The 288358-nt window shown below is 47.4% G+C and overlaps 2 protein-coding genes across 7 annotated transcripts in view; one reads left to right on the forward strand and one right to left on the reverse strand.

The window, feature by feature from the left end:
* Nucleotides 1-414: 414 nt before the first annotated feature.
* Nucleotides 415-113746, reverse strand: LOC147709846 (uncharacterized). 4 transcript variants are annotated; one of them, XM_086928299.1, is made up of 10 exons: nt 113532-113606; nt 77267-77387; nt 61881-62007; nt 47022-47135; nt 45748-45948; nt 41902-42015; nt 37315-37431; nt 34953-35066; nt 5606-5719; nt 415-1487 (listed from the first exon to the last, which is right to left on the reverse strand). In XM_086928299.1, exons 5-10 carry the CDS (start codon nt 45806-45808, stop codon nt 538-540), a joined length of 1470 nt encoding a protein of 489 aa, XP_086784425.1. In that variant the 5' UTR covers nt 45809-45948; nt 47022-47135; nt 61881-62007; nt 77267-77387; nt 113532-113606; the 3' UTR covers nt 415-537. The 4 variants fall into 4 exon arrangements, with proteins under 4 accessions (XP_086784425.1, XP_086784423.1, XP_086784421.1 ...); XM_086928297.1 differs by lacking the exon at nt 45748-45948 and having other exon boundaries at nt 113532-113746; XM_086928295.1 differs by lacking the exon at nt 45748-45948 and having other exon boundaries at nt 37315-37437; nt 113532-113737.
* Nucleotides 113747-191033: 77287 nt separating this feature from the next.
* LOC147709847 (NACHT, LRR and PYD domains-containing protein 12-like) overlaps nt 191034-288358 on the forward strand; it is a 275583-nt gene continuing 178258 nt past the window's right edge. Inside the window, exons 1-4 of one of the 3 annotated variants that reach the window (XM_086928309.1) lie at nt 191034-191138; nt 239149-239462; nt 259052-259087; nt 280906-282601. In XM_086928309.1, coding sequence (XP_086784435.1) covers nt 239183-239462; nt 259052-259087; nt 280906-282601 — 2012 coding nt within the window. In that variant the 5' untranslated portion in view covers nt 191034-191138; nt 239149-239182. Of the gene's footprint in view, nt 191139-238057; nt 238150-239148; nt 239463-259051; nt 259088-280905; nt 282602-288358 lie in introns of those variants that run through there. The other 2 variants (XM_086928307.1, XM_086928308.1) reach the window with 2 other exon arrangements.

Consider the following 288358-nt stretch of genomic DNA (forward strand, 5'->3'; position numbering starts at 1 on the left):
CCTGGATGCTTGGTGTCCTTACTGGAGCAGGGCCAGGGGGATCGGCATACGCCTGGGTCTTATCTGAGGTGGCATGGTGGACAAACAAACAATCGTGTTGGAATGCTACTGTTGCAATTGCCAGTGGTTAGGCTATTTACAAGCATACCTCCCATTCCTTTTTGTGCACTTACGTTATAAAACAGGGCTGTTTCTGAGATTCTTGGTGGGTCTGCACCTCACAAATGACTAGATGGGCTTGGTTATGAGCTTCTGACACCACATCAAGGGGTACCATACTAGGGTGGACTTCAGATGAAACAGCTTTTTAGACATAGAGCACTCCTCTCCAGACTTAATTATCTCACTGGGTGGATGGGTGACTCCCCACATTCTAGGCACATCTACGGCTAGTCCCAGGGTTTGTGCCTCCCAGCTCAGTTTCATTTTCCCCAGTATGAAACTTCTGATGCCGCATCAGGGTGGGCTCTGGATGAAATGGTTCCCAGGCCCTGAGCACTTGTAGTGTTTCTGCCCAGCGTGAACAATCTCTGTGCACTAGGATGGATAGCTCACTGAAGCACTCACCACATTCCAGGCACGCCTATGGCTAGTCCCAGGACTAGTGCCTCCAAGCTGGGTTTCATTGTCCCCAGTATGAATCTTCGTATGCTGCACCAGTGTGGAGATTCGGTGAAATTGCTTTCCACACTCTGAGCACTTGTAGCGTTTCTGCCCGGTGTGAATGCTCTGATGCTGCATTAGGATGGACGCCTGACGGAAGTGCCCGCCACACTCCAGGCAGGTGTACGGCTTTTCCCCTGTGTGGATCCTCAGATGCTTGCTTAAGTCTGAGTTCTGTGTGAACCTCTTCCCACAGTCGGTGCACTTGTAGGGCCTCTCACCTGTGTGGGTTCTCTCGTGTCTTACTACATTGGGCCTAGAATTGAAACGTTTCCCACAGTGGGCACAGGCAAAGGGCAGTTTTCCAGTGTGGATCCTGAGATGCGTGCTGAGGTATGAGCTCTGGTTAAAGCTTTTACCACACACTGTACATTTGTAGGGCTTCTCTCCAGTGTGGATTCTCTCGTGCTTACACAGATCAGAGTTTGTTTGGAAGCTTCTCTGACACCTGCTACATTTGAAGGGCCGTTCCTTTGTGTGGGTTCTCTGGTGTCTAAGGAGTTGGATCTTGGTGTTAAACAAATTCCCACAGTCACTGCAGGAGAACAGATTTTCCTTCATGTGCAACTGAAGATGTGCCGTAAGTTGGGATTGCTGAATAAAGCTCAACCCACAATGCATGCACTTGTGTGCTCCTGCTTCACTGTTGCAGCTTTGGTCGTGGTGCAGCTGGGATGGATCCCTAAAACTCTTCCAAAACGTCGTCCACATCAAGGTACTTTCTTCTTTCTTCTGTGTTTTTTTGTAATTCTCTTTTCCCTCGGGGGCCTCCCATCTGGTGAAGTTGGAGTCTAGGCTCATCGTCTTGGTAAGCTCCTCATTTTCTGTGGAAGAAACAAGACCCAGTCAGAATTTTGGGGGATCAATGTGAATATATGGCCTGAACAGTAGATAATAGATCTTGTCACAGTTAAAGGGTAAGAAAGATGTAAATATATTAGTATTTTAATGTCCGTATAAGAACAAATAAAGGTTATTTTTTAGCATAAAAAAATGATAAATAACTCAAAAGTTAACAATTTCTATCCCATGCTGGTTTAGGAATATTGCATTTGAAGTTCAGTCAAAAACATTCCCACCATTATTTAGCGATTGGCTGATACAGAATATCTGCCCAGGATTGGCTAAAAGGTTAACAACTCGCTGCACCAAGAGCTTTAAAACTCCATGCCTGGTTTCTTGCAATGTTTCAGCCAGTTGTGGATTCTCAGTAATTCTTACATTTGAATTGGGGTACAGTTCTTACAGGCTGATTTCCTTTCATGTTGAAGCTGATACATTGTTCCTATTTGTTGTGATTTACATTGTTTGAAGGGTTTTGTCTATTAAGGGTTTACTTACTTTTATCATTTGATTTGAAGATTGGAGATTATTGTGTTGCAATATTACATATTCGATTACCTAAGCTCAATGTGGTGTCTGCCATTTGCCTTTCCACCTCATGAATCGAAAAGGCAACATGAAGGTCTGGACGAAGGCAAGCGCAAAGCTTCCTGGGTTCTCTTGGGGGCAGGCACAGTGCGCCCACCCCAGAGATACTCCGTATAGAGTTTCATGTGCTTCTCCAATGGTTACTAAGAGAACTAACCCGTTGCATGTATGACCTTCATGTGCCTCTCAGGGGCCGTTCAACAAAGGCAGCCTTCAGCATGCATGAGGCTTCATGTGCCTCTCATGTGCCTCTCATGTCCTTTGGCTAGAGAGAGCCTTCAGCATGCATGAAGCCTCATGTGCCTCTCATGTCCTTTGGCTAGAGAGAGCCTTTAGCATCCATGAAGCTTCATGTGCCTCTCAAGGGCGTTTGGACAGAAGAACAAGTTATTTACCTTCGGTAACGCCCTATCAGGTAGGGATCTATCTAGTAGTGTCAACCCAGCACGCTGACATCAGTTTCTTTATGAGACTCTTTCTGTGCCAGAAGCACAGATGCCTTGCCAGAAGGGTGATTTACCACTGTGCAGAAATTAAGGGTTTACAGAGAACTTTTTAGGTACAAAGACCAGTTTGCATAAAAGCAGAGGCTGGGAGGGTTGGTAAGGAATCTGCAGCAAGATAGAGTCTCTCCCACATAAGGCGTTACCGAAGGTAAGCAACCTGTTCATCTTATAGAGACTTCTAGCCGCAGATTTCTTACCTTAGCATAGATACCAAAGCAATGCCATCCCAGACGCGGGTCTGCGAACTGGCTTAGACCAAAATGTCCTGGAGGACAGAACAGGCAAAGCACCGTCAAGAGGGATAAGTCTGTCAAGGCAGTAGTGTATGGTAAGCGTGTGCAGGGATGCCTATGTCGCAGCCTAACAGATGTCCAGGACAGGAACCCAGGGAGCCAACACTGTGGTTGTAGCTTTAGCTCTGGTTGAATAAGTTTGGAAGCCCACAGGGGATTGCTTATTGGCCAGTGTGTAGCAGATCTTAATGCAGGGTACAATCCATCGAGATCGTCCGATTCCGCACTGCTTTGCTCTCCTTCACCCCAGTGAACCCAACAAAGAGCTTCCCATTCACTCGGTGTTCTTTGGTGCGATTGATGTACAACAACAACGCTCTTAGCGGGTCCAGGCCATGGAGTCTCTCCAACTTGGAGGGATGAGGCAGAGAAAAAGAAGGTCGGCAGTGCGATGCTCTTCCGATGTGGAAAGTTGTCACCACCTTTGGCAAAAGGGAAGCATGGGTGTGGAGAACCAGTTTGGAAAGACCTGGTGTATGGAGGGTGAACAGAAATCGCCAGCAGATCACTGCCTCTCTTGACAGATGTGATGGCCACCAAGAAGACTGCCTTGATGATCAGAAGTCGTTTGAGGACAAATATGCATAGCTTGAAAGGGGGAAACATCAAATAGATTAAACCTTAATTAATATCCCATTGGGACATATAAAAGGTTTGGGTGGAAACGGGTCAGATGACTTGACAAGGGAGGGTTGGTCTGGAAACCGCATGAAAGCTAAAATGACTGAACTATACCCCTTAACTGTGCCGAAAGCCTTGCCGGACGAAAGACAAAAAAACCAGCAACATGTTTTTCAGTGCCCCAATCACAAACTTGTCTCAACAGCACACACATATGTTCTTTGTGGATGGATGCCTGCTGGCCAAGATGACCTCACTCACTTTGGGAGAGAGATCTAAGATTCAACTGCTGCTGTTCAATCTCCACGCATGAAGGCAGAGCGTGAGCAGATTTGTGTGCAGAACCCTGCCCTGTTGCTTCGACAGATTCTCCCAAAGGGGCAGGCTGATCAGAGGACCGATGCTCATGCTCAGGAGCTCGAGATACCAGACTCTCCATGCCCACAAGCCACAAGGATGACTTCAGCCCAGTCTGTCCTAATCTTCTTCAGAACTTTAGCAGGAGTATTGGCATGAAGGCGTACAGGAGCGAGGCTGGTGGGAGAGAAAATCCTCTTACCAAAGGTGTTCAGCCACTTGGATTCCCTATACAGTGGCATATTAAGGAGTACACCAGGATTAACCTTGTACATTTTGGCCTGCTTAACCACCCTCTTGGGCTGGGGTGCTGGGCGAGGAAATCTGGATTCCCAGGAGCAGGGCAGAGGCAGCGGGTGATCATCAGGTGCACAGGAGCACCTATGCAGGGCTTGGTGAGGTGTCCAAACCACTGGAATCAGCTAGGTCCTAATGCAAGTTATTCTTGGCCAAGTGTTCCAAAAGGTAGTCAGGATACCATAAGGATGCTCAGATCCACTTCAATCATATTCCTCACCGGTCCTGTCGGATAATGGAGGCACTGCCTCCGACCAGGTAGCTGCCAAAGTGTATGTTGGACGATGAAGATCCGGCTCCATATCGGAGTCAGCAATAACAATGGAGGTTGGCTGTGCCAGGAACGGTTTCACTGGATTCGGACTTTGGTGAAGGTCATGGATTCACGACCAGAGCTGGTCTGGATACAGGAACGGATTCAAAGGGCTTGACGGACACCAAGGGCCAACCCGCCAGAGGAAATCCTGTCTGGGCACCTTCTGAACCAATGGGGCCTGAAGGTGCCTAGCCTAATAGAATTCCATTAATTAGGGCAAGGGTCTCTCTAGCTCCAGTACATTCTGGTAGGTGTGGAGCGGAACCTGTTTCAAGCAGTGTAAGACAAGTGTGGGAACAGGGCCTAGACTTGTTGCGTCGTTCCTGTATCTCCTCCGATGACTTAAGACTGGCATGGAGAAGCTGAAAGAATGCTTCAACTTATTGGTCGTCTTCTGTTGGACTTACCCGATGAACATTTTTACCTTGAAGACGAACAACAGGGACAACTCTGAGGTAGGGGCTAGGACCTTCAAAGCAACCTGGAGCAGTGCATAGTCATCCGGTGCTAAGCGACCAGGAGCTTCAATGCACGCTCCTGAACTGCTTTGGCACAGGAGTCAGGGCAGATCTTGGAGTTGTGGCCCAACTCCAGGCACCATAAGCAAACCAGGTGGGGGTTTGTCACGGACATCTGCCTGTGGCAGGCTACACAGGGTCTAAAAACCCACAGGGTTTTAAGAGACATCCTTCAGGCATAATGGAAGTGAATAAAAGTCAAAAAAAACAGTCAGAAAGTGACAGAGGTAGCTCTTCTGGATCTGCGCTGATGTCACGGAAAGAAAAGTACTCATGTCAGCGCACTGGGGTGGTGTCAAAATAGGCACCAAGCACATATAATATAATAATAGAGCAGGCCTATGATGCAGATGCGGAGCTGATTAGCGCCAACTACCGCCACGCAGCGGTACTGCTCCAGATCTGTTGGATCCAAGTCTGACGTCTGGGTAATATTCTGAAGTAAGGAATCTGCGGCTAGAAGCCTCTATCAGATAGCGCCTTTATAAGGTAGGAAGGTTCATGTGTCTCTCAGAGGCCGTTGGACAGAGCAAGGCCTCAGCATACATGGAGCTTCATGTGTCTCTCAGGGGCATTGAACAGATGCAGGCTCTCGCGCCTCACCTTCGAAGAGCACTGCAGTGGGCTCTTCCTTCTCTCTATCTTGGGGTTGCGTGACTGGGGAGGTCAATCTCCGGTTACCTCTCGCCATCACGTCAGAGCTGGCTGCTTCACAACCTGGAAGAGGAAAGTCAAAAAGAAGAGGTAAGGTTACCAGATTAGAGGCACTGCCACCATCTGAAGACTAATGCAGAATACACCAAGATTGTCTCATGTACAATCATTACCTGCAGAAATATTTCTATTCCCACAGTGCTTCCAGCACCGGCCATTAGCATGTACATACCACTGCCTGATCAGTAGTATGTACGGAGTCGCATGCACATACCACTGCCTGATCAGTCGTATGTACGGAGTCGCAAGCACATACCACTGCCTGATCAGTAGGATGTACGGAGTCGCATGCACATACCACTGCCTGATCAGTAGTATGTACGGAGTCGCATGCACACACCACTGCCTGATCAGTCGTATGTACGGAGTCGCAAGCACATACCACTGCCTGATCAGTAGGATGTACGGAGTCGCATGCAAGTACCACTGCCTGATCAGTAGTATGTACGGAGTCGCAAGCACATACCACTGCCTGATCAGTAGTATGTACGGAGTCGCCATGCAATAGATTGCCAGTGCACAGGCCTCAATGCGGACCTGCAACGTGTTTTTTTTTTCTTCGATTAGAACTACAAACAAAATTCTATCAATGCACAGCCAACAGCACCAGCACCGTGCCTCAGCGACTTTGTAGGGGGTCTACCTACTGTGTTTTACATTGCCCTCACCACCATCCGTCTTAAGTTTGTAGACTTGCTCTCAAACTTCCTCTGTTTCCACAAATCTTCCTTTCCTGCCCTCTGTCCCCCCTCTCTCTCCAAAGTGCTCTTCATTTTCATACCCTGTGCTTAATCACAGTTTAATATGACTGGACTGTGGCGCAGATGGATAGCACCCAGAATAAAACATTCTGGTGGACGGGAACGTCAAAGGTCGCCCTCTCTAAACTTTCCAGTTGCAATAAAGGTTTTCAGTTTTACTGGGGAGCACTCATGTGACCCACACATGCACAAGGAGGGATCCAACAACTGGAATCAAGGGTTAGGGTCCAACTACAAGTTCAAAGATTTCTTGAACCACAAGCGCCAGTGAGTTCATTGAAATGTTGCTGAAATCAGAGTTTCTTGCTAAAGTCAGGCCAGGACACTATGCTACATCCTAGGGTATCCAGGAAGCATCTGTGTGCATCTCTGGGGCTAGAAAGAGGCCTGTACACAATGCTCACAAGATCAAAGATGGAACGTGCAGTTTCACCACACTTACAAACTCCAAATGTATCTCTGTAGCCGTCATTCCTCTGGTTATGAGAGTGCATCGTTGTTTCATTTTGTCAGCTCACCTGCTAAGGCCTTCGGCTCATGCCTGTGCTCATCTTGAGGTGACCTTGCCACACATTTCAGTGAGGTAAGGTTTGCCCTCCCGTCCCCTGGTAAGGGGCCTATTTCTCTCCCTTGTCGTGTAATGAGCTCAGCACTTCTTCCATCGCAGGTCACAGCAGCATGGCTCCTGCGCAGTCCTAGGCTGTTTACGAAAACACCAACCAACTGGGTTTTGTTTCTGTTTGGGCCGGTGTGCAGAGCCGGTTTCAGAAATCCAGACAAAGTGCAACTACTCCCTGGCCACAGCGAGTGTTTATACTGCTTTCGGTGCACTGGCAAACAGCAGGGCCCACAAATGTACACACTGGTTCAAATTGTGAGCATTACTCTGCATCCTATGCTTTCTGGAAAGATAGCGCAGGGGCTGCTGGGAAATGAAGTGGAGCAGCACGCTGTAAACACCATTACACTCGAATGAGGTCAGGGGCCAACATGGGCAGAAGGCTTTAGCAGATGTTGTACAGTACGTTATCCTCTTTTCCTTCACTTATGCTATGCTTTTATAAAACGGCACAAAAGGGGGTAGTGATGGACGGAGCATCTGAATCAATCCAACACTCACACCCAGTCAAAAGATCTGGGTTTAATCCATCACCGTTCTTTAGCCCACTCTGCCACCCCAGGTCAGACATGGCTATATGCAAATCAGTATGACCCTGTGCCTCATGGGAACAGTTCGTCATTAGTGACATCATTAGCAGTCCATTGCGGGCGCGCCAGTTATAGGGAGTACAACTAACTATAACGTGGGAATTTCAATGGTTTTCTATGAGTAAATTGTCCGGCTAACTATAACTGATATGAAACCTATTTATAAATGAATTTGCAAAGTTTTTTAAATGCTAATTCCTAACTATAACGTGTGTGAAACCTATGGTTTTTTCAGTGAATATATATTACCTACTGGCGGTCGCCAGTAGGTATATATAGTTAGGACCTAGTTACCATAGGGAATTCCGAATATTCTATTGGGAATAACTTTGGCGCCGTTTGAGGGATCTGCCTGTAATTTTCCTTAAATTTGCCTCGCTGCGCTCCGCTCCTTCCCTGAAAGTTTCGGGGGGATTCGTCCAGCGGGGGCCGAGAAAAAAAGGGGGTCCCAAAACGAGTTTTCCCCATGTTAATTTTCATAGGGACATTCTGACAAGGCTACAGCTCGAACGGCTGAACGGAATTACACTAGATTTGGCAAAATGGTAGGGACTGGTATGCAGCAGTGCTTTTTGTATGTTTGGTGTAAATCCCTTCAGTAGTTCTTGAGAAAATTGAATTTTAAGTTTTTCAAATGGCCTTTTCTATGGGACCTTTAGACACGGCTGCAGCCCGAACAGCTGAACGAAATTACACCAAACTTGGCAAAATGGTAGGGACAGGTATGTAGTAGTGCCATTTCTATATTTGGTGAAAATCCCTCTAGTAGTTGTTGAGAAAATTGATTTGAGCAAATTATATATCTATATGCGCTCAACATTCTATTGGGAATAACTTTGGCGCTGATTAAGGAATCTGTGTGTAATTTTTCAGAATTTTGGCCAGCTCCGCTCCGCTCCTTCCCTGAAAGTTTCGGGGGGATTCGTCAAACGGGGGCCGAAAGGGGGGGTCCCAAAACGTGTTTTTCCCATGTTAATTTCCATAGGGACCTTTAGACACGGCTACAGCCGGAACGGCTGAATGGAATTACACCAAACTTGGCAAAATGGTAGGGCCTGGTATGCAGATGTGCCTTTGCTATGTTTGGTGAAAATCCCTCCAGTAGTTCTTGAGAGAATTGAATTTGAAAATGTTCAAATGGCATTTTCTATGGGACCTTTAGACACGGCTACAGCCCGAACGGCTGAACGGAATTACACCAAACTTGGCAAAATGGTAGGGACAGGTATGCAGTAGTGGCTTTTCTATATTTGGTGAAAATCTCTCTAGTAGTTGTTGAGAAAATTGAATTTGAGCAAATTATATATCTGTATGCGCTCACCGTACGTGCACTGTACGCGTACCTTACACGTACCCTTACGTGCGCGAGCGAGTTTCTGATTGGCTGGCAGTCGACTGTCAACATTCCAAACTGTCCAAACCAGGACGTGTTGGCCATCATCTTGTTTTTCAGGAGAACTGAGGCACAAGAGAGCCCAAAACAAGAGTGGAAAACACGAAAAGGGGGCAGGGTAGAGACCCCCCAACCCTCTAGCCCTTCTTAGGGGGTCCCAAAAGGACCCCCAAGGGCAAAAAACCCAAAACCGGGGTACACGTACCGTGCGCGTACCCCGCGATTTAAAAAAAAAATACTTTTTTTTTTAACTTGGTGGTCCTTCTGGGACCCCCTGAGAAGGGCTAGGGGATCAGGGGGTCTCAACCCTGCCCCCTTTTTGCGTTTTTCACTCTTGTTTTGTGCTCTCTTGTGCCTCACTTCTCCTGAGAAACAAGATGCCTGCTCAGGTGGTCCCAGAAGGATAATAACATATATAAACGTTCTCCGCTAATAGAATTAGCATTTACAAAACCTTTGAAATTTATTGAAAAAAAATATAGGTTTCACGCCTGATATAGCTAGGAATTAGCATTTAAAAAACCTTGCAAATTCACTGAAAAAACCATAGGTTTCAAGCCTTATATAGTTAGGAATTAGCATTTAAAAAACCTTGCAAATTCACTTAAAAAACCATAGGTTTCAGGCCTTATATAGTTAGGAATTAGCATTTAAAAAAACCATTGAAATTGCTCCTATATAGTTAGTTGTACTAACTATATTTTGTGCACCCGCAATCCACTGCTGATGATGTCACATATTACATCATTCATGAGATGGTCAGTGACATCACTGATGACATCACTGATGACATCTCAAATGAAATCACTGATGACATCACTGATGACATCTCATTTAACACCCCTGATCACATCACTGATGATATCATTCATGTGATAATACGATGCACCTCCTCACACTCTAATATAACCTTTGATACACCCAGTGTTAAATACAGACTACCATTCTTGAAACCATTGACACACCAATACCAGTTACTACATACGCACTCACTGATTCCTAGGTCTACACACACATTCACTCATTCACCCATAGAATCACTCATACATACAGTCACTCATCAATACAACACTATCATATGCACTCATACACCTATGCAGACACTCACACACTGCCACTCATCCATGGAGTTACTCACACACCTAGTCAGTCATGCAAAGAATCAATCACACTTCCATTTCCTCAACTATACAGTTATACACACAACACCTTACTTAATCAAACATATACTAACACATACTTACTCTCTTATACAATCACTGATACAAGTACACAATGATCCATACAGCCACTCGCACATTCACTGGCTCTCATGTATAGTCATTTATATATGCCAACTCTCACATGCACTGTGTTTTACATATGTACTTACTTGGACATGTAGCACCGAATATCCATTCACTCACCAACACACCATGTTCTCAGAAAACCCATTAAATACTGCAACACTATAAAGGGGAAAAGAAAAAATCTAAGAAAAAATTAAGGTAGTGTCTCTACCACAAATCCTGGAGTCTAACATAGTCCCAATACGGTCCAAGGCTGCGACAAAAAAGGTTAAAATCACCCCCTCCCTTCGTACATATTTTAAGGTAAAACATACCCTCCCCAAAGATTTAAAAGAGCTGAGCCCAGAGGAGGAGAGCATGATTACTCACCCAGAGGGAAGCCCATCACGACTTATAATGGCTGAGAAGAATCTAACTGCAGGTATCCCGCATAGCCCTAATAGCTTCAATGAGCTGGCAACACTAGAACAGGATAAGGAAGGAGAGAATGATGAATGTACAGCCCAGAGACTCTAGATGTAAATGATATGAGCATAAAACGAACATAGGGGGTTAAAACTGCAGATCAGTTAATGGAAATCCTGATAACGGAGATGAGATTGAGCTTTGCCACATCTGAAAAAAAACAACTTAGAATTCAAGGGGTCTGTGAGACACTGGAGACTAAGATGGATTCAACAATGGAAAGGGTCACTACTTTGGAGACCAACATGGAAGAGCTGGATAAAAGGCATAACTTTAATGGAAAAACCACAGGGGCCCTGCAATCTAGCGAAAAGGAATTAAGAGGAAAAATTGAGTCTTTAGAAAATCAGGCTAGACGGAATAATCTGAGACTACTGAACATTCCAGAAGGTCAAGAGACAGGTGACAAAGAATTTTGTGATACACCTTTTGAAAGGACATACAAACGGTTCATAGAGATCCTTATGCGAAACACAAAAATAGGGCAAACCCCAGGAAGATTTTAGTTGATTTCAAGACTTACGCATTGAAAGAAAGAATTCTAAAAGAGGCGATAAGTTGCGGATCACGTAAAAAGGATGAATGGTCATTCCGAATAAGATCAGACCAAGACGACACAAGACCGCCAATGGCAGTTAGGCCAATACATGCAGGAACCAAAGTCCTTGGGTGGAAATGTTCAAATGAAATTCCCAGCAATGCTGAGGATCATGTGGGACAACCATATGTATAATTTGAAGGAACCACAGGAGGTAGAGGAACTGTTAGGCACAATAAAGGCACATAAAGTTTGAAATTAAAATGTCCATAGAGTAGGGTTCTCGAATAGGCAGGATAGACCTGCCAATGAATAAAGGGAGGGTTATCTTTGGGAGGGGTGAGTCTGGGGATGGGGGGAGGTGGCACGGGTTTTGTGTAAAATATTGCACATATGGTGTGGGAGCATTAGGGGGGGGGGGAACCCAAAAAACCTGGTCCGAACCATGCAAGTTAAAGGAAAAAGTGAACACATTATTTTAAACTATGGGAATAAAAATTCTCTCATGGAATGTGAATAGCTTGAGAGTCAGAGCAAAAAGGCAAAGGATTCTAGATTACCTTAAACATAAAGACTGGGACATAATAATCCTTCAAGAAACCCATCTCATGAAATCCGAATGGGAGGATGTAATGAAAACCCAACACTGGGTAGACCTTTATATTTGTACCGAACAAACGTGCTGTGTAAAGGGGGTAATCATTCTATTTAAAAAATCAGTGAAAGCAACTATAGATTCTTACAAAACTGATATGAAAGGGAGATGTGCTGTTGGAAACATCCGCTTAGGTGGTAGATCATTAGTGATTGCAGGGTATTATGGACCTAATGTTGACGACTCTTCAGCTCTACAGGCACTCTATGCACACCTTCGAGACACGTCAGGGGCCATCATACTTGGTGGTGATTTTAACATATTGCTTGACCCCGCACTAGATAGGAGTCCTCCGAAAAAGATACCCACTCTGCCTAAAATGAGGAGATGGTCAACAAGTACAAGGGAAACCCTACTCACAGAGAACCAGGGCATGTATTAAGTATCAAGAAACAGTGGTTCATGTGGAAACATTGGTTGGGTACATGGATTATTTCAAGCAAGGCACAATGGCAATATGTTTGGGTCAGGGGGATGTCAGACAAAGAGGCACCCAAGGACACCGTTATTATTTTTCAATATTTATATCAATTATTTGGAATAAACAATTCTTTATATACAAAATGATAGGTGCGAAGTGTCCTCAGTGTAGAGTTGGAAACAAAAAAGGAAAATGTAGTGACATTTGTGACAATTACAGCGTGGTTTCCATTATTTTTGACAAACGATCATTAAAGCTTTCAACAATTTCTTTCAGCACTATAAACAATAATTTAGTGCTAGTGTAATGATTCGTTCTCTTCAGTGTCGATGGCGTTTCGACCCTTCAAAACAATATAGGGTCTCTTCAGGACCTATTGATATAGGGACATCTGTAAAATCAAAAAGGGAGAGTGGTGTAAGCTCTAGTATGATGGGAGCGTTGGGCTAGGGTCAATAACGAGAAAGGCCGTCAAGGTATCTGTACCTGGAGTAAAAACAATAAGTGCGCACAGCTTTGTGAATTCTGTGAGAACACCGGTCAAGTGAAAGAGAAGAAAAAGATGCTCACACTGGACCCAGCCAGGTACTACAGAAGTGAGAGGAAAAAGGGGTTAGTGAAATCCTGATATTACAGATGGTTAATGATGGCGCGTGCAATAATCCTTGAGAATGCTTACCTCAGTGTGAGGGAAGCAAGAGGGCGGGGTAGGTGCTGGCGCCACGAATGATAAGCAGCAGGCGTGATGGCCGATGACGCTACAGGAAGTGATTCGCTGTAGACAACAGTAACCTATTAGTATGGCTGTGTTGGAGCAATGTGTGATCTGCCATGGTAAGTAGGTGGAAGGCCTTACCTGAAGGAAATCTCTGCAGTGAATGACGAAGGAGCTGATACGTGGTATATGTGTGCAGGAACTGGATACATCCTGGCTGGTTGTGTCCTAGAAAAGTATGGTGGTATTCAGAAAAATAAACGCTTCATTCCCGCTTCCTGTCACAAGCTGTACTATTCATTATTAGCACACCTCAATTCGCAGTGTATTAACCTGCGTGAAGGACTCTTTATTGCTATTCTATTATAGGCAGTAAAAGATGTTTAATCCCTTGATGGAGGGCTTTTATTGCATTATTTTCCGCTTTCTAGTCGGAGAGACAGAGCGGAAATGGAGCTCCTATATACTCGTACTTTCGAGTGAAACATGCCAATATATAATTTAATTCGTCGATGTATGGCAAAACCACGGGCCATCTGTGATGAACTACATCGAACCCAGGGGCCCCTTTACATAAGTATTCAGCGCGTGATGTCCCTGGGAAGCGGCGTGATGAGACAAAATGTTAGTACAGTGCAACACGGATTGTTGCTACACGATCGAGTCTCCTTCGTTCACCGCGTTAACATTAAGTGCCATAACTGTCGAGAGAGTCGGGGAAAGGTAACGTTTACTGGGCCATAGTCGGGCGCTCACCTTTGGATTGAAGTAAAACGCGTGCAGCAGCTACGCGTCTTCCTGCAGTTGCTGCCGGGTGCAGTGACAGCGAATGATGGACGGAGGTGTAATTAAATAGTTTGAGCTGGCGCGAACAGGATTTCGTGATGCAGAATGGCGTTCGTCATAATGACAAGGCAGACAGAGGAAAGGGTAGAAAGATCGGGTTCATCAGATGTGCTCAGAGTTAAGCATGTTGTGTGTTATCCAAAATGTATACATTAGGAGATGATTTTTTTAAAATATATACATACAGTAAACAAATGAAGTTTGGAAAAATAATATACCCACTTCTAATGGCAGCAATTGGAAAATGGTGATTTACACGTATTTCTTTGTACACAGACCATTTACGAACATGGGCTTGGCTTACAAAGAAGCAAGGTCTGAATAATCAACTGCATGGTGTTGGACTTGGCCCTTCTGGCAGGTTCACCCCTAAACTTTTTGCTTTTACTTGTGACATGGTGTTAGTGATTTTTGGCTTCTGCGCACTTTACCACTGTGTCCCAGGGTAAAGTGCGTGCGTGTAGTGAGGTTGGGCTGCCCTCCCATAGGAATGCATGGGGAATGTATGTGTCCCTGGTAGTTCCTGATGCGTGGGGTGTACAAGCTCGAGTTTGGTATGGGCGAACTCGTGAGAGTGAATGCTGTGCGATGATGTGTGCGGCATTATTGTGTCTAGTGTGGAAGTGCCACTTCTAGAAGTTGGCCTGTCTGTGTATAAAAGGTAAATTGGCTGTCTGGCTTGTGATTGACTGAGACTGGCTGGTGTGCCTGGCCCCATGAGTCAGGATGGGTCTGCCCCGGTGGAGAATGGGGGATCTGCATGCTAATGTGAGGGAGGGGTTCACCTGGGACCTAAATAGGGCTGGGCTTTCCCCACACAATGCTTGCTCCGCCCCCTGTGGTGCGACTGATGACCCTAGCCTAGCCAGTGAATGGGAAGAGGGGCTGAGCACATCAGAGTGCTCCAAAACCAACTGTGACTGGTTTTCCCCCCACCCTGCAGCCTCGACAAAGGAGTTCTAGGTATAAGAAGAGGCTGTGACCCCATACCAGTGTTCTCTACCTGATCCTATCTTGGAGGGGGTATGCTGCTGCTGGGCGCCAGGAGGACCGCCACTGGGACTGCCTCCCTGCCTGGAGGGCCCTGTGAGCTGCCCCTTGGGCCCAGCCTTTGCCCCCCCCCACCTCCTGAAGCACTTTAACTGGACTTTGGGGGACACTAGCGCTGGAGAGCGCTTGGCTCTACTTCTTTGTCCCCCTAGCGTTTGGGAGCGCTTTCTTTCCACTTGTCAGGAGCGCTGCTTTAATGGCCACTTGCCCCTTGTTATTTTAGGTGAAAGCAGGTGCCCACCCTGCATTTTGTCCGCCTTGGGAGCCTCTTAGCGGCTGCCCACGCCGCATATTTTGCCGATTTTTAGTGACTTCTAGCGGTTGCCACCCCGCTTTAAGGTTAATCCGAGGGAGCCTACCCCTCTTGTGCCTGATCTTTAGTTTTATTTATCTAAAGAGGGTGCCTACCCCTCGTTTGCCCCGAAGACTTCACCGCCGCAGGCCCGGGACACCCCCGTGACGTCATTCCCCGGGCCGCGCTGTGATTGGCTGCTGGCCCGAGGAGATCCGGAAGCCCCGCAGCCGCGGGACGAGGAGAAAGCCCCGGAGAAGAAGCAGGAAGCAGCAGGAGCCTACCCCGTGCTCCTGCGTATGCCCAGGAAACCGCCAGCAGTGTTGCCGTCAGGAGGGGGCTCCCCGTGGAGAGAGGAGAGCCCCAGCAACCCGACCGGTGAGTGGGGGCCCGTGGTGTTCTTGTTGTGAGGAGGGGGGCGCCTGGGCATATTGCCGGTGCCCGCCCCCGCAGTGGTGCTGCTGCAGCTTGGAGCCCATTGTTTACACGGACAAAGTTGTACTTCGAGTCCCCCGAGTGGGACTCCACCGTCGGGGGTCTTATTGTATTCAGAGACCGAGAGGCTCCCACACCCGCATTATTTGGGGCATTTTGGAACTCTTGGTTGAACTCTGGAACCTCCTCGACACCACAGCCCCTGACGTTGCCTTCCTCACGGAAACCTGGATGAACGACTCCTCAGCACCCGACATCGCCATCGCCATCCCAGAGGGATACAAGATCACCCGCAGAGACCGCGTCAAACAGACGGGAGGAGGCATCGCCATCATCCACAGGGACACCATCCACATCTCGACCAACACCGATGACACCCTGACAACCGCCGAACACCTGCACTTCCAGATCCACACCGACCCGAACACCACCCTAAGAGGCACCCTGATCTACCGACCCCCGGGACCACGCACACAATTCAGCGAGGACATCGCCGACTTCGTCAGCCCGCATGCCCTCCCCTCCGCTGACTACATCCTCCTGGGGGACCTCAACTTCCACCTGGAGAACAACAATGACCGCAACACCTTCACCCTGCTCGACATCCTCGCCAACCTCGGACTCAAGCGGCTGGTGTCCACCCCCACCCACCTCGCAGGACACACACTCGACGCCGTCTTCTCGTCCAGCAAACACATCGCCTTCGGCCATGCCACTGGACTCCACTGGACGGACCACAGCTGCGTCCACTTCACCTTCAGAAAAACGACGATCCACCACCACCAGCAACAGGTTGCTCGAAGAAGCTGGAACAAGATCACAGCCGACCAGCTCGCCGCTTCCCTGAGCCAGCACCCTCCCGCCAGCTCAGCGAACCCCAGCCAGGCCGCCGACAACCTCACGAAGTGGATCAGCAGCTGCGCGGACGAACTCGCCCCACTAAGGACCCCGCCCAGCAGACCCGGCAGCAAGAAGGCCCCTTGGTTCACCGACGAACTCAAGAGCTCCAAGAAGAACTGCCGAGCCCTCGAGAAAGCCTGGAGAAGGGAACCGACACCGGACAACATGACCACCCTCAAGCTTGCCACCCGGAAGCACCACCAACTGATCCGCGCCACCAAGAAAACTGCATTCAAGGACCGGCTGGACAACAACGCACACAACTGCAAGGAACTCTTCAACATCGTGAAAGAGGTCTCCAACCCCAATGCCGGAAACAACGACATCACCCCTTCGCAAGACCTCTGCAACTCCCTCGCCTCCTACTTCCACAACAAGATCGCGGACATACACAACTGCTTCAGCACGCAACCGACGCTAGCCACGACCGAACCACCGCCCCCCACCACCACCATCCGCGCCTGGACTCCGATCAGCACCGAAGACACCATCCGCATGATGAACTCCATCCACTCCGGATCTCCAACCGACCCCTGCCCTCACCACGTCTTCAACAAGGCCGACGCTATCATCGCACCCCACCTGCGGGACATCATCAACACCTCCTTCGACACCGCTACCTTCCCGGAGAGCTGGAAGCACGCAGAACTCAGCGCCCTGCTAAAGAAACCTACAGCGGACCCCACCGAACTCAAGAATTACCGCCCCATCTCGCTCCTCCCGTTCCCAGCCAAAGTCATCGAGAAGACTGTCAACAAACAGCTGGCCGCCTTCCTCGAGACTAATGGATCCCTCGACCCCTCACAGTCTGGCTTCCGAGCCAACCACAGCACCGAGACCGCCCTCATCGCTGCCACCGATGACATTCGAGCCCTGATGGACAACGGAGAAACAGCGACCCTCATCCTCCTAGACCTCTCCGCGGCATTCGACACTGTCTGCCACCGCACCCTAGTACAGCGCCTCAGCAACGTCGGAATCCAGGAGAAGGCTCTGGAATGGATCATCTCCTTCCTCGCTGGAAGAACACAGAGAGTCCGCCTACCACCGTACAAGTCAGAGGCCACCGAAGTCATCTGCGGCGTCCCTCAAGGATCGTCGCTGAGCCCCACCCTCTTCAACGTCTACATGAGCCCCCTCGCGGCCATCGCACGCCAACACAACCTCAACATCATCTCCTACGCTGACGACACCCAGCTGATCCTCTCCCTGACCAACGACCCCGCCGCCGCCAGAGCCAACCTTCACGAAGGGATGAAAGACGTAGCCGAGTGGATGACGACCAGCCGCCTGAAACTGAACTCAGACAAGACGGAAGTCCTCATCCTGGGTTCCTCGCCCTCCGCCTGGGACGACTCCTGGTGGCCCCCCGCCCTGGGCACCGCACCCAAACCGACAGACCACGCACGCAACCTAGGCTTCATCCTGGACTCCTCCCTCTCCATGACCAGACAAGCCAACGCCGTCTCCTCGTCATGCTTCAACATCCTGCGCATGCTACGGAAGATCTTCCGGTGGATCCCCACCGAGACCAGGAAGACGGTCACCCAGGCCCTCGTCACCAGCCGACTGGACTACGGCAACGCCCTCTACGCCGGAACCACCGCGAAGCTCCAGAAGAGACTCCAGCGGATCCAGAACGCCTCAGCCAGACTCATCCTCGACATCCCAAGACACAGCCACATCTCCGGACATCTGAGAGACCTGCATTGGCTCCCCGTCAACAAAAGAATGACCTTCCGTCTCCTCACCCACGCACACAAACCCCTACACGATCAAGGCCCGAGCTACCTCAACAGTCGCGTCAACTTCTACACTCCCAAACGCCAGCTCCGATCAGCCAGTCACGCCCTCGCCGCCGTCCCCCGCATCCGAAGAACGACAACAGGAGGAAGGTCCTTCTCCTACCTGGCCGCCAAGACCTGGAACTCCCTCCCTCCCGACCTGCGCCTGACCCAAGACCACCTCTCCTTCAGGAAGAAGCTCAAGACCTGGCTCTTCGAGCAGTAGCAGCACAACCCCCCCCCCCCCCCCCCAAGCGCCTTGAGACCCTCCGGGTAAGTAGTGCGCTTTATAAATATCTCTGATTGATTGGAGGGTAGAGCGGCCCCGGTTGGCAGCGGCCCGCTCCCCCCTGTGAGGTGGCATTTGTTCTTAGAGCCACAAGGCTCCTCAGGCCCCAGTATTCCTTCAGAGCGCAGAGGAGATCCCCATCTGCCCAGCACTTAGTGGGCAGCTGCTACGTTTAGGCCCCTTGCGCATCTTCTTTGGCTGCCTGCTCAGCCTGCCCTGACATTGTGGACACAGGGCGTTTCAGCCACTGAGAGGCCAGGTGGCCTAGGGGACAGTTCTGGTGCTGTGCCCTAGCGTAGGGTACATGTTTATGCCCTATGTGATCCTGGCGCAATTTGTGATTACCTGCCTAATGTGTAATGTCTTCTTACCTACACCTCTGAATGTGTTTTCATGCATCATGTGCCAAGCTTCTTGCCTATACCCCTAAATGTATTTTGATGCTTAGGTGGTTGTTTTTCCTAGTATAGTTATACTAGTGAGTTCATGGTTCCCTGCGAGATATTTTCGTACGGTGTTTAGGATTGCGTAGGTGGTACTTACCTTTTGCCAGTGGTTACTGGTTGTGTGCTACATTTGTTATTTGGTGCTACAGTTATTATGTGTGTTATGTTCTAAAAGTGCTAATTCTACCAAGTGCTAGTTCTAAAAGTGCTTATTTCTGACAGTGGTCCATGTGGCCATGTCCTGTACATATATCCCCTGAAAATTCTGCCCGTGCCTCTGGCACATCGTAAAGTGTGTGTTCATTATCTAATGTGTTTGGTATAATACAAAGGCTATTTTTATATGTAACCTTGTGTGGAGTTTCCTTTGTGGTGGGCCTTGGGGGTTGTTGCTGGGTGCGCGCGCAAACGCTTTACACCTTGCCTCCGGGCTAAGCCTGACTGTTCGTGCCAAGCTACCAAGGGGGTGAGCAGGGGTTATCTTGGCGGGTGACTTCTTTGCCCTGACGAAGAATGGTGGCTTCTGCCTGACTTTGGCGCAAGTCTTAGCCAACCAGAAATCCCATTTCTAACACATGGTATTTACAAATAGGATGTCTTATACATTTTTGTACACAGCAGATTATTTACAAGCGGAGATTTGGTCTAGAGAGTTGCACCGTCTTACAATTCATCCTATATGGTAGCATACAGTGTATTCCAGTACACAGTATAATTCACATTTTAGAGGAACAGACCTGGTATGAAATATGACTGCCTGGTGTATTCTTTAGCCTATTGGGAGACACACTTTTAATCTCATTGGGTATTATGGATTTGTACCCAGATAAATGTTTTGTTCAGAGCAATGGCCTGTGGGGCATATATCCTTACATGGCCACACTGCAATATAGACATCGGTATACTAGTGAACTTATGGATTGTGTAATGGGGCGGTGGTACATGATGGATATTCAAATGTTATCACGGTGCCAGTAAGGTGACAAATCCTCTCCACTCCTCTGCTGAATTGAGGCCCTTGATTATCGAGTTAGTTTTCTCGATTCAACAGCACTCTAGCCGTTGTAGGATCGGTGTCATGTCATCTCGCCTCATCGGTATGGTGGCCTTGTCGATGTCTTGCCATCTTATGTCATCTGCTGTGTGATTCTTCTCTGTAAAATGGTCTACCAACGGAGCGTTGGTAGACCGGAGCACCAGCGTTGGTGCTCCGAAAGATCTTCCGATGGATCCCCACCGAAACCCGGAAGACGGTCACCCAGGCACTCGTCACCAGCCGACTGGACTATGGAAACACCCTCTACACCGGAACCACAGCCAAACTACAGAAAAGACCCCAACGCATCCAGAACGCCTCCGCATGACTCATCCTGGACATCCCCCGTCACAGCCACATCTCCGGACACCTAAGAGACCTGCACTGGCTCTCCGGCAACAAGAGAATCACGTTCCGACTCCTCACCGACGCACACAAGGCTCTCCACGACTTGGGCCCCAGGTACCTCAACACCGCCTGACCTTCTACACTCCCGGCCGCCAGCTACGATCGACCAGCCACGCCCTCGATCCGAAGAGCCACCATGGGAGGAAGATCCCTCTCCTACCTGGCAGCCAAGACGTGGAACTCCCTCCCCATCCACCTCCGTCAGACCCAAGACCACCTCTCCTTCAGGAAGCAACTCAAGACCTGGCTGTTCGAGCAGTAGCAGACCCCCCTCCCCCAAGCGCCTTGAGACCCTCCGGGTGAGTAGCGCGCTATACAAATTCTTGATTGATTGATTGATTAATTGGTTACTGAACGCCGAATTCGGCTCTTGTGCTGCCCAATTCTGGCTTTGATTTTTTGCTGGGTCTAGCCTATGTATGGTACCCACAGGGGCACCAAATGCAGTAGACCACATTTCGTGTGTTACAATTTGAAAAAAACTGAAGGGTCTGTTTGATATCCAAGTGTTCAAACACTTTCGTGTTAGAGGTAGAGGCACACGCTACACAGTTCCCACATCTGTGATGTCCCTTAACCTATGGTAGATTCCAAACGGAGGGTTTGGTGGCATTGCTGGATTTGGCCATTTCCGAAGACGGGTGCACTAAGTGATCTTTGATATTTTTGCCTCTCTTGAATGCGAACATAGGAGTTTCTAAGTTCTTGTCTATGCTTTTTATTAAATGCCAATGTTTAAGGATCATGGCCCGTATTTTGTTGGCGTGTACACCAAATGTGGACACACAGATCAATTTGTCTCGTGTCTTTTTTCTTTTGGTTTCAAAAGCTCCTCCCTGGGGCAGAACGGGGCTCTTTTCAATGCGCATCTGAAAATTTTGTTAGGATATCCTCTTGCAAGTAGTTTTTCTTTTAGTATTTCTGCTTCTGCCATGTAGTCTTGTTTGTGTGTACAATTTCTACGGAGACAGAGAAATTGTCCGTATGGGAGCCTGTCTCTGAGTGCTCTGGGATGAGAGCTTTTGTAGGCAAGGAGGGTGTTCCTCTCTTTGGGCTTGCGGTGTAGTGATGTAAACAGTGAACCCTCTTCATGTTCTATGTTCAGGTCTAGGAAAGGGATTGATGATTTTTTGATAGTGGAGGTGAAGGTGAGATGTGTCTGTACATTGTTAAGATATGCGACAGTACATTGTTAAGATATGTGACAAACTCGTTAAAATCCAGTTCTGTTCCTGACCAAATAAGGAAGATGTTGTCAATATATCGTTTCCAGCAAGAGATGCTGGATCGATATCTGTTGGTATTGTTCAGGACATATTTATGTTCCAGGTTATCCATAAAGATATTAGCCATATCTGGGGCAAACATTGCCCCCATGCTGGTCCCCGAACATTGTTAATAGTAAGCACCGTTAGACATGAAAAAGTTTGATTTCAAAGTAATGCGTAATAGATTGACAATGAAGGAGGTCGGTACCTGCACTGGTCTTTCTCTATTATCTAATAAGGCTTCTATGATGTTAATACTTTCCTCTTGTGGGATATTAGTATACAGTGAGGTAATGTCTAGTGTAGCCAGCCAATCTGTCTTTACGTTATATGGCCTCCCCTCTACCAGATTAATCATATGCATGGAGTCTCTAATGTAGGTCTCCTGGACCGGTACATAGTCCTTGATAAAGTAATCTACATATTTCCCGATGGGTTCCAAAACAGACTCACACCCGGATAAGATGGGGCTTCCAGGGGGATTGGTTGTGCTCTTGTGGATTTTCGTGAGCGGGTACAGAACTGGTATTCTAGGACTCTTTCCATTTAAGAACTCATATTCTTTCTTGCTGACGTATCCGTCTTCTCTAGCTTGGGTAGTTAAGAGTCAGAATCTGGGCACTGATGTCTGGAAGGGGATAACTATTTAGTTTTTTATAGTGTCTGACCTCACTTATTTGCTTGACTATATCATTGTCCTGTCCTGAATCACTATCCCGCCCCCCTTGTCAGCGGGTTTGAGAACAATTGAGCTGTCATTTTTCAGAGATATAAGAGCTTCTCTTTCCAGTTTGGTGATGTTACAAGGTATAAATTGTTTGGTCTTTTGGAGGACATCAAGTCCAAATAATAACATTTTTTCGAACGTGAGAAGCTCAAGAGGCATCATGCCATTCGTAGGATAGAACGTGGAGGGTGGTCTTAAACCAGTCACTGAGTCAGATTTACGTGGTTCATTGTTTTTGAAAAATAATCTTCGTCTTATTTTCAGATACAGATACAGTTCAGTTTTAAGATCAAAAAAAGTTTGTACGTTCTGTTATGACAAATGACAGTCCTTTACTTAGTAGAGATATCTCTTGAGATGACAGAGTGTGTTCGGACAAGTTAAAGATGGGAATGGTGTGTGATGCAGTGGGATTATTCCCTAATAGGGTTGGGGGCCCCATTGGTAATGTTTGCGTCTGGTCTGTCGTTCTCCTGCATGCTCATGCCATGGTCTCCATCTCGCTTTCCCACCTCTCTCTAAAAAAGGTTGTGCTTGGCAATTGTCTTGACGACTTGTGCTTGGTTGTGGATCTGAGTCTTCTGAGCCACCTGATGATTCTGAAAAGTAACCGGTTGGTTACGTTTAAATCTTCCCCAGGTGTTTTGTCTGTTCTGGGGAGCCACCATGGTATAGTAGTCTTCCCTAAGACGTTTCTGGCTTGCAGTCCTTAATTCCTGCTTTTAAATATTCTGTTAACATGCCTGCATGTAGTTCTGTGCGCACTTGTTTTTTCTTGGCCTTCTCTAATTTATCCAATAGTTGTTGTCTAGGATTAGTTACAATATTAGGCTGGATAGAAAACAATGATGGGCCACTCGTGATTTTCGCTATATACTCGTCGGTGTATAGGGGTGCCTCATCGCCTGACATCCTAACCCAAGGAAAGAAAATGCAAACACTATAGTCACATAGGGTGTGGGGAAAATTCCGTAAGGAAAATAGCTCCCTTGTGGTGCAGCCACCGCTCTATTGCACTGAACAAAACATTTATCTGGGTACAAATGCATAATATCCAATGAGATGAAAAGCGTGTCTCCCAATAGGCTAAAGAAGTCATATTTCATACCAGGTCTGTTCCTCTAAAATGTGAATTATACTGTGTACTGAGATACACTGTATGCTACCATATAGGATGAATTGTAAGACGGTGCAACTCTCTAGACCAAACCTACGCTTGTAAATAATCTGCGGTGTACAACAATGTATAAGACATCCTATTTGTAAATACCATGCAATTGATTATTCAGACCTTGCTTCTTTGTAAGCCAAGCCCATGTTCGTCAATGGTCTGTGTACAAAGAAATACGTGTAAATCACCATTTACCAATTGCTGCCATTAGAAGTGGGTATATTATTTTTCCAAACACCATTTGTTTACTGTATGTATATATTTTTAAATACATCTCCTAATGTATACATTTTGGATAACACACAACATGCTTAACTCTGAGCAGCACTTCTGATGAACCCGGTCTTTCTACCCTTTCCTCTGTCTGCCTTGTCATTATGAGGAACGCCATTCTGCATCACGAAATCCTGTTCGCGCCAGCTCAAACTATTTATTTACACCTCCGTCCATCATTCGCTGTCACCGCACCTGGCAGCAACTGCAGGAAGACGTGTAGCGGCTGCACGAGTTTAGCTTCAATCCAAAGGTGAGCGCCCCGACTATGGCCCAGTAAACGTTACCTTTCCCCGACTCTCTCGACAGTTATGGCACTTACTGTTAACGCGATGAACGAAGGAGACTCGATCGTGTAGCAACAATCCGTGTTGCACTGTACTAACATTTTGTCTCATCACGCGCTGAATACTTATGTAAAGGGGCCCCTGTGTTTGATGTAGTTCATCACAGATGGCCCGTGGTTTTGCCATACATCGACTAATTCAATTATATATTGGCATGTTTCACTCGAAAGTACGAGTATATAGGAGCGCCATTTCCGCTCTGTCTCTCCGACTAGAAAGCGGAAATTAATGCAATAAAAGCCCTTCATCAAGGGATTAAACTTCTTTTACTGCCTATAATAGAATAGCAATAAAGAGTCCTTCACGCAGGTTAATACACTGCGAATTGAGGTGTGCTAATAATGAATAGTACAGCTTGTGACAGGAAGCGGGAATGAAGCGTTTATTTTTCTGGATAACACCATACTTTTCTAGGACACAACCAGCCAGGACGTATCCAGTTCCTGCACACATATACCACGTATCAGCTCCTTCGTCATTCACTGCAGAGATTTCCTTTAGGTAAGGCCTTCCACCTACTTACCATGGCAGATCACACATTGCTCCAACACAGCCATACTAATAGGTTCCTCTTGTCTACAGCGAATCACTTCCTGTAGCGTCATCGGCCATCACGCCTGCTGCTTATCATTCGTGGCGCCAGCACCTACCCCGCCCTCTTGCTTCCCTCCCACTGAGGTAAGCATTCTCAAGGATTATTGCACTCGCCATCATTAACCATCTGTAATATCAGGATTTCACTAACCCCTTTTTCCTCTCACTTCTGTAGTACCCGGCTGGGCGCAGTGTGAGTATCTTTTTCTTCTCTTTCACTTGACCGGTGTTCTCACAGAATTCGCATAGCTCTGCGCACGTATTGTTTTTACTCCAGGTACAGATACCTTGACGGCCTTTCTCGTTATTGACCCTAGCCCAATGCTTCCATCATACTAGAGCTTACACCACTCTCCCTTTTTGATTTTACAGATGTCCCTATATCACTAGCTCCTGAAGAGACCCTATATTGTTTTGAAGGGTAGAAACGCCATTGACACTGAGGAGAACGAATCATTACACTAGCACTAAATTATTGTTCATAGTGCTGAAAGAAATTGTTGAAAGCTTTAATGATCGTTTGAAAAAATAATGGAAACCACGCTGTAATTGTCACAAATGTCACTACATTTTCCTTTTTTGTTTCCAACTCTACACTGAGGACACTTCGCACCTATCATTTTGTATATAAAGAATTGTTTATTCCAAATAATTGATATAAATATTGAAAAATAATAACGGTGTCCTTGGCTGCCTCTTTGTCTGACATCCACCTGACCCAAACATATTGCCATTGTGCCTTGCTTGAAATAATCCATGTACCCAACCAATGTTTCCACATGAACCACTGTTTCTTGATACTTAAGATGAGGAGAAGGCTTAAGACTTACCCAGACGACCTAGGTTTAATAGATGTATGGAGAGGTAAAGGTGAAAAAAAACATTTGTTTATGTTCAAAAATGAAAAATGTGGACATTCCTCTAGAATCGACTCTTTTGTAATTGACAATTCAATATTAGGGGAAGTAAAAAAGGTCAGACATCTACCCGAACACCTATCAGATCACTCTGCAGTATTATTGGAGATTGAGTTTCATAACCACCATATTCAGTCAAGGTGGACCCTAGATAAGGCATTACTTCTAGACGATAAAATAATAGAAGCTCTTAGGGAGGAAACTACATTGTATTTCCACTTAAATTTAGAACAGACCTCCTGTCAGGTTAGATGGGCGGCCTATAAGGCGGTACTTAGGGGAAGCTGATCAGCTTAACGGCCTATAGAAACAAACTAAACAAGGAGGAATTAGAGTTTAGAGGGTGAAATCCACATGTTGGAGAAGAAGGTTAGTGAGGAAACATCAGCTGAAAAGGTGGAAAAATTTAGGAGGGAACTAATTATGGCAACAAATGAGATACCCGAATCAAGAAGAAATGGGAGGCCAGCAAACTGGCTCATTATCAATATAGGGAGGGGTGCGGCAAGCTTTTAGCTTGGAAAACAAAGATTGACCTAAATAGGAACAAGATTTCAAGCATCCAAGAGGTGAATAGTAGTCAACCTCTTACAGAAGAAGCAGATATTAAAAAAACATTTTTTGATTTCTTCTCAGAGCTATATAAAGATGACACGAATAACAGCGAGGGCTTAACCCAAGAATATCCCAGCCAATGGGTTAAGCAAACTTAGAAGAGCAAAAAAAAGAAATAAATGCAGAATTTTCTGAATTTGTAGTCAACAAGGTAGTTAAATGTCTAAAAAACGCTAAGGCTGCTGGGCCCGATGCCTTGCTTAATGAAATGTATAGGGTACTGAGAGGGGAGCTGGTAACAGGACTCACTAAATTGTTTAATGATATATTTATAAGAGGACAAGCACCTCCTAAATCATGGAATGAAGCCACTATCTGTGTCATATTAAAACCAGGGAAAGATCCTAAACACTGCCAATCCTACAGGCCTATCTCTATGTTAAATTGCGACTACAAGATCTTTACACAGTTGTTAGCAAAGAGATTGGGAAAGTGGGCAGGACAACTAATTCACACAAACCAGAAAGGATTTATAGAAGATAGACAGATTCAGGAACTCACACATGAATTGATAGGAGCTATATATTTAGCAAATGAGGAAAATCTTCCCCTATCGGTTGTTACTTTTGACACCGCCAAGCCTTTTGATAGGGTTAATTGGAGTTTTTTTACATAGTACATTGGAGGCTAATAATGTAGGCAACAATTTCACAAGAGCAGTAAGAGCTATATATAGCTCCCCAACCTCATGTGTGTTGATTAATGGTCCCCTGACAGAGAGAGTACACATAGAAAGAGGTACCAGACAGGGATGCCTGTTATCTCATATATTGTTTAACATTTACATAGAGCCCCTGGCCTGTGCTTTAAGATCAAATCCATCTATACTTCCTTTTAGTTGTAGGAATTGGGAAAAAAAGTTGTGCTCTATGCGGACAATTTAATGATATATAAGAATAACTTGATAGGTTCCCTCCCTGAAATAACAGCAACACTGCAGCAGTTTAGAAGTCTATCAGGTTATCAAATCAATCAACAAAAGACTGAGATAATGTGCTGGAAGACAGAGTGTAATGACCCCTTGGAGAAACAGCACATACGATACTTAGGGATCCTAATTGTGCGTGAGATTAAGAAGATTACTCAAATAACTTTAATAAAATTCAATCAGAGGCCAAAAAACTGCTTAATGCATGGAGATGTCTCCCTCTATCATTTATAGGTCGCTCTAACCTAGTCAAGATGATAATCTTGCCCAAATTCATGTACTTGTTTAACTCGATACCATTAGAGTTTTAAAAAGATGGGATTGCAAAAAATGCAAGGTGAAATCTACAGCTTTATTTGGGCCTCCAAGGGAGCTAGAATCTCATGGACGAAGCTAAGAAGGAAACAGGAACATGGAGGGATACAGTACTGTAGGAAGGTGGACACCTGACTATGGTTACCCCAGATTTTTTTGCCTTGTGTTTAAGCTGGTTTTCGACTTAGTTGGCCTTGTCCCCTGCTCATCAGGGCCCCAGGCTATCTGCTCTCTCCTTAAAATGGATTCCATGCACCCTAGGTGCATAACCAAATTGGTACTGGACACCTTGTCAGCCCCTATATAGTGCACTATAGTTGCCAAGGGCATAGGTGCATCCAAGGCCTACCAGGGGCTGCAGCATAGCTTTTGCCACCCCTGGCTGGTTCTTAAATTGACACAACTGGCTGATCACTCAGCTGGGGCAAGTTGGTGTAGTCACCTCTTGCTTAGATATAGTATACCTATATCTAAACCTATAACTGGGCACATATAAACCTATAAGTCACTCCTATGGCAGGCCTGATCAATCCTGGAGGCTGAGTGCTTGGTTTAACGTGAGATGGTGCTCGAGCATGAGCTGAGCCTGTCTGCAGCGGTCGGGAACAACACCCTAAGCTGTTCCGGGATAATGCCATACCATATACTCTTAAGTGCATTATAATCCATCGCGGTTATGTGCTAACTTTGGTTTGGCTTTATCAAAACATGTCGTGTAAGGTGTCATACGATTTGGAATACTATCCCCTCGACAATCCTGTCGACGGGGATAGAATTCCACCCTTCTAAAGGGAGAAGACATGTTACTTTACTGAAACGCGGTTGATTTTTAAAAGAGCCTCAGCATCACAAAATGGACGCTTCTGCCACAGACACGAGTCTGACCTCCTGCTGCTGACCGAAACTCAGCCGTGGAGGCCTGGACAAAGGGTTTCCTGTCACAGGGAGGTGTCACACCACCCCAGACAGGAGATAGTGGATTGTAGCAGGGAGGTTTGAAAGAAACCAGACAGTGCCTGGGGAGCACAAGGCTTCCCCTTGCATAATCCGGTCAAACCGGTTCTGGGGCACACCAGCCCCAGTCCCAGCGCGACCCTGGACAAAGGGAAAGGGGTGTAACCACCCCCTTCCTGGGTCCCACCCATAGGAGGGACCTAGCAGGTAATCCAGCCCACCAGATTGGTATAAGAGTGGGAGCAATGCCCAAGCATTCAGATTATCCTGACTGAAACTTATGCAACGAAACTCTGGACCCTTCGACATCCTACTCGACGTAAAAGACTGAAGAATCTCCCTTGTGGTCAAGGAGTGACCACCCTGTGCAAACAGGCACCATCCAGCACCTCGACGTTTGCTTTGTTGCAGTTACCGCCGGAACTCGAGCGACAGAGTTTGACAAGACCCAGCGTGCCTGCCTTCTAACAGCCCGATCCACAGTCCCTGCAGAGCTGAGACCCGTGGAGGCGACCTGAAGCGTGGGGCCCGCCATCTTGCAAAAGACCACGAGGCGCTGACCGTGCAGCTCCCGAGGCACCCTCGAAGTTGTGCATTGGGGTTTGAGAAGCCCCAGCCCTGAGCTTCTCTTGCACCGAAGCTCACCCCTCTACACTCACTGAGTGCTGCGTGGGGCCCTTCTGCATCTTTTGGCTCAACGCGTTGGCCCGGTCACTTGCCCGTTGACTTGTGGCCCCTGTGCCGACGAACTTTGAAATCTGACTTGTGAGTCTGGTTGCTCCAGACTTGCACTCGCTCCCCTGAAAAGGAGCACCCGATCTGACCCTCCTGGCCTGAGTGTTAAGCCATCTTTGAATCCTGCGTGGGTTGCGTTTGCCAAGGGTTGTTTGCTCCAATCCGGAAGCCGACGCCGCCGACAGCGAGAGCCTTGGTGGGACAGCTCGTGACCCACTCCTGGACATCCTCAGTGCCCCAGAGTCCACTTGGCAGCGGAGAGAAGCTTCACAACAGCGACCTGAAAGCGCCCGACATTGCCTGGTTCCTTCCTGGTTCAACCCTGGTCACTGCTGAGTGACCCAGACTCTGTCCCCTCTGCTTTCAGATCATCTTTATCTTCGATCCACCCTTGGATCACACCGGACACTTCTCTTCTCGACGCCTGCAGCATCTTCAGCTCCAAGCACCATCAACCTGCGAGACAAAACCCGACACTACTTCGCACCTGTGCACCCGCTTCCTGTGGGTGAGGTAACTCAGTAACACCGGTGTTCCTACACTGATACACACCTCTAGTGTATGTGTCTAAAGTTTCGTCCTTCTAGGTTAAGCGGAAGTCTCCTTTAACAGTAACTTTATAACTTTTACGCACCATTGACATTGCATTGGTGCATGTGAGTGCTTTAAGCGCTGCACCCGAATCCCGCAGGCTTTTCCCGACTTCAGTATTGCTAGTCCCGCCTGCTCCCAGCGATTCCCTAGGCCCTAGGCCTAACCACTGTTCGATTGGTATCTCTTATACCACTTTTTTAATATATGGTTTGCGTGGCCCCTGGGCCTCATCCAAATTGTGCAACTTTTATATGTTTAACTGTGCTTTTGTTTAAACGCGTGTGCCTCTGCACCCCTAAAGACTACAGAGGATTATTCTAGTAATAAAAACATATATTTTTATAATATATAACTTGTTTGGTGTCCTTTCATTTGATATTACAGGATTGTGATTGGTAAAACAGCTCGCTTAACACGACCTCTTAAGTTAAGCCTTTAAGGCTGGTTAGTCTATGCTACCATTAAGATAGCTTGTCTAATAAGGTTGACTTACAACCAGACACCATAAGGGTTGTTTGGACTGATACAAGGTGCCCCCAGAATTGGAGACATCATATATCAGGCCAACTTCTCACAAGTACTACAGGGCGTTCCATTTTAAGAACATTAGCATACTCTTTAAAAAAATTCAACTTTTTTCCAATCTTTATGCAAGCAATGACAGGTCCGGAAGGTGACCACTTTTTATATAAATTTGGCCACATGAAATTCTTCAAGAAGATTAAATTAAAAATTTTGGGAGCAGCCATTAGATTGTGGGTTCAGATAAGACGTCTGTGGAAGATTCCCTACTATTGTCACAACGCCCCCATCTGGGATTCGCCTGGTAAGCCTGAATGTTTAAAGGTGCACTATCAGTCCCGCTGAGAGAAAACGGAATAGTGAAATGGGGACAAATATAAATTGGACCTAATAACACTGACTGGGATCGACTAGTAGACCTAACAAACAAGGGTTTGTCTAAATTCAAGTACTATCAGTTAATAAGCTGTGCTAGATCCCTAGGAAAAGACGGGATGGGAAATACAGTACTAGAGGCGAAGCTCCTAGGGACTTTGAGAAGAAAGAAGTAGCCTATTGGTACTGGGCGCTTATCGATGAAGGACGAGAGGAATTCCCATTACCTAATGCGATATGGGGAAGGTGCTGCCGTCGCAGGATGCATCAACGTCATGGCAAGTATCTGCGGCTGCATGTGGGGATGTTATCAAATCCACACCAGTGAAAAAGAACTTCCTATTTACTCTGCACATACTGGACACCCGAGAGGGTGTCGTAAATGAACAAAGGGAGAGTAAGGAGCTGCTCTAAATGCGGAGAAGAGAGAGTTGATGACATCCATGTGTTTTGGCAGTGCCTGCACCTCCAGACCCACTGGGAGAATGTAGGTAAGATCCTCTCTGATGTCCTCCATCAAAAAATACAGGTAAGCACCCAATTGATAGTACTTGGGGTGAAATTAGACGATAGTGGGGGACCAAGTCTTAACACAAGACAAAGGAATCTGTTATTTCTGCTGGCTTTAGCTGCCAGACGTGAGATCTGTATAAAGTGGGTTAATTCCCTCCCCCCTACAGTAGAAGAATGGTTGAATTCAATTATTAGTATCAATCTAACGGATAGAGCTGGGACACATAGCAAAAGATTGGAGTTTTGGAATAACTGGGAACAGTACTGGGCAGAGAGATTGTAACAAAACATGACTCGGCAACCCTTTGAGTCCAATGATTAAGCGCAATATTAGTTTTGGGTATCGGTTACAGAGTTTCCACCTATGAAATGAGTGGGCAAGCTCCGAAAGAGATGCTTAATAAGCCGTGAGGATACCCCCACGTAGGTTATACAATGATCCAAGGGCAGGGGAAGGGCCATGGAAAGTACAGACCAACAAGAAAAGCTCTCTTTAAGTGGCTACTTTTGCTACAACACTATTTCTCGAACCTTTGCGTGATGAGGACTAAAAACAAAAAAAGTACAAAAAGAAACAGATGTCAGTGCGTCAGGGGAGGGCTTATATGGACTCTGACGACATCACATTCAGAGGACGTCGCTACAGAGTTGCTCAATGCCCTCCACTGAAGCGCAGAGGTACCGCGGTACAAAACTTTCCGGTTCCAGTCTGGCGCCTGGGGATAATTCAACATCCAGAAATCTTCGGCTAGATCAGGTCTCTACCAGATAAGGTGTTACCAAAGGTAAGTAAGTTACACAGCTTTCTGTTATGCCTGAGGATCCACTGTTGTCCAGTGGGTCTGGATGGATTTCTTGCAGGACAGCAGTGTCTCCTAAGGCTATTCACTACTTCCATTTCATGTGCTTCTTTGCACTCGTACCTGGCCCCTCAATAAACCTGGCTCCAGTATCCTCTCGGCATCATTGCCTTCTTGGATTTCTACCCGGCTTACAATGCACCTGTTGGTGACTGGTGAGGCATGTGTTAGCCTGGATGGCTAGCTCGGACTTTAGGAAGGATGGCAGATGAATGACAGCTCACCAATGCCAATTTCCAACCAATTAAAGTAAACTCAAAGCACACAATTTGTTATGCTCAAATCCAGCCACAATTCCAGTTAGGTTATTCCTGATTAACAAAACATTTTTGAGAGAGATAAAGTTAAACATTTTGTCACAGATGATATAACCCCTCTAAGGATGAGTGGCACCTGAATTGTTCTGAAAAGCTCTTTCCAGTTATTTATTGAAAAAATAATTCTCCCCAATATGAAGCTTTGGAGGTTAGTATTTCCACTGAATATGACTTTAATTCCTCTTGTTGGGGGTGGCTCTTTTAGGTGTACAGTTTTCAGCTCCAGTTCATACATGGAACCGCACGAGAGGTCGCCTTGGACTTGGTCGCTCCAGCGCTTTTCATCCCAACACTTGAAAAAAGTCTAAAACGGCGCTGAGCGGGGAGCTTGAGGAGTAACACTGCAGCACAGTATGTGGAAGATGGAAGAAAGTATGTCACCTTTCTTAATGCTATTACTTGTAAAATATATAGAAGCCTGTGGTTTATTCTTTAGATATAGAAGATTGAAATGTTACTCCTACGAAATGGGACTCACACTGGGGTAGAGAAGTAGGGTTTTCATTCTGCAGCTTTCTATGGAATGCCTGATCCTGAGTTTCAATTGTAAGGGAGCTGCTATCTGAATCAAACTCAGGACAGGTTTGAGGTGGTTCAGCAGTTTTTCTTCACATGTTTTTATTGAGTTTTCTTGATACATCCATATAACAAATTACGACAGTCGCCCATGTCAATACAGGTGGTGCCTCGAGTGAAGTACATGGAAACATGAACATACAGGCGGAAGAGCAGGACACAAATCAATGGATCTGAAGAGAATCGCCATCTTATGAGAAGCAAAAGGCAGGGGGGGCGGTGCATGCTCGACGGGATGCTTCAAGCTGTCGAGAATTGAAACAGGCGCGACATGCAGGTACATTGTCAAAAACATAATTAAATAATTAACAGTCACAAAACTATGTATTCCCATGTGTAGCACTGTCAGCCACATGTGGCAGGTAATCGCACACGTGCTGTAGTGTAGTGCGTTGCATGAGCCATGGATCTACAGGAGGGGAGAGGGCTGGTCCCAAGAGTGCTCTGTGCCAAGGGTGTGCCAGGGCTGGTCCCAAGAGTACACTGTGCCAAGGGTGTGTCAGGGCCTGTACCAACAGTACCCTGTGCCAAGGGTGTGTCAGGGCCTGTGGGTCAGCAGTGTGAGGCAGACAGGGCCTCCAACTCTGGTACAGAGGGAATCAGGACATGATGGAGAAATGTAAATCCTACCCTAAGGAAATCAAAACAATTAAGATATGTTAACTATGCTCGCCTTTAAAATGTACTGATTTATGAAGGATTTTGTGACTTTCAGCTAGCTACCAGAAAGGCAGGACCTAAAACAGCTACAAACAGTGAAGATGTGGCATAATAAAGTGAGAAAGAAATGACAGAAAATAATAATTGTTCGTCAAGTCCCAATGCCCTAATGACCGATCAGCAAAAGTAATCTCAATCAACCAGACAAGAGTTTTGGTGAATTGTAGAAAAAGTAGAGCCGACAGCACTTAAGAACAGCTCCATATGTAGATATGCATACTCTATTAAGTGCTGCAATGTCAAGAATGGGGAGTTTAACCTGATGATTTGGCCCAAAGTCGTGTCTGTTGGGAGGTTTCTACACTTTATGTAACCGCTATCCAGTTTAATTCAACTGGAAGGTCAGACATGTGACTTCCCAAACCAATGTGGCCTTAGAATGTAGTAGCCCTTCCCGTCTAACAGAAGTCTCAGAGGTGCGTGAAGTGCTCGCCTCCTGGGAGCGGCTTTGACCACTGTCTCAGCTACAGCTGGGAGAGGCTCAGACAGACCTGCAGCTCACAGATGAAGCACAGTCTGTATCTGAGAACTCCTCTTATTCCCAATTTATTTATTTATTTATTTTTGACATTTAATAGAGCGCGAACAAATGCCCGCAGGCGTCTCGGCGCTGTACTATTGAGGACTCTCCTATGCTTGGCTTCTTGCTCTTAGAGGTTAAACAACCAGGTTTTCAGCTGTTTTCTAAATGACAGGAGATTTGGGCTGGATCTAATGGATTGGGGGAGCGTGTTCCATAATTTTGGGGCAGCAACCAGAAAACGTCCAATGATACCCCTCGCGTCATCCTAGCAGTAACACATGAGGGTTTCAGGTGACTCCACGAAAAGCCATCACTAGCAGTGTCGCCTAGTCTTACATAGGGCGCCCCTACCAACCAGCCAACCTACCCGTCACCATTAAAGAGATTAAACAGTTGTCCTCACCTTACCAACCACCCAACCTACCCGTCACCATTAAAGAGGTTAAATCGGTGTCCTCACCTTGGAAGGTGTGGTCTGTGGTTTGGTCATCTTCAGCCTCCGAGGGGTCGATCTGGCAAGCCTGCTTTTCTTGCTTGACAACTATATGCAGTCCAAGACTGTCAAATGAACCCTCTGTGAAGATAAAGTGAGATCACGCCGTTGGTCATCAAACTCTTGTAACTATGGCCGCTCCGACAAATATTTTAACAGATTTCTAAAATAACGTTTTGTTACTAACTGTACCCAACTTGTAAGCACTTTTCAATAAAACATTTGTTGTAAATGAACCGTATAAAATGTCAATGTCAATGAAAATATTCTAAATATGCAACAGAAATGTATATATTCTGCACACGATCTACAGGCAAATCAAAGAGGCCTTAGATTTCTGCACATTCTCAGCTGAGTTTTGTATGTTGCTGCATGTCTGCCTGAGACAAAATATGGGTCAGAAGTGGGAATATTTCTGGAAAGTGCTTGATCCCATGATTCCTTAAAGAGTGAACACGCGCCTGCCTCCAAGAAACCAAACGCAACAACTACAATTCATTTAGTTGATGGGTCCAGAAAATACCTCTCAATATCAGGCTCAACCAAGGAAAGTCAAGCCCTGGTGAAGTCAGATTGCTTTCTAGATATTACAGAAAAGTAACTTTTAGAAACTTTTACGGAACAGTAACTTTGAAAAAGTTACCTTTGACCTCCCTGAAGTCCCTGGAAGCTAAATCTGCATTTTTCTCTCCAGCTTCTGCCAGTCAGAAAAAACGTGCAAATAGGGAGTGAACTTGCTCCCAGGACAGGTACAAAAGGTCTTGGGACTGGGGAAGTGTTGTATCCCTCAAACACAAAAAAGAGCCAGGGTAGATTTAAAGGCCAGCAAGTATTTGCTCCCAAACCACAAATACAAAGCACAGCAAAATGCCCAGATCTGAATAAGCTAAAGGATTTATATGAAACCTAAGATGTAAAGGGACTATTATCCCTTATTATTATTCGGACGAAACCCTCCCACTAACGGTGGCATGCTTCATCATAGGGTTTCTCCTCACACTGCAGCAAAAAGTCATGGTGTGGTCTACAACCCTCAAACTCATTAGGAGGAGCTCTTTGGATGCTTTCATGTTGGGGTTAAGATTAAAACTACGCAAAAGCGAGTGCTCAGGGAGTTTATCCGACCGGACAATGCTTTTTTATTTGGTCAACATGTTTCTGCCTTTAAAATACCCTTATCTAAGATGTGGGGGCATTCATCAGGACCTATATTCAATCACTTCTACTAATCACTGTGGTAATGACAATCAGTACTGAAGAGTAAAAAATAAATTGTAAAGTGGTCACAAAAAACTCTATTCCCAGTGAGCCGTGGGCTACTACAGGCCACAATACGGTGTGCACCCTGAGCCCCTCGTCAGGAACACTTCAAGCAGAGACGTGAAAACACTTACTGCAGGTCCCGGAGAAGTGGATATCCCTAAGAGTTTTGTTGATCGCTTTACAATATTGTTTTTCCTTTTCAGTTCAGAGAAATAACACTGTGTATTAACCACACCACCGAAAGCGTTTCAGCTATAGTGAATGGGAGTTATTATAAATTCTATAAATGCAGCATTATTTAGGTTGCGTCACAATCAATTTATAACAGATGCAAAGTGTAGCACAAACAAGGTTGTAACCTTTTAACAATCAAGCTTGCAAAAGCAACAGAAATCACTAAAAATCCAACCAATTCCCCAACAGTTCAATCCACTACCTGACCAGCCATCCTGTTAACCTATCAGTCTTCTCAGTCACAACAATATTCATAAACCATAAGACCCACTCCAATAGTTTGCCACTAACCTATCAACTATCCCACTCACCAATAGTCTAACACTGCCATCAACAATCCAACCCACTCACGAAGTCACCACTCTAACTAGCCACACAACCAACCGATTACCCAACTGCCTCACCAATAACCCAATCCACTTACAAAGAAGAAACTGACCAACAATTCAACTCCCATCATCAACAGTCCAACACCCTCAGCAACAATCCAACCCTTTCACCAACAGTCCAACTCTTAAACTAACTTCCCATCCCATCAACGGATCAGCATTCAACTCGAGGTCAACCCAATCTCCTCATCAATCATCCACCATTCACAAATAGTCCATCCCACTCACTATCAGTCTCATCTACTAACTACCCTGCCATCCCATCGATCGATCAGCTGTCCCAATCAATAATCCTTTCACCCACACTACAATCCACTTACTAATAGCCAACCCCCTCAGTAATAAAGCAATCAACTAAGTAACCAGCCAATCCATACCTTACCTGGTCAAATCACTATGCGACAAGCTACAATAATATGCTGATGTTTCTAAGATGTACTCACCAGAGTTCTGATCACTCCTCCTATCCTCGGTTTCCTTAGAATCCCAGTGGTTCACGAGGGGTGAATCCTTTTCTTTCTTCTGACGATATGCGGAGTCACGGCGGGCGATAGGATAAGCTGTAACTATAAGGACAACACTTTGCTGGAATGCAAACCAAGGTTATCATCAACCTCAATTACAAAAGAAACAAATCTCAATAAAATGTTGTAAAACCTCTACTTTACTCTAATGAACAAATGGATGGTCACCAAAATATAATAAAAAAGTAACCATTGTTACAGCCAAAGAAAGCTGAATGAACATGACTCTTTTACAATTGACAGAAATTTCTTGATCAAATCTTTTATTTCATGATACTCAGAAAGCACATGTGCAACCTGGGAAATCAGGTGGAGATCTTTTTTGTTTAACCAAAGAATAATCAGAAACAAGTTGGGATAGTGTAACCACCTCTGGAATAAATAAGGGATTACCAGCAGCGTCTCCTTCTAGGCGTTACTTTGATGTCTGATATGGCTTGGAAATCTCAAGTGGACACAATTTCCTTGAAATTTAGGCAGATTAGTGGGGTCATTTTGAAGGAACACAGATGTTCACACACCAAACCAACAGGCCCAGCCCAACAAATGTATGATGCGAAGACTTCGGGCACTGCCCTGTATGGTTCAGAATTATGGGGATTGCATTAACTACTGCTGAGAATACGTTTCTCAGAAATCTAACTCGCCTCCCTGTTAGTGCAGAGCCGAAACCTTTAATGCTAGATTTGAGCGGAAAAATGATGATCATGTCTTGTCTTGTAAAGCGAATGAATCACCCCACATGGGGTATCTCCGTCCTGTAGACCGCTGGGGAACCCGTCCTGGCTTTCCCTGTGAGATGGACCCTACTGGGTATCTCCAGGGTGAAACCAGGCATCCCCGGCGTATGTGGGGGGCCGTTGTGGAGAAGAGGCAAGCTAATGCCCAGAGTTGCCGAGTGTGAACCCTGTTTAGAGTAGGCACCGAGGCGAGAATTTTTGAGTCCGCTGACCCTGGTCCACAACCTTGCCGCGTCCGGGAATTGAACCCTGGTCACGGGCCGTCCTCTGCTTCCGGGTCTGCCACCTCTAACCAGTGATCATTAACAACGACAGAGGCTTTCCAAAACCCCTGAACCAGGGACAGATAATAGTAAAACCTAACAAAAGGTTCAGGTACACAGTTTCAATAGCAAACTACAAATTCATACAAAAATTTCGTTCAAGTGAAAGAAAAGAAGGAAGAAAGAAGCCTATGTTTCAAAACCCATTACAAAAAATACTCATAGTTTATTAAACAGATAATTTCGAATAAAACACATTACAAATCAAATGAACGCTCATAAAAAAGTGTTGTCAAAACTAAGACAACCTAATTCATATTACCAAACATGTGGCTAACATACAAACATTACATATATAAGAGAGACAACAAAAACAAATATAATGTGTCTTTCACAGTTTGTGGCCACAGAATGCGTCGACGGCGTTTCAACCGCTGGGTGACTATGCTGTCATCATCAGGACAAACAGTGGTTTGAACGTTTTCAGTAACAATATTAAAAGCAGACCATTCAAGTTTTGAACGGCAGGTGCAGTATGTTAAAATTTGTTAAATAAGTCACAAGTCCACATGACGCAATTCGAGGACTGATAAATAAGCTTCCATGCGAGTGTATCTTCAGTACGACAAGAAGTCCATAGGGAGCATTTAATTATGGCCCAGCGTTTGCCCAATCAATCAGCATAAGTCTGCGGGTCAGACAGGATAATTCTCAGCACTGTTACACACAGCAAGTTTTTGACCCTGGTCCACAACCTTGCCGCGTCCGGGAATTGAACCCTGGTCCCGGGCCGTCCTCTGCTTCCGGGTCTGCCGCCTCTAACCAGTGAGCTACACCACGCAAGGAAGTTGCTCTTCAAGAAAGATTGTGCCCACTTTTACATTGGAGAAGGCTGTGGTCCACTGTGTAAGGGCTTTGAAAAATGGCTTAGTGGTAGACCAGTTTCACAAGATAACATGGTTACAACAGATGAAAGCACTGCTTATCGACATAGACCTGAGGGGGCTCAGGGACAATCCATCCTTTAAACCCATGTCATTCCCTGATGTAATTAAGTCAAACTATTGTCATGGATCTTTCGAAGTGAGGCACATGCGGTCCAGAGTATGTCTTTGACAGACAGGTTCTAAGATTCTAAATGCTGCAGACTCCTGGAACCATAGTGGGATACCATCATGGTACCACCAGACAGGTGTATTTCCAATTCAGAGTTGGAACATTGCCCCTCAGAGCTTTTACAAGTTCTTGGGCTGCTGTCTGGGGCTGCTGATAGGGGCGCAATGTGTCCTGGTTGCAAATCTTACTGAGAAACAGTTGCCCATGTCCTTTTTGTTCGCCCCAGCTACGTGTCTCCCCCGCAGAAAAAGCTTAAACCCCTCTTTAAAAATGTGGGGACTAGAAGTAGCGCTAATGCACTCAGAAATTTGAGAACTGATCCCTGTTTAATAATTGCTGTTGCAATTGCTAAGTTCTTCGGCTGGATGTGGATATCGAGGTCAAAGGCCCACCCCAAAAATTGGAATCCATGCCCATTGAACATCGCAAAGAGCTTATCACTTGCGCATAACAAATATAGGTGTTTACATCCCAATTACAATGCGGTCGTTACAACAATCGCATTGTTCCATCGCAGTATCATTACAACACAAGTCATTACAACGACTTGCTGTACGAGGTGTGCTGAATTTAGGAATAGGATAGTTTCCTATTCCATCTCCAGTGTATGTAACAGTAGGGAAGGTGTTGGAATAATAAATTACACTATTCCTTAGTTTAGAGCACCCCCTACAGCAAGTCGTTGTACCGACTTGCTTTATAATGGTACTACAATGTAACATCGCAGTCGTTGCAACGACTGCGTTGTAAACACATGCATTGTAACGCATGCAATGTGATGGCTGTTTCCCACGCATACTGATATGCACACTCAAGGTTTTGAATTTTAGCAAGTTATTGCTCCTACTAATACGGAATAAACAGCAGAAACTCACACATCTCAGCCAACAATAGACGTGTGCTTTGATGCTCCTAATCTTGTATATTGGTTACTGTGCGCTTCGAGTGTAGGTTAACTGTTCATTATCCAATTGTGGTCTAGTCCTACTTTTATGTTTTATCAACATAAAATCATGATAAGCATACTTTATCTGACATAAAAATAAACATGTAAGTTGGCATGGAACTGTGAAATGTTTTAAAGTGTTTTATAGCTTTTATCGCTTTAACTAATGACCTGCTTTTTATATGTACTAGGATTGTACAAGCTGATATTTATGAGCAGTGCAAAATGACCATTAAATAGCTAGGTTATGTTTCATACTCTTTGTTTCGGCATATTACCATAAAAGGGACACCCAAAAAAAATAACAAGGTTAATAACAAAGCTAACAGCATGCATAAAAACATTTCTAAAAGAATGAAAATATCTAGGTGGGTATAGTTGGTTTGATCATGCATCTACTGTTAATACTGACTTTGTTTTGTGATATGTGCTGGAATGCTTTAATGGTTTTAAATGAAATGAAAAAGAAAAAAATAACCTTCCATCTACCCCATTCACTAACCTGCAAAGCTCCTCACTCACTACCGGTGCAACCACCTTACTCACTAACCTTCCAATCACCTTACTCACTAACCTTCCAACCAGCTCACACACTAACCTTCCAACTGGCTCACTCACTAATCTTCCAATCACCTCACTCACTAACCTTCCAACCACCTCACTCACTAACCTTCCAATCACCTCACTCACTAACCTTCCAACCAACTCACTAACCTTCCAACCAGCTCACTCACTAACCTTCCAACCAACTCACTAACATTACAACATCTCACTCACTAACCTTCCAACCAGCTCACTCACTAACCTTCCAGCCAGCTCACTCACTAACCTTCCAACCAGCTCACTCACTAACCTTCCAACCACCTCACTCACTAACCTTCCAACCAACTCACTAACCTTCCGACCAGCTCACTCACTAACCATCCAACCACCTCACTCACTAATCTTCCAATCACCTCACTCACTAACCTTCCAATCACCTCACTCACTTACCTTCCAACCAACTCACTAACATTCCAACCAGCTCACTCACTAACCTTCCAACCAGCTCACTCACTAACCTTCCAACCACCTCACTCACTAACCTTCCAATCACCTCACTCACTTACCTTCCAACCAACTCACTAACATTCCAACCAGCTCACTCACTAACCTTCCAACCAGCTCACTCACTAACCTTCCAACCACCTCACTCACTAATCTTCCAATCACCTCACTCACTAACCTTCCAATCACCTCACTCACTAACCTTCAAACCAACTCACTAACATTCCAACCAGCTCACTCACTAACCTTCCAACCAGCTCACTCACTAACCTTCCAACCAGCTCACGCACCAACCTTTCAACCACTTCACTCACTCATCAAACAGCCCACCACATTGCCAATCACACACCAATCGCTTACTGAAGGTTGATGTTTCTAGGAAAGTTAGTCTTACCGGCATCCACACTGTCCCCGTCCTCTCTTCCCGTGCGGTCCAAGGGGCTCCTGATGGGGGATTGGGATTCTTTCTTCAACCAAAATAAAAGGTCTGGGTTGGACGCGGAATTTGCTGCAATTGCAATCACTTCACATTAGTTTAAATGGGAAAGAACTCTCTAGCATTTGAAAATGGGCCCAGAGATGTACTTGAAAGTCTCTGGCATGGATCTTAAAATCAATTTACAAGCTAATAATACCAACAGAGATAATAACAATAATGGCAGTTATGATAACAATAAAGATAACAATAACGATAATAACTATAATAATACTGTACTTTTCCACTTAATGCTGAACGGATTGAGCTCAGTTCCAGCTGATAAAGTTTCTCTGAGGAATGACTTTTGCTTTCAAGCTCTTCCTGAACACCAGTTAAACATACACAGAAAAAGGAAAATCAGATGCTCATGAAGTCTTCAGTAAGACATCAGGTGAACTGTCCTTTGCAGGTGTGTGCAGGAGATTTTTGGCATCTGTGGGCTATGAGATGGGAGCCTTAACTCAAGTAATCTCTCATGAGAGAGTAGAGGAAAGACAGACCTAGGTAAGGTGAGTGACCGTAGGAATTATTTGTACAAGGTGGAATGTGCCTTTCGACCAGCCCGGTGGACGGGATGGACTCACGAGCCAGAATAGCAGACATGGGAGTCTGTGGCACTAACACTGGCCCTTCGCACCATTTGTGCCATCCGAACCAGCTTCCTGCTCCTCGGATCGTCTTAGCTGCTCTAGTTCCTCACTGAGGAATTGAGTCCAGGTGCATGCTTGGTACCCACCTAGGGATATGTAACAAATCAGCTAATTAATATTTGAACTTTGTGCCAGAAGCTTCTTCCCTGCACCAGACAGACAAGAAACCTAATCCAGGACTACCAACCCACTGTATCCACCCACTCCTGCTGCACAACCCTCCATCTTCAGAGGAGAGCAGCTCTGCTCTTGACTAGGCTGACTTACCCTCCACCAGCCAGGACATCCGTCCCCTGCTCTACCCATGGACACAACTGCACTGCCCCACAGGGTCCAGATCACCTGTTAACTCTCTTCCTCCCAGTGCTTCGTTTGTGAAAGAACAAGTGCTGGAGCCCAAAGCGCTGTTCAGAAGCCTGTGGCCGGTGTTTGTAAATATATCCACACGCTGAATCCGTCGCCTTGAGTCCACCTCATGCCTCTTTCATTCCTACCACACTCTCTGCCCCTTTACCTCTGTCATGCAGCTTCCTGCTTCCCCCTTTGGGACAGTTTTTCTACCTTCTATTCCTCCTTCTTTCCCCTGTGTTTGTTTTTCCCTATCTTGCTCTGAGTCAGTATCTGATGAGGAACAAATAAGGGCAGGTCCCCAAAACTGAGTGCTGGTGGCCCCACCGGCAACCACCAGCTCAAATTAAACACTGCTGCCTCCCCGACATTTACACTGAAAAAATGGTCCCTACAAATCTTGGCATGGAAGCTCACAACAACATCTACCGCACATCCCCACTCAAGCCGCACCCCTAAAGGAGGCACCCCACATAGGTATCCTGGCCTTCCCAGATCACATCAGACAGCACGAGGAGTTGGACCAGTTCTCGGTGCAGCACAGTATGCACATCGCTTCATTCAGGCAGTACAATCAGCTAGACATCCTCTTCCACATATTTAGTCACATAGCAGAGTCCTTACAGAAGCCTGGCTTTCATAGGGCACTTGTGTTACAATACACATATGAATATGCATGGGAAGCTCTGAATTACAGTACAGTATGGAATGGTGTCATTATTGCACACTGAGGTTCTACATTCATAAAGAGAAGCAGTATGTGTGGCCCTAACCGCACAAACTGAGCCCCTCTGAATCTGTTGTAAACTCTTACCAGACCTCAGAGGTGTGGGTCCTTCCTCTGGAGGGGGGGCAATCTACGTGCTGGACAATAAACGTTGCAGAAAGGTTCACTGAAATACGTGGCTCCTTCATCCTAGTTTCCTTTACAGGTCGCCAAAAGGATCTTATTTTATGTATTCTTTCATTTTATTTTGAGAGACTTATATAGCGCGAACATGACCGCTGGGTATCTGAAGACTTTACATAACCCACAATTAGTACTACCACGGAATGTACGTTGCATAGACCGTGAGGATATATATAGTAGTCAGTACATGTTAGAAGGTTACGTACAGGTAGAGGACATGCTAGAAGGTTACGTACAGATAAAGGACATGTTAGAAGGTTACGTACAGATAAAGGAAATGTTAGAAGGTTACGTACAGGTAGAGGACATGTTAGAAGGTTACGTAGAGGTAAATGACATGTTAGAAGGTTACGTACAGGTACAGTACATGTTAGAAGGTTACGTACAGGTAAATGACATGTTAGAAGGTTACGTACAGGTACAGTACATGTCAGAAGGTTAGGTACAGGTAAATGACATGTTGGAAGGTTATGTACAGGTAAAGGACATGTTATAAAGTTGCGTACAGGTAAAGGACATGTTAGAAGGTCACATACAGGTAAAGGACATGTTAGAAGGTCACGTACAGGTGCAGTAGATGTTAGAAGGTTACATACAGGTAAAGGACATGTTAGAAGGTTACGTACAGATAAAGGATATGTTAGAAGGTTACGTTCAGGTAGAGGACATGTTAGAAGGTTACGTACAGGTAAATTACATGTTAGAAGGTTACATACAGGTACAGTACATGTTAGAAAGTTACGTACAGGTAAAGGACATGTTAGAAAGTTGCGTACAGGTAAAGGACATGTTAGAAGGTCACGTACAGGTGAAGGACATGTTAGAAGGTCACGTACAGGTGCAGTACATGTTAGAAGGTTACATGCAGGTAAAGGACATGTCAGAAAGTTACGTACAGGTAAAGGACATGTTAGAAGGTTACGTACAGGTAAAGGACATGTTAGAAGGTTACGCACAGGTTCAGTACATGTTAGAAGGTTACGTACAGGTAAAGGACATGTTAGAAGGTTATGTACAGGTATAGGACATGTTAGAAGGTTACGCACAGGTGCAGTACATGTTAGAAGGTTATGCACAGGTGCAGAACATGTTAGAAGGTTAGGCACAGGTACAGTACATGTTAGAAGGTTACGCACAGGTACAGTACATGTTAGAAGGTTACGTACAGGTAAAGGACAGGCTAGAAGGTTATTCACAGGTACAGTACATGTAAGAAGGTAACGCACAGGTACAGTACATGTTAGTAGGTTACGTACAGGTACAGTACATGTTAGAAGACTACGTACAAGTACATAGCTCGAGAGGGTACATACTGTGATCAGTACAAGTTTCTTGTAACTGATCAGACTGCTAGGATCGTTCTTTGTTGCGTAACGGTTCTATGGATCCTAGCATAGATGCTCTCAAAAGCTGTTAAGTTAGGGTTTACCGCTTGTTCTTAAATGTTATTCTTTCTCCCACAGGGATAGGTTGGTGTTGGGCTATATCATGATAGGATTATGTTCTAAGTTTCAGCCCATACATTATAAAACTGTTCAAGTGTGGCTGTAACCAAGTGTTTATTTATTTATGCAGTTGTAAAGCGCGCAGCTACCAAACAAGGTCTCCCGGCGCTGAAGCATGTGGAAGCAGGACCAAATTAAACAGCAGGCAAAAAGGGAACACAGATCAAGCCGTGTCACCAAACAGAAGCGTCTTTAAGCTTTTACGGAAAGATAGCAGGAAATGACAGTCTCCAAGGGCAATTGGAAGAGAATTCCAAAGCCTGGGGCTAAGTCAGGCAAAGGAACGACCCCTCATACGGACAAGTTGAAATCTGGGAACTGAAAACAGTGAGAGGCTGGAGGATCTCACCTGTCGAGCTGGAACATAAGGTGTAACCAAATTTTGAATGCAAGAAGGGGCAAGGCCACATTTGGCACGAAACATCTGGCGCAAGATCTTGAACTCAATACGCTTGTTAACACCAAGCCTGTGGATTTTGTGGAGCAGCGGGGATGCAGAAGCATATCTGGGCAGATGTCGAGGAAGACGAGCAGCAGCATTTTGAATGACCTTTAAGCGAAGTATTGAGGCTTCATCAGTGCCCAGGTACAGCCCATTGCTGTAGCCTAGCCTGGATATCACCAAAGCCTGCCGAACCGTTCTCTGAGCTGGGGGTGGGATAAGCCAGAGGATTTTTTTGATCCATTTAAGGGCAGCAAAGAAAGATGCCGCTACCCTGGTGACCTGAGGCTTAAGGGGACGCTTTTTGTCAGTAATAAATCCCAGGTTTTTTTACTTTAAGGACAGAGGCAGGCACAGGGCCCAGAATATCAGGCCAATGTTTAATTCCCCAAAGCTCCAGGTTAATACCCAGAATAAGCACCTTGGTTTCTGTGCTATTTAGCTCCAGAGCGTTACTGGTCAGCCACAAAGAAACATTCCTCAAACCAAGCTGCAGCAGAGAAGGTTCTTGGTGCTGGGCAGCAACAAAGGGGGAGAAAACAACCTGAGTATCGTCGGCATAGGAAGAAATAGTCAAACCTGACTTCTCAGCAATGTCGGCCAAAGGGCGAACATATATATTAAAAAGTAGCTGGCTCAAAATAGAGCCCCGAGGAACTCCAGAGGTTAAAGCTAAAATGTTTGATCTCACTTTGTTCAAAAAGACCTGAAAGGTATGGTCCTTTAAAAAGGAGATCAGCCACCTCAGAGCCAGACCTATGATACGAGAGGCTTCGAAACGGTCTGACGGAATGAAATGAGACATCATATTGAAAGCTACGCTCAAATCCAACCATTAAATGCCACTCGCTTGTCAGCCGCAAGCGGAGCTGAAGAGAAGATTGGCACTATGATGACGAGCAGAATTATCTTAACACGATAGACCTGGAACTTTGGAAAAATCAAGATCTATCCTTCAATCACCAAATTTCCAGAGTACTAGATATTTTACTGCAATTGCCACTGTGGGGAGCACGAGGATGGTGCCCCTAAGGCAGCATGCCCATCAAGAAGAAGATTAAATTTTGGTGCCACCCCTAGTAAAGTTATTTTGGTCTTTGATCTATTCAGGACAAGCAGATTTTGTTGATTTTTCTTGTATGTGAAGAAAGCACTCAAACTCGGACATGTCCCCTACTTACTTGTCTTCGGCCTCAAATTGCCGTCCTCTTTTCCTTGAAATCGGTGATCAGTGATGTAGAGATCCCCCCCTTTCTCAGTCCTGATGAGGATTTCAGAATTAACAATTCCATAACCTTGGGGGAGAGGACAGCAAAACATTATATTCTAAAATCACACTAAATAAGACATTCCAGTTTTATGGTTATTGTGAAGAGCTATACATTGCACATTCCAGAGACAGTCAATCAAAAACATTCACAAAGTCTGGCTACTTCCTCGACTGACGTGGAGTCAGCCATCTACTCATTATGACAAGACCTGTTGACGAGGCGCTTCTAGACCGTTTTCTGCAATACTTGGTACTATTTCCAGTCGTACTCATTTTATGGACCCTGGTCAGGAACAAGGCTTGGTGGCTCCACCAGGATTCAACGCTGGGACCATGGGGTCAAACACAGACTCCTGTGTTGGATGCACCACTCCACTGAGCATTGGATAGCGTGTAGGGTGAAGAATGAGCAGCTGGGCTGTCATGTCACTTGGCAATGTGGGCACATAGCTGGCAAAGGACGATGGCCAAGGGGTGGGGGAGGTGGCAGGGTACACAGCGAGATGCTGTGATGAGCGAGAGGGTACTGGCTGCATGAGGGGGAGCACTAGATCCAAGGAACGAATGGGTCCAAGGGTGATACTCTTCTGACTGTCCGCTGATCAGGATGTCCACTCTGACCAGGTCTTGGTTTAGGGAAAAGTTCAGAAGGACGAGAGGAATGATGCTTGGTGGATTTCGATAAAAGAAACAATTGATGGACGGAGTGCTGGACAATGCAAACATTCAGCCACAGTCACAAAGATCTGGGTTTAATCCATCATTCTTTTGCTCACACCACCCCAGTGACTGGGGGTGAATGTTTGCATGGTTCAGCTTTCCATCCATTAGTTGTTCCTTTCTGGTCCAGGGAGAACCTGGCTTGGCAGTTCTAGCTGGACTTTTCCCATGAGGAACAGGGTCAAGGCTGATTTGCCTATGGCTGGGTCCAAACTTGGGTGATGTGGTGAGCAAAAGAACGATGGATTAAACACAGATCTTTGTGACAGGGGGTGAATGTTTGCATTGTTCAGGATTCCGTCCATCATTTGTTCTTTTCGTTGGATTTCAGTGGCAATGGTGTTCCACAACCTCACCCCCCTCCATTATGATTCCATCTCCCCATCATGTCACCTCAAACAACTATGCTTCAGCACATACATGCTTCCTTATTGCTTTGTGTCATCTGAGGATTTCTGTTGTTTAGAGGCAAGTCTGATGTCGGTACAGTCAGCTTTGTCAAACTGATCCATCACTGCCTTCCTTTCCTGGTCGATGTCTGCTAAGTCCAGTAGTTTGCCCCTTTATGCATCCAGGAGCGCCTCCATGCATCTGTTAAGAGTTCTGGGAGTCAGTCCTCTGGGCGGGTCGTTGTTTGCCTCTTTGTGGATCTAGGCTCGCCTCCATGTATCTGTTGTTAAACATAAATGGGGTAACCCTGTGTCGCTCAGAACCTGGGTGAGCGTGGTTAAGAACAAAGTGGTTCTGTTGGGTAACAAACAATTGCTTTAAAATTGGCTGTGTTAGCTCAGTACATGCTGAATTTAATAAACCTCTCTGAAAACAACTGAAGTTCAAGTTTTTTTATCTCAGTGAAAAGTAAAAAAATCACCATACACAAGAATTCCTTCATTCCATGGTGACACAAGTTTCAATACGTGAGGGACCGTTACAGAAACATGTGATAAACGTGACTGTTGGTGAACACAGTGATCAGTGCATTGAATTCAGTGACACATATATACAATTTATACAGGGGAATTGTTAAAAAAGCCAGAGTGTTGAGTTGATACTCCAAGGAGACAAGAGGTGGCTTTGCAGGTGCCTTGAGTGATCTTGGCCAACATTGAGCGTCGACGTTTCGACCCTAAGGAGCCCCAGTTGGTGGTCGCGGCGGGTCTTTATCAAGACAGGGGAGGGATTGGCTCCCTCACCTAGCTTCACTCCCAAGTACTACACATCTGTGCTAGAGGTCCTCGAGGAGAGCTCCCAGCTGGCTCCTTCACCTAGCTTCACTCCCAAGTACTACACATCTGCGCTCAAGGGCCTTGAGGAGAGCTCCCAGCTGGCTCCTTCACCTAGCTTCACTCCCAAGTACTACACATCTGTGCTCAAGGGCCTTGAGGAGAGCTCCCAGCTGGCTCCTTCACCCAGCTGCCATATTGCCCTGAAAATGTGTTGGTTGATCAAATAGAAAATTTGCTAAGGGAGGCCTCGCTCCCTAAGCTTTGGCCTGACTTGAATACTGACTTGAATCAGGAGGTTACTCAGAAAGAGGTGATGGTGGTAATGAGTGAATTAAAAATGGGGAAGGCATCAGGCCCTGATGGCCTCTCAAATGAGCTGGATATTGTCTTGGGGGATAAGATATTGTCAGCCCTCGTTAGACTGACGATTGACATCTTTTCGGGAGGGTCCACTCTGCCGTGCTCATGAGACGAAGCCATAATTAATGTGATTTTAAAACCTAATAAGGACCCAAACCGCAGTGAATCCTTGAGACGGATCACCTTGCTAAACTGGGACTACAGGAGCGATTCATGTATCTTGGCAAGGAGATGGGATGATGCGATTGATGGTTTGGTGCATGTGGACCAGCAGGGCTTTATTAGAGGTCGACAGTTACATGAGCCGGCACATGGGTTGGCGGGAGCAGTGGATAGGGCAACTGAATGGAAAATACCATTGCCGAGTTTAACATTTGACGCCGCTAAGGCCTTTGAGTGATCGGGTCTTACTTGAGCTCAATCCTTAAGAACAACGACCTGAGAGCCAACGGCAAGGATTGCTTTGAATGGGAGATTGACCACACTGGTTAAAATAAGGACAGGCACCCGACAGGGATGCCCTTATCGCCCCTGCTGTTTAACCTCTATATAGAGCCATTAGCAAAAAGGATGCGGGAGAACCTTTCAAAGGAATGGATGGGAGAGGAAGGTTGCGTTATACGCAGATGACCTGATGGTACACACTTCCAATCTGGCAGACTCCTATCCTATTATACAGCAGTTAATGGAGGAATTCTGAGAGGTCTCGGGGTATTTGGTGAACACACTAAAGACTGAATTGATGGCTTGGAATACCCAGGGCAATAACCGCCTGTCGACGAAGGAAATAAGGTACCTTGGTGTACAACTAGTGCAAGATGTGGGCAAAAAGGAACAAGTTGACTTTAACAGAATCATGACGGACACTAAAAGACTGTTGCAGTGGTGGATGAGTCTTCCAGTCACTATTATAGGGAGATCTAACAATATAAAGAAGTCGGCACTACCCAAGTTTACTTTCCTTTTTAATGCGGTTCCTTTATATTTGAAAACAGAGGTTTAGGAAATTGCATGGAGAAGTGAGTAGTTTTATTGGGGCCTCGAGGGAGGGTTATGATTGCTTGGTAAACACTTCACAGGAGAACGATTAAGGTAAGCATTGTTGCGTGGACTTGCAAATTTACTGATAGGCCTGTCAGCTGAAGAATCTTAGAAGTCTGTTAATGACACTGATAACTCACAGATAGTTCTCATGCTTAAAGCAAAGTTCGAAAATTTGCAACAGAGAGATAATGTATTTTTCATATCAGTTTGGAAATCCCACATTTTTAAAAAAGGTTAGACTGAGGTCTTCGAGCGCAGCGATCAGGCTTTGGGTGCAAATCAGACGAGCATTAGGGATTCCATATTTATTTATTCCATTTGTAAAGCGCTTGGTTACACCAACGGTGTGTCCCCGTGCTGAGACATCGGATCGTGTTATGAGAAGTTATGTCGTCGCTTGCTAACCTAGCACGAATAATTGTTCTACCTGGGAATTGCTGTTAGTCTGTTTAGGCGAATAGCCAGGTTTTCAATTGCTTGCGGAATCTGCTTTCACGTGGCTCTATTCTTAGGGCCATCAGTAGGATATTCCATGTCTTTCCTGCCAGGTATCTGAAGGAGCGGGCCCCCATTCTTGCTCTGTGCATCCTTGGTATCGTCACTAGGGCTTTCCCCAGGGATCTTAGATTTCATCCTGGGATATATTGGGTTAGCAGTGGTTGAAGGTACCTTGGGCCGTTCTGTGTAAGAACGCGATGGCAGTTGCACATTGCCTTAGACATAACTCTTTTTTCTATTGGCAGCCAGTGTAGTCCTACCAATGCTTTATTTGTGTTTGTTCTTTTTGGTAGATTAAGTACGAACCGAGCTGCCGCGTTTTGTACTCTTTGTAGTTTGGCCAATCCTTTCTGTGTAGCTACAAGGTATAACACATGAAATTCCCACAGTCCAATTGGAAGGTTATTACTGCGTGTACTATTGTATTCCTTGCTGTAGCAGGGAGAAGATAAAGGATCTTTCTAAGTATTTTCATGGGCCCATAGCATTTACCGGCCACGTTCCGGGTCTGGATGTCGAAAGTCAGCTTGTCATCAAACAATATTCCAAGGTTTTTTACTTCTGCTTTTGGGGTGGGTAATTGGCCTAAAGATTCCGGCCGCCATGCCGATGACCAGATGGTTTGTGTCTTGCCCACAATCATTACCTCCGTTTTACTCTCAATTAGTTTGAGGCAGTGGTGAGACATCCATCCTGCCACCTCTACTAAACATCACAGTGATTTTGTCCCTATTTGGAATTCGCCTGGAACCAATATAGTGTCTACAGGATTGTTTAGCAAGGCCTTTGAGAGACACTGGGATAAAAGGATGGGGGCAGCTCATCCTGGGAGGGTGCTTGTGATCTGCGGAAGATATGTCACTGCTGAAGGGATTGGCCTGTCCAGGTTCACATAGTAACAGTTAGCTAGCTGGGCACAAAAAACAATTCAGGATAGTAGGGGTGAGGCTAATCTGGATTCTGTAACACTCCTTAGCACACGTATATCATAGTACTGTTATATATAAGTGTTGCCACCCTTTGAAACAATCACAATACGTAGTTGATATTAGTACATCAATATGTATTTATTCTTGGTCACTGGAAGTTTTCCACACAGCCTTCCACACAGCCGACACGTGTTTCGTCGTAACTGGGAGTGTAACCCACGACTTTTTCAAGGCTGCAGAATTTCAAACAAAGAAAACAAAAATATGTTGCCATCTGTATGTATACTTTTGGTCATAGTTTCTAATAATAAACATACGTCACATGATCATAGATGATTGTAGATGTGGCCCTCATCGGGATAAGTTATAGTAGTGTGTCCACTCAGTGGGTTTCGAGAAACATATTATACAACATTTCTTCTCATTTAGAAGATGCAACCCACACCTTGATAAGCTGTCATAGTACATAGGTGATGTTACGCATTTTTCCCAGTATAAAATCACAATGTGTTCAGATACACTTCTATTGTTGTATAACACAGAATGCACCTCTGTTACTTACAGAGGTCTATGAACCTGTATGGAATGGAGAGATCCAGTACTCGGATAGTCTTATTAAGGCGTGATTTGATACCGTGTCTCATTGTGATCATCGTGCATATTTGTTCTTGAAACACCCTGAACCAGCACCATGTGTCAAGATTTTATGAAAATATAGTGATCTTATAGTGCTCATATTTATTTTCAAGTGCAGGCGATTTATACATCGCTGGTATGACATTATGTGAATGGTGCATATTCATAAATACCTATTTCCAGATCTGTTCTCTTTTAGCTGTAGGAGTAATAAGTACAGCTTTTTTATAGTTTAAGTATTATTTTATATTTATCATTTATCACAAAAACGTGTTTTGGTACTGATTAACAGTTGCTGACTTACTCAGTATGCAGTGATAATTCCAACCCGCATGGGGGTTCTACGGGGGTCTTCTGTTGTTTGATATTCAGCTTATGATGTCCAAAATGGCTCCAAATCACAGTTTGTATTGGAAGGCTGGAAGGAACATTGCCGTTAGAGCTCTTATTAATTCGTAAATAATCCTTAGTAGTGCATAGATTGACTGGTATTTTATATATTTTAAGGTTGTAGTGTCACTAAGGGTGATTTTAAAATATCCCCAGTAGAATCCTCATACTATCTATTTTGTTACCAATCTTTGCTCATGTTAATTATAGATACCATCGTATTTGATACAGCAAGTTTGTCTATTTTATCTGAATGTCTATATTGTTATTAATAAAGGATTTCATTACAGCAAGTAGCTCATCTTAACTTCCTTCTCATCATTGGTTTTCTTACACTGTACGGTCCGGCATGCCTATACTTTTAAGTACATCTTTAAAGCTTGTAAAGAGTCCCACTCATTATACCTTGTTGATCCCCGGGTTTATACTATTGATTTGAAAATTATCGTTAACATTAAAATTCAGACGAAACACGTGTCGGCTGTGTGGAAGGCTGTGTGGAAAACTTCCAGTGATCAAGAATAAATACATATTGATGTACTAATAACAACTACGTATTGTGATTGTTTCAAAGGGTGGCAACACCTATATATAACAGTACTATGATATACGTGTGCTAAGGAGTGTTACAGTTTGTTTGGGGCGTATGCTCACGTTTGGAAGGATTAAGTGGTTCCTTCTACCTTATAGCACCGTCAGATATAACGTTTGGACTTGATCAAATGTGAGACTCTCTAAGTGGCGCCAAATAACCTATATCAAACCACTGCTTGTACTTGACTCTGTATCTATAGGTGGCAGCCCTAGAATCACGATGGATACCTTTAGTAATGACAAAAATCAGAGAGATAAAGAAGCTGAGGATCTTTTCAATAATATAGACAATCGTGGCCCTAGCACATCAGCGCAGGGAGGACAATCATCAAGAAATGAAGGCTTAAAACAGAAATTTATCAGACTGGAAAGACTTAGAATGAATGAGCTATCAAGGTGGTGGGATGCTGCCACCTTAAAACAATATTTCAAAGTTAAGCGCATCCCCAGGGGCCTGAGATCACAAATCATACCCACTTATGAGGATTTAGAGCCTGACCTACTTCTAGATTGGGAGAAGGAGCTCACAGATAATTCTAACAAATTAATGAACATATTAATAATAAACTGTGAGAGAAAAGTCACCCTTCTCCAGAAAGAAATAGAGAATCTAGAGTCAGAGATTAAAGACTTAAACCTACCCGAGGCAACCGAGAAAAACTATGCAATTTTAAAAGATATCTTACAACGTCATGTTGCTGACCTTAAGGAACGTAAGAGTAGGAAATTAAAAAGGGATGAGAAAGATTACACCAGCGGTCGAATATTCACCTTCGCAAAGAAGTACGACCATCTAATCAATAAAACTGTCCCTCAGAATTTAGGAGCGAATAGATCTGCTAGCTCCAGTACGACATCACTGAATACAACACACACCAGTGGAAGTGAACAGGAGGACTTAGGTGGTGCTAGTAACACCAATAATGACACCAATAATTTTTTATTGGAAATAAAAAGAATAAACACTGGGAACAGAGAGAATCGCAGACAGGCTACGCCAGGAAAACAAGGAGAGGCAGGAGAGGGGGGAGGAAATACAGGTCGACCAGGAATGAGAACCAGGTCATGGAATGCGATTCAGAGAAAGTAGATAATGTTGCTGTAATGAATTTAAGTGATGCTGTTTTGACTAAAGATATGATTTCTGTGTTACAGAAAGGTATGAGTTTTTGTCCCAATAATGTTGGAGATTTGTGTACCACGAAAATAGATCTTTTCAAATTTATTCGACGTCTTAAACTAAAAAAACATTTTGATTTGAACAAGACTATAAATAAAGATCTGCAACCAAATCTTGGTGTATTGATATGTAATGAACAGTCGATTGAGGATATTCAGAACACTAGATTATTGATGTCCATTACTGATTGTGAAGATGAGGCTGTCACAATAGACATGATAATGCGAGATCTAGATATACACACAGATTACAATATATCTAGCAACCTTAAGGATAAATCAAAGTGGACACCAACACTGACTGCGGGCAATAGCATTGACGTATTCCACAAACTCGTATCTGCTGACCTAGACAAGCATGATTTCAGAGAAACAGCATCTCATTTGCAGAAAGACAATCTGACACACAGGGAAAGAACAGCACTTAAAGAATTGAGTGACAATAAGGAACTAACAATCAGGGAAGCTGACAAGGGGGGCAACATGGTAATTATGAGGACTAGTGATTATGAAACAGAAATACTGTCACAACTAGCTAACCCCGAATGCTATGAACAATTACACTGCAACCCTATATGGAAGCTCACGGACTACATTAACTTACACCTTAAGAAATCCAAGATATCCATGCATATATACTCTTCCAAAAGTACACAAGACTGACAAATTCCCCCCAGGTAGACCAATTATATCGGGCATTGGTGGACCTACGGAGAGGATATCTGAATATGTGGATATTTTTCTAAAACCACTGGTTGTAAATCTCCCATCCCACATCAGGGATACAAAACATATTTTGGGCATTATGGCTGACTTGGCCTGGGATGATACCATGTTTCTAGTTACCTTAGATGTGGTATCATTATACGCATGCATCAAAAGGGAAATAGGTTTAACTGCAATCAAAAAAATGCTTAGTAAAAGGACCGCCAGCTCATGGTTACACACCAAAATGATTGTGGAAATGGTAGAACTTATACTTGACAACAATGTGTTCTTATATAAGGACCATTGGTATAGAAAAAAACAGGATGTGGCCATGGGCTCCAGATTCTCACCCTCGTACGCAAATCTAGTGATGGGTTGGTTCGAGGAGTTGAGGATCTGGGGCCCATCGGGCACAGAATGGAATGACTCAATCCTTTTCTGGGGCAGGTACATAGACGACTGTATCATGATTTGCGCAGGTACTTCTGAAAAACTACTAAATTTCTACACATATTTGAACAATAATGAGTTTAACATCAAGTTCACTATGGAATTTAGCAAAACAAAAATACAATTTTTAGTTGTAGAATTATTTGCTGATAATGACAAAACCCACAGCAACCTATATATAAAACCAACAGCATGCAACTCACTTTTGCACGCATCCAGCGCTCACCCTGCACACCAAATAAGAGCCAATCCCATATGGTGAACTCATACGGACACGACGCAACTGCAGCAGAGATGAGGAGTTTGAACAGAATAAAAAGGGAGTTCTGAATAGGTTTAAAACGTGGATATAGTAAAAGTATCCTAAAGAAAGCAGAACTTAGAATAGACAAGGTCAAACGGGCAGATACTTTGAGAGAACAATCAAAAAATAAGGAAAAAGATGACAAAATAAGATTAGTCACTAGCTACAACAATTGGTCTGGGATACTAATGAAAAGTCTAACTAAACATTAGCATCTCCTAAAGACAGATAGCTTATTGAAGAGACACATATCTGAGAAACCTACACTTACATACAGAAAGGGAAAAACAATCAGAAACCTACTGAGCCGAAGTTATCTGAGTGAGAAGACCCAAGAAACTTGGTTAGACAAGCATACAAAGGGCTTCTATAGCTGTAACAACTGCAGTGCATGTAAATGGGCCTACAAAAAAGTGACGGAATTTGAAGGTCCATTTGGGAGAAAATACCGCATCTACACCAACATCAATTGTATAACAAATTTGTAACCTATGCCCTAGTCTGCTAATGTGGTAAAAAATACATTGGCAGTACAATACGGACACTTAGGGAAAGAATCAATGAACACATTAGGGCAGTCAAACAGGGTGATATGCGATACCCAGTTGCTGCCCACATGTCAATCTGTCCCGCGCAAACAACACAACGAATGTTTGAATTCTTTGGAATAGAACACACACCTAGACATCCTAGGGGAGGTTATAGAGAGCTAACCTTAACCCCTTCGCTGCTCATGACGAGCTCAGCTCGTCATGCAGTACACTGGTCGTGTGCTCATGACGAGCTGAGCTCGTCATGAACAATGGGAATGCTGAAGTAACAGCACTGCAGGGGAATTCCCTTAGCACTGATGTGGTTAAGACAGAGAGAAGCCCTGTGGATTATGAAGATGCGAAGCGTAGAACAGGGCTTAAATATTGACCATGAGCTACATTACTTCCTAGGGAGGTAGTTGACTAAATACATATTCTATACACAACACGCTCACATGTGGACACACCGAACTGTAATATAAGTCTGAAATGAGGTTCGCATATGAATGTATGAATAATGTATCCCATGATGGAGCTCATAAAATGTTCTATGATAATATACTTGTTTATTAATGTAAGTACCATGACTATGTACTGACCCTACATGATGGAGAGACCATTAGATCACCAACAACCTGAGAAATATATTCTTTGACGAACACATGCACTTTTATATACACAACCTACTAGTCTATCATTAACAACTGATATAGAACACCAATAGTGAATGACCACTCACTGAATTCACTATAAAGGGACACACAAAGTCACTCTAAGTCCTGTTGCATTATTTGGTACTCACGGTTCATACGTAACAGATACAAAAAGAAAATTTATTAAACGTATTGTTGGCAATTGATTTGAAAATTCATTACCCAATCACTTATTATATCACAATACAATACATAAGATCACTATATGTCACATCAGAATAGTGGTAATCGCGGCTCAGACGATAGAGAAAGCTTAAAAGACGCACCAACTTCTACATGACACGTGAAGGTTAATGATAAAATGAGAGATATATCTGAATTTCAATATATGTAGTAAAATCAGCATAATATTGATACATGTCTATCAAATCTGGGGTCAGAAACAAGGATCCCCATAATTACTGATATACCGATTGACTGAGCTACTGTTAGAATAAGTTCAACCCTGAAATATTCTCTCTAAGAAAATTAGTCCACATTGGCCATTGCATAAATTATAAAAACTACAACTCATTGTAATCGTACACTAAAAAGGGTGACATAGAACTAACTACGAATAATAGCAACGGCACTTCCTTATGAACAATATCAAAAGAAACAATGATGCAAGACAGATATCATTATGTTTAAATAGATCGTGTATATAATTGGATTAATAATAAAAACACTACATATAAATATTTTATAAGGTGGTATCAAACGATAACCCGAATAATTAAACTATTAGCCATGATAATTTAACATTTCTGAGTAAATGGACCATAAATATACAAAAATAGACTAAAATCAATTTTAGAGTGAATGCTATAAGATGGCGACTGCGTTTCTGTATTAACAACACCCAGAACACCTAAACCGGGCAGGCTCACGTGCCCTTTCTACCCCAATCGGCATAGCACCAATGATGCGTAGGTCACGAGGTTCTCGATGACCTACCACGAATGCGCCTAGAACACGGAAGTGTTTGTAATAAATATGCGGCGGGTTGGAAAGAAGATAATCGAGCGGACACGCTGATTGTTAACGGGGAGCCTTTGCGAACTAGAGGACACGGGCGAAAGGTAAGAGGAACACGAACCCGATAATTCAGGATACATTACTTAGCACTTGAATTTTAATGTTAACGATAATTTTCAAATCAATAGTATAAACCCAGGGATCAACAAGGTATAATGAGTGGGACTCTTTACAAGCTTTAAAGATGTACTTAAAAGTATAGGCATGCCGGACCGTACAGTGTAAGAAAACCAATGATGAGAAGGAAGTTAAGATGAGCTACTTGCTGTAATGAAATCCTTTATTAATAACAATATAGACATTCAGATAAAATAGACAAACTTGCTGTATCAAATACGATGGTATCTATAATTAACATGAGCAAAGATTGGTAACAAAATAGATAGTATGAGGATTCATCTGGGGATATTTTAAAATCACAAAATGACACTACAACCTTAAAATATATAAAATACCAGTCAATCTATGCACTACTAAGGATTATTTACGAATTAATAAGAGCTCTAACGGCAATGTTCCTTCCAGCCTTCCAATACAAACTGTGATTTGGAGCCATTTTGGACATCATAAGCTGAATATCAAACAACAGAAGACCCCCGTAGAACCCCCATGCGGGTTGGAATTATCACTGCATACTGAGTAAGTCAGCAACTGTAAATCAGTACCAAAACACGTTTTTGTGATAAATGATAAATATAAAATAATACTTAAACTATAAAAAAGCTGTACTTATTACTCCTACAGCTAAAAGAGAACAGATCTGGAAATAGATATTTATGAATATGCACCATTCACATAATGTCATACCAGCGATGTATAAATCGCCTGCACTTGAAAATAAATATGAGCACTATAAGATCACTATATTTTCATAAAATCTTGACACATGGTGCTGGTTCAGGGTGTTTCAAGAACAAATATGCACGATGATCACAATGAGACACGGTATCAAATCACGCCTTAATAAGACTATCCGAGTACTGGATCTCTCCATTCCATACAGGTTCATAGACCTCTGTAAGTAACAGAGGTGCATTCTGTGTTATACAACAATAGAAGTGTATCTGAACACTTTGTGATTTTATACTGGGAAAAATGCGTAATATCACCTATGTACTATGACAGCTTATCAAGGTGTGGGTTGCATCTTCTAAATGAGAAGAAATGTTGTATAATATGTTTCTCGAAACCCACTGAGTGGACACACTACTATAACTTATCCCGATGAGGGCCACATCTACAATCATCTATGATCATGTGACGTATGTTTATTATTAGAAACTATGACCAAAAGTATACATACAAATGGCAACATATTTTTGTTTTCTTTGTTTGAAATTCTGCAGCCTTGAAAAAGTCGTGGGTTACACTCCCAGTTACGACTAAACACGTGTCGGCTGTGTGGAAGGCTGTGTGGAAAACTTCCAGTGATCAAGAATAAATACATATTGATGTACTAATAACAACTACGTATTGTGATTGTTTCAAAGGGTGGCAACACCTATATATAACAGTACTATGATATACGTGTGCTAAGGAGTGTTACAGTTTGTTTGGGGCGTATGCTCACGTTTGGAAGGATTAAGTGGTTCCTTCTACCTTATAGCACCGTCAGATATAATGTTTGGACTTGATCAAATGTGAGACTCTCTAAGTGGCGCCAAATAACCTATATCAAACCACTGCTTGTACTTGACTCTAATCTGGATTCTGACTACAACATAGCTCCCCTATAACGAAGGAGGTGGTAAAATGGCACTGGATGATAGTGGAAGGAATGAAGCTGATCTCTTCTCGCCAGAGGAGATCTGTAGGAGAGGCCCGCCAATGCTGGAGATATCAAACGTCTGACAAGACTCAATGTTTATTGTACGAATCAGTGAAATCGCATCTATAAAAAAGAACCATTTGTTTATATGACATAGAGCTTATGGGACCCTTCAAAGGCTATTGAGGCTGGGTCATCGACCTGAGAAGAGCTGTTGCAAACGCAGCCTTGAGAGGGCAGGTGACTTGCACGTTTATGCAGTGCCCATGAATTCAGCTGTTCGGGCAAGACGTGGGTAAGGCTCTATCCTAGATACTGGGTAAAGAAATTAAGGCGGCCGTGCTTTGATCATTTTTGGTATCCCTGAGGTTAAAGGGTTTATTTTTAAACTTCTCAAGAGGCAAATATAACTTTTATTTCCACTACACCGATTGGCAGGAATGAAAGTACGCATGGAATGGTTTCTCCTGTTTCCTCAGGGGTTATACAGGGGGTTCAATCAGCACTACAGGTTGGCACTGCAGTGTGTAAGTAAAGTAATCTCAAAAGTAACTTACTTGTAATTGTACTCAAAAGTCAATACAAAGTATATGAACTGTATTCCACAGTGTTGCATTACCAGTCATTTAAACTGTAACCATTCCAAAGTACATTTACAACTGCATATTTACTGCAAAGTACTTATCACTTATCTGTGCCAGGCTTGCTTGATTCTAGGAAATAAAATAACTAAAAGGATATTTTTATACAAAAACCAATTGGTCTGAAGTTCAGACTTTAAGTGTGTGATCTCATTTGGTGACTGAGTGTGTACAACAAATGCTTAACACTACCCTCTGATGAAGCATTACTGCTCAACACACATTACCACAAATAGAGAGTGAGGTGCTATCTATTTTTACCTCAGCTTACCTTATGGGTTTCACTGGACTCTGTGCACACTTTACCTCGCTTTGGTATCGTATAGCCAGCTTACTACAACAGTTAAGAAGTTGCTGTTAAAAATTCTATAAAAATACATTTTTTTTCTGAATTGGCCTGGAGTTTCTTCTCGAGCGTATCTCTCATTTATTGACTCTGTGGGTACAACAAATGCTTAATATTGTTCTCTGATACGCCTAACTGCCCACCCACACTACCACAAAAGAGAGCATTTGGGATTATTAATTTAAACCCTGTAAGCCAATAAGGGTCGTCTGGATTTTATACACAGTGTACCTCATGTTGGTGCACTACATAAAGAGCCAACTTCCTACAGTGATAATGAATTAATTATGATTAAGGCCAGGGTAAATTTAAGGTATAAGGAGGGTTAGATTTAGGGTTAGGGCAGAGAGGAGGGCAAAATGACATTCATGGATTTTGCTTTGGAAGTGAAGAGGTCGGACTGAGGTAACAGGATTAGGAACAGGATTTGTGAATGAATTGGGTCATAGCTGGGATATGAATATAATCCAGGCTAAGCAGAGTTAGTGTTGGGAATAATGTTAGGGATGGGGACAGAATTAAGCTTCACCTGAGGGAAGACGAGTGAAAGGAAAGCTCTCTGTAACAGAATTCACCATTAAAGATTCATTACAGCGGTACATTACTGTTCATTTTAAGTTTTAAGTAGTTTTTCTACCAGCCTCATTCTTCATTCAGCACAGATCCAGTGTCGCTATATAGAGCACTATGAAGAACTGGGATAGATGGTTTTACCCAGGGACAGAAGGGCGGTGTGGATCTCCTCCATCACGTTTCTGCAGACCTCCATCTGCTGATCGCTCATCCGCCTCCAGTCCTCCTCCAAGAAGCACATGGCAACATCTTGGAAGGTTACAGGTTCCTGCAAAAGCAAGAGGCAGAGTTCAGCATTGCCCTCATTCTAGGGGTAGACTGGGATACATTTTGGAATTGAGCTCAAAGTAGGTAGTATGTCAAAGGGATACTTCCAGGACAAGTGGAAATGTAAGTGATAAAGTCAATAAAAACAGGATAAGAAGTAGGGATAGGCGGAATTTGCGTAGTCGCGCTACGGGAAAAAATATCCACGAACATGCGGAATTGCTTGTTCCGCCCATTCGCGATACTTTTTTCCTGTTCGCGAACGCTGCTTGTGTGCTCAGGGCGAAATATCTTGCGAACATGCAGTTTGAAGTGCGAACAAGCACAAAATTCAGCGGAGGCGCGGTCGGGGAATTTTGGGCAATTTTGCGTAGTCAGCGGAACGCGAAATTACCTACATTCTGCAAGTGGAACGGAATTTATCGCCCAGGCCTAATTAGAAGGCATCTTCTTTCAGAACCCATACTTTACATGCAGCTCAGCATAAATAACTACCACGAGAACTGTAGAATGTACCTTTTTATAGAGATAAACAACCCGGAAACTGAATAGCAAACCGCCTACTCAACTAGTTGTCATACTCCGATAAACATAATTTACTAAAGTGAGCTGTGAAGCCAGCTTAAAGTGCAAAGACTGAGCACTATTAGGGGTGCCAAGTTGAGCATCATCTTCTGTCTATTTCAAACCTGCGACGTCTTGCTTCAGGTTTCAATGGCAGTTCTATGAGAAAACAAACTAAAAGGCAAAGGCACAAAAAAATTGACGGTCAACATATTGATCATACATGTCTCCCAACAAAACTTATAACCTGTATTATATCCCTAAATCTAGCAAACCTCACTTCGGCCATTTGTAGGACTCGTTTAATTTACGTTGCTGTTCTAGTCCCATCCTTTTAAGGGAAAAGCACTTGATAGAGACTGTTGGAGAGTTTGTATGGCAGACTGAGTGAGACAAGCAGCTCTATCAGTCCACTGTACAATATTCAAAACACTTTTACTTTGACAGGTATACCTGGGACAGATGGCCTTCCTCACGACCCTCCAGAGGCTATGATGGAGCACCACCGTGATACGCAAGAGGAACTACGTGGTGAGAAACTCTGTAGCTGGTAGAGTCGGACTGTACACGTTGTTCATAGGGCCATCAGACCAACCCCACTGATTAATACTGCTACGAGGGGTTGGTCAAGAGTAGAGGTCGGAGTATATTTTACTTCTGCACGTTTTTTCCAGGAGGGGTGCTGAAGATCTTGGTCATGCAGAATGCCTTGCACTTATTTGTCATATAGGGCAGAAACATGTTGACCATACTACAAAGTACACATCCATAACCCTGTCTCACAATGCTTTTATCCCCTATTCCGTAGGGCATAATAATAAACTTGTTGTCCCTACTGAGATAGTTTTAAACACACACACTTTTTTGTTGCACTCTGCCCCTCACTTTCACCCTTGAGGTATTGAAATCTGACGTGCTCTATATAAAACACTCCTGCTCCTTCCCCGAGGGGAAATTTTAGCCCACACTTGGCACCTTGCGGTCCCAGTGTGTTGAGGAACCCAATGATTAAGCATGTTAACCTCGGGTGAGTGAGGGTTCTCGTCCAAATACCGGTTGTGCCCCTCCTGCCAAAGCCTTACCTTAGTTGCACCCTGCTACCCTATATCTCGTGTGACTAAAATTTGCCTGGAACTAGTATAGGATAGATCACTGTATTTCGTAGCATATACTTCCTTTTGACCCCTTGTGTGAGAGATATTTTACATTTTTAGTTGATATTAGAAATGGGGGTCTCTAGTTGGCAGAGGTAGGTACCTTTGACCCTTGATTCTAGTCAGGGAAAGGGGGATACACTCCTGAATAACCCCTGCTCACCCCCTTCGTAGCTTGGCACGAGCAGACAGGCATATCTCAGATGCAGTGTGTAAGGTGGAGGAGTGTGGCTCACTGATTAGAGCGGCAGACCCTGATGCAGAGGTCTGGCCCGGGACCAGGGTTCAATTCCCGACGCGGCAGGGTCCTGAGCCCAAATGTCCACGGACTCGATAATTCTCGCCTCTGTGCCTATTCTAATCACGGGGTCCCACGCTGCAACTCTGGGCAATAGCTTGCTTAATCTCCACTACGGCGGCCCACCCGCTGTGGGATGCCTGGCTTTCACCTTGGGGATGCCCAGTAGGGGTTATCTCACAGGGAAAAAGCCAGGACGGGTTCCCAAGGCAAGCGCCTTGATGCCTTCGGGTGATACGTGCGCTATATAAGTTGCAATACATTTACATTTACAGTGTGTAAAGCATTTGTGAACACATACAGTAATACAGTGAAAACACTGCAAATGGACTACACCACACCAGTTTAGAAAAATAAGTAATCTGTACTAGACTTCACACAAGACCAAACAACAAGACTCCACAATACAGTAATCAAAATAAGTCTTTAAAATGTTAGACATAGCTTAGTTTAATGTAGATGCTAAAAGCGACACTTTACTCTCAAAGTACCTTGGATGCGTAGCGCAAAACAAACAAAAGTGTCGGAGCAAAGGTGATGCGTCAGATCCTTGCTTCGGGGGTGGTGATGAGTTGGTTCCTTACTGCAGCGAAGGGGAGGTAAAGCGTTGGTCCCTTATTGGAAAGGAGGTGATGCGTCGGTTTCTTACTGCGTTCTGGTTATGACACCTCGATGGGATGCGACGATCTGGTGCGATGTGACAAAAAGGCGTCTTTGAGGCGATGCGACAACGTGGATGCGATGCGTGCACGCCCAACGGCGACTCGGTAGACCCTTGAGCCGCGACAGGCCCTGCAACACACTTCTCCGGTGATGCGTCGGCAACCTCTGCTGTGGTGAAACACTTTGTCGGTGATGCGACGGCAACTGCTGCGGTGACGACGGTTTCTCCCTCGTTGCGGCGTGCTTTCAGCTCCCAGCGACAGGCAGTCTTGAGAACAGCAGGCACCTCACTGCAGGTACAAATCCCAGCAAGGAAATTCAGGGGGAGCTGGTGGTGAAGTCTTGAGTTCCTGAGACTTCAGAACAGGAGGCAAGCTCAACTTCAAGCCCTTGGAGATCTTCCTCAAGATAGTCAAAGTTCACACAAAGTTTCTTTTCTCCTTTCCTTGGCAATAAAGTAACCACTGCAGCCAACCCCAAACAGCAACAACACAGGGGCAGTAATCTCCCTTCAGCTTCTCCGGTTCTTCTCCTTGGCAAAGGGTTCGTCTTGATTCCCAGAAGTGATCTAAAGTTATGGGGTCTGGGCCCCAATATTTATACTGCAAAATCCTTTGTTCTAAAAAGGCAGAGAGCGTCGGTGCCTAGTCAAAACCAGTTCTGTATTCATGGCTGCAACTTCCTGGCAGGAGCAAGAGACAGCATTGTTTGAGAGCAGACCTGGCCCAGGTAGCTGAAAGGAAATCTCCTCCCCCTACTCTCTATTCTATGAGGGCTCAGGTAAGTGAAAGGAAATTTCAGGCTTCTACTCTATTCAATGCAGGTCTCATTCAGCCCAGCCCTGCCCCATCTGACTGCTGGAGCCAAGTCCCTCTCCAGCCTCCTGTCACTCACAAACCAGACATGGAATACACAAACCCAGCAGAGACACGCTGGATGGTTAGGCAAGAAAATACCTACTTTCTAAAAGTGGTATTTTCAAACACAGAATGTAAAAATCACCCACACTAAAAGATGTATTTTAACATTCTGAGTTCAGGCATACTAAGCTCGAATTTCTACCTTATTCCCTGAGCCAGTTTAGGTTTATAAGATGTTATAATCAAACTGCCCATTCTGGCCAATGGGAACAAGTAGCCTTGCAATAGTGAAAAACTAAATTGGCTGTAATTCACTATCAGGACATGTCACACACACCAGGGCATGTCCTACCCTTTACATAAAATGCACCCTGTCCATGGGGGTACCTTGGGCCAACCTTAGGGGTGACTAACATGTAGAAAGGTGAAGGTTTAGGGACTGGCAAGTGTGTGCACTTGCCAAGTTGACATGGCAGTACTAGCCTGCACACAGGCTCTGCAATGACAGGCCTGAGACACACTTTACAAGCTGCTTCTGTGGGTGGCACAACCAGTGCTGCAAGCCCACTAGCAGCATTTAATCTACAGGCCCTGGGTACACATTGTGCACTGTACTAGGGGCTGACAAGTAAATCAAATAAGCCAATCATGGAGTCACTAATCCATTACAACAATTTACAATAGGGAGCACTTGCACTTTGGCACTGAATAGCAGTGGCAAAGTGCCCAAAGCATCTAGACCAGCAAGGACATAGCAAAAACACGGGCGGCAACGGCAAACAAAATGGAAGGGAGACCCACGCCAATGGTGCCAGGTCTAACAGTTTTGTATCAAAGAACAGGAGAGTAAACCCATCAACATTGTTGGGATTGGGGTAAAATGTGATAGCAACAAGGAGTATCCCAACGGGTATTATTTGTAGGCAGTTAATAAGGATATGCATACACCATAATCCACAAGGAGACAAGGAGACTCTATTCGATTGTAGCATGTGCTCATGGCATCATTTATATAAATCTTTTAGCGATAAAGAAAGAAATGCAAAATGAGTAACTTACAGTTGTGAAGGGGTGAGTGCATTACCTCAAGTGTAAATGCATCCCTGCATGTGGGCACTCTGGGGTGGTTCGTTGTAATGAAACAATCAACTCCAATAAGTATAGTCAATGAATGCTCTTATGATTTCAAAAAGATTCACAGTTTACTTGAAAGTTTTGAACTGATACATTCTCAGTTTTCAATATCCAAAATGATTTTCAAAATTCATCATCTGTGATGACACCAAGGTTAACCATACGAGCTCCGACGCATTTCGAGCCGGTTGGCTCTTTGTCAAGGAGCGCTACAAAAAATGCAGAATAACGTACTCATCAACGTATAGAAAAATCATACATCAATCACATAATATAACGTGAAGACCTTTTTCCTGCATGCTTATCCCATGTTCTTAACCCCCTTAAATCCACTCAGCACGTCGCATTAACGTCCATCACACCACCCCTGTGAACGTTTCTAATTTTAAAACGCACTAGCCCTTCCAGGCACCAATTGTTTGATTAAGGTTTTCACGTTTGATACTCAACTCACCACCCACGCGCCTTCGCGTTCACCTCAACTTTCGGCTACAACCACCATCACGCCCCGATCCTACCCCCCGCACATTCCGCCCACTACCGACTCGTTCACCCCGGACCCTTAAGCACGTCACACTGCACTATGGGATAAGCATGCAGGTGACAATGTGAACAGCGTGGGCGGCGCGAAGAAATTAGTGCAACAATATATACAGTGAATAATTGGTACAGTATGGTTCTGGATGACTTCAGGAGTTTAGTTTCTAATTGAATGCATTTTTGTTCATGAACCGTTCTGTATGAGGCGCCTATGGCTGCGCGTGTGTCGACGACGTTTCGATCCACATGATTCGGGATCATCATCAGGACTGGATTGGGTTTGAAGGCAGTGCGGTAACAACGCAGAGTCAGCTGGGAACCAGCCGAGGAGTCGTCAATTGCGGGTTTGTCGTGGAGTCCGGAGCCGGGCGATCATTCACGAGTAAGGGGCGATCTCCAAGGATCCTGGACACCGATCTATAAATGATCGTGCTTGAGGGACTGAATCTCTCTCAGGCGTGGAGTCGGCACCAAGCTCGAACAAGGCTGTCGTAGTCATGGAGGTCTGACAGTTGACATACTAAGAGTATCAGGGAAAAGATTAAAGTACTAGTGTGAGATTAGAAGGCTTTTCAGTAAACTCTATGCATCGCCTTGATGAACTGGGGAGGCTTCCGTTTCCACGCATGATGGTATTACTCATGCTTTGATTCTCTTTGCAGTTTTAAGCTGGCGTAGATTCTTCTGTTCTCATTATAAGGGCCCTCTTACCGATGGTGTTTACTAGGCCATGCCAAGGCCGAATGGCTAAGTGCCTTTTAGTGTTTGTGGTCAGAAGCTTTAGGATGGCTTTAATGCTGTCCCAAGGACTCCCACAGATGGTGTGCTGCTTTTTAACTCCTCAAACAGTTCCAAATTTACTGACATTTGACACTTTTGCTAATATTTCAGGGGTTTGCCAGTCTACAACATGAGTTCCTATTGAGGAAATTGCCTATGAAATTGAGATGTTTTTCTTTTTTGCAAGATGAAGTTGCACAACTACCTGGAGTTTGACTTTTCTTCTTTTCATGGTTTAACGTTGATAGGTCTTCACAGAAGTGTGCCTCTGAATGAGCATCAGAATGGCAGTCTTCGAATTTCTTCTCCGCCGCAGCTCATCACCACTAGTGTTGCTGGATACCATTAGATGACAGGCAGGAGGCCCGCATAAGATGCTATGAAACGCATGTTCATGTACGCCCCACACCACCATCAAACTACCCTACTGTGGCATCACATATGGGTAAGCACTACATGTTTTCCTCCAAGGTTTTTGCACACTCCACCCCGCTTTCCTTATTAAACTCCTCCCGAAGACAAAGGACATGCCACTGCTTGACACTCAAAACGTTGCACCTGAGTCCACTGGACCTAGAAGAGTCGTCGTGGTGCACTCTGGTCGCACAAGGACACTAGCCTCCACCAAAGTGATCTACTAGGTTTACTGTAGCCGGAGAGCAGTGGCGACTGGACTTTTGCTGAGCCCACCAGGACTTTGACGGACATCAACCCATGTGGCCAAAGTTGCCCCACTAATGCCATGGACTGAGGAGTAGCCTCAGCCAGCCCCTAGTAAACCACGCAGCATCCTCAGCATCTATCCCTTGCATCAGGACCACTTCCATGATTCCCCCGACACCAGCTCAGCATCTGCAGCATCCTTTCAGCATCCTGCATCCCTTGCATCAGGACCACATCCACGATTCCCCCCGACACCAGCTCAGTATCCACAGCATCATTGAGCATCTTCAGCATCCTGCATCCCTTGCATCAGGACCACTTCCATGACTCCCCCGACACCAGCTCAGCATCTACAGCATCCTTTCAGCACCCTGCATCCCTTGCATCAGGACCACTTCCATGATTCCCCCAACACCAGCTCAGCATCTACAGCATCCTTTCAGCATCCTGCATCCCTTGCATCAGGACCACATCCACGATTCCCCCCGACACCAGCTCAGTATCCACAGCATCATTGAGCATCTTCAGCATCCTTCTTTCCTTGCATCAGGACCACTTCCACGATTCCCCCAACACCAGCTCAGCATCTACAGCATCCTTTCAGCATCCTGCATCCCTTGCATCAGGACCAAATCCACGATTCCCCCCGACACCAGCTCAGTATCCACAGCATCATTGAGCATCTTCAGCATCCTTCTTTCCTTGCATCAGGACCACTTCCACGATTCCCCCAACACCAGCTCAGCATCTACAGCATCCTTTCAGCATCCTGCATCCCTTGCATCAGGACCACTTTCATGATTCCCCCGACACCTGCTCAGTATCCACAGTATCATTGAGCATCTTCAGCATCATGTATCCCTCACATGAGGACCACTCCATTGAAGTGTTTGGAGGTTTGCCTGTACAGCATGGAACTGGACTGGAGACTCTTTTGGTGATAAAGTAACTGTCCTACAATTTCTTACTGCCCCCTCGACCTGCTCCCTTGACCTGCTCCCTTGACCTGCCCCCTCGACCTGCTCCCTGCCGAGATTGGGTGCCCAAAGCGGGTTGCAGTACCCGAACACAACTCTTCAAAAGTTTTACAGAGGTTCTAAAGGTTCTGCTAACCGCAGTAGTTCACCAATGTATTTTGTATTATGAGTAAAAAGCTGCGATTCACATTTTACTTAAAAATCCCTGCAGTCAATTTTGTTAGTTTTGGTGTCTAGCAATTCATAAAAATAAGATCTATTTTTATGAATTGGTGTCGGATTCTTTCAAGTTGTGTGATTTTCTTATTTCCCTGTTTTGGTACTTCTATTATTTTTATTTTTTTTTTTATTAAGAATTTTTTCCCCATTTTCTTTATAACATGAGCAGGGCACAATAATTACAATACAATATAACACAGAGTCATATATACATATTCAAATATTCATCTAGACAGGTTCTTGGTCTTTTAACAGTCAGTACCTAACTTCCATCGAATAAACGGACCCCAAATTTGCATACCCAATTTCTTACCCTTTTTTCCCTTCCTAGCATATATGGCTGATTCCAGTTTTTGTATTGACAGTACTTTACCTAACCATTGATGGTATGATGGAGGGTTAGGATCCAGCCAAGCAGAAGCCACTAACAATCTCAGGATTGCCATTGCTACAAATATAAAATTTCTACAACTCGACTGCCCATCAACACTTATCCCCAATAACATAATAGCTGGTGTTAACTCTATTGTTGTTGACAATGCATTCCGGAAAAATTTCACAATATCCTGTTTCGTCTTCTCCAAATGGGGACAAACTGAAAAAATGTGTATCAAATCAGCATCTGTACTGCCGCATCTAAAACAAGTAATACCAGATGTACCACCCCACTGGGCAATCTTCGCGGGTGTATAATATAAATGGTATAATATCTTATAGTGTTGGGCCTGAAGAGACGATGAGCACAGCATTTTTCTCCCCATTTCTAATGACTCAGTAAAGATATCCCTGCCTATATCTAAATCAATGGACCATTTATCTATCCATTTCTCTAAATCATCTTTCTTTAATTTCGTCATTTCTGAATAAAACCTCTTAATAGTACAGTCAAAGCCACCTTCTATAAGGTCCATCACCATATTTCTTTCAAACCCCAATGTGCCCCCTTGTTTATTTGATATGCAGCTTCTTATCTGAAGGTATTTAAAGAAGTGTTTTGTGTCCAAAGCATAGCTGTTTTGCAATTCCGTAAATTGTAATATACCATGGCTGCCCAGGATATCTCCAAACTTTCTTATCCCCCGCCTCTCCCATTCTTGAAAGACCGCTCCTGAAAAAACCTCACTAGGCAGGGAAGGGTTATCTTTTAATCTAGTATATGCATTATACTTCCCAATTCCCACCTTTTTAACAAACCCTTTCCATATATTATATGCAGCCATTACTGTCTTGAATCGTGTTCTTTTGAAGTAGCTTTCCTCCGTGAATCTCATAAATACATTTTCAGCATTTGTACCCAGAACCAAACCATAAATAGCGAGCGAGCCAAACTTGTCCCAACCATCCACTTCTGCACCTCCAATCAAACCCACCATACATTGCAATGCTGCTGCCCAATAATAAAGCTTTAAATCCAGTAGTGACCAGCCTCCTCTTTCCCGCGGGAGCGATATGAATCTCAGTGCCCTCCGCGTCTTGCCTTTTGCCCAAATATAACGGTTAACCATTTGTTCACAAATTTGAAACCACTTATTGTCATCTAAGAGTGGAATTGCTCTAAAAACATACAAAAATTTTGGCAACACCAGCATTTTGATAATGTTGACTCGTCCTACTAGTGACAAGTGTAGATTCTCATATGGATCCAGATCTTTCTTTACTTTATCTATTATTGGGACGATGTTTTTTTCCACCAAAGTGTCAAGGTCAGCTGAGATATTAATCCCTAAATACATCCCTGCCTGGACCACTCGGTTATCATCACAGAGAGTCATAGAGTTTTTGATGATCTGAGTCTTTGAGGTATTCAGGGCATAACCCGACACTTGCCCAAATCTGCGAGCCTCTGCCTCTACCAACTCAATCGCCTCCGTGGGGTTTGGTGTTATCACTGCCACGTCATCGGCGTAAGCAAGTATCTTACAGGGGCCCAATAATGTATTTAACGTCGTGATATCTGCACATAACTCTATCCTGCGGATTAGTGGATCCATGTACATGGCAAATAGCAGTGGGGAGCACGGGCACCCCTGCCGTGTGCCTCTCTTAATCTGAAATTGCCTTGTAGTGCCCCCGTTTACTCTTAAAGCCGCAACCGGTTCCCTATACAGAGTCTGTAGAGCTTTCACGAAACCCCCCTTAATCCCAGCTCTTATTAGGGTGTGCCACAGATAGTCCCAGGAGACCCGATCAAACGCCTTCTCAGCATCTAACAGCATTACGGCCATCGGATCTCCTGCGACCTCGGTGGCATCAAACATGGTTATAACTATCCGGGTGTGGTGTGTCGTCCCTCTTCCGGGAATAAAACCATGCTGGTTGCTACTGACTAGGGCACCTATTATTCCTGCGAATCTCGTTGCGAGGGCTTTCGAATATATTTTTGTGTCATTATTCATCAACGTGATTTGTCTGTAGGACCCTGGCTCGGTCGCCGGCTTCCCTTTTTTAAATATTAGAACAATATCTGCACCCCCCCAGGATTTTGGGATAGACTCCCCCGTCTGAGCGGCTTGAATCGTTCTACTTAAATCCTGCCCTAGACTCCCCCAAAAAGTTTTAAAAAACTCTAAGGGCAGCTAGTCCGGGCCAGTGGCCTTTCCCGAAGGGAGATTGCCCATGGCTTCTTTGATTTCAGTTTAATCCAGCAGCTTCTCCAGTCCTTCTGCGTCTTCAATAGAAACCCTCTCAGCTGGAATATTCTGAAGATATTCACTTATCTCTTCAGCGTTACTGGGGTATTGATCATCATATAGTGTCTGATAAAATTTCCTAAAGACTTCCCTAATTTCCTCAGAGTCTGAGTGTAACCTTCCATTTTCATCCCTAATCTCCCTGATAGTCCCGGCTGCCGCTATCTGCCTAGTACGCATGGCAAGAACATGTCCAACTTTTTCGCTAAACTCGTAGCATCTCTCCCTTCTAATAGTGTAGTACTGAGCTGCCTTGTTTGCCAAGTCATCCTCGGCTTCACTTTTTGCTTTCATCAAATCTATAATTGATTGTTCTATCGGATCACCCATTATTACGCACTTATGGAGCTGTTCCTCCGCCTCTGAGACGGCCCTCTCTATGCCACTATCCCTAAGTCGTTCTAATTTCCGTTTATATGCGCTAAAGCTGCATGTCTCTCCACGAGCACCGGCCTTAAAGGCGTCCCATATAACTCCCACCGGAGCACTCCCTCTATTATTGTCAAAAAACTCACTAATCCATTTAGACATGTGCTGTATATAGTTATTGTCCAGAAGGAGCCCTCTTTCAAAGGTCCAAACCCTACTTAATCTAGTTCTCCCTTCTCGCTTGATTGTTAATATTAGAGGGTTGTGATCACTGAAAATTCGTGGGAGCCTGTCAATTTCTACTCTAGTCATCAGGTCGTTAGATATCAAGAAATAATCTAATCTGACACATATACGATGTGGTGCGGAGTAATATGTAAAGCCTGTTTGATCCGATCTAATTCTACCCCAGACGTCTTGCAGAATATTATTCTCTAAAAGATCAACCAATGCTTTATGTACTCTTTTCTTCCTGCCTTTATAACTTCTAGTCAATCCTACCCCGAGCCCATCCGCCCCATTGATATTTAAATCACCTCCTATAATAACCTGAGGAGGCCAGCCCGCTAACTCAGCATCTAAAAACTGCAAAATTTCTGGATCATCCTGGGTCGAGCCATAGACTGCCACCAAGGTTGTCCATACTCCCTCTATTAGGATCTCAGCCATAGCCCATCCACCCCATTGGTCTTCTAATTGTTTTCCAATTACCACATTTTTACTTCTTGAAAGAATAGCTACCCCTCTGTTTTTCGTCCCTTGCTTAGACCTTGCTATTAAATGGAACCCCAACTGCTTAAGGCAGAACTCCTGGATACTCATATGTGTTTCTTGCAGAAATACGTAGCCTACATTCATCTGCCGCAATCGAACTGCTATCTTTTGTCTTTTTTGGACATCGTTTAACCCACAAAGTTCCACGTTATGAATCTAAGAGACATATCTAGTTTTTAAGGGGCTACCGACTGACTGCTCACTACTAATTACCAATCTTCCAGGCTTGTTCTTCAGTACTTCTATTTCGAAGACTCCCATTTTGGTACTCTCAATCCATTCAACTCGATACCCATACTCATGTTTCCATTCTAGATCAACTTCTTCATGTTCATGACAAATTCCAATGCCCATGTGCCCTGCCCCTGCTCCTCCCCCTCCCCCACCCCGGAAAACCCTCCCACAGATACCCACCCCCCCTACAGGCAAATAGGTCCAAAGGACCTATGTCTGACCGACGATGCCTACAGGATGTCTCGCCCTCCCTCCACTGATTCTCAAAAACCATAAATTTCACTCATGGTGCTCCCCCAAGGATAATATTGAACCCCATCTACCCCCGATATTACCTAAAACTATTAACACCCACCAGTTGCCCAAAGCGGGTTGCAGTACCCGAACACAACTCTTCAAATTTTTACAGAGGTTCTAAAGGTTCTGCTAACCGCAGTAGTTCACCAATGTATTTTGTATTATGAGTAAAAAGCTGCGATTCACATTTTACTTAAAAATCCCTGCAGTCAATTTTGTTAGTTTTGGTGTCTAGCAATTCATAAAAATAAGATCTATTTTTATGAATTGGTGTCGGATTCTTTCAGGTCGTGTGATTTTCTTGTTTCCCTGTTTTGGTACTTCTAAATGCTTCACACCTGGACCTTTGTTTAAACCCGACTCCTCAGAGACAGAGCCACCCAGGGTTGAGCCAAAATGTAACACATGAGCCTGCCTGGCCCAAGGTGGGATTGTGAGTGTATTACATGGTGAGGTCACACAACCACACCATATAATGCACCCCGTCCCCTCACACTGACCAACGGGGGACTTGGCTTGTAATGCAAAGGAGGTGCTCCAGCCAAATACCATGGAGTCTCTATGGCAGAACACTGGGCTGAAAGCGACTACGCCTCGTTCGTCCCACGGCCAGTTACAAACCTGAATGACTGGGCGCATGGCTTGTAACGTTCTGCCCCTGTGCACAAATTCTGATCACTAGAGTTAGGGGTTCAGAGTTTGAGAAAACCTAAAGGTATAGCGCCTGATGGTGTGTTGTGCAGGAGCTCGTTAGCTAATCGGGTGGGTGATCAGCAAAGGTTGCACCTTCATTGGCCACGCTTGGATTGACTGTAATTTAACCCCTTAGTTTGCCTTCCCTACATATGAAAAAGAAATCTGCAGCAGAGTTCTCACAAACACAAACTGGTGTGGTCTTGCTCTTAAGACATTTACTCTATGGGTACATGCCTTGCAACCAGGGCAATGTGTGTGTGGTCTTGTCTTTTATCTTATGGTCTTTACTCTATGGGCACATGAGTTTCAACCAGGGCAATGTGTGTGTGGTCTTGTCTTTCACTGTATGGTGTTTACTCCATAGGATTGTGCATTTCAACCAGGACAATGTGTGTGTGGTCTTGTCTTTGTCTTATGGTCTGTACTCTACTGGTACATGAGTTTCAACCAGGACATTGTGTGCGTGTGGCCTTGTCTTTCATTGTATGGCGTTTACTCCATAGGATTGTGCATTTCAACCAGGACAATGTGTGTGTGGTCTTGTCTTTGTCTTATTGTCTGTATTCTACGGGTACATGAGTTTCAACCAGGACATTGTGTGTGTGGCCTGGTCTTTCATTGTATGGTGTTTACTCCATAGGATTGTGCATTTCAACCAGGACAATGTGTGTGCGGTCTTGTCTTTGTCTTATGGTCTGTACTCTACTGGTACATGAGTTTCAACCAGGACATTGTGTGCGTGTGGCCTTGTCTTTCATTGTATGGCGTTTACTCCATAGGATTAAGCATTTCAACCAGGACAATGTGCGTGTGGTCTTGTCTTTGTCTTATGGTCTGTACTCTACTGGTACATGAGTTTCAACCAGGACATTGTGTGCGTGTGGCCTTATGCATTTCAACCAGGACAATGTGCGTGCGGTCTTGTCTTTGTCTTATGGTCTGTACTCTACTGGTACATGAGTTTCAACCAGGACATTGTGTGCGTGTGGCCTTGTCTTTCATTGTATGGCGTTTACTCCATAGGATTGTGCATTTCAACCAGGACAATGTGTGTGTGGTCTTGTCTTTGTCTTATGGTCTGTATTCTACGGGTACATGAGTTTCAACCAGGACATTGTGTGTGTGGCCTGGTCTTTCATTGTATGGTGTTTACTCCATAGGATTATGCATTTCAACCAGGACAATGTGCGTGTGGTCTTGTCTTTGTCTTATGGTCTGTACTCTACTGGTACATGAGTTTCAACCAGGACATTGTGTGCGTGTGGCCTTGTCTTTCATTGTATGGCGTTTACTCCATAGGATTATGCATTTCAACCAGGACAATGTGCGTGTGGTCTTGTCTTTGTCTTATGGTCTGTACTCTACTGGTACATGAGTTTCAACCAGGACATTGTGTGCGTGTGGCCTTGTCTTTCACTGTATGGTGTTTACTCCATAGGATTGTGCATTTCAACCAGGACAATGTGTGTGTGGTCTTGTCTTTGTCTTATGGTCTGTATTCTACGGGTACATGAGTTTCAACCAGGACATTGTGTGTGTGGCCTGGTCTTTCATTGTATGGTGTTTACTCCATAGGATTGTGCATTTCAACCAGGACAATGTGTGTGTGGTCTTGTCTTTGTCTTATGGTCTGTACTCTACTGGTACATGAGTTTCAACCAGGACATTGTGTGCGTGTGGCCTTGTCTTTCATTGTATGGCGTTTACTCCATAGGATTGTGCATTTCAACCAGGACAATGTGTGTGTGGTCTTGTCTTTGTCTTATGGTCTGTATTCTACGGGTACATGAGTTTCAACCAGGACATTGTGTGTGTGGCCTGGTCTTTCATTGTATGGTGTTTACTCCATAGGATTGTGCATTTCAACCAGGACAATGTGTGTGTGGTCTTGTCTTTGTCTTATGGTCTGTACTCTACTGGTACATGAGTTTCAACCAGGACATTGTGTGCGTGTGGCCTTGTCTTTCATTGTATGGCGTTTACTCCATAGGATTATGCATTTCAACCAGGACAATGTGCGTGTGGTCTTATCTTTGTCTTATGGTCTTTACTCTATGGGTACATGAAGTTCAACCAGGGCAATGTGTGTGTGGGGGGATATGGAATATCAGCGTTAAGTGGGTGCTAGAAAGCAGGCTCCAAATGGGAGGGGCCACTCGTACTGCACCTCAACCTGCCATAGGCCGAGGCAGAGGACACGCCACTGCTAATGCTTGAGATTTCATAACAGATTAGCCAGAGTGAGGCATCACAAGTGCAATCCTTAAATAGTTTGGTTTTATATTGACCTTATAACACAAAGGAAGCCCTGGAACCAGTACAGGGCACAGGACAGACATGTATCCTACCCATGCAACGGAAGCTGGTTTCGACATCTTCTCTTGGGGTCTTCCTCTCATGTAGTCGGTCAGTGGGGCCTGGCTCGTTTCCAGTTCGAAGTGAATGCGGGATCCCTCCTAGGTGCAGGTGCTGGTGAAGAAGCAAATACTTTAGACAACAGCCACTGAGGCAGTGCATCATCTTTCATCTCTTTCTGCAGACAGCATGTTCATGCACAGTTCAAAGAGCTGGGACCCAACATGCTCAGTGCACAACAGATGCCGGTCGGTATCCAACCCCACCATGAGATCTCACCTTGAACCGTGCTTGTAAGAGAAACCTGCACTAGCTCACCTAAGCAATGGAGGCATGGAGGATATGCTGCATGACTAAAAACACCAACAAGAATAATCAAAGCACTAATTGGAGCAATAAACCAGGCCCAAAGACTAAACTTTTCCCGTCCTCTTCAAAAGCTCCACACTCCAAAGACCTGTAACATTTCAAAAGCAGCAGGAACAAAATGGCAGCAATAACAAAACCGTGTTCAGGGAAGATGAAAAAGATAATGTAAAAAAAAGCAAAAAGGATGAGAAATATTAGCAATAAGTAAAAGAGATTTGAGACGGAAAAAAAAGAGCGGAGCAGCCACATTAAGGAGTTGTATGAAACCGAAAGCTGCAACAAGAAACCTAGAATAGCAATAACAAAGAGAGATTGGAAATATGAGGCAATGGCAGCAATTGGAAACACAGGGCAATGAGACCAAAGAGACTCCAATATGAGGAGATACCAACAACCGGAAACACTGGGCAGCGAGAACAAAGACTGCAATATAAAGGTGACAGCAGTAAACGGAAACACTGGGCAGCGAGAACAAAGACTGCAATATAAAGGTGACCGCAGGAATCGGAAACACAGGGCAGCGAGAACAAAAAGACTGCAATATGAGGACATAGCAACAATCGGAAACACTGGGCAGCGAGAACAAAGAGACTGCAATATAAAGGTGATCATAGCAATCGGAAACACTGGGCTGCAACAACAAAGAGACTGCAATATAAAGGTGACCGCACCAATTTGAAACGCTGGGAAGGGGGAACAAAGAGTCTGCTATATAAAGGTGAACAGAGCAATCATAAACACCGGGCAGCGAGAACAAAAAGACTGCAATATAAAGGCAATAGCAGAAATCAGAAACACTGGGCTGCGAGAGCAAAGAGACTGCAATATAAAGGTGACCGCAGCACTTGGAAACACTGAGAAGGGATAACAAAGAGACTGCTATATAAAAGATGACAGCAGCAATCGGAAACACAGGACAGCAAGACCAAAGAGACTGCTATAAAAAGGTGATATCAGCAATCAGAAAATACAGGGCAGGGAGAAATAAGAGACTGCAATATAAAGGTGACAGCAGCAATCGGACACACTCGGCAGCGAGAACAAAGACTGCAATTTAAAGGTGATCGCAGCAATCAGAAACACCGGGCAGTGAGAACAAAGACACTGCAATATGAGGAGATAGCAACAATCAGAAGCAATGGGCAGCGAGAACAAAGACTGCAATATATAGGTGATAGCAGCAATCAGAAACACTGGGCACCGAGAACAAAGAGATTGCAACATAAAGGTGACAGCAGCAATCGGAAACACTGGGCAGAGAGAGAAAGATACAGCAATATATAGGGGACTGCAATAATTGGGAACACTGGACAGAGAGCCCAAAGGGACTGCAATATAAAGGCGATAGCAGTAATCGGAAACACTGGGCAGAGAGAAGAAAGAGACAGCAATATATAGGTGACCGCAATATTTGGGAACACTGGACAGAGAGCCCAAAGGGACTGCAATATAAAGGTGATAGCAACAATCGGAAACGCTGGGCAGCGAGAACAGTGACTGCAATATAACGACGATAGCAGCAATCGTAATCACTGGGCAGCGAGAAGAAAGAGACAGCAATATAAAGGTGATAGCAGCAATCAGAAACACAGGGCAGTGACAACCAAGACTACAATATAAAGGTGACAGCAGCAATCAGACACACAGGGACGTAAGAACAATTAGCCTGCAATATAAAGGTGATAGCAGCAATCGGAAACACAGGGCCGCAAAAACAAAGACTGCAATAAAAAAGTGACAGCAGCAATCGGAAGCACAGGGCAGTATGAAATAAGAGCCAGCAATATAAAGGTGATAGCAGCAATCGGAAACACAGGGCCGCAAGAACAAAGAGACTGCAATACAAAGGTGACAGCATCAATCGAAAACACTGGGCAGTGAGAACAAAAAGAGTGGCAACAAGAAAAGAGAGAATTGTTAAGAGACAAAAAAAAAGCAATACGAAAGCAGGAGCAGCAATAAGAAACAAAACAAATGACAGCAATAAGAAATATAGGCCAACAATAACAAACAGGAGATGGCAACAGGAAAAAGAGATAAGCAGCATTAAGAATGAGAAAGCAGCAAAAAGAACTAGAATGATGTTAGACCTGACAGCTGTAGTGTGGTTTCGCCACAACTTTTTGCCGGCCTCGCTTCATTTTTCTGCACTTGTTTTTGCTGGTTTTAGAACTCTGTGGTCTTTACCACTGCTTATCAGTGCCAACATGCTTGTGCTCTCTCCTCTAAACCATGGCAACATTGGCTCATAACCAAATTGGCATATTTAATGTACTTAAAAGTCCGTACGAAAGTGCACTGTAAATTTAATGCTACTAGAGGGCCTGCAGAACAGACTTTTGCCACCCACATGAGTAGCCCTTTAACCATGTCTCAAGCCTGCCGTTTCAGGTCCTGTGCGTGCAGTTTACTGCCACCTTGACTTACCATTAAAACTACTAGCCAAGCCTTAAACTCCCCTTCAATACATACAGGTCACCGCAAAGGAAGGCCCAAGGGAATCCTAAGGGCAGGGTGCTGTGTAAATAAACAGTGGGACATGCACTTGCTTGTTTTGCATGTCCTGGTAGTGACAAATGGCCTATTTTGTTGTTCACTGCTGCAAGGCCTGCTGCTCTCATAGACCAGCATTGGGAATCACCCAATATGCTGTGAGGTGGTAATTCCTGATCCCAGAGGAGTAGCTTTTTCATGTTTGGTATGGTTGGAATAGTAGTCATGAATCCGTCTTGCTGATCTGGGTAGATTTAACACTACTATGGTAGAAATGCCCCTTTTATAGAGTGGACATTTCTTTGCTCTTAACTTTGCTCTGTGGGCCAGCAGCCTGCCTCCAATACACATCTGGGCTGGGTGATACTTCCCTTTTGTGCATTCGCCCAACCAGCCACAAGCACAGGATGGCCAGGTGAAGCTGAGCACTCATTTGTATCCATCTGCATTCTGATGGCCCGGCCTGAGCAGACGAGAGAACGGGGCTTACACTGGCACATCAAAGAGTAATGGCCTGACCCAACACAAAAGGCTGATGACCCCCACAGACAGCCTGGCTGATACGACTGGTATGAAAGGTGTATTGGTGCACTTCAAAACCACTCTTTGAAATGTCCCCCACATCAAAGGCACATCTGCGAGAACATAACTGTTGTCTTGTGTACCAGTGCTGAGTACTCAGGATTGCACGGACATAACTGTTCTTCTGTGCCTCAGTGCCAAGTACACAGGATTGCACCGACATAGGTGTTCTGTGCCTTGGTGCCGAGTACACAGGATTGCCGGACATAACTGTTCTACTGTGCCCTAATGTAGAGTACAAAGGATTGCACGGATAGAACTTTTCTTGTGTGCCCCTGTGCAGAGTATACAAGACTGCAATGACACAGCTGTTCTTCTGTGCCAAGGCACAGAGTTCACAGGACTGCATGGATAGTATTGATTTGATTTGTGCATTTATATAGTGTACAAATGCCATGGGGTGTCTAGGCGCTGATGCCAGAGAGTCCAGTAAGGTCACCAATAAGGCTGTAGTTGAGCATGTTAATTGGCAAAGAGCCAGGTTTTTAGCAATTTCCTAAAAGATAGCAGCATAGGGCTGTTCTTTATGCAGGCCGTGAGCGAGTTCCATGTTTTGACCGTCCCTAACAAAGCTTCTTCCGCCCCATCTGGCTTTTTTGAACCTGGGAGTTTGTAGGAGTTTACGATGTGCTGATCTTGGATTTCTGGAAGGCATGTACCAGTTCAGATGTTTCTTCAGGAATTGAGGACCAGCATCGTGCAATGCCTTAAAAGCTAGGCATTGGGATTTAAATTTGATCCTGTTGTCCACTGGGAGCCAGTGGAGGGTTCTTACACAGTGAGAGATTGGCTGGGACCTACGGATATCCAGCAGTTGTCTAGATGCCACATTTTGGAGATGCTGTAGCCTCTGTAGATACGGTGATTGGATACCTATGTACAAAGCATTACCATAGTCCATACTGGACCGAGCTAATGCTGTTACAAGAGTTTTTAGGGAGTCTGGCGGTGTTAGACGGGACCTGGAGGGTCGGCCGAGGACACGGGGAGAGGTCTCCGGGGAGAGCCGACTCCCGCGATCGTACAGACAAGTAACTCCCCCCCCACAGATGGATACCACACAAAGATAAGGTTTAACGTTCTTTATAAGCAATCTTGAAGTACGGTAGAATGGTACAAGGAGGTCAGGGCTCAGGGGTCCCCTCGATTCTAGTCTCTTGGAAGGGGAAAAGGGGTGGCGGGACAGTCTTGTTACCAATCTGGTAGTTGCGATGAAATGATGGATAGCTCACAATCCTCGAGCTCGGCGTTCTAGGAGGACGGGCCGCGGCAGCGCCAGCAGGTCCCGAGGAGAACGAAGGTGACAACGGTCCGCGGCAGTGCCAGCAGGTCCCGACGAAGATGGTAGTTACAACGGGCCGCGGCAGCGCCAGCAGGTCCCGACGAGGATGAAGGTTGCAGAGGGCCGCGGCAGCGCCAGCGGGCAGGACGACAGTTCACAAGGCAGGGCTGCGGCAGCGCCAGCAGTCCGTCAAGGATGAGTTCTTCACGGTGTCTCTCGACTCCAGGATACAACTGCCTTCCTGCTCTGGAGCTGCCCCAGTTATAGGTCTGGCACCCTTTGATGTCCGGACCCTCGCACTTGGAGGTCGGGAGGTCCGGGATGAGGGAGTCCAGACACCCAGCAGGGGGGTGGAGCCAGCGCCCGGGGAGGCCGGGGGCGATCGGCACCTGGAGGGGGAGAGCCATCGAAACTTCTCTCTCCCATTGACCTGCCAAGTGGTCCGTTCACCTCCTGGGTGGATGGTGGTGCCGGGATGTCGGGGCCTGGCCAGGCCCAGGGTTAGGGTCGAGCTGAGGCCACGCGGCCTCGTGGTGCAGTGTCCAAGATGGCGGCTGGGCTCGGGCAATGGTGCTGGTGGATGCCCAGGCCGGTGATATGGAGATGTTCGGGGGCAGGCGTCCCGTGTGGGACGGGTTATGGGCGGCTTCTGTGGGTGGCTTCTGGAGAGTCGGTGTCCTGGCTCTGTCATGCAGGGAGGGAGCGAGCCCCCTTCTGGGGCCTGTCCAACATGCGTCCCCCCCAGCTGAAGGCGGGGAGAGTCACCCATCCTCTTGGGGACTCTCTTCGTCGAGGCGGAAAAAGCGTGACAGGCCATCCGCATTGGCGTGATCTTGACCAGGGCGATGCTCCACAGTGAAGTCCATCCCTTGCAGGGAGATGGACCATCGCAGCAGTTTGGGATTCTCCCCCCGCATCTGCATTAACCATTGCAGGGGGCGATGGTCTGTTTGTACCCGGAAGTGGGTACCGAAGAGGTAGGGCCGGAGTTTCTTGAGGGCCCACACCACTGCGAAGGCCTCCCGCTCGATGGTACTCCAGCGCTGTTCTCGGTCCAGTAGGCGTCGGCTGATGAAGGCCACTCGAGTTGAGTTGCGAGAGGACGGCCCCAATGCCATGGTCCGAGGCATCGGTCTGGACGATGAACTCACTGCTGTAGTCGGGGGCCTGGAGCACTGGGGCGGTGCACATGGCGGCCTTCAGTTTCTCGAAGGCCGCTTGACAGTCTGGGGTCCAGTTGACCGTTTTGGGATGCTTTTTGGATGTGAGTTCCGTGAGGGGCCCCACAATGCTGCCATAGTCCTTTACAAACCTCCGGTAGTATCCGGTGAGCCCCAAGAAGGCTTGTACCTCAGTTTGGGTGACGGGGGGCTGCCAGGACTGGATGGCAGCGATCTTGAGTTGGAGAGGGGCCACCAGACCGCTCCCCACTTGGTGTCCAAGGTAGGTCACGGACCCTTGGCCAATTTGACATTTGCTGGCCTTGATGGTGAGGCCGGCTCGCTGAAGGGCCTGCAGGACCTCTCGGAGGTGGCAGAGGTGGTCTGACCAGTGGCGGTTGTATACTGCGATATCGTCTAGGTAGGCGGCGCTGAAGTCTTCGAGGCCTGCCAATACCTGGTTCACAAGTCTTTGAAAAGTGGCTGGAGCGTTTTTCATGCCGAAGGGCATCACAGTGAACTGGTAGTGCCCATCCGGGGTGGAGAAGGCGGATCGTTCTTGGGCCCTGGGGGTGAGGCCGATCTGCCAGTAGCCCGCTGTCAGGTCGAAGATGCTTAGGTAGCGGGCAGCCCCCATGCGGTCGACCAGTTCATCTGCTCGTGGGATAGGATGAGCGTCGGTTCGGGTGACAGCATTCAGACCCCGATAGTCAACGCAAAACCGGAGCTCAGGGGTGGTGCCTGGGGCGGCCGCTTTGGGTACCAGTACGACCGGGCTGGCCCAGGGGCTGTCTGAGGGCTCGATGACCCCGAGTGCGAGCATTTTGGTGACTTCTTCCTGGATGCAGGCACGCACCCGGTCCGGGACTCGGTAGGCCCGGTGTCGGATAGGGGGGCTGTCCCCAGTATCCACATCCTGAAGGCACCAGGGGTGACCCCGGGGGTGAGGGAAAACAGGTCCGCAAATTGCAACAGGAGGGTTCGACAGCCTTGGCGCTGCTTCGGGGTCAGGGCATCGGAGAGTCGGACCCCATCCACGGAACCATCTCTCTCACGGGTCCTCAGCAGGTCAGGGAGGGGCTCGGAGTCTTCTTCCACCCCACTGTCTGTAACCATCAGGAGGCTGAGCTCCGAGCGCACAAAGTGTGGTTTGAGTCTGTTGGCGTGGAGGACCCGGAGGGGGTTTCGGGGGGACTCCATGTCGATGAGATAGGTGACAGGGCCCTTGCGTTCGACCACCTTGAAGGGTCCTGTCCATTTATCTTGCAAGGCACAAGGTTCGGTGGGGGACATCACCCACACCTGCTGACCAGGTTCGAACTCAATGGAGGAGGCATGCTGATCGTACCATTTCTTCATGTCCTCCTGACTGGCCTCTAGGTTAGCTTTAGCGATTTCCCTGAATCGCCTGGTCTGGTTGCGGAGGGTCAGGAGGTACTTGTAGACATCCGGAGGGGTTTTCAGGGGGGCCATCTCCCATTCTTCTTTCACTAGGCTGAGGGGCCCCCGGACAGGGTGCCCGTACAGGAGCTCGAAAGGGCTGAAACCGAGGGACTTCTGGGGGACTTCTCGGTAGGCGAAGAGGAGGCACGGTAGTAGCACGTCCCACTGGCGGCGTAGGGGCTCCTCCAGCCCCATAATCATTCCCTTGAGGGTGCGGTTGAACTGCTCGACTAGTCCGTTTCCTTGCGGGTGATAGGGGGTTGTGAAACGGTAGGTGACCCCGCACTGCTGCCAGAGGGATTTCATATACTTCGAAATAAAGTTTGTGCCCCGGTCACTGACAACCTCCCGGGGGAAGCCCACTCGCGAGAAGATCCCCATCAAGGCTCGGCCTACCACTGGTGCTGTCACTGTTCGAAGTGGGATGGCCTCGGGATAACGGGTGGCGTGGTCCACCAGGACCAGGATGAATCGGTGTCCTTGTGCTGTTCGGGGGTCCAGGGGCTCCACAATGTCTATCCCCACTCGTTCGAACGGGGTGGTGACCACGGGGAATGGTTGCAGGGGGGCCTTGAGTTTTCGGCCACTCTTGCCGCTGGCCTGGCAGGTGGGGCAGGCCCGGCAGTGGTTCGAAACGTCATTTCGCATCTTGGGCCAGTAAAAGTGTGTCACCAGGCGGTGGTAGGTTTTATCTTGCCCCAAGTGCCCAGCCAGGGGGACATCGTGGGCCAAGTTTAAAAGGAAGTCTCTGAAACAGAGGGGTACCACCAGTACCATACTGGCCCCCAATTCTGCAATTCTTTGCTCGCTGTACAATAGGTCGTTGTCCCAGTAGATCCAGTGCGCCCCCGCGGTATCTCCCGCGCCCTGGGCGAGGGCTTGCTGTCGGAGTCCCTCGAGGGAGGGACTGGTCCTTTGCTCCTGCCAAAATTGTTCTTGGGTGGGCCCCCCCTCTTGACGCCACTGAGCCAGGTCTGGAAGTCTTGAGGCTGAGCAGGCTCTTCCGGGGTTTGTTCTGGGGGGTCAGGGCGGCCATCGTCTTCCTCTGAAGTGATCGGGGGAGGAGGTGCTGGCCATTCGGGCTCTTCGGGTCTGGGGATGGCACGGGCGGCCATGGACCGGGTTGTTACGCACGCCCAGTCTGGGAGGCCCAGCATCCCCGGGTGCTCTCTTCTCTCAACGGCCGCCCACGGGGAACTCTCGAGATCGTTTCCCAGGAGGCAGTCCACGGGGGCATCATCGCGGACAGTCACTTTCAGCATGCCGGACACTCCTCCCCATTCAAAGGGAACACAGGCCATCCGACATAGGCTCTCAGAATTGTCAGCTGATCGGACAGGGCAAAGGACGTGTGGCAGGATTTGTTCCGGGGTCACCAGGTGACAGCGGACGGCCGTCACACTGGCCCCTGTGTCGCGCAGGGCTTCGGCCTTGCATCCATTTATGTTCACCCACTGGCTGTATTTTCTGGTGTTGGCGGGTAGGGGGACCCGCGGGACCATGTCTCTTCCCCCTAGGCAAGCCAGGACCATGGCGGCAGGTTCCCACTCGGGCTGCTCCTGGTCGTATTCTTCATACTCTTCAGAAGGTTGTTCTTCTCCCAGGGCGGCGGCCGCGACCTGGCGGGGTCCGGGAGTCTGGTTCTTGGGGCAGTTCGGGTCGTTGGCATAGTGTCCGACCCGCTGGCACCGATGGCACGTGACATTGGCTCGGAACCCTGGGCGCATCGGGGGGTTCCCCCGCCCAGCCGAGGGCGGTGTGTTGTTGACGGGAGCTGCTGGGGCGGCATCTTTGCCCCGGCCCTGGCCTCCTCCTCCTCCTCCTCGGGGTCGATGATGACCTTGGTTGTTTCGGTTCTGCTCGTTTGGCCCACTCCGGGCCACGCGGGTGCTCTCCCAACGGTCAGCCTCGGCGGCGAGCTGCCGAGGGTCAGTCAGTTTACTGTCGAGGAGGTGCTGCCTGAGCTCGACGAAGCAGTTGTTGGAGAGGTGCTCCCATACAATGAGATTGAAGAGTTGCTCGTAGGTGGTGACTCGGCTACCCTTGATCCACCCTTCGAAGGCTCGGCTAAAATAGTTCACATATTCCACCCAAGTTGTACCCGGGATCCGGGTGCAGTCGTGGAACCTCTGTCGGTACATCTCGGGCGTGAGTCCATATCGAGTGAGGAGGGCGGCCTTCATGTGATCATAGGACGTCATCTGATGGTCCGGGAGCTGTAGCAGGGCATCGCGGCCTTCATTGACGAACCTCCCCCACAGACCGGCTCCCCAGTCACTTCGATCGATCCGGTGGGAGGTCATGGCGATCTCATAGGCTTTGAACCACTGTTGTATGTCGTCGTTCCGATAATATTCTCGGACGACGTCCTTGGGGATGTGGATTTTTTGTTCCGTAGTGCCCGGGGTGCGCGGTTGCTCGGGCACCCCTAGTTCTTTGTTTTGTTTTCGTAGTTCGATTTCAGCTAGCTTGCGCTCGTGTTCGTATGCCAGTCTCTTTTCTTCGAGTTCTCTTTGTCTTTGTTTTTCTTCCCGCTCTTCTCGGAGCGGCAAGTGTTCTAAGTTCAGTTTTTGTTCCGCTAGTTTTAGCTCTCCGTCCAACTTGAGCCGAGCCAACTCTAATTCGTGGAGTCTGGTTTTTTCTCTTTCTTGGATCTCTTCTTGTGAGAGACCCGCTCTCCGTTCTTCGGGAGAAGTGGTGTTGGTCTCTGATGCTTCGACGTTTTGGTCCCGGGGTCTGACGGCCCCGGTTTCCGCCCAAGATTCTATGGCGTGCTTGAAGTCGTCTTTCGTGCTCAGACCGGTGGTAGCAATGCCTAGTTCTATGCAAAACTGTTTTAACTCTCGATGGCTGTACTCTTCCAATTTATCCATCTGGAATTTCTCTGCGGGTCCGCTCTCTTTGGTTGTCATTGTGGTTTAGTCGTGGGGTGAGTTACTCTCTGTACGGTACGCGTTGATTCGGATCGCGCCGCTGGCCACCAATGTTAGACGGGACCTGGAGGGTCGGCCGAGGACACGGGGAGAGGTCTCCGGGGAGAGCCGACTCCCGCGATCGTACAGACAAGTAACTTCCCCCCCACAGATGGATACCACACAAAGATAAGGTTTAACGTTCTTTATAAGCAATCTTGAAGTACGGTAGAATGGTACAAGGAGGTCAGGACTCAGGGGTCCCCTCGATTCTAGTCTCTTGGAAGGGGAAAAGGGGTAGCGGGACAGTCTTGTTACCAATCTGGTAGTTGCGATGAAATGATGGATAGCTCACAATCCTCGAGCTCGGCGTTCTAGGAGGACGGGCCGCGGCAGCGCCAGCAGGTCCCGAGGAGAACAAAGGTGACAACGGTCCGCGGCAGTGCCAGCAGGTCCCGACGAAGATGGTAGTTACAACGGGCCGCGGCAGCGCCAGCAGGTCCCGACGAGGATGAAGGTTGCAGAGGGCCGCGGCAGCGCCAGCGGGCAGGACGACAGTTCACAAGGCAGGGCTGCGGCAGCGCCAGCAGTCCGTCAAGGATGAGTTCTTCACGGTGTCTCTCGACTCCAGGATACAACTGCCTTCCTGCTCTGGAGCTGCCCCAGTTATAGGTCTGGCGCCCTTTGATGTCCGGACCCTCGCACTTGGAGGTTGGGAGGTCCGGGATGAGGGAGTCCAGACACCCAGCAGGGGGGTGAAGCCAGCGCCCAGTGAGGCCGGGGGCGATCGGCACCTGGAGGGGGAGAGCCATCGAAACTTCTCTCTCCCATTGACCTGCCAAGTGGTCCGTTCACCTCCTGGGTGGATGGTGGTGCCGGGATGTCGGGGCCTGGCCAGGCCCAGGGTTAGGGTCGAGCTGAGGCCACGCGGCCTCGTGGTGCAGTGTCCAAGATGGCGGCTGGGCCCGGGCAATGGTGCTGGTGGATGCCCAGGCCGGTGATATGGAGATGTTCGGGGGCAGACGTCCCGTGTGGGACGGGTTACGGGCGGCTTCTGTGGGTGGCTTCTGGAGAGTCGGTGTCCTGGCTCTGTCATGCAGGGAGGGAGCGAGCCCCCTTCTGGGGCCTGTCCAACAGGCGGGATGAAAGGGCGAACTTTCCTGGTTGGTTTTAAGATTAAAAAGAGAATCGAAGTGAGGGTACTGATCTGATTTTTTAATGCCAGTTTGCCATAAAAAATGAAACCTAAGTTTTTCACCTTCTGCACTCGAACTGGAAAGTCTGCAAAACTGGGGGTGACACCATCTGGGTGACCAGAGGAGGTGTCAGTACCTAACAGAAGAACATCCCTCTTTCCACCGTTCAATTTTAGGCAATTAGAGCTCATCCACAGGTTTACCTGCGCCATGCAGCTATTAGATCGATCTGCTTTCTCTTCAACATTGCTTGAAACTGACACCACTAACTGGTTGTCATCAGCGTATGAGACCACAGGGACGCCAAACTGTCTGATGATTGTAGCCAGCAGAGTAACATATAGATTGAAGAGCATGGGGCTCAGGGACGAGCCCTGTGGGACCCCACAGGGTAATATAAATTGCTCGGACGAGAACGCTCCGGACTCTACTGATTGGACTCTATCGGAGAGGAATAATGACAACAGCTTAAGGGTGGTACCTTTGATTCCCAACTCAAATAACCTGCTGGCTAATAGTTCATGGTTCACGGTGTCAAAGGCTGCAGAGTACACAGGATTGCCACAGAATACCTGCATTAGTGTCGCGGCCCTTTGCTGCTTCGTGTGTGGAAGCTGTAAATATGACGGACGTGGCTCTTATTATTACAATACCAGGTGTACAAAAATGTTTTCAATGAAACTCTCATTTCTTTTTACTCTGCAGAATGCTGTTAAAGAAGGATGATGTCCGGTCTCTGGTTGGTGGCGCCTTTTATTGTAGCACAGACACAAGTGTTTTAAATGAAGGAGCCCAGAGAGTGCTTCCAGGAGAACACTCCCTTAATTGTATATCGGGAAGGAAACGTTCACTTAAGTATTGCCCCGGTTACTTACCGGTAATCTTCATTACTCCGAGTATAGTCTTCCTCGCCACATGACTTACATAGTGAGCTTCAGCTCCACACCAGAACCCTCCAAAGCAAAAAGTTAGCCTCCCATGCCTCCCATCCCTTCCCAAGATGGCTGACCCATTACCACCTGACCTCTATAAGAGTTGGGCTGGCCCAACCCATCAGCCTGAAACCACCAAGCACAAACATGAAGCCGATAGCCAGACAGGGAGGGAGGGATGGGAACTCATGTGGCGAGGAAGACTATACTCGGAGTAATGAAGATTACCGGTAAGTAACCGGGGCATTACCTCCTCGTTAGTCTTCCTCGCCACATGACTTACATAGTGAGCACATACCAAAGCCAAGCGGCTTCATGGAAACTCACAAGAAACCAACAGACCAGGAGATGACCACGAAGGAGGCCAAACCCAAAAGACCAGTACGAGTGGAAGGACCACCCAGGAGAGAGGCAACCACGAGTAGGAGAACCAACCCGGGACCAAAGACACTGGAAAGGCCGAAAAACAAACCGGACCCCAGAGACACCAAGAGTCGCCAGGAAAACCGCCCCAACCGAAGGAAGGCAGAGAAAGGCACGGGACCGTACCGCACGGAGCCAAAAAGGCAACAGTAACCAGGGCCAGAACAGAAATGAGCAGGCCCGAACAACACACCAGGGCAGCCCAACAGGCAGCACAAAGCGAGAGGGGAGCAAAAATCCAAAGAGAGGAACCGAACGAACAGAGGACATCCCCACCACAGCGACCTAACAACAAAAAGTAAAAAAATCACCAGTGGAAAGAGACAACCAGTCCGCCCAACACAGCAACACCGCAAGGACGACTACAACCCGCAAGGGAGCCAAACCAGAAAAACTGGGAAGCGGCACCAGAGCCATCCAACAGACAGGCAAGAGCCGGAAGAATGGAAAAGGGAGCCGAAAAGAAACAGAAGGGGGACAAACCCCCGTCAAACAAAGGACCCCGGAAGGGACCGCGACTCCAAGGAGAGAACCCAGGCAGGCACCAGGGAAAATGAACCCAGGAAAGGAGCCGGAAACTACACCGAAGGGACCCGGAGGAGAACCAACCGGGCAAAGGTGAAAAACTGAAAACCCACAGGCCCGCCCACGGCCAGAAGGGAGAAGAAGAGGCAGAAAGAAGCCAAACGGCCAGGCACAGGAAAACCCGAACAAGGACCAAGCAACCGGCCCAGGAAGAAACACAAGAAGGGAGCGAGCCTCCGAAGAGAGCACCCAGGCGGGCAAACAGACAGCCAGCCCACAACCAGGCCCAGCCCAGCGAGACAAAGAAGAACCGACAGGCATAGGAGTGCGGCAGCAACACACCAAAGGCGTGAAGAACAGAAGGGCAGGGTGAAGACGAGCCCGAGCCATGACAAAATATCCAGGGAGCCACCAGGACCCGGGACCCCAAAACCAGGGGAAAGAAACGAGGACACACCCACACCGGAAGCGCAGGGCCCCGCCAGGAAATCCCATAGCACCGCCGGAAACAAAAACAGCCAGCAGGCAAAGGGACCCCAGGAAGCGCAAAGCCGGGAGCCCAAACGAGAAGGCCGAAAAGCCAAAAAAAAACGGAGAACCAAAATAAGCAGACAGGGCCAGACGGACCCAGGAGACTCCCGAACCAGGCACAAAAGAGGCCCGACCCACAAACCACCGAAGGAGAGGCGATGAGAACATGAGCACCCAGGGCCAGAAAGGCCGCCGCAGCCAAAAATGACCCAGGCAAGGACAGCACCAATGCGCCAAAGACAAAAAAAGGGGCGAACCCCGCACACACCCTGGAGCACGAGGCAGGGGACAAACTCACCACAGGGACCAACAAGCCCCAGCAAGGCAGGGGAAATCCCCAGAGAAGCCAAGGAACGGCAAAACAGAAGCCAGACGGGAAAAACGACCACAGGGAATCCACCGACCCAGCACAGACCGGGAACCCAAGCATGGCCAGAGGAAGGCACCACCAACATACGGGCAGGAGGAACCCAGCTCACCCAGGAGACAGAGCGGGAAGAGTCGGGGGAAAAAGAACCAAGGAAAGGGCCAGAGGCACCGAGACCAACAGGAAGGGGAGGATCCGCAAAGGACAGACAGGGGCGAGAAAACACCGCCAGTCCCAAACCACGACCAGAGGAAGGCCCCACCAAGGTAGACAACCCCAACCGGAAAACCCACGAACAGGACCCGGAGAGAAAGGATCAGCGAAACCGTCAAAAGCGACCCCGCACAAAAAAAAGAAGAACGCACACCCAGGCAGGCACCACCCAGAGGAAGCAGAGCCACCAAAGGGCCATAGCCCCAAGGGCAACGTAGGCCCGGAAGAGAAGGATCGCAACAAAGACCTGACCCCCTGGGGGCAAGGAGAAGCACGGTGACAGCAGAAAGCCGACAGGAAAAAAAAAGGGGGAGCAAGAGCCGCCCGCCGAGTCCCGACAAGACCAGGAGAGCCCTCCAGGAGCAGAAACAGCCAGCAAGAAAATACTGATGCAGCCCAGAGACGGACGGACAGACCCCAACAGCAGGAAGACCACCCCAGACAAGCCGTAGCCCACAGCCCCCAGAAACCCCGGATTACGGCCAACAAGGAACCAACCGGGACCGACCCCACACAAAAACAGCGGGGATAGGAGTCCAAAGGACAAAAGGACCACAGGCCCAAAGCCCGGAAGGTAACACAGCGAATCACGAAGCAGAGGCCCCACAACCCAACGCCACAGGCGCAGTATAACAAGCAACCCAAAATGCACCACACACGGATACAATTACAACGGCCGGAAAAGAACCCCGGCCTGACACTGGCGGGCACCACCAAAGGGACAAGACTTACCTCTGAGCCACAGCACCACGGACTCAAGCCAAAGCAAGGAACCCTGCGAAAAAAGCAGAGAGAGCAACCCATTGGGAGACGCAGAGGTGACAAAGGAACGCCTCATGAATAAGCGTGACAACCACCGGCAAACCGACAACCCCAGAGCCCGCAGGAGGCAACCGAAGCGAACACGCCCCATGAGCACCCGCAGAGCATGTGCAAGGGAACACTGGAGCAGGAGGAGGAGAAACCACCGCCAAGGTCCACGGAGGAAAAGTCTGAACCAAAAGCCAACCCGGAGACCACAGAATCAGTCCGAGAAGAAGAACAGGAGCAACAGCCCCCGGAAACCCCAAAGGCCACACCAAGCAGGACCAGGAACAACTGCGGAGGGCACAGAAAAGACCCCAAAAAAAAAACACAGCCCCACAAGAGGAACTGAGAACCACCATGTCGACAGCACCAGGCAAACTCAGGAGGAGACCCACCCAGGCACTAGCCCCGACCTTGCCCAACGACTGAAAACAGACGAGAAGAGGAGCACAAAGACCCCAAACGGCCGGAACTGACCCCGACACCCGAGGGCATGACAGAGCACAGAGACATGGAACGTGGAAAACTAGCCACCCAGTGACAACCAATATGCGTAAAACAAGAAGAAATACAACGTACGACAAGGAACCACCCGAGGATACGGCCCAAGCAAGGCAAGACTCCAACCCTGGGCCGCAAGAGCAGGCGTCAACAAAAGTAAACCACCTGCAGAGCCAAAGCCTCAACCAAGAGCGAGGCACCGCCACAGAAAATGAGCGCATGAACCGGGAATGGAAAACAGCCACACAGCGAATGAAAAATGAAATACACGAACTCCGAAAAGCAAGCACCGGGGGGCACGGCCCAACAAGCCACAGCCTCCGTACTTTAAAAAAACAATTACTGAATGAAAATATCCCACCCAGGGAAACTTCCCCAGCATCGGCAGGATTTGAACCCTGGTCCGTGAGGGCTGTCCCCACCAAAGGCACAAGACACACCATCGAGCAACAGCCCCTTGGTTGAGACCCGAGAGCGACATCCCAAACATGCATCAGCAGGGCCCATGGTACACAGGCAAAGCCACCGAACCGGTGGTCAGAAGAGCCGAATAAAAAAAAAAAATGTGAATACTAATTCCATCGCAATCTAAAATTATTTGTATGACAAACCAGGGATCGAGGGTAGAAAAACCAACTTTCAGAGGAGGGTCAAAAGGGAATATATTTAAAGACCATTCAAGTTTAAACCCCTACTGAGACTATAGGAAACACTAAACAACTTGAAGGTCTGGAATAAAGCTGAGTCCTCTAGGTCCTCACAAGAAACAATATAAACTGAACATGCCTTTGTCCAGCCCACGGGTGATCTAAGGACACTGAAAAATGAGCTTAAATTAAAGTCCTATCAGCCCACCCTCGTGGCGGAGCATCGTCATTTAGGACGTCAAGAACCAAACCGGTGTCTCCGTGCCCAGATGTATTGGCTGGATACCACACGATTTAAGGTTCAAAGAATGAGAGTGTCCTCGCCACTAGCGGTGCTGGTACAATGCAGTGCAGTGTGGATAGAGTGAGTGATGTTAAAAATGACTGTCAAGGCAAAAAAGTTTATTTTATTCGTATTCACCTGGACGTCACATTAAAAAGGGTGAAAGAACAGTGTGAAAAAATCACTGTAGTCTTTGCTTAAAGGTCAATGGGGCCAACATGTTTCTGCCACAAGGTGAAAGTCCACCGGCATTCTTCAGGGCCAATGATGTATAAATACTACTGCAAAGATACACTCTAGATTGAGTTGCATAACAAGTGAACTGTGAAGCTACAATAAGTCTGCCGATTGTGGTCACTTAGACCATCCTACCGTATCCTTACAAGTTCTGTGGTAAGTAGAGGATACCGTCCCTGCAGAAAGAAAAACAGAGAAACACACCAAACTTGTTGTTAAACATGTGCAAACTAAATTCCAGGAAACGAACGGTCCTGGACACAACAATATTGTTGACAAATGAGTATTTGAGAGACTCAGCTAAACCAGTCATCCTTGTGACGGCCATTATCATAGAAACCGGTTGCCCAAGGGGTCAGCCGTAACAATTCTGTTACCGAATTTAAAAGACAAGTGGACTTACCCAACTATTTGTGGGAATCTAGCCTCACCTCACCCGGCAACGGCTCGGAGGATGAGGCCCCGCTCTGTGCACAAAAAATACATGTAGAAGACATAGTCAGAGCCCTGATAGATGTCCTGAACCTGTTGGTGTGTTATTATCATGTGCATAAAACTTGATTGTAAATTGCCCACCATGATCACTGCTACATGGAGAAAAGGTAGGTATAACGTGCAATGTTTATATTTAAGAACCATGTTAAGTACTGGTAAAACAGGGTGGATGATCGTCAATCCAATCCTGCTCAATTCTTCACAGTACTGTTAAGATGACATAAAGCTGGCTATCTTAATTATTCATCCTCATGACGTCATTGATATCATAAGCGCCTGAGAGAAGTAAGTGTCTAAACACTACAAAAATTAGCGCTCCAGAACTTATTTACTAGTAACTACAGTGAACTTGGAAGTAGTTCTTAGTCATAATGTAAATAGTGGAGATTAAGTTGGACAAATTATTAATAAGGAAGCCATCCCTCAGCGTGAGAGTGTAGAGAAAACCCCCTAAACCCAACCATAGAGACCAGCGAACAACAACTAACCCAACTTTCAATTCTCGCCGTCATTAATCTCTCCGTCGGTACCTCTCGGCGTGATCCTGAGCCGGAAGGGAGGCAACGACGGGAGGCGAGAGGCGTGTTTAAATAGCCCCGTTGATTGGTGGAAAACGAATTGAATTGGCTCACCTGAGAATGTCAAACCGAACTCTATTGGCTGTCGTTCTCAAAGCGCATGCGCGCCGGTACAACACTAGACTGAAGTCATGCCTAGAACCGGAGCATGCGGAGTCGGGCCGCCTCGATTGTGGACGGGCCTCGTAGAGTGTATGTGTGTAATCACAGGCCGAGTGAGAGTGCACGCATGCGCGTGCACTGTTGTTTGTATACTATTCACGGAGCATGCGCTGTGTAAGCAACTCCGTTCGTCGAAAATTTATTTATAAGTCGAAAAAATGTCAGATTATTATGCCCTCAACTGATGATTCCTAGCCGGTGAAAGTAATTTGGCATATAGGAATTCAATACCGACATGAGGTCTCATACCATGACACACGTGAGAATTTATGGCAAACCCCAGTTATAGTCAAAGGCCGAATGGGAGTGCGAGCACACGCATTAAGTCTTGTTTGTCTATTGTTTACGGAGCGAGCGCTGTGAAGACACCTCCGTCCGTGAAAATTGCAATGTGTGGAATAATGCCTATAATCATACCATCAACTGATAATCCCCAGCCAATGATAGCAGTTTGGCATATAGAAATTTAGTAAAGACACATAGTCTCATCATATGACACACGTGTGGAGTAATGGCAAACCACAGTTGTGACTGTCGATTGGAAATATACCCATCTATGGTGTATTAATTCCCATTGTGGAACACTACTGCCCCATAGATAGTGATGTGGATGGTAATGTAGTTGTATTCCCCACTCGCTGACCAGAGTATACAGAAGGGGATAGTCTGGACAGTTAATCATACAGAAGTGGAGTGACTAGAACTAGTGTAAGTAGTACCAGATGGCAAGTGTGCTGGTCATATAGAAACCCAGGGAATATTATCATTTAACCCTGTCACATCAGTTTTTAATTTAAAAATCCAACGTTGTTCTTTGACAAAAAGAAAACGTGAAACATCCGTGATGTGTGCAGGGATAAATGGCTGGTCAAGGACCACCCACCTTAGGTCATCCGCTTTGTGTTTTTTGGCCAGAAAGTGGTTGGTTAGACAGGTAGACTGTTTGTTACAGCGTATCGTGCTCTTATGTTCGCTGATACGTGTTTTAATTTTTCTGGTGGTGTGCCCTATGTATGCCAGATTGCACGGGCATGTGATCATATAAATCAATTTCTCGGAATTACAGTTGGTGTGGTTGTTCAGTTTCCAAGGTCTGGATGTTCCGATGTCAATTGACAGAGTCTTTTGAGTCTGGGGACATACGGTACAGCCGCCGCAAGGATAGTGACCTCGAACAGGAGTAGTATTCCAGATGGTGTTCAAAGTAACAGAGGTTGCTCTTCTCTCAGTCCTGGGTCTGGTGTGCACCAGATTGTCTCTAATACTGGGTCCTCTTTTGTAGGCAAAAAGAGGCCTAGGTATTTCTCCAGATGCTGTATAGAGAATCTTCCAGTGTTTCAACACTGTTTTTTTAACCACATTTGACAGAGTACTGAACGTGTGTACCATCGTTATCTGGTCGGTGGATGGATTACTACCTTGATGTCCTATGTGTGCCTCTCGATTGTTGTTAAAAGCTCTCTTGTGCGCTCGACGTACCAAGTGACCTGGATAGTGGCGTTCTTTCAGGTGCATTTTTAGCTCATTTGCATGTTGCTCATGAAGAGTATTCGAGGAACAGTTTCTTCGTACCCTCAAGAATTGCCCTACAGGTAAGTTGTCACGAAGTGCCTGTGGATGGAAACTTCGGTATGATAAAAGTGAGTTGCGTGCCATAGGCTTCTTATAGAGTCGACTCAGTAAACCTCCTTCTCCCGGAAAGATAAGAAGATCTAAAAATGGCAACTGCTCTTTGCTGTATTCCATCGTGAAGTTAAGGTATTGATTCCTGGAGTTCAACCAGGTGTGGAACTCAGTAACTTCGCTGTCAGAACCTCTCCAAATGACAATGATGTCATCTATATATCTGCGCCACAGGTGACCCTCCTCTTTGCTCCAGTGCGCCCTCAGGTGACCCTCCACTCTGCTCCCGTGTGTCCTCAGGTGACCCTCTACTCTGCTCCCACGAGCCCTCAGTTGACCCTCCACTCAGTTCCCATGTGCCCTCAGGTGACCCTCCTCTCTCTGCTCCTGTGTGCTCTCAGGTGACCCTCCACTCTGCTCCCGTGTGCTCTCAGGTGTCCCTCCTCCCTGCTCCTGTGTGCTCAGGTGACCCTCCACTCTGCTCCCGTGTGCCCTCAGGTGACCCTCCTCTCTGTTTCCCAGTGCCCTCAGGTGACCCTCCTCTCTGTTTCCCTGTGCCCTCAGGTGACCCTCCTCTCTGTTCCTCTGTGCTCTACGGTGACCCTCCTCTCTGCTCCCGTGTGCTCTCCAGTGACCCTCCTCTCTGCTTCCGTGTGCTCTCAGGTGACCATCCTCTCTCTGCTCCCATGTGCCCTCAGGTGACCATCCACTCAGCTCATGAGTGCTCTCAGGTGACCCTCCTCCCTGCTCCCGTGTGCTCTCAGGTGACCCTCCACTCTGCTCCTGTGTGCCCTCGGGTGATCCTCCACTCTGCTCTCTCGAGCCCTCAGGTGACCCTCCACTCTGCCCCAGTTTGCTCTCAGGTGACCCTCCACTCTGCTCCCGTGTGTCCTCAGGTGACCCTCCACTCTGCTCCCACGAGCCCTCAGTTGACCCTCCACTCAGCTCCCATGTGCCCTCAGGTGACCCTCCTCTATGCTCCCGCATGCCCTCAGGTGACCCTCCACTCTGCTCCAGTGTGCCCTCAGGTGACCCTCCACTCTGCCCCCATGTGCTCTCGGGTGACCCTCCTCTCTGCTCCCGTGTACTCTCAGGTGACCCTCCTCTCTGCTCCCGTGTGCCCTCAGGTGACCCTCCTCTCTGCTCCTGTGTGCTTTCAGGTGACCCTCCTCTCTGCTCCCGTGTGCTCTCAGGTGACACTTCTCTCTGCTCCCGTGTGCCCTCAGGTGACCCTGCTCCCATGTGCTCTCGGGTGACTCTCCTCTCTGCTCCTATGTGCCCTCAGGTGACCCTCCTCAATGTTCGCGTGTTCCCTCAGGTGACTCCACTCTGCTCCCGTGTGCTCTCAGTTGACCCTCCTGTCTGCTCCCGTGTGCTCTCAGGTGACACTCCTCTCTGCTCCTGTGCGCTCTCAGGTGACCCTCCACTCTGCTCCCATGTCCTCTCAGGTGACCCTCCACTCTCCTCCCATGTGTCCTCAGGTGACCCTCCTCTCTGCTCCAGTGTGTCCTCAGGTGACCCTTCACTCTGCTCCTGTGTGCCCTCAGGTGACCCTCCTCTCTGCTCCTGTGTGCTCGCAGGTGACCCTCCGCTCTGCTCCCCTGTGCTCTCGGGTGACCCTCCTCTCTGCTCCCGTGTGTCCTCAGGTGACCCTCCTCTCTGCTCCAGTGTGCCCTTAGGTGACCCTCGACTCTGCTCCCGTGTGTCCTCAGGTGAACCTCCACTCTGCTACCATGAGCTCTCAGGTGACCCTCCACTCAGCTCCCATGTGCACTCAGGTGACCCTCCTCTATGCTCCCGTGTGCCCTCAGGTGACCCTCCACTCTGCTCCCGTGTGCCCTCAGGTGACCCTCCACTCTGCCCCCATGTGCTCTCGGGTGACTCTCCTCTCTGCTCCTGTGTGCTCCCAGATGACCCTCCTCTCTGCTCCCGTGTACTCTCAGGTGACCCTCCTCTCTGCTCCCATGTGCCCTCAGGTGACCCTCCTCTCTGCTCCCGTGTACTCTCAGGTGACCCTCCTCTCTGCTCCCATGTGCTCTCGGGTGACCCTCCTCTCTGCTCCCGTGTGTCCTCAGGTGACCCTCTGCTCCTGTGTGCCCTGAGGTGACCTTCCACTCTGCTCCCGTGTGCCCTCAGGTGACCTTCCACTCTGCCCCCATGTGCTCTCAGGTGACCCTCCTCTCTGCTCCCGTGTGCTCTCGGGTGACCCTCCACTCTGCTCCCATGTCCTCTCAGGTGACCCTCCACTCTGCTCCCATGTGTCCTCAGGTGACCCTCCTCTCTGCTCCCGTGTGTCCTCAGGTGACCCTGCTCACATGTGCCCCTCCACTCTGCTCCTGTGGGCCCTCATGTGACCCTCCTCTCTGCTCCCGTGTGCTCGCAGGTGACCCTCCACTCTGCTCCCCTGTGCTCTCGGGTGACCCTCCTCTCAGCTCCTGTGTGCCCTCAGGTTACCCTCCTCTCTGCTCCAGTGTGCCCTTAGGTGACCCTCGACTCTGCTCCCGTGTGTCGTCAGGTGACCCTCCAGTCTGCTCCCACGAGCTCTCAGGTGACCCTCTACTCAGCTCCCATGTGCCCTCAGGTGACCTTCCACTCTGCCCCCATGTGCTCTCGGGTGACTCTCCTCTCTGCTCCCATGTGCTCTCAGGTGACCCTCCTCTCTGCTCCCATGTGCTCTCAGGTGACCCTCCACTCTGCTCCGTGTGCCCTCAGGTGACCCTCCTCTCTGCTACCGTGTGCTCTCCGGTGACCCTCCTCTCTGCTCCGTGTGCCCTCAGGTGACCCTCCTCTCTGCTCCCGTGTGTCCTCAGGTGACTCTCCTCTCTGCCCCTGTGTGCTCTCAGGTGACCCTCCACTCTGCTCCCATGTGTAGTCAGGTGACCCTCCTCTCTGCTCCCGTGTGTCCTTAGGTGACCCTGCTCCCAAGTGCCCTCAGGTGACCCTCCTATCAGCTCCCGTGTGGCCTCAGGTGACCCTCCACTCTCTGCTCCTGTGTGCCCTCAGATGACCCTCCTTTCTGCTCACATGTGCCCTCAGGTGACCCTCCACTCTGCTCCGTGTGCCCTCAGGTGACCCTCCACTCTCTGCTCCCGTGTGCCCTCTGGTGACCCTTCTCTCTGCTCCCGTGTGCCCTCAGGTGACCCTCCACTCTGCTCCGTGTGCTCTCAGGTGACCCTCCTCTCTGCTCCCATGTGTCCTCAGGTGACCCTCCTCTCTGCTCCTGTGTGCCCTCAGGTGACCCTCCTCTCTGCACCGTGTGCTCTCAGGTGACCCTCCTCTGTGCTCTCAGGTGACCCTCCTCTCTGCTCCTGTGTGCCCTCAGGTGACCCTCCTCTCTGCACCGTGTGCTCTCAGGTGACCCTCCTGTGTGCTCTCAGGTGACCCTCCTCTCTGCTCTCAGGTGACCCTCCTCTCTGCTCCCGTGTGCTCTCAGGTGTCCCTCCTCCCTGCTCCTGTGTCCTCAGGTGACCCTCCACTCTCCTCTTGTGTGCCCTCATGTGACCCTCCTTTCTGCTACCATGTGCCCTCAGGTGACCCTTCGCTCTTGTGTCCTCAGGTGACCCTCCTCTCTGCTCCCGTGTGCCCTCAGGTGACCCTCCTCTCTTGTGTCCTCAGGTGACCCTCCACTCTGTGTCCTCAGGTGATCCTGCTCTCTGCTCCCATGAGCCCTCAGATGACCCTCCTCTCTGCTACCATGTGCCCTCAGGTGACCCTCCTCTCTGTGTCCTCAGGTGACCCTCCTCTCTGCTCCCATGAGCCCTCAGATGACCCTCCTCTCTGCTACCATGTGCCCTCAGGTGACCCTCCTCTCTGTGTCCTCAGGTGACCCTCCTCTCTGCTACCATGTGCCCTCAGGTGACCCTCCACTCTGCTCCGGGTGCTCTCAGGTGACCCTCCACTCTCTGCTCCCGTGTGCTCTCAGGTGACCCTCCTCTCTGCTCCAGTATGCTCTCAGGTGACCCTCCACTCTCTGCTCCCGTGTGCCGTCAGGTGACCCTCCACTCTGCTCTCGTGTGCCCTCAGGTGACCCTCCACTCTGCTCCTGTGTGCTCTCAGGTGACCCTCCTCTCTGTGCTCCCATGTGCCCTCAGATGACCCTCCACTCTGTTCCTGTGTGCTCTCAGGTGACCCTTCTCTCTGTGCTCCCATGTGCCCTCAGATGACCCTCCACTCTGCTCCGTGTGCCCTCAGATGACCCTCTCTCTGCTCCGTGTGCTCTCAGGTGACCCTTCTCTCTGCTCCCGTGTCCCCTCAGGTGACCCTCCTTTCTGCTCCTGTGTGCCCTCAGGTGACCCTCCACTCTGTTCCCGTGTGCCCTCAGGCGACCCTCCTTTCTGCTCCTGTGTGCCCTCAGGTGACTCTCCACTTTGCTCCCGTGTGCCCTCAGGTGACCCTCCTTTCTGCTCCTGTGTGCTCTCAGGTGACCCTCCTCTATGCCCCTGTGTACTCTCAGGCGACCCTCCTTTATGCTCCCATGCTCCTTTGTGCCCTCAGGTGACCCTCCTCTCTGCTCCCCTGTGCCCTCAGGTGACCCTCCTCTCTGCCCCTGTGTGCTCTCAGGTGACCCTCCTCTCTGCTCATGTGTGCCCTCAGGTGACCCTCCTTTCTGCTCCTGTGTGCTCTCAGGTGAACCTCCACTCTGCTCTCGTGTGCTCAGGTGACCCTCCTCTCTGCTCCTGTGTGCCCTCAGGTGACCCTCCTCTCTCCTCCCATGTGCTCTCAGGTGACCCTCCACTCTGCTCCGTGTGCCCTCAGGTGACCCTCCACTCTCTGCTCCGGGTGCTCTCAGGTGACCATCCTCTATGCTCTCGTGTGCCCTCAGGTGACCCTCCACTCTGCTCTTGTGTCCTCAGGTGACCCTCCTCTCTGCCCCTGTGTGCTCTCAGGTGACCCTCCTCTCTGCTCCCATGTGCCCTCAGGTGACCCTCCACTCTGCTCCTGTGTGCTCTCAGGTGACCCTCCTCTCTGCTCCGTGTGCCCTCAGGTGACCCTCCACTCTGCTCCCATGTGCCCTCAGGTGACCCTCCACTCTGCTCCGTGTGCTCTCAGGTGACCCTCCTCTCTGCTCCCATGTGCCCTCAGGTGACCCTCCACTCTGCTCCTGTGTGCTCTCAGGTGAACCTCCACTCTGCTCCCGCGAGCCCTCAGGTGACCCTCCTCTCTGCTCCCGTGTGCTCTCCAGTGACCCTCCTCTCTGCTCCCATGTGACCTCAGGTGACCCTCCACTCTGCTCCGGGTGCTCTCAGGTGACCCTCCACTCTGCTCTGGTGTGCCCTCAGGTGACCCTCCTCGCTCCTCCCATGTGCTCTCACGTGACCCTCCTCTCTGCTCCTGTGTGCCCTCAGGTGACCCTCCTCTCTCCTCCCATGTGCTCTCAGGTGACCCTCCACTCTGCTCAGTGTGCCCTCAGGTGACTCTCCACTCTCTGCTCCCGTGTGCTCTCAGGTGACCCTCCTCTCTGCTCCGGGTGCTCTCAGGTGACCCTCCTCTCTGCTCTCGTGTGCCCTCAGGTGACCCTCCACTATGCTCTCGTGTACTCAGGTGACCCTTCTCTCTGCTCCTGTGTGTCCTCAGGTGACCCTCCTCTCTGCCCCTGTGTGCTCTCAGGTGACCCTCCTCTCTGCTCCCATGTGCCCTCAGGTGACCCTCCACTCTGCTCCCATGTGCCCTCAGGTGACCCTCCACTCTGCTCCTGTGTGCTCTCAGGTGACCCTCCACTCTGCTCCGTGTGCTCTCAGGTGACCCTCCTCTCTGCTCCCATGTGCCCTCAGGTGACCCTCCACTCTGCTCCTGTGTGCTCTCAGGTGACCCTCCACTCTGCTCCCGCGAGCCCTCAGGTGACCCTCCTCTCTGCTCCCGTGTGCTCTCCAGTGACCCTCCTCTCTGCTCCCATGTGCCCTCAGGTGACCCTCCACTCTGCTCCGGGTGCTCTCAGGTGACCCTCCACTCTTCTCCTGTGTGCTCTCCAGTGACCCTTCTCTCTGCTCCCATGTGCCCTCAGGTGACCCTCCTCTCTGCTCTGTGGGCTCTCAGGTGACCCTTCTCTCTGCTCCCGTGTGCTCTCAGGTGACCCTCCTCTCTGCTCCCGTGTGTCCTCAGGTGACCCTTCTCTCTGCTCCGTGTGCACTCAGGTGACCCTTCTCTCTGCTCCGTGTGCCCTCAGGTGACCCTCCACTCTGCTCCGTGTGCCCTCAAGTGACCCTCCTCTCTGCTCCTGTGTGCTTTCAGGTGACCCTCCTCTCTGCTCCCGTGTGTCCTCAGGTGACCCTTCTCTCTGCTCCGTGTGCCCTCAGGTGACCCTCCTCTCTGCTCTGTGTGCTCTCAGGTGACACTTCTCTCTGCTCCCGTGTGCCCTCAGGTGACCCTCCTCTCTGCTCTGTGTGCTCTCAGGTGACCCTTCTCTCTGCTCCCGTGTGTCCTCAGGTGACCCTCCTCTTTGCTCCTGTGTGCTCTCAGGTGACCCTTCTCTCTGCTCCCGTGTGCCCTCAGGTGACCCTCCTCTCTGCTCTGTGTGCTCTCAGGTGACCCTTCTCTCTGCTCCCGTATGCTCTCAGGTGACCCTCCTCTCTGCTCCTGTGTGTCCTCAGGTGACCCTTCTCTCTGCTCCGTGTGCCCTCAGGTGACCCTCTGTTGGACAGGCCTCGTGGAAGGCCTGCTCCCTCCCCGCATGGGGGGCCCGGACCCCTGCTCTCCCTGTATCCCCGACAAGAACCATCCCGGCAACCCACCGGGGCAACCCCGACCCGTCCACAACGGAACTCCAGCCCCCGAACACCCCAGTATCGGCTGGCCCGGGCCCCCGTCAGCACCACTGCCCCGGCCCAGCCGCCATCTTTGGACACTACATAACTAGGCCGCGTGGCCTCAGCTCGACCCCAACCCTGGGCCTGGCCAGGCCCCGACATCGAGGCACCACCATCCACCCAGGAGGTGAAGAGACCACTTGGCAGGTCAATGGGAGAAGGAGTGTCAATGGCTCTCCTCCGCCAGGTGTCGATCGCCCCCGGCCTCCCCGGGCGCTGGCTCCACCCCCCTGCTGGGTGTCTGGACTCCCTCATCCCAGACCTCCCAACCTCCAAGTGCGAGGGTCCGGACATCAAAGGAGACCAGACCTATAACTGGGGCAGCTCCAGAGCAGGAAGGCAGTTGTATCCTGGAGTCGAGAGACACTGAGACGAACTCATCCTTGGAGGCCTGCTGGAGCTGCCGCGGCCCTTTCTTGTGAACCATCTCCGAAGCCTGCTGGCGCTGCCGCGGCCCTCTGCAACGTGAACTATCGTCTTGGCCTGCTGGCGCATCCGCGGCCCTCTGCAACGTGAACCATCGTCTTGGCCTGCTGGCGCTGCCGCGGCCCTCGTCATCGTGAACCATCGTCCAGGCCTGCTGGCGCTGCCGCGGCCTTCCTCGTCGTGCACCATCTTCGCAGCCTCCTGGCGCTGCCGCGGCCCCTTTCTCGTGAACCATCTCCGAAGCCTGCTGGCACTGCCGCGGCCCTCTGCAAAGTGAACCATCGTCTTGGTCTGCCAGCGCTGCCGCGGCCCATATCTACGGACCCCCAAGCTCGAGGATTGTGAGCTTCCCTCTTGCTGCTCCCGTACCGGACCGGTACTGAGACTGTCCCGCTACCCCTTCCCCCTACAGAGACTAGAATTGGGAGGATCCTCGTGTCCTGCCCCCGCTGTACCGTTTATCACTTTGCCTCAAGATTCTTATATAAAGTGTGGTGAACTTATCCGTGTGTGGTGTCCATCTGTGGGGGGGGAAGTTACTTGTCTGTACGATCGCCGGAGAAGGTCCTCACTGGAGGCCTCTCCCCCTGTACTCGGCCGACCCTCCGGGTCCCCGTCTAACATTGGTGGCCAGCGGCGCGATCCGAGCCAACGCATAATCGTACAGAAAGTAACTCACCCCACGACACACCAACACCATGACGACAAAAGAAAGTGGAGCAACGGAAAAATTCCAGATGGACAAACTAGAAGAATACAGCCACAGAGAATTAAAACAATTCTGCATAGAACTAGGCATTGCTACCACAGGACTGAGCACGAAAGAGGACTTCAAACACGCCCTGGAATCTTGGGCGGAGACGGGTACGGCTGTACCCCAAAACCAAAGCCTCGAGACAACGGAAACAAACACTGCTCCGACAGAAGAAAGAAGACCGGGTCTCTCGCCGGAGGAGGCCCGGGAACGGGAGAAGAGCAGGCTCCACGAATTGGAACTGGCTCGACTCCGCTTAGATGGAGAACTTAAGTTGGTGGAACAAAAAATAACTTTAGAACACTTACGGCTCCGAGAGGAGCGAGAAGAGAAACAAAGGCAGAGAGAACTGGAAGAGAAAAAACTAGCCTACGAGCATGAGCGCAACCTGAAGGAACTAGAGATCCGAAGGCAGAACAAAGATCTCGGGGTCCCTGGGCACCCGAGCCCCCCTGTCACTACGGACCCCAAGGTCCACATCCCCAAGGATGTCGTCAGAGAATATTACCGGAACGATGATATCCAGCAATGGTTCAAAGCCTACGAAGTGGCCATGACCTCCCACCGGATTCCCCGGAGCGACTGGGGAGCCGGGTTATGGTGGAGGTTTGTTAACGAAGGGCGAGACGCCCTGCTGCAACTCCCGGACCATCAGATGACATCCTACGACCACATGAAAGCCGCCCTCCTCACTCGATATGGACTCTTGCCCGAGATGTACCGCCAGAGGTTCCGCGACTGTAAACGGATCCCGGGTACGACTTGGGTGGAGTACGTGAACTTCTTTAGCCGAGCCTTCGAGGGGTGGATCAAGGGCAGCAAGGTGACCACTTACGAGCAGCTCTTTGATCTTATAGTATGGGAGCACCTCTCCAACAACTGCTTCGTCGAGCTCAGGCAGCACCTCCTCGACAGTAAACTGACTGAACCTCGGCAACTCGCCATCGAGGCTGACCGATGGGAGAGCACCCGAGTGCCCCGAAACTGGCCCAGCGAACAGAACCGAGCCTCCCAAGGGCCCCATCGCCCCCGAGGGGGAGGAGGAGTCCAGGGTCGGGGCCGAGACACCGTCCCGGTGGCTCCCGCCAGCAACACACCACCCCCGGCCGGAAGAGGGACCCCCCCGATGCGACCAGGTTTTCGCGCCAACGTTACTTGCCATCGATGCCAGCGACCGGGCCACTACGCCAATGATCCCAACTGCCCGAAAAACCAGAGCCCTATGCCCCGCCAGGTCGCTGCCGCCGCTCTGGGAGAGGAACAAACCCAGGAAGAGACTGAAGAGTACGAGCCAGACGAGCCCGAGTGGGAACCAGCCGCCATGTCCTTGGTCTGCCTAGGGGAAAGAGACCTGATCCCACGGGCACCCCTTCCCGCCAACACGCAGAAGTACAGCCAGTGGGTCAACATTAATGGGCACGGGCCGAAGCCCTCCGCGACACCGGGGCCAGTGTGACAGCAGTCCGCTGTCATCTGGTGACCCCGGACCAGATCTTACCAAACGTCCTTTGCCCAGTACGGTCGGCCGACAACTCCGAAAGCCTGTGTCAGATGGCCTGCGTCCCCTTCGAGTGGGGAGGAGTATCCGGAATGCTGATAGTGACTGTCCGCGACGATGCCCCCGTGGACTGCCTCCTGGGGAATGACCTCGAAAGTTCTCCCTGGTCAGCTGTCGAGAGAAGAGAGCACCTGGGGATGCTGGGCCTCCCTGAATGGGTCTGCGTAACGACCCGGTCCATGGCCGCCCGCGCCATCCCCAGTCCCGAAGAACCCGAATGGCCAGAGCCCCCTCCCCCGATCGTCCAAGAGGGAGCCACCCTGGAAGCCAGTTCTCCGGAGCACAGAGAAGAAGGACTCGATCGGCTCCGGGACCTTCCCGAACTGGCCCAGTGGCGTCAAGAGGGTGGCCCCACTCAGGAACAATTCCGACAGGAGCAAAGAACATGTCCCTCCCTCGAGGGACTCCGGCAGCAAGCCCTCGCCCAGAGTACAGGAGACACCTCGGGGGCCCACTGGATTTATTGGGACAATGACCTGCTCTACAGTGAGCAAAAGATTGCTGAGCTGGGGGCCAGTCGGGTGCTGGTAGTCCCCCTCCGCTTTAGAGACTTTCTCTTGAACCTAGCACACGATGTGCCTCTTGCCGGACACCTGGGACAAGACAAAACGTACAGCCGCCTGGTGACCCACTTCTACTGGCCCAAGATGCGGAATGATGTGACAAACCACTGCCGGGCCTGCCCAACCTGCCAGGCCAGCGGGAAGAGCGGCCGAAAGATCAAAGCACCCTTGCAGCCTTTCCCCATCGTCACCACCCCGTTTGAACGGGTGGGAATAGATATCGTGGGGCCCCTAGAGCCCAGAACAGCACAAGGACACCGGTTCATCCTGGTCCTGGTGGACCACGCCACCCGCTATCCCGAGGCCATTCCTCTTCGGACCGTGACGGCGCCCGTGGTAGGCCGAGCCCTGATGGGGATCTTCTCACGGGTGGGCTTCCCCCGGGAAGTCGTCAGCGACCGGTGCACGAACTTTATCTCTAAATACATGAAGTCCCTCTGGCAACAGTGCGGGGTCACCTACAAATTCACGACCCCCTATCACCCGCAAGGAAATGGACTGGTTGAGCGGTTTAACCGCACCCTCAAGGGGATGATCATGGGCCTGGAAGAGCCCCTACGCCGCCAATGGGATGTGCTGCTCCCGTGCCTCTTGTTCGCCTACCGAGAAGTCCCCCAGAAATCCCTGGGCTTCAGCCCATTCGAACTCCTGTATGGACACCCCGTCCGGGGTCCCCTCAGCCTGATCAAAGAAGGGTGGGAGGTGCCCCCCCAGAAGGCTCCGCCGGACGTATACAAGTATCTCCTGACCCTCCGTAACCAGACCCGGCGATTCAGGGAACTCGCCAAAGCCAACCTTGAAGCCAGTCAGGAGGACATGAAGAAATGGTATTATCAGCATGCCTCCTCCATCGAGTTCGAGCCAGGACAACAGGTCTGGGTGATGTCCCCGATTGAACCCTGCGCCCTTCAGGACAAATGGACGGGGCCCTTCAAGGTGGTAGAGCGCAAGGGTCCCGTCACCTACCTGATCGACATGGAGTCCCCCCGGAACCCCCTCAGGGTCCTCCACGCCAACAGACTCAAACCCCACTTCATACGCTCAGAGCTCAGCCTCCTGATGGCTACCGATAGTGGGACTGAAGAAGACTCCGAACCCCTTCCTGACCTGCTGAAGACGCTCGAGAAGGACGGCTCCGTGGAAGGGGTCAGACTCTCCGATGCCTTATCCCCAGAGCAGCGCCAAGACTGTCGAGACCTTCTGCTCCAATTCGCCGACCTGTTTTTCCTCATCCCCGGGGTCACCCCCTGATGCCTTCACGATGTGGACACCGGGGATAGTCCTCCTATTCGACACAGGGCGTACCGAGTGCCGGATCGAGTGTGCACTTGCATCCAGAACGAAGTCTCCAAAATGCTGGCTCTGGAAGTGATCGAGCCATCTGACAGCCCCTGGGCCAGCCCCGTCGTACTGGTCCCCAAGGCTGCCGCCCCGGGCGTTGCCCCCGAGCTCCGGTTCTGTGTGGACTATCGGGGCCTGAACGCCGTTACCAGAACCGACGCTCACCCTATCCCCCGGGCGGATGAGCTGGTTGACCGCATGGGGGCCGCCCGCTACCTGAGCATCTCCGATCTAACAGCGGGCTACTGGCAGATCGGCCTCATCCCGGGGGCCCAAGAGCGATCCGCCTTCTCTACCCCGGATGGCCACTACCACTTCAAGGTGATGCCATTCGGCATGAAAAACGCTCCAGCCACTTTCCAGAGACTCGTGAACCAGGTACTGGCGGGCCTCGAAAAATTCAGCGCCGCCTATCTGGACGATATTGCTGTGTACAGTCGCCACTGGGCGGACCACCTCCACCACCTCCGGGAGGTCCTGCACGCCCTCCGGCAGGCCGGGCTCACCATCAAAGCCAGCAAATGCCAGATTGGCCAAGGGTCCGTGACCTACCTGGGACACCAAGTGGGGAGTGGTCTGGTGGCCCTCCTCCAGCTCAAAATCGCTGCCATCCAGGCCTGGCAACCCCCTACCACCCAAACCGAGGTCCGAGCCTTCCTGGGGCTCACCGGGTACTACCGGCGGTTTGTAAAGGACTACGGCAGCATTGTGGGGCCCCTCACAGAACTCACATCCAAGAAAAACCCCAAAACAGTCAACTGGACTCCGGACTGTCAAGCGGCCTTTGAGAAATTGAAGGCCGCCAATGTGCACCGCCCCCGTGCTCCAGGCTCCCGACTACAGCCGGGAATTCATAGTGCAGACAGACGCCTCAGATCATGGCATTGGGGCTGTCCTCTCTCAACTCAACACAAAGGGAGTCGATCAGCCAGTGGCCTTCATCAGCCGACGCCTGCTGGCCCGAGAACAGCGCTGGAGCACCATCGAACGGGAGGCCTTCGCCGTGGTATGGGCCCTCAAGAAACTCCGGCCCTATCTCTTCGGTACCCATTTCCGGGTACAAACAGATCACCGACCCCTGCAATGGCTGATGCAGATGCGGGGAGAGAACCCAAAACTGTTGCGATGGTCCATCTCCCTGCAGGGGATGGACTTCACTGCGGAGCATCGTCCAGGCCAGGACCACGCCAACGCAGACGGCCTGTCACGCTTCTTCCGCCTCGGCAAGGAGAGTACCCAAGAGGATGGGTGACTCTCCCTGCCTTCAGCTGGGAGGGACGCATGTTGGACAGGCCTCGTGGAAGGCCCGCTCCCTCCCCGCATGGCGGGCCCGGACCCCTGCTCTCCCTGTATCCCCGAAAAGAACCATCCCGGCAACCCACCGGGGCAACCCCCGACCCGTCCACAACGGAACTCCAGCCCCCGAACATCCCAGTATCAGCTGGCCCGGGCCCCCGTCAGCACCACTGCCCCGGCCCAGCCGCCATCTTTGGACACTAAGTAACTAGGCCGCGTGGCCTCGGCTCGACCCCAACCCTGGGCCTGGCCAGGCCCCGACATCGAGGCACCACCATCCACCCAGGAGGTGAAGAGACCACTTGGCAGGTCAATGGGAGAAGGAGTGTCAATGGCTCTCCTCCGCCAGGTGTCGATCGCCCCCGGCCTCCCCGGGCGCTGGCTCCACCCCCCTGCTGAGTGTCTGGACTCCCTCATCCCGGACCTCCCGACCTCCAAGTGCGAGGGTCCGGACATCAAAGGAGACCAGACCTATAACTGGGGCAGCTCCAGAGCAGGAAGGCAGTTGTATCCTGGAGTCGAGAGGCACCGAGACGAACTCATCCTTGGAGGCCTGCTGGCGCTGCCGCGGCCCTTTCTTGTGAACCATCTCCGAAGCCTGCTGGCGCTGCCGCGGCCCTCTGCAACGTGAACTATCGTCTTGGCCTGCTGGCGCTGCCGCGGCCCTCTGCAACGTGAACCATCGTCTTGGCCTGCTGGCGCTGCCGCGGCCCTCGTCATCGTGAACCATCGTCCAGGCCTGCTGGCGCTGCCGCGGCCTTCCTCGTCGTGCACCATCTTCGTAGCCTGCTGGCGCTCCCGCGGCCCCTTTCTCGTGAACCATCTCCGAAGCATGCTGGCGCTGCCGCGGCCCTCTGCAAAGTGAACCATCGTCTTGGCCTGCCGGCGCTGCCGTGGCCCATCTCTATGGACCCCCAAGCTCGAGGATTGTGAGCTTCCCTCTTGCTGCTCCCGTACCGGACCGGTACTGAGACTGTCCCGCTACCCCTTCCCCCTACAGAGACTAGAATTGGGAGGATCCTCGTGTCCTGCCCCCGCTGTACCGTTTATCACTTTGCCTCAAGATTCTTATATAAAGTGTGGTGAACTTATCCGTGTGTGGTGTCCATCTGTGGGGGGGGAAGTTACTTGTCTGTACGATCGCCGGAGACGGCCCTCACTGGAGGCCTCTCCCCCTGTACTCGGCCGACCCTCCGGGTCCCCGTCTAACGCCCTCCACTCTGCTCCGTGTGCCCTGAAGTGACCCTCCTCTCTGCTCCCGTGTGCTTTCAGGTGACCCTCCTCTCTGCTCCCATGTGCCCTCAGGTGATCCTCCTCACTGCTCCCATGTGCCCTCAGGTGACCCTCCTCTCTGCTTCGTGTGTGCTCTCATGTAACCCTCCTCTCTGCTCTTGTGTGCTCTCAGGTGACCCTCCACTCTGCTCCGGGTGCTCTCAGGTGACCCTCCACTCTGCTCCGGGTGCTCTCAGGTGACCCTCCACTCTGCTCCGGGTGCTCTCAGGTGACCCTCCTCTCTGCTCTCGTGTGCCCTCAGGTGACCCTCCACTCTGCTCCGGGTGCCCTCAGGTGACCCTCCACTCTGCTCTCGTGTGCCCTCAGGTGACCCTCCCCTCTCCCCCCATGTGCTCTCAGGTGACCCTCCACTCTGCTCTGTGTGCCCTCAAGTGACCCTCCTCTCTGCTCCCATGTGCCCTCAGGTGACCCTCCTCTCTCCTCCCATGTGCCCTCAGGTGACCCTCCTCTCTCCTCCCATGTGCTCTCAGGTGACCCTCCACTCTGCTCCTGTGTGCTCTCAGGTAACCCTCCTCTCTGCTCCAGTATGCTCTCAGGTGACCCTCCTCTCTGCTCTTGTGTGCCCTCAGGTGACCCTCCTCTCTGCTCCAGTATGCTCTCAGGTGACCCTCCACTCTCTGCTCTTGTGTGCCCTCAGGTGACCCTCCTCTCTGCTCCAGTATGCTCTCAGGTGACCCTCCACTCTCTGCTCCCGTGTGCCCTCAGGTGACCCTCCACTCTGCTCCGGGTGCTCTCAAGTGTCCCTCCACTCTGCTCCTGTGTGCTCTCAGGTGACCCTCCTCTCTGCTCCAGTATGCTCTCAGGTGACCCTCCACTCTCTGCTCCCGTGTGCCCTCAGGTGACCCTCCACTCTGCTCCGGGTGCCCTCAGGTGACCCTCCACTCTCTGCTCCCGTGTGCCCTCGGGTGACCCTCCACTCTGCTCCGGGTGCTCTCAGGTGACCCTCCTCTCTGCTCTCGTGTGCCCTCAGGTGACCCTCCTCTCTGCTCCAGTATGCTCTCAGGTGACCCTCCTCTCTGCTCTCGTGTGCCCTCAGGTGACCCTCCTCTCTGCTCCAGTATGCTCTCAGGTGACCCTCCACTCTGCTCCTGTGTGCTCTCAGGTGACCCTCCTCTCTGCTCCAGTATGCTCTCAGGTGACCCTCCACTCTCTGCTCCCGTGTGCCCTCAGGTGACCCTCCTCTCTGCTCCAGTATGCTCTCAGGTGACCCTCCACTCTCTGCTCCCATGTGCCCTCAGGTGACCCTCCACTCTGCTGCGGGTGCTCTCGGGTGACCCTCCACTCTCTGCTCCTGTGTGATCTCGGGTGACCCTCCTCTCTGCTCCCATGTGTCCTCAGGTGACTCTCCTCTCTGCTGTTTGCTCTCAGGTGACCCTCCTCTCTGCTCCTGTGCTGCTCTCAGGTGACCCTCCACTCTGCTCTCAGGTGACCCTCCACTCTGCTCTCAGGTGTCCCTCCTCTCTGCTCCTGTTTGCTGCTCTCAGGTGACCCTCCTCTCTGCTCTGTTTGCTCTCAGGTGACCCTCCTCTCTGCTCCTGTGCTGCTCTCAGGTGACCCTCCACTCTGCTCTCAGGTGTCCCTCCTCTCTGCTCCCGTGTGCCCTCAGGTGACCCTCCTCTCTGCTCTCGTGTACTCAGGTGACCCTTCTCTCTGCTCCTGTGTGTCCTCAGGTGACCCTCCTCTCTGCTCTTGTGTGCCCTCAGGTGACCCTCCTCTCAGCTCCAGTATGCTCTCAGGTGACCCTCCACTCTCTGCTCCCGTGTGCCCTCAGGTGACCCTTCACTCTGCTCCCGTGTGTCCTCAGGTGACCCTCCACTCTCTGCTCCCATGTGCCCTCAGGTGACCCTCCACTCTGCTCCTGTGTGCCCTCAGGTGACCCTCCACTCTGCTCCGGGTGCTCTCAGGTGACCCTCCTCTCTGCTCCCGTGTGTCCTCAGGTGACCCTCCACTCTCTGCTCCTGTGTGCCCTCAGGTGACCCTCCACTCTGCTCCCGTGTGTCCTCAGGTGACCCTCCACTCTCTGCTCCCATGTGCCCTCAGGTGACCCTCCACTCTGCTCCGGGTGCTCTCAGGTGACCCTCCACTCTGCTCCGGGTGCTCTCAGGTGACCCTCCACTCTGCTCCCGTGTGTCCTCAGGTGACCCTCCACTCTCTGCTCCCATGTGCCCTCAGGTGACCCTCCACTCTGCTCCGGGTGCTCTCAGGTGACCCTCCACTCTGCTCCGGGTGCTCTCATGTGACCCTCCTCTCTGCTCCAGTATGCTCTCAGGTGACCCTCCACTCTCTGCTCCCATGTGCCCTCAGGTGACCCTCCACTCTGCTCCGGGTGCCCTCAGGTGACCCTCGACTCTGCTCTCAGGTGACCCTCCACAGAGCTACCAGGTTTGCTTTCCTGAGTGGTCCCAGCTGCAAATGCCCTCACTCTGCCCTCACACAGCAGGCTGCCCCCTGCCAGGGTCCTACCTGAGCAGAGGCTTCTTCAGACAGGTCTCCCCTCTGGCTGGGCAGGGCCCGGTGTCCTGCAGGTCTCTGCACATCAGAAGCATGGAGAATGAATACTCATAACCGCCACGTTTAAACGGCCCTTCATCCCCTTCTCCTCTACATCAACCATAACACGTCCATGCACCAATGTGGGACCTGACATGATATTATCTGCCTGTTCCCCTAACAAAGATGGCTGCGCTTCCTGTGAAAGTCAGGACACGCATAGCACGTCCTGTTAAATGCCCAAACAAAGATGGCCGCGTGTTTCTTCTTATTACCGAGTACCCCAGCTCACTTCCTGTTGTGGCCTGCCTACAGGGCCTGTGCACAGACCTCTAATGTTCAACTAGAGCGCTAACGCATTATATGCACCCGCGGACGCCATGTTGCAGGCGAAATTTCAAACTGAGACTTGAGGAAGGCCAGCCTGAATAAAACAGGGAGTTACCTTAATGAGTTTTTGTAAATATTTATCCTAAAGAGCAGTGTCTAATTGTTGAATTATGTAAAAAGCAATGATAGAACAAAACACACATTAAAGCAGCATACACACATAAAAGGACTCCAAACACACAGAAACGCACACCAAACACACATAAGATGACACCAAACGTACATAAAACACAAAAACATAAAAGAAGAGTCACCAAACGTTGGCTCCCCTGCAAACTAAGCGCGAGCAATTTAAGTAGCTCCCCCAGCCCTCGCCAACAGTAGGTAATATCTATTTATTTTGGAATATTTTATAGTACTTCATATTTATATAGTGCTTACTACCAGTGAGACTGCTTCGAAGCGCTTTATGCCGGGCACACTCTGTTCTGGTTGTGTCAATTTATGGATACCATAGAGCGCTGACAGTTGGTGCGCGTCTCCATGTTGAGGTCATAGGAAACATAGAGTGCAATCAGTACCAGGAAGGCTCCTACATTCCTCATTCATTCTGCACTATTACTATAGATCACGGGTGCTCACAAACATTGGCCCAGGGGCCACAAAGTCCGGTCTGTGGTGTGACCGAGGGCCGCACGGATGCCAGCAGGGTGGCGGTAGGGGGTCTGGGTGGGTCAGGGGTTGTGTAAAGAGGTCTAAAAACATTCTAACTGAACGGGCAAGCATTTATTTGCAGGTTAACAAATGCATGCCTGTTTATTTAACATTTTTTCCTAAATAATAATGTTCAGCAACTGAACAGCAGCTTGTGCTGCTGTTCCTGGAGGGGGGGGGGGCTGTAAAGGTCAAGAGGGCCGCAAGCGGCCCACGGGCCGTACTTTGAGTATCTCTGCTATAGATCAATTATAGACAGTACAGAACAGTTCAGTTTTGAGGCCTTTTCCTAACTATATACAGCCATGCCAGCATGGCACCCCATATTTAAACATGAAACTTTAGATTTTCATACATGCTCACAGATATGATTAGGCAGGATACTCCCAATTATTGGAGCAAAAAATGACTTCATTTTAGGTAAGAGACAGCTAAAATAGTCTCTGCTTTAATAAAAGTAATTGGAGCAAATACATACCCCGTTTTATTTTGCAAAATCTCCTACTTTCCTGTTCTAAAATGGTGGCATGTATGGATTTTTTAAACTGAAAATGGCTTTATTATAGTGTTTTCCTATTTATAACTATCTCTGATTAAGAAGAAATTTCCCCTGAATGTATTTTTATACATTCCCTTATATCTGCTAACAAATATAGGCACCAATATGCCTTAACTTTGGCACTGATTTCAAGCTTTGAGTTGGTGCATTCCACAGCCTGAAGAAGTCTTAGCCTCATGACAGACTGTTGTATGATGAAGTCTACAACATACAATGCAACATCTACGAAGGTAGAGAACAAAATTGGGTAAATGCTACTTACTCAATAACATTGTGGGTGCGGGGACCCCTTCATTCTTACATCCCAAAAAGACACCTCAATCATATGCCCAGGATCGAATGGGTCGGGGACAGTGTTAAACCTCAATTTCAGGAGGCAATGTGTCTAGAGACAAGGCGCTACACAACATATCAAAAATACAAGCGATCGAGCAAGGACAGACTCAATATGTGAGGAGGGTGGCATTAGAAATTTTAGAAAGATTTATTACAAAAATTCAAAAAAGTACAATATATAAATTGTGAAGCGCAGCTGCATAAGTCCTTGCCACGAAGGCTCTCAGTAATAGGCAATACAGAATAGTGAGCAAAATCAGAGAAAAATGTAAGTCCAAATGAAAAGCAAAATCAGTAAGAAATCAGACAGCAATCCTAGTAGCATCAGAAAGTCTTCAGGAAAGTTCTGGCTAACCCCCAAAATCAAGGGTTTATATAGTAAATATTCTCATAGAACATAATCAAACTTCAAGTTCATCATGACGTGAGAAAAAGAGTAACAATTTCAGCAAATCAGAGCATGGCTTTATAAAATGTCATATTTCCTTACTGGTGGACTTGGCCCTTTCTGCAGGGTCATCCCTGAACTTTTTGCCTTCCTCCAATATTCTCTCTGACCTGTTTTTGTTGGTTTAATGACTCTGGGTACTTTACCACTGCTGACCAGTGCTAAAGTGCATATGCTCTCCCTGTGAAAAGTATATATGTGATTGGTTTTCCTGATTGGCTTATTTGGTTTACTGTCAGACCCCAGTAAAGTGCACCAGGAGTGCCAGGGCTTGTAAATACAAATACTGCTAGTGGGCCTGCAGCGCTGGTTGCACCACCCACATAAGCAGCCTGGTAAAATATGTCTAAGGTCTGCCACTGCAGAACCTGCATGCAGTCAGGTACTGTCATGCTGGCGGGGCAAGTGCACACACTTGCCCGCCTCTGAACCTTCACTTAACTTCATTTTAGTAACCCCTATGGTAGGCCCAAGGGCAGGGTGCATTGTAAGCATAAGGTAGGACATGTCCTGATGTGTGTGGCATGTCCTAACAGTGAATTACAGCCATTTTCGTTTTTCACTATTGTAAGGCTACCTGTTCTCATAGACCAGAATGGGCTGCTGGAATTATTACATTCTATAATCCCAGCAGGCTCAGGGAACATGGTAGAAAGTCACGGTTAGTATGCCTGAACTCAGAATAAGTTCAAGTTCAATTTTTTTTTTTATGATTTGGAACTCGTTAGAGGTCCACATAAAAAGTACAGCTACAAAACAGTACAAGTATATAAAATCATGCAGTAGTGACAAGGTAAAAAATAACAGACCAGAAATTAATATAAGTTCAAAAAACATTTAAAAAAGTTAAATATTCTAGAACAAAACATTTCATTAGGGGGGCTTAGAATCGCTTCAGTAAATGCATTAACAGATAAGATACCTAGTTTCAAACAAATTGGTCTTATCCACTTACGCCGCAAATATAACAGAGCTGGGCAAATAAACAGAACATAAGAGAGGTCTTGAATCGAATGGTTACACAAGGTACATATGTTGGAAGAACCATACCATTTGGATAGAAGATTATTCAAGGGTAACATATCTTGTCTTAACAAGTACCAAAAGCGCCTAATGCCGTGTGGAAGATTCCAAGATGCATAACATTGCATAGTTTTAAAAACATAGGAATTAATCACCGGCAGACTACTTTTTCTTGATACAATAGAGTCTCTATCCAGCATAAAACTTAACCTCCATGATGCTGTTTTTAATAATGCCTTTAATTGGCATGAAGAGAGTGAAAACAAAGAAGATTCTTCCAGTCACAACAAAGAGACCGCCTTTCTAAAGTTTTTTACGATTGGAGAAAGTTCTTTTAAAGGGCCCAATAATTCTTCTTGAATGAAATGTCTTAGCGTGGAGGGTTCGCATTTAGCTAGGTAGAAGACCCATCTGACTATCCCAGCTAGTCCGTGGACCCAGCTACTTCTTAAGCCAAACTCAAGCCTAAGAGAGGCCACAGAACAAGTGGAATTAACGGAGGATAATTGTCGCAAGAGTCTACCTTCAATAATATGGAGAAAACCCCAGTTACTCACATCAATGAGTTCAGTTCCGTACAGTAATGAGGCGGGGATTTTTGCTTAGAAAGCTTCTAACAGGAAGGGAAAATGACGTTTTCCTGTGGCTTTATAAAGAGCGTTTAGACCCTTGCCCTGTATCAGAGCTTTACACTTATTGTTCTCAATATGGGCCTTATCACTCATATTACCGCAAATTATTTTCCCCAAAAATAGGTAAGAATTTACGATTTCCAGCTTTTGGCCACCTAATGTCCATATGAAACTCCCATGAGCAGGTTTTCTCTTCCCCGATATGCACATAACTTTACTTTTAGAGATGTTTATCTGAAGAAAGTGCGCCTCTGCGAAAGTATGTAATGCCTGTAGACGCTTGTTCAATCCTTTGGGTGTCAAATCTAACAATAATATGTCATCGGCATACATTAAACACACAATAGCATTATCCCCCAATACAGGAGCAATTCCGCCACTCGAAGTTACAGCTTGAGGAAGATCATGCACATAAAGCGAGAACAATAATGGTGCCAGTAAACAGCCCTGTTTAAGTCCATTGGCCGAGGGAATAGGATCTGACAAACCTCTTTCTCCTCCCAACAATATTCTGCACCAGGTATCGGTATGGAGATCCCGAATTAAATCTAACAGTAAGGGGGGGATACCTAAAAATAATAGTTTCCTCCACAGCAGATGCCGGTCAACCTTATCAAAGGCCGTGGAAAAATCTATAAAGGCAGCATATACCTTTCCACCCCGTACTCTGATGTATTTGTCCATAATCACTTGTAAAGCTGTTAGATTATCCATAGTTCCATGTCCTTTATGGAAACCCGTTTGCTCAAAGGGGAGAATATTGTTCTGGTCTACCCATTCAGATAATAATTTCAAAAGGCATTTGGCAAAGACCTTGCCGACGGCATCCAGGAGGGCAATCTGGCGGTAATTTTGAGGCAGAAGTCGATCACCCTTCTTGAAGAGGGGAACCAAAATACTCCCCTTCCAAGATGGGAGAACAGCCCTATTCAAAAAGCAACGAGCAAATACAGGGAATAAGATTTTACTCCACTTTGTGCTACTCTGCTTTAAGACAGAAATAGGCAACTCATCTGGGCCCATGGCCCCAGATGTACGCATTTCACGGATGGCCAACTCAATGGATTTTTCCGAAGGAGGTTCCACATGAGCTAAATGCACCACGTTGAAACTTCCCTGAAGTGAATAATCCCCATTGCTTGCATACAGATTTTTAATATGCTCAACCCAGATTCGTTCCTCTATAGGAATTGGAGAGGGACTCAACCTTGCCCCACAGCCCTTACCAATTAAAGACCAAAATGTTCTTACTCGGCCATGAAAGGCTGCCTCTCTCAATTGCATCCAGATTTGGTCTTCCCTCTCCTTACACATTCTAAGCTTTAGCCTTTTCCTTCTCCTTTTTAATAGAGCTATTCTGCGAGATCTTTCAGGTATGTTTTTTAAATATTGGTCCCTTACCAATTTATTTATATCTTTATTTAATAGACGGATGGAACTGGGAAGGGGGGCTGGGAGCCTAGTTCTTTTAGGGTGTCTTGCTGTAGAGGTCACATTCAGCAATAAATGTAAGAAATGATCAATTTCAGAACCATCCCAATTCGGTAGATCAGCTATTGTCGCCTCAAGGATACTATCCAGCCCACTAAGGGACTTTTTATCCCAAAAACATCTCCCCGATGAACCACCAAAGCTTACCAAATCCCTGCTTAGCGACCATCGGTCAGACATAGGGGGGCAAATCTTTAGTGCAATAGCCAGAAGAGAATGGTCACTTAATGGAGTTTTCGAGATCTCAAGGTCATTTAGTAACATAAAGGCGGAATTATCCACCAATACATAATCCAAAAAAGATTCTCCCTGGTATGAGTCGTGTGTATATTTCGCCGGCGAATCGGAAGGAAGTCTTCCATTCGCCACGATTCCATCCATCTCAAATAACTAAAACTAAACTAAAAAAGTATTTTCCCTCTTTTGTTGGTTTTAATGTTCGCAGGGAACACGGCTTGGGGGATGTGCAGAGATTCTTCCCTATATTTATTCCTAAAAAGGGATAAACTTAAGTTGGAAATTTTGCAATTAAAATCCCCTACCAAGATTATATTTGAGGACGGCATTTCCTCTCTGGCTTTTTTGGCATAGGAGAAAACTTTCTTTAGAATAGGATTAAAACATACATCAGGAGGGATATACACATTAATCAGAACAATCGGGCTGGGAAATTCCGTATTACCCAGGCTGAATAATGTTACAGCCTGAAGTAAATTGCTAGGATCCAGAAAATGAGAAAAGGACCATTTAATCCGATTTAAAAGACAGCAAGCAATACCCCCTCATGCGTGTCCTCTAGGGGAGGGAGAGGCTTTCCCCTCCAGGATAATATAATCACTACCCACAACAAGATTCTCGGTGCTCCATGTCTCTTGTAGACAAATCACAGCAGCTTCAGAGGACAAGAGGAGCGCGATTTTATCAGAATTATTCTTTAGTCCTGCAGCGTTCCAAGACAGAATTTTAAAATTACTGCTAAACGTCAGGTTGCATTTCCTGAATAACTGTGTTTTTCCTCGTGAGAACGCCTGGAAGCCAATTCCAACGGGAACACTCATCCTCATTCTTGCTCCTGTTGTGGAAGGAAGGGAAGTAATTTCAGATACGCAGCGTATATTTTTTTAAAAGAATATTTTTAAGTCATTGTAGGCCTCAAATCGTTCTTTCATACCCAAGGCAGATGGAAAGAGCGGAGCACAATAGCATGCTCCCTTAGGGGATTTAGAAGGTCTATCTGACAAACAATTTCCCCAAAATGGTGTAACATCTATACCCCTACTCTGAAAAATCTCAGAATGCTGGAGGATTAAATGAACAATGAGTTTAGAATGGAACTTAGCCCTCGTTAAAAAACCTCCCTCTATTTCCAATATGAAGATTAGATCCATGTCTGATGATTGAATTAATTCCAATTTTCCGGACTCCTGAAAACATTTAAGAAGGGCGGTTCTATTCAAGATACAATCTGCTTCAAACAGTGGAAGGAAATTGAGTATAAAAGTATTTACATTTTCCTCTTTTCTAGAATCAGAAGAATTGTTTATAACCTCTACACCTACAGCCTTACCAGGAAAGGATTTGGCCAAAGGATTGAGGACAGACACACTTGAGACCGGGAGGTTATTAGACAATACCCCCAAATGTCTCGACTTACATTCCCCCTTTTCAACTTGTAATTCTCCCGTTATGCCATTACGAACAACAGAGGCTAACTTAGATACTAGTAAAGAAGAGTCTAATATTGGTGGTATTGTCAATGGGACCAGAGGGGGGAGAGGGGAGGGAACATTAACTACTTTTATATCCCTTAATGTATTTGTTGGGCCGATTGAGGGCTCCATATGGGCCTCTTCTGTGGGCGATATATCTTGTTGGGATTCAAAAAGGAATTTCCTCCGCCTATTTTTTTCAATCCTGCGGATTAACTTCCTTTTATTTCTTCCCTTCTTATTTAATTTCCCAATTTTTGATCTAGCAGCTACTTCCAAGCCCGCCTTATCTTCCTTACCACTCTGATGATTGAAGATTGCAAAACACTCTTTCACTGGTTTCACATTCCTATCAGGGGACAGTACAACAATGAGACTATCAGGCTCCACCACATTCATGTCAGGGGACAGTACAAATATAGGACTATCAAGCACCACCGCACAGTTGGAAGTAAAATTAGTTGTGCTGGAAGTTATCTTTTCCACCACTGTAGACATCGGGTGAACATCAGTAACAGCATCTGTACATTCGGATAGGATTTTATCATTCAGCCCTTCCCCCTCCATAGAGCTTGTTACTATATTAAGGGGAGAAACCTTCTCTGCGCAATTATCCAACAATACTTTTAGGATTTTCGTAACCGTTTCTAAAACACAATCCGACCCCCCAACAAACTTTTCAAGTAAAGACAATATAGAAGAGAGTAGGCGTTCCAATGAGATCAGGGAATCAGAAACTGGTTTAACAGAATTTGCAAGGTTCAACATATCTGGGTCTATTATGTTAAGATCAGGGCTCATTGATACACTATTGGAAATAGATTTATTGGAGGGCGTGCTGCTACACAATTGGAGTCCAGAGGGGACAAAAGCCGCCGGAGTTTTTACCAAATTAGAATTTCTACAGGACTCATCGGCAACATACCGCTCACAAAGCTCCATATCTATTTCAAAAGATAATGATTTATTACTGCCCTCTCTTTCAGGAGTAGAAGATCTTAAGGAGGATTTACGACAAGACCATTTAGAGCAATCTTTAGAAGGATGCTCCTTAGAATTAGAGGGTAAATTATGGATTAACACATTCTCACTTTTGAAATTGTTCTCTCGGATGTAAATGAGATTTGATGGACAAGAATCGCTCACTATTGCGACCTTAGTCTGACCAGTAACCTCTTCTTTTTTATTTTCCCCCAGGGTTTTTTCAGGAGAAGCAAAGTCCTTTGGAGCAAGTAGGGCTGGCGTACCTTTACTAATGTCTACCTTATCTTTGGATTTGGGTGACGCCATTGTAATTTTGTTCGAACCACGTTCCCAAAGGCTGAACAGTTGACAATTCCCCTTTAACTGTGTAGTAGGACCTACCTTATTTCTAAGTGGGTTAGATTTAGTTTTAGAGCATGCTTTACCCACCAGGACTCTCACAGACCTTAACTTTTTAGCAGTCATCCTGGTACAATTATCTAAGTGCTATAGAATATAGTACAGACCAGATACAACTATTAACAAATCCTATATTATTATAGGAAACTATAAGTCCGGTTAGTAAGTAAGCTCAGCTCCAGCCTTCTTCAGCCTCTGAGGGCCTCAGAGGGCCCGCCCTTTGCCCGGGCTTCGCTACGAGCTTCGTCCCGCGCGCGTCCCGCTGCGCGTGACGGTTGCACTATTTTTTTATCCTCCCAGGCGGGGGGGCGTTGCCGCTGCGGGAAGAGGCTGCAGGTGTGTTGGTTCGCCTCGCAGTCCCGCAGAGGTGTGGGCGGGGTCCGGGGTCAAGCAGCTGCCGTGGAGCGGGAGCCGCGACCGGGAGACAGCAAGGCAGAGTCCTTCCAAGTTCCGCTGATGAGAGCGCCCAGTCTGGTCAGCAACACAAAGCCCCAGCGAAGAGAAGCACTAGCGCAGCGTGTGCTGCGAGATTAAATTCTGGAGCCAGGCGGGGGGGCGTTACCGCTGCGGGACGAGGCTGCAGGTATGTTGGTTCGCCTCGCAGTCCCGCAGCGGTGTGGGCGGTGTGGGCGGGGTCCGGGGTCAAGCAGCTGCCGTGGAGCGGGAGCCGCGACCGGGAGACAGCAAGGCAGAGTCCTTCCAAGTTCCGCTGATGAGAGCGCCCAGTCAGGTCAGCAACACAAAGCCCCAGCGAAGAGAAGCACTAGCGCAGTGTGTGCTGCGAGATTAGATTCTGGAGCCAGGCGGTGGGGCGTTGCCGCTGCGGGAAGAGGCTGCAGGTGTGTTGGTTCGCCTCGCAGTCCCGCAGCGGTGTGGGCGGTGTGGGCGGGGTCCGGGGTCAAGCAGCTGCCGTGGAGCAGGAGCCACGACCGGGAGACAGCAAGGCAGAGTCCTTCCAAGTTCCGCTGATGAGAGCGCCCACTCAGGTCAGCAACACAAAGCCCCAGCGAAGAGAAGCACTAGCGCAGCGTGTGCTGCGAGATTAAATTCTGGAGCCAGGCGGGGGGCGTTGCCGCTGCGGGAAGAGGCTGCAGGTGTGTTGGTTCGCCTCGCAGTCCCGCAGTGGTGTGGGCGGTGTGGGCGGTGTGGGCGGTGTGGGCGGTGTGGGCGGGGTCCGGGGTCAAGCAGCTGCCGTGGAGCGGGAGCCGCGACCGGGAGACAGCAAGGCAGAGTCCTTCCAAGTTACACAGATGAGAGCGCCCAGTCAGGTCAGCAACACAAAGCCCCAGCGAAGAGAATAATAAAATACTTCTTTTAGTAAAGTTTATTTTATTATCCTGTGTTTGCAAATGCTACTTTTAAAAAGTTGATTTACAAAAGGGGGTGGTGATGAACAGAGTGTCTGAATTGAGCAGACCACTCTTACCCAGTCCAAAGATCAGGGCTTGATCCATCACCGTTATTTATCTCACTGCCCCATCCCAGCTCAGAACCTGGCTATATGCAAATCAGTCTGTCCCTGGCCCAGTGCATCATGGGAACAGGGCAGACTAAACTACCAAGCCAATTCTTTACCAGAAAGGAGACAAGCTACCGGGGACCGGTTTCTGGCATTTCAGCCTCTTCGGCCCGGCTTGCTTGAATCCTGATGGAGCAGTGAGAAAGGGACTCATGTCTGAGTATACCCTGCCACACCTATAGTGGCCAAAATCGATTTACAAAAGGGGGTGGTGATGAACAGAGTGTCTGAATTGAGCAGACCACTCTTACCCAGTCCAAAGATCAGGGCTTGATCCATCACCGTTATTTATCTCACTGCCCCATCCCAGCTCAGAACCTGGCTATATGCAAATCAGTCTGTCCCTGGCCCAGTGCATCATGGGAACAGGGCAGACTAAACTACCAAGCCAATTCTTTACCAGAAAGGAGACAAGCTACCGGGGACCGGTTTCTGGCATTTCAGCCTCTTCGGCCCGGCTTGCTTGAATCCTGATGGAGCAGTGAGAAAGGGACTCATGTCTGAGTATACCCTGCCACACCTATAGTGGCCAAAATCGATTTACAAAAGGGGGTGGTGATGAACAGAGTGTCTGAATTGAGCAGACCACTCTTACTTTTAAAAAGTTAGCATTTGCTTGCCTAACCATTTCAGCCCGCCTCTACCAGGATGTGTATCTGCTGTCTGGGTTGTGTGAGTGACAGTGCTGGGGATGACAGGTGGTGGGAGTGCCCCTTGACTCTGAATAGGGCTGTGCTCTGCCACCACAATGCTGGCTCCACCTCCTGGGGAGCGACTGATGACTCTGCCCGACACCTGGTCCAGGAAGAGGGAAGACTGTCAACAAAGTGCTCCTGACTACACTTGTCCTCTCAATGCTGGCTGTACCTCCTGCGGAGCGTCTGCTGTCTTTGCCCCTCACACTGTAAGAAGAAGCCAGGAACAGCACGACAAAGTGCTCAGAGACTGAAATGGACTATGCAAAGGCCCCCCTGGCCTGAAAAGACAAAAGAAACTGACTATAAATGTAGGAGCCCTGCTCCTAACAAATCAGATCCTGTTTTCCCACAACGAACCTCTGCCCAAGTAGAAGGACCAAGAAGAAGCTGAAAGACAGGCCTGCAGTGTGCCTTGCTGAGGAAGGAGAGGAGAAGACCAAAGAGGACTTTGCTTTATTTGTGGAAAATGAGCCCGAATTACCATCGATGCCCAGGCCGCTGGCGCAAACCGCCTCTTAGTTCCCATGTTAAATAATTACCAAAATAAAGAGACGGGCGCTGGAAGCAGGAATCAAGAACAGAGTTTAATTCTCATGAGGAGAGCCAGTCATTTCGGACACGAAACACAGTGTCTTTCGGGAGGTGCTCTAACAAGTGAGCTGAGACTCTTGCTTTTATACTTTACAAAACATTTGATGGTACAATCAGGACAGTATGACGCAAAAGAAAGACATCCCTATAATCCTCGTGGTGATCCTACTCCACATACGTTCACAATGGGGACCCTTGACCTGCTGATAAGAGGGGAGGGCAATCACGCAGCTGAGTGTTTCGTAGGATGTGTACGCCTGATCATGGCCCAGGGGGTGGGGTGGCTAGGCATACAATAAGGGCAGTAAATGGTATCTCCTGGCTTAGGCGATGGCCTCGGACATGTGTGGTCAGCCGGACTCGGGGGAAGGGGTCATCAAAGGAGTGGTATTCATGCCTGCGTGGACAATCGAGCGCGGAGGGAGGGCTTATCAACAGAGGGGCATTCATGGAAGGGAAGGAGGTGCTGGTCAGGCGCGGCCGTGACTCTCAAGGACAGGGCTTTGCGGAAGAAGAGGGTTTATGACTTGCTCATGTGAGGAGAAGGAGGGGGTCGGGGTGCGTGCAGGGCCAGAGTCGCACAGAGAGAGAGGGAGAGAGAGATCCTATGACCTGTACATGAGAGAACAGGGGCAGTCAGATACAGCTGGGGGGCTATGTCAGCTGAGGCGAAGGATGCTTCTTTGAGAGGGAAATGGGGAATGCCTGGGTCAAGCAGGAGGGTTGCCTTTCACATCAGGATCGCGCAAAGGGAAAGGGTTTCATGGTCTATACATGAGAGAGGGGGTGCAAGATACGTGCAGGAGGGAAGCCGGGGATTCCAATGGGTAAAAAGGCCATGGTGCCTAGAATGGCTGAACATATGCATAGGGGTACGGGTTCTTACTGGCAGGGTGATGCGGTCAATAATTTACAGTATCCATGGTGCCCACAGGGAGAGGAGTGGGAGAAGAAGGGAAATGAATGCTGTCTATGTACATCAATTTCGTCAGCTTTCACAGTCGCCCCTTTTTACATAACAGCAATCATTTTTGCAACTGATGTGATTACAGGTAGACAAGCATCGTTGACGAATTAGCACTTTGTCGATACTAACATGTGGCGTACAATCATAGACAGTTAAGGTGATGGGAAGAATGCAGTACATAGGAAATTACATTTTCGTTGTGTTCCTGACAATTAAACGCACTACATAGCATAAATCTTTCTGACTTAAAAAATGTGACCAATGAACAGTTTTGACCAGGTAGTTGAGAGCGGAATTCAGTTCAATACACAAGATCTCTTCGTCACAGTGTCTTTTTATCAGCGAGCCATCACTGGTAGGCTCTAATCCGAGTATTTTCGTTGGCGCTGTTGAGCACCGGCGGTGGAGCTATAGGTCCAGCTCGGTTCCATCCTTACGCGTTGCAGGGTGCGGTCAGTCCTCTGCTGTTAGACCACAGTCCTGTTCCCTAAACAATCCGTTTGGCGGCGCCTTAGGCTCGGCACCTATAGTTCTGTGGCAACACCCTATTCCCATATAATTGCAGTTCTTTCCTTTGGCAAAAAGTCACGTGGAAAAGAGGGTGAATGTAGTTCAAATAGTCGATAGGGGAGAGAGAGAGAGCGCGGAGTTGGGTCAGAGTTCCTGGGACACACAAAAGGGACCAAGGGAGCAAAGGATAACAAGCAGGCAGGCCCATCAATCGGGCCCAAAGAAGGCGGACGGAGACTCCAGGCACACGTGGGTTAGCAGTCGGAGGGCTTCAAGGCAGCCCGTCATTTTTCATTTTCCACGTTGAAATTGCGGTCTCGTCCCGTGTCTTGTTGCTCTGCAGCTCCACCTCTGGTCGATGTCACACGTGTCCCAAGATCTGCAGTCAGGCTGCACGTCACATCTGACCCATCTCCTTCGGTGATCGTGAATCTTTGAATAGGTACAAGACAACGTTTTAGAGAAATGGCAGAAGAAGACATCTACGCATATGAATTCCTCCCTCAATTCTACGCATTTGAGAGTTTATGCTCATCGGTCACAGTCAGAGGTCTATTACCAAGCAGTGCATGTGTCAGCATTCCTACTGAGTTTATGGCAAGTTTATTCATTGTCCTGTTTATAACTTACGTGAGGATAAATGACATTTCCATCAACTGTGCGTTACATCATATTCAACATTTACAGAGCATTTTCCTTCAGGACTGGCTAACATTTTCACACAGGGCGGGGGTGCTATCGTCGAGAGTCGGGCAAAACAAGATTTCCTCAAGGGTCAACAGCTACTCATGGTCATTATGTTTATACCCGGGACAGCAGCTGGGGTCTATCAAATGGGGAGGGTATACTTCGGGCGCTCGCGCTTGGGTGCGAAGGGGTGGGGCAATCTGGGTATTGGGTGTCAATCTAGACGTTGGCGTTCGTCTCTGAAGAACAGACATAGGATGCCATTGACATACAGTTCCCCTATGAATAGCCAGATTTGGGGACCTTAGCCGTCTTACCTGTCCTTTCCTTTTCAGCCAATTCAAGTTCATCTATTTTTGTAGAAAGGAGAGGTAGTAATATGGCAAGTTACAATCATTTTTACTTCGGTCAATTTCGTTGAACACCTCCGCGTTCAATAAGTATCAAATCAGACTGGTGCCGGTGGGGCACAATTTTACCAAAAAGAGGGAGAGAAAATAGGGAGACTCTCATAGAGAGTGAGAGTCGTCCGCAATCTAAACGAGCCATTCGGTACACGTATGACATGTAGAGAGAGAGAGAGAGAGAGAGAGAGAGATAAAAGGGGTGGAGAGAGAGAGAGAGAGAGAGAGAGACGTGTACGAAAATAGGTCACTTAGTGCGCTCACAACACAGAACAGCAAAGGTCAGGTAACATGCAGATATAGACAGAGGGGAGACATATATTCGTACGTTACACACACACAAACTCAGACAGGGAAGACGGCACATGTATTACACATATACAAGACATTCACAACAAGACAGGAAACAATTGTTAGTCTACAACATCTGTTTTTATATATATCCTACGTATCTTTACTATCCTATTTATCTACGTGCTTAGCTCTTTCTGCCCTTCCCCCCTTTCCCTTCTCGCTTGTCACGCCTGCGAGCGCTCCCAATTACCAATACTCACACCTCGGTTGGTTGATCAGAAATTAACCTGGTCGTGCTAGTTACCCATGGTTGGATCTTAAACCATTTTTCTGTTCCCTCCTGTGGTGGGAAGTTCTCCAGGCTGAGGCAACGGCAAGCATTGATCGGGAAAACAGTCGGACAGCTTGGCTATATCTGTAAGAGTGTGAGAAAGGGGGCAGTGCATTTTGAACATCGGCAACATTTCTAACTTCCTAGGCGGGTGGTGCCGTGGCAACCCTTACCCGTACAATTTTTCTTTGTCCTTTCCCTACCTAGTCAAAACGTCCAGTTATATTATTTAACGCGTCGTTTCTAGTCAATTTTTTTTCGTCATTCAGTACTTGTCCAGTCTCTATGTCAGTCCATCCTCCCGTTGCTATGTTCTAAGGAGGAACAGTCATGTTTAAGTCTACGTCTTTTAAAAACTTTTTTTTGTCATAAGGACCATGCTCATATTCCCTTCTTCCCCTTCTCATTGGCGGTTCGATCATCGTCCTTCCATACATCAGCCAAGGTTCCGACGTGACCTGCAGAAGGGAGGAGAAAGAAGGGGTGGGGGGGCAATATTCAAACCTCATCAGCATGCAGTAATCCGGAAATGTTTTTACCTACCACATACTCGACCTATCTCCACGTAGTGCATTTCTCTACCATCACGGCGTTTAAGCCCAGAGGGGCCAGAAATGTCAGACAGATAATCATTGACGATCTGCGTATCTACATGAGTTACTTGGTCGTAACCCCTTTTGATCGGGTACAAGGGTGGCGGTCAGGTGGCATTTCTGTGGTGTCGTTTTTAGGTCTTCTAAAGCACTTTTCCGGCTGCCTGTGACACATAGTGTGGCTGCTAAATATCGGGTCCTTTTTAACCTTTAACCTTCATCATACTTTCTCGTTGCTCACAGTAGTAATACATTCAAAACTCATTAATGCAACCGCTACAACTATGCTTTCGTTTTCAAAATACTTTTAATAAAAAGTGTTGAAGTATAAATACAGGCATATAAAACAATGGCCCAACCCGAAATCGATTATAGGCTCAATCAATCAGTACTCACAGTTCATCATTTTTAAGACTGAATAGGTGTTTAAAGTTATTCACCTCTTGTAGATTTTATCAAAACAACTTAGGAATGCATCCACCTTGGAAAATTCATTTGTTCAAAGAATATATATATTATTCAAAAAATATATATATATTAGGAGTTTTTCTATATTACTCCAACACAGAAAAGAAAATTCATATGTACATTATTATACACTTTTTAAATAACGAACGGTAGCAAAGAGAGCAACGTGCTTCTATACAGGTGCCGGAAAAATAGAGAAGAATAGTGATTTTGATAGAAAGGGTGTAAGCCTCAACAGAATAGTGACATAGAGTTATTTATAAGATTGAAAAAAACACAGTGCTGTACAAAGGGCAGCAAAAATATGTACATAAGGCCACTGATTGCTCATTTAGCTTTTAACATTTATACATTCTTTTACTGGCATGTATAATGTTTGGAAAAATAGTGGTCCTGTTTTGGGGGAGTTTTTCTCTACCATCACGGCGTTTAAGCCCAGAGGGACCAGAAATGTCAGACAGATAATCATTGACGATCTGCGTATCTACATGAGTTACTTGGTCGTAACCCCTTTTGATCGGGTACAAGGGTGGCGGTCAGGTGGCATTTCTGTGGTGTCGTTTTTAGGTCTTCTAAAGCACTTTTCCGGCTGCCTGTGACACATAGTGTGGCTGCTAAATATCGGGTCCTTTTTAACCTTTAACCTTCATCATACTTTCTCGTTGCTCACAGTAGTAATACATTCAAAACTCATTAATGCAACCGCTACAACTATGCTTTCGTTTTCAAAATACTTTTAATAAAAAGTGTTGAAGTATAAATACAGGCCTACAACCCAGTGGACTAGCCACGGAGCAGATTGGAACTGTACATAGGAAGAACAAAGCTGGTGGCAGTTCATTGCATAAAGTGCGGCAGTGCAATAAAATCGTATTAAACTCCCCTACAGAGCAAGCATGATGCATGTCAGTAATTCATCTTTAATAAATTCATAAATACATTATCCAATGTTCATTCATTACCTTTAAATTACACCAATTCATTTTCCAACTCATAATCAGTACCCACCCTAAGTCAATTCATTGTCCAAGCACATACTCAATATCCTTCATACCTACTTTCATTATCCAAAACGTTATATATATCTCGGGGTAAAAAAGCTTGCGCAATCAGGGTGCAACAAAGTTCATTAAAAACGTCTCATTTTGTGTCGGCGCCATTTTGGGTGGGGTCAGGCAAGTTCCAGCACAGTCAGAGTGTCTCTAGTCTCGCATGGTTGGCCCAGAACTTTCCGTTGGCAGTTCAAAAAGTCTCGTGCTATGTGGTTAACAGTCTAACAATATGGACCATGAGTCAAAGAGTGGGAAGGGCGGCAACAATTTTCCTACCGGGTCATTCTGGTGTTCCTCCGGAACTGAACAAGTCTGTGCCGTGGCTGCATTTTAGCCATTTCCAATCCGAGGCTGGTGCCGGCAGGAGTTGCTCCGATGTCGTGGTTCCCAGTGAAGGGGGCGGGGGCACCCATGCAGGGGGTCGGGGGCCCCCCGGCTCTTATAGAATCTTCAAGGTCGAGGAGAGACGATATGGAGCGTGTGCCCGTCCTGGGCAGAAGACCGCTTTTTGATGTTGACCCTCTTTAAGCAAAGAGTGTTGGGGTGTCGCTGGAAGCCTCCACCTGGAGGGAGGTGGGGGAGGTTCGTTCGCGCCACCTCCCCCTTCCAGCGACCCCGCGCCGTTCCTCGGCTCCGTCGCTTCGATATTGGCCGTGCCAGCCATTGAAGATGGGGGGGGGGTGGTCGGCGGCTGAGGCAAGACAGCCCCCCCCTCCCTTTTTGACATGTGGCGGGACTACCTCCAACTCTCCAGGGATTTGGAATGTGGCGGGACTACCTGTAACTATGCAGGCGATGGCGAATTTGGCATGTGGCGGGACTACTTGATTTGCCGCCGTTCTCGCCCCTGGCTTCGGCCTTCTTCGTGGGTCGGACCAGGCGAGAGACAGAAGGGGGGGGGTGGTCGGTGGCTGAGGCAAGACAGCCCCCCCCCCGTGGCCTGCAGGGCAGCAGGAGAGGAGAGAAGGAGAGGTCTCTGCCATTCTTTGGACCGCCTGCCCAACATCATCTCCTCCTGACCGTGGCCAGGCGAGCCCCTCGTGCCACGAGGCCTCGCCTTCCGGATGGGCGTAACCGCGGACCCGTTGCACTTCGGGAGCTTCCGGAATGGGGGTAGGTACCTATTGATTTGCTTTCTATTTCATGTGACCGTTATTTGGGCGTGGTGGGAAATGAGGCAGACATGTTGGGAGCAGGAATAGGCAGTGGAGCCTAGCTACCTCGTGGCTATGTTCTGCTATCAAACCTTTTCGCCATTTTACATTTCTTATTACGAACTATTTCTAATGTTTCTTATTTTTGGTGAAGTCAAAAGCTCATCAGGGGGTTACTGACTTAGCCTGATTTCTTTTTATTTTTCTTTCTCTTCCTTAGCGTGTTTCGAGCTAAAGCTTTCTGTTAGTAGGGAACGGTGATCACTTCATATTTTTATGTGTCCTTTTCACTAGGGGGGTACTTCTGGACGGACCAGACGAGTCCCCTCCAATAAATGGTCCGGGGTGGAACGAGATTATCGATCAAAAGGGGAACATATATTCCTTCATTAGGGTATCATCCTGGACGGACCGAGCGATGTACTTCCATTTACTAGGGTAGCCTCCTGGACGGACCAGTCGGTCTATTTCTACTAAATGGCCCATGAGCGGGGAGCATATGTCCTCCATAAGGGTAGTCTCCTGGGCGGACCATGCGAGCTACCCCCCAATAACCAACCAGTGGGGAGTGGGTAGGACTGACGAATTCACAAAGGGGCATAACCTACCCTTTTCTACTTGCAAAGACTAGACAGAATATTTCTATTTCACGTTGTTTGCAAATAGAAAATACCTCAAACGAAACAATTCCTGGGACAACAATGTCCAGGCAACCAACTAATCAATGGGGAGAAAAACAGGCATGACGGATTACAACGGGGACAAATGTCTGCATTACCTGCCCTTCGCTATCCATAAAGGGAACAGAATATTCCTATTCGTCTCTGTTTGTGGACAGGGAAGATCTCAAAGAGCAACAATCGATTATTAATCGACTTCAAACAATCAGTGGGGAGAAAAGTAGGCATGACGGATTACAACGGGGACAAAAGTCTGCATTACCTACCCTTCTCTATCTGCAAAGAGGGACGACGTTCCTATTCGCCGCTGTTTGCAAACAGAGAATGTCTCGTTCTCAAAAGAGAACCAATATGTCAAGTAGCCTTCAAGGCTAAATGAACCAATACCAACCAATACAATATCAGTATACAAATACCGATTTCAATACAATCAATCAATCAATCAGGTGGATAGAACCACCCTACCAATCAGGCGTAAAAACACCCTACTTAATCTTACCCGGACCGGACCATACGGACAGTTCTTCGTCTTCCTCCTCCAGCGCCTGATTGTTCTCTTACTCCATGCAGCATTCCTGTGGGATTCCAGTCAGGACAATAGGTCACTCAAGAGAGGTCCGTTCAGAATTGGTGAAGTTCTGTCGATCGGCAGCCGGGCGAGGGCCCTCTCAAGGCAGGCATACCCCGATCATTTAGATGTTCACTTCTTCGTCTGGATCTCTCTTACCGAACCTTATGTCACTGATGGACCCCGCGTTGGGACGCCAATTGTGGAAAATGAGCCCGAATTACCATCGATGCCCAGGCCGCTGGCGCAAACCGCCTCTTAGTTCCCATGTTAAATAATTACCAAAATAAAGAGACGGGCGCTGGAAGCAGGAATCAAGAACAGAGTTTAATTCTCATGAGGAGAGCCAGTCATTTCGGACACGAAACACAGTGTCTTTCGGGAGGTGCTCTAACAAGTGAGCTGAGACTCTTGCTTTTATACTTTACAAAACATTTGATGGTACAATCAGGACAGTATGACGCAAAAGAAAGACATCCCTATAATCCTCGTGGTGATCCTACTCCACATACGTTCACAATGGGGACCCTTGACCTGCTGATAAGAGGGGAGGGCAATCACGCAGCTGAGTGTTTCGTAGGATGTGTACGCCTGATCATGGCCCAGGGGGTGGGGTGGCTAGGCATACAATAAGGGCAGTAAATGGTATCTCCTGGCTTAGGCGATGGCCTCGGACATGTGTGGTCAGCCGGACTCGGGGGAAGGGGTCATCAAAGGAGTGGTATTCATGCCTGCGTGGACAATCGAGCGCGGAGGGAGGGCTTGTCAACAGAGGGGCATTCATGGAAGGGAAGGAGGTGCTGGTCAGGCGCGGCCGTGACTCTCAAGGACAGGGCTTTGCGGAAGAAGAGGGTTTATGACTTGCTCATGTGAGGAGAAGGAGGGGGTCGGGGTGCGTGCAGGGCCAGAGTCGCACAGAGAGAGAGGGAGAGAGAGATCCTATGACCTGTACATGAGAGAACAGGGGCAGTCAGATACAGCTGGGGGGCTATGTCAGCTGAGGCGAAGGATGCTTCTTTGAGAGGGAAATGGGGAATGCCTGGGTCAAGCAGGAGGGTTGCCTTTCACATCAGGATCGCGCAAAGGGAAAGGGTTTCATGGTCTATACATGAGAGAGGGGGTGCAAGATTCGCGCAGGAGGGAAGCCGGGGATTCCAATGGGTAAAAAGGCCATGGTGCCTAGAATGGCTGAACATATGCATAGGGGTACGGGTTCTTACTGGCAGGGTGATGCGGTCAATAATTTACAGTATCCATGGTGCCCACAGGGAGAGGAGTGGGAGAAGAAGGGAAATGAATGCTGTCTATGTACATCAATTTCGTCAGCTTTCACATATTGTGCTGAAAACTATCTCCAAGGGCTTGACTGAGCTTGCCCCCTGAACGGAACTCCAGGACCAGTGGGTTCCTTGTGTCTTCGCTCGTCTTTTGAATCGAGCCGTGTGTTCCTCCCGCCGGAGCTGAGTCTGCGCCCCCTCCTAGGGCCGTGGCACTCGAGAGCTGGCCTGCCCTTCTACCCGTTGAGAGCCCAACTCGTGTAGAGCCGATCTCTGCCCCTCGGGTCAGGCCGCCTGCTCCTCTGCCACCCCGCCCGCTATTGGAGCGCGCAAGAGTGCTCTCTCGCCCCTCCTGCCGGAATTCCACTTCGGAGCGCGATCTACGCCCGGACGGCCGCCCATACGCCTGAACGTACCCGGCCACCCCGCTTTGCCTCCAAGTCATAATACGGGCCGCGTCACCCTCCTGAAGTGACTCCCAGTACAGTCCGTACTGGAGGTCGTGGGCCGCGCCTGCTTTTTGGAAACCGCCCGCTGATTAAAGAGACCCGGAGATATGCTAGTGCCACGAATCGCACTGACAGCGTACAACTCGTCCCCTGCAAAGAAGGACAACTGAAGAGTGTACGTTGCGCACTTCAAGGTACTGTACTTTACCAGCTTGCTGCAACGGGCTCGGGGGCCCGCAGCATTCTGATTTCCCCAAGGACCCTGTGCGCCTTCATTTGTTTCGATACGCTTCTGCCTGCCAGCCCTGTACGCCGCATGCGTGAGGCGCGTACCCTGGTCGGAGCCTTCAAGTTTGTTCCAGAGTATGAGTCGCACAGGAGTGGTACGACTCTTACCCCTCAGTAAAAGCGACTGGACCGTATGCGGCGTACTGCGAGGCGCGTGGGCATCACTCGTGGAGTGTAGAGAACTGAGCTTCGGTGCACTTACTGCTCGGGGCTGGGGCTTCTCAAACCCCAATGCACAACTTCGAGGTAGCCTCAGAAGCTGCACGCTTACCAAGATGCAGGTAGTCCAGGGAATCTGGTCCCACATCTCTCGTGTCCGCCACGGGACTCAGCTTTGCTGTGGGTGTGGGTTGGAGTCAGAGAAGTCTGGAAGTTCAGTCCTGCGTTGCTGGGTCGTCGGGTTCCGGAGGGAGCGGCGACAAAGCAAACTGGCAAGTTGCTGATGGTGCCTGTTTGCACAGGGTGGTCACTCCTTGGCCACAAGGGAGATTTCTTCAGTCTTCTAGTTGTAGTAGAATATCGAAGGTCCAGAGTTTTGTTTCAGAGTTTCAGTCAGGATAACCTAAAGTCTCTAGATTCAGCTCCTACCTATATGCTGATTTTAGGGGCTGGATTACCTGCTAGGTCCCTTCTATGGGTGGGACTAGGGACGGGGGTGGTTACACCCCTTTCCCTTTGTCTAGTTTCGCGCCAGAGCTGGGGCTGGAGTGCCCCAGCAACTGGTTTGAACTGGGCTATGCATGGGGCACCTTTGTCTCATTCTTTTCAATCCACCCAGCCCCAATACACAAAAGCCTGTCTGGGGAGGTGCTGGCACCTCCCAAGGCAGGAAACCTATTGTCCAGGCCTCCCTTGCTGGAGTTTCCCCCAGCAGCAGGAGGTCAGACTCGTGTCTTTGGCAGCAGCATCCATTTTGTGATGCTGAGGCTCTGTTCAGCTTTAACCGGGTAAAGCAGTAACCAACATGTCTTCTCCCTCTAGAAGGGTGGAATGCTACCCCCACTGCCAGAATTGGCAGAGGGTAGTATTCCAAAGCATATGGCACCTTACACAACATGTTTTGATAAAGCCAAACCAAAGTTAGCATTAACCGCCAGGATTATAATGCACTTATGAGTATATGGTATGGCTATATCATAGAACAGCTATAAGGACATGGTTCCGAAAGCTGCAGACCGGCTCAGCTCATGCTAGGGCACCATCTCACATAAAACCAAGCACTCTACCTCCAGGATTGTCGAGGTCTACCATAGGAGTGACTTATAGGTGTCTATGTGTCTATATATAGGGTTAGATATAGGTATACTATATCTAAGCAAGGGGTGATTACACGACCTTGCCCCAGCTGAGTTATCAGCCAGTTGTGTCAGTTTGGATGGCCTGCCAGAGGTGGCATAATTCATGCTGCACCCCCTGGTAGGCCTTGGATGCACCTATGCCCTGGGTACCTATACAGGGGCTCACAAGGCGACCCAATACCCAATTGGATATGTACCTAAAGTACATGGAGTCTATTTTACAGAGAGAGCAGATAACCGGGGGGCCCTGAATAGCAGGATCACAGGCCAACTAAGTCAAAAAACAGCTAAACACTAGGCAAAACGTTGGGGGTAACCATAGTCATATATCCATCCTCCTACAATTGATATAATTTTTACCAACATTGTGTGCACAGTTGGCACAGCATACACAGACATTGCCTTTACTGATATTGATATAGGTAGGCATTCCTAGATCATGGCGTACATCAACATTGCTTTGACTGGTAACGATCTTGTCATTCGAGCATGGAGCATGCCATACATTGACATCGTTACTGCCAGTGTTGCCGCTTTTGTGCAGGCTTAGATTATGGCATACATTGACAATGCATTTATTGGTATTGCTGTTGCCGGGCTTGCACATATCATGGTATTCATTGGCATTGTACTCACCCATTCTAACAAAACGACTGAGCAGTGGCCGGCATCCCTCAGAGCAAAGATTGTGGCGGGAGCGTTCCATGCTCACTATGCTAACTCACCTAGTGTGTCAATAGGATTCTCTTTGGTACATGATGACGCACATGTTCATTGGAAAATGTGCAGTATAGTGATCCTGCATAGTGGCAAACCAGTTGGCCAATGGAGTATATTATCCCCCACACACAGGATGTGCAGAAAGAGCACTTTGTTGAACAAGCAAGGAAGCTGGAGTGGCTTTGCAACTGGTACATTGCGACTAGTATCAGCCAGAGAGAGCTGCTGCTAGAAACTGCTGAAGAGCTGTGCGTGTGAGCCCAGAGGCAGAGTCAGAGTGAACATGATGAAGGATCACCTTTTACGATCTGATTAACAAAAACAGCATTTTGATCGACCTTGGTAGACTGAAGGCCCCATATGGGCCCTACTAGAGAAAATCTGAAAATATGCTAAATTGACCACTTTTTCACCATACACAGCCAGTAAGTAAAAGCCCACACAGATCCCTTGAACCCCCCTGCATATAGGCCGAAGCCAAAGGCCAAAGGCCACCGCATCATGATAATAAAATCCACTAGGCCCTAATGATTTTTAAACGTGCATTTCTGTTGCGCTGAACACAACGAGGTAGCTTGAGCAACCACGAAAGTACAGTAGCTTTCCACAGTACAGTTGTAAGACACCCACACACGCACGTACACAGGGACAGCTTGGTACATCTTGGACCGTTGCTTCATTATCGGTTTGGAAGATATCAAAGCTTTCTCAAATGAAAGCCACAGCAACTTGTAATAGTAGCACCTGTCTTAAGTTCCGCTCTTCCATATATTTTTAGAGATATGTATGTGACAAGATGTTCTTTGTTTATATTTTGCGGTCAAACATGACCAACCACCCATTCAGCCACCTGACCATTTCCGTGTCTTAGGACATGCAGTTAGGCCACCTGCACCAGAAAGTGCGTCAGAAAGTGTGTCAGAATAGTGTCATGGTTCTGCATTTCCAGTTATAAAAGATCCAGCACCTCAATTGGAAGCTAGAACTCTCCTGCAAGTGCTTGGCACGAGCATGGGTTCTCCGGCCGGCCATTTATCTGATTTGGGACTTCAATGCCTCTTCGATCAGGTGGTACCTCCCAATCTAGATAACCTTTTAGCCTTTTTTAATTTCTGATTATTCTCGGTATTTTTCATCCACACCCAATTCCTTGCATTTAAGGTCTCGTTAAATTGTTAGATCTTGCATTGCTAGTGTGCTTAGTTAGGTTGCTGCTAGGCACTAGAATTTTATAGAATGTGTTCTGTGTCATTAATTTTCTAACTGATTTCAATTGTGCCTTTTGAAAGATCCTTGCTTCAGCCTGTCTTCTAGGTTCTTGCACATTATAAATGTGAACTTGCATCTTATTCCTGACGGAGTGAAGTCAGGCTTTTAACTAATTAAAATAATAAATGCATTTGCTGATGTACTTAAGACTTAACAAATAAAATGCCACTTCAAACGTGATCTTCGTCATCTCATATCTTTCTTCCTTGTTCCTCAGTGAAGAGTGCTTTGGTGGTTCATGACCACATCGGGGTGGCTTGTGACCACAGGTGACCACACCCAAAAAGGGCATCTTGATTTTCCCTTTAACAAAGGGTTCAGGAAGAGGGAGCTGAGATTCTAGTATAACTAGCATTGGAACACGAGTAAACTAAACCAGTTGTGCACAGGATGTGGGGGTGATTGATCCGTGCAGGGTGATTGCTGAGTGAGGGAGGCTGCTAGTGGTCCCTGGAGAAGATCTCTCGAAAGTAAATAATGCACCTTCAGCCTTCGGGTGAACCCATCACACACTGGCCAGTCCCTAACCTTCCCTTTTCTTACATGTCAGGCACCCCTAAGGTAGGCCCAAAATACCCCTGTGGGCAGGGTGCAGTGTATGTGAAAGGTAGGACATGCCTGGTGTGTGTGGCAAATCCTGATAGTGAATTACAGCCCATTTCATTTTTCACTATTGCAAGGCTGCCTGTTCCCCGTAGGAAAGAATTGGAAGTTTGTTTATAACATCTTATAAAGATAACTGGCCCTGGAAACTAGGTTGGAAAATAAAATTTAGTATACCTGAACTCAGAATCTAATGATGCATCTTTTAGTAAAGGGGATTTTTACATTCTGTGTTTGAAAATACCACTTTTAGGAAGTAGGTATTTTGTTACTCAGTCATCTGTGTGCCTCTGCTGGAATGTGGATTGCCTGTCTGGGTTTTGGACGACAGATGACTAGGACGCAAGGGTGGCTCCCGATAGTCTAGTTGGTCAGGAAAAGGCTGAACAGACCTGGGCTGCGATGGGGGAAGAGGGAGGAGATTTCCTTGCACCTCAAAGGACCTGCTCTGCCTCTCACAGTGTCGTCTCCACCCCCTGCCGGGAAATCACACCAGAGAAGGCAGAACTGGTTCTGGCTGGGCACAGACACCCTCTGCCTAGAGGATCAAAGGATTTTTGGATACAAATGGGGCCCAGACCCCTGAACTTTAGAACTCATCTGGATCAAGAAGACTGCCAAGAAGAAGAGCTGGAGAAGCTGCAAGAAGGAAAGACCGATTTGATGGGTGCTTTGCTGGGCTGCCCTGCAGTAGCTGCTTCTGTCCCGGGCAGTGAAAGGCCTGGTCTGAACTTTCTGGAACCTAAGTTGTGAATCTCTCCAATGGCTTGAGGTAGAGCTTGCCCTGTGTACATGAAGACTCAGGTACAGCAAAGACTTCAAGCTCTTCTGCCCTCAGCACTGGGGACTGTGTGTTTTATGCTGTGACAGAAGAAAAGCAACTCGACGATGTCTACGACGCTGCTGCCGGCTCCGTGTCCTGAAGGCACCGCAGAGGGCACCACCACAACATCGCACGGTGACCCTGGTCTCACCGACGATGCCTGCTGATGCTGACACTGAGCCGCTGCTCACACAGCGACCTGTGGGCACAGCACTCCGCACCGCCTCGCTTCATGACGACGCCATGGCCTCCCCAATGCCCACGCTCCATGCCAAAATCGACGCCGCTGCTTGCACCCTGGTTTGAGGGCACAGCTTGTAAAGTTACACGACGCACTGTCCTCATCCCACACTGCACCTTGTCCTACCGACGCCAGCACCATCAACTCCCGTTCGTCAGCACACAACAGCGCTTCAGCAACTATGCCGCCGCTGCTTGCATCGTGACCTGCCAGCACCGCAGCGAGCACCACCTTCACCTCGCACTGCGACCCTGGTCTCACCGACAATGCCATCTGACGCTGTCACCGAGCTGCTGCTCGCACCGCGACCTGAGAGCACTGTACACCGCACCACTGCACTTCTCACCACAGCACCCGACACCTGCTGACACCAGTGCTCCTGATCCCAACAGAAAGGAGCTCAACCTGCAACGCGAGCGACTTCAAGGTCCTTGGCGCCCTGCATCTCTAACAGGTACTGTTTGTGGGTCTTCCCGACACCGTAGCTGGTCCGCGACGCCGCAATCAGCCTGAACTGTTTTGATTTGTTTGCTCACGACGCCGTGATAGCCCCGGACGGAGCTATCATCAAGGAACTGTTTTTAAAGTGTATTTTGATAACTGTAGATTTTTAAGTACTGTATTGTGGATTCTTGTCCTTTTTGGTTTTGTATATAAAAATATTGACTATTTTTCTAAACTGGTGTGGTGTCCTTTTGTAGTGCTTACACTGTATTATTGTTGGTTATGTGCAAATGCTTTACACACTTCCTCTAAGATAAGCCTGACTGCTTGTGCCAAGCTACCTATGGGGTGAGCAGGGGTTATTTTAAGAGTGTACTCCCTTATCCTGACTAGGAAGAAGGGCCCCTATTTAGAGAAAGGTGCAAGCCCTTGCCAACTAGAGACCCCCATTTCTAACATGTGGCATGTGCTTATCACTGCCCCTTTAATACTCCTTTGAGCAACCATTGCTTGCCGTCTTGTATGTTAGACCGCCGTTGCTCGTAAATCTGCAGGTTCTGAGAAGGTCTGTAGTAGATATAAGAACCGTATATAAGCCTTACATACTCAAAAGAGTAGAACAGGGAGTACAAAGAATATATTGTAGGCGGCCCAACTTAAGATAATTAATCACTGGGTGCATGCCCCACGTGACGATCCGGCTTATAAGGCTGATTGGTCCCAGCTTGGAACAGACGGCATGCTCTCAGTCTTGTATAACAAATCCCAGGTCAGAGAACTGATCGGCCCGACGCAACACACGGCTGCATTGTGGCACAAAGCACAAACGCGATTGGGCTGGGCAGGCAAACTTACCAGACTAACACCACTGTGGGATACCAAATTATTGGGAAACCTCAGATCATGTAAAGGATTTACACAGTGGGATCGCATAGGAATCTCCACGGTGGGGGACCTGTGGGAAAAGGACACGGTGATTGCATTACCACAACTTCAACAACAGTATGGTTTGGGCCCTACCGAGACATTTAGATACGTGCAGATAAGCCACGCACTGCTCCAGGCGATTCCGCCGGGCACAGATCTTCCAGAGTCATCACCATTAGAGGACAGGCTACTGACGGAATATATGCCACAGAGTGCTACCTCTCTTACCTATAAAAAGTTGGTCAATAACTTGACAGACCCCACATTACAGCTACAGGAGAAATGGGTAAGGGACATAGGAGAGGTTGATGAAACAGAATGGAATGAGGCGCTCGCCTCACAGAGGGAAGTGGGCATATCAGCGAAATTCAGGCTAGTACAACTCAAAATTCTACACCGAGTCTATTACACAAGGACACTACTGCACAGGATACAACGAACACCTCACCCATTTTGCCTCAGGGGATGCGGGGAGGAAGGGACTCTGTACCACACCCTGTGGGAATGCCCGCTGATACAGGAGTATTGGAAACAAATTATGCGTACAGTTTCTCAAGCAATTAAGGTGTCAGTCCTACCTGAACCTCGAAAATGTTTCTTGAACATTTGGGACCCCAATGATTTGGACCGGTATGGGCAGTTGTGGGTCACGTTGGCCATTACAGTAGCCAAGAGAGACATAGCACAAAAATGGGGTGTTCCGGACCTGCCTACAGCGACCCGATGGGCTAAGAATATGGACTTGTTGATGGTGACGGAAAGGGCAGTGTATGTGCTCAGGGCGAGCCCCAGGAAATGGAATAAGATCTGGGCTCCCTGGAATATTTATAGAGGGGAAATCTGTGAACCTTTGCCAGAAGAAGGAGATTTAGACTCTGAGGAGGAGGATGATTAGCAGGGTGGATGTTTTGCCTTTTGTGCACTGGGCTGTCATATAATTATGTCTGTTCAAATACCGAATTGTGAAGGACTTCGCTGGCTGCTATATGTGGGGGTGTAAAAATGACACACGTTATATGATGACAAATACGTTGATTTTCTTACCTTTGTTTTTTCTTGTTTCACTGTTTCCAATCAAAACTGCAACCATTGCTAAACATGAAGATTAGTTTCGAAGGGGACGCATTAGTTAGAACTGAGACAAATTAATTAGTGTTGTTACACACACTGTATTGGGACCGATTACTGATGCAAACCTGAATACTTGAAGGAACAGTGTCCAATACATGTTCGACCACGCATCTCCATATTGTACTATAAGTATACTGTATAGTGTGATCGGACTGCATCCTTCTGCGATATTGTATGTATCAATGATATCTTCATGTCAATAAAGATTTTCAAAAAAAAAAAAAAAAAAGAATATATTGTACTTTTCCAGTCTAACCAACCTAAGATGGTGGCTTCAAGTGATATCAAGCGAGAGACTGACTGGTAATACAGCACAGGACCCAAGGATCACAAACATGGTGCATTGAAAATACTCTTCACAGACATGAGGGTTGAGGGGAACTATAACTTTTGGGTGGTAGGGTTTGTCACATTTGATTTTCATCATCTATGACTTTTTTATGTGTGGTGTTCTGGTGAATATCATGTTATAGTGGCCCTGATATCAAACCACACACTATTACCAGCTGAGGACCTAGTAAATTATTTTGAAAATGTGCCAAAGGGTCAGTGCAGAGCAATTCACGTGTACATTACTTGATATCACACATAGGGCCCGATTTCGATGTTGGTTTGGAACTGGAACCGAATGTGAAAAGTTGGCCTGGCATATGATGTCCACTATTCTAGTGGGCACCGTGCCCTAGTCCAAGCGATCCTTATTGAAGGTAGGTTGGAAAGTCAACCTTATAGAAAGCTATCCTAGTGGTAGCTGTGGCGAGCAGCCTTCAGGCTAAGACTTAGAGGCGAGTAAAGCAAGTTGTTTTTACCAATTAAAATCTCTTGAATGACCAAATGAAGGCACACCACACAAGGTATATATCAAATATATATGTATTTAATCTAAACACAACCCCTCTTGTCTCGTTATGAGGTCAGAGGTAAAAGTACAATACAAGGAACTTAATTAGCATACGATAGGTTGCACAGTATACGTTATGCCCTAGGGGCCTCACAAACCATGTACTAAAATAGTGTAAAAAGAACCAGAGGAAAAGTGTCCACGTGGATCCAAGGGTGGATCGAAGATCTGAAGAACCTGAAAGCAGAAGGGAGAGAATCTGGGTCACTAGCCAGTGACCAGGATGGTAATGGGAAGATGCCAGCCAATGTTGGGTGATTTCAGGTGAAAGAGATGAACCTTAACTCTTCAGCCACGATTACCAGGAGCTGGATTCGAGCTGTGCCATGAAGGATTTCGAGTGCTGCAGCGTCAGAATCCGGATTGGATCCAACAAGCCTTGGCAACAGCAACCAACGCAAGATGACAAGATTGGCTTTGGTGCAGACCAGCAAGGTCTGAGGGACTCCTCCTTTGGAGAGGAGTGGCAGCACATCTGGAGCAACTAGGAAAGCTGAAGAAATCAAAGATGGCCCTTTGTGGGGGCTCACTAGCGAACAGACTAGGAACCGTGAAGGAGCCACAAGCCGAAATGCACAAAGCCGGCCCACGGGACACTCGTGGAGTGTGGGCCTCTGATTTTCGGTGCAAAAGGTGCTCAGGGCAGGGGCTTTAAATACCCCAATGCCCAACTTCAGGATACCTCGGGAAGTAGGTGCAGTTGCATAAGTGCAGGGTGTCGAGGAATTCCGGTCCCATATCTCTTGTGTCCGCTATAGGTCTCAGCTTTGCTGGGAGCTCTTGTCAGCGTCAGAGATGACTGGAAGTCCATGTCCTGTGTTGCAGATTCTTCGGGATCTGGCGGGAGCCTTGAAAAGGCAGACTGGCAAAGATGCAGTTGGTGCCTGTTTGAACAGGGTGGTTACTCCTTGACCACAAGGGAGATTTCTTCCATCTTCCAGTCGATATGGAATGTTGAAGGTCCAAGATATATGTTGCAGAGTTTTGTCCAGGGTAATCTAAAGTCCTAGGGACTGGGATCCTATTCTTATAGCAAGTTTAGGGGTTGGACTAACTATAGGGTCCCACCTATGGGAGGACCTGGGGAGGGGGTAGTTACACCCCTTCCCCTTTGTCCAGTTTCACACCAGAGCTGGGGCTGAGTGCCCCAGCAACCGGTTTGAACTGGGAAATGCATGGAGCACCTAGTGTGCCCCAGTCAGTGTCTGAAAAGCATTCACAGAATGCAACCCACCCTGCCTCAATACACTAAAGCCTGTCTGGGGAGGTACCAGCACCTCCCTGAACAGGAAACCTATTGTCCAGGCCTCCCCGGCCGGAGTTTCGTCCAGCAGCAGGAGGGCAGACTCATATCTGTGGCAGCAGCATCCATTTCGTGATGCTGGGGCTCTGCTTAACTTTAACTGGGTTTACCAGTAACTACAAGTCTTCTCCCTCTAGAAGGGTGGAATGCTACCTCCGCCGCCAGAACTGGTGGGGGTATAGTATTCCAAAGTGTTTGACACCTTACACAACATGTTTTGATAAAGCCAAAATAAAGTTAGCATTAACCGCGAGGATTATATTGCACTTAAGAGTATATGGTATGGCTATATCATAGAACAGCTATAAGGAGATGGTTCCAAAAGCTGCAGAGGGGCTCAGCTCATGCTAGAGCACCCTCTCACACAAAACCAAGCACTCTGCCTCCAGGATTGTCAAGACCTGCCATAGGAGTGACTTATAGGTTAATATGTGTATATATATATAAATAGGGAATTGACATACAACAGTGCAGCGAACATCTCACACCACGCCACACAACAGGCAACCCCCGGCCGTCAGTAAACAGCGCTTGCTATATAAATCAACAGTGACAGGTCTCCGCTCGCAATCCCTAAATCAGCAGGAGCGTTGATCCACAAACATTAGTTTAACTGCACTGGGGTTAAGGGCCAAACAGGGCACGCACGACGCTACACTCTAGTACTCACCGAGTCAGGATATTAAAGGGGTTGTCAACTCCTCAGAGCGCGCGAAAGGATCTGGCATTTTTTTTTTTTTTTTTTTAGTTCAACAAGATTTTATTAAAAGAAATAAGGATCCAAATAATAGCAGTCAAAATACAAAGAGGTGATACATTCCAATATGAGTAGAACGTGAAAAAACAAACATGGATATCATTCGATCAGCAACTCAATTATATGTAAATAAAATTAGAAAGAGGGGAATCAATGCGGAGTTACCAATATAAGTCGATAATGGGTACATCGTGTAGAACATGGAACATATCAGCCACTGAGATGAGGGTAGGGGCAGGGGAAGAAACAAGAGCAAAAGGAGGAAGGAAGTAAAGAAAGGAAAAAATAGCCGTAGAAAGAAAGAAGCGGGACGAGAGGACAGGAAAGAGGGAGAAAGAGAGAAGGAATCCCACATGAATAGCCCAATGCAACGTAACTAGCAGACCAAACATTACGTAGACAAACCAACAGGAAAACGAGGGACTACACCTTGCGAGGAGAGTTCCATGTATTTATCCAGGGATTCCCAAACCCCACTCGAAATGGAGGGCGATAGGTGTGCTAGATCTACTGAGGTGTGAGCACTACGTAAGAAGGAAACCCATGCCCACCACGTATGGTAAGAGACTGACGAGAAAGATTTCCAATCCATAAGGATAACCTTGACCGCAATAGATAAAAGAAGATCTAACAGCTGTAATTGCAACAAATCAAGGGGAAGGGGCGCAGGGGCAGCCCAGGGACCTAATAGAACTAGAGGGAAAGAGAGCTGGAGCTGAATGTCAAAAATAAGAGATAAATGTTGTTGAATAAGGGCCCAGAAAGGTTTAAGTAAGGAACAATTATAGAACATATGAGGGAAATCCCCCGCCTCCATGCCACAACTCCAACAGAGATCATCTTCTTTAAGGTTGAGAGAATGAAGACGTACAGGTGTCCAGTGGAGTAAGTTAATCGAGAAAAACTTGGACAGTATTAGGGAAGGAGCTATTTTGTTACGAAGCGCAAATTTGCTGATGGATTGCCAAGCTTCAGATGATAAATGATCCGTGATATTGTGATCGAAATGACGCATCCATTTTTGTTGTGCAACTGTCTGGTCAGGAAGCGAAGTAGAAGATAGAAACTTATATATGTGGGAGGCAACATGACCAGCTTTGAGCCAAATACAAAATAGCGAAATGGTAGGGGAGGAGGGGTGAAGACGAGTTTTTGAGATGGCAACCTTGATTTTAAGAAAGGTATAGAAGTCTAGATTAGTTAGAGAGTGTTTGAGCGCTAGGGTAGAAAAAGGTAGGGGTTCCCCAGAGTCACTATACAGATGTTGTACAAGAGAGACACCTTTCGTAGCCCAATATGACATGAGGGTGGGAGTGATATTAATTTTGATTTTGGAATTACGCCAAATGGAAGACCATCTAGTTTTGTGCAGAGGAAATGCTAGCTTCCTGTCCACTTTCTTAATTGCGGTAATTGTATCAATAATTATAGAGCGGGAAAACAGAATGTGCAAAGTGGAAGTAGTACAGAGAGAGGCAAGTGGTAGAGGTGCAGCTAAGTCCTGTTCTATGAGTAGCCATAAAGGAATATGATGGGATGGGGGAGAAAACCATAAGGCCCCCTGAGAGGCCAAGAAAGCCGTCTGGTATTTTTCCCAGTCTGGGAAATTACAACCTCCCATATCACATGGTCTACGTAAATATTTATATGCTAATCGAGCGCGTTTGCCATTCCAAAGAAATTTGGCGGTGATACCATCGATTTCCCGAAAGAAAGAGTCGGATAATTTCATTGGAATCATAGATGAGACAAAATTAATAATCGGCGTGATCATCATTTTTAGGGTTTGTAGTCGACCCCACCACGAAATATGTTTCGGAGACCATGTATCCAGAAGACGACGAACCTTAGTAAGAGTTTGAGATTCATTGTAGGCAACCGTGGTATGTAGCGTGGAACAGAAATAGATGCCTAGATATTTGAGATGGGTAGATTGCCACTTAAAGCCAGCCGAACCCATATGAGCAGGAAAACAGTAGGCATTTAAAGGGAACATTTCTGTTTTATCTCTGTTTAGAGTGTATCCGGATACTTTAGAGAACAAAGAAATGGTGTCAGAGATAGCAGGGATGGCCAACGCTATATCGTCAGAGAAGATGAGAACATCGTCAGCGTAGGCGGCGGTTTTAAGACAATGAGTACCAAAAGAAAATCCTTTGATATCAGGATGCAAATCAATCAGCCGAAGGAGAGGATCAATAGATAGCAAAAACAAGAGAGGGGATAAGGGACACCCTTGCCTCGTACCCTGGCAGAGATTAAAGGAAGAGGATGTAGCACCATTAACCCTAATATTAGCTTTAGGTTGGGAGTATAAAGACATTACCATGTTAATAAAAGAGTCTCCGAGGTTATGTGCACATAAGACAGCTCGAAGGAAAGGCCAAGAGACCTTATCGAAGGCCTTTTCCGCATCGAGGGCCAAGGCCGCGGCAGGTAGTTGGGATCGCTTAGCCGCTCCAATGATATGACAGAAAGTGCGGATATTGTCTCTTGCCAGTCTACCCTTAACAAATCCAGTTTGGGAGGGATGGACTAGATTAGGAATAAAAGATTCTAGACGTTTAGCCAAGATTTTAGCAAAAATCTTCGCTTCCATATTAAGAAGCGAAATAGGGCGGAAGTTCTTAGGATCGGAATGATCCTTACCTTCTTTCGGGATCACTACTATCGTGGCATCGGCAGCTGTACCAGAAACAGAACCATTCCGAACAAAGGTGTCAAAGACAGCTTGTAGCTTAGGAACAAGTAGCGGAAGAAAGGTTTTATAAAATAAGATCGGGTATCCGTCTGGACCAGGAGCTTTCCCTGAGCGGGTGGCCTTGATAGCAGCCGCTATTTCCTCCGGTGAGATAGGAGCATTCAGAGTAGATCGATCTCCTTCTGAGATTGAATGAATCGGAATTGATTTTAAAAAGTCTTGGCACTTGTCAAAAGAAGCCTGGTTAGAGGGGGTGTATAATTTGTTATAGAAATCGCGAAAGACTTCAAGAATTTCCTCAGTTTGGAATTTAGTAGAACCAGTGTGATCTTTGATAGAAGAGATCTGGGAGGACTTATAGGAAGAATCTTGGAATTTTAATGTGGCAGCCAAGAGTTTCCCAGCGCGATTCTTTAAAAGTAACTTCTTGGACTTTTGCGCCTGGAAACCAATATGAGCTCTTTTAGTGACGATAGTGTTATATTTGTATTTTAGGAGCTTAATTTGTTGTAGAATAGTCGGATCTTTGGTATGTCTAAAGGAGGCCTCCAGAGTTTTGATGGTAGAAGATAAGTCAGTAAGTTCCCCCTTAATCGCCAAGTTACGTTTGGACATGCACGCTATAACTTGGCCCCGAAAAGTACACTTAAAAGAGTCCCATAAAGTTATTGGAGAAGATACAGAGTCCTCATTTTCACGGAAAAAATTGTTTATTTCCGTGGAGAATTTATCCACCTGGGCAGAGTCATGTAACACTTCCGTATTAAGTCTCCAGGAACGACCACTCGGTTTCGGCGCAAAGGACGTAAGCGTAAAAGTGACCGCGGCATGATCAGAAATGACAATGGGATGAATCAGCGGAGAGGCAGAAGCAGAGACAAGAGAGGAGTGAACCAGGAGATAATCAATACGAGAGAATGAGGAATGAGGGGAAGAAAAGAAAGAAAAGTCACTGCCAGTGGGATTGTGGAGACGCCAAATATCATGCAATTGAGCAGTGGAACACATGTTAATCATCTGTTTATGTGCTTTAGGCGGACGAAACTGGAATGCAGAGTTCCTATCTAATAAAGGATCCATTGGTAAGTTAAAATCTCCACCAACAATGAGATTGCCAGCATGAGGGGTGTCATGCAATTTTTTGGAAATGGATTTCCAAAAGGCTGGATTATCAACATTCGGGGCATATATATTCATAACAAACAAGTCATGTTGTCCATCTGACAATTTAGATAGAAGCCAGCGACCCTCAGAATCATGCTCAGAAGAAATGATTGATAATCCTGAATTCCTCGAAACTAACATAAGCACACCATTGCGTTTACCAGAAGCATCAGAACAAGACACATCCGACACCCATTCTTTCTTTAAAAATAAGGCTTCTCTACTGGTAATTTTAGATTCTTGAAAGAGGACTAAATCTGCCGAGAGCGACTTACAGTAATCCAGGATTTTAGATCGTTTCACTGGATGATTTAATCCCTTAACATTAAGGGATAATACATTTAAACCTGGCATGGAACAAAGGGGGATACAAACTGAGACAGCATTGAAGACAGAGAAAGAACGGAGTACACACAAACAGTGGACCAGTTATTAAGCAAAATCGATGTTACGGGAGCGACCATGTGGGAAGACCAGGAAAGAAGAAAGGGTAGAAGAGAAAAAAGACAAGAAGAGAAAAAGAGAGGAGGCAGAGGGGGAGGTCTAAAAGAGACCCATATCATGCAAGGGAGAACGTGGAAAGGGCGAGTAGGGGGCCCGTATTAGAGCAAAAATTGGGAAGGAGAAACAGCCCAATATTAGAAAAGAAAAAATCTCATGAAAATAAATAATACAATATGAGAAACAGCAGAACTCAGTACACATATCGTTTGAAAATGAGGAGCTGAGACGCTATAAGAGGAATAATACACTTCAGGGCAGATTAGCATTATCATAACATGAACAAGATCATATAGTGAAGAACAATTGAATAAAAAATGCAAAAAAGAAACTTAATTATGCAATAAAGAGCCTAAACAATATGTAACATTTGTAAATATAGTAACGAATATGCAGCGAAAACACATATCAATAATAACAACAATTACATAACTATACTATAAAGTGGAATCGTAGAAGGAAAAAAGATAAATGTCAGAGAGGAGCATGTAGAGATAAGGCAGAGACAGAGATGGAAGAGGAAAAGGAGCAGAAACCGTAAGGAGAATTCTACACCGCCAAACTAGAACGATATCTAGCATAAGGTGAAGATGAGAAAAAGAAAAGTGCCAGTGAAAAAAGAAATAGTATATTAATTAAACCAAGAAATCTGTACCCAAGAACTATAACAAGGCAAGTACCATGTAAAGGATAGACCAGAAAAAGAGGCTGAGAGGACGAAATTGAGAAGGAAGAAGAGAATCAAGAGTAGTATGAAGAAGAGAAAGAAAAGAAAGAACATACAATAGCAGAGGAGTAAGTTAGCGTGTAAACACCACTAGAAAGAAAGAAGAGGAATTCATCTTGAAAAACAGCACAACCACAAGTAGAGAGATAAACAAATCATGTCCCTGAGGCCCCCGGAGCCTGTGTCGTTGCTCTTTGAATCTCCATCTCTATCTCCTCCTGGTTGTCTAAGAACGTTGTCAAGTCTGCCGGTTCATCGAAGATCCTGGGACGTCCTTTATAGGTGATGCGAAACTTGGATGGACCTGAAAAGGAAAAAGGAATGCCCAACTCGGTGAGACGTTTCCGAAGGTTCAAGAAGCCCTTCCGTCTTATGACTGTGTCTCTGGCAAAGTCTTGAGAAATGGAAATGCGATGACCCTCCCAGATGAGTTGTTTAATCTTGCGCATATGAGACAGAATCAGCTCAGTGTGTTGATGTCGTAAGGGCTTAAAAATGATTGCTCTTGGCTGGGTGGCTGCCTTGGAACGAAACGTTGGAACACGGTGTGCTCTTTCAATCTCAAAGTCTCTGTGAAAAGATAGCTGGAGTGTATCCGGAATCCAATGAGACAGAAACTCAATCATAGAGGAGGAAGATTTCTCTGAATCCTCCGGCAGGCCAAAAATACGAAGATTGGATCTCCTGTTACGGTCTTCCTGCTCCGTGAGGTCTCTGCGCAACGCCACCATAGAACGCTCCAGTTGAGAGAGGGACCTAGATTGCTTTTGCATCCCATCCTCTGCAGAACTTATTCGTGTTTCTGTCGCTGACACACGAAGAGAAAGGGCTTTAAAGTCATTTCGGATAGCAGATACTTCAACTTGCAATAAGTCAGTGTTAGTTTTTGTTGACTGCGCAATGTCATGAACTTCATTCAGGCGCGCCAAAATGGTGTCCAATGTGGAAGCATTGTCTGCCTGAGGAGATTCAGGCGTCGGAGAGACTGACTTAAGTCTTTTTAGAGATGCGCCCAGGTCCTTGGAGTCTTTGTTGTTCAATGAGCGACTCATACTGACAGGTGACGTAGTAAGAGCCTAAGAGAAAACACTGGAATAGGCTGGAACACCACAGGTGCGCAAAATATGTAGACTCAGTGTCAAACAGTGGCAGTTTACTCTCAAAACACGCAAAGGAAGAGTAGCTGTAAAGTAATAAAACGAAGCGGACATCTCCATGAAGAATGTGAGAGAAAAAATAGAAGCGAGCAGCTCAAAAAACCAGCCAAGAAGCAAGAAAGTAACATTAAAGGAAAAGCATAAATGTTACCATTTCAGCCGTCGCGTGTAGAAACCCTCAGCCGAGCGCTGAATACCGCAAGTTTGTATCCGCGGCGGCGCCTCAGAAGTCCGATGACAGGAACGTCATGCGCGACAAAATGGCGGTCGCACTTCAGGAATGCGAGCGCCTGTGAGGGATAATTCAGGAAACATCTCCTCGGTGGCTGCGAACGCGGTAAAAACAGTGTCGTGAAGGTCACTGCATGTTCCGCCGCTGGTGAGTGCAATTGCAGGTCGAAAGGGCACGAAGAAGCGGAAAGAAACGCTCTACGGGACCAACTCTCCCCGGAGCTCAAGCGCGACACGCCATGCTACAGCGGCGCGCAAGCCACGCCCCCCAGGATCTGGCATTTTTGAGATTACAGCGCCAGCCCAATCAGCAGGCTTATATGAGCAGACATGTCCACCCTGTATGCAGGAATACATGGGATTCGCTGATACATGGGCCTGACATACATAAACCACAATTGGTGTAAAGTGGGGTTTTGTAATGTTCGTTTTCACAGTAATGTTATGCACAATGATCCACATTTTATGATTCAAGCACGAAGTATGTTGTTTAGGTATGCTGCTATTTCCTGTTATATGTGAATTAACAATAACAGTAGAAAGACTATCCATGTTGGCTCAAAATGTGCAAGTCATATGTCAAGCAGCGTCATCACCTAGGGTGTAACCATGTAACTATAGCAACTGCTATTAGCATCAACTGAGACTACCCAATCAGTGATAATGTGCTTTTCTGTATATATAAGCATGAATGTCAGTATGCTATTGTTAGTGAACAAGGCGGCAGGAGTCCGTCGAAACGCGTCTGAGCAGAAACTGAATTAAGGAATAAATACGTTTGAATTGAAACTCACGGAGTCAGCGCCTTCTTTCATCAGAAGTTTGGTATGGTAAAGAATATATATAATATATATATATATATATATATATATATATATATATATATATATATATATATATATATATATATATATATATATATATATATATAGTAACCTAAAGGATGCCACTCCACCAGGAAAGTAAGTTACAAAACTCTTTATTTTCAGGAAGCTGCATTTCACGGCTATTTTTCACCATTCCCCGACGCGTTTCAGAGCCGCAGGCTCCTTCCTCATGGGGCAGCAGCTAGGCAAATGACGACATCACTACAGCCCTAACATTTACCAATTTGCATAATCTCTCCAGTGAGAGCATGGTGGTCACTGTAGTACAATTCTTCCCCGCAAGTAGGGTTCGTTCTATTTGACAATGTTCTAATTTTGCCATTACATTTATTTTAAAAGCCCTCCAGTGGGCCCCAGATGTGATGTGCAGGTTCCACAATTCTCTGCCTTCCTGCGCCGCTTCCACGTTGGCACAGTCACCACCGCGTGGTCCTGTCACCTCTCTCCAGACAGGCGGTGCATACTCCGCGGCTGAGGCCGCTGCACACATATTAACCCAAGATGCCTCTGTTTAAAGGACGTCACTCCACCAGGAAAGTAAGTTATTACACCGCCTTACCAAGGCTGCAGCTTCAGACCTGTGGTGTCAGTTTGGAAGGCTAACCAGGGGTGGCATAATATATGCTGCAGCCCCTGGTAGGCCTTGGGTGCACCTATGCCCTGAGTACCTAAGGTACCATATACAGGGGCTCACAAGGGTGACCCAGTAACCAAGCTGATGTGTACCTAAAGTACATGGTATCAATTTAGAGAGAGAGCAGTTAGGCTGTGGGCCTGATTAGCAGGACCACAGCCATAGTAAAGTCGAAAAACCAGTGAATCACAGCAAAAAGTTGGGGTAACCATTGGAAGCAGACCCTACTCTCCTACACTACCCCCCCCCCCCCCCAAACACAGGGACATTAAACTAACCTTGACCAGTTGAGTCTTCATGTTCTCAGCGGAAATGTCTGGAGAGTCTATCTGCATTGGCATGGTTACTTCCAGGTCTATGTTCCACTGTATAGTCCATCCCCTGTAGAAAAATGGACCACCTGAGTAGTTTGGAATTTTCACCCTTCATCTGTGTTAGCCATAAGAGGGGCTTATGGTCTCTCTGAACTGTGAAGTGAGTATCAAACAAGTATGGCCTCAGCTTCTTCAGTGCCCAAACCACAGCAAAGGCCTCCCTCTCAATAGCTGACCAACGTTTCTCTCTAGGTGTCAGCCTTCTTCTAATAAAAGCTACTGGCTGGTCTTGACCATCTTTATTCAGTTGTGAAAGCACAGCCCCCACTCCCAACTCAGAAGCATCTGTTTGAACAATGAATTCCTTGGAGTAGTCTGGACTTTGCAGAATTGGTCCAGTGCACATGGCCTGCTTCAGGTCATCAAATGCCTTTTGACAGCTGACTGTCCACTGAACTTTCTTAGGCATTCTTTTAGAAGTTAAGTAATCCAGGGGTGTCACAATGGAATCAAACCCCTTGACAAATCTCCTATAGTGCCCAGGAAAGCTCTAACCTGAGTCTGGGAGGTTGGAGCAACCCAGTCTATTATGGTCTGGATTTTGCTCTGCAGTGGTTGAACCTGGCCTCCACCTACAAGATGGCCCAGGTACATAACCTGATTCTGCCCTATCTGGCATTTACTAGCCATGATAGTTAAGCCTGCTTTCTGCCGGGCCTCCAAAATATTTTTCAGGTGGATCAGGTGATCTTCCCAGATGGAGATAAAGACAGCAATATCATCAAGATAAGCTGCACAGTAGTCATCCAGGCCTGTGAGGACTTTATTCACCAACCTTTTAAATGTGGCAGGTGCATTTTTCAGACCAAAGGGCATTACCACAAACTGATAATGTCCACTAGGGGTTGAAAATGCTGTCTTCGGCTTTGCATCATCAGCTAGTCTGATCTGCCAGTAGCCAGCTGTTAGATCAAATGCGCTCAGAAATTTGGCAGATGCCAACTTATCGATGAGCTCATCTGCTCTGGGGATTGGATGGGCATCTGTCTTAGTGACAGCATTAAGACCTCTGTAGTCTACACAAAACCTCATCTCTCTCTTACCACCATGGGTGTGAGGTTTGGGTACCAGGACTACTGGACTAGCCCAAGGGCTATCTGAGGGTTCAATAACTCCCAATTCCAACATTTTCTGGACTTCAGTCCTGATACAGTCCCTGACGTGATCAGGTTGCCTGTAAATCTTATTTCTAACAGGCAGACTGTCCCCAGTGTCCACTTCATGAGTGCACCAGGTAGTCTGACTTGGAGTCAGTGAAAACATATGTCTATACTGCTGCAGAACGTGTCTGCAATTAGTTTGCTGCTGATCATTGAGGCTGCCTGCCAAGGCTACACCATCTACTGATCCATCATCAGGGTTCTAAGAGAGCAGGTCTGGGAGAGGGTCACTCTCTTCCTTCTGTCCTTCATCAGTAGCCATGAGCAAGCCCATGTCTGCCCTGTCAACATATGGTTTCAGTCTGTTGACATGAAGCACCCTTTGGGGGCTCCTGGGAGTTCCAAGATCTACCAAATAGGTAACCTCGCCCTTCTGTTCAACAATAATGTGGGATCCACTCCACTTGTCTTGGAGAGCTGCTGGGGCCACAAGCTCCAACACCCACACTTTCTGCCCTGGCTGGTAAACAGTCAGTACAGCCCTTTGGTCATGCCAGGCTTTCTGTAATTCCTGGCTAACCTAAAGGTTTTTAGATGCCTTTTCCATGTACTCAGCCATCCTGGAACGGAGACCAAGTACATAGTCCACAATATCCTGTTTGGAAAGTTTGAGAGGTAACTCCCATCCTTCCTTCACCAGACAAAGTGGTCCTCTTACAGGGTGCCCAAACAGAAGTTAAAGAGGGCTGTAGCCAACCTCCTTCTGTGGAAACTCCCTGTATGCAAATAAAAGGCAGGGTAGCATGATATCCCATCTCTGCCTGAGCTTTTCTGGGTGACCCTTAATCATACCCTTTAAGGTCTTGTTAATTCTTTCAACTAGACCATTGCACTATGGGTGATAGGGTGTGGTGAACTTGTAGTTCACCCCACACTCCTTCCACATTGCAGTTAAGTAACTAGACATAAAGTTTGTATCTCTGTCTGATACAACCTCCTTAGAGAAACCCACTCTTGAGAAAACTCCCAATAGGGCTCTTGCCAAAACAGGTGCTGTAGTGGTCCTAAGTGGTATAGCTTCTGGGTACCTGGTGGCATGGTCCACTACCACCAGGATAAACCTTTGCCCAGATGCTGTCTGAGGATCCATTGGTCCAACAATATTAATCCCCACTCTTTCAAAGGGAACCCCCACCACAGGTAGTGATATAAGGGGGGCCTTTGTAGTGTCACCTGCTTTGCCACTGGCTTGGCAGATTACACAGGAGTGACAAAACTCCTTTGTGTCTTCTGACATGTGGGGCCAGTGAAAGTGAGGGACAAGCCTGTCCCAAGTCTTGTTCTGGCCAAGATGTCCTTATAGGGGAATATCATGGGCTAGTGTCAAAAGGAAGACCCTGAATTCCAAAGGTATGCCCAACCTCCTGGAAGCACCAGGCTTGGGGTCTCAACCCTCTGAATACAGGAGCCCTTCATCCCAATATACTTTATGAGTTCCACTAGCATTCCCTTCAGCTTCAGCAGCAGCTTGCTGTCTAAGAGGTTCAAGAGAAGGGCAGTCCAACTCCGCCTGCCTCAGATCTGCCCTGGAAGTGCCCCCTCTCCCAAAAAACATAACCAGATCAGGTTGAAGTTCTTCTAGGACAGTTCCTTATTCAGGCTCATAATCAGCTTCCTGAGAAGGCTGATCCTCACTCTGAAGCAGGGGGGGAGGCTTTGCCTTAACCCTACTGTTCCTTTTTCTGGGAGGCAACTGGTCCATTATTCCAGAATCCTGTGCCTGTTCAGTGCTAGACTGTTTGACCTGTGACCTAGTCACTGCAAGGTCATGTGCTGAGATTCCTAATATTTCTGCATGAGTCCTAAATTCCACTTCAGACCAGGTTAAAGTCTCTAGGTCATTGCCAAGAAAACATTCTACAGGGAGGTCTTAGCTAACAAAGCTTCTTAATCATAAGCTAGTGTCTTAAAGCCAGTTACCCCTCCCCAGGAGAAATTAAAAACTGCCATACTATGGGTGGTAGTGGCATTGCTAGCATTGGTCACTAGGTACGTTTCACCCTGTATGATCTGTCCAGGGTCCACAAAGTTAGGTATCACCATTGTGACACTGGCACCTGTGTCCCTGTAGGCCTGAGCCTCTTTCTCATTAACTACAGGAGTTTGTCTGTACTTGCCCAGGTTACTGGAACTCACAGAGGAGGACATATCCATGCCTCCATCTCAGATCAAAACAGCTTAAGTTGGTGTTCTGACTAGGCCAGAACCCATCTTAGTTCCCAGGGTTACCCCTACCACGCCCTTCTGTTGAGAACCACCACTTGGAGCTGAACTAGGGGGAACAGTTGCCCTAGGGGCAATGGTGGCTGGAGCTGCCTCCTTTTTGGTGCACTCACTAGTCCAGTGGGTATTAACCTTACAATTCTTGCACCATGCTTTCCTTGGACCTTCTTTCTTTTTGGAAGATTGAGGACCCCCACCAATAGAAGCTTTTTGGGGACCTTGTCAAGACTTCTGGTCTTTAGCTTTCTCCCCACCCTTTTGGTCTTGCTTCTTCTGGTCACCACCTTGGTTCTGTACCTTCTGCTTCACCTTGATTCTGACCCATTTGTCTGCCTTCTTTCCCAATTCTTGGGGAGAGGTCAGATCAGAGTCAATCAGGTGCCGATGCAACAACTGCTTCTGACAATGATATCAAATCAGTTCTCTCATGATTAGATTATACAATCCTGTATAGTCACACACTTTACTGCCCAGTAACCAGCCCCCCAGAGCCTTAGTAGCACAATCTACAAAGTCAGTCCAGTCCTGAATCTGTGTCTTCTGGGCATCTCTGGACTGCAATCTATACTGTTCAGTGGTTAGGCCAAACCCATCTAGTAGAGCAGTCTTCAGGACAAGATTGCTGCCCACTGCTTTGGGGGTACCTGCTGTACTTTGCAGGCCTTCTCCAGAGCAGTAATCCATTTGTGGATGTCATCCCCAGTCTGATAGGGAGGGACAATCTTGCTTAGGTTTTTATGGACATAAGACCTATCCATACCACTAGGGATCTTGCTGCCACCATGGGACTCTAGTCCAGACAATTTTCTCTCTCTTTCAAGAGCTAGGGTCTCTTTTTCTAAGGCAATCTCTTGCCTTCTGATCCTGAGGTTGACTTCTTTCATTCTAGCTTCATGTTCCCTCTTCTCAGGAGAAGTTCTTCTCCTGTGAGCAGAGGCAGAGGACCCCATTGATGAACCAGAACGGTCAAATTCCACTTAGGGTGATCTTACCCTTCTAGGTCCACCAGTAGGTCTACGTGGGGGAGTGGAGGGAGGCCCATTTTGGCCCACTTCATCTCCAGGCAGCCCTGTGTCTCCCAGGTTGGGTCCATTGACATCAACCTGGTTTGCATCCTCATCATCCTCAGAGTCCTGTTGGGGTATCCCACGGGGATCCTCCTCAGCTAATGAGTGCACCCCATCCCCACTACCTTGTCTATCTGGATCTGATGCTTTTTCAAAGTCATCTGCCACTAAGATATTTATCAGGTGTTGGGTGGTGGGACTTTGTCCATGCTTTAATTTTCTTATGGCACACAAACCCCTTAACTCTTGGAAGGAGAATGTGTCATACTTAGTTGGCAGCTCTGGGCTATCAACTTGCAGAGGCACACTAGGCCCTGCTTTTAAACCCATTTCTAGTTAAGTGTGGTGTGTGCACCTACTTACACTACTTGTTTCCTACTAGAACCTCTCAAGGAGTTGTTGTCAGGGTGTGCTAGGCCCTTAACACCTACAACTTCTAAGTTCAGTAGAATTTATGTATTTTAAGCTTGATTTAGTACCTACTGGTACCTTAATGTGATTTTTCAAATGGTATTCTGAAGATTATTTGGTAAAACAATGCTGTAATCCCACACCCTGCAAACCAATGTGAGAAGTTGGCCTCGTATATGATGTCCAATATTCTAGTGGGCACCTTGCACCAGTCCAAATTACCCTTATTGATGGTAGGTTGTAAAAGCAACCTTATAGAAAGCTATCTTAGTGGTAGCTGTGGAGAGCAGCCTTCAGGCTAAGACTTAGAGGCGGGTAAAGCAAGTTGTTTTACCAATTATAATCTCTTGAATGACCAAATGAAAGCACACCACACAAGGTATATATCAAATATATATGTATTTAATCAAAACACAACCCCCCTAGTCCCTTTATGAGGTCAGCGGTAAAAGTACAATACAAGGAACTTAATTAGCATACCAGTTGCACAGTATACATTATGCCCTGGGGCCTCACAAACCATATACTAAAATAGTGGTATAAGAACTACATGAGAGTTAGAAAGCAGGCCTAAGGCCTGTAGAAGAGCTGGGGCTACCTGGAACCACCAAAGGTTAGGATGCAGGAGGCCCACGGGGATGCGTGCACTGTCTAAACACAGCCGCATATCATCATTGACTTTCTATGAGAAACAAACAAGTTACAATTTTAAAGATTAAGGACACTTCTAGGTTAACTACGATGGAAACCTTTTAGACTTAGACACTTCGAGAGTCAAGACCACTGGGAGCACTGGAGTACTCGTGTTACCTCACCCAGAGAAGCCGGGTGCATAGGTGTCTTTTGGTGTCGGGTTTCGTCGTCGATTCCAATGGAGAGCTGCGAAGAAGTGCTGCAGGTGACCAGAGGAAAAGTGTCCAGGTGGATCCAAGTGTGGATCAAAGATCTGAAGAACCCGAAAGCAGAAGGGACAGAGTCTGGGTAACTAGCCAGTGACCAGGATGGCGATGGGAAGATGCCAGCCAATGTCGGGTGATTTCAGGTGAAAGAGATGAAGCTTGACTCTTCAGCCACGAGGACGAGGAGGCGCCGACGATGACCAGGAGCTGGATTCAATCTTTCCCATAAAGGATGTCGAGTGCTGCAGTGTCAGAATCCGTATTGGATCCAACAAGCCTTGGCAACAGCAACCCACGCAAAATAACAAGATTGGTTTAGTTGCAGAGCAGAAAGGTCTGAGGGACTCCTCCTTTGAAAAGGAGTGACAGTACACCTGGAGCAACCAGGAAAGCTAAAGAAATCAAAGATGCCCTTTTTAGGGGGCTCACTAGGCAACGGATTAGGAACCATGAAGGAGCCTCAAGCTGAAATGCACAAAGCGGGCCCACGGGACACTCGTGGAGTGTGGGCCTCTGAGCTTCGGTGCAAAAGGTGCTCGGGCAGGGGCTTCAAATACCCCAATGCACAACTTCAGGATACCTCGGGAAGTAGGTGCAGTTGCAAAAGTGCAGGATGACCAGGAGTTCCGTCCCACGTCTCTCGTGTCCGCTACTGGTCTCAGCTTTGCTGGGAGCTTGGGTCAGCATCAGAAATGTTTGGAAATCCATGTCCTGTGTCGCAGATTTTTCGGGATCCGGCGGGAGCCTTGAAAATGCAGACTGGCAAAGATGCAGTTTGTGCCTGTTTGAACAGGGTGGTCACTCCTTGACCACAAGGGAGATTTCTTCCGCCTTCCAGTCGATATGGAATGTCGAAGGGCCAAGATATATGTTGCAGAGTTTCGTTCAAGGTAATCTAAAGTCCTAGGGACTGGGATCCTATTCTTATAGCAAGTTTAGGGGTTGGACTAACTCTAGGGTCCTACCTATGGGAGGACCTGGGGAGGGGGTAGTTACACCCCTTCCCCTTTATCTAGTTTCGCGCCAGAGCTGGGGCTGAGTGCCCCAGCAACCGGTTTGAACTGGGAAATGCGTGGAGCACCTAGAGTGCCCCAGGCAGTGTCTGAAAAGCATTCACTGAATGCAACCCACCCTGCCCCAATACACTAAAGCATGTCAGGGGAGGTGCCAGCACCTCCCTGGACAGGAAACCTATTGTCCAGGCCTCCCCTGCCGGAGTTTCATCCAGCAGCAGGTGGGCAGACTTGTGCCTGTGGCAGCAGCCTCCATTTTCTGATGCTGGGGCTCTGTTTAACTTTAACCGGGTTTACCAGTAACTACATGTCTTCTCTCTGTAGAAGGGTGGAATGCTACCCCCGCCGCCAGAACTGGCGGGAGGTAGTATTCCAAAGTTTTTGACACCTTACACGACATGTTTTGATAAATCCAAACCAAAGTTAGCATTAACCGCGAGGATTATAATGCCCTTAAGAGTATGTCATATGGCTATATCATAGAACAGCCATAAGGAGATGGTTCTGAAAGCTGCAGAGGGGCTCAGCTCATGCTAGGGTACCCTCTCACACATAACCCAGCACTCTGCCTCCAGGATTGTCAAGGCCTGCCATAGGAGTGACTTATAGGTTAATATGTGTCTATATATATATTCAAACACAGTCAGCTTCGTCAAGCCAAAAACGGAGAGCACGCAGGTATCCTTCCAAAAGATGTTTATTGTAGATCCCTCAGCCCTCCGACAGACGCGTTTCACCTTGCAGCTTTGTCAGTGTTGGTTTGTTGTGTGCAAAGTGCCGCCATTTCTACTCTCGGTACATTTTCCAAATTTCCTGAACATAGAAAAGGGATCATTGCATGAGTTACGAATGCAGCGGCCATCTTTAAACATGTATTGTTCAATATGTACTTGAAAGGAAAGTGTTGTAATCTTGCCTTTCTCTCATCTTGGTATGTTCCACCTTGGCTCCCCCCTCCCCTCTATGGTATCTTCTGCCAGAGCTTGCCTTGGAATGTTGGCAATCCTCTGGCAGTTTTGGAGAGATGGTGACAGAATAAAGTCTGCTTGTACTTACATCTGCCTCAGGACTTTATTTTACAACAGAAAGGTTTCAAGATAAAGTGCTTATGTGCTTGTTTAAAAAAAATACCATATAAACTACAAAAAGTAAGGTGCAAAATTGAGAGGGGGACAATTCTATCTCGAGTTATGGAAAGTGGTTAATACACCAATTTGCGACACGTACTATTAGAGCGTAGATATACAAATGTGTAAATACAAAAAATAAGTTTATACATATTGTAAGGATGGTCATTTTGTAAGGCTTACAATATGAATTCATAACCTTATGTTTAAATACAATAAAATGGCCAATTTGTGTCACCAAAATTGCACAGTTATATGTTTTCAATATATTTCCATAATATATCCCCTTCAGATTATCTAGCCCTGTATGGGCAAATGTCTCAGTAGAACAGTGTGTTCCATCTGGGAGACGTCCCCTAGTCACAGCTCCTTCGCCCAGAGGGGGTTTCTCAATTTATAATGAGTTCCAATTAGTAACAACACTGTTTAGTTCACATTTGTTTATTTTTTCTTTTTTTTCAAGAATTACTTCATTCTCTTGAATATATCTCAATTTCAAATCCAAACGAGTTATGTTCAGTAACATCCTTAAAACATATCCATCCTCCAATGCATTTCGGCTGCTAATGAGCCTTCATTTGGACGCACTCCAGCACGGAGAGTGCACCCTAGAGCACATTGGAATTGAATATTTAGATAAAACAGAGTGTGCAAGTGTGACAATTATTCAGTATAACAGTGAGCATTTAAATAAAGAAACCTATTCTCCTATTGTAGATTCTAATCTACTAAGGAAATAGCTCATTTTCTTATATTCAGTTCTATCATTTTCTTCGAGGAGTTCAACCTGTGGCATCGCTTTTTGTTTCAGTTTTCAATCAGTCCATGTATGATCCCATACATTAAAGAGGTACCCACATCTCTTCGTCATTCTTTAAACCCCAAGAGGCCCTGGTTTGGAGATCGACGGAGTACTTCAATTCCAAGATCCGAAGCACCTTTGTTCTATCTCCTCCCCTTTCTTTACGTTCCACCTGATCTATGCAATAAAAACTTAATAAGTCCCTGTTGCTCTGATGGAATTTAGAAAAATGGCGTGCTACAGGGTATGTCTTATCCTTATTAGCTATAGCACGCATGTGCCTGAGTATGCGCTTCTTCGCGGGGTGGATCGTACTGCCTATATAGCGTTTTGCGCATGGACACTCCCTGCAGTATATAGTGTATTCCGAGTTACAATTCAGAAGTTTTTTTGATCTCTCTAGTGGGTTTAACATCGCCTGGTCTTCCTAGATAGTTTGATACCTTTTTGCTATTCTTGCAGGCTTTACAGTACAGACATGGAAAGAATCCCTTTGTATTTGCTATTTTATGAGACTGTGACAGAGTTGAAAAATGACTATGAACCAGATGGTCCCCAAGTGATTGGCAGCGTCGGTAGGTAATTGGTGGGCGATCTGTGAGATGCTTCTTGAGTATGTTGTCTGTTTTCAAGTTGTGCCAATTTTTCTTAAAAATGTGCACCACCTCACCTGATCTCATGTTAAAATCAGTAATCATTCTGGTAGGGTCTTCTCTTTTAATTACTGGTTTCGCTACCAGAAGGTCCTTCCTATTTACCTTAGCTACCTTGTCTGCAGCCTCTTTAAAGATGTTTTTTGGATATCCCCTGATCTTGAATCTGGTGCTGGCCTCTTTTCTAGCACTTTGGTAATCTTCCTCCGCCGAGCAGTTACGCTTCAGGCGTAGAAATTCACCAAAGAGGATGTTTCGTACCATACTCCTGGGGTGATGACTTGCTGCATGCAACACAGCGTTGCCCGCCGTAGGCTTTCTGTATTGTCTAGTTTGGAGGACGATGTTGTCTACAAAAACCTCCAAATCCAGATAACAGACAGAAGTTGGGCTCATGGTGCTGGTAAATCTCAAGTTCCTATCGTTATCGTTTAGCGCTGCCACATACTCCTCAGCCGAGGAGCGGTCACCGCGCCAAACGACAAAAAGATCGTCTACGTATCTAGTCCATAGCAATATTTTATTTGTCCAGTGATCGTGGGCATCGCCCCAGGCCATGTGCTTCTCCCACCAGCCTACAAACAAATTTGCATAGCTGGGGTCGAAGCACGTGCCCATGGCGGTCCCCCTTGTTTGTTTGTAGATCTTGCCTGCAAAGAGAAAGATGTTATTGTATAGACAGTATCTTATCACGCTCAGCAGCATCTGGTTATGTTTATGATATTTCAAAGGTTTCCTTTCCAGAAACTATTTTACTGCTGCAATCCCATCTTCAATGGCTACTTCTTTGATAACTTTATTTCGGTCGCAACGGACCATAAAAGTACAAGATAAAATACATACACGCTATATTACAGAAGATAAATAACATAAAAACAGATCAAGGACAAACACAATCATATATGTACACCTACATTACACGGATAAAACCATCACATGTTAAAATGGAATTAAACCATGTTGAATAGTTATCAGAAGAATACTTTGGATTTCATAAAAATACATAAGTTCGAAATTTAATTAATTTAAAAAATTCAGCGTTTTAGCCACATCCCGTTTAAAAAGCGGGAGACAGCAAAGATGATAGGTGGGTGCGTATCATATTTTAATACTCTAAAGGCCTTATAACATTCTCTGAAGCCAAGGTTCCTACAGATAGGTTTCACCCAGCGTTTTCGTGCAGCCTGGTATTGGGGACAAAAGAAGAGAACGTGGATCTAATTTTCAAGATGGTATTTGCACGCTGGGCACTCAGTATTTTTATTTAAGTCCCATTTACTGGTAAATGACATGAGCGGCAGACTACAACCTTCCTAAATTGCATATACAACTTCCTTGCCGATGCTGGATAGATCAGGTCAAGGAAGTCCTCCTTTTTGTAATCTTCTTTTAATAGGAGGAACTGGACTGTCAGTCTACCAGCAGTAGAGCTCGCGTAAAGAGACAATAGATTGTGGGACCTGTAGCATTGTACCAGATCGGCCCTAGATAATATTGGGCACGATACTTCCGGTGCTCCCCAAAGCTCGGGTAAACCGATTCTACTACAGAGCTCCTTGATGTGAGTAACCACAGGATTTTCTTATTTCTAATTTCCTCCCACACATCCCTGAACTCATTTCGGTAGGGAGCCAGTTTGGATACTGACCATAGTCTTCTCCAGTATGTAAGTCGCCTTAAGGCCACTTCCTTCTCAATGGGGAGTAGCCCTAAGTCCATCCGAAGAGGTACTAACGGGGTGCTAACTGGCAATCCTAACAAGTTCCTCATAAATGAGTGCTCTACCCTTGAAAGACTCCAGGATCTATGGTGCCCCCACAGCTCCGCCCCGTACATGGAAGCCGCTCTAGCCTGTACTTTATAAATTAATAGATGATCTATAAGCCCATTTATAAATAAAATAAAAAGGGTAGGGGCCAGGACACACCCCTGGCGCATCCCCTTTTTGACCGGGAAGCGGGCTGTCAGCTCTCCGTATTTTTCGCATCTCACTTGGGCAAAGGTTCTGTATGAAGCCTAATTAGCACATCCAGGATGTAGGTTAGGATGCCGAGGTGCAAAAGAACACTCCACAGTTTTTCCCTAGGGACCAGATCAAAAGCAGACCTCAGGTCCACAAAAATGAGGTAGAGGCTGCCACCCTCCACACTCACTGTTTTCCAATACAGGACCTGAAGTCTGAAAGTATGGTCAATGGTTGATGTACACGACCTAAAGCCTGCCTGGAGAGTACTCAAGATCTAATTTTCCTCGACCCAAACCTGGACTCTTTCCAAGATTATATGTCCCATCAACTTCTGGGTGATGTCTATCAGGTTGATAGGCCTATAGTTGGACGGTATCAGGGGACAGCCTTTTTTGTGGATGGGAACTATTTCTCGTCCACGCCAGGTATCTGGCGGGTCCGATCCCAATAAAATGGAATTGAACAAAACACCTAAATAGGTCCCCTGGAAGCTTATCAAGACCGGGCGCTTTGTTAGGTAATAACTTGGCGATAGCAGATTCTACTTCAGTAATAGTAATCTCAGGTCTCCCCGCCAGTCAATACTCATGGAGGGGGCCCAGGGTAGAAGGTGCTAAATCGTCAGTGCCCGAGAATGCATACAGGGTTCCAAAATGAGCTTCCCATACTGCTGGTGTTATATTTGGAGTTATTGCTGATCTACCCTCACTCCCACCATCAATAACCATTGCCCAAAAGGATTTAAAATCCTTATACTGCACAGCAATTCTCAGATCTTCCCATTTGTTAGTTTCCCAGGACTTCTTTTCTGATTGGATCACCCGCTTGTACTGCCGCCGAAATTCCTTTATCCTCGGCTTGTCCTTGGCCTTTATAGCTTCTAATAGATCTCTTTTTGTTTTGCGACAAGAGGCATTATACCAGGGATGAGATATGACTGGTTTTTCCTTAATGCTTACTTCAGGATAAAACACAGCAAGCATTTTAGATGTCCGCTTATTATGTATTTGAACGGGCCTAGCATCGTGCCCAACTAGAGTACACAGTGGCCCAACCCCAGCCATTTCGCTAAGGAACGGCACAGCCTGCTGATAAATGTGTGCTAGCTTATTTGGTGAACCCAATATGTGAGGCCATTTTACTCCCCGTCTGTTATTATGTAAAAGGAGAGGTTGTTGAACAAGAATGGGCTCTACTTGGCAGTTGTACAGGCCCCAGCTCCCTGGCTGGAGTGTCATAACCAGTGCATTATGGTCACTGTTTTTCCGCTGGTAAATCTGGAAAATCCAAGACCCTATCCCATGATCTAGTTTCGACCATAATATATGGTCGAGGATTGCCCTTCTCTATTAAATGTTGATAGGCCAGGTCTATATTTTAGTCTCCTATTACAAGCCCTCAGGGAAAAGGAAAGGGTGAGTGAGTTTATTTGTAGAACCAACGGCGTCCATGCTCTAACAGGTGGGATCAGGGGTTCTGGAATATTCCAGTACTGATTCTCACTATCTGGGTCCTCTAGGCTCATATTACTAAGGGGCTCAAACTGACAATTAAAATTGCCCTATTATTATTAAGATGTTCTCAGGGTCAAGGGTCAGTATATATTCTCTCAATAATTCAATGGCTCTAGACTCTTGCACACTCTGCGTTGGCCTTGAATACATTTTGATTAGGGCAATACGTTTGTTAGCTGGGAGGGATAAGAGGACACATTGTAAGTCATGAGAATTTGTTGGCAGCTGTTCTGCTTTAGCACTCAGGTGCGTCCCCACCCAGATGCTGAGCCTCCCGGATGGTCTGCCCCTGCCTCTTGTTGTGGCTGGTATATTAAAGGTGGCAAAACCACTCCGAAGAAGATTTTCCAGGGCCCACGTCTCCTGCATAAGCAGAGATCATATGTATCTATAAACAGACCCCAGCCTGGACAAATAAGTTTGTTTTTGATCCCTGCCAAATTCCATGACAGAATTTTAATATTATCATTTGACTCCGCTGCTTTCGACCTCCTATGGGTCCTGCTACAACCAACTACCCCAGATGGTGATTCATCCATATGCATCCCCCCATCCCCCGCTTAGGCTCCCTCTTCCTTGGTGCTCTATCGCGTACCCCTCCATTTCCCGTGCTACATGCTTCCACCTTTGTAACTGTAGATTGGGAACCAACATGCTTGCTAGTATTCGCCATCCAACTATTACCTCTGCTTGCCACGGGGCTACTCTCGCCCCCCCATAGGGCCATGTTGAAGAATACTGCATTTCATCCTACACAACCACCCCTTGGTTCTAAAGGACTTTTTTTATGAACTTTGTCGAGTGGGGACACACTACACCTCGATCGTCAGTCTACTTAGTCCAAGATGCTGTATCTATTGTTGTGATGAAACATGGGCAGTGTTGTGGAACAATTTTGAGTGCCCATCCAATTGGGATAACATATATAGGGATTGCAGCCCAGGTTTTCCCTGTCCCCCCGGTGCTGCCTTCTTGCAATAGAGTCAAGTTGAAAATTAGTAGACGCAGCCGGGTAAAAATAAGTTAGGGGAAAGATTGTATTTGCGTTGTAAAACTTCCTGCCACTTAATTACAGATGTGCTCAACGGCCCATCTGTTCCTGAAGTTAATTACAACACAATCTCCCTGAGTATTTTTCACCCGTGATCCCAACCAGTCCACACGTCTAGCCAACAGAATTTCACTGGAGACCTGGTTAGGGAGAGGCCTATTGTAATTTAACCAGTGGATACATTTGTTTTTAAGCTCACTGTAGGACTCATTTTTTCCCAGGCTCAAGACAGGAACCCTGCTAATACCACCACATAAGGAATAGATTCTGGAGGGAGATCAATACATGGAAGTACACTCTTACGTGCTTCAACGGTCTTAGCCATATTTGCTGATTGATCGTGGCCTACAGCCCCTAAGTCCCCCCCACCCTCCCCATTCCTAGATATTACTGGATCATTAGGCACAGCAGAGACACTAGATTGAATAGGGAGTCCGTCAGATAAAACAGTAGAGGCTGGTAGATCCACTAAAACATTTGTTACCAGCGAGGTTACATGATGACGATCTGCAATCGTTATACTAGACATGCCCTCTACATTTCCAGAGCCATCTTATGCCCGCGTGACACCCTCTGCCTGTGGTGTAAACAGAGATTCAAGATGAGAAAGTCTATGTTCTATTGATTTCAGTCTATCATGGATAGGAAGACAAGTCTCTGTGAATATTTTTTCAATTTAACCCAGAAGTCTTCATTGGACTCAGAAGGGATCATATCACCAATGCCTGGTATAGTCGTAGACCCCTGTACTGTTGGCTGCGATGCATTAGAGTCTGTAACATTCGGATGTCTTCATATTGCCACTCTTCTGAATTTTTGCTTTTTTGTTCTTTAATGTGGCTCCACCACGTTTTCTTGTGACAGCCGGGTCTGGTACCTGATTTGTAGTCCCTGGTTTAGTACTAGATACAGACCGAGTCAGATGTCTTCATCAAATAGCTCCTGAATATTCGTGGTTTTGCAGAAGAATGCATGGACCAACTGCTGCCGGGACCACAGTAGCTAGGGGACTTAGCCTACTACTAGCTGTAGTGGTATTCACCTGTTACAACGCAATTTTTACAACGCACTACCACTACAACGCAGGCATTACAACGCATACCATTACAACGCATTGCGCTGGGGGGCGCTCTAGGATAAGAGGTAAGTTTGATTTACTATCCAACACCTTCCCTAGGGTCCACGGGGACTGGAGTTAGAATAGTAAATTATACTTACCACTATCCAGCACCCCAAAGCGCTATGCGTTGTAACGGTATGCGTTGTAAATACCGCGTTGTAATGGTATGCGGAGTAAAAGTATGCGTTGTAACGTCATACATCCGCTGTAGTTAGTGACTGAGTGTCCCCGCCAGTTATGCCAGCTGGCGCAAACTCAGCCGTTAATTAAGACACAGGTGAAAGAGCCTGGGCCAGCCTGCCCATTGAAGACCGCTTATTGAAGGCCGGCTCCATAGAAAGCCTCTTTTTGGTCATTTCAATCTCACGTTGGAGGACAGAAGACGCCCTTGTTAGAAATTGATCTAATGTTTCCACAATTGATCCCCCTGGTCCTCCTGATAGCGATTTTCGCCCCTTTCCCGCAGTAGCTGTGGCCATTTCCTTTTTTTGCCTGCAATGCGACAGCTCCCAAGCTTGTATGGAAAAGGAGGATAACGAGCAAAACAGTCTAAATTAACCAACAGAAACGTACTAACCTCCATAAGTTGCTCCAATGGAAGATTAAAGGGAAGGGCCCCGTCCCGTCCTCGGTCGTGCTCGGACGGTCTCAGACGGGCCCGCCCTTGGCCCGGGCTTCGATCGGCACGCGTCCCGCAAAGTGGGGGCCACGAGGAGTAAAGAGGAAATCTGAAAGCTGTGGGCGGGAACTGGTGGGCAGTTTCAATTCCGCTCGGTCCAAGTGCCCCAAACACAAGTCTGCTCCTTCGAGCGGCTCCCGCAAAGCGGGGGCCGCGAGGAGTAAAGAGGAAATTTGGAAGCTGTAGGCGGGAACTGGTGGGCAGTTTCAATTCCGCTGCGTACAAGTGCCCCCAAACACAAGTCTGCTCCTTCGAGCGGCTATACACGTATAGAGGTTGGTAACATCTAGCGTGATAAGGAGCATGTCTGATTCCTATGTTATACTATCCATAAGTTGAAGGAAGTCCTGCGTATCTCTCACATACGAGGCTCTCACGATCGGAGCCAGAAAAGAATCAATGAATCTTGAAGTGTTCTCCAATAGGCTACCAATAGAGGATACGATCGACCTCCCTGGTGGCCTTTTGGCGTTTTTATGGACCTTAGGGAGGTGGTAGAAAAAGTTGGTATTGTTAGTGCTTCGCATTACAGGAATTGGAATTCTTCCATGTTTAGCATTCCATCATTTTCCCAGCCCTCCAACAGGGTTTGATAGTCAATTGTGCATTGGACATATTCAGATTTCTTAATTGTGATGTAACATTCAGTGTCCGTGTGTTGGCGTAGTGCTACTTGCACAGAGGCCTGCTTTTCAAAAATCATGATGTTTCCCCCTTTGTCGGAGGGTTTTATTTCAATGCTTACATCCCTTTTCAGAGATTTTATTGCGTCCCATTCTTTGTGTGTTATATTGGAAAGTTTTTTGTCCATTTCACTCTTTGTTTTCGCTAATTTCTCCAGGTCCATAAGAATTGCTTAGTTGAAGACATCTATGGCGTGATGTGGTGTGTTTGGGAGTTTTTTTGATGTCATTTTTTACATTGCTGGGGTCCCTTACTTGTGTGACCCCTAGTTCCTCCCCCTGCACACTTAAATCACCACCTATTTCCATTGGAATTTGATCCATAGAAATATATATATATATATATATATATCCTGATCTGTCTTCTTTCTCCAACAAACTGAAATGTTGCTTGAGATGTTAGAATTTTGTTTACTACATTTTTTTCTGTTTGAGGACATTTGGTTCAAACAAGAAGTGGGCACAGCGATGGGAAGCTGCTTTGCTCCAAGTTTTGCCTGTATGCTGATGGGATGGTGGGAGGAACAAGTATTATGGTCTGATGAAAATGCCAACCTCACAAGCCACATTGCCTTTTACACCCGGTATATCGATGATATTTTTCTGATCTGGGATGGTTCCAAGTTAGAATTGAACAAATTCTTTGCCTCCCTCAATAGGAATGAGGTCAATCTGAAATTTACCAGCAAGACAGACAAGACAGAAATGTACTTCCTAGATGTAACAGTCAAAATTGAGGAGGGAGCCATACAAACTAGCTTATACAGGAAACCCACCTCAGGCAACAGCATCCTACATGCTAGAAGTCACCATCCCAATAGTCTTAAGGATAGCATCCCGTATGGGGAATTCCTGAGGGCAAAGCGTAATTGCAGCTCAGAGACAGCATTTGAGAAGGAACAGGCCACCATGACCTGAAGATTCAAGGCTAGGGGCTATTCCAACCAGGTACTGCTGGTGGCAAAAGAAAAAGCTAAAGCCAGGAATAGAGAGACACTCTTGACGAAGAGGATAGGGAGAACCACAGAGAACCTTAAATCCAACAATGTCAGGCTAATAACCACCTACAATGTAGAAGCAGGCAGAGTACGTGAGATACTAAAGAGACACTGGCACATTGTCAAGAGTGATCCTGTCATAGGTAAAACGATTAACAGACAACCCCAGATAACGTACAGGAAGGCACGATCTTTGAGAGACATGTTAATGAGGAGCTATTTTGAGGCACCCAAGAAGAAAAAGACTTAGCTCAAGGAACAGAAAGGTTTTTACAAATGTGGCAAATGCAAAGCCTGTGTCACCAGCAAGAATGTGAAATCATATCCCCTTCCTACGGGCAAAAGAGAACAAATTGGGAAATTTATGAATTGCAACACTGATTTTTGTGTGTATGTGATTGTATGTCCGTGTGCAAAGTTTTATATTGGGAGCACCATCTTCCCAATAAAAAAACGGATATTGGAACACATGAGGGCTATCAAGAATTCTGATATGAGTTATGCTACTGCACGACACTGGATGCATTTTCATGATAGTGATGTTAATCATTTCTCTTTCTTTGGTATTGACAGAATTCCTGCAAATCCGAGAGAGGGTAACAGACTAAAGCAGCGACGAGTCCTGGAATCCCAGTACATCATCCGTCTGGATTCAAGAAACCCTTTGGCATGAATGAGGATGAGGAATTACATGTGCATATTGGCTGAAGACCTTATGTTAGGCCATGAAACTACCTTACCTAACCTCTGCACCTAACCCTCTTCCTGCCTCCACCCCCAGCTGTTGTGTTTGCAACTTCCTATACTACACTATCTCATTGGAGAGGGCTCTCTCTGATGATAGCTGTGGAGTCAGGAGCTTCACAGTATAGCTTAGACAAGACGACCTCGGGACAACCGACCCGATCCCACACGTGGGGTAGTACGCACTCTGCGAAGAACCCACCATCTCACTTATTGGTTATATTCCCCCTTTCCTTTTTTGCACACAACCTGTACTCCACCTTTTCACTGCAAAATCACACCCACAACTATACTCTTTGATGTACGTCTGAATAGGCTTTCTACAGATAGTATAGGGTTCACTTTTTGCACTAATCACAGTGCTAAAAGATTTATTTTAGCAATAGTTTTAATCAAACTATATCTATGGATTTGCTTTATTCCCCCAGCAACCCCCCACTCCCCTTGACGTAGCACCACCAGCCATGACTTATGAAACTTAATAATATGTCTCTTGGTAAGATTAAGAAATTGTACATGATAATCGTTGGAGCACTAGCGCCTTTGAGAGGAAAATCCCTATATTTAGGTCACATGGCCACTTGGCCAGGATACATACCATAGCTTTCTCTCTCTGAGAAACTGAATTTCTGAATGAAATCTGTAATATGGCATTTCCTTCCAAGAGGTTGAACAAGGCCACTGGGCCTACATTTATGTTGACCTTTGACTATTTATTGTACAATTGTATGGACTTGACACCTACTGCTTCCAATTTATTTCAATGAGGCCACTTGGCCGAATCGTAATTGAAATAATTTAATAAATTCTAATTTTATTTGTATTATGTGATATACTTTGAATTTGCTTTGTAAATATGAAATGTCCTTTAATTAGCAAACACAAGTTCGCAAAAGCAGTTGTACCACAGAGTCTTTTCTCTACCTCATTTGTAGTTTGTCTCGGGGTGTGGTCCTATGTCGATTTCCACTACTTCCTTTGTGCACTTTAAAATGGTGATTGTGAGTTTATGTGGCTGGCTAACGAAGAAGACCGCCTGGTCGAAACGCGTCGCCAATAAACAAATTTTCACACGGACACTGGAGTGCGAGTCTTTTGTGTTTCCTCTGATTTATCGAGTGGGGACCCCTTTCAGACATACATATATATATGTATATATATACTATATCTAAGTAAGGGGTGATTACACCACCTTACCAAGGCTGCAGGTGCAGACCTGTGGTGTCAGTTTGGAAGGCTAACCAGGAATGGCATAATACATGCTGTAGCCCCTGGTAGGCCTTGGGTGCACCTCTGCCCTGGGTACCTAAGGTACTATATACAGGGGCTCACAATGGTGACCCAGTAACCAATCTGGTATGTACCTAAAGTACATGGTATCAATTTAGATAGAGAACAAATAGGCTGTGGGCCTGATTAGCAGGACCACAGCCATACTAATCACAGCAAAACGTGGGGGTAACCATAGGAAGCAGACCCTACTCTCCTACACCGAACGACCTCCTGTTGTCAATTCAATCAGGAAGTAGGATGGGACCAAACCCTGTTGGGTCGCAATCCTATTTTTACAATGGGAGCATGCATTCCGAACTGAATGCATGCTCTCATTGCAAAGAGCAGAGCTGCAGTTCATCCCTGCTCCCGGTAGCAGGCATCTCAAGATGCATGCCACCGGGTGCAGGGATCAACAGTGGGGCACCATAGGTGGTGTTGTACCCATGGGGGCCCACAGGGGGCCCCCCAAAGACAGATTCCCAATGCCTTTCTGTGTTGGAAAGGCCAGCACTGAAAGGTAGTAGGAAGCTGCCATTGTAATCCCTCGGCTGGAAAGAGCCGGCCTAGGAATTAATGCAGGCTTTCCGAATGGCAGACGGGCTCTCCGAGCCCTTCGGAGGCCATTTGGAAAACTGATCTGGATTCCCTTCTGACCAATCCCATCAAAATGGGTCGGTCGGAAATTAATCCCAATGGACAATTCCGAAGCGGTCAGAGCCGTTCCCAACCGCATTGGAATCGGGCCCATTATTTGTAATTGTTTCTATGCCTATAATCAGGACAAATGAATTCATAAAAAGAAAAAGTTCTTGAATACATCATCTTGGTTGAGGTCAAGCGTTATTCTTCAATTTACAAGCGTCACAAAATACGTGTTTCTTGTAGACAGCCTACACCTGCTTGGTGGACCTCTCTTCTTCATCAAGGCAAAGAGGGGAAGCTGACATCAAAAGGTACCAAAATACAAAAGTTGTAAGTCAATTTTTCATTCACATTGTACATTTAGTGATTCCCAGCTTTGAATTGAATATATATATTTTTTAGTAATACAGTGTCGTTTTGCAGGGATTTAAAAATACTGACAGGCCTACAAAGTTTCTCAACATATTGTGAGTAGTTCTTCTTTTCCTCATTGAATCTAAATTTGGAACTGTGTTCAGGGGGTCAAACAAAAGCAATGAAAACGAGGGGGGGGGCTGCAGAAATGCGCATGATAGCCAGGCAGGGTCACCGCTCAGCTAACACGAACTTGTAGTAATTGGTTCTTGGGAAACCGTTCTTAGATCTCAGGTGAAGGGTGGAAGAAGGGCTTCCAGGCACTATGTCCACTGCTCTGGACTCCTTGGACTGGCCAGGGGCTTCATCGCAGACAGGATCAGCAGCAGAGCCGGCCAGCAGAGTTTTAGCTGAGCCTTATTGTTCATTCTGACTTAGTATTAGGGAAGTACTAGCCAACACTCAGCGCCATGTTTGGGAAGCACCACCACTGGGGAACTGCAGGGCTGTGTCCAAAAAGGTGTTCTGTCAGCTGGAAGGATACCTGACACAGCATGCCATATTTGAGGAAAGACAGGATAAAGCTCACACTCACCAAGAGATGACAGGTTTTAAAAGAATGCTAGAATTTGCAAAATAAAATAGGTGTATGTTTATTACAAAAAAGTGAGCAGACAAGTCGAGAGGCATCTGTGTCTTTATCAGATGCCCAAACTTGTTAATCTGCGACTGAGATGCTTTTTCAAGAATGCATAATTGTTTTATTGTACCTCACAAGATTTATATATTGTCAGACGAACATTTGTACAGCAAGAGACTTTCTTTAGATGTACTCTGTTGAGACTCCCGGCTGCTGCGTTAAAATTAAGCAACTTGTTCCTGTTTTGCCAAACACCTCTTGTCTTTTTTGTGAGCAACAATTTCATTGCAGCCACCCACACCAAACTCCAACCCATTCCAAGTTCTGTTAAATCATTACGTTTGAACAGGGCAACCCGCTTGATAGTAGAAATTCCACAGAGTTTCATGCCCCTATATACTCGCCCAGTTGTTTGCCACGCAAATGCTGCATGGTACGCTATAGCCAGGGCTTTAAGAACGATGGAAAAACTGGAGGGAGGGTGAGGGCTCTCAAAGGGGCGTGGTCAATATAATTAAGGGCGTGGCTTAAAAAGAGCTTACCTAGAAACCTGTGCTTATCATAGTGTGCCGCCTGTCTGGTATTTTGCTGCTTCTGTCATTACATCCAGATAAATAATACAAGTAACATTACACCTACAACAAGCCAGGGGTATTGGCTTTGTCAATGGGTATTAGTTGCATAAGATAAATAAGCAACATCTATGGCTTCCCTGTTTATAATATTGAAAATGCTTCTGTTCTGAAATGATGAGACTGTGAAAGTACTATAACGAGTCTCTTTGAAGTTACGTCAAAGGCAGTGAAGGGTGGCACTGCTGCAGAGTTAAGATTTGTTTTTCACCCTGATGGTGAGGGCAAAAACAGAGAGCCCGATAGGGACCAGTCTCAGCACCTGCTTTTTAGACATACTGGTGCTGAGCACCGGCAAGACCCTGCCCACTTAAAGCCCTGGCTGTAGCTGTTTTTCCTGTGACAAGCAGCACAACAGCTATTGGTATTTGCAGGGTCACAGGAGGGGATCTGAGGGATTTGGATAGTATCAGGGCAGTTTTCTTCTGTGCCAATGTGCAATAACAATGCACCTCCATTGCAGTTCAAGTAGGAATGTGGGAGTTGTGGTGGGGCATGGAAGGGGGAAGAGTTACTAGACTTCAGTTGCAACAAATTAAGTGCCAGATGTAAAACCCTTTTTAGCAGTTGCAAACGAAATATTGGCCCGTTTGTGACCGCTAAACATGTCTGTGCAATGTACAAACCCTATTTTGCGAGTCAGTAACCTATTATCAACTCACAAAATAGTGTTTGCGACTCTCACGGACCACTGCCTGCTCTTGAAAAATAAACCAGAAACGTTTCTTTTTTCTTTTTTAAATGTATCCTGTTTTCATTTAAGGAAAACAGGATGATTACCAATTGGGTCCCAAATTGAGACCTGCCTCATGAATATCGAGGCAGGTTGTTTGCGGCCCCTTTGGGAATCGCAAACAGTGTCTGAGACACTTGTATATTCCATTTTGCGCGATGCAAATTGCGAGTCACAAAATGTCGCCATTTGTGACTCGCAAAATGGAATGGTCATACATCTGGCCCTAGGAGTCGTATTTATGAGTTTGGTGGCGCAGGGCCACATAGAAAGAGGAAAAGAAGAGGCCAAATACAAATAGTTCTCCTCTTTATGCCTTGAGAGGCAGATCTGTCTGGCGCGTTCCCAGGTTTACAAGGTCTTGTAAATCTGAAAAAGCATCAAGAACCCTGGGAGTTGAGGGGGAACACCTATGGAACACCAACGCAGAGCAGAGTAACGCAACGCAGAGCAGAGCAACGCAGCGCAGAGCAGAGTAACGCAACGCAGAGCAAAGCAACGCAGAGTAACGCAACGCAGAGCAACGCAGAGTAACGCAACGCAGAGCAGAGTAACGCAACGCAGAGCAGAGCAACGCAACGCAGAGCAGAGCAACTCAACACAGAGCAGAGTAACGCAACCCAGAGCCGAGTAACGCAACCCAGAGCCGAGTAACGCAACGCAGAGATTTGCGCTGCATAACTCCATATTTTTGGAGCCAGCCATAGCCTTGCAAAGTGGCTTTAAGTGACCTCAAAAACATGGCCTACGGCTTGCATCACTCTTGCACCACGTTGCGTGGTGCAAGAGCAGTGCAAACTGGGTCATAAATATAGCCCAACGCGTTTTACTTCTGCTGTCCTCCAGCCACATTCCTAGTGGACCTAAACTGAGCACCAAGTACACCCTCAGAACACTCGGGCCCAGATTTATAAAAAGAGTAACGCAGAGCAGCAAGTCCCCCTGTTGCGCTCCTTTAAAGGGAAAGGGCAGGGTGCAGAGTATTTATCCCACTTTGGCGCATTCCTGTCCTTTCCTCAGCGCTGGTGCACAATGAGCTGCTAAGCGCCAATGCAGGCATTCTTGCACCATGGTGCAAGGGTGCCTCAGTTGCATGCAGGATAGTTTTTGTGTAGGAAGGGGAATCATCCAGCACAAAAACAATCCCCAGAGTCACATTGCTCTAACTATGTGTGATGCAGAATGCAGTACACATAGAAAGAGAAAGTAACGAGGAAAAAACCAAATATTTCTCATTTTGTCTCCCCTTGGAAGCGTATCATTTTGGAGCACTCCCAGGTCTACTAGAAATGGTAAATGTGGAAATGCGTCAAAATCCATGGGAGCTGGACAGAGGAACATAACGCAGTAATGTACGATGCCCTCGTTTATTCTTGATTTATCAAGACACTCAAGGCCACGTAAAGGGGACGTGCGCGGTTTGATAAATTTCATTTTGGGTTTGCATTGCGCATGCAGCACTTTGCACGGTGTACACACGATGGAAATCCTTGATAAATAGGGCCCTTAATCTTCAGGATTCTGAGCCAGAGTGGTCCCAGACATATTCAGAGTGTTAGTGTAGGTTAGAAACTTAGGACTTTGAGAAGCATAAAATTATACTTAATAAGTCAATGCATAGCCAGTACGTTTTACTTTTATAAAGAAAAAATATACTTGTATTCACCTACAGCTAAAAACTAAATTCAATATTACCCTTTTACAATGAAGCCAGTACTCTAGAGAACCTTGTGAGCTAGACACCTGTGCATGTGTATGTTTTTGTCTTCACGATTCTTCCTGAGGTGTTTATCACGGAGACCACAGTCTACAACCTCCTCCTATCGTATTTGTCTCAGCATTCACAATGTAAACCCCATTTACATTTGTCACAGAGTTTACAATGTAAAACTCACCCTTTTGTATGATCTGAGTTTATAGTGAAAATCCAACCCTACCATATTTGTCACAGGGCTACCCATACAAACCTCCTCTTCTTCCTCTATTTTACAATGCCTTTCTCATTTATGACCTAAAGAGTACCTAACGGGTGAGCTCATACAACTGCTATCCAACGAACTGTTAATAACGAAGATCCACAAAGGCCTGATGCCAAAGCTCCGGCTCCTTACCAAGGGATCCAACCTGAGCAGCAAGCACACCCCTTTAACACTTGACCCTCAGGGGGCCAAGGGAGAGCAGTCCAAGGCCTGCGTCACCAATATCTCCATCAGTTGTGATCATTAGGACTATTTTGTAGGCGGGCTAACTGAGCTGCCTCCCAATCAAATGCTGGTAAAGTTCAGCAGCCAGCCCTGCTAAGTATCACGCATACGAAGTGGCCTCAATCGCAATGAGGACTGGACCTCACTTTTGTGAAAATCAGTTTTTAGTCCTTAAATTAAGGACTGGACCTTACTTCTGTGATAATGTAATTCTACCCCTTGAACTATGAATGCTTGCCTATTTTGAATCGTTTCACTTTACTGGTTTTACAATGTCATTTTAAGACACCTGCATGTTTTTAGAACTCACCAACTCACTTATATAATCCTCTCACTCTTGTATAACACTGCCTGTAACTATCAATATGACCGTTCCAATATGTCTGCCACCAATCTTTGGCTGCCCCCACAATCATGGCCACCAATTCGCGCCACTTCCCCATTCCAATATGGCCGGCGCCTTGACATCCCCCGAGCACGCCCACACTCAGGCGCTCTACGGCGCGACAGTGCACCGAGACGTCCTAGGTAGTTCCACCACGAACTTCAGGTAAGCGCTAACCCCCTTCTATCCTTAGGTTAGATCGCTAATTGTGGCATTATGTGGGTCTTACATGGTATCCTAATTCTTTCACAGAAGCCTCATTATAGGCTACCGCGCTCCGTAGCCAGGTTTGGAATCGGCGATTCCGTAGGTAAGCAGCCGCCCTTGGCTAGGTGAAACACATAGCCCTATCATCGTACCTCAGTATACTCATGGTAATTTTAACACTTAATCCCGGCTGTAGGTTCTTTTACCGGGGTCTGCATCCTTGACTGTTCTCAACTACCGGCATTTGGTTCACCGGCTGCGCGCTTTCAACATTTGTCCCTTAGCCCCTGCGCTCTCCGGGGACTTTAGATTGTAAGGTGAGCCTTCCTACCGAGCAGCCATTATAGATCCACCTTACGCCTGGCAGCCCTGCCTAATCTCGGTCTCATTCCCTGTAGGCTGCCCGCAGGCATCACACGCCTAATTCCACAACCAGCCACACTTGCGTTGTGGTTCAACCCTTCAAGGCTATTTGGTGACTGATAATTGTGAGGTAAGCCCTCCCATCCATTGTTCCTTCACTTCATCGCCAGGCACATTAGCAAGCCCAGGCTTATCACAGTCTCATTCCCCGTAGGCACAATACGCCTAACCCTACTACCAGCCAGCCTGGAATCATTACCCCCAGCCCTCCCAGGCTCCACATCTGGAAGCCCGACCACTCTTGGTTCTGGAATTGGTCCAGTCCACTGTGCCTAGGTAATTATGCCACCCCCGGTCTTACAGACTTGCCGTTCTACTTTTGCACGAGTAGCTCATGATTGCAACGTGAGTTGTTATGCTCACACTTTCCACCTTATCCACGTAATGCCTCTTGCACGCCGTAAATCTATGCACGTTAGCCGTGTTCGCCTGGCACTGGTTGCCTGTCACCTTCTACACTTTTTGATATGTACCATTCTGGCATGTTTTTGGGCACCGATAAGAAATGCGCCGTGGTTGCATGGCACTGGTTGCCTGACACGTTATCACATGTATGACCAATAGCACCTCAAAGCATGGTATGTTAACGTGTTGAAACTGTTCTATGAGTAATACAGCTGGTTAATCATCTGTTATATGTTTCTTTGTTCCCTCCTGTCAATACAGGCCTTCAAATTCAGGCAAACACTGATTGTCCTGATGATGATCCACTATTTTTAACTGGATCGAAACGCCGTCGACATAATATGTGGTCTAAACACTAGTTCACTATCATGTGCCTAAAATCATGTGTTTTCCACATATGTGAAGCAAATAGATTGTAAAATTACCTTTTTGCTCCTGTTCCTTCTAATGCCTGAAAATCCCCAGTTAATTGTACTGTGTATTGTATGTTTAGTACTGTGGATACAGGACTGTGTCCCACTGCTTTATTGTTGTTCTGTTTGATTTGTCTTATTTAGTTATCGAATAAATTTTGAAGTCCGGCTGGACTTCTTGTTCATTATAGTGCATATCGTGGCCTATAATTATTGAAATTTGTATTCCTCCTTGTAGGAAGGTGGCTACCTGACTATGGTTACCCCAGATTTTTTGCCCTGTGTTTAGCTGGTTTTCGACTTAGTTGGCCTGGTTCCCTGCTAACCAGGGCCCCAGGCTATCTGCTCTCTCTGTAAAATGGATTCCATGTACCCTAGGTGCATAACTAGATTGGCTTGGGTCACCTTATCAGCCCCTGTACAGAGCACTATAGGTGCCCAGGGCATAGGTGCATCCAAGGCCTACCAGGGGCTGCAGCATATCTTTTGCCACCCCTGGCTGGTTCTTAAATTGACACAACTGGCTGATCACTCAGCTGGGGCAAGTGGGTGTAATCACCCCTTGCTTAGATATAGTATACCTATATCTAAACCTATATCTGGACACATATATAACCTGTGAGCCACTCCTATGGAAGGCCTCATCAATCCTGGAGGCAGAGTGCGTGGTTTTATGTGAGATGGTGCTCTGGCATGAGCTGAGCCTGTCTGCAGCTGTCGGGAACAACTCCCTAAGCTGATCCGGGATAATGCCATACCATATACTCTTAAGCGCATTATAATCCTCGCGGTTATATAGCAACTTTGGTTTGGCTTTATCAAAACATGTCGTGTAAGGTGTCATACGAATTGGAATACTATCCCCTCGCCAGTTCTGGCGACGGGGATAGCATTCCACCCTTCTAGAGGGAGAAGACATGTTACTTTACTGAAACGCGGTTGATTTAAAATGAGCCTCAGATCCACAAAATGGATGCCCCTGCCACAGACACGGGTCTGGCCTCCTGCTGCTGACCGAAACCCGGCAGAGGAGGCCTGGACAAAGAGTTTCCTGTCACAGGGCGGTGTCAAACCACCCCAGACAGGAGATAGTGGATTGGAGTAGGGAGGTTTCAAAGAAACCAGACACTGCCTGGGGAGCACAAGGCTGCCCCTTGCAGGATCCGGTCAAACCGGTTCTGGGGCCTCCCAGCCCCTGTCCCAGCGCGGCCAGGATCAAAGGAGAGGGGTGTAACCACCCCCTTCCTGGGTCCCACCCATAGGAGGGGACCTAGCAGGATGTCCAACCCCCTAGATTCGAATAAGAGGGGGAGCAGTCCCAACGGACCTCAGATCATCCTGAAGAAACATAAGAAACGAAATCTGGACCCTTCGACTTTCTACACGACGTGAGAAGACTGAAGAATCTCCCTTGTGGTCAAGGAGTGACCACCCTGTGCAAACAGGCACCATCCAGCCCTCGACCCTTGCTTTGTTGCAGTTCCCGCCGGAACTCGAGCGACAGAGATCGACGAGATCAAGCTTGCCTGCCTTCTACCTGCCCGATCCACAGTCCCTGCAGAGCTGAGACCCGTGGAGGCGACCGGAAGCGTGGGGCTCGCCATCTTGAAAAGGCCACGAGACGCTGACCGTGCAGCCCCCGAGTGACCCTCGAAGCTGTACACCGGGGTTTGAGAAGCCCCAGCCCCGAGCTCCACTTGCACCAAAGCTCACCCCTCCACACTCGACGAGTGCTGCGTGGGGCCCTTCTGCCTGTGTGTGCTCGACGCGTTGGCCCGGTCACTTGCCAGCTGGCTTGTGGCCCCTGTGCCGACGAACTTCGAAATACGACTTGCTTTTCTGGTTGCTCCAGATCTGCACCAGCTCCTGTAAAAAGGAGCACCCACTCTGACCCTCCTGGTTCGAGTGATAAGCAATCTCCCGGTTCTGCGTGGATTGCTTTTGCCAAGTGCTGTTTGCTACAATCTTCAAGCCGACGGTGCTGACGGCGAGAGCCTACGTGGGACAGATCGTGACCTGCTCCTGGACGTCGCAGATGCCCCAGGGCCCACGTGACAGCGGAGAGAAGCCTATCGACAACCGCCTGATTGCGCCCGACATTGCCTGGTTCCGTCCTGGTTCCACCCTGGTCACTGCTGAGTGACCCAGACTCTGTCCCCTCTGCTTTCAGGTACTTTTCTACTTCGATCCACCCTTGGATCGCACCGGACACTTCTGCTTCACAGCGCCTGCAGCTACAACAGCTCCAAGCACCAAGAACCTGCGTGACAGAACCCGACGCCACTTCGACCCTGTGCACCCACGGCCTGTGGGTGAGGTAACTTTGCAACGCCGGTGTCCTTACACTGGCACACACCTCTAGGGTCTGTGTCTGAAGTTTTGTGTTCCTAGGTTCAGCGGAAGTATCATTTAATTCACTTTAACTAACTTTTACGCACCATTGACTTTACATTGGTGCGCGCCGCACTCTCCGTGCTGCACCCGTATCCTGTGGGCTACTCCCGACTTCTTCATTGCTTGTCCTGACTGCTCCCAGCGAATCTCTAGGCCCTAGGCCTAACCAATATTCGATAAGTGTTACTTATACCATTTTTTTAGTATATGGTCTGAGTGGCCCCCCGCCCTCAGCCATAATTGTGCCAACTTTATATGTTTAGCAGTGCTTTTGATTTAACGCTTGTGCCCCTTTCCTCATAAAGAGTACTGGGGAGTAATTTAGAAATAAATACATATATTTTTACAATATATACTTGTGTGGTGTCCTTTCATTTGATTACAGGATTGTATGTGGTAAAACAGCTCGCTTAACACGACCTCTTAAGTTTAGCCTTTAGGCTGCTTAGTCCATGCTACCACTAGGATAGCTTGTCTAACAAGGTTGACTTACAACCAGACATCTTTGGGGTTTGTTTGGACTGATACCCAGTGGTTCCAGAATTGGAAACACAACATATCAGGCCAACTTCTCACATTGGTGTGCAGCGGTGCGGATTTGAGCTTGCTGTTTGTTTTACCATTGCAATCTTTATCAAATTGAAAGATCACATCAAGTACCTCTAGGTACATATAAATCAAAAGCTTAGCATATTAAGTTCTACTGAACTTAGTAGTTGTAGATAAAAGGGAGTAGCACACCCTGACTACAACTCACTAGCAAGGTACAGTAGGAAACCACTTAGTGTAGGTAAGTGCACCACTTACACCTCACTAGCAGTCATGTCTGATACAGGTAGACCCTCAGGTTCTGCTCCTGTAGAAGTTGATCCTATAGGGACAACATCCAGATATGACAACCTTAGCCACAAAGACCTGAGTGCCTTGTGCACAGCCAGGGGGCTAAAAAAGGGCAGAGGCCCTACCATTCCTTCCCTAATAGCTCTCCTAGAAAAGGATGACCTAGATAAGGTGAGTCAGGCTCCCTTAGAATCAGGTGAAGGGAACAACTCCCCTGAGAATGAGAATCTTCCAGATGATGATGTAGTGGAGGAGGAAGAGGAAGAGGAAGGCTCAGACTTAGATGAGCCTGAAGATCAGGATCAGAGGGGAAACCAGGTACAGGTTGCCAGCCTTAACCAGGCCAACTTGGACCTACATGGGAATGGAGGTGGCCAGCACCACCCCAGATCTCATAACCTAATTCTCCCAGGTAATAGAAGGGAGAGATCTCTATCAAGGGACTCTCACCTTTCTAGTGCCTCAAGAGAATCTCAAAGAGGAATGACTTCCTCCCAGAGAAAAGAGCATAGGGCCAGAATGAGGGCTGTCCAAATCCAGATAGAGAGGGAAGAGGTAGCCCTGGCTCAAGCTAAGCTTACCTTGGAACAAGCTAAACTTACCTTGGCAAGGGAGAAAAAAATAAGTGGCTTAGATGCCACTGGTGGCAGCAAAATTCCTAAAGAGAAACCCAGGTCCTATGATAGTAGAAACCTGACAAAGATCGTGCCCCCCTATCAGGAAGGGGATGACATCCACAAATGGATGACTGCTCTGGAGAGAGCCTGCATGGTACAGCAGGTTCCTGAGGAACAGTGGGCAGCAATCTTATGGTACTCCTTTTCAGAGAAAGGGAGGGATAGGCTCCTCACTGTCAGACATGAGGATGCCAGCAATTACAAAGTCCTGAAGAGTGTTCTGATAGATGGGTTTGGCTTAACCACTGAACAGTACAGGTTAAAGTTCAGAGATACCCAGAAGACACAGACTCAGGACTGGACTGATTTTGTTGATTGTGCAACTAAGGCTCTGGAGGGTTGGCTGAATGGCAGCAAAGTACATGACTTCACAGGATTGTATAATTTGATTATGAGGGAGCAGATCCTTAGTAATTGTCAGAACCAGCTCTTACACCAGCACCTGGTGGACTCAGATTTGACCTCTCCCCAAGAATTGGGAAAGAGGGCAGATAAGTGGGTCAGAACCAGGATTAGGCCTAAGAATCAGGACAATAACCAGAAGAAGGAGTCTACCAAGCCTCAAGATAAGGGTGGGGATAAAAGTAAAGAAAACACTTCCCCAGGGCCCCAAAACTCCAAAAAGGGGGGTGGGTCCCAAGACACTTCTTCAACAGAGAAAAAACCTTATTGCCATGCCTGTAAACAGGTGGGGCATTACAAAACAGACAGCTGTTGTCCCAAGAATGGCAATAAAGAAAATATACCTCCAAAGCCAGCTCCAACACCTCCTGTTACTGTCAGCAGTAATCCCCCAGGAAGTGGGAGCACACCCAGGAATCTGGGTGGGTTTACTTTTGGAGCCCAAGGGGACCCTGGCCTATCCAGGTCTCCATCCCCAAATGATCTTGTCTATGAGACTGGCATGGGGTTTGCCAACTTCTCTGTTTGCCCAAATACCTTGAGCAAATATAGACAGGAACCCATCATCAATGGTTTGAAAGTGGAAGCTTTTAGAGACACAGGGGCTAGCATCACCATGGTGGCTGACTGTATAGTCCCCTCTAAGCAACTTTTACCTGGTGCCACATACCAGGTAACAAACATTGATGGCATCCAAACAAATCATCCCATGGCAGTGGTAAGTCTCAGCTGGGGAGGTGTCATTGGCCCAAAGAGAGTGGCAGTGTCACCAAACTTGCCTGTAGACTGTCTACTTGGTAATGATTTGGAAATCTCAGCCTGGGCTGAGGTTGAACAGGAAATCCATTCTAGAATGGTAAATTCCAATGGAAAGGTTAGTGGGGCTGTACTGGCTATAGCCCCAATTCAAGATGTCCTTCCTGAAAAGGTTGGTAGGGCTGAGCAACTCTCTGCCCCATCTTTACCAGAAACTCGTCCAAGACAGAATAGCAAAGCTGTTATGATAACAGCAGAAACCCAAACTGAGTCTCCTCCTGAAAAGGTTGGTGGGGCTGTGATGGCCACAGCCCAAACTCAAACAGATATGTGTGTTGTGAAGCCTGAAATGATGGATCACTCCACCCAAACTGAGAGCATGGAGGAGGAAGAGAAATCTCCCCCTCACCAGACAGTAGGACAGGATCAGCCTCCTCAGGGAACTGATCTTACCCCTGATGAAGGAACTGCCCCAGAGGTTGTTAGGCCTGGCCTGACAGAGCCTCTGATGGCAGTGGACCCTTCTCAGGTGGGATCCAGTCTGGAGCAGGTAACCTGCCCCTCTCTACCTTGCCTTAGTCAGCCCAGGGCTGCAGAGGACAAGAAGGACAGTGAGACCCAGAGGGCCCCCTGTCAAATAAAGCACCCCCATCAACAGATTAGGGGCACCAAAACTAGTAGGCCTAGTAAGGTGAAAACTTTAAAAACTCCTGAGGGAGCCCCCTTAAAAACAGTTAGGGGCCTCCCACAGATGGATTCTGTTGGGCACAGCCAAACCTGGGACCCAAAGGGCCCAAACCTGAACTGTCCCTCCAGCAAGCCAAACAGAGGGACCCAGCCTCCAGCTTTAGGTAGCCAGAGGTTGACCCTGAGAGCTCAGTGCAACTCAGTTGAAGAAAGAAAGGCACACATGGTGGAAGATAATTGGAGGAAGTTGAGCCCAAAAATAGTGGAGCCTCACTTCAATACTCCATATCCAAACCAGCCTTTAACTTTGCATAAACACACCCAAGGTAGTGATTCCCTATGGTGGAGACCCTCTAATACCCCTAGGGTGAGGGACTGCTTAGTGGACCATGAGACAGGGGGTACCCATGCTAGTGCAGGTACTTCCTTATATGGCCACTCAGGCAATAAAGGCTTACCTGGCCAAGGATAGCCTTATCTCCTTTCGTTTGGGGGGGGGTTATGTAGGAAGGTGGCTACCTGACTATGGTTACCCCAGATTTTTTGCCCTGTGTTTAGCTGGTTTTCGACTTAGTTGGCCTGGTTCCCTGCTAACCAGGGCCCCAGGCTATCTGCTCTCTCTGTAAAATGGATTCCATGTACCCTAGGTGCATAACTAGATTGGCTTGGGTCACCTTATCAGCCCCTGTACAGAGCACTATAGGTGCCCAGGGCATAGGTGCATCCAAGGCCTACCAGGGGCTGCAGCATATCTTTTGCCACCCCTGGCTGGTTCTTAAATTGACACAACTGGCTGATCACTCAGCTGGGGCAAGTGGGTGTAATCACCCCTTGCTTAGATATAGTATACCTATATCTAAACCTATATCTGGACACATATATAACCTGTGAGCCACTCCTATGGAAGGCCTCATCAATCCTGGAGGCAGAGTGCGTGGTTTTATGTGAGATGGTGCTCTGGCATGAGCTGAGCCTGTCTGCAGCTGTCGGGAACAACTCCCTAAGCTGATCCGGGATAATGCCATACCATATACTCTTAAGCGCATTATAATCCTCGCGGTTATATAGCAACTTTGGTTTGGCTTTATCAAAACATGTCGTGTAAGGTGTCATACGAATTGGAATACTATCCCCTCGCCAGTTCTGGCGACGGGGATAGCATTCCACCCTTCTAGAGGGAGAAGACATGTTACTTTACTGAAACGCGGTTGATTTAAAATGAGCCTCAGATCCACAAAATGGATGCCCCTGCCACAGACACGGGTCTGGCCTCCTGCTGCTGACCGAAACCCGGCAGAGGAGGCCTGGACAAAGAGTTTCCTGTCACAGGGCGGTGTCAAACCACCCCAGACAGGAGATAGTGGATTGGAGTAGGGAGGTTTCAAAGAAACCAGACACTGCCTGGGGAGCACAAGGCTGCCCCTTGCAGGATCCGGCCAAACCGGTTCTGGGGCCTCCCAGCCCCTGTCCCAGCGCGGCCAGGATCAAAGGAGAGGGGTGTAACCACCCCCTTCCTGGGTCCCACCCATAGGAGGGGACCTAGCAGGATGTCCAACCCCCTAGATTCGAATAAGAGGGGGAGCAGTCCCAACGGACCTCAGATCATCCTGAAGAAACATAAGAAACGAAATCTGGACCCTTCGACTTTCTACACGACGTGAGAAGACTGAAGAATCTCCCTTGTGGTCAAGGAGTGACCACCCTGTGCAAACAGGCACCATCCAGCCCTCGACCCTTGCTTTGTTGCAGTTCCCGCCGGAACTCGAGCGACAGAGATCGACGAGATCAAGCTTGCCTGCCTTCTACCTGCCCGATCCACAGTCCCTGCAGAGCTGAGACCCGTGGAGGCGACCGGAAGCGTGGGGCTCGCCATCTTGAAAAGGCCACGAGACGCTGACCGTGCAGCCCCCGAGTGACCCTCGAAGCTGTACACCGGGGTTTGAGAAGCCCCAGCCCCGAGCTCCACTTGCACCAAAGCTCACCCCTCCACACTCGACGAGTGCTGCGTGGGGCCCTTCTGCCTGTGTGTGCTCGACGCGTTGGCCCGGTCACTTGCCAGCTGGCTTGTGGCCCCTGTGCCGACGAACTTCGAAATACGACTTGCTTTTCTGGTTGCTCCAGATCTGCACCAGCTCCTGTAAAAAGGAGCACCCACTCTGACCCTCCTGGTTCGAGTGATAAGCAATCTCCCGGTTCTGCGTGGATTGCTTTTGCCAAGTGCTGTTTGCTACAATCTTCAAGCCGACGGTGCTGACGGCGAGAGCCTACGTGGGACAGATCGTGACCTGCTCCTGGACGTCGCAGATGCCCCAGGGCCCACGTGACAGCGGAGAGAAGCCTATCGACAACCGCCTGATTGCGCCCGACATTGCCTGGTTCCGTCCTGGTTCCACCCTGGTCACTGCTGAGTGACCCAGACTCTGTCCCCTCTGCTTTCAGGTACTTTTCTACTTCGATCCACCCTTGGATCGCACCGGACACTTCTGCTTCACAGCGCCTGCAGCTACAACAGCTCCAAGCACCAAGAACCTGCGTGACAGAACCCGACGCCACTTCGACCCTGTGCACCCACGGCCTGTGGGTGAGGTAACTTTGCAACGCCGGTGTCCTTACACTGGCACACACCTCTAGGGTCTGTGTCTGAAGTTTTGTGTTCCTAGGTTCAGCGGAAGTATCATTTAATTCACTTTAACTAACTTTTACGCACCATTGACTTTACATTGGTGCGCGCCGCACTCTCCGTGCTGCACCCGTATCCTGTGGGCTACTCCCGACTTCTTCATTGCTTGTCCTGACTGCTCCCAGCGAATCTCTAGGCCCTAGGCCTAACCAATATTCGATAAGTGTTACTTATACCATTTTTTTAGTATATGGTCTGAGTGGCCCCCCGCCCTCAGCCATAATTGTGCCAACTTTATATGTTTAGCAGTGCTTTTGATTTAACGCTTGTGCCCCTTTCCTCATAAAGAGTACTGGGGAGTAATTTAGAAATAAATACATATATTTTTACAATATATACTTGTGTGGTGTCCTTTCATTTGATTACAGGATTGTATGTGGTAAAACAGCTCGCTTAACACGACCTCTTAAGTTTAGCCTTTAGGCTGCTTAGTCCATGCTACCACTAGGATAGCTTGTCTAACAAGGTTGACTTACAACCAGACATCTTTGGGGTTTGTTTGGACTGATACCCAGTGGTTCCAGAATTGGAAACACAACATATCAGGCCAACTTCTCACACTCCTTGTCAAGGACCGTTGTTTTTTACTCAAGTATCACGCATCAGGCATGCTACTAACACATTTTTGTGTGTTGGTCTGCATCACCACACTAAAATGCAAGGTCATGTTTTTGTAGCGCCTCCTGACACCACTGCCGGTGCAAGGAAGTCAACGCCCAGGCCAAACACATTGAGCATGCAGCATGGATCGCATGCTTCTCTGCTGGCAGACTTTGCAATTGAAGTAGTGTGCAAAGTCTATTGCTGAATGGCAGGTCAGGAGTATGTGCCGACCAGGTGGCTCATTGCTGCAGCATTCATTATTAGCACAGCTGCAGCATGCCGGCCGGTGGTACGGCATTCACGTGACATGGTGACGTCACGTGATTGCAACAAACAGTGTATCCATAACTGTCTCTGGACACGCAGGCAGGGCAAGCCGTAGTTACGTTTTACTAGTTTGCTGCTGCCCGCCACAATAATTATTTTGGTGCCTTCTCGATCATGCGTGCAAACACCGCCTTTCACTGGACGACCCGCACAATCATGGCAGAGGCAGAACTTGAAGCAGGATCGGATGATTATTACAAAACAGCTGAGGTGAGGAGTATCCGGCCGCTCGGACCACCGCAGGCATGCCTCGGCCTCTGTGAAGTTCACTCTGCCCTACCAGTGTTAGTGGCTGCTGACTCGCCGTCCTGACCCTGCTGCTCGCCCCTTTCGGCCCGCTAGGTGCTCTGTGCGTTGTAGTATAATCGTGGTCCCATGGTCTAGGGGTTAACCGACTCTGAGCCTGGCTGCTGCCTGCAGCTGTGACAGTGTGTACCAGCCCAGGGGGGAAGGTGCCAGTTGCCGCCGGACCGTCTCCGCTCGTTGCCTGCCTCAAATATAAATAAGTGTAAAATTAAACATCACTTACAACCTCTGACATCATTAAGCAATTGGTGCTCTTAAGAAAAGTGATGTCCCTTTGCTCATTAGATTTATAGCAGCTGATTATCAAGAAAGATAATGCTTTTTATTTTACGTTTGTCAGATCAGGAGAAATTAAAGCAGAACACCTGCTCAAAATTCCGGTAGTGCAGTCTACATTCAGTGCCCCAGCGAACAATAATGGGTGCTTTCAAGTGAGGACATCAAATCTTTAAAACAGTCCTCATCCGCCTCCTTCTCCCCCCACCCCCACTATAGCAGTCATTATGTTATTTTCTACGCTTGAGGTGAGAAAGGGGCAGGCACACTGCGCCGGTTTCTCAACAGTTAATCTGACCCTGCTACAATACCTGACTGCTGAAATCTACAGAAATGTGTAGCTCGCTTTTTGAAATCATGTTTGAAAATTCGCTGTACAGTTTGAGCTACCGTTTTCATGATTTTATACCTTTCTGTACACAAACTGTCATAATTGTTTTTATCTATAGTTTTTAAAGTCAATCAGTTTTTATCTGTAATATATAATGTGATTTAAACATGTACTGTAATTAAGATGTACTTTTTATGATTTGCTAAGTGCTAATCGAATAAAAGTTTTGGAATACGAATACAGAAACGTTCTTTTGTTTGCAGTGGTGTGGTACACACACTCTCAATGAGAGTGTGCAGATCCGAATCCTCGTTTTGTTTAACAATCAGCTTAGAAGGGCACTCAGTGCTTTAGTTTCGGGTGCTTTCCAGCAGTTGTAACATCTTCTTAGAGTGGCTTGTTGCTCAAATGGGTGCAATTCTTGATAGTTATATGTTTTCCTGGTCTTCATTGCTTGATTTGACTTGCAAGAAATTGTAACTCATAGTCATTGAAATGTCTCTCATAATTACAATGAAATTTTGAAAATGTCACACATTGCAATCTGAAACCTTGGCAGCTATGAGCAGCCTCCAATCAAATGCTGGTAAAGCGCAGTAGCCTCCAATCAAATGCTGGTTAAGCTCAGTAGCCTCCAATCAAATGCTGGTAAAGCAGAGCGTTAGCCTGAGGTTGAGTCTCAAGCAGGCTCAGCCAGACCTCACAGACGCCTGTGTGCCTCTAAAAGTGCAGCCCTGCTCAGAGCAGAGGTTGGCATGGCAACAGGGCGTAAGATGTGCCAGCCACCACCGGAAGTGAGCCCTGAGGGCGGTGCCTCACAGACCCGGAAGTGAGGTGCAGAGTGACAGCCCGGCCAGAGCAGGGGAGAGGGGTCTGCCTGTGACGCCCCCACGCGGCCCAGAGAGGACCTGCACCCGTCGGTCGCTCCAGGTAACCCCTGCTCCGAGCGCCGCGGAAGGGAACCTTTAGTCCAGGCGCTAAACTTTGCAGATCCGCATTCTTAAAACTTTAATAATTAAGAGAGCTCCGAATCAACTGGTGATTGACATCATTGTTTAACATGAGACTTCTGCTCGGTCTTTAAGAGCGTTCACCCTCTCTAGTCCTGCACTCTACCCGCGCGGCTCCAGCCCCGGTGGAATATGCGCTGGTCACCGTGGCCGGCAGGACTCACGCCCTGCGCGTGACAGCCACGCATCCCTTGCAGACAGACAAGGGATCCACTCGTCGCGCGGGACAGACCCCCCCCATGAGGGGCTCGTCTCCTGACCGTGAGGCTGCGCCCTCCGGCCCACTCCCTGCCCTCCACACCCGGCCGGGTCGCGGCCGTACCCGGGGCCCCGCGGTGCGAGCTGCAGAGAGTCACCCCAGCGCCAGATGCTTCATATACTAATTTATGCAAGAGGAAAGAGCCAATCAGCGCCTAGACGCTCTTCCGCTCTCGTATGTCGGAGCGCGGCCAGTGACACAAACGACGGACGGCCTAGTGATAGCGGCAGGATCACTTCCGGGGCGCGGGAGGACTGGTGTTTCATCCTCGCATAAATATTTACCACTCCCTCTAAAATGACAACTGTGTTTTGAGTGTTACAAATCATCTTATATTTCCCAGCAGTTCTGGCAGTACAGCTCCGAAAATGTCTACTGTTGGTTCAATAGGGCGACCAACTGGCATAGGTGCAAATTCAGGACGGTGAGTGTTAAAATTCTGGACAAAGGGACAAAATTCAGGACAAAAATTCAGGACAAAGGGTCCAAATTCAGGACAAAACTTCGGGACAAAAGTTAAGTTTTACAGACACGTCAGAGGTGGTAGCACCATAGTATATAAGTAAGTAAATAGACAACCACCTAAGTACAAGTCAAAATAAGTTTACATTAGGTTGAGATAACCGTGCAGGTCACAGTTTTTCAGTATGGCTGCAGCTTGCTACCTTAGACGATTCAAAATTTGCATCTCGCTCCAGCAGGTACTTAAGTCACCAGACAATGGTGAACAACACCTGAATATAAATGAGGCCGCTTTTATTGTTGATTGAAAACTACTGGATATCCAAGGAGCTTTGCAGTGACAGCCCCCAGTAACAGAACGGCCCTACCCCCCTTTCCGCCTCCCAGTGAAACACCCAATGCCTGGTCCAGCCTTGCTACCACCCTCCATTGGTGCCCCTCATCTTCACTTAGAACGTCTCTCATGTGTATTTCATTTCTTTTATAGTGTTACTCATCCCAAGTATGTAGGGCAGGGTGTCGGAGTACGTTACATCACACACACATTATATAGAGACAATGACTCATATTAATGTGAAAGTCATTGTATAGGAAATGTTACTTAAGATAATGGGTGCTGCAAGGTGTAATCATTCTTTCATCCATCATTCAGTCTTTCACCATTCATTCTGTCCTTCCATCTGTGTGCCCATCTATATCCAAACATATTTAACCATTTGCAAACCTATCCACCATATATCCTTCCATCCACCATTTCACTCATCCATCCCTTCATCCAGCCTTTCACTCTTCCATCATTCATCTACCCACCCTTTCACCCCATATATCGATACAGTCATCCATCCACTCTACCACCCATCCATCTATTCACTCAGCCATCCAGCCATTTACCCTTTCACCCATCCAGCTATCCATTCACTTACTCATCCATACACCCATTCACTTGCCCATCATCTACCCTTCCACCCAAACATCCATCTATTTACCTTTTCTCTCATCCATACTTCCACTAATTCACTCATCCATCCATTTTTAGGTCGAGCGACCTATCTCAATGCCCATGGGCATTGAGCGGGAGCTCGATATATTGCGTCTTAAACAGACTTTACCTAACTGGGCGATTTGGTGCTGTGCCCGTGGCTTTTAGGTCAATGCGCAAGCGCATTGACCTAAAATGCGCGTGCACATCACCAAATCGCCGTCTGTTCCCTCAGCCGCACTCCTCCCACACCTTTGAAGTGAAGCTTCACTTCAAAGGCCCCTGCTGCTTTCACACCCTCTCCCCGCTCCGCCCCCTCCCCTGCCCGCCGTGTCGCATTTCTCCCCTCCCCCCCTTCTCTGCCTTCAATCCGTCTTGAAAACCATTTTCTGTTTAAAACGTCTCGAGAGAAATTACATTGGAAACTGGGGATAGTAGTACGGCTTTAAAAGGACAATTACAAGTACTGACATTGTAATAATTTTCAACCTTTACAGGTCTCATACTAAATAATCTCTGTAATATAAATGATTGTGCATAAATATGACAGTGCACATCTAGTCACACATTGTTACTGAAGGAGGTAATCGGGCTACTACCGGACCGTATCGAACACTTAATCACAGTTATTTGCAGTATTTTGTTCACATTCCAAACTTTTATTCTCCAGATTTAAAAAATCCTGCATGAAATCCAAGTACAGTTTTCATGAATCCTGTCGAAGTCTGGGTCAGAACTCCCAGTGGGCTGTCTGCACTTGCACACAAAACCAAAAGATCTGTTCATATTGAGTGAAAGAAACAAATCATTTGAAGAATTAACCTATACAAATTGGATCAAAACAAGTAGCATACACGTTTGCGGATCTTGAATTTCTAAAATACAGCCCCTTTAGAACTGTAGCCTGGAAACAAGTGATCAGTTGCCTCTGAATTAATGCGTGATGTAACGTTTCCTTTTGAAACACACAATTTATCCAGGATTGATGTCAGAAATGTTTGTTTATTGCATTTTTAGAGCACAACATATTCCTTTGGTATTCAATGCTACTTTGGATGGTTCTAGATCAGGCTTCTCCAACGAGTAGCTCTTCCGCTTCCTGTAAGTAACTCTCCTGTGTGCAGCTCCGCTTTCTAAATTAGAAGCGTTTTATTGGTTGTATACCATACTTCGAAATTGTGTTTTCAAAAAGATAATGTGAACATCTAAGCTTCAGTGCCTCAACACATGCTGCCGAGATGGTTGCTGCTTTGAAGGCATGGAGATCTCTGACAGGCTCCAGCCCGCCTGAGCAGAGAGCATATCTCTCTGCTGCTCTGGCTGAACTAAGTAAAGCCTGCAAAACGCTACATTTGCTCCTTTTCTGTGTATTTGCGTAATATGGGCATGTGCATCACTGGAAACAGTACCATCCCTTGACATTGGGAACACTATTGCTCTTGTAGCAGCCCATGATTAATATACTTACTATATGGGTTGGGGGGGGTTGTTTTTTCAGCATTCTGTTTCCCAAAATATGAAATCAGCTTCTGCTGACTCTGCAGCAGATTACAAAAAGAAAATCTGCCTTTTTGGAAAAACCTTAGGACTTTACTCTGTAGGTAGTTTTTGTTCAAATCGCCTCAATTTCTCTTACGCTAAACTAGTCGTTTTTAGTGCCAAGAAGCTGATGTGGCCCTCATTACAAATTGGCAGTTAAAAACCCTGTTATTTCTCTCCGCCAGAATTGCCTTTAACTGGAGTCCTAATAAATCTAGGGATTGGGGATAACGAAAAGGTTTTGGGAAATAAGATGCAGAATCAGTGATTCTGCGCCGATGTCGGTATTATTTTTATCCTGAAACACAGTTATAATAAGCACTTTTTTTTGGGTGCACGTTGTAAATTAAATCCACACCAACTGATCATCAGTAAAATTAAGACGTGTTACAGCAAAAACTTTAAAAAATAATATAATCTAGATCATATGAAACAATTGTAGATTGACTTCACTGACAAATTCATTATAAGAGTACCCTTCAACTAATTAAGTTGAAGGAAAAGAATTACAAGTTACCTTGGTTTAAAAATGTATTTTTGTGCTCTTTCGATCATCACGTACTATCTCTTCTTTTGCTCTTCCCCAAAACTGCCCCACCACCATCCATTAGTTCTCCTGGTGCCCCCCTGCACCGGACTTCCCTCAAAAACCTTTTTCTCCTGTCTTGAAACAGCTTGTTGTTTTAGGCTTGCAGAAAATTTAATGTTTCCAGCCAGGGGCTTCCTGGAAGGAAGCCCCTGAAAGTTCATGTTTCATCTCACGCTTTATTAAATGTATCCTACATTCGAAGGATTTATTTTCAGTTTTTTAATATAAGTCTGTTTATGGATTTTCTCATGCATGCTAAACGTACAAGGGCATTTTCATGTACAGCTACTTGATGTAAATTCAAAACAGTTTTGAAACAAGACCTATTTCACTATGAGTTACATTTCGATCTCCCAGCCAACTCCTAGATTTGTGGTACCATCAGAATAAACGTTCCAAGGTCGTCAGATTGTCTTATGATTTTGTGGACATTTTCTGCTCATCTAAGCTACCTCCTCTGCCTAGTCACAAATCGCTTTCCCTTTTTTCCATTCCGTAACCAAAGGCGCAACTTTGGATCTTCAGATATTAGTGATATCCGTTTGGCAATAATGAAGCCCTTCCTCCCCATGGTTCCTGATGCTCTGCACCCTGCCTAATCATCCATCAGGCCCAAGAGTGTGAACTTAAAAGACGTTTCAGCTGGCTTCTGGACTACACTCCCTCTGTATTGTATGCATACCGTACCAGTATTTCTTTATGATCAGGCACTCCAACCCACCACATCCACCATCAACAACACATCCACCACCACCACCACCACCACATCCACCATCACCTCCACATCCACCATGACATCCACCGCAACATCCACCACCACCACATCCACCACATCCACCACCACCGTATCCACCACCACCACACCCACCACCACTACATCCACCACCACATCCACCACAACCACCACCCCATCCACCACCACCACCACCGCATCCACCATCACCACATCCACCGCATCCACCACCACATCCACCATCAACACCACATCCACCATCACATCCACCATCACATCCACCATCACATTCACCACCACATTCACCACCACATCCACCATCACATCCACCATCACATCCACATCCACCATGACATCCACCATGACATCCACCGCCACATCCACAACCACATCCACCACCAACACATTCACCGCATCCACTACAACCACCACCCCATCCACCACCACCGCATCCACCACCACCGCATCCAACACATCCACCGCATCCACCACCACCGCATCCACCACCACATCCACCACCTCATCCACCATCACCACCACATCCACCATCACATCCACCATCACCACCACATCCACCATCACATCCACCACTACCACATCCACCACCACTTCACCACCGCATCCACCACCACCACATCCACCATGACATCCACATCCACCATGACATCCACCGCCACATCCACCACCGCATCCACCACCACATCCACCACCGCCACATCCACCACCGCCACATCCACCACCACCACAGCCACATCCACCACCATATCCACCACCACCACATCCACCACCACCACATCCACCACCACATCCACAACCACCACCACATCCACCACCACATCCACCGCATCCACCACCACATCCACCGCATCCACCACCACATCCACCGCATCCACCACCACATCCACCGCATCCACCACCACATCCACCACCACATCCACCACCACATCCACCACCTCATCCACCACCGCATCCAACACCGCATCCACCACTGCATCCACCACTGCATCCACCACCACCGCATCCACCACACCCACCACCACATCCACTACAACCACCACCCCATCCACCACCACTGCATCCACCACATCCACCGCATCCACCACCACCACATCCACCGCATCCACCACCACCACATCCACCGCATCCACCACCACATCCACCATCACCACCACATCCACCACCACATCCACCACCACTTCACCACCGCATCCACCACCACCACATCCACCGCCACATCCACCACCACATCCACCACCACCACATCCACCACCGCCACATCCACCACCACCACATCCACCACCGCCACATCCTCCACCACCGCCACATCCACCACCACATCCACCACCACCGCCACATCCACCACCACATCCACCACCACATCCACCACCACATCCACCACCACATCCATCACCACATCCACCACTTCCACCGCATCCACCACCACCACATCCACCACCACCACCACCACCACCACCACATCCACCACCGCATCCACCACCACCACATCCACCACCACCACATCCACCACCACTACATCCACCACCTCATCCACCCCCTCATCCACCACCTCATCCACCACCTCATCCACCACCACCACATCCACCACACCCACCACCCCCACCACCATCACTTCCACCACCACATCCACCACCACTTTCACCACATCCACCACCACATCACCACCACATCCACCATCACCACCACATCCACCATCACATCCACCACCCCCACCACCACCACATCCACCATCACCTCCACATCCACCATGACATCCACCGCCACATCCACCACCACATCAACCACATCCACCACATTCACCACCACCGCATCTACCACCACCGCATGCACCACCACCACCACACCCACCACCACTACATCCACCACCACATCCACTACAACCACCACCACCACCGCATCCACCACCACCACCGCATCCACCACCACATCCACCACCACATCACCACCACATCCACCATCACCACCACATCCACCATCACATCCACCACCACCACATCCACCGCATCCACCACCACATCCACCACCACTTCCACTGCATCCACCACCACCACATCCACCACCACCACCACCACCACATCCACCACCGCATCCACCACCACATCCACCACCACATCCACCACCACATCCACCACCACATCCACCACCACCGCATCCACCACAGCATCCACCACCGCATCCACCACCACTACATCCACCACCACTACATCCACCACACCCACCACCATCACTTCCACCACCACCGCATCCACCATCACCACCACCACAACATCCACCACCACCACATCCACCACCACATCCACCACCACATCCACATCCACCATGAAATCCACCACCACATCCACCACCACCACATCCACCACCACCACATCCACCACCACATCCACCACCACATCCACCACCACATCCACCACCACTTCCACCACCACTTCCACCGCATCCACCACCACCACATCCACCACCAGCACCACATCCACCACCACCACATCCACCACCACCACATCCACCACCACCACCACATCCACCGCATCCACCACCACCACCACATCCACCACCACAATATATAAGAGCTTTATTGCGTGATTGAAAGAAAAATCATTGCAAATACAGAATCTTTAAAATATGTAAAAGATACATTTAAAATACATATAATAAATGGCGACTGATTGGGATCCAAGGTGGATAGGGACAGCCGATGGAGCCTGCCAGGAACTTTAAGCCATCGATGAATCACTGGCATTTGGCCCCTCGCAGAGTTTTTTTCCTGCGAGGTCCATGAACCTTACCACGGCACAGTTTAATTTGATGTTCCTGGGGTCAAAGCAGGCCAGAACTGCTGCTCTGCACGATCTAATCTTGTTTGTGTTCCAAAGGTGCTTCAAAAGGAACCGTCTTTCATTCAGCAGTTTTGGACAAAGACATAAAATGTGCGTGATGTCTTCTTTGTGATTCCCACAAAGTCAACAAAGTTCTCGTCCATGATCTCTTTTCCATTTTGGGAAATGGGCCAACAGGTTGATAACTCCCAGTCTCAGTTTTAGGAATTTTGATTTAGTTCGTGCAGTAAAAGATACGGTTAGATACTGTTGTGGAATCAACAGGGCATAGGAATGCTGAGTCAACCACCCATGACTTCTTTTTGCCAGCCGTGCCTTGTCTTCCACAGTTGACAACTTTTTTGTGCTTAGTTTCGCTAGCCGTTTAAATTCCATTTGGCTTACATGCATGCTCCAAAGTTCATTTAAGCATAAGGTTGTTAGGCCTTTTTTCCAATAGCCGTTCCCTGCGCGCCATGATTTCGTATCGAGACTAACCCAGAGATGGTGTGCTAGACTGCCTTCCTTAGATGATCTCAGTTTGTGACAGCACACAAGAAAGGTCATGGCTCTGGTGTATGGTTGATGGCAGATTCCCAGTTCCAACCTGATTTGTGCCGGAGATGTTTGAATTGGTAGTTTGAACACTGTTCTATAAATCCACCACCACATCCACCACCACCGCATCCACCACCACCACATCCACCACCTCATCTCCCACCTCATCCACCACTGCATCCACCACCGCATCCACCACCACATCCACCACCACCACATCCACTACAACCACCACCCGATCCACCACCACCGCATCCACCACCACCACTGCATCCACCACATCCACCGCATCCACCACCACCACCACCACATCCACCGCATCCACCACCACCACATCCACCGCATCCACCACCACATCCACCATCACCACCACATCCACCACCACATCCACCACCACATCCACCACCACATCCACCACCACCACCGCATCCACCACCACATCCACCACCACATCCACCACTACATCCACCACATCCACCACCGCATCCACCACCACCACATCCACCACCGCCACATCCACCACCTCATCCACCACCGCATCCACCACCACCACATCCACCACACCCACCACCATCACTTCCACCACCACATCCACGACCACTTTCACCCCATCCACAACCACCACATCCACCACCACCACATCCACCACATCACCATCACATCCACCACCCCCACCACCACCACATCCACCATCACATCCACCATCACCTCCACATCCACCATGACATCCACCGCCACTGCATCTACCACCACCGCATGCACCACCACCACCACACCCACCACCACTACATCCACTACAACCACCACCACCACATCCACTACAACCACCACCACCGCATCCACCACCACCACCGCATCCACCACCGCATCCACCACCACATCCACCACCACATCCACCACCACATCCACCACCACCACATCCACCACCGCCACATCCACCACCTCATCCACCACCGCATCCACCACCACCACATCCACCACACCCACCACCATCACTTCCACCACCACATCCACGACCACTTTCACCCCATCCACAACCACCACATCCACCACCACCACATCCACCACATCACCATCACATCCACCACCCCCACCACCACCACATCCACCATCACATCCACCATCACCTCCACATCCACCACCACATCCACCACCACTGCATCTACCACCACCGCATGCACCACCACCACCACACCCACCACCACTACATCCACTACAACCACCACCACCACATCCACTACAACCACCACCACCGCATCCACCACCACCACCGCATCCACCACCGCATCCACCACCACATCCACCACCACATCCACCACCACATCCACCATCACCACCACATCCACCATCACAACCACCATCACATCCACCACCACCACCACCACATCCACCACATCCACCACCACATCCACCACCACATCCACCACTTCCACCGCATCCACCACATCCACCACATCCACCACCACATCCACCACCACCACATCCACCACCACATCCACCACCACCTCATCCACCACCTCATCCACCACCGCATCCACCACCACTACATCCACCACACCCACCACCATCACTTCCACCACCACCGCATCCACCATCACCACCACATCCACCATCACATCCACCATCACATCCACCACCACCACCACCACATCCACCACCACATCCACCACCACATCCACCACCACCTCCACATCCACCATGAAATCCACCACCACATCCACCACCACATCCACCACCACCACCACATCCACCACCACCACATCCACCACCACTTCCACCGCATCCACCACCACCACATCCACCACCACCACCACATCCACCACAGCATCCACCACCACCACATCCACCAGCACATCCGCCACCTCATCCACCACCTCATCAACCACCGCATCCACCACCACCACATCCACCACACCCACCACCATCACTTCCACCACCATATCCACCACCACTTTCACCACATCCACAACCACCACATCCACCACCACCACATCACCACCCCATCCACCACCTCCACCCCATCCACCACCACATCCACCACCACATCCACCCCACATCCACCACCACATCCACCATTACCACCACCACCCCATCCACCACAACCATATCCCCCAGATCCACCACCACCACATCTATATATGTGTGGCTCTGTGTGTGTGAAGGTGCAAATGCAATGTTCTTGGATTTTCATCACAATAAAATACACTGAACATAATCTTCACAAAAGTTATTTACAAACGTTTAAGCTATTGCCATTATAAATTACAATAACTTTTATTTAAGTATTAATTATTTACAAAATTAAAAGCCATTGTTATTTGTAATATCAAGACATCTAAGTCACGTAAATACAACACACATTGCATTACAAATGCTATAGGTGTCACATTTGCAAAAGTTAAAACTATTGACATTGTAACTGACAAAGCTATTAATTTTGCTACTTTCAAAACCAACACATAAATACAAAAAGTGTCATTTACAATACCAATAGCTAAAACTTTCCTAATGCGAGACCTATTGCATTTCCAACGCTTGTTTCTTTCAATATCTATTCATTCATCCTTTCAGTAATCTATCCAGCCATTCGCACATTACTTTACTTATTTACTTTCCCACCTTTTCACATTATGAGCTGAGCCTTTGTCTGCAGAGTCGCAGACAGAAGAGGCCCATCAAGAACGTCACCCTCGCTGTAGTTCCTAAAGCAAGGAGTGGGGGAGGGTTCACTATGCCCCTGCACATAGGCAATCTGAAAACGTAGAAGTCATGAGTCATGCATGATGCACAGTGCCAGGATGTGAGGTGACTGTGACATGGTGTTGTTTCCAAGGCTTTAAGTGGTGTAAAAAACGTGGGGGTCTCTTCAAAGAGTGTGTTCCATGTAATTAAGGGCGTGGTTTAAAACACCTAGGCAAAAAAATCTGTGCTTAGCATTGTCTTCCGCCCGATCCACCACCACATCCACCACCACATCCACCACTACATCCACCACATCCACCACCGCATCCACCACCACCACATCCACCACCGACTGGTATTATGTTGTTTCTGTCATTGCATCCAGATGTATAATACAGAAAGTACCATTACACCAACAAGAAGCCAGAACTATTGGCTTTGTCAATGGGTGTTAGTTGCTTAAAATAAAAAATCCGTAACCAGGGCTTTGTTGAATATAATATTGAAAATACCTCACTCTAAAATGATGAGACAGTAAAAGAACAATAACCCCTTCTTTTTAACTTGTTTTTTAGGCTTCTTTAAATAAACAGTTTTCTCATGTTGCAGCATGGGCATTTTACCTTATTTCTAACATATTGCCCTGCTGTACACTAAGATAGGAGGAGGCTGCCAGCTTTAGCACCCCCAGACTGCCACATTGTCATTCTGTATGTGGCAATCAGCCGTCATACAGAATGACAATGGGCGGGTGGGACTGCTCTTGTGCTCCAGGAGGAGCGCGAGGCGCCCCATCAAGGGGGGATGAGGCCTCTCACAGGGAGAAGTGCTGCTCCCTGTGAAGGCCAAAATTACGGACAAAAGGCGTCCTTAAAAGGGATCCTCACGGACAACGGACGTGAGGCCCCAATTACGGACGGTCCGTGAAATTTACGGACGGTTGGTCACCCTTCTGTTGGATCATGACTTGTTTCTCCCTCAATGGCGGTGATATATTTGAGATTCACCCCAGGGAACGGAGCGCGTGCGGTCCCAGATTGAACACAGAGGCCCTGCATGGGTCAAAGGGGCCCTGCAAGGGTCACAGGGGCCCTGCATGGGTCACAGAGGCCCTGCAAGGGTCACAGAGGCCTTGCATGGGTCACATGGCGGAACTTTGGAGGAGTCTTTATAGTGTGCGGGTATTTCAACCCTTTACAGTCATTATAAACAAGGAAAGCAGCTGCACATATTAAAACACTACAATCAACATTAGGGCGTGCTTGTTGAAAACCATTACAATTACCAACAAGCATTGAAAATGCAACAAGTCTTGCCTTTAAGTTAAAGCCATTTGCTTTGCTAATGGTATTGTATAGCAAAGCATATGCCTTTATCTTAATGAAAGGCGAGACCTATTGTATTTTCAATGCTTGTTTTCTACCACGGATAGGTTTTATGTGCAAGTCTTTTAGCTAAAGGAATAAAGAGCACATGTAAAGGTCCATAAGTCAAGGCTTTTAAAAGTTTGGACTGTTGACCCAATTTTGGCCACCTCCACAAACCAAACCACTCAAAAAAACACCAGCGATTACGACAAGCCACTGGAAAGGGCTACACATTTGCGCTCTGGAACTCTAAAGTCGCACCAGAGGGATCAGGACAGAATGCCTTCATTTATGCCTTAGATTTTAATGCCAGGCGCATGTGTTTGTTTGATTTATTCGTCATGGAAGAGTCAAGAATCTGTTAGCAGAAAAGTATCCGTCAGCAGTATAAAGAGAACTGCAAACTGACCATTTCTCGAGCCTGGTCTTTTCACACTCGCAAACTCATATCATCTGTTCACCATCAGTCACCAAGTGAAAATGAAGCTTTCCTTAAAGCAACTTTGTGTCTGTTACAGAAAAACTGCTGCCTCTGCCTCCGGTATGCCCTTTATGGGATCATTTCAGGTCTAATCCCATTAAGTCTAATACCCCAAATTACATCATCCTATTCTACCTCAGTTAACTACACACATATCACTTCTGTTAGCGTAGAGACGAAGAGCTACTGAAAAGGCGTTGAGTTCTAGGTAAATGAAACAAGTGTGAGCTTTATATTTGCATTTAAGAAACCCTCATTTAACTTCTCATATGTTCCGTAGCACTTCTTTCCCTCGTGGAGGATTGCTCAGGAGGAAAACCCTGGAGATTTGTGCCAGGCCGCTGTCTCTGAAAGCACAGGAGGGTTGGTGCAGAGTCGGTCACTTGTCAGGGCAAGAAGCCTGATTATTTACTAGCCCTACCAAAATTTCAGAAGTACTCGTCTGTGTCGAAATTTAGAGATTCCCTATAGGTTTGGCCCCAAGAATGGTGTGTGTGGGTGTTTTCTGGAACATTATTGCTGTGTTGTCGTAAAGCAAGGTCAAAAAACAACCTTCAAAGTTAGACAACCAAAGCATTCTATATTCTCTTTTTTTGTGGATTGAGTGATGGAAACAGGGCATTGACCTAAATGGCGTTTTTGGCCATGCGCCCAGTCTCCTTCCCTAAGGTTCCGAGTATGGTGCCCGCAAATGCCCCGCATCATCCGATCAGATAGCTTGTTCATTTCATCATTTCAGACTTTTATGGATTTTCCAGTAGCTGCCGCTTTTATAAACAAGCAATTCGGCGACCTCCTCTCCGGACGTCAGCTCTGCAAGAATCCCAGGCTCTGAAAGTTTATAAATAAGCCTTCTATCAAGTTCCAACAACAGGTGTCCCCTCCCCCTTCATGCCCTAAAACCGGGCAGATACATACTGTACAGCCCTGCCTTAAAGGAGCTAGCCGCTTCCATGGACTGTGCTCGCTTTGCGAGGGTTAATGTGCTGGCACAGAACCACAGCACTTTCAGAGACTTTCGAAGCAAGGGCGTGACTTTAAGTCACTTCAGAATCTGCATCGATTCCAAAAGCGCCTCGCATGGCGAGGGCATCGCATATGCGAACCACAGCACTTTCAGAGACTTTCGAAGCAAGGGCGTGACTTTAAGTCACTTCAGAATCTGCATCGATTCCAAAAGCGCCTCGCATGGCGAGGGCAGCGCATATGCGCACTGCTAATGCCAGGCGAGACCTAAACCCTAGGACACAAAATGCATGCATTTAAATAGGGCTATCAGCAACATATATGGAATCCCACTCTGGTTAGCTGATAGAAAGGGGCAGCCTCAAAAGTGCCAGTGCAGGGGTGCAGCAACACATTATTCCTTGGACCAGACACCACCAGAGTTGTGAAACACTGAAAGGCTTCAATACAATAAGGGGTACAATCTGTCCTGTCAGCATAATACAACATCCATTAAAATCACTTAAAAATACCAGAATGTTCTTCCAAGGGTGCACAAAATTCCGACAAGTGCTGGTGCAACAGGTATAGCAGCAGATTATTCAGCAGAAACAGAAGTGGATTATTCCCCAAAGTGCTAGTGCTGTCAACTTTGAAGTTTAAGCATTTTAAAATCACTAACCTGTGTACACACCCAACCCTCTATAAACACCAGCAAAGTGTCAACAATGAAAGAACGAAAACACTTTTAAATGCTGGTATGATGTTATACAGCCTATGAATTGTTGAACTAATGTCCTAGTGGGCAGATGGAGCAGGGCTTGGCGTCTCGGGGGAGCCCCAGGGATTAAAGCAGAACCCCTCAGTGAGGTAAAACATTTTGTCAACAGGATGATCAGAATTATGCTGTCTGGATTGAACGAAGCAATGATGGTCTGCCGGCATGGGCAAACTTCCAATTGTTTCCACTCTCCCTGTAGCCTGGTTCTGCGCTTGTTCAAAGATGCTTGGCAGAGACACACATGTTCGAAGGATTCTTCGCAAGGGCCCCAGCCCCTTCAGGTTGTACCATCGTTAGGCTGGCGCCAACTGGCTAGATGTTTCAAAAACGGCCACTCCCCTAACCTAAGGGCGATAACTCTTGCTTTCAGATGAATTGCATACTTGCAGGTAAGATATAACTCTGGGGAGGCTGACTGGTACATGTTGATGTCTGCCCTAGGCATGTCTGCGCTTTACGAAGAGGGCTCTGTCTGAATGGCATGACCAAAGGAGGACACATTTTCTGTTGCCCGTTTTGAATTATAATTGACTCAAATTATGGCCCAAAGTTCTTTTGTTTTCAGTAATTGCTGGCAGTCCTCAAGGAACCGATGGTGTGCTTGGCCTGTCCCACTCACTAGAGCTGATTTCAGCCCAGAGCAATGCCTCTAGACAATCAGTCCAGACCCCTCGCAACTTATGACACAGGTTGAGGAAGGCCCCCGCACTGGCTAACTTCTGGTCTTGAAGGCCCAGTTCCAACCGGATCTGGAATGTAGATGGGACTTCGGCAGACAGAAAACCCTTTGTATATCTTTATAACGAGTTTATTCAGCAGGCTATTGTCCCTACCTAGTAAAATGTCCATGCAATAGGTCAATGAAAGAGAGATTTTGGTCCTCATGACTTCCAGCAGGGAGGAGACGCTAGGCTCCAGTAATGATTTTGATCATTTCGATCGAGGCACCTGGAGGGTCAGGGCTTTTGCTTTGACTTCTTTCTGTTGCTTCATGAAAACCCCCTAGCATCAGTATGCACCCCCAGGTACTTGCAAGTTTGATCTGACACAATTGCCATTTTAAAGCCAGCCACTACCTGATATTTTTTCCTGCCAATGATAACACACTTTGCATTCTTCAAATTCACCTCTAGGTTGTTGATGGTCATATGAGTGTGAAATTGGCTAAGCAGCCATTGGAGGCCTACCCTGTAAGACTGAACAGGGCAAGATTGCCGGGATGCAACAGGTTACTGATCCAGTACACCATCAATCTTTGGGAGGTGACTTTTGGTGACATCTACCAGCTGTGATAGATCCGCAATAAACAGGTTAAAAGCAGAGGGCCTAACGCGCCCCTGCTTCACTTCCTGTGATGTGGGGATTTTCCTGGATAAGTGGGTACCATAATGCATATCCAAGTAACAGAATGCAGCTGGATTATGGCCTCTAAAAGTTTTGAGGGTATTCCCATTTTCTTTAGTTTGATCCACAGACTTCCCCCCCCCCCTTAATACTCGGTCAAATGCCGCCTTAAGTCAATAAAGTAGCAGTACATCAGGGAATGTAGAGTGGTTCAAAGCAAACACAACAAGATGATGGACGGAGCGCTGAAACGTTTCAGATACTCACCCCCAGTCACAGATCTGGGTTGAATCAATCATCGTTCTTTAGCTCACTTCGCCACCCAAGTTCAGACACAGCTATATGATCAATCAATCATTAAATCACAAAATTTATAGAGCGCGCTACTCACCCGCGAGGGTCTCAAGGCGCTTGGATGGGGGGGGGGGGTCGGCTACTGCTAGAAAAGCCAGGTCTTGAGATGCTTCCTGAAGGCGAGATGGTCGTGGGTCAGTCGTAGGTGGGTGGGGAGGGTGTTCCACGTCTTGGCCGCTAGGTAGGTGAAGGATCTTCCTCCGGTGGTGGTTCTGCGGTTCCGTGGAACGCCGACGAAGGCGCGGCTGGTGGAGCGGAGCTGGCGGGTAGGTGTGTAGAACGAGAGGCGGTTGTTGAGGTATTCGGGACCCATGTTGTGGAGAGCTTTGTGTGCGTGGGTGAGGAGTCTGAACGTGATCCTCTTGCTGACGGGGAGCCAGTGCAAGTCTCTCAGGTGGGCGGAGATGTGGCTGTGTCATGGGATGTCCAGGACGAGTGTGGTAAATTTAAATTACCTATACTTAATTTATGCGGTAAAGTTCAATAAGAATAACTCAGTCAAAAATAAGAGGCAGAATCCGTGGTATTTGAGGTTTTAAAAAGGGGTTTTTATTCCTTAAAAAGGAATTGGGTATATGATTCGAATCATGGCAAATCGCTTCCGTCACCACGAAGGTTCGGGAAGGGATAGACAATACTTTATTGACAGGTTATCATATATATAGTCAATGCATTACAGTGAAGACGGATGCAGGAGGCGTAACAGCTGAGAGGAGAGATAAGAATACACATACGTAATGAAAGAGGCATTACAATAGGCGTGCATGAGGGCATGTACTAGAAACGTCATTATGAGATGTCATAGGTGGGTGTATCCATAAGAGAATCCTGCAGTGTCAGCGGAAATATATGGCAGAGATGCGTGCGCAGCAGTATGACGTGTAATTGACGTGTAACTGGAGGGTGAAGGGAACTTGACATTTAGCCTTACATGAGGAGACAGAAGTCTGGGGTGTCAGAACAACCTAATCCCAAATCGTATCTAATATCTTGTGTTTAAGGAACTGTATTATCTGGAAGGAAAGGTCTCTCGGGCAAAAGGCTATTCTATACTGACTGCTAGTGCGTGCATATGCGTCTACGTGTCTACATGAGATGCGAGGGGGCATGGGCCTACCATGGTAACAGGAGCTATGAATTACTTGCATGGAGACAGTGAGGCCGGGCCCTTTGCTCTGCAGCTGGAAGGATGTTTTCCTACACTACTAGACAGGAATGTATTTTCGAGGAGAAAGGCAGATATTTTGAAGGTTGAATACAGTCTTGGCAGGCAATGCAGGCCGAGTCAGGCACCGTTAGCCGCGCAGGAAGTAAGACAAAGGTCATGAATACAGATGCTCATCCAGGCTGGAGTATTCAGAGACATAAAGCAGGAAAGGACTCGATGACAGAAATCAGGGCCTAACTCGCCTGAGCCAGGGAAAACGTGAAAAGTGCACCATGAAAAGACGTTGGCAAGGCACACTTAGGAACGGAATATCCGATCCATTCATGATTGATATGAAAGAGGACATGTTAACGTTGGACGCAAATGTATTTGCGTCTTCATAGCTGGCACAGAAGGGAAGTTACATGCACTTTAAGCTCGTACATGGAGACGGTGGAGTACACGTTAGGGAACATTTCTGACCATAAAATTTATATTTCCTCATTCCCTCCTTGTTCCCTAAGGACCCTTCATGATATATCAATACTCATGAATCTGTCAATCTGTTCACGTAGTATCATTTGCTCTTCTTTCTTATTATGTCGTTTTGAATGAGAACTTGAATGAGGAATACATGATGTGGCGCACAAGCCGCAAATCGCTGGCCCACATTGTAGACATAGGCAACAACTGAATACTATGAGAAGGGCAATACCTAGGAAGGATAGGATCTTCCATCCCCAGGCTGACAACGTGGTCCAGAACCAACCGGACCAAGTCCAGGTGCCTGGATTCTGGTGTATCTGACTTGCAATTTTGTGAAGACGGGTAATGGCTTTATATACTGAAGGTGCGTTTTGTGGAATGAAAACACAGCAACTCGATCCGATGACTCTACAGGCTCCGCCCCTATCGGCCAGTATGACGTCAAGGACGAGACGATTTTGAAGAACAACAATCCGCATGGCAGACTGCTCCTCTGTTAAGTTACCTAGGGCAGAAGTAGTTTAATTCACTACTGCTTCAAGGGTTCTAGTCAAGTGTCATATTGATTTACTATTGAAGACAGCTCCTAAGTAGGGGAAGAGACCTTTATTGAAATCCGTGTATTGTTCCAATGCAGTTTCAGTATAGTCGACAATCGGGAGTTCTCTCTTGGGTCTATTGGGTACTAGTCGGGAGTTTTTGTGATAGTCAGCTGGGGCTAGAAAAACAGGTGGCAGAAGGAATGCAATGTAACAGGTACCATCCCAATCTAATGGCAAACGTATATATGCTGTGTGACCACAGACGAAATAGGAATGTCGAGTAGCTTTGAATGTTGACTTGCCATTATCTTTGAATTCGATCACAGTAGTACATTTACTGTGACCCAGGTGTACTGAACCATTCTTTCTAACACATAGTTCACCTTTGACTGGTAATACTGACATAGCAGGCAAGACTGGCTCGGATTCGGATTCAACATTCAGGATCATGAGGTTAAGTGTAAAGTTACCTAACCCATATACTTCATTTTCTAGATCAGTCCCTGTCCTTTTGGGGAGTCCCTCCTTGTCAGGGAAACATACTTTATGCAGAACTGTGTTCAGGTCTCCCCATACCCAGTTGCCCTGGTAAACTACTATATTTGAATCTAAAGAATTAATCAAACTAAACCATGCGCCACAGGAACCATTATGTGTGAACGGGTACGGAAAAAGGGGCAGAACTCCCTTGTATTTCTGGTAGGGAGGGAGTCGGCCACATATCCAACAATTTGTGGCGTTGCTGGACTGATGAGAGTGATGTAACATACTAATGAAGGTGTTGTTGCGCAGCGCAAGTCTGTAGGACAACTCATGCGGGGGTAATTCACTAAAAGAATGTTCGGCAGTGACGTTGAAAGCAGAATGTGCATGCTCGAAAATAGGGTAATAGATGTGCAATAGTATACTTGCAGCAATAATCAAAAGACTCAGAAAAAACATAATCAATAGTGTCACTATACAGTGACTACGAAGTGATTTACAATATTCATGTTTCTTGAGCTGTTTCTGTCTATCTCTCTCTCTATTTCGGTCTAGGGGATACATGTCAGAAACTAATTTAACCGATTCACCTAGGGGAGGACTTAAACAATTAAACTGTCTGACTTGCTAGACCTTAGTTTCAGTTTGTATTCTTGAGAAGCCGTTTTCTCAACAAGGGGGAGTTTTGAGTCAGTCTGTGGAGGAGGGCAGGGCTGAGAATTCAAATCAGAAGGCAGTCCGTGAAATTTCTTGATGTGGCTCGAGTGCAGCCACCCTTTTCGGCCCTCAATCTTCACAGCGGTCCTCGTCGTCAAAAGTACCAATTTCGGCGTTTGCCAGCGGGGCTCCAGCGGGCTCCGTCGGTCAAAGTTCCTTATAAAAACATGATCTCCAGGAACCACTTCATGGGGCTTCACGTCGGTATTGTCGGGAAAGGCTGCAGCTACCTGTGAACGACAAGATTGTAGTGCAGACATCAAGGAGGCAAGGTAATCTGTCAGCATATTACAATCAACATCAGTTATTTTACGAGGTATAGGCGTCCCCCACATATTTGGTGGCCTACCGAAGACCACCTCATACGGGGATAGCCCTGACCGAGAATGCGCTATCATTCTCATGTAGAAGAGTGCAACTGGCAACGCTACTATCCAGTCAACGTCCTTCTCTCTGCAGATTTTAGCAAGTCGAATTTTCAGAGTCTGATTGTGGCGCTCCACGAGACCTGCTGCCTCGGGATGCCGGACACAGTGGAATTTCCACTGATAACCTAACAGGAGTGTAACTTGTTTTACAAGCTCGGATGAGAATGGCTGGCCGTTATCTGAGTATACGATACGGGGCAAACCATACCGTGGTAAGAATTCACGAACCAGCTGCTTGGCAGTGGTCGGAGCAGTGTAATCTGGGACTGGATATGCTTCTGTCCAACGGGAAAGTGCACATACAACTACGAGGACATATTTGAATCCTCGACAACGTTCCATCTGGATATAATCCATCTGGAGGACTTCAAAAGGGTGATCGGGAGGATGAAATCCACCTTGCTCTACAGGAATGCTTTTACCTGGATTGAACTGACAACAGATCATGCAAGTACGCACTTTCTGTTTTGCTGCTGCTCGTAAGTGTTTGTTGAACCAGATGTTTTGAATACTGTCTAGCATAGCTTTTTCTCCTAGGTGTGCAGGACTATGTACTGTGTTAATGATAACTTGAACCATGGAGTCGGGGAGAAACCATGTAGATTTTCCCTTCGTCATCCATCCCTGGTCTGTCTGGATCCCTCCTAGTTCAGTCCATTTCTTGATTTCATCTGGTGTAGCATGTGTCTGTATGTCAATTACATCTAGGGCGGGATCCTAAACTGTCATGCAGTGTGTCGATGTCGGAACTATTGTCTTTGTCAGGTCAGTTGTGTGAGTCCGAGCTGTGTGTTTGGCTGTTCGGTCTGCCAGGTCGTTACCCTGTGAGATGGTATCGGTGACTTTCGTATGTGCCTTGCACTTCATGATGGATATAGCAGTAGGCAGATGTATTGCATCTAACAAAGCTTGAATGAGGGGACCGTGTTGAATGTTGGCACCGTGAGAAGTTAAGTAACCTCTCTCTCGCCATAATACGCCGAAGTCGTGTACAACTCCGAAGGCATAACGTGAATCTGTGTATATGTTAACTCTCTTGTTCTTGGCTTGGATACAGGCTTGTGTCAGAGCGATGAGCTCTGCAGCTTGAGCTGACAGGGTGTCAATACAATTTGTCTCTATGACTGCAGTGTCTGTCGTGACTGCGTAGGCGGCCACTAACTCTCCTGTACTTGTTCTCATACATGAACCATCCACATAAAGTGTCAGGTCTGGATCTGGTAATGGAATGTCTGTCAAGTCTTGTCTAGGCTTCGTCGTAATAGTAATGACTTCAATACAATCATGTGCCAATGGATCTGTTCCACTTAACGGCAAAAGTGTGGCAGGATTCAATGTACTACAGCGTCTGATCTCTATGTGTGGCTGGAACAATGTCAATTCATAACCTGTCAGTCGTGCTATAGTCAAGTGCTGGGTCTGTGTTCGGTTTAAAAGAACTTCCACGGAGTGTGGAACTTGTACTGTCAACTGATGTCCTAACACTATAGAATCACTTTGTCTGATTGCTAGAGCTGTCGCTGCAACCGATTTCAAGCATGCAGGTAGAGCCTGGGCTACTGGATCCAATGTGCTAGAAAAGTAAGCACACGGTTTGTGTGAACCTGCTTGTTCCTGTGTGAGTACTGACAAAGCAGTACCTTCGCGTTCAGTAACAAAAAGTGTAAAAGGTTTGTTGTAACATGGTGTTGCTAAAACAGGTGCTTGACATAAGGCTTTCTTTAAGTCGTCAAAAGCTTGTGTATGTTCCTGAGTCCAAGGGAGGACAGTCAATGTCGCTGCCTCCTGGGTTGTCAACTGAATGAGTGGTTTCGCTAGAAATGCATACTGGGGAATCCATTGTCTGCAGTAAGAAGTGAGGCCTATAAAGGCCCGCACCTCCTTTTGTGTCTTGGGTCGTGACATATTTACAATTAACTGGATGCGATCAGGTGTGAGCTGTCTTCCCCCTTTGGTCAGCAAGTGCCCAAGGTACACAACTTGCTGAACACAGAATTGCAGCTTCGAAGGGGACACCTTGTGCCCCTTGTCGGCCAGGAAATGTAAAACCGTCAGTGATGCTTTTTCACATTCAGGTTCGCTTCGGGCGGTGATCAGTAGATCATCGACATACTGAAGTAGAGCAGTGTTATTAGGCATGTGAATACTGTCAAGTTGTCTTTTCAGTGCTTGGCTATAGATGCTGGGGCTTTCTGTGAATCCTTGAGGTGCGCGTGAAAATTTGAAGCTTCGTCCATTTAAACAGAATCCGAACAAGTATTGGCTTTCTGGGTCAATTGGAACACTAAAGAAGGCGTTCTTCAGGTCAATTACGGTAAAGAACGTTGCTTCTGGATCAATAGTTGTCAATAATGAAGAGATATCCGGGACCACAGGGTACTGTGGTACAATACATTTATTTAATTCGCGCAGATCAATAACTAATCGATAAACTGGAGGTGCCTTAGGATCGGTACGTTTAAGAATTGGAATGATAGGGGAATTACATACATTGGAGTCGGTTTCCACAACCACTCCTTGTGCAATGAGCTCGTCAATGATTTGCAGTAAAGCCACTACAGCATCTGGGGGTAACTTGTATTGCCGCATTCGGGGTAGTACCACTCCTTGCTTGAGTGTAACTCGATATGGTGTGATGTGCATACAACCTACATCAGTGGGGCCTTGCGCCCATAAATGTGCAGGGACATTCTGTAATCTGGGATCCATATCTCTCAATACATAGTGACCTTTAAAGTCGCGCAGAAATAGTCGTACTCCTTCCGGAGAACAACATATTACAGCTCCTAGAGCTTTCAGTGTCTTTATACCTAGCAAGTTTTCTGGGCATGATTTGGTAAGTAATAGGTCTGTAGTACGTGTCAAAGGACCAACTGCAAGGGGAAGTGGCTGTGATACTTTGTTAATAATAGGCTTTCCTGAAAATCCCAGGGAAACATTCTGTGAGCCTGAGAGGGGTGCCCCCGGAACCTCGTCGTGACTGATTGTTGTCCTGCTTGCCCCTGTATCAATTAAAAACTTTCTGTCTTTCCCTAATATTTGACTATGTACATAAGGGCCTTCTTGATCTACAGGAACCTCAATAAGAGGCAAGCCAACCTCCCTCTCTAGGCTGTTTCATGTGTATCGCTGATAGTCAGGATAATCATTTTGCGCATACTGATACATCTGTTGTGTCGTGTTTTGTGTTGCGGTGATGGGCTGTGACTGTGGCACTGCTACGGTCTGTACTGTCTGGTGTGAGGCTTGCATAGGCTGTATATTCTGTGGTACTTGTTGTTGGACCTGGTCTTGTCTGGGTGGACGTGGTCTCTCTTTCGTTTTACCCGTAGAGATGTTATGCTTCAAAACTGCACAATCGTTTATATAGTGACCTGGCTGCTTACAGTAGTTGCACGTCCCTTTAACAGGAGCTGCCGAATTACTGGATTGTGTTGTACCATTTTTATTACCACCAGATGGGACTGACTGAGCAACCAGCATTTTCATTTTCGTGTCTTTCATACGTCTTTGTTCGTGCTCATGTTCTTCTCTAATTCTATTCTGGTGATACTGTAACATCTGTAGCATTTGTGACGGGGTATTAGCTTGCCATGTGTTCTCGACCTTTAGAACACGATTCTTAACGTGGGGCAGGGAATTCTCGACTAATTTTGTTACAAAAAGGTGTGGATATGAGTCGCTACTGGCTTTCAGGCCGCTATTAATACCAAAACATTTTTCAAATCGGGAATAAAAATCACTAGTGTCTTCATCGGGTTTCTGTTTGCAGGCTGAGATTGCACCCCAGTCTTCCTTTTTCGTAGTTAATAAACGTGGTAATACTTGTACCAATAATCCTGGTAACGCCTTGGTTTTGTCCCCGAGCCCTAGGCCTGGAGTTCGAGTATTTTCTTCGTTCTCTAATTCAGCCCAAACAATCTTTTGCTCTCCCACCTCCCATTCTTTTTCTTTCAATTTCTCGTAAATACCGGCAGGTAACAAAACCTTTAATATTTTCATGATATCGGGATAGGTATAATCACCCATGAGTAACATGTCCTTAATTTCACGGTGAAAACCTGCTGGATCTTTGTCATGACTAGGCACTAGTTTCTTCATTTCTAATAGTTCTATTTTAGTTATGGGCGTGTACACAAACACACGTCTGAAAGTATTATCATCATTCTTGACTGGGTGTACTTCTCGCAAGGGATTCTGTCTGTCTATGTAATACATTTTTCTTTCCCTGGAGGGAGCTGGATCAAACTGTGGACACAGGAAGGCACTATATCTGTGCCGGTGTTCTAGTATTATTTTAATTAAGTCGGTACCTAGACCTCTCCATTTCTTCATGAGTAGTTCTATTAATATATCAGGTAGGGGACCTGGGTCAGAGTGTTGGCTTTTATACAATAGCAGGAGGTGCTGTATCATGTACATACCAGCTAAGCGCTGTTCGTCTGGGGAAAGGTTTAAAAATGTGTGTGCTAGCGCATCATCACTATATTTATCAGAACTGTCAGCCCATTGTACTGCTGACCTGGCTAATTCTTGTTCATCCATAGAATCGAGTACATGGTACCCCATTCGTTCTCGAAGTATTTTATCGGTAGCCTGAAACAGATGTTCAGGGGTCTTTGGTTTTGACATGGCAGCTTGAAAAAGTCTCTTGCTTTCTGGACGTACCGGACGTATTGAATTATTAAAAGGTCTTCCCTTACCTACATATGCTATCATTTCTCTAGCTGGTAACTGTAATGTTCCTGTTGTCGTTTCTGGTGTTTCCTCCTCCTCTGAGGATTCAATTTTGTCTGAATCTACTTCTCTTTCAGGCTGTCTCCTTTCATGTATTTGTATTACTGCTTTTCTGATCCTTCGGTACATGTTTTCTATACAACTCAGTTTATCATGTTTTCCGTCTGCTATATTCTGACCCCATTTGTTAAGTGCTTTCATTTCTTCCTGGTCTGCACCAGGCCTATCTTGGTTTCTTATCAAGCAGTTTATAAAAAAACACCGACACCGCCTCCACGACCCCAGCCTACACCAGATCCTAACCCCACTCACCGCTGCCAGCTCTAGAGATGTCCTGGGCACAGCCACGATCCCAAGCAGCTCCGCAGTGTAGATGATGATCTCCGGTGACTGGGCCGCCGCACTTCAGATGTTCATCTCGCCGCACCGCTCCAGGCCATTCGCCCCGGAGGAAGCACAAGTAGTTACACGCTCTTAGAGACCCCAGGGAGGACCTCGCTGTGCTGCCCTGTCTTCGGCGCCCAACCGGCTCAGCTTGCGCAGGTAGGCCGCAATTAAGTCAGGAATGCACACCAGTTAGAGGGTGTAGTTCGTCAGGCCCCTCTCTCCAGGCGGGCCGCCATGTTGTAGGATGTAGCTTTCTTCCACGGGCCGATCTACAGGGCCGACAGTCGCCGCAGACAGCCTAAAACTCTGCCACAGGGCTCAGCAAGATCCCCACGTCAGTGGCCAGGTAAAAATCACATGGATGACGCGGATGTTTGGCGGATAATAGCTTGATCAGGCAGAGCCTCACAGAAGTGCGGCCATCTTGCCATGCGCCCTCTAGCACCCCCCTTCCCCACTGCAGCCCTTGAATCCAGGTTCTTTGGGACAAAGCCTCATTTTCATTTTTTAATGTTTGGATTCTCTAATGTCTAAGAAAGGCAGGCGGTGCTGCAAAGAATAGACAGTACAATTACTGAGAAATACAAAAGGGCTGGTTCTATTATTTATTGAAAAGCTTGTGTTGATAATGAACGTATGTTGTGTACAGTTGTGTAGGACTGTGTAGGAGTCTTTGTTATAGCCTTAATACTGGTGACAAGAGGTTGTGATGCACATTTGCTGTAAGTGGGGTGTTTGGTGAACAGTGTTAGTACACTTACTTTAAGTGTTTTAATTAGGTTTCACCTTTTGCTCCTTGTAAGGCGCCCTCCTCAGGTCAAGCTCTGTACTTTCACTGAGCCCAGTTCCGCTCTCTGGAAGCTCTAGTGTTTGTTCCTTTTGAATCAAGCGGACTCAAATATCTGAAACACTGATTTTTAGAACAAAATGTCAGGCTGGAAAAGTGGCGTCCCTGGCCATGCAGTGCGATAGCAGCACAGTCCTCTTTGAGCATTGGTAGTGAGCCTTCAGTGAGCAGCACAGTCCTCTTTCAACATTAGTTGTGAGCCCTCAGTGAGCAGCACCGTCGTCTTTGAACATTGGCGGCAACCTTCATTGAGCAGCACAGTCCTCTTTGGACATTGGTTGTGACCCTTCAGTGAGCAGCACAGTCCTCTTTGAACATAGGCGGCGAGCCTTCAGTGAGCAGCACAGTCCTCTTTCAACATTGGTTGTGAGCCCTCAGTGAGCAGCACCGTCGTCTTTGAACATAGGTGGCAACCTTCATTGAGCAGCACAGTCCTCTTTGGACATTGGTTGTGACCCTTCAGTGAGCAGCACAGTCCTCTTTGAACATAGGCGGCGAGCCCTCAGTGAGCAGCACAGTCGTCTTTGAACATAGGTGGCAACCTTCAGTGAGCAGCACAGTCCTCTTTGAACATTGGTAGTGAGCAGCACAGTCCTCTTTGAACATAGGCGGTGAGCCTTCAGTAATCGGGCACTTTCTGCTATTTGCTTTGTGGTAAATAACTAATTACCGTCCTAATTTCTATGCAGGTAAGTACTTAAACAAAAAATAACTCAATCGGAAAGAAAGACGCAGAGTCCGTGGTGCTAGAGTTCTTAGGGGTTTTATTCCTTAAAAAGGAATGGGTCAGGTACCGGATATCAGGTTCCTGCCACCACAGGGGTGCAGGAAGGGATAGAGCATAGTTTATTGACAATACACAACTTATATACATGATTTACAGAATGGAAGTCAATGCAGAAGGCGTAACAGCTGAGAGAAACGAGATAAAGATACACACGTGTTAGCAATACGTAATCAGAAGGCGTGAACTAGGCGTGCACAGAGGTGTGTTCTAGAAAACGTCATGTGAATGTGTCACAAGTGGGTGGCTCTATGACTGAATCTTGCAGTGTCAGCAGGAATCTAAGGTCTGGATGCGCGCGCAGCTGCATGACGTGCGACTGACGTGAAACTGGAGGGTGCAGGGGACTTGACATTTTACACTAGAGGAAAGAGACAGAAGTCTGGCATGTCAGATCAACTCGTTCCTATATCATATCTGATATCTGATGTTTGGGGACAATATTATCTGGAAGGAAAGGTCTCTTGGGCAGAGGCTATCCTATACTGACTATGAGTGCGTGTATATGCGCCTACGTGTCTGTGGGTAAAGCGAGGGGGCCATGGGCCTACCATGGTAACGAAGACATGAATTACTTGCATGGAGACAGAGAGGCCGGGCCCTTTGCTCTGCAGCTGAGGGATTGTTGATCTATTCTGCTGGACTGGAATGTGTTTTCGGGAAGCTAAGCTTGGCTATACTGATAAGGTGAAGGTAAAATACTGTCTTTGGCAGGCAAGCAGGCCGAGCCAGGCTCCGTTCGCCTCGCAGGGAGTAGGACAGAGTTCACAAAGGGGGGCATCCCACGTTGCAGTTTGAGGAGGCAGAGATGACTTTTAAAAGAGGCTTGATGGCAGAAAACAGGGCCTAGCTCGTATAGAGCCAGAAATACAGAAAGTGCACCATACAAAGACGGTGGCAAGGCATACTTAGGAACTGAATATCCAATCCATTCATGGTGGGTCTGGAAGAGGACATGTTAACGTTGGACGCAAATGTATTTGCGTCTTCATAGCTAGCACAGGAGGGAAGTTACATGCACTTTAATCTCGTACATGGAGACGGTGGGGTACACGTTAGGGAACATTTCTTGACCATAAAATGTATATTTCCTCATTCCCTCCTTGTTCCCTACGGACCCTTCATGATACATCAATCTTCATTAATCCATTTATCTGTGTAGTTAACATCATCTGCTCATCCTTTTTCAAACGGGAATTGGGACGTTGACTTGAATGGGGAGTACAGGATGTGGCGCACAGACCGCAAATCGCTGGCCCACATTGTAAACATAGACAGCAACTGAATACTATAAGCAGTATTATTCCAAGGAGTGACAGTATTTTCCATCCCCAAGCTGAAATAGTGGTCCAGAGCCAACCGGACCAAGTCCAAGTGCCTGGATTCTGATGTAACTGACTAGCTATCTTATGGAGACGGGTAATAGCCTTATATACGGACGGAGCATTATCAGGAATGAAAACACAACAAGCTGACCCGAGGACCTTACAGGCTCCTCCGCGATCGGCGAGTATGACGTCAATAACAAGACGATTTTGAAGAACGACAAGTCTCATAGCAGACTGTTCCTCAGTCAGGTTACCTAGGGTGGAAGTAGTCTCTTTCACTACTGCTTCGAGAGATCTGGTCAAGTGACGGATAGACTTACTATTAAAAATGGCTCCTAGATAGGGAAAAAGACCTTTATTGAAATCTGTGTACTTTTCCCATGCTGTCTCAGTATAGTCGACAATTGGGAGATCTCTCTTGGGTCTGTGAACTAGACGGGAATTTCTATGATAATCAGGTGGAGCTAGGAAAACAGGTGGTAATAGGAATGCAATGTAACAGGTACCATCCCAATCTAGAGGCAAACGTACGTATGCTGTCTGACCACAAATGAAATAGGAATGACGTGTAGCTTTAAATGTGGACTTGCCCTTATCACTAAATTCGACCACAGTAGTACATTTACTATGACCCAGGTGTACGGAACCACTCTTTCTGACACATAATTCACCTTTGACTGGTAGTACTGACATAGTGGGCAAGTCTGGCTTGGTTTCGGATTCAACATTCAAAATCATGAGGTTAAGTGAAAAATTTCCTAATCCATATACTTCATTTTCTAGATCAGTCCCTGTCCTTTTGGGAAGGCCCTCCTTGTCAGGATAACATGCTTTATGCAGAACTACGTTCAGGTTTCCCCATACCCAGTTGCCTTGGTAGATGACAGAATCGGAATCTAAGGAATTAACTAAACTGAACCATGCGCCACATGATCCATTGTGTGTGAACGGGTACGGAAAAAGGGGCAGAACTCCCTTGTAATTCTGATAGGGAGGGAGTCGGCCACATATCCAACAATTGGTAGCATTGCTGATCTGCTGGGAATGGTGTAACATACGGATGAATGTATTGTTGCGCAGCGCAAGTCTGTATGATAATTCCTGGGGGGGTAACTCACTAAAAGAATGCTCGGTAGTGTTATTAAAAGAAGACTGTGCACGTGTAGCAATAGGAAAGTAAACATGTAAGATTACACTTGTGACAATAATCATGAGACTTAAGGAAAACATAATCCATAATGTAACAATACAGTAACTTTTGAGCGATTTGCAATATCGTTGCTTCTTGATCTGTTTCTCTCTATCTCTCTCTCTATTGGGGTCTAGGGGATACATGTCAGAAACTATTTAACTGATTCACCTAGGGGAGGACTTAAACAATTAAACTGTCCGACTTGCTAGACCGCAACTTTAATCGATATTTTTCTTGCAGAGTTTTCTCTCTCAAGGGGAGTTTAGTGTCATTAGAATTTAGGCAGTCCTTGGAGGGGGTGGACGAGTCAGTCTTTGGCACTAGTTCATTGCATTTTTTAATGTGACTCGTATGTATCCACCCCTTACGGCCTTCAACCTTGATCGCGGTCCTCGTGGTGAGAAGGACGAGCTTCGGCTCCTGCCAGCGGGGCTCCAGCGGGCTTCTCCTGTCGAAGTTACGGATTAACACTGTATCACCGGGGCGGACATCGTGTGGCTTTACATCAGTGCTGTCGGGAAAGGCTGCGGCAACCTGTGAACGACATGATTGGAGTGCAGACATCAAGGAGGCAAGGTAATCTGTCAGCATATTACAATCGACATCGGTTATTTTCTTAGGTATGGGCGTCCCCCACATATTCGGTGGTCGGCCAAAGACCACTTCATACGGGGCTAGTCCTGATCTCGAATGTGGGACCATCCTCATGTAGAACAACGCAACTGGCAGGGCGACTATCCAGTCGACCCCTTTCTCTTTACATATCTTTGCGAGACGTGTTTTTAGTGTCTGATTGTGCCTCTCTACAAGGCCAGCGGCCTCGGGATGTCGGACGCAATGGAACTTCCATTGGTATCCTAGCAGGAGTGAAACTTGCTTCATAAGCTCGGATGAGAATGGCTGTCCGTTATCTGAGTACACGATACGAGGCAAGCCGTACCGTGGGAAGAATTCTCGAACCAGCTGCTTGGCAGTGGTCGGGGCAGTGTAATCTGAGACTGGGTATGCTTCTGTCCAACGGGAAAGTGCACAAACAACTACGAGGACGTACTTGAATCCTCGACAACGTTCCATCTGGATATAATCCATCTGGAGGACTTCAAAAGGGTGATCGGGAGGATGAAATCCACCTTGCTCTACAGGGACGCTTTTACCTGGATTGAACTGACAACAGATCATGCAAGTACGCACTTTCTGTTTTGCTGCTGCTCGTAAATGTTTGTTGTACCAGAGATTCTGTAAACTGTCTAACATGGCTTTTTCTCCCAGGTGGGCTGGACTATGTGCTGTATTTATTATGACTTGAACCATTGAGTCGGGGAGAAACCATATAGATTTTCCCTTCGTCATCCATCCCTGATCTGTCTGGACCCCTCCTAGTTCGATCCATTTCTTGATTTCGTCTGGAGTCGCATGTGTCTGAATGTCGATTACATCTAGTGAGGGATCTCTGACTGTCATACTATGTGTCGGTACTATTGTCTTTGTCACATCAGTTGTCTGTGTGTGAGTTAATGCTGTATGTTTTGCTGTTTGGTCTGCCAGGTCGTTACCCTGGGAAATAGAATCTGTAACTTTAGTATGTGCTTTACACTTCATGATGGATATGCCTGAAGGTAAATGTATTGCTTCTAGTAGTGCTTGAATGAGCGGACCATGTTAGATCTTGGCACCGTGAGAGGTCAAGAAACCTCGTTCTTGCCATAACATTCCGAAGTCGTGTACAACTCCGAAAGCATAACGTGAATCTGTGTATATGTTGACATTTCTGTTCTTTGCTAGTATACAGGCTCGGGTCAGAGCGATGAGCTCTGCTGCTTGAGCAGACAGTGTATCGATGCGATGTGTTTCTTTGATTTTAGTTTCAGTGGTCACGGCATACGCGGCCACTAATTCTCCTGTACTTGTTCTCATACATGAACCATCCACATAAAGTGTCAGGTCTGGATTTGTCAATGGAACGTCTGTTAAGTCTCGTCGGGGCTTTGTTACTGCATTAATGATCTCTATACAATCATGCGGGGCTGAATCTGGCATAACCGAAGGTAACAGTGTTGCAGGATTGAGAATGTTACAGCGTCTGATTTCTATGTGTGGCTGGAATAGTGTCAATTCATAACCTGTCAGTCGTGCTATGGTCAAGTGCTGAGTCTGGGTTCGGTTTAGAAGGACTTCTACAGAATGTGGAACTTGTACTGTCAATTGGTGTCCTAACACTATTGAATCGCTCTGTCTGATTGCTAGGGCTGTCGCTGCGATTGACTTTAAGCACGCAGGGAGTGCCTGGGCTACCGGATCTAGTGTACTTGAAAAATAAGCGCAAGGCTTATGTGAACCTGCTTGATCTTGCGTGAGAACAGACAACGCTGTACCATCACGTTCTGTAACAAAAAGTGTAAAAGGTTTGCTGTAACATGGTGTCGCTAAAACTGGTGCTTTGCATAAAGCTTTCTTTAATGCCTCAAAAGCCTGTGTATGTTCCTGAGTCCAGGGAAGGACAGTCGAAGTCGCTGCCTCCTGTGTTGTCAACTGTATCAGTGGTTTAGCTACAAATGCATACTGAGGAATCCATTGTCTGCAGCACGAGGTGAGGCCTATAAAGGCCCGCACTTCCTTTTGTGTCTTGGGTTGTGGCATATTTACAATTAACTGAATGCGATCAGGAGTGAGCTCTCTCCCCACTTTGGACAGCAAGTGCCCAAGGTACACCACTTGCTGAACACAGAATTGTAGCTTCGAAGGAGACACCTTGTGTCCCTTGCCAGCCAGAAAATGTAAAACTGTCAGTGATGCTTGTTCACATTCGGGTTCACTTCGTGCGGTGATCAGTAGATCATCGACGTACTGCAATAGGGCAGTGTTAACTGGCATTTGAATACTGTCAAGTTGTCTTTTCAGTGCTTGGCTATAGATGCTGGGGCTTTCTGTGAATCCTTGAGGTGCGCGCAAAAATTTGAAGCTTCGACCATTTAAACTGAATCCGAAGAGATATTGGCTCTCTGGATCAAAGGTACACTGAAGAAGGCGTTCTTGAGGTCAATTACAGTAAAGAACGTCGCTTCTGAATCAATGGCAGTCAATAAGGATGATATGTCGGGAACCACAGGATACTGCGGTACAATGCATTTATTCAGCTCTCGTAAATCAATCACCAGCCGATATACAGGCGGTGCATTGGGATCAGTACGTTTAAGAATCGGAATGATTGGAGAATTACAGATATTGGAGTCGGTTTCTACGACCACTCCTTGGGCAATGAGCTCTTCAATGATTTCCAGTAAAGCCACTACAGCATCAGGTGGTAACTTGTATTGTCGAATTCGGGGTAAAACAACTCCTGGTTTGAGTGTAACACGGTATGGTGTAATGTGCATACAACCTACATCGGTTGGGCCTTGTGCCCATAGGTGTTTCGGTACATTTTTCAATCTGACATCAAAATCTCGTAATACATAGTGACCCTTAAAGTCACGAAGAAAGAGTCTAACTCCTTCCGGGGAACAACATATCACAGCTCCTAGAGCCTTCAGAGTCTTTATTCCTAACAAGTTTTCTGGACATGATTTTGTTAGTAACAGGTCTGTAACACGTGATAATGGACCTACTGCTAGAGGGACAGGTTCTGATACTTCATTTACAATAGGCTGTCCTGAAAACCCAAGGGAAACATTCTGTGAGCCTGAGAGGGGTGCCCCTGGAACTTCATTGTGACTGATTGTGGTGCGACTTGCCCCTGTGTCAATCAAAAACTTTCTGTCTTTTCCTAATACTTGACTGTGTACATAAGGACCCTCTTGATCTACAGGAATCTCAATAAGAGGCAAGCCAACCTCCCTCTCTAGGCTGTTTCATGTATATCGCTGATAATCGGGGTAATCAGATTGGGCATACTGGTACATCTGCTGTGAAACTTGCTGTGTCGCGGCAATAGGCTGTGGCTGTGATACTGCTACGGTCTGTACTGTATGTGGTGGAGCATGCGTAGGCTGTATATTCTGTGAAGTCTGTTGCTGGACCTGGTCTTGTCTAGGCTGACGCGGTCTTTCTTTAGTTTTACCTGTTGCTATATTGTGTTTCAGGACTGCACATTCATGTACGTAGTGGCCTGGCTGTTTACAATAATTGCATGTCCCTTTAACGGGAGCTGCTGAATTACTTATCTGTGTCGCACCCTTTTTCTGACCGTCGGCTGGAACCGACTGGGCTACTAACATTTTCATTTTCGTGTCTTTCATACGTCTCTGTTCGTGATCTTGTTCTTCCCTAATTCTGTTCTGGTGATATTGTAACATTTGTAACATCTGGGATGGCGTATTTGCTTGCCATGTACTTTCAACTTTATATACCCGATTCTTAACTGGTGTCAGGGAATTCTCGACTAACTTTGTTACAAAAAGGTGTGGGTATGACTCGCTACCTGGTTTCAGGCCACTGTTAATAATGAAACATTTCTCGAATCTTGAATAGAAGTCACTAGTATCTTCATCGTGTTTCTGTTTACATGCTGAGATCGCGTCCCAGTCTTCCTTTTTAGTTGTCAATAATCTTGGCAGAACTTGTACTATTAAACCTGGTAATGCTTTAGCTTTCTCCCCAAGGCCTAGCCCTGGAGTACGAGTTTTTTCCTCGTCTTCTATTTCAGTCCAAATTATCTTTTTCTCTCCCACCTCCCATTCCTTTTCCTTGAGCTTCTCATAGATGCCAGTAGGCAACAGTACCTTTAACAATTTCATAATATCCGTATACGTGTAATCTCCCATGAGTAACATGTCTTTAAGTTCTCGGTGAAAACCTGCAGGGTCTTTATCGTGACAGGGTACTAGTTTCTTCATTTCTAACAATTCTAACTTTGTCAAAGGTGTGTATACATACACGCGTTTCAGAGTATTATCGGTGCCCATAACTGGGTGTACTTCTCGTAAAGGATTCTGTCTGTCTAAATGTTCCAGATGAAACATTCTTCTTTCTGGGGGCGGAGCTGAAACATGTTGAGGGCCTAAGAAAGCGTTATATCTATGTCGTTGCTCTAGAATTATTTGAATTAACCTGGTACTTAGGCCTCTCCATCTATTCATAAGTAGTGCTTCTAATGTATCAGGTAAGGGGCCTGGATCGGAATGTTCGTTTCTGTATAACGTGAGAAGATGCTGAATCATGTATACACTAGCTAACTTCTGCTCGTCTGGGGAAAGGTTCAGAAATGTCTGTGCCACTGTATCATCCTCTCTCGGCTGTTACATCTCTAACCCTGATGAGGAATCTCAAGTCGGGCTCACCACTAGATCTTTGCCCGGCAAAATTTCTGGCAAAAGTGGCTGACGCCATAAACCCTATAGCCAATCCCATCCTTAATCTATCCTTGAGCGAAGGCTTTCTCCCTCAGACCTGGAAGCAAGCCATGGTCATCCCTCTGATCAAGAAACCCAATCTTGACCCAGAGGTACCCTCCAACTACAGACCTATCTCGCTCCTTCCAGCACTGACCAAGATCTTGGAAAAACACGTGCACAGCGTGCTCTCCAACTTTTTAGAGTCTAATGATCTGCTCCATGAATCCCAATCGGGATTCCGTTCCAACTTAAGTACCGAGACGGCGCTCTTGGAAGTCTCGGAGATCATTAGAGAGGTGCTGGATATGGGAGGCAGGGTGTTGTTAGTCATGCTAGACCTGTCGGCGGCGTTTGACACCGTCCCCCATGAGGATCTCCTCACTAGGCTCCATGACATCGGGCTAGGGGGGACGGTGCTCAACTGGTTTTCTTCCTTTCTGGCCAACCGCCGCCAGACGGTCTGGGTCCCACCCGGATCCGCCGAGATGCCGCCATTGGGAGTCGGAGTGCCTCAGGGTTCTATCCTGAGCCCCACTCTTTTTAACATCCTGATGACCCCTCTGGCGACATTGGCGGAGTCCTATGGGGCCCGGATCGTCTCTTACGCTGACGACACTCAGCTCCTCTTCACCTGTCGCAAGGGTGAAGAGTTTGATGGCGAAGGGATCCGCGAGTGCCTTGGGGCTGTTTTTAGCTGGTTTTCACAAAACAGCCTCAAGTGCAACTCGGATAAGTCCGAAATACTATTCTTCGGATGCCCTTCTGAACCTGATTGGCGAGGATGGTGGCCTGCCGACATGTTCCCTCCCACACAGTCCTCTAAGTGGGCCAAGAACCTGGGAGTCAAAATTGATAATGAGCTGTCGCTCAAATCCCAGATTTCTACCCTTACGGGAACATGTTTTGGGATCCTCAGAATGTTGCGCAAGTTTTTTCCCCTTCTTTCGCAGCAACATCGGAGGATCACTGTTCAGGCCCTCATAGGGTCCAGATTGGACTACGCCAACGCTCTATATCTGGGCCTGCCTGAATATCTCCTCCAACGTTTGCAGATCACCCAGAACGCGGCTGCGCGTGCCATTTTTGGCCTTCATCGTCGCACTAGCGCCTCTAATCTTCTTGTATCCCTCCACTGGCTTCCGGTGCGGAAGAGGATACTGTTTAAGGCCATGACTCTTGCCCATAAGGCCTTACATGGCACTGGTGCCAAGTATCTTCAGAGGAGGCTGGACTTCTATCGACCTGCACGATCTCTCAGGTCAGAAACCTTGGCCTTGGCTCGGGTACCACGCATTAAAAAGGCTCGGCTAGGCGGCCGGTCTTTCAGCTTCCTTGCTCCTCAGCTATGGAACTCGCTTCCGTTGTCTCTGCGAGACACCTCTAATCTGCTTGTCTTTAGGAAAAACTTGAAGACTTGGTTGTTTGCTGGATAATTTTTCCCTTCCGGATGCCCCTCTCTGTTATTGTTATGTTTCCTGCTCTTTTTCTTGGTCAGGAGCTCAAAGCGCCGGGACACTCCTTTGGAGTAGCCGTTGCGCTATAAAAGTCCCATTTTAACATAACATATATGCTAGGATTGTCAGCCCATAGTATTGCTGACCGGGCTAGTTCTTGTTCGTCCATAGAATTGAGTACATGGTACCCCATTCGGTCTTGAAGTCTTTTATCGGTATCTTGGAACAGGTGTTCGGGAGAACTTGTTTTCATGCCAGAGAGAAAAACTCTCTTGCTTTCTGGACGAATGCCTTTCCTAAGGTAATTTCCCTTACCTACGTACGCTATTATTTCTTTAGGTCGTTGTTCGGATTCTTCTCGGTCTTCCTCCTCGGAGGAATCAAGTCTACCGTTATCTGCTTCCTCTTCTTGTTTCTTTCTTTCGTGTATCTCTATTACTTCTTTCCTGATCTTTTTATACATACTTGCTATACAATTCTGTTTATCGTGTTTTCCCTCGGCTATGTTCTGGCCCCATTTGTTCAATGCGTCTATCTCGTCTTTATCTACTCCAGGCCTGTCTCGTTCTCTGATTAAACAATTTATGAAGAAGCGCAATATGCAACCTTGAGTGTCAACTTTCTGATGAGCCAGGGCCTCTTTAATACTGTCGGGATCTTCCCCAGTCTGGACAAAATGATATATTCTGTCTAGGTATTCAATCATTCCTGGAAATAACATTAAGTAATCTGTGACTTTTCGTAAGCGTAGAGATGCTAATAACATCCTATCGTCTTTACCGGGTACTGGATCGTATCTGCAAACTGGAAGAGGTTCGTTAAGCATGTCGAAATTTGAGGTTCGGGGTGTACGGTTCTTTATATGTCCCTTATGTTTAACCTATGTTGTTGTGGCAGGGTCTGGTGACCTCCTGTCGCACCTCCAGAGGCGGAGGCTGGAGTATGACTTGTCTGTGGGGACTGTGTAAGTAACTGAACTGGTGTCTTTCCAGGATCAGGTCCAAACGGATTCAGAGTATTTATCTTGGGAGTAGGAAGTGGTGGAGGAACAGGTGGAACAGGATTCCGAGCGGGTGAACTTTGTTGCGGTAAGGGCGGAACATTGTCTTGGGGTGGGTTGCCACTACCGTCACCGTCAGTAGGCGGTGCGTGGGCACGTGGATTTGTATAGGCGGGAGCTACATCGTTTAGATAGGAAGAAAGGAATATGTCTTTGGTAGTCTTGTGATTTACTTTAATTGGAACCAATGGTGGCGGCAGATCTTTTGGTATTTCGGAAGTGGCCTCAGGCGAACCCTCGGTCACTAAGTACATGCCATTTACAAGGTTATTTCGCATGCGGTCTACTTGTTCTGCCTTTACTCGGATCCCCTCATTAACTAATTCGTTTTCTCGGACTTTATCCGACTCCTCTCTATGTTTGTCTTGTCTTCGGAGTGCTTTTTCGGCACGTTTATGTGATTCTTTACGCCAAAATTCTATGGCGTCTTTCTGAGATTGTCTGGCTTTCTTTTTCCATAGCGCTTCTTCTACTTTCAGGATGCACTCGGCATCCCAAGTTCCTGTAACGGGCCATCGGTGTCTTTCTTCTAGGTGCTTAGTATAATCGGCCCATAAATCTAGGTACAGTATGGCATCTAAGCCATGTTTGTGGTACATAAAGTTTCCGGGAGTGTCCCTAGGGGGGATAGGAATTTCTTCCTCTAGTATCCCTTTCCTAGTTCCTATCTGTCTTAACTTATTGAACAGCGGCATCTTGTTACTTAGTGCTGGATACTCGGTACTTGTCACTTACTTTTGAACACAGCTAGTTATACAAAAACACAGTAATGTACATCAAACAGTCACTCATACCACGACATTAATCACATAAAACATTTTCTGAACACATATAACTACCCTTGATTCTGGATGTACTGCTAAACAGCACAGATACACTGCTGAGAACAGTGCAAGAACTAGAATACTAGATATACTGCTAAACAGTACAGATACACTGCTGAGAACAGTGCAAGAACTAGAATACTATATATACTGCTAAACAGTACAGATGCACTGTCTAAAACAGTGCAGACCGCGTTTGTGTACCCAAACCCGTCTTTACCGGATACATAATAATGCACCCGTCTAGATGCGTCCCCAGCAACGGTACTCACCGGGAAGCACGGAAACAGAAGGCCTCGGAAAACTCGACTGGACTGGACCGGACTGGACTCGACTCGACACGTGAATACTTCGGAACTTCGGAACTGGTGGGCCTCTTGACACCTCGGACCTTGCTTCTTTCGGCTAGGCTCTGGTCGGGATCCTCCGCACTCCTCACCGCCTCGTCTGGGTGCTGATCGCAGTCTCCGTCACCTCCGTAAGCCAGAGGGAGATACAGGAAATCCTGCGGGTACGCGTAACTTGTCCTTCGGACCGTGGCAGGGGGCCAAGGCTGCAACGCACCTACCGGCGCGTGAGGTGGGGGAGGGATCCCTATTCGGGCGCCAAATTAATGTGGTAAATAACTAATTACCGTCCTAATTTCTGTGCAGGTAAGTACTTAAACAAAAAATAACTCAATCGGAAAGAAAGACGCAGAGTCCGTGGTGCTAGAGTTCTTAGGGGTTTTATTCCTTAAAAAGGAATGGGTCAGGTACCGGATATCAGGTTCCTGCCACCACATGGGTGCAGGAAGGGATAGAGCATAGTTTATTGACAATACACAACTTATATACATGATTTACAGAATGGAAGTCAATGCAGAAGGCGTAACAGCTGAGAGAAACGAGATAAGGATACACACGTGTTAGCAATACGTAATCAGAAGGCGTGAACTAGGCGTGCACAGAGGTGTGTTCTAGAAAACGTCATGTGAATGTGTCACAAGTGGGGGGCTCTATGACTGAATCTTGCAGTGTCAGCAGGAATCTAAGGTCTGGATGCGAGCGCAGCTGCATGACGTGCGACGGACGTGAAACTGGAGGGTGCAGGGGACTTGACATTTTACACTAGAGGAAAGAGACAGAAGTCTGGCATGTCAGATCAACTCGTTCCTATATCATATCTGATATCTGATGTTTGGGGACAATATTATCTGGAAGGAAAGGTCTCTTGGGCAGAGGCTATCCTATACTGACTATGAGTGCGTGTATATGCGCCTACGTGTCTGTGGGTAAAGCGAGGGGGCCATGGGCCTACCATGGTAACGAAGACATGAATTACTTGCATGGAGACAGAGAGGCCGGGCCCTTTGCTCTGCAGCTGAGGGATTGTTGATCTATTCTGCTGGACTGGAATGTGTTTTCGGGAAGCTAAGCTTGGCTATACTGATAAGGTGAAGGTAAAATACTGTCTTTGGCAGGCAAGCAGGCCGAGCCAGGCTCCGTTCGCCTCGCAGGGAGTAGGACAGAGTTCACGAAGGGGGGCATCCCACGTTGCAGTTTGAGGAGGCAGAGATGACTTTTAAAAGAGGCTTGATGGCAGAAAACAGGGCCTAGCTCGTATAGAGCCAGAAATACAGAAAGTGCACCATACAAAGACGGTGGCAAGGCATACTTAGGAACTGAATATCCAATCCATTCATGGTGGGTCTGGAAGAGGACATGTTAACGTTGGACGCAAATGTATTTGCGTCTTCATAGCTAGCACAGGAGGGAAGTTACATGCACTTTAATCTCGTACATGGAGACGGTGGGGTACACGTTAGGGAACATTTCTTGACCATAAAATTTATATTTCCTTAGCTTCACTTATTAGGTGATATTAGTTTGCAAAAACTTGCCATGATTGTGATATTTGGCCTTTGGCGTTGCAGACTGTTGCTGCCTTCATCTGACACGGATCTTTGGCCCCTGTAAACCATTCCACGACTGGCGGAACCCGCTTCGCGGGTCCCGCTGCGCCCCAGAGGACAAGGGCAACTTGTGAGACATCTGCGTGGGAGGACCAGGGCTGCGAGCAAGCGGGGCAGGACTTCCATTCCCAGAAGTCCCTGCGCACCGCGCCTCTGACCAGCTGGCCGCTCTCCCTGGCCATCACCGCGCCCCGCCTTTAATCCCTTAAAGGGCGGATTTTGACTACTCGACGTGGGAAACCTTTGGCGTTGCAGACTGTTGCTGCCTTCATCTGACACGGATCTTTGGCCCCTGTAAACCATTCCACGACTGGCGGAACCCGCTTCGCGGGTCCCGCTGCGCCCCAGAGGACAAGGGCAACTTGTGAGACATCTGCGTGGGAGGACCAGGGCTGCGAGCAAGCGGGGCAGGACTTCCATTCCCAGAAGTCCCTGCGCACCGCGCCTCTGACCAGCTGGCCGCTCTCCCTGGCCATCACCGCGCCCCGCCTTCAATCCCTTAAAGGGCGGATTTTGACTACTCGACGTGGGAAACCTTTGGCGTTGCAGACTGTTGCTGCCTTCATCTGACACGGATCTTTGGCCCCTGTAAACCATTCCACGACTGGCGGAACCCGCTTCGCGGGTCCCGCTGCGCCCCAGAGGACAAGGGCAACTTGTGAGACATCTGCGTGGGAGGACCAGGGCTGCGAGCAAGCGGGGCAGGACTTCCATTCCCAGAAGTCCCTGCGCACCGCGCCTCTGACCAGCTGGCCGCTCTCCCTGGCCATCACCGCGCCCCGCCTTTAATCCCTTAAAGGGCGGATTTTGACTACTCGACGTGGGAAACCTTTGGCGTTGCAGACTGTTGCTGCCTTCATCTGACACGGATCTTTGGCCCCTGTAAACCATTCCACGACTGGCGGAACCCGCTTCGCGGGTCCCGCTGCGCCCCAGAGGACAAGGGCAACTTGTGAGACATCTGCGTGGGAGGACCAGGGCTGCGAGCAAGCGGGGCAGGACTTCCATTCCCAGAAGTCCCTGCGCACCGCGCCTCTGACCAGCTGGCCGCTCTCCCTGGCCATCACCGCGCCCCGCCTTTAATCCCTTAAAGGGCGGATTTTGACTACTCGACGTGGGAAACCTTTGGCGTTGCAGACTGTTGCTGCCTTCATCTGACACGGATCTTTGGCCCCTGTAAACCATTCCACGACTGGCGGAACCCGCTTCGCGGGTCCCGCTGCGCCCCAGAGGACAAGGGCAACTTGTGAGACATCTGCGTGGGAGGACCAGGGCTGCGAGCAAGCGGGGCAGGACTTCCATTCCCAGAAGTCCCTGCGCACCGCGCCTCTGACCAGCTGGCCGCTCTCCCTGGCCATCACCGCGCCCCGCCTTTAATCCTATGGACTTCCTACATAAACGAAGGTAACTACCCGCTACGCGGGAGCGTGCGGGAGCGTCCCGGGAGAAGCCCGGGACAAGGGCGGGACCGTCTGTGGCCGTCGGGGGCCGGAGGAGGCCGGGCTGGGCCTCATTATTAATATTTCCCCCCTGACATTATTTTTATTGTTAACGTTTATAGAGTCGTTAAAGTCCCTTTTACTGTACATTTAAACTTTTCGTTTTGTGTGGCTTTAGCGCCAACTAAGGTTGGTCATATTCTTACCTATTATATCCTGGAAAGGCTAACAAAAATGACTTTAAGATCTGGTAAGGAGAGGCAGGTTCAGGTCTCCACCTCTAATGGTACTTTCACTGGTACAATTGACCAATTTTTTAAACGTTCAACAGCCATTTTAGAGAAGGAGATCGCTTTAGTTGAAAAACGCCTCTCGCTTGATATTATCACCGGTAAGCGTTCTTCACTAGGTAAAATAAGCGAGGCTGTCTCCCCTGTCCCACTCTCTACGCTGAATATGGATAGCAATGTAGATGTGATGTTAGCTCCTGTTATTGAGACTCATAACGAGGAGATTACGAATACCAACCAGGAAAATGTTTTTAATACTGCACATGAGAACCTACCCAACAGTGGGACCATCTGTTTAGATCAGTCCGGGGATAATTCTGGTCTCTCAGATTCTCCAAAACTTAACATTAGCAATGATCCTATGGATTCTCCTTCTTTATTAGAACTGACACCGACTCAGAATCCTGGGAAACGTAAGAGGGTTGCCTCACCAGATTTGGAGGAACAAACAGAGGGGGTGGTTAATGCTACAGTCTCGCCCCCACAGCTACCCAATATTAACGTTTCTAGCCAGCAAGGGGGGGGCGAGACTATGACTATGATTAGCATAACAGAAGAAATATTTTTGGCTAAAATTGAGTTGCTATTCAAATCTCTTCTTTTACCCCTCTTTGAAAGGACAAGGTTGTTAAATACAAAATTGGACACCTTAGACCTGTTAGTAAAGGAAAATATAGCGACTTCGGATAGAACTCTCTCCAGCTTAGCAAGAGCTGGTTTGTCCCCACCTGTCCTGTCCAATCCAAAACCCACGGTTGTGACAAATAGTAATAAAGCGGGGGGTAATAATTCACAAGTGGGAGCCTCTAAACCAAAGGCCCCGCAAAAAACAGGACCCGCTCTTAAGAAAATAGCCTCTACAGAGAATCCTGCAAGGCCTAAGTCCATCAAAAACCAGCAGGCACAGAACAATCCTATACCAGCCAGGGACAAAAACACCACTCATCAGCCCATTGGTAAACCTATCCCAAAGAAACAGTGTGTGAACCTTCCACCGGAGTCAGTGCCATATACAATTGTTTTAACTGGCGTGGCTCCACTCGTAGATGGTAAGAGGGAAACACACAAGGATCTTTATAATAAGGTCACATTTTGGCTTAATAAAAATCGGCCACTCCCTCATAATTTAAACCCTGAAATACTTAACGTTAGGAGGGTGGATTGGATAGGTTATGGTAAGAAAGATCTAGAGGGGGATTGTGTGGTGGTTAGCTTTAGAGAGCCCTGGGTTGCCGAATATATCGGCAGAGAACCAAGATTTGGCAGAGTTGGGGACGTACAAACTTTACTACTGCATTATTTCTATCCAGCATTACATGCCAATAGATCTCACACTCCGTTCCAACATTCGAGAAGGGACAGGCACAGAGGGAGATTTCACTTTGACACCCCGCTCTATCCAATGTTCTATCCTCACCTTGCAAACCGGTTTGCTCCCCTCTCCGGTCTGGAAGGAGTGGATTGACTTGATGTAGAACAACAGAATACTGGGAGTGCTAGCGCTGTGCCAACTTGCTCTCCAAAAAATATGTGTAATTTAGGGGTAGAGATAGTTTCCATACCTAGTACAAAACCTAAGAGGGTGGAAAAAAGGGAAACTTTCATGCCAGGTATCCCCAGGCAGAAAAACACTAAGGCGTTCGCCAACCCATCTGCCTTTATGGCAGAGAAAACATCATACACACTTGTAGTCTTGTCTTGGAACATAGCGGGATTGAAGGGGAAAATGTCAGAGGCCGCTTGGGGTTCCTATGTGGATACACATGATGTAATCATCCTGCAGGAAAGTTGGTCAACAGAAGCTATCTATCGGGTTGGCTATCTTAACTACTATAAACCAGCCACCAAAGGACCGAAGGGCCGCCCGTCAGGGGGTTTAGTCATTTGGATTAGACAATCATTAGCCATTACCATCACTGAACTCCCTACTCTGAGTAATGATATCCAAGCATTGAAATTAACAGATAATAATAATCAGACCTCTTTTCTGTTTAATATATATGCCAGAGGTAAGCCAGGTGGGAAGCCTGCGGGAGTGGTAGCTGAACTCGACTCCCTACTGAACGATATTAGCAGAGATAGCTGTGTCATGGTGGCAGGTGATTTCAACTGTTGCTTTGAACCATTTCCCAACCTTGATGGTGGGGGATATGGGGAAATTGATCAGATCTGGAATATTCCCCCTTTGTCTGTCGCCCCTATCAAAAAAGTTACGGAGGCAGTTATGCAATGGTTGGGTCTCTGTCTTGAATGGGACCTACGTGCTGTAAACGGCAGGACTAAATCAGACCCAATGGGAAAAGTTACATTTGATAACTCCATAAACTCAAGTCGCATTGATTATTTTCTACTTAAGATAGACTTCTGGAAAATGTTGGTGGACATGGAAGTTGTTAATAGATCTGAGAGTGATCATAATCCCCTGGTGATAATATTATCAGTATCTGAGGGTCTCTGTATGAACCCTGTTACAAACATTGAAACTGCAGATGCTGGCCTTACAAATGACTGCAGAAGGGTAAAATGGGCTGGCCTCCAAGAGAACACTGCCACTATTAGCAAAATTGCCATGGAGGTCTCAGCGGCCACAAAACAGATGGCACACATTCTTGAGGCTGGTACTCCACTGGACCAAATTGGGACAATACATGAGACTCTTTTTAATAATATTAAGTCTTTTTTTATTAAAACTGTCAAGGGAGGAAGTAAAAAAGCCCAAGCACATCCTAGGTTGAAATGGTACGACAAGACCTGTGGTATTGCCCACAGCTCTCTGTTAAGTGCCATCAAATCCAAATCATGCGAGGATATAAGGATAGCTAGGGTGAACTACAAGAAGGCATTAAAAGAGGCAAAAAGCAAATGGGATGACCAGCGTTGGTTAGATTTATACGAGGCAAGTACCTCATCTAACCAACAAAGATTTTGGGAGGTTGTGAAATGGGGAATTTCGGGGGAATTACATACTCCGGTAAACCATGTTCCAGCAGAACAATGGGTCAAACATTATGAGTCGCAGTTCAGCCACACGGAACGGATCTCCCTTACCACTGTTAGGGAAGATGCCAGTGTGCAGTCTGAACAGTCCTCATTTGATCACGTTGTTTTTACCGAAACTGAAGCTATTTCTGCTCTCAAACTAGTGCAGAATGGCAAAGCCCCCGGTATGGATTGCATCCCCGCGGACCTCTTTAAATATGATCAAAAACACTGGGTCCCGTATATATTAATTTTAGCAAACGCCATAGCTAGGGGCACAAGGATACCAAATTCCTGGAAAGGGGCCGAAATTTTGCCAGTGCATAAGAAAGGGGACAAATCTGATGCGGGAAACTACCGCCCCATCAGCCTCATCGATGCTCTCCAAAAAGTAATAGCCAGAATGTTGTTGGGGAAAATTCATTCGTGGATGATAGAAGTAGATATTTTGTCTCCAATGCAGGCTGGGTTTAGGGCACATATTAGTACAGTTGATCAGATCTTAAGATTTGTCATGATCTACTGGAAAACTGTGTCACTGAGAGACGGGAAGATCTTCGCTGCATTTGTGGATCTCAAATCAGCGTTTGATCTGGTCCCTAGGGGGAAGATGTGGGCTGCATTGAAAAGGATGGGGGTTCCTTCTGCACTTTTAGATTTCACCATTAAGATGCATGAGGGTAACTTTGCAAGAGTCAGATGGGGTCGTCAGGGCCAGGTTACTGAATCCTTCCCCGTGACCCGTGGTGTGAGGCAGGGTTGTGTCCTGGCCCCCACCCTATTTGTGCTCTTTATTAATCAGGTGGTAAAGTTCCTTTCAGATACCCCCACTGATGCTCCTTCACTGGGTGGGTCAAAATTCCCTCTTTTAATCTTTGCAGACGATACTCTCATATTGGCCAAAACACAGAAGGGTTTACAGGCTGCAATAAACAAATTTATGGATTTTTGTAACATGAATGATCTTGAGATTAACATTAATAAAACCAAGTTTATGGTCTTTACCAAGAAAAAGCCTTTGAGGGGCAATATTTTAATGAATGGCTCCAGATTGGAACAGGTCAATGTAATGACTTATCTCGGTGTTACTTTGGATTTCAGGTTAAAATGGAAAGAGCAAATAGAGGCACTTTGTTTGAAATTTGCCCGCTTGACTGGTTGCCTAGTAAAAGAGCAACGGCGCTCGCTGACTAAAAGAGTGCTGCCTGCGCTTAAAATCTACAGTGCTAAAATCAGCTCAGCGATATTGTATGGGGCAGATATTTGGGGTTGTGTGGATCTGGCTGTCCTGGATAGGATACAGAATAAATTTCTCCGCAACCTAGTTAGTCTCCCCCCATCAACACCAGTCCTTCCACTTTTGATGGACATGGGCATGCATACCATTAAACATCAGGCACAGTACAGGATGGTGGCTCTATGGAGACGCATATGGTCAAGCCCGGAACTGGCCATGTTTGCCCGTGAACTTCAAGATGTGAGATTGCAACAGGGGGCTGGCAGTATACCATGGCTAAAGCAAATTAAGAACACTCTCATTGAAATGGGCCTACCTTTGCTATGGTCAGAACCGGGTTCCCATACCTTTCCTACTAAGGACGAATTTAAAACTCTTCTGGTCCATGGTAAAAACGGAACATGTTGCACTTTCTGAGAAAGTGAACCTGACAGGCCAGTTTCTGCTCCACAAAGTAATTCCTAATAAAGAAGTATACTGGGATGTTATCCTTAAAACATTAGATAGGAAACTATATCACCAGTTCCGTGTGGGCACGCTGCCAGTGAGGGCCTTTACCAGCGGCTGGCAGAGGCTTGAGTCAAGCCTCTGTCCTTGTTGTGCCGTTTGCGAAGAAACAGTAGGCCATTTCTTATTTGTCTGTACTGCCTATTGTAAACCTCGTAATAAGTGGTTGAAACCTGTATGTATTAGACTAAATACCCGAGTGAGCAGTGAAGCATTGCACATCTTGAAAATGAATACTTCCGAATGGCTAACCATGGGATTGGCGAAATTCCTCGGGTGGGCTTGGCTGATAAGATCTAGGTCAATTAGCTCATAAATCAAGATCTAAACAAACTGTATTCCACGTTTTCTGATTGTTTTATGGTCTATGAATTTGATAGTATTGATGACCTGCTAATTTTAAACATGTCTAAATGATTTTACTAGTTCTTTGGACGTCTTTACACGTATGTTTAATTGCGATCTTAACTTCACTTGTTCTTTTTTAATGATTTAGCTTTGTTCTTCATTTTCTCCGTTTTGGTCCTTATATGTATTTAAATATCTTTATTATTGTTATGACTTTTTTGTATCAATTGTAGATAATGTATTTTTTGTTTTGTATATATGTGTCTTTTATGATGAATAATCGAAATAAAGACGTTAAAAACTGAAACTGAAACTGAAACTGAAACTGATATTTGTTTAGCGAAGAAAGGTTGTGCACTTGGTGTGACAGTGATATTTCTCTGGTAAAGAGCTTCCAGAAGCAATGTACTATGGCTGATTCCTTTTCAGTTAATGCTACCTGAACTTAGAACTCTCTGCCTCCAGGCTTGCATACCTTGCCTCTCCGCCTAACTTCAATGTGGACTGAACACCCTTCTCTTTGAAAGGTACTTCAATGAATCTCTCTCTTCTGTACCATTCACCTTAGCTGTTTCTTCTTGAAACTTTCACTTCCTCTCCATCGGTTTTTCTACTTTTAATTTATGTTTTCCTCCCTTTCCATTCTCCTATCATTCCTTCTTTCCTTATTTTTTTTCATTCGGTCAATTCTTCTCTAATTTCATGTTCTTTCTAGCTTTCTGTCCTTCTTTATATCCCATTTTAAAATTCTTTCCTGCTCTCCCTTTTCTTTCTTAATCTCATTCTTCCATTCTTGCCGGTTCCTTTCCTTTTATCATCCGTCTGACCTCTCACCCCTTTTCTCATCCCTTTGTTTTTGTATTCCTTTCATTTGTTAATTCTGTCTTTTCTCTACTCCTGTCTCTCAATTATTCTTTCCATTCTTTCAATCTAATTTTCTGCTTTCCTTCATTTCTCGCCTTCCTATTTTCTTTGTTGCTTCCTGTTTTCTTGCTACCCCTTTTTCCAAGTTTCAATTTTTCTTTCCCTCTCCTATCCTTTTTCCCATTTTGTCCTTCTCTCGTTCCTTTGTTCCATCCTGCTCACTCTTATCTTTCCTTCTTTCTTTTCTTATTTGCACTTGTCTTTTCTTCCTTCAATCTATTTCGTTACATTTGCTTTTAACTTATTTTTTGCCATTTAAAAAAACTCTCTTCCATTCTGTCCCAGTTTTAAGCTTTTTTTGTTCTGAGGATACTAATGACATTTTTAGTCTCCAATTTTGAATTATTTTCCCATTTACAGTACATTTTAAAATGTTAAATTGTACATTAAGCTTCTTTATTTATACACCCTTTATTAATCTGTTAATATTATAAAATGTTCTAAGTAGTCGTGGACCCCCTGAGGAGGCTTTGCGGACCCTCAGAGGCCCCTGCCCACAGGTTGGGAACCCCAGGTCTACAGCATTACCACTGCTCTATCCCAATCGACTTAAGTTGGAACTAAGGCATCATTAACACTATTTAACATTTTTATTTTGTCAGCACAGCTACTCCCTGGAGTACATGACTGACCCACATGATGGCAGGAAGCGCCAAGAAGATCCTCTTCACCCATTTCCAGGAGCTAGAGCAGGAGGAGTTGGAGGACCTGTGCTCTCTGCTGGAGACACGCCTACCTGCAGGTGGAAGGTCAGAGGTCCCCAAAGGGCGCTCAAGGAAGGCTGTATATGTGGCTCTCGCCTGCCGTTTGATTGACAGCTATGGTGAAGAGCAGGCCTTGGCGGTGGCGGTGGATTTACTCGGTCAGGTCAACAGTCTGGACCGCGCAGAACCACTCTTAAGAGCTACGCAGACATGTGAGTGAATGCCTACAACCCAGCATCTGAGCGAGTGCCTGCAACACAGACATGTGAGTGAGTGCCTGCAACCTAGGCATGTGAGCGAGTGCCTGCAACCCAGGCATGTGAGTGGGTGCCTGCAATGCAGACATGTGAGTAAGTGCCTGCAACACAGACACATGAGTGAGTGCCTGTAACACGGACAGGTTAGTGAGACATGTGAGTGAATGCCTGCAACAGAGACGTGAGCGAGTGCCTGCAACGCAGGCATGTGAGTGAATGCCTACAACGCAGACATGTGAGTGAGTGCCTGCAACACAGGAATGTGAGTGAATGCCTGCAGTGCAGCAATGTGAGTGAGTGCCTGCAATGCAGGCATGTAAGTGAGTGCCTACCTCATTCCTATGCCATTCCTTTCACAAGTGTTTCCGTGGGCTGAAGTGCAGAGGCATGTGTCCAATGTATGAGTAGGCGTGTTTTGCTCTTTGAAATTCAGGAGTAAGTCACCAGTAAATCACATCCACTGAAATACCTCTGTACGGTATTAGGAGAGTGAGGCATCACTGTTAGAGTATGAGGGAAGTAAGGCTCTGACTCCACAGTATGAGAGTGAGCTACCATCTCCAGAGTATGAGGGGAGTGAGGCTTCTTCTCTTGAGTATAAGGAGAGGGAGACATCTCCACAGTATGAGGGGAGTGAGCGACCATCTGCAGACTATAAGTTTAGTGAGGCTCTATCCCCAAAGTAGGAGGAGAGTGAGACATCATCTTCAGAGTATGAGTTGAGTGAGACATCATTTCCAGAGTATGAGAAGAGTGAGACAGCATCTCCAGAGTTTGAGGAGAGTGAGGCGTTGTCTTTAGAGTATGAGGGGAGTGAGGCTCTGTTTCCAGAGTAAATGGAGAGTGATCCACCATCTCCACAGTATGAGGAGAGTGAGACACCATCTCCAGAGCATGAAGAGAGTGTGCAACCATCTCCAGAGTATGAGGGGAGTGAGACACCATCTCCAGAGTATGAGGAGAATGAGGGACCATCTCCAGAGTATCAGTTGAGTGAGGCAACATCTCCAAGAGTATGAGTTGAGTGAGACACCATCTCCATAGTATGAGACCTCTGAACTAGCAGTAAGAGGTGCGCGCTGATACTTTGTTTTTAAAATCGCCGTATTTTAACTGTGTTAAACTAAGGTTTGTGTATAACTTGCGCAAAGACTTAAATGCACAAGCAAGCAACTGGGATAGTTTTACCTGTTCTTCCTGTCTGACTCACCGGCCCCGGTTCACCCCGGCTGTGTGCCGTTTGTGTGGAGGGCGTGGCTGAGGAAAGCATAGGGCAGGGCTTCTAGCACCTGACTTCCAGTGGGAGTGGCAGAGGAGGAGCATTATGCTCGCTCCCTACATAACAACAATGTGCAGGCGACCGCGCAGCGGACGCGCGCCGCTGGCGCGGCAAGCCCGTTTGCGCCCGAACGAGCCCAGAGGCCAGGACCCCTGGCCTTTTCAATCTTGAGCTACAAGGCAGTGTTCCCTATCCAGGAGATGAGCTAAGGGCACTATCCAGACCTATGGAGGAAGCATGCAAGCATAAAATGTCTGCCGAGTGTGAAATGCTCACATGTGAGAACTGCAATATGTCTTTAACTGTAGCAGTTAATAAGACAAACAGAAGCAATCTTCTAATGGCGCTCCTAAACTGCAGATCAATGGTCAGACACAAAAATGACATCCACGATCTACTAAGAGAATGATTGTTGGATGTCCTATTCCTAACCGAAACCTGGCTCAACGAAAACACCAGGCCAGACATTTTGGATGCCATTCCAAGAGAGTACAGGTTAGTAAGGCAGGATAGGGTGGGCCAAGTGGGGGGCGGGATCGCCATAATCCATGTATCCACAATAAAAGGTGAAATAAAACAATCAGACTTAGAACAGTGTGAGGCTTTCTTCTTCACGATCAGGGCTGAAGAAGACACCTCAATAACTGGATTTCTGATATATAGACCACCAGGCCCAGCGACACAATTCATAGTGAGTCTGGAAGAGAAGATAGTATCCCCCGCCCTAAGACATAAAACATTTCTAGTATTGGGAGATCTGAATATACACTTCAACAATAAACTGAATCAGGATGTTGATGCACTTTGCAAAGAACACTAAACTTGGTACAAAAAGTAGAAATCCCAACACATCAAAAGGGCCATATCCTAGACCCTATTTTTACTAATAATATAGAATTAGAGATGGAGACACCATGGCCCACCACCTAGTGCCCTTTAAAACACAGCTTTCTAGGAAAAAATCACACTCACAAACCAAGGCGATTATCACCAGGAAATGGAATAACTTCAATTCCACCACCTTCCAGCAGGCTCTAATGAAGAACCCCCCACATTAGATGAGGAAGCTGATAGAGCAAATAGTTAGTGGGATTTATGGATCACAGAGGCACTAGACGAGATTGCCCCTTGGAGCTCGAGGATACCTAAGAGACAACAAGCAACTGCCCCTTGGTTCAGTGATTATCTGAAAATAGAGGAAGCAATATTGTAGCCAGGTCAAAAAGATCTATAGGGAAGAATTAAATTGATACTTGTATAGCGCACTACTCACCCGCAAGGGTCTCAAGGCGCTTGTACGAATACCGCTGTGGAACCCATCCTGGCTTTCCCTGTGAGGCGTCCACTCCTGGGCACCCCCAAGGTGGAGGCCAGGCATCCTTAGCGTTGTGGGGGCCGTTGTGGAGATTAAGCAAGCTATTGCCCAGAGTTGCAGAGTGGGACTCCATGATTGGAATAGGCACCGAGGTGAGAATTATCAGGTCCGTGGAATTTTTGAGCCCAAGACCCGCCGAGGCAGGGAATTGAACCCTGGTCCCGGGCTAGACCTCTGCATCAGGGTCTGCCACTCTAATCATTGAGCCACACTTCTCCACTAGCCACACTTCTCCACTCCATTAAAAGACTATCACTCACTAATTAAGCAATCCAGATGCACCTTCTACACAGACAGTATAAAGAAAGCTAACAATGCCCCAAGAGAAATGTTCTCTATCCTAAAATCTCTAAAAACACCAATAGATAATGATGACACTAAAGCCTCTGTAGAGAGCTGCAATAAGATAGCAGCTTTTTTCTCAGAGAAGGTTAAAAAGATATACGATTCCTTCCCAGCAGAAGCTAGACAAGGGACTAGACAAATTTATATTGAGCAAATAAACACCACATGGACCACTCTAGATGAATTCTGTATCCCAGAACAAACAGAATCTACAGCTACAGCTAGGGGCATAAAATCAGGATCACCCCGGGACCCAGCCCGACCAGAAATAATAATGGAGGGAGCAACCGTGATTATGCCACATATTTCAAAAATCATCTCCCGCTCCTTCCAACAAGGTATGGTCCCGCTAAATGGAAACAGGCCATTGTAAAACCACTGAAAAAGAAACCATCAATTGCTAGTACCGTGCTAGAGAACCTACGTCCAATCTCACTACTTCCTTTCGTAGCTAAAATTGCTGAAAAAATCGTTAATAAACAACTGACAGAACACATTAACTCTAACAAGCTGTTACACCCCTCTCAGTCAGGTTTCAGAATGGCCCACTCAACAGAATCAGCCCTTCTACTAGCTACGGAAGAACTGAGGAAACAGGCAGACAGGGGACAAACGGCCGCAGTGATCCTGCTGGATCTCAGTGCGGCGTTTGATACCGTATCTCATAAACTACTTCTACAAAGACTTGAAGCCTGTGGCATCAGACGTAGGGCACTGAAATGGATGGCATCGTTCCTATCCGGAAGGAGTTTTCAAGTGTCACAACTAACACACTTATCGAAGACTTTTCCACTAGCACAGGGAGTACCACAGGGCTCAATTATGAGCCCAACGCTTTTCAATCTTTATGTGGCTCCGCTGGCAGAACAAGTAGAGCAATATAATGTGTCAATCATATCCTATGCGGACCACACACAGCTGATTGTACTGCTGTCTCAAAATCAAGAGCAGGCTGCAATCCGTTTCTCCGAATGTCTAGCGCATGTGGCAGAGTGGATGCCCAACCACTGCCTTAAATTAAACGGAAGCAAAACGGAGGTAATGATTGTGGGTAAGGCACCCACCATCTGGTCCTCCGCATGGTGGCCCGAATCTCTAGGCATAGTACCCACCCCCAATGCAGAAGTTAAAAACCTAGGAATCTGGTTCGATGACAAGATGACATTTGACAATCAGATCAGGAAAGTGGCCGACAAATGCTATGGAGCCATAAAAACCCTGAGAAAGATCATTGAACTCCTCCTGCCCACAGCGAGAAAGACGATAGTACATGCCGTAATTACCTCCCAACTGGACTACGGTAACGTACTATACCTGGGGGCCACAAAGAAAGTACTAGCAAAATTACAGAGAGTTCAAAACACGGCAGCCCGGCTGACGCTTAGACTACCAAAAAAAAACTGTATGAAGAAAGCACTGGCAGGACTGCACTGGCTACCAATAGAAAAAAGAGTGCTTTTCAAGGCAATGTGCTACTGCCACCGCATTTTGACACTAAACACCCCAACATACTTGCAACCACTACTAACCCATTATACCCCTGGAGGAAATCTAAGATCTATGGACAAATCTATGGGAACTGTATCAAGAATTTACAGAGCCAGGATGGGGGGGTCGTTCATTTAGATACCTAGCAGCCAATACCTGGAATATCCTTCCAATGACTATGAGAACAGAGACGTGTGAAAGTAGATTCCGCAAACAACTAAAGACATGGCTGTTTGATAAAAAGGACGATTAGGAAAGAGCATCATAAGTCGACTGACATGTGTAGCAGCTGACGTCTTCTCTCTCCTCAGAACCTTGTTCAGAGTCTCAGCGCGGGTACACACCGTAGGTGTAACCAGACGCTCTATAAATGGATAAATAAATAAATAAATACATGAGTGGAGTGAATAACCATCTCTAGAACATGAAGAGTGAGAAACCATCTCCAGAGTATGAGGTGAGTGAGACTCTGTCTCCAGAGTATGAGGAGAGCTAGACTCTGTCTCCAGAGTATGACGAGAGTGAGACACCATCTCGGAGGGGAGTGAGACCCCGTATCCAGAGTATGAGGAGAGCGAGACTCTGTCTCCAGAGTATGAGGAGAGCGAGACTCTGTCTCCAGAGTATGATGAGAGTGAGACACCATCTCGGAGGAGAGTGAGACCCCGTATCCAGAGTATGAGGAGAGCGAGACTCTGTCTCCAGAATATGAGGAGAGTGAGACCCTGTCTCCAGAGTATGAGGAGAGCAGGACTCTGTCTCCAGAGTATGAGGAGAGCAAGACACCATCACCAGGAGTATGAGAGGAGGAACACTCTGTCTCCAGAGTAGGAGGAGAGTGAGACTCTGTCTCCAGAGTATGAGGAGAGCGAGACTCTGTCTCCAGAGTATGATGAGAGTGAGACACCATCTCGGAGGAGAGTGAGACACCGTATCCAGAGTATGAGGAGAGCGAGACTCTGTCTCCAGAGTTTGAGGAGAGCAAGACACCATCACCAGGAGTATGAGAGGAGGAACACTCTATCTCCAGAGTAGGAGGAGAGTGAGACTCTGTCTCCAGAGTATGAGGAGAGCGAGACTCTGTCTCCAGAGTATAATGAGAGTGAGACACCATCTCGGAGGAGAGTGAGACCCCGTATCCAGAGTATGAGGAGAGCGAGACTCTGTCTCCAGAGTATGAGGAGAGTGAGACCCTGTCTCCAGAGTATGAGGAGAGCAAGACTCTGTCTCCAGAGTTTGAGGAGAGCAAGACACCATCACCAGGAGTATGAGAGGAGAGACACTCTGTCTCCAGAGTAGGAGGAGAGTGAGACCCTGTCTCCAGAGTATGAGGAGAGCGAGACTCTGTCTCCAGAGTATGAGGAGAGCGAGTCTCTGTCTCCAGAGTATGAAGAGAGTGAGACACCACCCCCAAAGCATAAGGAAAGTGAGCCCACCTCTAGAGTATAGGTAAGTGGGACACCATCTCCAGAATATGAAGAGTGAGGCATTGTATCCTCGGATATGAGGAGAGTCAGGCTCTGTGTCTAGAGTATGAGGAGAACGAGACACCATCTCCAGAGTATGAGAGTAAGGCATTGTCTTAAGAGTATGAGGTGAGTCAGGCTCTGTCTAGAGTATGAGGAGAACAAGACACCATCTCCAGAGTGTGAGGGGAATGAGACCATCTACACAGTATAGGGGGAGTGAGGCTCTCTCCAGAGTATGAGAGAAGTGAGGAGAGGGAGGCATCGCTGTTAGAGTATGAGGGGAGTAAGGCTCTGTCTTCAGAGTATGAGAGTCACCATCTCCTGAGTATGAGGGAAGTGAGACACCATCTCTGGAGTTTTAGGAGAGTGAGACAACATCTCCACAGTATGAGGGGAGTGAGTGACCATCTCCAGAGTATCAGTTGAGTGAGGCACCAACCCCAGAGTATGAGGAGAATTAGACACCATCTCCAGAGTATGAAGAGAGTGAGACGGAATCTCCACAGTACGAAGTGAGTGTACCACCATCTCCAGAGTATGAGTTGAGCGAGGCACCATTTCCAGAGTATGAGGTGACTGAGACACCATTTCAGTAAGAGAAGAGTGACACAGCATCTCCAGAGTTTGAGGAGAGTGATGCTCTGTTTCCAGAGTAAAAGGAGAGTGAGAAACCAGCTCCAGAGTATGAGGCGAGTGAGGCATCGTCTTTAGAGTAGAGGAGAGTGAGGTCATGTCTTCAGAGTTTGAGAAGAGTGAGAAACCAACTCCGGAGTCTGAAGGCTGTGAGACAGTATTTTCAGAGTATGAGGGGAGTGAGACACCATCTCCAGAGCATGAGAAGAGTGAGGCACTATCTCCAGAGTATGAGTAGAGCGAAGTACCATCTTCAGCATATGAGGGGAGTGAGACACCATCTCCAGAGTACGAATAGAGTGAGACTCTGTCGCCACTGACACAACCTCACACTCAGCCATACAACCACTGACTCACCCACCCACAGAACCACTTACATATCCATTCACACATCCATATAGCTGCTAACACATACTCTCCCATGCGTACAACCACTCACACATTCAGTCTCCAATAGTTACTCACACTCACCCACTTACCTATACATACACTAAAGCAGCTACTCACTCACCAATACAGCCACTCAGTCACCCATACAGCCATTTGAACACCCATTCAAGCAGCTATGCAGCAACTCACACACCCATTCACATACCCATACAGCCACTCTGATATCCACTCAAAAAATAAATACATATAGTCACCTAGCAACTCAGCTTAGATAAGTTAGAAATTGTATGACTCCATACCGGCATAGAAAGAATAGTAATTTAACTTATGCTGTAGCTTAGTATACATTTTAAAGTCTCAGAAACATTTATGAAACACTTATAGTCACGGGATGCAAATGGACGCTGTGCATAGGGGTTCAGGTTACGCAGCCCCCACGAGGGATACTGGCCTCAAACTCGGTGAGAGAGCAGATCGACCTCAGGGACCTTCAGAAACCCACCTCCCGTGTTGCTGAAATCTTCGGAGTCCGCAAGAGCTCAGGAGCAGCAGACTGGTCAGTTGCGATTAGGTGCCTGCTAGGGCATGGGAGTGAATCCTTCACTCCAAGGGAGATTCTTCTGTTGTCTTTAGTGCACCACAGGTCCTGCACGGAGCCTGTATGGAGCAAAGGCACAGACTAAGCTTCGGACTGAAAGGGGGACGAAGTTGAGCCCAGTCGAATACAGCAAAGTCCAGTGTTTCTAGACGGTCGAAGTTCAGTGGTTTCTTCTTGTAGAATCTAGTCCACTTAAAATCTGAAGGATTACAGCCAGGTAAGCCCTTTTGTGCCCACAAGAGAGGGTTGGACAGATTCAGGGGACTCTCCTAGGGAAGGGGCAGGGCAGAGGGTTGGCTACACCCATGTCCTTTGTCCAGTTTCGCACTAGAGCAGGAGCCAAATGCTCACAGAACTGGTTTGAGCTGGACTAATCACAGGGACACCAAATGTGCCCCAGGTGCAGACTTTCAGGCACTCTCATAGTGCACTCACCCAACCCCAGTACACTAAACCCTGTCTGGGAGGTGGTCACACCTCCCTATGACAGGATGCCTCTTGTGCTGCCTTCCTCTGGTCGAGCTTGGCTCAGCAGCACAAGGGCAGAAATGTATCTCTGGTTGGCAGCATCCATTTTGTGCTGTCCAGGTCGAGAAGGCTGGCACCGGATAGACCAGTGACCCCACGAAGCTCGCTTCAGAAGGGTGGAATCATACCTCCCAGACCAGTACTGTTGTGGAGGTATGATTCCAAGGTGTTTGACACCAAACACAATATGTTTTGTTTCAGCCGTTTTCGAGATAGCATTTACAGCGAGGTTATAATGCACCTCTACCTATATGTCTGGCTGAGTCACAGGCAACCCGGGAGAATGGTCTCCGAAGGCTGCAGAGGGGCCCTGCTCATGCATGGGCACCCTCTCATGTAAAACCCAGCACGCTGCCTTCAGGATTGTTAAGGCCTGCCATAGGGGTGACTGGTAGGTTTTAAGTGTAGTGGCACATATAGTGAACCTATATCTAGAGGAAGTGGTGCAAGCACCATCTTACACAGGCTGCAGTAGCAGACTTAGAGTTCCATTTTGCATGGCCTCTCATGGGTGGCATAATACATGCTTCAGCCCATGGGAGGCCTCTGGAGTACCTATGCCCTGGATACATGGGTACCATATACTAGAGACTGATAAGGGTACACCAGTTTCCAATCTAGGGTGCACCAAAGCACATGTATGTCAATTTCATGGAGAAAGCAGATAGACCGGGGTCCTGATTAGCATGATCCTAGTCAGACTAGTCAAAAACAGTGAGACATCCAGCAAAAAGTGGAGGTAAGCATAAGAAACAGATCCTACTTTCCTACAGGAGTGAGCCACCATTTCCAGATTATGAGTTGAGTGAGGTACCATCTCCAAAGTATGACAAGAGTGAGACACCATCTCCACAATATGAGGGGAGTGAGCCCCATCTCCAGAGTATAAGGTGATTGAGGCATTGTATTTAGAGTGCGAGAAGAGTAAGGCTTTCTCTGCAGAGTATGAGGGGATTGAGACTCTTTCTCCATAGTATGAGGAGAGTGAGACACTATTTCCTTAGTATGAAGAGAATGAGACACCATCTCCAAAGTATGAGGGGACTGAGGCACCATCTCCATAGTAAGAGGAGAGTGAATCCCTTTCTCCAGGGCATGAATAGAGTAGGACACTATCCCCAGAGTATGAGGAGAGGGAGAATCTGTCTCCAGAGTACCAGGCGAGTGAGACACCGTCTCCAGATAATGAGGAGAATGTGACACCATCTCTAGAGTATGAGGCGAATGAGACACCATCTCTAAACTATGAGGAGAGTAAGCTACAACCCCCTGAATGTGAGAAGAGTGAGACACTGTTAGACCTGGCACCATTGGCGTGGGTCTCCCTTCCATTTTTGTTTCTGTTGCCTCAGGTGTTTTGCTGGTGTTAGCTGCTCAGAGCACTGTGTCACTGCCAATCAGTGCCACAGTGCAAGTGCTCCCTGTATAAAGTGTATATGTTGATTGGTTTCCATAATTGGCTTATTTGGTTTACTGTAAGACTCCAGTAAAGTGCACCAGGAGTGCTAGGGCTTGTAACTTCAAATGCTGCTAGTGGACTTGCAGCACTGGTTGTGCCACCCACAGAAGCAGCTTGGTAAAATGTGTCTAAGGTCTACCATTGCAGAGCCTGCATGCAGTCTGGTACTGTCATGCTGACTGGGCAAGTGCACCCACTTGCCAGTCCCTAAACCTTCCCTTAACTTCATATTAGTCACCCCTTTGGTAGGCCCAAGGGCAGGGTGCATTGTAAGCATAAGGTAGGAAGGTTTGTATGTTTTGGGGGAAGATGGCGGCCGGACGTTAAGCCGGTCGGGAGCTCCTTGCCTCTTTCTCTAAATGAGGCGAGAAAATGTTACGGAACGAAGGCGCTATAGATAAATTGGTCAGGGTATAAGCCTAACCTAAAATGTAGAAGTCTGTGGCGGAGTCCGATTCAAAAACAAAATCTCTGGCTGTGCCCTTACTGCACCCCGCGGCACCCGCAGCGCCTATTGCTACGGTGTGGAGTGTAGCAGGCTAAGTCCGGAGTTCTCTCTCCGTGGGAAGGAAAAGAAAAAAAACGTTACTTGAACATACCTGCACCCTCCATGCGTGAAATGCTTATCGACGCCAGGGAGCGGGAATGGAATCGGCATACTGCAGAGGCTCCCGCAAGCCTCACGCACCTGGTGGAAAGTGTGAGGTCAGAGATCCGAGCTTCCAGAGACCTCCGCGGCAGCAGCTCTGCGCTCCGCTCGCAGGTCAGTTGGTGGGAGGCGGCCTGTGAGGCCCAGTGCAGCTGCAGAAGGGCGGTAAGACAGATTCCGATTTTCTTTCGGGTGACGGCTGGGGAAGCTACACGGAGCGGTCCTGCCTCAAGCGAGAAAAAAATCAGAGGCGGAGGCAGATTTGGAGGGCTCGAAACACTCGAAGCATTCGGGTATTTTGGAACATTGGAAGGGAGCTTTGCTGTGGATCGGGACCTAGTCTTTGAATCTTGCTCGGAACCACCCCCAGATAGAGAGCTTGCCCCTATACTCTCACAATTAGAGTTGTTAGAAGCCCAAGTGCCTCTGGTTTTTTTAAAACCTAGGAAGAACTTCGTAGAGAGGTTTCTTTCAGCAAAGGTGGAGGGACCAGGTGAGACTCTTGTGATGGCATCATACCCACTTCCAGCTTGTGCAGACGACGTGGGTCCTGCAGGGGGGGGTTTAAATCAAAGGAAGAGGCTACAGTTAGGGCAAAGTTCTCCCGGAAAGGGGAAGGGAGAATCTCAAGAACCCCAAAAAGAACCCCAACGAGGCGTTACCGGAGAATTACCACAAAGTAAGAAAGTACCGGATTTGGGTGCATTTTTGGGTAGTCCTGACAGTAAAGGTAGGTCCTCTTACTGTCTCAGGAATAGGCAATTTCTGAAAGCAAGTTTCCCTCCAACTACGAAATAGCCAGTTGTCCCGAGGATTACAAGAAGAATTACCCGCAAAGCCTTAAAACTCCAAGTGAATAAAGGCAGTAATAAAAAGACCCAACTAGAGGACAATTTAGAGGCTAGGGAAGAAGGTAAAGCCATCAAAATAAAAGTTACTCCATCATTAAGGTCGTATTTCAAGATACAAAATCAGGGTTGTAATAAGGAAAAAAGCAAAGAACAAGGAGAGGTAATACCGTCTAGAAGCGAAATGGATGATAGCCTGGCTTCCGGCACAATTGATCTTGGAGTTGACGCAGTAAATGGAATAGCGGAGGGGAAGGCAACTGATGTGGATGTCGGTCTTACTCGGGTACCTGCTCCCTCTCAAAGTCAAAGCCCCAGCCCGACCCGAAGCTTACCACCTAGTTCAGACAAAACTCTGCTTCATAGCTTGGCACAGAGTCCTCCCGGAAATGCATCCACAATTTTTTCAATAGCTGTGTCTAAAAGCCAGGTTATTGATCCAGGACCCTCCCAGGATAAACCCCGAAGCAGCACGGATACCCGGTTAGAAAAGATGATGGAAGAGATCAGGTCAAGGTTTGAAATTTCGGAAGGCAACCAAAATAAGATACAGGAAAGATTTGAGATGCTGGATGTTAAGCTGAACACGCTGGGAGAGAGTCAAAGCAGTGGAGATGTGGTGGAAGGGCTAAATAAAAATGTTGAAACAACCCAGATGGAGATAAGATCTTTGAAAGCCAAAGATAAAAACATTGAAGAAAAGCTGGAAGCGTTAGAAAATCAGTCTCGAAGGTGTAACCTCAGACTGCTCAATGTTCCTGAAGGGCGAGAAGGTTCGGATATAAAAAACTTTGTGGTCTCTCTTCTGGAGGAGTGTTTCCCTTGGAGTAAAACCCAGGGTCTTGGAGAAGATATTCAACGGGTACATCGAGACCCCTTTGGTAAATCAAAGGAAAGAAAGAACCCAAGGAAAATCTTAATAAACTTTAAGACCTACACACTCAAAGAAAAATACTGAGTGAGTCACTGAAAGTAGGGGAACTCAGCAAGGATAATTGGTCCTTTAAAATCAGACCAGACATTGCTAAAGCAACTCAGGACAGGCAGTGGGAGCTAGGTCAGCTGATGTCGGAATTAAAAACACTAGGCGCCACTGTCCAAATAAAATTCCCAGCTTCCCTCAGAATAATGTGGAGGAACAAAATGCATAATATTAGAGACCCCAAAGAAGTCGAGACATTTATTGGGCAAATGCACGACCAGATAAAAATTCAATCACTGACCCAAACATAAAGCACAATTTATTTGTACGGAAAAAAAAAGTGGTAGCAACTTTCAAGAAGAATTAAATGGAGGCAGGGAGCTCAAAGAGGGCCATAAATAGAGCCCAAGGGAGCATCAGGGAGGCTTCCCCAAGGAGGGTGGGTGTGTCTTCCCACTTTAGTTTTGATTCTTTTCACTACTTTCACTTTGGTTTTAAGGTATAATCTCAAAAAAAAGGAAAGAAGAAAAAAAAAGTGGTGAAAATGCACGGGGGATGGGAGCAAGATAGGGAAAAAAACAAAAAAAACGTCCTCTTCAACCCATCAGTTATAAAAAGAAGGAGAAATGTAGGGGTTGGCGAAATAAGAGAAAGAAATGAGTGAGAGAATGAAACATGTAAAGATAACTACCTGGAATGTGAACGGGCTACGTACCAAAAGTAGGCGGAGGAAGATTTTTGAATATTTAAAATCAATTGATAGTGAGATCATAATTCTACAAGAAACTCATCTATTAAAGATAGAATGGGAGGAAATAGTGAAAAACCTGAGCTGGGTGGACTCATACATATGTACTGATCAAGAATGTGTCATAAAAGGGGTGGCTATCCTATTTAAGAAATCTCTGAGAGTGAGGATAGAGTCATCAGAAGTAGATTCCAAAGGTAGGTGGGCAATAGCTAATATTAGAGTACTTAATCAAACCCTTTCTGTGGTAGGCTTTTATGGTCCGAACTTGGACGATCCGTCCCCCCTTCAATCCGAAGGGGAAACAAGCCAATCTCCCAAAAATGAGAGAATGGTTGAGAATTTACAAAAAGGATCTGAGTCTAATAGATATCTGGAAAAAGAAGGGGGATAACTAGGAGAAGTTTTGTTTCAAGAACAAGAAACTAGGGATACAGTCTAGAATAAATTTTTTTTTTAATAGATCAGGGTTTACTGGAAAAGACTCTAAAAGTGGCCCATCTCCCCGCCCACCTTTCAGATTACTCAGCAGTACAAATGACAGTCATATTAAAAGATATGACGAAACCCCCGAGGTGGACGATGGATCGTTCAATTCTTTTAAATCCCGAGATTGTTAATCAACTCAGGCAGGAGACAAAATTTTCTTTTTTAAATCAATAATGAAGGGGCCCCAACCCATATAGTTTGGGACACATATGAAGCGGTGATTAGGGGTACATTGCTAAGTCTAGCCTCCCATAAATCTAGAGGGCTTAAAAGGGAAATACAATGTATAGAGGAAAACATTTCATTAATAGATCAACAAATTTTTACAGATCCAAGAGGACCAGTTTTGGAGGCAGAGAGAGTAAAGCTAAAAAATAGGCTTTCAGAAATTTTGGAAAATAAACTTAAAGATAGGTGGGAATGTAGTAAGTTGGCACACTACGAATATGGGGAGGGTTGCGGAAAATTATTGGCTTGGAAGATAAGAACAGATGGGTCTAGAAATAAAATCCCATTTATAGACCCACGTAACCCATCACATAATGGAGCAGAAGAAGATGTTATAAAGCAAGAATTCTTAGCCTTTTTTGGGGATCTCTACTCTGAGGATTGTAACCCATCTATGGAAGAGATTGACACATTTTTAGATGCTCAAAATACCCCAAAGTTAACCCAAGAGGAGAAAGGCAAATTAAACGCAGAAATTACTACTGTAGAAGTAGAGGGAGTCATAAGAAATTTAAAAAGAGGCAAGGCTGCAGGTCCGGACGCCCTCCCAAATGAGCTTTATATTAAAGTAAAAGACACCCTTGTGATTCCCCTTACTACCCTTTTTAATAGAGTCTTTCTTGAAAACTGCAGTTTTCCTGACTCCTGGAATGACGCAACTATTTCTATCCTCCTAAAACCAGGTAAAAATTCCAAGAAATGTGAGTCCTATCGTCCTATATCCATTTTAAATTGCGATTACAAAATTTTCACCCAAATAATGGCGAAAAGGCTTGATCGAGTGATCGGCTCCCTAATTAACTCTAACCAAAAAGGTTTTGTGGCAGGTAGAAATCTGCAAGATTTAACCCACGAGCTCATTGGAACAATAGACATAGCTATTTGTGAGAAGCTGCCCCGATCTATAATCACTATCGACGCAGCAAAAGCTTTTGATAGAGTTAATTGGCTCTATCTGAGTGAGGTGCTAAAAAAATTCGATTTAGGAAGTAATATCTTGAAGATGGTAGAAAATATTTACAATGCTCCTAAGGCCAGAATATTAATCAATGGGGAGCTAACCGATCATCTCCTGATAAAGAGAGGTGCACGTCAGGGATGCCCCCTATCCCCGTTGTTATTCAATTTATATATTGAACCAGCAGCTGAGTGTCTTAGGAACCATCTCTCCATTACCCCTTTTTCATACCAAGGCTGGCACAAAAAAATAGCACTATATGCGGATGACCTCATGATATTTACTTGTCATCTTAAAGAGGCCCTTGAAGCAACGGAGGAGACTCTAATTAACTTTGGGAAAATCTCGGGCTACCAAATGAACAAGTCTAAAACAGAGACTATGACGTGGAATGAGGTCTTCTTGAGCCCCTACAATAAAGAAAAAATTAGATACCTGGCTATTGACTTGTTTAAAGATTTATATAAGGTTCCCCAGTTTAACATTCATAGAGTCCACGTAGAAGTTAAAAGATTGCTGAAAGTATGGAGTGCTTACCGTTGTCTATTTTGGGTAAATCAAATATTCTTAAAATGTCAGTCCTGCCGAAGTTTGCGTTTATTTTTGGAGCCATACCGTTAGAGTTTAATAGGGAATCTATTAAGAAAATCCAGGGAGAGTTATCAAGTTTTATTTGGTCATCGAAAAAACCTTGAATTGCTTGGACCAAAATAAGGAGAAGGAAAAGCCAGGGTGGGTTAGCCACCCCAGATATGTTAGAATACTGTAGAGCATTCCAAGTTAAAAATAATAGAATCTTGTTAGGTCCATATGAAAATTACCCATTGTACATACAGAAAATGACAAATAACACCATTCACTTCCTTTTTAAATTCGATCACCCGAACTTTTTCACAAAAGTTAAGTTGAAGACTCTAAGGGCAGCTGCTAAATTATGGTATTGTATCAGGTCTACTGTGAATATCCCCCTTTACAGCGATAAAGCTCCTATTTGGGACTCACCTTGTACTCTGGAATGTCTTAAAGACTCTTTGTCGATCCCCCTAAAATCAGCGGGAATTGCAGTATGGGGGCAATTACTATATCAGAATAAAATCTTGGAGTGGGAAATATTAAATGAAATCACAAACTTTTCTCTAGCTAAGTTCAAATATTATCAACTCTTAAGCTGGGCAAAGTTAATTAAGGAAACCAAAACAGGCAATACAACCCTGGAAAGTAAAATGCTGGAGAAACCCTTCAAGAAAGAGGTATTATTCTGGTATTGGGCCCTCATAACATCAGGGGAGGAGGAATTTCAGATACTGGAGAGATTTGCCAACGCTGGATACAAACCTCCTATGGCAAGTATCTATGAGCAAATGCTGGTCAATAGTAACTTCTGCGGCATTAAAAAGAAATCACTTATATACAACCCACAGGGCTTATTGAACGCAGGAAAAACTATCAAAATTTAGCGGACCTGTGGTGAAGTCCTGCCTGAAATGCGCTTTACCGAAGGCCAATGACCTGCATATGTTTTGGCAGTGCCCCCATCTCAATGGTTTCTGGAAGGCGGTGGGTAAGACCTTAGAAGAGGTTTTGGGAAAACAGCTAACCGTGAGTATGGACTTGGTCTTTTTTGGGGTTTCGGGGTCTCCATCAGCAGACAGACTGACAAAACGGGAAGAAAATCTGGTGTTTCTCTTGATTCTATTAGCCAGAAGAGAGATATGTGTAAAGTGGATTTCATCAATAGCTCCGCTACTGGATGAGTGGCTCTCTTCAGGGCTTAACATTTATAATTTAGATAAAAAGAAGAAGCCATTTTCTAAAAAATTTCGTTTCTGGGAGTTGTGGGAAAACCATCATTGGGGTTTATAATGTTGGAATGTTTGATAGTATATTATGTTCTTTCTCTTTATTTCTTTGTATTTACGTCCTATGATTAAGTGCAAGCAACACTTAATAGGGTCGAAGGCCTATTAGAGTAGCCATGATGGCTAGCTCAACCCACCCCGAAAAGTAACCTTCTATAATAGTACTTGGAAGTAAAGGGTCCCCTGTTGTTCCCGTTTGGTTCCTACACGGTGGACAGGTACAGGGCACGGTCAAAGGTAAAAAGGGGCGACCCTGATAACTCCTTACTATAAGTGATGCACAATGAGGACAAAAAAAAGCATAAGGTGGGACAAGCCCTGATGTGTGTGGCATGTCCTAATAGTGAATTACAGCCATTTTAATTTTTTACTATTGCAAGGCTACCTGTTCTCCATAGGTCAGAATGGCCTGTTGGAATTATTACACTCTATAATCCTAACAGACTCAGAGAACATGGTAGAAATTCAAGTTTAGTATGCCTGAACTCAGAATAATAAAATACATATTTCTGTAACGTTTATTTTAATGTTTTGTGTTTGCAAATACCACTTTTAGAAAGTTGGTATTTGCTTGCCTAACCATTGCATCCCACCTCTGCTCAGATGTGTATCTGCTGTCTGGTTTCTGTGAGTGACAGGGCTGGAAAATTCCAGGAGACAGGCTGGGGCAGCCAGGTGGTGAATAGGAAGGTTACATCCAGATGGGTGGGAGGAGTGCACCTGGACTCTGAATAGGGCTGTGCTCTGCCACCACAATGCTGGCTCCACCTCCTATGGAGCGTCTGATGTCTCTGCCCTGCACACTGAAAAGACAAGCCAGAGTCATGTCAACAAAGTGATCAAAAACTGGACTGAACTAGGCAAAGGCCCCCTGGCCCGGAAGAACAAAAGAATTGTAGTATAAATATTTGGACCCTGCTCCCAAGAATTTAGATCCTGCTGAACCAAGAAGAACCTCTGCCCGACGAGAAGGAACTGGGAAAGCTGCAAGGAGGAGTACTGTCCCTGACCTGGGGGATTGGCCTGCAGTGGTTGCCTTGCAGCGAGAGGAGAGGAAAAGACTGGAAAATACTTTTTTCAACTTGTGCTTCTAAAGATCTCCAAGGGCTTGTGGGTGAGCTTGCCCCCTGAACGAAGTCCCAGGACTATTGGACTCCTCCTGGCCTCACAGAGCTGCTGGACATGGCCAGTTTTCCCCTGCCGCTGGAGCAGCGATTTCAGTGCTCCTCGCAAACCCTAACTGCTGTGAAGCCGTGCCCGTGGCCGCCCCGCACTGTGTGCCTCTGCTCTACCTGCGATCCGTGGCTCGCACCGTCCGAAGAACGGCCGCCCACACACCGCTTCACTCCCTCCCTTGTGCGCTGCATTGCCCGCCGTGTCCCAGCCGCTGGCATCCCGAAGTACGCAGCGCACCGCAGGGCGGAGTACGGCTCTCACGCTTGCAGGGTACAGTCCGCCCCGCACCGTGCTGCTTGGATTGAATAGGCAGCCTCGCTCTTGAAAGTATGGCCCGTACGCTCGCAGCATACCGGCCGCCTTACATCGCACTGCCTGGAGCTAAACTTGCATTCCCGTTCTGAAGGCGCGGCTCGCACGCTGCATCAACAACGTAAAACGCACCCCGACCAGGACCGTCCGCCTCGCTCCCACGTGGCCCGCGCCCTACGCCTCGCAGAGGACGCCGCAACGAGCCGGGGCTGGCATCGAAGAGGGGCCGACAACACTCCTGGTCTGCCTTCCATTTTGCCCGCATTATCCGAGCCGGACTCTCCGAAACCTAAGGTACTGTGAAACAACTTGCATCCCAGTGGTGTACGCCTCGGACCGAAGTGTCTGCAGTGCCGGTTAATCAGATTAGACACTGTTTCCAACATCGTGAGAGTCGAACACAGTGCGCTAAGCGCACAGAACAAGAAACTACGCATTTTTAAAGAACTCCTAATTGCTAATAGTATTGTGGCCTATTTCTAAACATTATTTGGTCTTGTGCTAAGCCTTACATAAAGATACTTATTTTTATACAAACCCTGGTGTGGTGTCCATGTGTGGTGTTGTCACTGAGTTACTGTATGTGTTCAGAAATGCTTCACCTATAACGCTCTGAGATAAGTCTTGTCTGCTCGCGCCACACTACCTAGAGGGTGAGTAGGGGTTATTTTAGATGGTAATCCCCTTGTCCTCACTAGAGGAGAGGGTCCCTGCTTGTCACAAGTACTTACCTGTGCCAACCAGAGACCCTCAAATCTAAAAGACACCCTCTCCAGAGTATAAGGCGGTAAGCCACCACCTTCACTGTATGAGAGGAGTGAGCCACCATCTCCATAGAATGAGGAGAATGAGACACCATCTCCAGAAAATGAAGAGTAAGCTACAATCTCTTGAGTGTGAGGAGAGTGAGCCACCATCTCCAGAGTATAAGGAGAGTGAGCCCCCACCTTCACTGTATGAGAGGAGTGAGCCCCCACCTTCACTGTATGAGAGGAGTGAGCCACCATCTCCAGAGTATAAGGAGAGTGAGCCCCCACCGTCACTGTATGAGAGGAGTGAGCCCCCACCTTCACTGTATGAGAGGAGTGAGCCACCATCTCCGGAGTATGAGTTGAGCGAGGCATAAGGAAAGTGAAGCATCATCTTTATAGGATGAGGGATCTGAGGTTCTGTCTTTAGGGTTTGAGGAGATTGAAGAATTATGGGAGGATGTGAGGCACCATAGATTAGGAGAGGAGTCAGGCCTTGTCTTCTGAGTTTGAGGGGACTGAGGCACCATCTCCAGAGTATGAGGAGAGTGAGGCATCATCTGGACAATATCAGGGGATTGAGGTTCTGTGTTTTCATTATGATAAGATTGAAGGATTATGAGGATGGTAGCACTTTAGAGTATGAGGGGAGTGAGACATTGTTTTCAGAGTGTGAGAGAAGTGAAGCATTGTCAGCAGAATCTGATCTTGGGTTAACCTCATGCGCGCTATTGGAATTCCGCTCGCACGCTGAGATTTTTCAAAACGCATGTTACATGACGAGCTGGGCTCGTCATCAGCGTGCGAGGAGGCTACGCCATGACGAGCCCAGCTCGTCATCAGCGTGGAAGGGGTTAATGTTCCTCAAATGTAAAAGAGAACATCCATAATGACTGGTCAGTCTTAACCTTTAGTGTATTTCCTTACCAGTCTCTATATAATGATCAATGAGTTACCCTGGGTCCATGAGACGTCAGATAAGCAGGCTCTTCTACTAAAGTATTCAGGATGTGCCTAACCATGGTTCATTTATGTCTTTCAGATTTGGATCAGAGAAAGCGGGACAACGAGGAGAAGGGTATGTTGTATTCACATGTCAAACTGTGTGCTCTTGTGTATAAATGACAGAAGTTACTTTTATTCTGACTCAATTCATAGTGAGAGAAGGTCTACTGTTACTTCTCCCCAAATTCACAAAACAACAGTTTAGAATTACATATGTTCTTCAGGTGTTAGTAAAACCCCAGAGTGCTCAGATGAGGTGCCAAAGAAGACACCTAGGTTTCGTACATGATCAGTCATGCACCACTAGCCACATCAAGCCCCCTAGACCACATCACACACGACAGAGCAGAAATGAATGGAGAGGACATGGAAGAGGGACATGTAAGCACAGGGAGAGAAATCGTTAAAAGTGATACATCTCTAAGAGAAAACACAAAGAACAGCTTGCTGCTCAAAAAATATTTTGGACGAATTTTAAAAAGAAGCATTGGCCTGGTACTGCAATTTATGAAACAGGAGCAGTGAAGGTCACAGACATACAGAAAAATAAAAGGTGGTCCCCTAACTATCCAATCAGGGACAGGGGGAAATACAGAAAAATCACAAAGTCCCTAACATGAAGTTTATACTAAAGGTAGGGATATTGTGGTTGTCAAGAGCTCATACCAGAATATACAATTAGGCCAAACAATGCCAGGAAAAAATTTCATAAAAGCAATACATAGAAACAATTGAAATGCACAAGTTAAAAACCAAAATAAGAGAGAAAATCTTTTTTAAAAAAAAGGAAATATATATCATTTATTCATAACATGACAAATCCATTTCATTTCATCAGTATAAAAACACAATTATGAAAAATCATTAGATTCACAAAGAGAACAGTTGTCGACGCAGCGTTTCGGTTTTGTACTTTAAAACACCTTCATCAGGACCAATATTCTCTATATCATAAACAGAGTGAGCAGGAAAACAATGTCCTATATTCTTCTAGTGACATCTATAGTTCATGTGGATAAGAGGCAATACATCTTCTTATCTGGATGACTTCCTTTGTAAATTTTAAGGAACCTGACTTGGTTGGTCTGTGTTGGAGCCACCGTTCTTTTTCGGATAAAAACAGATTCAGTAATGAATCACTTGGTTACATACAATTGGAAAAATAAATATCTTGTCGGCAGGCGCGATGTTCAGGGGGTAACCTCCTGAGAAGGGTCTTTTGGTACGACCACCTGGCAAATGTGATACGGCCTCCCTGCTCCAAACACCCGATTTCAATGGTAAACCATTGAATCGTCACAGACATAGACATCAAGTGACACAGGAGATTATAAAGGCCACTTGGATGTTACTGCACTATAGTGATGACCCGCGCAATTATGTAAATGACGAGATAGAAAGAGTACCTATCTGATGGTACTATGGAATGTCGAGGATAAGAATTATATGGTATAGTAATGCTGGAGTGGAGAAGTGTGGAGAAGTGTGGCTCAGGGGTTAGAGGCGGCAGACCTGGAGCTTGAGTTCGGTCCGGGACCAGGGTTCAATTCCCCGCCTCGGCGGGTCTTGGGCTCAAAATTCCGCGGACTCGTTAATTCTCGCTCCGGTGCCTTCTCAGCTCACGGGTTCACACTCTGCGACTCTGGGCAATAGCTTGCTTAATCTCCACAACGGCCCCTCGCGGTGGGATGCCTGGCTTTCACCTTGTGGATACCCTGCCAGGGCTATCTCACAGGGGAATACCAGGACGGGTTCCCTAAGCAAGCGCCGAGATGCCCCAGGGTAAGTCGTGCGCTATATAAGACTTCATACTTTACTTTACTTACTAATGCTGTGGACAGAATGTTGAGGATGAAAATATCAAAAGTTAAGCGCATCTAGAGGAAGAATAGATTCAATATTCTTAGCTCCACATCTGCGCACTCTGAAAAAAATATATATATATTCACAAAAAAACCAAAGGTTACAGGGATGTTATAATTAGAAAATTGAATTTAAAAACCTTAGAAATACACAAAGAAACCAAAGGTTACAGGGACGTTACACTTAAGTTCAGATATTACATACACAAAACCATAGAAATTCTGCAGTTAGAATTATCTCAAGTAACTATAACTCATGCCCTAAGGTAACTATAACTCGTGTCCTAAGGTAACTATAACTCGTGTACCCGCCATGCACAATTTTATCATTAATAATAATACCAAATCATTAATTTAATTTTATTAATTTATCATTAATAATAAAACCAAATGTCGCAGTGACATTATCAATGAAGTCATAGAAGGTGTGAGGAGTTATGTAATATGTGTGGTGATTAGTAGTGCATGGCGAGGGCATGAGCTATAGTTACGTGTGATAACTAACTATAACTGCTGAATTTCTCTGGTTTTGTGCTTGGTAAATCTAAACGTAACTATACTGTCCCTGTAACCTTTGCTTTTTTGATGAACTCCGAAGCTTCTTTTAATTCTATTTTTTAATGCCCCTGTAACCTTTGCTTTTTTCAGCAAATTTCTAGTTTAAAAAAAAAAGTAAAGTAATATTTAATTACCATACCAATAGCCTACTCCCTGCATACAGCCAACCCCATGCTGTGCACGACAGAAGGGGTTTGGCCACCGGCCCTGGCTGATTTGTGGGTCTGTGAGTGGGTGTGTTGGTGGCTGTATGGGTATGTGAGTGGTTGTATGGGTCTGTGAGTGAGTATGTGATTGATTGTGTGGGTCTGTGAGTTGTTTTGTAGGTCTGTGATTGGGTGTGCTTGTGAGTGTGTGGGTGTGCTTGTGAGTCGCTGTATGGGGGTGTGAGTGTCTGTGGGGGTCTGTGAGTGAATGGCTGTGTGGGTATGTGAGTGGGTATGTGAGTGGGTGTGTGAGTGGGTATGTGAGTGGATGTGTGAATGGATGTGTGAGTGACTGTATGGGTATGTAAGTGGGTATGTGAGAGTAGTTTTGTGGGTCTGTGAGTTGGTGTGAGTAGGTATATGGGTATGTGAGTGGTTGTGTGGGCCTGTGAGTGGGTATGTGATTGACTTTGTGGGTGTGTGAGTGGCTGCGTGGGTGTGTAGTGGGTGTTTGCATGTGTGAGTAGGTATGAGTGGTTGTGTGGGGGTGTGAGTGAGTGTATAGGTGGGTCTGAGAGTGGGTGTATGTGTTTTATTGATTGGACACTAGATCTATGGATCCAATGCATATTTACATGGGGGAGCAGCTCTGAATTTTGTCTTTTTCATAAGGGGTTCCTTGAAGACCACTCTATCAGACCCATGGGGTAAGGGTACCTCTACCCTGACACCTTCATTCAATTTCATCTCTTATTTTTTCCCCTTGGGACCGAGTCCCGATATAGAAAATGGCGGTCGCAACTTTCATGTCAGGTTGTGGCCAGCCAATCATGGCATTGCTGTTGGCGCATGGATCCGCGGATTCACAACAGTGGATCTGTGCTGGATCTGCATCCTTAGATCTATATAAATCCTTTTTGTTAAATAACTCCAAAACACCACTGAACAGATTTGCACCAAAATACAAAAAGCACCCTTTCTGGTCCAAGATCTAGTTTTCTGCCTAATTTGGTGTAATTCTGTTCAGCGGTTCGGGCTGTAGTCGTGTCTAAAATCACTACGGGAAATCGCATGGGGACAAAGCGTTCTGAAACCCCCCTTTTCCTTGGGCCCCTCTTGACGAATCACCCCCAAAGCTTTCCAGACAGCAGCTGATGTGAGTGGCAAACTAGTTGTGAACATTTTGTGAAGATTTGTCAAACAGCGCCATAGTTATTAGCAAAATACAAAACACTATTCCAATGGAAATTAGGTCTTAACTATAACTACCTATGTGTATGTATAGGCATTTATCTAGCGCACTACTTACCCGGAGGGTCCCAAGGCGCTTCGACCGCTGCGAAACCCTTCCTGGCTTCCCTGAGAGATGGTCCCTTAATGGGTATCTCCAGGGTGAGACCAGGCATCCCCGGCGGTCTGGTGGGGCCGTTAGTGAAGATGAGGCAAGCTAATGCCCAGAGTTGCCGAGTGTGATCGCTGATCAGAGTGGGCACCGAGGCGAGAGAATTATCGAGTCCGCTGACCCTGGTCCAGAAACCTGCCGCGCCGGGAATCAAACCCTGGTCCCGGGCCGTCCTCTGCTCTCGGGTCTGCCGCCTCTAACCAGTGAGCCACACTACTTCACTCTGTATATATATAGATGTATATATATCTATACTTTACTTCTAACATTTTGTCCTTCGATATTGTGTCCATGGCATTTAGCTCCATTGAGGTTCCTGCCTCAATGTTCTGGAGACAACACCTGTCCATCTAAAGCTGATCATTTTCATAGGTTGATTCTGCAGGAGAACCTCAGGCTAAATAACAAACCTTGTGACAAGTACTGACTGTTGTCCCTCGAACCGTAATGACTAAATGCTACTGCGAGCTCGATGATTTGTCAGGTACTGACACCTGTCCCGAGAATCTCAAGAACTAAGTGTACTTCGAGCTCGCTGAGGCGAAGTGACAGCTACCTCAGCTATCTGAAAGAAGCAGTTAGTTATAGATTCCTTACCTTAGAATATTCCCCAGGCGTCAGACTGGATCCGGAACGTTTTCGTCAGCAGTACCCCTGCACGTCGGTAGGTGGCGTCGGTCGACTCCGCGTCCATCGTTGGCGTCGTGGTCGCCGGGAGGACGTCACAGAGACTACTTAGACGCCGCCCTCGCACGCTTATGTCAGTTCTTTCTTTTTTCGCACCAGCCAGCGCAGATCTGGAGAGAGTGGTACTCCCAGTCAATTTTTGACTGACTTTTTGTCGACTTCTTTTCGAGTCCTTCATGACTCCTGGTGCACAAGGGATGCCCGGCTTCAAGGTCTGCGGTTCCTGTAACCGACTAATGCTGCGTGTGCCTCTACTGCCTGGAGAGCGACCACGACCCCAAGTCGTGCTCTTTCTGCCGCACCATGGCCCTGAAGTCTTTGCGGGAGCGTTCCTGATATCTCCTCGAAGCCCGGCAGTTGGCTCCATGTCGCTCAAGGTCCCAGTTGTGAGGGAGGTGGCAGGACTGATCGCGGAGCCATCATCATTGAAGTCTTCGCACTCTGGGTCGGGTAAGTCGAAGCACAGTAAGGAGAAGTCAAAGAAGCATCTTCGCTCTCCGACTTCCCCTCGTCCGTCGGCCGACGTGACGAAGGGTGTGGGTGGTGCCACTCAGGCGGCTCTTTGTGCGGAGCCTTCAGGGTCGACTCCCACCTTCCCTCCCTTCCCGGGACCAGGATTACCCCCTGCCCAGCTTCATCAATTTTACGAAGCGGTGCACGCCATCTTCGGGCATCCTGACTCCGCCTGTGCACCTTTGGGCCCTGCAGACTGGATTGGGGGCCCTAGGCCTTCGACGCCAGCAGCTCCGGCCTAGGCCTCTGCTCCCCAGGGCCCCCTTGGATGCAGGCCTGGATCCAGAGCGGCACCGGTCGACCTTCTGATACCTCCACCGGCCCCGCTTCCACCAGCCCACCACGTCCGCAGCCGGCATCGGCTGGCCCTCCAGCCGACGTCGACCCCGGCTTCCATCCCGATGTGGATGATGGAGCCGACCGGCATCGACCAACACCAGATCTAACGCTGATGGGTAATTTTGTGCCCGTATTCCACTCTGGCCATGTTCAGCCAATTTGGGCGAGGAAGACTGGGAGGGGTCTGAGGACTCTTTATCTGCTCAGATTAATTATGACCAGGACTGGAGAGAGGACCTGGGGGATGTCAGTGGTCAGGATGCTTTCCCAGACCTAGGCATGTTGTCTCCTACCGTGGCTACGGTGGAGGGAGCCTCATACGCAGTGGTGTTGCATAGGGCGGCCGAGGCTCTTCACCTCGAGCTTCCTATGGTGGCAGTCAGGACTAACCTCCTGACAGAGGTGCTTCAGCCGGCAGCTGGCTCTTCGGAGTCCCTGCTGCCATTCATTGAGGCCTTTATTGACATCCTTTTGGGCACTTGGATCCGTCCCATTACAGGGGCTCCTGTGTATTGGATGGTTGCCCAACACCACCGCCCGGCCCTGGGCAACCCCATTTTCCTGTCCCAACACCCTACCCCGAGAGCTAGGTGGTCCAGGCCTCTACATCCAAGGGCGCCTTCCCTACAGCCCCCCGATAAGGAATCCAAGAAGCTGGATCAACTTGGGAAGATGATGTTTTTGTCTTCAGCTTAGGACTGTGGTCTGTAGACACTGCATGTCTGTTGGGCCGTTATTTCCACTATGTGTGGGATACTGTGGAGCAAGTGCTGCCTCAGTGCCTGGAGGAGACCCGGGCTGTGCTCTCCCATGCTGTTGCCGAGGGGTGAGATGCAGCTAAGTTTTCAATCCGCTGTGAGACAAGGCAGACAACACGCAAGAGCGCTTCAAGGACTCTCGAGTAACGGGCAGGTCCTTGGGCCTCTCCACCACCCGACTGTGCAGTCTGCCTTTCGCCCCTTTTGTGGCTACAGAAGGGTTAACCCACTATGTCCCGCCCAGAGCCACAGGCCGACGCAGGCTGTTCAGCCCCAGTGCGGCTGACGACGTGAAAACCACCGGCATGGTACTGGGGGCCTGTGAGCGGGCCATTCCATCACAGCCCCCTCTGCATCAGCCTCCAAACCCTCCTAGTTCGACCTTCCAGGGCCAACAAACTGCCCTGCCAGACGAGTGAGTGAGCTCCAGGCTCTTTCATCCAAGGCTCCTTTTCCTAAGACCTCGCCCATCCTTTCTTCCAAAAGTGGTCACCTTTTACATCGGACTGACCATCACTTTGCCCACCTTCTTTCCACCTCTGCATCCTTTGAAAGAGGAAGAGAGGCTCCACGGTTCCTGTCCCAGAAGTAGGTCGTTGTTGCTATTCCCACTACTTTCTGGTGCCCAGGAAGGAAAAAGGCCTACGTCCTATCTTGGATCTCAGGAACGTCAACCACTTCCTCCGGAAGGAGAAGCTCAAACTATTGACTCTCACTCAGGTCTTGTCTGCCCTCGACCCTGGAGACTGGTTGGTAGCATTGGATTTGCAGGACGCTTATTTTCACATTCCCGTCCTGCGGCCCACCAACGTTACCTGTGGTTCACGGTATGCCAAGAGCACTTTCAGTTTACCGTGCTCCCATTTGGCCTTACCAGTGCCCCTCGGGTGTTCACGAAAGTGATGAAGGTGGTCGCAGCTCATCTGCTCCGATCAGGGGTTCCAGTCTTCCCCTATCTCGACGAATGGTTGTTGAAGGCAGGCTCGCCCAGGCCGTCGTCTCCCACCTCCAGACTACGGCCGACCTCCTGTATTTGCTGGGGTTCTCCATCAACGTTCCGAAGTCGCAATTGATTCCCTCTCAGAAGCTCCTCTTTATCCGAGAACTTCAGGACATGACGCAGTTTTGCGTTTATCCTCCCGAACAGCGAGTCTGGGATATTCGGGCTAAGATTCTGATCTTTCAGCCTCTAACCCGGGTTTTGGTCAGGTTGACCCTGGGGTTGCTGGGCCTCATGGCCTCCTGTATCCTGCTGGTCGATCATGCCCGTATTCCACTCTGGCCATGTTCAGCCAATTTGGGCGAGGAAGACTGGGAGGGGTCTGAGGACTCTTTATCTGCTCAGATTAATTATGACCAGGACTGGAGAGAGGACCTGGGGGATGTCAGTGGTCAGGATGCTTTCCCAGACCTAGGCATGTTGTCTCCTACCGTGGCTACGGTGGAGGGAGCCTCATACGCAGTGGTGTTGCATAGGGCGGCCGAGGCTCTTCACCTCGAGCTTCCTATGGTGGCAGTCAGGACTAACCTCCTGACAGAGGTGCTTCAGCCGGCAGCTGGCTCTTCGGAGTCCCTGCTGCCATTCATTGAGGCCTTTATTGACATCCTTTTGGGCACTTGGATCCGTCCCATTACAGGGGCTCCTGTGTATTGGATGGTTGCCCAACACCACCGCCCGGCCCTGGGCAACCCCATTTTCCTGTCCCAACACCCTACCCCGAGAGCTAGGTGGTCCAGGCCTCTACATCCAAGGGCGCCTTCCCTACAGCCCCCCGATAAGGAATCCAAGAAGCTGGATCAACTTGGGAAGATGATGTTTTTGTCTTCAGCTTAGGACTGTGGTCTGTAGACACTGCATGTCTGTTGGGCCGTTATTTCCACTATGTGTGGGATACTGTGGAGCAAGTGCTGCCTCAGTGCCTGGAGGAGACCCGGGCTGTGCTCTCCCATGCTGTTGCCGAGGGGTGAGATGCAGCTAAGTTTTCAATCCGCTGTGAGACAAGGCAGACAACACGCAAGAGCGCTTCAAGGACTCTCGAGTAACGGGCAGGTCCTTGGGCCTCTCCACCACCCGACTGTGCAGTCTGCCTTTCGCCCCTTTTGTGGCTACAGAAGGGTTAGCCCACTATGTCCCGCCCAGAGCCACAGGCCGACGCAGGCTGTTCAGCCCCAGTGCGGCTGACGACGTGAAAACCACCGGCATGGTACTGGGGGCCTGTGAGCGGGCCATTCCATCACAGCCCCCTCTGCATCAGCCTCCAAACCCTCCTAGTTCGACCTTCCAGGGCCAACAAACTGCCCTGCCAGACGAGTGAGTGAGCTCCAGGCTCTTTCATCCAAGGCTCCTTTTCCTAGGACCTCGCCCATCCTTTCTTCCAAAAGTGGTCACCTTTTACATCGGACTGACCATCACTTTGCCCACCTTCTTTCCACCTCTGCATCCTTTGAAAGAGGAAGAGAGGCTCCACGGTTCCTGTCCCAGAAGTAGGTCGTTGTTGCTATTCCCACTACTTTCTGGTGCCCAGGAAGGAAAAAGGCCTACGTCCTATCTTGGATCTCAGGAACGTCAACCACTTCCTCCGGAAGGAGAAGCTCAAACTATTGACTCTCACTCAGGTCTTGTCTGCCCTCGACCCTGGAGACTGGTTGGTAGCATTGGATTTGCAGGACGCTTATTTTCACATTCCCGTCCTGCGGCCCACCAACGTTACCTGTGGTTCACGGTATGCCAAGAGCACTTTCAGTTTACCGTGCTCCCATTTGGCCTTACCAGTGCCCCTCGGGTGTTCACGAAAGTGATGAAGGTGGTCGCAGCTCATCTGCTCCGATCAGGGGTTCCAGTCTTCCCCTATCTCGACGAATGGTTGTTGAAGGCAGGCTCGCCCAGGCCGTCGTCTCCCACCTCCAGACTACGGCCGACCTCCTGTATTTGCTGGGGTTCTCCATCAACGTTCCGAAGTCGCAATTGATTCCCTCTCAGAAGCTCCTCTTTATCCAAGAACTTCAGGACATGACGCAGTTTTGCGTTTATCCTCCCGAACAGCGAGTCTGGGATATTCGGGCTAAGATTCTGATCTTTCAGCCTCTAACCCGGGTTTTGGTCAGGTTGACCCTGGGGTTGCTGGGCCTCATGGCCTCCTGTATCCTGCTGGTCGATCATGCCGGGTGACATATGCGGGCTCTGCAATGGGACCTGAAGTTCCAGTGGGTGCAGCATCAGGGGAATCTGTCCGATTACGTCCAGATCTCAGAGGGTATTGCACGGCAATTGCAGTGGTGGCTCACAAACCAGGATTGGGTCAACGGCAGATCCTTCTCCCTTCCCCAACCCGAACTCCCAGTTGTGACAGACGCATCACTTCTGGGATGGGGTGGCCACATGGGAGAGGCAGAGATCAGAGGCCTCTAGTCTCCGGCGGAGTTTTCGCTCCACATCAACCTTTTGGAGCTCGGGCGATCCGTCTTGTGCTAAAGGCATTCCTTACCTCTGTCCGGGGAAGAGTAGTGCAGGTGTTCACGGACAACACCACTGCCATGTGGTACTGCAACAAACAAGGCGGATGGGGTCATGGACCCTATGACAGGAAGCCCTCCGCCTCTGGACATGGCTGAACATCAGGGCATATCCCTGGTTGTTCAACACCTGGCAGGTTCACTAAACGCCAGGGCGAACGAACTCAGCCGCAGGTGCATGATGGATCACAATAGGCGTCTTCACTTGGAGGTGGTGCACGAAGAGTCTGGTATCTCGAGCTGCTCAACATGGCCTTCGATCCACCGATCAGGCTGCCTCTTTGGGAGGATCTTCTGTCGCAGCAACAGGGGACGGTCCTCCAACCAAACCTGTCCAGCCTCCACCTCCTTGCGTGAGGATTGAGCAGCGGCAGTTGATGTCATTTGACTTGCCTCCCAAAGTCTGTGAAGTAATCTTTCAGCCAGGCGTGCCTTTACTAAGACGGTATACGCCTGCAGATGGAATAAGTTTGTGGCATGGTGCACAGCAAAGGCTGTGGATCCCCTTTCTGCCTCTCTTTCAGAGGTCCTCTTGTTTCTCCTTTCTTTGGCCCAGCAGGGCTCTGCTCTTGGCACTATCAAGGGCTATCTTTCGTCCATTTCTGCCTTTCTCAGGCTTCCTGATCAGCCTTCTCTCTTCAAATCCCCAGTTGTAAATCTTTTCTGAAAAGACATCGCTTTTTCCTCCTATTCCCTTTGTGATGCCTCAGTGGGACTTGAATCTAGTCTTGACTTATTTAATGTGCGCTCCCTTTGAGCCACTTCACAACTGTCCTCTATGTCTCTGGACTCTCAAAACTGCATTCCTGGTAGCCATCACTTCTGCCAGACGAGCGAGTGAGCTCCAGGCTCTTTCAGCCAAGGCTCCTTTTCTGGCTGTACATCTGGACAAGGTTGTCCTAAGACCTCGCCCATCCTTTCTTCCAAAAGTGGTCACCTCCTTTTATATCGGACTGACCATCACTTTTCTCACCTTCTTTCCACCTCTGCATCCTTCGAAAGAGGAAGAGAGGCTCCACCATCTGGACCCAAAATGTGTGCTCACCTTTTATTTGGTTCAGAAAAGGGGGTGGTGATGAACAGAGTGTCTGAATTAAGCAGACCACTTTTACCCAGTCCAAAGGTCAGGGCTTGATCCATCGCCGTTATTTATCTCACTGCACCATCCCAGCTCAGAACCTGGCTATATGCAAATCAGTCTGTCCCTGGCCCAGTGCATCATGGGAACAGGGCAGACTAAACTACCAAGCCAATTCTTCACCAGAAAGGAGACAAGCTACCAGGGACCGGTTTCTGGCATTTCAGCCGTCTTCGGCCCGGCTTGCTTGAATCCTGATGGTGCAGTGAGAAAGGGACTCATGTCTGAGTATACCCTGCCACACCTATAGTGGCCAAAAACGATTCAGAAAAGGGGGTGGTGATGAACAGAGTGTCTGAATTAAGCAGACCACTCTTACCCAGTCCAAAGGTCAGGGCTTGATCCATCACCGTTATTTATCTCACTGCACCATCCCAGCTCAGAACCTTGCTATATGCAAATCAGTCTGTCCCTGGCCCAGTGCATCATGGGAACAGGGCAGACTAAACTACCAAGCCAATTCTTCACCAGAAAGGAGACAAGCTACCGGGGACCGGTTTCTGGCATTTCAGCCGTCTTCGGCCCGGCTTGCTTGAATCCTGATGGTGCAGTGAGAAAGGGACTCATGTCTGAGTATACCCTGCCACACCTATAGTGGCAACCCTCCCACACATAGTGTGGATAAAAACGATTCACCTTTTATTTGGATCACACAAAACAGTTCCTGGTGGATGACCAGCTCTTTTTTGACTATGTGGGTGCCAAGAAAGTTTGGGCCGTACACAAATGGACCATCTCTTCCTTTCCGATAGAATGCAAACAGTGGTCTTAGAACAATTTGAAGCAGAATCTTTCTCCCTTCCTTGCAGTGTGCCGCAGGGGTCGTCATTGAGCCCAACACTTTTTAATATATATGTTTCCTCATTGGCACCCCTAATGTAGTCCTTTGGCTTTCCCTTAACGTCCTATGTGGATGACACCCAAATTGTGGTGTCCATTCAACCTAAACCGTTCCAGGAAACGGCATCGGGACTTCAGGACTGCATGCACACAGTGGGTAGTTGGATGCACAAAACTGCTTGAAACTCAACTCTAGCAAAACGGAGGTCGTGCTATTCAGCAACAAACCCAATTTCTGGAGGCGTCAGGTCCACTCCCCACTCCTATAAGGAAAGGGAAGAATTTGGGAGTTTGGATAGATGACAAACTGAGTTTCAGAGACCAGGTGAATACAGTGGCCTCATCAACCGCGTACATCCTCAGATCTTGCAAAAAAATTATGCTACTACTACCCAAAGATGCGCAACAAACAGTTGTCACTGCATTAATAATATCCAGATTAGACTACTGCAATAATCTATATCTCAAAATCCAGGAAGAATCTTTTAACAAACTTCAAATACTGCAGAACGCAGCAGCCAGACTCCTTACAGGCTCGCCAAAGTTCGACTCAATCTCAGCCAAAACTTAAAAACTTCACTGGCTCCTGGTTAGGAAGCGCACTCAATTTAAGTCCCTCTGTCTGGTGTTTAAAGCCCTTCAGGGATCTGGACCAGAATTTTTAAAACAAACATTTTGCGGGTATACTCCTCATAAAACACGGTGGTCTTCAGAGGCAAGATTCATAACTGTCCCATGGGTAAAAAAAAGCCACTTGGGGAGGAAGAAGCTTTATGGGGATTGCGGCCCGAGCATGGAATGCTCTGCCATTATATCTGCAAAGCATGACCAATCTTCTGGCCTTCAGGAAGGAACTGATAACATGGCTGTTTACTAACTGATCTTGCCATCATCTCCCACACCTTTCAATCCTATGTAGGCCTTCACACCGCGCCACGACACCTCCGGGTGACAGTGGCGCTACACAAATACTAATAACATTAACATTAACATCTCTAGATGGGTCGTTTTGTGTATTAAGGCCTGTTATTCTCTGGCTAAAAAGGAGGCTCCAATGGGGCTACGCGCCCATTCCATCAGGGCGATGGCTGCCACTACTGCTTTGGGACGAGGAGTCCCTCTGAATGACATCTGTGAGTCTGCCACGTGGGCATCGCTGCACACGTTTATGAAACACTGCTGTCTGGACAGCCAAGTCCGGGGAGACGGCTTCTTTGGCCTTCTGTTCTCTAGCACTTTCTGGTGTGATTTTGGTTCGCAGACCCACATCTGGGGTTGGTATTGCTGGGGTATCTATTTTAAGGTAAGGAATCTATAACTAACTGTTTCTTTCAGATAAACAAGTTACTTACCTTACCTTCGTGTCATGTGATCACATGTCCAATAATGGCTAGAAGTTGTCGCAGCCACTGTTGCTGAGTCCCTCCGGCGCTTCCGACGACGATGACACGGAGTTCCACAGAGGGGTGCCGGTACGTGCAGACTTAGCACCCTTGGGGTCCTGTTTCCATTGAGAAGACTGAGAATAGATAACCCCTCGAATGCCCTGATGAAATCGCTGAAAATTGGAGCGATGAAACATGTCGGCTTGAGGATATAATAATTATTGTATACAACTAACCATTTTTAACTGGCAGGTTTTGCAGAAATAGAATAAAAACGAATAGCCAGCAAAACCCTGCCTTATTTTTCTGTCTGGTTAGGGGTTTGTATATGTACACAACATTTCACATCAGTGTTTATATGTTTGTCACTGTCTTTTTCACCACTATTCTCATGTATGCACAATTATTTGTTCTTGTGCACCTCTGTCTTTTCACATAGAGAGAGTGGCCAGTGATGAGAAGTGGGTATACCGGTAATTGTCAGCCGGGAACCCCCTCGGGTGTTACTACCGTGACGTACTCTCTCTATTTTCCACACCTTTTTGGTTGTGTTGAATGTGGACCTGTGTGTTTTTACATTGAATAACTACGCACCTTGACCATATGGATTTACAGTGATAATCAGATATCAGACCCCGGCTCTTGGTCACATATTTGGATGCGCTTTCGAATAGGTGAGGCTTCAGTTGATTAAGTATTGTGTGAGTGTGGGGGCAGCCTTACCTATCACCTTCCCCCTTAACCCCTATAGATTGAAGAGATAGTACGGTATCTGGGACCAAAACCGGAAGAAGTCACTTGCTGCGGTGTTATTTCACAAATACAGACATGCACTGGGCTGAAGGGACGCACATTGAACATCTCATGTTGAGATAAAAGAAGAAAGTTCATGCCTTTTTTAAGGATTGAGTGTCAAAGCTCATAGCTCCTGGGGACCTGTCTAAAAGGACCGGGGACATGACTTAAAGGGAAGGAGTTTCAAAGCTCATAACTCCTGGGGACCCGTCTAAGAGGACCGGGGACATGACTTAAAGGGAATGAGTTTCAAAGCTCATAGCTCCTGGGGACCCGTCTAAGAGGACCGGGGACATGACTTAAAGGGAAGGAGTGTCAAAGCTCATAGCTCCTGGGGACCTGTCTAAAAGGACCGGGGACATGATTTAAAGGGAAGGAGTTTCAAAGCTCATAGCTCCTGGGGACCCGTCTAAGAGGACCGGGGACATGACTTAAAGGGAAGGAGTTTCAAAGCTCATAGCTCCTGGGGACCCGTCTAAAAGGACCGGGGACATGACTTGAAGGGAAGGAGATTCAAAGCTCATAGCTCCTGGGGACCTGTCTAAGAGGACCGGGAACATGACTTGAAGGGAAGGAGTTTCAAAGCTCATAGCTCCTGGGGACCCGTCTAAGAGGACCAGGAACATGACTTGAAGGGAAGGAGTTTCAAAGCTCATAGCTCCTGGGGACCCGTCTAAAAGGACCGGGGACATGACTTAAAGGGAAGGAGTTTCAAAGCTCTTCTGAGAGGACCAGGTGAAGTCAGATTAAAAAGATAACCTACTAAATACATTCAGGCATTGTGTGTATGATTCGCAAAGGTATTTATGAGTACAGGAAGTAGTTCTACATTAGTACCTTATAATTGCTCTTACAAGCATATGTGAATCAGTTTCTGTGATTCTCATTGATAATGATTTACATGGTCAGTGGCTATTGTAGTGTCTGGCGAGTTTTATGGACTCCGTAGAGCTGTGACCTAGGTGTCAGAATGGAACGCAATGAAAGCTTGTGTTTGAATGTGGAGTTCGCAGTTACACGCAGTTGAATAAAGATGTGTTATATTAAGCTCCGTGTGTGGCGTAGTCATTGGTGGGTATCCAGGCTGCAGAAGACGCTACAGCTATGATGAAAATTTCTTTGCTCTAGCTCCTGTGGGCCAGTGTTGGCTAACATCGCCATAACCCCACCTCAAACAAGAGGGAGCATTCCGCTTCTGGAATGTCCCAGTGCTTACTAGTTGAAAGATGAAGTTGTCCTGCTGGTCTTGCCAGAGCCTGGCTAAGCTATACGTACCCGCTCCATGTAGACTGGTTACTACTAGTTACAAGAAGAAGTAATAGTCTTGCAGGTCGCGCCAGAGCCTTGCATAGCTGTGCATGCCTGCTCATTGTAGACTACTTACTAGTAGTGACTATTTACAAGATAAAGTAATAGTCCTGCTGGATCTGCCAGAGCCTAACTTAGTTGTGTGTGCCCTTTCACTGTAGACTAGTTACTACTAGTTACTAGTTACATGAAGTGATAGTCTTGCTGGTCCCGTCACAGCCTAGCTTAGCTGTGCGTACCCGCCCAGTGCAGACTAGTTACTAGTTACAAGATGAACTAATAGTCCTGCTGGTCCTGCCATAGCCTGGCTTAGCTGTGTGTGTTCGGTCACTATAGACTTGTTACTAGTAGTTACTAGTTACAAGATGAAGTAATAGTCTTGCTGGTCCCACCCTGTTTCTTTTGATACCTGCTGCCTGCTGTTGCCCAGAATTACCGGCTGAAGAGAGAGGGGGGTGGAGACCGCAACTCCCAGCACCACCAAGCAGCGCGCACGCCGGCCACGTCACGTTCTGCGCCAGGAGGCGCTCTAACACTGGCCAGGGCTTCCGCAGCGTGGGCCACGCAGGTGTGCCCGTGCCCGGGTGAAGCCCAGGCCAAGGGCGGGCCCATCTGCGCCCGTCCCCAGCCGGAAGAGGCCGGGCCGGGCCCCCCTTTTGGCTCCATCGGTTGACGCACCAGAAAGAATTCTAGTAAGGTGGTGTGATGGCACGTTTAAAGAAATAATCTCTCCCTCTTTTTTTAAATTTTGTCTTTCCGTGCATTCAAGTATTTCTTGGTCATGAGGAGGAGGAAACTCTCGCCTGCTGCCAAAAGTACAGACTCTACTTTAGATGGCTTCCTACAGAAAGCCATGGGGGTTATTAATAAGGAAATTGAACTCGCAGAATGTAGACTTTCATCAGCTCCACTACACCCATCTGTTACACTGACTACACAGACTGTTCATCCTGTCACTCCCACGGAGGTTCCCATCATAACAACACCTGCTACGCCCTCTGACTCTTTGGCACAACCCCCACCTCCACTTTCACCTACCATTATCATCTTGAGCCAGGGCGTCTCAGGTGGAGCGCCGCACCAAAGGGTGTGGAAGCCGCAATATGTACAACTGCGGGGACCAGAGTATGGCTGGGGGAAAAAGTAAGTGCACTGACCCGACTGGGACTGTCCAGCGTGCAGTGGGCCACTGCCAAGGGTCAAGAGAACTCAGCGAAACCCCCCAGGAACTGTTGGAGACCCCGTGGGAAAGGAGGGTTCATCAGGTCTCAGACTGAAATGGACACAGTGATAGACCAAATTGGTAAAATAGTGTCAGATTTGTTGGAGCTTATTTTGTCCCGCCTGGGCCGTATAGAGGAGCAGCTTGGTCAACTATTGTTGATCTCAGGGAACTCACCCGCGCAAAGTAAGCAAAGAGGAGGGTGTGCTGTAGCTAATGGTACTGGAGAAAGAGGAGATAATGCTTTTCTTAGCACTACGAGGGTGGGAGGACCATAATAAATGGGCCAATAGTTACACGCAATGCGATCAAACCACCAGAATTTCCCCCGGACATGGATAACTGCATTGACCATTCAGCAGTGCTGTTAGTTACGGCACCCGGCCTTAAGGGGACCCTTAATGGTGAACGAGGGGCTACCAATTTTTTAAGATCTGATAGGCATAGCGGGGTGAGCCTATTGAAAAGGAAAAGGCCCATAACTGGTTGTGCTCCTGGTCTGCCAAGCAGACAGGGTGATAAATACCATTCGAAACCTACCCCCGGAGTACACACCTTGTACCATGGTTTTGACAGGGGTCTCTTATCTCTCACCAGGGCACAATGAAAGTTCCCAACCTTATTAATACCTCTGCCCATTGGTGCACAAATAAAATCCAGTCCCAGATAAATTGGCATAAACATATCATTATGGCAAGGCGGGCGAGTTGGCTGGGAAAAACACCCAAAAGCAGAGAAGGCGATTGTCTGGTGTTGAATTTTAACGATAGAACTTGCGCTAACCTCGCTCTGTGTCATCTTAAAGACTCCTCTTCGGAGCAGATATAGCCCCCCTTGGGTTTTTTCTATTCTTGCCACCAACGGACTTCTAAGAGCCAATAGCCCCGGCAGCGATTTTTGAATAGATACCCCCTTCGCCAGCCTTCCACATGGCTTCATCCTAATCGCTTCGAGGTACTCTCTGGCCTAACAGATATAGATTGACTCCCCTTTGACCTAAGTAGTTCAGATAAGATAATACCAATAGGTGGGTTACTAGGGAGAGACCCTAGTAGTGGCGGGATTAACAGGGAATGGGTTAGTCAAAAATGCCTTGGATCATTCTTCACATAAAACAACTATCACTCACATTACCACGTGTGAAATAGAGACAGAGACTGACCCACCTATTCTACTCAATTCTGGAGCAGTGGGGAATGACTTGGAGTTCACGCCTGCTGGGCTTGCCACTATTAATAGCCTGTAGGATACAATGACAAGGAGCCATAAAACCCGCACTCTCAGAATTCTTTCCTGGAACATTGCAGGTATTCGCTCGAATTTAGAGTACAAGGTTTGGTTAGAGTATGTCAAGGTCTTTGATATCATTTGTGTTCAGGAACGATGGCATAGGGAGAATATTGAGTTAGATGGTTATTGTTCTTTTCATGTCCATGCAATTGCTGCGCAAGCAGGGAGGGCAAGAGGAGGGCTGGCAACACTGATTTCTGTCAAATACGGGTCTATTAAGGCAGAGACCATTATTGACTCTCCTTGGTATCAACTTATTTTGATTTTCAACCTGTTACAGGCCAGGAAATTATTGATTAATTGGTATTACAACATATTTCACCTACTCAGTGATATCATTGTCACTCTCAATGAATAAATTGATAAGATTGCGGGGTAGTGGCAGCCCTTGTGTATTTACTGGGTGGGGGTTTTAATTGTCCTTTATGTCGGCACAGCCCACACCGAGTGTGCGGGCTATTGGACACTGAGGGTCACCGGCTGACGCATTTTACACATACACCAAATGGTGAAGCTGTAAATGCCATTATTAATGTAAATGATTTGCTTTTTGTTGATACCCTGGTTCGCAACCCCCAAATACAGTACCTTACTTATATGGTCAGAGGAAGGGAAAGTGTTATTGACTTTATGTTAATATCTAGGAAATTTGCTTTTTTTTGATAATAGCTTTGAGGTGGAGCCTAATATTGGCAGCAACCATAATCCCCTTACTGTCTCCCTACGTGTAACAGCTCAGGAGGAGAAAGGTGATGGTCGTCCCCTCCAGTATAACCTAAATCAAGGGGTGAGATTGAAATGGACCAAAATAAATCTCTCCCAATTCGAGGAGAATATTGTTAAAGCTAACTTGAGTTCCATTCTGAAATGCTTAGATCAAGATTCTCCCCCAGATATGGTTATACAGGGTTTACAACTAATCTCTTGGGACGTATCCAAAAGCTTGACAAAGTCAATAGGAAGAAGGGAAGCACAGGAGACAAAATGGTTTAATGCAGAGTGTTCAAGGTCCCAAAAGCACCTTAAGAAGGCACTGCATGTGATCCCTCGAGACAAAACCTTAATTAAAAATGTGAGGCAAGCTTATAAAAGTACAATCAACCAGAGGAAAGAAGAACTGAGAAGGTTAGCCTGGGAAGATCTGGAGAGAGCAAGTGCACTTAAAGACTCTTAAGAGTTTTTGGGAGATAATAAACCGCCCCCTATTTTTGAAGGATGCAAGGGGCATGGTCTCAATGATCCCAGGGAAAGCTTGGAAAATTCATTTATCAAGCATAATTAACCCAAACGGCATTACATCTCAGGAGCCATGCTTAGACGTCCCAATAGACCTAATTACTGCATACCAACTGAGCTCCTCTCTGACCGTGAGTGAGGTTGAGGATGCCCTTGCGAAGGGGATTTGCATGAAAGCCCCCGGTCCTGATGGGGTACTTTTAGATCTGTTTAAAAGCAATCCTCAACTCTGAGCACCCCTCCTGACAAGTGTCTTCAGAGCAGCAATAACTGGCCCCAACCCCTTATTTTGGAAAGTTGCCATAGTGGTACCTGTGTCCAAAAAGGGAAACAAGGACGACCCGGCCTGTTATAGACCCAGTTCCCTAATCGACCCCTCCCCCCGCCAAGGTGTTGGGGAGGGTCATTCTAGCGGGCCGCGAGACCTGGGCAGATACCTCTAGGCTTATGTCCCAAACACAATATGGTTTCGTGAGGGGTATGGGGACGAACGAACAGTGCCTCAATTTGTCATTAATAATGGGCACGTACATGAGGGTAAGGAAGGGGTCAATCCACCTTGCCTTCATGGGCTTGTCCAGTGCCTTTGATACAGTAAATCAGGAGAAACTGGGCTTTGCGGAATCTCTTATCACCCGCCTGCGCAGGCTGCATGCGCCCACTACCGTCGCTATGGGATCTGGTCCTGGGGGAGAGAAGACTTGGCCTATTGTTTCTACAGAGGGAGTTCACCAGGGGTGCATCCTGGCTCCTTTTCTTTTCCTTCTGTACACAAATGCCCTAGAGTCATCTCTAATAGAGCAGGCATTTGACTTCCCTAGAATTTAAGGCCCTCCGTCCCTTTGTTGTCATACGCGGACAACACAGTTTTAATGGCCTTAACCGTCAAAAGCCTCCTGAAATCTTTGAATGTATTTACTGATTGTATGCTAGCATTGGACCTAAAAGTAAATGTGACCAAATCTTATATCATGGTGTGTGGCCCGAGTCAGACTAAAACAAGAAGATTTACCGTAAAGGGCAAGACCATTGACACTGCGTCCAATTTTACATATTCGGGGAACGTTTTTAATAATAACCTGAATTGGGACCATCTTGTTACAGCAAAGGTTCAGCATACTAGCCGCGTAGTAGAGGGTCTATTCCGCTTCACTTGTAAGTCGGGCCACAAGCCGGCAGTGGAATTAATCACTTTATACAAATCAAAATGCTTGTCTGTCGCAACCTACGGAGAAGGAGTGTGGGGACACCATAAAAGCACTCAATTATAAACTTTGGAAAACATGTTCATAAAAAGATTGCTAAGGATCCAAAAAAGTGCTCCTACAGCCTTTTGTCACTCTACGGTAGGGCTGGATTTTATAGGGGACCGAATGAACATCGCCCCATTGGTCCTTTGGGCTAGAATGGGGCTGTCGGAGGACTCAAAGGGAAACTATCAAGGATTGCTTGACCTTTGATAATGCCCTTGCTATTCCATGGCCCGCTTTGTCAAAGAAAAATGTAACAAAATGGGTTTGGGGCATTATTATGATAACCCTGCTAGTATCCACATAAACATGAAAATGATTATAAAAGAAGCACATTTTGCTGAGTCAAACAATTGTCGCCGGCAACCAGGATTGCAATATCATTTATATCGGTCCCCTTTCCAAAACCAGTTTACTCGTCTTTTACTACTAATGCACAGTTCCGATTTCTCATGACTAGATTTCGTCTTTGCACATTGCACTTTCTTGTGGCCTTTCCTAAAAAAGCTGGATGGTGCAAGAACCTTATCCCTTGTCCTTGCAACAATCTAGCATAACAAAACACCTTGCACTTTATGCTATTTTGCACACTTTTAAAAGAGCCAAGGGCACGGTTCCTTACCCCAATTTTAAGAGAAATTTGCCCTTGTACCTATCAGGAGGGTTTTAATTTCTTATGCTCTTTGCCCACTGTTGTTATTTCACTGCTGTACTAAATTATATCAGACCTGCACTTGCAATAAGGAAACGGTATAAATTGTAAATGAAAATGGTGTTTTTAAGTAGTTTAACATTTTTTTTTTAAATTTTGAGTTTTAAAGTCATGAGTTATATTATTGTATACATTGGACATGATAACTTTAGGTATTTTGTATCTATGTTAAACTTTTATGGCCCATTTGAACCAAATAAAGTTACCTTGACTTGGCCCCACCAGAGCCCGGCTTAGCTAGGCATACCAGCTCAATGTAGACTAGTTACAAGTAGTTACAAGATGAATTAATATTCTTGTTGGTGCCGCCTGGGCCTGGCTTAGCACTGCGTGCCCGGTCACTGCAGACTAGTTACTTGTAGTTACTAGCTGAAAGATGAAGAAATAGTCCTACTGGTCCCCCCAGAGCCTGACTCATCTGTGCCTGCCTGGTCAGTGTAGACTAGTTATTAGTAGTTACTAGTTACAAGATAAATTAATAGCTCTGCTGGTCCTGTCAGAGCCTGGCTTAGCTGTACATGCCCGCTCACTGTGAAAAATAACAAAAGGGTATCTGGTGAATCATTTTAATACTATTTAATTTTCATGTAATTGCAGGACTTATGATTTGTTAGTTCTAGTAAACTCATTCTGCGGGGGCTGTGTTTTGGTATGTTAATACATCTTTAATTACTAACACTGCAAGGTGCAGTGTTTATTGGGCGCTGTATTACTGAATTATTTAAATTTTCACAACTCAAAATGGGGTTAACTCAGTAATATTTTCTTCGTCAGCAAAAAATGTTCACATCTTGAAATCCTGATTCCGGCAATGACTCCTGTAGTGCCCGAATAGGCAATACCACAGGATTTGTAATAAGGGCTGCAGATGGTAGCAAAGACACTTGATTGCAGTTTGATAAGAGGGTTTTGTGATTATTTCTTGTTTGCCTTGCAGAATTTCTGCGGAAGAAATATATGGATGGTGTAATTGAAAAATTAAAGTTACAAGAAGCTGAAAAGATTGGCTTTGGTCAACATTTTGATCTGACGGAAAGATATCCAAAACTGGTCTTCGTAAAGAGCCATAACCAGCCGGCGGGGCGAATGCATGAGAGCATGTCCTCTGGGAGGAAGCATCGGGAAGTCAGGGCTCCGGTCCCAATGTACTCCTACTCCTCAGTGCCAGAATTATTTAACCCTGATAAACAGGGACATACTGCGAGAGTCATTGTGATCCAGGGAGCTGCTGGGATTGGAAAGACAGTCCTTGCTCAGAAGATCATGCTTGACTGGGCATCAGGGAACCTTTTCCAGGACAGGTTCGACTATGTCCTTTATGTTCAGTGCCGTGATATCGACCAGCTTCCTGGACACCCAGTCATTGCAGACCTCCTCCTGCAGAGTTATGTGCAGATGCCTAAGGCCAAGCTTGGCTCAGTGGTAGACCCAGGAAAAGTACTCTTCTTAGTTGATGGTTTTGATGAATTAAGGCATCCCTTATTTCCACCCCCAGGCAATGACAAACCCCTGCAGTGTGCACAGAAAAGTTTACTAAGAAGAACACTTCTCTCTAAGTCGTCCATAATAATTACCACACGTCCAGCAGCTTTGGAGAAACTTAGGCAATGTGTGAAGATCCAACGTTTGGAAGAGATAGTCGGATTTTCAGAAGACGACAGGAAGGAATACTTCAACAAGTTTTTTGGAAGTGCAGAATTGGGAGCCCAGGCCTTCCAAGTTATTCAGGAAAGGCCTGCTCTTCATAGCATGTGCTTTATCCCAACGATGTGTTGGGTCATCTGCAGAGTCCTCAAGCTTCAGATGGAAAAAGGCGAAGATCTAACAAATGCCCCAAGAACAATGGCATTGCTCTTCATTTCTTTCCTATCCAGTTTCATAAAGCAACAGAACAGTGCAGCAACGCAGCCTGCCCAAGATACCCTGAAGAGAGTTTGCACCTTGGCCAAGGATGGACTCTACGAGAACAAAACACAGTTCACGGAAGAAGACCTCCACAAACACGGCTTGTCCCTTGTGCATATTCAGTCACTCCTCCAAAGTGAAGAACTATTTCACAAGGATACCAGTGACCCCAACATCTACAGCTTCGCCCACTCCATCTTTCAAGAGGTCTTTGCAGCTTTGTTCTATATACTAGGGGATAACGATGAACCAACGGAACATGCAATGAATCCTGATCAAGCTCTGATCGGCTTATTGAGCGACTACATGAAACGCGACCAGAATCACCTATTGCTTACTGTGCGTCTCATCTTCGGCTTCGCAAACACAGAAGCAGTGAAGCGAATGGTGGAACACTTAGAATGGAAGATTCTGCCAGGAACAAAATATAATTTATTGCCTTGGATTAAAGAACAAATCAAAGACAACAGTGATTACCTCAGTGATTACCCGATGGACTTGTTGTACTGCTTGCATGAGATCCAGGATGAAGAGTTTACGAAGGTAGCCCTTGAATCCTTCGATAAAATTCACATTGGGCGACAAATGGACACAATGGACATGAAAGTGTTGCTGCTTTGTTTTAAAAACTCTGCTACAATTCAGAATCTCAATATTTCACAATTTAAATTGGAAGCAGAAGACGTAAAATCCCTGATCCCGTGGACTCAGAAGTGTTCCAGTTTAACGTAAGTTTAAATAACTGCCCAGGTATCTTTTATTCATGTCAGGTGCCCTCCTGGTGGGGTCAGCTGGGCTTTCACGTGTGCACTCTGTAGGGATTCCTCTTCTTTGGCCCCACTGATTCTGCTGTATTTAAAAATTATACACAAGTGTTTCTTTAATATCTTCACGCACATTACATGCTGAGCCTCGAAAGCTTTGGCCACAGCAATATTTTTAACTCTGTTTTGCTTTTTTTCTGAATTTTCTGGAGGAGAAGCTTAAATGTTCTGAAAAGTTCTCCAAGAATATGTTTGGGAAAATGCTTACAAATCACCAGTGTTTAAAAATAGGGTCTAATAAATCCTTTTGTAAGCCGTCTACTTGGGAAGACCCTGCGATTTATTGTCATTCTGAGGTGACCAAAGAGCACTTTGGAGATGTGAAAATGCTTTGCGATATCACACTAGTACAGCCGCACACAAGCTCTGGTAGAGTCTCTTGACCTGATACGTTACTCAGAGATAAACCTCGATTAGCGACCACTGTTCAAACTTATTAGTGGTAGATTAGTATTTGGAAGATTTCAACTGGATCACATGAAAGCACAGAACAATATGTCCCCTCAGAGCTGAAGTCTCAGACAACCCCAGGAGAAGCCAATGATCTTGGTTACAGAATTATCAAAGGGGCACACAGCTCATGCTAGGAAGAGCCAGAGAAACAGCCAGACGTCTGCTGAACCTAGGGGCACACAGCTCATGCTGGGAAGAGGCAGAGAAACAGCCAGACGTCTGCTGAACCTAGGGGCACACAGCTCGTGCTAGGAAGAGGCAGAGAAACAGCCAGACGTCTGCTGAACCTAGGGGCACACAGCTCATGCTAGGAAGAGGCAGAGAAACAGCCAGACGTCTGCTGAACCTAGGGGCACACAGCTCATTCTAGGAAGAGGCAGAGAAACAGCCAGACTTCTGTTGAACCGAGGGGCACACAGCTCATTCTAGGAAGAGGCAGAGAAACAGCCAGACGTCTGCTGAACCGAGGGGCACACAGCTCATGCTGGGAAGAGGCAGAGAAACAGCCAGACGTCTGCTGTACCTAGGGGCACACAGCTCGTGCTAGGAAGAGCCAGAGAAACAGCCAGACGTCTACTGAACCTAGGGGCACACAGCTCATGCTGGGAAGAGGCAGAGAAACAGCCAGACGACTACTGAACCTAGGGGCACACAGCTCATGCTGGGAAGAGGCAGAGAAACAGCCAGACGACTACTGAACCTAGGGGCACACAGCTCATGCTGGGAAGAGGCAGAGAAACAGCCAGATGTCTACTGAACCTAGGGGCACACAGCTCGTGCTAGGAAGAGGCAGAGAAACAGCCAGACGTCTGCTGTACCTAGGGGCACACAGCTCATGCTAGGAAGAGCCAGAGAAACAGCCAGACGTCTACTGAACCTAGGGGCACACAGCTCATGCTGGGAAGAGGCAGAGAAACAGCCAGACGTCTGCTGAACCTAGGGGCACACAGCTCATGCTAGGAAGAGGCAGAGAAACAGCCAGACGTCTGCTGAACCTAGGGGCACACAGCTCATGCTAGGAAGAGCCAGAGAAACAGCCAGACGTCTACTGAACCTAGGGGCACACAGCTCATGCTGGGAAGAGGCAGAGAAACAGCCAGACATCTGCTGAACCTAGGGGCACACAGCTCGTGCTAGGAAGAGCCAGAGAAACAGCCAGACGTCTACTGAACCTAGGGGCACACAGTTCATGCTGGGAAGAGGCAGAGAAACAGCCAGACGACTACTGAACCTAGGGGCACACAGCTCATGCTGGGAAGAGGCAGAGAAACAGCCAGACGACTACTGAACCTAGGGGCACACAGCTCATGCTGGGAAGAGGCAGAGAAACAGCCAGACGTCTGCTGTACCTAGGGGCACACAGCTCGTGCTAGGAAGAGCCAGAGAAACAGCCAGACGTCTACTGAACCTAGGGGCACACAGCTCATGCTGGGAAGAGGCAGAGAAACAGCCAGACGACTACTGAACCTAGGGGCACACAGCTCATGCTGGGAAGAGGCAGAGAAACAGCCAGACGACTACTGAACCTAGGGGCACACGGCTCATGCTGGGAAGAGGCAGAGAAACAGCCAGATGTCTACTGAACCTAGGGGCACACAGTTCATGCTGGGAAGAGGCAGAGAAACAGCCAGACGTCTGCTGAACCTAGGGGCACACAGCTCTTGCTAGGAAGAGGCAGAGAAACAGCCAGACTTCTGTTGAACCTAGGGGCACACAGCTCCTGCAGGGAAGAGACAGAAACAACCAGACATCTGCTGAACCTAGGGGCACACAGCTCGTGCTAGGAAGAGGCAGAGAAACAGCCAGACGTCTACTGAACCTAGGGGCACACAGCTTATGCTGGGAAGAGGCAGAGAAACAGCCAGACGTCTGCTGAACCTAGGGGCACACAGCTCTTGCTAGGAAGAGGCAGAGAAACAGCGTGACGTCTACTGTACCTAGGGGCACACAGCTCATGCTAGGAAGAGTCAGAGAAACAGCCAGACGTCTACTGACCCTAGGGGCACACAGCTCATGCTGGGAAGAGGCAGAGAAACAGCCAGACGTCTGCTGAACCTAGGGGCACACAGCTCGTGCTAGGAAGAGCCAGAGAAACAGCCAGACGTCTACTGAACCTAGGGGCACACAGTTCATGCTGGGAAGAGGCAGAGAAACAGCCAGACGACTACTGAACCTAGGGGCACACAGCTCATGCTGGGAAGAGGCAGAGAAACAGCCAGACGACTACTGAACCTAGGGGCACACAGCTCATGCTGGGAAGAGGCAGAGAAACAGCCAGACGTCTGCTGTACCTAGGGGCACACAGCTCGTGCTAGGAAGAGCCAGAGAAACAGCCAGACGTCTACTGAACCTAGGGGCACACAGCTCATGCTGGGAAGAGGCAGAGAAACAGCCAGACGACTACTGAACCTAGGGGCACACAGCTCATGCTGGGAAGAGGCAGAGAAACAGCCAGACGACTACTGAACCTAGGGGCACACAGCTCATGCTGGGAAGAGGCAGAGAAACAGCCAGATGTCTACTGAACCTAGGGGCACACAGTTCATGCTGGCAAGAGGCAGAGAAACAGCCAGACGTCTGCTGAACCTAGGGGCACACAGCTCTTGCTAGGAAGAGGCAGAGAAACAGCCAGACTTCTGTTGAACCTAGGGGCACACAGCTCCTGCAGGGAAGAGACAGAAACAACCAGACATCTGCTGAACCTAGGGGCACATAGCTCGTGCTAGGAAGAGGCAGAGAAACAGCCAGACGACTACTGAACCTAGGGGCACACAGCTCATGCTGGGAAGAGGCAGAGAAACAGCCAGATGTCTACTGAACCTAGGGGCACACAGTTCATGCTGGGAAGAGGCAGAGAAACAGCCAGACGTCTGCTGAACCTAGGGGCACACAGCTCTTGCTAGGAAGAGGCAGAGAAACAGCCAGACTTCTGTTGAACCTAGGGGCACACAGCTCCTGCAGGGAAGAGACAGAAACAACCAGACATCTGCTGAACCTAGGGGCACACAGCTCCTGCTAGGAAGAGGCAGAGAAACAGCCAGACGTCTGCTGAACCGAGGAGCACACAGCTCCTGCTAGGAAGAGGCAGAGAAACAGCCAGACTTCTGTTGAACCTAGGGGCACACAGCTCATGCAGGGAAGAGACAGAAACAGCCAGACATCTACTTAAACTAGGGGCACACAGCTCATGCTGGGAAGAGGCAGAGAAACAGCCAGACTTCTGTTGAACCTAGGGGCACACAGCTCATGCAGGGAAGAGACAGAAACAGCCAGACATCTGCTGAACCTAGGGGCGCACAGCTCATGCTTGGAAGAGGCAGAGAAACAGGCAGACGTCTTCTGAATCTAGGGGCACACATCTCATGCTGGTGAGGTAATATAAATTTTATGATCGATTGTGTCCCCTATCGTGTCCCCTATCTTAGACCCCACCGACTCCATGTACTAGCTTGAAGTGCATGTAACTTCCCTCCTGTGCTAGCTATGAAGACGCAAATACATTTGCGTCCAACGTTAACATGTTCTCTTTCCGATCCGCCATGAACGGATTGGATATTCAGTTCCTAAATATGCTATGCCAACGTCTTTTTGTGGTATACCTTACACGTTTTTCAGCTCTGGCGAAGTAGGCCTGAATTCTGCCATCGAGTCTTTTTCCTGCCTTCTGACTCCGAAAACCTCAGCCCAGGCTGCCTCTGTGCCAGTGACCCTTGCCTTACTTCTGGCGCGGCTAACGGTGCTCGTCTCAGCCCGTTGCCTGCCAAGACTGCATTCAACCTTCGAATTATCTGCTCCACTCCTCGAAAATACATTCCTGTCTAGTAGATCCACGTCAACATCCTTCCAGCTGCAGGGCAGAGGGTTAGGCCTCACTGTCTCTATGCAAGTAATTCATGGCCCTGTTTCCATGGTAGGCCCATGCCCTCCCCTCGCTCCCCTCACGTCTCATGTAGACACGCAGACGCTCATACACGCACTCATAACCAGTATAGAAATAGCCTCTTGTCCGAGAGACCTTTTCCCTCCAGATAATGCAGTTCCTTAAACATGAGATATTAGATACGATTTGGGATTAGGTTGATCTGACATCCAGACATCCGTCTACACTTGTAGGGCTAAATGTCAAGTCCCCCTTCACCCCTCAAGTTACACGTACATTATACGTCATCCCGCTGCGCGCGCATCTCTGCCATGTAATTTTGCTGATGCCGGATTCATTTATGGATCCACCTATTTGTGACATCATGTTCAATGACGTTCTTGTCCACGCCTTCATGCACGCCTATTGTAACGCCTTTTGTATTACGTACACGTATTCTTATCTCTCTTCTCAGCTGTTACGCCTCCTGCATATGCCTTTACTGTAATGCATTGACTATATATATGAATGTCTGTCAATTATGTATTGTTGCATACTTGCATATTCGCATATTACCATTGACTCTGTCAGTCTGTCCCTTCCCGAACCTATGTGGTGACGGAATGGTATGCCACCTTGGCTCGAAGCAATATGCTAATCACCCAATTCCTTTTATAGGAATAAAACCCTTTTGAGAAACCTCAAATATCACGGATTTTGCCTCTTATTTATTATGAGTTATTCTTATTGATTATAGAAATTAAGCACCGGTAAATTAATTATTTACGACAATTTGGCGCCCGAATAGGGACCCCTCCCCCATCTCACGCGCCGGTGGTGCGTTGCAGGCCTGGCCCCCTGCCACAGCCGGACGGACAACTACGCGTACCCGCAGGATTTCCTGTATCTCCCTCAGGCCAGCGGAGGTGAAGTCCTCCAGATGGATTACATCCAGATGGACCGCTGCCGAGGTTTCAAGTATGTCCTCGTAGTTGTATGTGCACTTTCCCGATGGACAGAAGCATACCCAGTCTCAGATTATACTGCTCCAACAACAGCCAAGCAACTGGTTCGCGAGTTCTTCCCGCGGTACGGTTTGCCCCGTATTGTGTACTCAGATAACGGTCAGCCATTCTCATCCGAGCTTGTGAAACACATTACACTCTTGTTAGGCTATCAGTGGAAGTTCCACTGTGTCCGGCATCCCGAGGCAGCAGGTCTCGTGGAGCGTCATAATCAGACCCTAAAAATCCGGCTTTCCAAAATCTGTAGAGAGAAGGGCGTTGACTGGATAGTTGCTTTGCCGGTAGCCCTCTTCTATATGAGGATGGTTGCCCATTCTCGAACCG

This window comes from Lissotriton vulgaris, chromosome 6 (genome assembly GCF_964263255.1).
Source record: "Lissotriton vulgaris chromosome 6, aLisVul1.2, whole genome shotgun sequence".
NCBI lineage: Eukaryota > Metazoa > Chordata > Amphibia > Caudata > Salamandridae > Lissotriton > Lissotriton vulgaris.

Coding starts and splice junctions, on each gene's coding strand:
- LOC147709846 (XM_086928295.1), bottom strand. CDS start 77,317: ATGAGAGGAAGACCCCAAGAGAAGATGTCGAAACCAGCTTCCGTTGCA. Junction 62,008..77,266: donor AACCAGCTTCCGTTGCATGG/GTAGGATACATG, acceptor TTGCTTTTGCAG/GAACCTGTAACCTTCCAAGA. Junction 5,720..34,952: donor CACAGACCACACCTTCCAAG/GTGAGGACACCG, acceptor TTCCTCTTCCAG/GTTGTGAAGCAGCCAGCTCT.